General features: G+C 46.3%; 1 protein-coding gene across 1 annotated transcript; it reads left to right on the forward strand.

Annotated features, from left to right (window-relative positions):
- Positions 1-55,028: 55,028 nt before the first annotated feature.
- ZNF703 (zinc finger protein 703) lies at positions 55,029-58,774 on the forward strand. Its single transcript, XM_069617979.1, has 2 exons — positions 55,029-55,407; positions 56,973-58,774. The coding sequence occupies exons 1-2, from the start codon at positions 55,111-55,113 to the stop codon at positions 58,368-58,370; spliced, it is 1,695 nt and encodes a 564-aa protein (XP_069474080.1). The 5' UTR covers positions 55,029-55,110; the 3' UTR covers positions 58,371-58,774.
- Positions 58,775-288,358: the final 229,584 nt, after the last annotated feature.

Raw genomic sequence — 288,358 nt, forward strand, 5'->3', positions numbered from 1 at the left:
ACTGCAGTCTTTGTTATATGTATAGCTTCCATACTCGGTATTTACTGCATATTCCATGTCCCCCCTTGCAGCTCCTGTATTCCCAATTGAAGCTACTGTTAGGAAGTGTGTTTAGTAGCACTTCTGCCAACAGAAATGGGGTATACTATGCTGTATAGTTCAGTAAGTGTGCACCTTTTCTTTTGGTTTGGAGTGTATATCTCCATGGTCCTGAGAGATATCCACACTTTCTGTGCCACAACCAGGTGAGCGTAACAGATTGTGAGAACCGACTAATCTCTCCTGAGCATAGACTCATTACTTAAGGTACTTACTGTTACGGCGCAAAAACTTGAAGCTGAAGTTGCAGCATCACGGCAAGAAAATGCTGTTCTTTATCAGCCTATGGCAGCCCTTCAAAGGACCGTGAATCAGTAGAGTAAAAAAGAGTACCTAGCAATCCTTGGGGTTTAGGGGCTGGAGGTGCATCAGGAACCTCAGGTACTTGCATTAAATCAGACACCCGTCCGGTCCTCACTCCTGCTATGCTTCCCAACCCCACTCCCAATATAGACATGAAACCCCCCTCCCATGCCCTCCAAGTACGGTGGAGACCCAAAGGACATTAAAACCTTCTTAACGCAATGCAAAATGTACTTCTTGAATCAACCACAACTCTGGCTCAGATCATGGTAAGGTAGCTGTTTAATTTCTACAAGACCGTACTGGCTTGGGCTACACCTTATATCGACAACAATCATCCATTGTTAATGGATTACCCAGGATTTCTAGAAGCATTCAAGCTCATGCTTGAGTAGCCTTGATGGACCAATATCTTTGGAAGAAAGGGAAAGACGGAGACATCTTCAGCTCTGTTTTCATTGTGGAGAAACCAATCGTGCAGTTCCTTCATGACCACGACTCATGTCAAGTATAGGAAATTAACAGACTCACCCTCAATAGAGAATAAGAGAGCAAGTCCATATGGTAATTCCTGCCAGTTCATAAGTCTAGTACTGCCGACTCAATCCCCGAAATCCGTACATTAAGGTAGACCTGTTAGAAAAAGTTCGAAACCTGGACGGAAGTGATTGCCCTGGTAGACTGTGGTGCCATGGGTAATTTCATTGATATAGACTTTGATATAGACTTTGGGAATAAACACTTTCAGCTGATTTCTGAGATAAGGCTAAGCCTATCCTATCGGTAGACAGCTCCCCATTGATCTCTGGTCCTCTGACATCAAAGACCAAGCCCTTGTCAATGATATGTGCTAAATTATATCATGAAACCATTACTTTCAACGCCATCGCAGCCCCCCACTGTCAGATCATACTGGGGATACCGTGGCTACATTATGACAATCCAGCCATCAATTGGAGCGCTAACAAAATAACATTTCAGGGAGATCAATGACCATCATACTGCTCTCAGGGACACCAACGATTTGAGATGGTGCTCCTTCTTGGCTCAACACCACCTTGAAGAGTCAAATGACTGTTTTCATGGTTGAATGAATTATTGTGGATTCAAGTATTCATTTTGCTAAGGTACACCCTCTGATTGAACACCCCCTATTACACAAACTCAGCCCAACATTCTGGAACAAGAAACAGGTTGTATTTGAATTTATACTCTCCCTTATTTTGATGAAAGATGGAAGTCAAATGTAGTCCCTAACTGTACGCTGGGAAGTCACCACCGTAGAATTGACACATATAGACAGCTTCTTTGCAGAAGAAAATCAACCTGCTTGCAAAATGTTTGCTAATTTTGTAACCCCCATAATCATTCTCATGAATCAAACACCCACATTGTTGAACTATAATTCCAAATAAAAAAATGCAACTTCTTTTATTTGATTAGTATAATTTCTTAGCAATGTTTTCTTTTCTCCAATATCAATCATTATAGGTATCAGAGAAATGTTACACAGAAAAATAGATTACACATTTCTTGCATATGCTAGACATTTCCCATTACCAATGTGGTCTGGTTGCCATATAGCATATGCATGTAAACAAAATACCAACAATAGTAGGTGGCACCAAAATCTACAGGCTTGAATTTAAGAAAGATGTGCTATCAATTTAGAACACACAGAATATTTATTTATTTACATTATGTATTAACACAAAATTATGATTTTCTGAAATTATAACTATCCCCCCAATTCCCTTGGTTGATTTGGCCGTGTCTATGTTAGGGTCCTCTCATTTCAACACAATGGCGGTCATTACAACCCCGGCGTTAAGGGTTAACGACGGCGTTAACCCTTAACGCCGGATTCCCACTTTAACGCCTGCTTTTGGCAGGCGTTAAAGTCCATGGCACTAACCCGCCATGGTGCTAATTACGCCGCCGTAATTTACGGCGGCGTAATTAGCGCCTTCCCCACTCCCATTATGCCCTATGGGGCAAAAATGGGAATGGGGAAGGGAAAATGGGAAATGGGGATTTACCGCCCCACTCACCTTGGAATGGCGCGGTAAATCCGCCATCCACCATGGTGTAAACGTAGTTTACACCATGGTGGTAAAGTTGGTGCACTTAGCACCAAGGTTGTAATGACCGCCAATTTAATTTGTGCAACTTAACTGTTCATTTAAAATTGCATCATTCTCTATGGCCAGGGTCCTCAACCAGTCGGCCGTGAGCGCCTAGTAGCTTGCCTGAAGCCTTCCATTTGCTTGTTCAGCATGGAGGGTAAAAGCAACATTATTTTATGCAGGGAAGTGTTATGGCCAATCACAGCAAATCCCATGTCTATATTAGACACAATAAGGGCTGTGATTGACAAAATCATGTCGCATCCAGAAAGCAGAGCCCTTGTTAATTATAGTGTGCTCATTCCATTAGAGTTTTCATGCTGGGTTTGTCTGAGAATTTCATGTACAGTGCTCTGTTGCTGCTGGATAGAAAAGGACATGTTTTTGCCATGATACTCACTTTTGCTCTTGTTGCCCCTTGTGCTGTAGTGGGAAGGTTGAGGGTCCTGGGGCTCCGTTTGGGGTCATTTTACATTTGCTCCCCTTCCAAACTTGTGGAAGAGCTGGCTGTTGGGAGGCCATGGGAAAACATTAATGGCAGGGAAGTGAAATGTCCGGAATATCCTCATTGTACCACTTGCTGCCTTGATATTTAATAATGTTATCATATTTTCAAAAAAAAAAAAGAAAACGTATTTCTTAATTTGCTACCTTTAGGCACTTTCCCACCACCCCATCCTACCAGTTGGCAGACGGGGCATCTTGATATACAGTGAGAGGAGAGGCTGGGTAGGGGAGTGCTGAGGGTTAATCGGAAGGGAGAGACCTGTAATGAAAGAGATATTAATATTTGATGGCTACATTTACAGGCGTGAGAGGGCATGGGGAGAGGATATTGTCCATACTAGCTGCAAACCTTTGGGTGTTTGAAAAGGTGAGGGGCTCTGTGCAAACAGGACTAAAGCTAGCTGTATAGAACTGTACACAGTATTGGCAGGGCTTTCTTGCCTTAATGTTGCAGCGGGTACGCATTATAATGTGTTGCATAGGTTAACGCCCAGTATATGTATGTATGGGCTTATAATTCCCAAGAGTGTGACCATCATCTCCACAAAATCAGTGCAATGTCCTAAATGGACTTGTATTTTACATAAAGATGACTTGGTGCATTTGTTAAAAAATGACTTGCTGTGTTGGTGTTGTTACATATTCTGTTCTTTATGACGCAGTATGTCACATTTTCAGAAACTTGGGAGTTGGACGTTTCTGCAAGATAAGGTCTTGGTATGTTAACTACCTACAAGAAAACACTCACAATGAGGTAATTTACCCTTCCTCTTAACTGATGGGTACATAGTTCTCCTAATGCATGTAGGTACCATGCAGAATTGCATTACCATGGTGAATGTTGGTGTACAATAGGAAGAACTAAACATGTTCAAGTAAGAAAGAGACATGTACGTCCCAATTGTGGCCACAAAGGAGGCACTCAACTTAGCAAGGACAATCAACTTCTTAATAATTAGTATGCATCTTGAGGTTCATATCTGTTATTACTGAAATGGTGGTGACAGTGTAAATTAGGCTTTCATTCAGGAAAGGGGAAAATAAAACTGCAAGAAGCAGTGGCAGGTGGAATTTTGCAGTAGAGGGGTGTAAAAATGTCCAACAAATATATATGTATACCAGCAACTAAGAATAGCAATGGAGCACACACCAATCGAGGGGGCCATGGGCGGTTCCTCCACCATAAAAAGTTGTAAAATAATTGATTTCAAAGGTGCAATTTTCCAGCACATCTGTTGTTTAAAATTGGGTAAAACATCATACAATTTATATCAGTCTATAACATAAAAAAGAAAATCCAATAGATGCCAGGTCACCCACCTTCACACACATGCATCTCACAGCACATATTCATGATGCCTCTTTGTGCAATATGTTCCAGCACCGCCACTGAAAAGGGCTCCTTTGTAAGGCCCAAGACCACAATATCATTTCAACAGCAAAACACCTTCATGGTGCTGGTGTTCACCAGCGCAACTTAATTTCCTGATACTGGTGTCACACTGTATATCCTCATTGCCACATCATTAAATCATGTTCATGATACTCGTACTCTCCCCCTCAAGATATGTCATCATTGCATGTCGGGGCTCTAAAACACGAATGTGTGAAGCTTCCAACTAGGTTGCACAAAGATGAGGGTGCACAGCCACCTCTTAGTGCTATGACCCAACCATCTTTTATTTGTCTGCATACAGGCCTTTAAAATTGTTGGTGCACATCGGCTTGCACATGAATATCAACACCACAGTAGCTTTTGCCCATTGGCTCTTAACTACAAGCAGTTATTGATATGTAAAACGTTGAAGATCACGGCTCTTTGGTAAAGGGAGTAGCTCAGATAAGCTCCCTTTTATCCCTTTTCAAATTAGTAGGCCTTCACAGGTCCCGATTTATAAATTCTCACTTAGGCTATGAAGTGTTAGCCACTGGTCCACAGCCCCCGTTTTTTACTATAACTGTGAAAACGGTTCCATTTACTTGGCTTTGGTTGTAAGGGACAGCATTCCCCACACAGGAATGATATCGGGTTCCAGTTTAAATTAATAATCAATGGCTTTGAATATGCTAAGAAAGCATGACAAGTCTCACACTAAAATGCTACTGCATTCTAGTTGCATTCAATTGGCTATAGTTTATTAGACACTGGGCCTCTTTACATGGACGGCGGTAACCATGGCGCTATTAGTGCCATGGTTGCCGCCGGTATTTTACAGAGTCCGCCTTGGTGAATGGGGGAATTACCGCCCCATTCCAAGGTTGGCGCGGCGGTAATTCCCCATTCACCAAGGCCCTTCCCCATTCCCATTTGAGCCCCCATAGGGCTCAATGGGAATGGGGAAGGAGCAAATAATGGTACCGCTATTAGCGGTACCGTTATTTGACCTGAAGTCCCTCAGTGGGTCCCTTCCTTAACGTGTGGTCTGGCCACACGTTAAGGACAGGACCCGCTGAGGGACCTCATAGTATGGCGCTAAGGGATTACCAGCACCTGTGCCCGCACTGGTGCCCTTACCGATGCCGGTAATCCCTTAGCGCCATCCATGTAATGAGGCCCAGTGTGCTGTGTGCAGGTAAATGCTCTTTGTTCTACACTAAATCAGATCTCATTTGGGTTTGATTATAATGAGAAAGGAAGTTGCATTTCACACTACAATGCTAAAGAATTCAATTTGGGATCAGTTCCTCTGAATTGCTTCCCCTCCTAGTTCCATTAATTCCTGGGATTTAGCAGAGACATTATTCTTGAGGGCATATATCTAATTGCATTGGGGCATTATACATTTACTTTCTGATTATTATTTTGAAGCACAGAGCCAGCATTGTGGCGCACAGCCTGCATGTAATCTTCTCTGTATGCTAGGCGTGTCCACTCTCTGCTTTATCCATCTATGGGAATCAGATCTCACTCAGGTAAATTCTGCTTCTGGCTTCCTCTTGGAGAACACCTGTGGTCTCTGTCATCGCTCAAGATATCATCCCACCTCCGTGCACATGCAGTTGGACACAGGTTTCCCTGTTTGCAGCCTTCAAAATCCAAGAACTCTGCCTATATCTGTGGGTTGGAACTTAAATAAGCTCTAATTTTCCCACACTATGTCATATTTACATCTCAATTTCTGATTGGTCAAATCTTCCTGTGGCTTGCTGAACAGATTGACACTCCCTGAGAATACAACCCTTAGTTTCATGGGTTGATCATATTTTGAACAGGTGACAAGAGGTGGTGCTGGACAATTTGGACTTAGAATCATATTTTCTTCCATATCTACTGATGAAATGTGGATTTTTAGATTTACATGGCCAAGCTGAAATCCTACACACACTGCATGAATTTCTGTGATAAACTTTTATAAAGTTATGAATACTTATTTAATATTTTGCATTTAGTTTTATCTATTAGGTGAGACTCTCAAGATTTGAGAACACTTGTCCTTTTTGTTCCAAACCTCAGCATTTTAAGGTTACGGTCAAAATGTTTTTAAGGCACCAAATAATGTAATTCAAATGGTCAACTTTATTCCTATTGAACTCTACAAGTTAAGACCTTCTTTCTGTTAATGATTAATGTGTGTGGCAAACAGGTCACTTTGTTTGATTTTGCATTAGCTCCAGGCAGATGGTTTCATGGGTGAGCTAATGTCAAAGTTGAAACATTAAAGGGATAGTTCGGTCAGAAATGTTATGGGCCCAATGGATTGGGCATGTAGCATACATCAATCATTCTGAAATAAATTTCCAATGCAAATTACCTGAGGTTTGCTCATTTTAACACATGCGAAAATGACGGCTCAGTATCGCCATCTTGTGCTATTCTTATCCGTTGATCTATCGCCATAAGTTCAAAGGCCCTTGCAGCACTGATTGAGTTTGCGCGCACCCACCGCTGACATCCCTAGATGCTCAGACCCCATTTCACAACACCAATGCATGTTTCATGTGAGCATCCTCTGTGCGCAACCTATAGACGTGTCTCCATAGAAATGCTAAAATGCCACATTTCTTAAAGTTTAAACGAATTTCCGAGCACAAAACGTTGGAGTTTCTCTTTCCTTTGTATCAGTGTATTTCATTTCAAGCTTCCCTGACTTGTTTCTGCTCTGTACAGCTCTCTGCTAAGTACGACACACTGAGAACAGGTACTTATACTGCCTAAAATCAATTCACGCAGTAGTCGCTTTTCATTTCTTATATTATGTACAGAGGTCTTTACCAAACTATATTTAAACATTTGTCCATGGGAATTTTTACAGTTTGAGACTATTAATCTTGCCTTTTTACAATGTGCTTTTGTGACATTGGCTGTTCCTTTGCTTGTCTTTCTTTAACATTCAATGTTAATGGGAAACCTCTTCATTGCTTTACACAAACAAAAGGTTTTTATTTTCTTCTCTGTTGATTCTGTGCTTCTTCCCTATTCAGGAACTATGGCAACAATTCAGCCCTGCCTGTACAAGTTCGAATACTCAGAAGAGGAGATACTTTAAAGAGAAAAAAGTCGAGACGATGTGGAATGAGATGGAATTCATGAGGATCAATAACCAGAGCCTGAACCCCATTGCATGGAAGACGTTTCCACCTGGTGTAACTGCCATCGTTGTGAGCTTTTGCCTACTCTGGTGGAGAACTGCTGTTGCAGAGAACACTCTGGCTGCTTGGCCTACATTGCCAAAGGAGACACACCACCCCTATGCGTCACCGAGCTGCATGACTTTAGGACCTCCTGCCTTACAAGATGTGTGCTGCGAATGATGATGGTCCTTATGCACGGACTAAGAGCTACAGTTGGCCCTCATAATCCAAGTAATGAGTAAGTTCACTCTATGTATGTCATTTTTTTGACAATAGAGATGGGTAGCATAATATGTTGTTCCCCTACATCAATGTAAGTTCGACAGATCACTGACGCAAGAATGTTTCCGTAAATTGAATAATTTACTAATTTTAAAATAAAGACAGAGTGTTCCACTTTAGATTTATCGGCTGAACAATTATGTTTTTTCACTTTAAAGTATCTCCCATTCTTTTTTCTTTAATGTGTGTTCACATTTGTAACTGATCCATACTTGAATTCACAAGTACTGTTAATACGTTGTATGAAAAGGTACTTTTTAAAATCAAGACAATGCTGTACATTATGCAAGGTAGTGAAAATAAACAAAATGCAATTATGGGCTTCATTCCAGTAAACCATGTCTGTGGGCCTCATTACACGGTAGGCGGAGGACCAAGGTGCTATTAGCACGGTGTCCAGACATTTGGTCGACCTAAAACTGGTCGAATGACATTTGGTCGATGCAATTTGGTCGAAAACCAAATGGTCGAATTTTTTTTTAATTATATATTTATTTTTCGGGTTTTTGTTTTTTATAAAAATGGGTTTTTAGAAAAAAAAGGGGGTTAGGGGGGGACCCCCCCCAAAAAAAAAAAGGGGTGACCAATATTTTTCGACCAAATGTCTGGTAACCATTAGCACCTTGGTCCGTGCCGGTAAAATACCAGCACCGCCTTGGTGGAAAGGGGAATTATCGCCCTATTCCAAGGTTGGCAGGGCAGTAATTCCCCCTTCCCCCATTGCCCTTTCCCATTCCCATTTTTGCCCCATAGGGCATAATGGGAATGGGGAAGGTGCTAATTACGGTACCGCAAATTGCGGTACCGTAATTAGCACCCTGGTCCCTTTGCGGGTTGGTTTTTAACGCTTGCTAAACAGCAGGCGTTAAAGTACCTACCCGCAAAGGGACCTCGTAGTAAGGCGGTAAGGGTTAATGGTCGCCGGTACCATTGCCGGTGACCATTAACTCTTACCGCCTTCCGTGTAATGAGGCCCTGTATCTATTACAGAGGTGGTACAGGCTTGTGGCATATTATGCGTTTACATGGTGGATTCATGGAAGACTGGGATTTTGCATCTGAAGAGTAATACCTGCCTCTGTGGTTCGAGCCATTTGTGATGAATTCCGCAGTGACAGCGGAAAATACCATGAATTTATGCAGCCAGTACCTCGAACGCAACAGTATAATTTGTATTGACATTGACATCCACCTTACCAAACTAAATAAAAAATAAAAAATAATTCAAGCTGAACTGTTGTGAGACATTGTTGTAAGTCCACTATACGTCCAATCCTATAAGTACCGTAACATATTAATGTGCAACAATATGTGTATTGGCCTATCGCACAAACCTCATCCTCATCCACCCCCCCTCCAGTATCAATGGCAGTTTGCACCTGTGATAGTGCGCTCGCAAGGGGGCTGAGTGGATGGGAAGGCTTGAGGTGCTGAACACCAATGCGTACCTCAAAGGCATCTTCCGCACTGCAGCCATTGTCCACATGGCCACTGTAGACCCGGTGTCTTCAGACTCCCCTTTGCAGACCCTGTCCCTGCAATCAGCATATGTATGTGTACCTTGAACATTACTCTGGGCCTATCGTGCTCGCCCATCCTCATCCACCTCCACCCCTCCAGTATCAATGGCAGTTCACACCTGTGAGTGCGTGCTCACAACGGGGCTGGGTGGATGGGAAGGCTCAAAGTGCCAAACACCATGCACACCTCAAATGCAAATTCTGCACTGCGCCCACTGTCCACATGGCCTCTGCAGACCCAGTTTCTGCAGACTCCCCTTTGAAGACCCCGTCTCTGCAATCAAAATATGTATGTGCCCCTTGAATATTGCTCCGGGCCTATCGCGCTCACCCCATCCTCATCCATCCCCACCCCAGTATCAATGCCAGTTCGCACCTATGGGCATGAAGTCACAGGGGGCTGCACTGGTGGGATTAAGAAGGTCAAACATTGTGGTAGAGGTCTGGTGGGTGCGAACGAACATGTCAGACATTCACATACACTCCCAATTCAGTAAGCCTTTATCAAGACATTCATCGACTACGGATATCGCCATCTCTCCACTTCTTACCTTGCTCACTGAATCAGTTCCTCTGTTTTTCCAAGTAACGGTTGGTCAACTTTTAGTGTAGTTTTCTGTACTGTCAACGATCTTGACTTGGACACTTTCTATTGCTCTGTACTCCAATGTATACCCCTATTCTAACTTTATTTTATTTAAAAAGTCTACACCATTATCAACTGGCCTACGCATTGTTATCTCTCTAATTAGCACATAACATAACAGAGTATTGTATTTGAATGTGATTTCTAGTAATGCACGTTTTCAATGTGATTCCGGTGCCATTTTCTATTATGTCCATTTATTTTTTATTATCAGAGGTATGTGATGTTTGGTTTACTCACTGTGATGCTTTTTTAATACTTTAATTTGTTATATTTTTTTAACAGAGCATAAGGGCAATTGAACAATGCCTTTATGTATCGTTTTCGGTTGAAGCTATACCAGCCATGCTAAAAGTGATAGTACAGTCCTTCATGTTTTCCAAAGGATTTAAATTTATTAAAGATAATTGCTCTTCAACTGCGGATTTCCAGTGTCTGAAATTGAAAGCAGAGCCAAGAATGTCTTGGATGACGTGAGGGGCAATCGATTCTGCATCTGCAGTATGCACTTCTCAGAAGATATGTATGAGCAATCACAGTACAACAAAAAGCCTCGCCCTAGAGTACTTCAAAAAGTACCGCTCAATGCAGTTGCTTCTGAATTTCAGCACACGCTGACCCAGGTGAGTAGTAGACGCTACATTTTTAAATGTATTTGACCATTTTCTAGGTTTGCATGTATAATAAATCTTTAAAGTCAACACTCATATGGAAATAGTCTGTGGGCAGGTACTATAAATAGTGGTTTTCAGTTTTTGGGGAATAATTCAATTGATATTTAATTGCATGTCTTTCCTTCTTGACATGATCTTCTTTGGTTTATACATTTCTAACTTTAGATTACTTTGTGAGATACTCAAATAGCTCTGAGCAATGGGGACCTTACCAAACACACGCTCCCATTGTTTCTTTTAAAAAGAATGTAATCTTTTTTGGCAAATTACCATGTCTGTCTTTATGTAGACCGCACAGATGGAAGTACAGACTGTTACCATGGAAGAAACAACAGACACGTCCAACATCCTAATGGTGAGGCCACGCGACTTGCACACAAACCTCTTTTTTTTTTGTTTGATGTGGTCTAAGTTATAATACCAATGTACTTTTTCTAATGAACAATGTTCTGATTATTTACATTGATTAAAGGACCAGGATGCTACATTGCCCAGCATTCTGGAGTCAACAGTGACCTCACTCACCTTTCAAGCACATTTTTTAGAATAATCCCTCAGATGCGAATACACACAATATGTAATTGTTCAAGTTCCACCTAAAACATATTGATTATTGTTATGTATAATGTTAATTGTTAGGCTTCTTTGTCAATACCGACTGTTTTAATGTACTTTGTTTCGATTTTGCTTTTACATCTTTCTTATTTCAATTACCATTACATAGGCAGAGCGTGGAACTTCGACAACGTACTGTTCTTCCACTGCAACCGGCCTGAGGTAAGAGAATGAAAATGTATTGATTTATACTAATGGTTATAGATTAACAATATGTTTTTTACATTTAAATTGACATTTTTTGTGGTGATTTGCAACACTGTCAGCAAATTGCAAAGCATTACATCAACAACCTTGATGCATTTATCACAGAAACACATGGAGCAATAAGTACACCTTCAGAAAAATGTACTTTGTCCCTGAATAACATAGACCCTTTCACTATATTATTTGTGTTTGTTTTATTTCATAACATTTAGCTGCTTAGCGAAATATCGAGTAGGTGAAACAAAATAACATTACAACGCATTAAAGGGGATACATTTTAATCAATATGTTTTCCAGGGTCAACTCGAACCAACTCCCTGTGACATCTCTAGAGGTTATCAGGTACAGTTTTCATATATGTCTTTTTAAAATGTTACACATACACACATTGGTTGACTCTGTGGTATTATTAATTTAATAATGTTAATCGCAGGAAGAAACTTAATTTTGTAGATATTTAACTCAGATCGCAAGGTCGACGATCATTCAAACCACTTTCTTGAGATGTACTTTGTGAGATCGAAAGCTTTTAACATTACATTGTTTAAACATGTATTCAATGTTCTTTGAATTTATTGTGTACAAGGACTGTGCTACTGAAGTGGCAAAAATTGAAGAGACACATGGACAAGAGGTATATGTAACATATTTTAAAGTATCAATTATCATCAATGTCTTATATTTGGCTATAGGGATATATGATTCTTTACGTGGAAGGGCAACTTTCAAAGTTCATACTAAAAATGTAGTTTTTCAGCTTGCTATGGTGGTCGGCAAATCCAATTTGACAGTTTCATGGAAATTTCACAAAACCAGGGTACATAACAAAGGTTTTTTTAAAAAAAGAATTAGTTTAGGACTTACTCCATTGCTATTACATTTTCAAGTTGTAGTTGATCTATTCTGTATGTTTGCTAAAAATTAAGCAAGTTTTTTTCTCTCTTAAATTAGAGGCCTAACACAAAGTGGAGCACAGAGACTTAGACACCTACACAAACCAATGATATTGGTTGCCAAACAGACGTGATTTGGGAGCAGCTACATGCTGAGGCTAAGCATGGCTCCCATAAGATTCAGTATCATGATGGAGCAGTCGGTGGCTGGAATTTGAATTAAATGTCAGCAGTGATCCATGGAAAGTATGCATGGATCATTGTTCCACCACACAACGCCACCCAAAGGAAACAGACAACACAGCAGATGTTTCTGAATTTCTTGCAGAACTGCCCACACAATCAACACCCTATAAACAAATTATTTCTAGGAACCTGAAAATGTTCCCTGTTTTTCCAATGCATGTGGACATATCGGAAGTATCACACACAGAAATAACTGAAGCATCTTTGCCACTAATGGACGATTGTGCTCATGATGAGGACTTCACTCTTCCTTGTGTTGAGGACATATCCACCTCAATGAAATTGCAATCCACTGTACCTCCGGACGATTGGCTACTAAAGGAACCAAAATACATTGTATTTGACTGATGCCTGATCAAGATTATGAAAATGGTTTAATTTGATCATACATTTCATGGGAGGATTTGTGGGGAGCCGTTGGTGGAGTTTACTCATGTATTTAAAGGCACAAAAGTGCAGATCAAGGGTAGCTTTGTACACCAACATAACTCATTTTTATGGTCTGCACAACCTATGCTTGGAAAGGTATCTGCTGGAAATGTACTTTGTTCATCTGCATTGTTGTTTAGTGGATCAACGTTCAGTACACTTTCAAGTGTTTCTAACTTTGTGGGATTCCAGTTCCTTTCAAAAACCCAATACTACAACTATCAGAAGGATTTCTTGTTCCCTGCTATTGGCCAGGCATGGACAGTCACACAGTTGTAATGGACAATGCTCTCGCTGGCAAAAGGCTCTGGGTTGTTAGTGATGGACAGTGTTACAATCCTCGTTTTTCTGCTAAATACTGTACTTACCACTTCCAAGACATGGAAACCAAAAGAATAATGAGTTTGGTGGTTGTGCAAGTAACTGAATGCACATCTTCTGTTGCCATGGAAAAATATGGTTACATCAAATCTATTAAACTTCTGCAATCGAGAGGAATGCACATAGACCTGATAGCCACTGACAGGCAAGTTTCAATTGCCAAGGCCATGCAAGAGCAGTTCCCAGACATAAAGCATCAATATTATGTATGGCACGTCGCAAAATCAATTTAGAAAGAATATTACAGCTGCTGGAAAAAAAGCCACAGAAAACATTTGAATTAGTCACAGTCGGTAAGCAACCATTTTTGGAGCAGCTCAAAAACTTGTCAATGATCTGTTGATATTATGCTTGAAAAATTGTGTTCAGTGATGCACAATTGTGCAAACGTACACTCTTGGCAAGAAAACAAACATTTCCATGAATGTGCACACGGACCATTGAGCAAGGAGCAGGAGCATAAGAAAAGGTGGTTGGTTACATGCTCCCCTGCTCACACAGCACTTGAGAAGACTGTTTTCGACAAAACTCTTTCAAGAGTCATGAGGGGACTCACCGAATTCTGCCACACCAGAGATTTGGAGGTGTTCCACAATATGTGACTTAAGTACAGGCCTAAAATGTTACATTTTTGCGTAGACGGTATGGAGGCCAGAACAAGACTGGCTGTACTTACACACAATGAGAACATTGGAAGGGAACAAGCATACACTGAAGGAATTTTCAAGCTGCCTCGTTACAACAAAGTGTTTACCAAAAGAAGCAAACAGTGGGTGGCAAAGCCAATCTACAAGCAGATGGATTTTGAATTTGTGAAAGATCTGACATTGAATTGTACTGGCCATGCAAATGCATGGATTTTGATCCAGATGTTGTTTCTAGGGCCCAGACTGTGCCACGTAACATTGCAAAAGGGGTTTTCTCTCCCAAACTTGAACTTGTGGAAAGGATGACTTTGAGATTGAAATGATGTGTGGCTCTCTTTACAATGTTAAGAAAGGCAGTTTCAAGCTTTCGTAAAATGTGCCTGCAAGCTGTTTTCAATGTACAAAAAATGAAATATTATGTGAATTCAGATGTAATTGATAAAAAATTTGCTTTTTAATGAATTACTGTTTTTGAAGTAATGTAACTAGATAGGCATACAAATGTCTAGTTTTCGTTCCTTTTTCTATTTTAAACCATCAAAATGTATTTTTCAACAAAAAATGCTGGTGTCATTATTTTAAATATTTCACTTGAATCATCTCTGTCTTTATGCCAGCAAGACTGAGATAATTTATATTAGGACTACTGTTCATTATTTCCTCAATTTACTCTGGCCACCCTCCGTGGGCTCTCCTCCCTCCCCTTCCTTTCAAGCCAGAAACCTTGGAGTCATCTTCGACTCCTGTCTCTCTTTCCTTCATCACATCCTGCACCTTGCCAAAAAGGCTATTTTCCATCTTCACCTCCTTAGAGGTATCCTCCCTTTCCTCACTTTTACCAGGAAGCTCAATGTTTCTAGAGCTATGGTACTCTCTAGCTGTACTATTGCAACAGCCTCTTCCTTAATCTAACCGATTCCTCTGTCGGTCCCCTGCAGCTAATCCGAAATAGGGCTGCAAGACTTATCCTTGGCCTCAAGACCAGGGACTGCATATCTCACCCTGGCTCTTCAAAATTTACTTAGCACCTCTGGCCCACTTCATCTCTACATTCTTTCCTAACTTTCAGTGTTATGCAAATGACACTGAGTTCTCCTTCAAGCTCTGCGCTGCCTCCTCTCCTCCCTCGCTTATTCCTGACTATCTATCCACGATTCAGGAATGGTGTGCCTCCAACGGTCTCTGCTTTGATGCCAGTAAGATCCTTCTCATTGGGACCCCTGCTGCCGCTTTCCCTCTTTCACTCAGGTGCCATACTTGGGCCTTCTACCTGCACCTTCAGGCGAGGCAAAACATTTTGTGTCATCTTCGACTCCACCCTCTCCTTCGCTCCTCACATTAAGGATGTCTCTAACAAGTCCCACTACCAGCTGCACCCACTCAGAGGTATTCTTCCTTTTCTCACTTTCCCCCAGAGGCTCACTGTCTCAAGAGACCTAGTTCTCTCTGGGCTGGACTATTGCAACAGCCTCTTTCTAAATCTTCCTGCCTCTACTCTTCACCCTCTGCAACTTATACAGAACAGGACTGCAAGACTTGTCCTTGGCCTCAAGCCAACGGATCATATCTCTCCAGCTTTGAAATCTCTCCACTGGCTCCCGGTGGCTGCAAAGATCAAATTCAAGACCCTCTCAATTATCCACAAGGCTTTCTGGGGCCGAGAACCACACTACACCCAACTCTCTTTTCCTAAGTTCTTTCCTTCTCGAGCCCTCCACTCATCCACCTCCAACTCTCAGAGGGTCAGATGCTTCTCCAGGCAGAGAATGGGGGGTAGATCTCTCTCCTCGGCTGGTGCCTCCCTCTGGAACAGCCTCTCTGCCTCTCTCCGACTTGAGCAGGAATACCTCAGGTTCTGGAAGCAACTGAAGATCTTCCTGTACGTTCCTGCTTTTTCTCTCTACCCTGCTGATGTTCTCTTCTGCTGTGCTAACTGGTAACCTGGCCACACTCTGAACCTTATGGGGACCAGGCTCCCTCTTCATTAGTAGGCCCATGCACTGCCTCTGGGCCCACCGTGCACCATTGACTGTATCTGCAACCCTACAGTCCCATGCTTTCTTGCACTTAGTTGGAGCCAGCCACCCTGGCAGCACTTACTCAAGCTTCCTTATTGCACTCTCCTCTTCCCTCTTCTTGGCACTTCTCCTCTCCCTTCCCCTTGCGCTATCACAAGGCCTAGTGAGATTGTTTGTTCTGTTCCCATTTGTCTTCCTCTTCCTTGTCTTGTCACGCCTAGAAACATCTGTGTAGAGGTGCGTCATAAATGACTTATCATATCATTGTTGTTTTCTTCCCGGGCCCCCCCACACCCTTCTTTGGTCTTGGTCTTGTGGCAACTTGAAAACCCATTTTCTGGTGTAGGCGCTTCACAGATAACCAAGAAATAAATCAATAAAGTAAATGAAGTCTGAACTTGCTGGAAAGTAGGAACCATGATATATGGCTGCAGATTGCAATAGACCAAAGGTTTATGTGCCACAGTGTTATCCAACATTGAAATAACAGGCGAAGGAATATGTATTGCCAATGTGCATTATGAACACATGTGCCTGTGGCCTTTTTCACAATCACATCTTACTGTGGACACCCACATTTGGAGGACAACCAGGAGTGCCTGCATCAATGCAGAAATCAATATGATTGCGGGAATAGATCTATACAGGAGCTAGTAAGCCTCTACTCCACTGTTCATGCTGCTACACTCATCTGTGATCCCTGTACCTCTCTCTCTCCCTCACTATTATCCTTTCAGGCTCCAGCCATTATGCCGGACAAACTGTGATGCCTTAGTCATTTCTTCAAGGATCAATTCAAGACCGTTTGCATCATATACAAGGCTGTCTGGGGAATGGGAACACACTACCTGCAGCTCTCTCTCTCACAAACTACTCTTATTCACGATACCTTCGATCCTCTCGCTCCAACTCTCTGCTGGGCAAACGCTTCTCCAAGCAGAGAGCCGGGGACAGATCACTATTGACATATAGGGAAATCCCTACCGGTGTGTACTGCGCCTCAGGTCATTGGGAGCGTTGATACCATTAAAATGGCAGTACATATTGTCATATGTGGTTTACTTGAAATATTTTGTTGTTTTTCAGTACACTGATTGCCACTAATATTGTTCATTTTTTGTGCATGTGTTACCAAAAAACGAAACGGACTCGGGCACGCTGTGAACGCTAGATGAAGGGTCACATTGTTATATGTCCTTGAATACGCTGCACTAAGAATTTGAAGGACCAAATGTGTCAAAAATCCACAAAGAAATAATAAGATTAACTATATTGAAAGCTTATGGCAGAAAGTAAAGTTTCTGTTTCAGAAAACTCTTTCGAAGCGGTTGGTCCTCCACCACATCTGAAGGATGGATTTTCAAAACACAATGTAAGCAAGATTTTAAAAAATATTTATGCAAGTGTGGATGGAAAGTGTGCTGTGTGCTACATGATGAACGTTTTAACGGATGAATGTTCAATTAGATGCAAAGAATAGACATTGTATGTGTAAATTGTAACTTAAATGTATAGCCAACATAAGAATGTGCTGTGTATATTCAATTATGATGTGGTTACTGAAATATATTTTTGCATTCCCGATTTTACATAGTCATATAATCCCGATGTGTGCCTGTCATAGGTACAGCCTACCGGTCGACGGCTTCTTCAAAAGTATTTGGACAATAATCATCAACAACGCATCTGTGATAACGATCATCTGGGATGATAGCCAGACAACAATCTGTCCTTTCCAGGTTTCATTAGCAAGGGGCAACATGGCAGCCTATAATTTCTAGAAACGTGCGGATGTGAAAGTGTTGCATTCATTTCAATTTTAAAGCAGTAATTTCTCCTCTGTAATGGAGAGCCATGTGGATTGATTACTCGTTGGTCATGGAAATTTACTTTCTGTGAAGAACGCAAAGACTTGGATTAATCTACCGATGATCGGATTCGGAATTAGATCACGTTCACGGTTACACCAAAAATTAGAATAATGTGAATTTCGCTAGCTATGAACTGTGTTCTATAAAGTTAACAAAGTTTTCGTAGACGTAATTAACTATTTACATCATTGTGTCAAAATGGAAACTACTTGTTACGCTCCCGGCTATTGCTGTTTTCTTCAAAATAAAATGTGTCTATCATTTTTGTAAAAGAAACAAAAATGTTGTGTTTGTTGTGGATGTGTGTGTTTAAGTTCCTGGGTCTGCGTTAGATAACATCATGACGTTGGGGATGACATGGTACGTTTGGTTATGCTGCCCATTAACTTCATTGAAATAGGTTGAGCTCATCCTGAGTGTCTAGTGATGTCAGCGTTAGGCGCGGGCAAACCAAATCATTGCCGCGGGGGCCTTTGAACCTAGGGCGATAGATCAACGGATAAGAATACCACAAGATGGCGGTACCCGAGCTGTCGTTTTCACATGTGTTTATTTGAGAAAAACGTGGGTAAGTTGCATTGGAAATGTATTTAAGAACGATCTATGCATGCTCTGAAATACTTGCCCGATCCATTGGGCCAATAACATTTCTGACTGAAAAGCCCCTTTAAGAGTATCATATAGGCTTTGAAGCTTCAGTTCTAAAGCAAAGAGCAGCCTAGATGTGACAAACTCAGATTTTTATCAGCTCATATTAACATCTCTGTGCGCCATTGGAATGTATTTCAATATATTTATAGGAGAATTTCAATAAACTAGCCCATTAATTAGACTTTGGTCTACGAGATGGCCCACTTCATGATCAGCAAGGCCTTTCCAAGTTTGTAAACATGTTTTTAAAAGGACTGTGAGCTCAATTACATCATGTCATGGTACCTATTGAAGAGCAAGTTTGAACAAAAGCCAAAATTAGGATCACACTATTTTCTACTAGCACTACCCATGTATGATTTTCTAAAATATTAAATACATTGTTTTATTCCTTATGGATTTTCAGTGCGCAAATCTTCATTTACAATTGCTTCACAATGATTTCGCTACCATATATTTTACAGAAAACAACATTACATTTTGAAAATCTCATTGCTGTTGGAAAATGAAATACTGTTTGTGTTTAACATTTCAGCACATACATTGAATCAGGTACACATTATGAAATTAACATTTCCAATTATTAAATATTCAACTTCAAAAGAAGAACAGAATTTGGATACATTTTCTTCACTTTTAACATACAATGCAGCACTCTCATAGCAACATTTCAAAGTGATGTGCAATAGAACGCCAATCCTTTGGTTTCCTTGCATTTTGATCCACACTATTTGCAAGGAATCTTATTATATATATAGTCTAGTGAAAGTGTTGATCTGCAGTTCACAGGCTCCATATTTCTTGTTTGTAGAGTTTAGTAAAAGCACTTTATGATTTAGTGCAGTAAAGTACCACACATTCTGCTCCTGGTTGACGAGAAAGTACAATACACAATAAAGACTGGGTGATGGGGTTCAATATTACAGCAAACCATGTGAATTAAACAGTGTACACAGAGAAACATATTCAATGTACTCTCTTTTCTATAAACATCAATCATAAATGTATTAATATTTAAAAATCATAACACTGTTAATAGATAAAACTTCAAGTCAATATTAAAGATAAAACGAGTGATTAATACCTTAATAAAACAATACCTCATATAAAAGAAAAAATATATCATTGGTGCACTGACAACAGATACAAAATACACTACTCACACAACAATGCTTAATTCATAAAAAGAAACTGCTAAATTGAAGTATAGCTAGAAGAAAATTGTTCAAATGACAACCTACTACAAATTACATAGCCTTCAATGTAAGGCTAATTACTACCCAACATGTTTAATTCCTATCAAAATATTCTACATAATTGTAGGAACTTCTTCAGTGGGATTACGTTTTCATTCTGTGCCGTCGTCGTGAGAAAACATCAAAAGAAATATCACCCACTTCTTAATTAGTTTGTGGTCTCCTGTATCATGAAACACTAAAGAACAACTCTTAATTAGTTCTTTGTCATTTACTTAGCATACTCAATGAGAAAAGCTGATGGCCTTAAATTAATATAGTGCCACACATAGCTTACTCACTTACCTATTCTATATTCTTTAAATAGGTCTTCTCGAGGAGTTTAATTTCCCTCATAACTCTCTTCTTTTAGAGACACAAGTGCATACACTAAAGGTCAAAGGCATCCAATGGCACATACCATTTACTTGTGTTATGTGAAAAGTAATGGAAAATTATTGAAAGATGGCAACTACTTATAGCGATCCCTTACTAGGAGAGCTGTACTGGAACTTAAACATGACTCATATAAATCGTAAAGGTCATAAAGGTAATTCCTTCTCAGCAGTAGCCAAAGATCAATTGCCCAAGGTAGACAACCACAGGCATCTGGAAGGCAAATGTAATGCAACTTTCAGTTTCACCGTTTTAGATAATAAATACGGATTAGGACATTCAAGGAAGTGACAAAAAGTGTTCAGAATTGTTTGCATTTATATCTCATCCCAGAAGTACAAGCATCATTATAATACTCGAGTAGAAGGCAGAACATTAGAGAAGGCAAAGACTAATAAAAGCCCTTCAGGCATCTGACACAAACATCATAGCAAAAATAAGACGCTTACTTGCATATGACAGAAACAGTCAAACATGCGTGAACTTCTTAATAGTTGTCACATTCTACATGAGTTGTTGCCTCATTTGGTACGGGGAACTGCTTGTCTTCCGTTCTGTAATGGTAAATAGTTTGTGTCACACGGCAGCACTTCACAATTGCTGATTCATAATGATGCATAAGCGGTATTAAAATGTAGCCGTAAGGCATTCAAATACCCCGACAATGCAATTACTTATATGGTTCAAATTACGGTGCACTTAGAAAACCGTAACTTAATTCAAGTAGTATCAAAACATCTTACCTACCTCGCCGCCATTTCTCTCATTAACAACCCCGAGGGAACCACACGGCTTGTCAACAAAATATGTTCCCGCAGGAATGTGAGTTGGTCTAAATATTTGCATACGCGTGCTCGACAATTGTTCCTGTTCAAATCAGCAATAGCATGTAAACCCTGGTGGCCATCTTAGACTGGAATGGTTCCCATCTCAATCAAGGTAGAGAAACCATGGTCAAGAATTACATAGTTAGAGCCACAACTCAACTGTGTCTTTATAACACTTCACATGACTGAGTTTTACCGCGCAGTTGGAAAATCAATTGAGAGACTCAACTCATACCTTCATTACATATCACTCCTGATTGTTGATCTCATCACTTCCAACTAGATATAGACAAATGGGCATCCCTCATCTCTTTAATTGGCTACCTACGCAAACATCTTGTCTACTCAGGCTCTCATTCATTCCTATTTCATGGCTCTTTGTTAGAAATATCAAGCGCAGTTCTGCTCCAGTGAGCTTTAATTTATCAAATGTAGTGTTATTGCTCTTATTGATTCTTCTCAGGACTGACCATCTCAGTTCTTCGCAGTTATGTCCCGCTAGCATAACATGTCCTACCATAGGGGCAGTCAGAGTTCTGTTCCTAATTCAGCTCTTATGTTCGCCAATGTGAACTTTTGCTTTGCGTTTGGTTTTTCCCTACATAGATGTTATTACAGGGGCACCACACAACATAGATAACCCAAGCTTTGTTGTTGCCAGGGTTTATTTAAACCAATATCAACTTCTGTTGATTTTACCATTTGGGGACAGCATCTACAGTTACCACACGCGCTCTGACCCACTTGGCTGCCCAAACTTCATTTTTCTGTTGAGGTTGATTGTCTGGTTGTCAGTTCACACATATCATTTCTAGTCAATAGTTCTTTGCGATTTCTGCTCCTTTTATAAGCACATCTAGGTGGCTGGATAGGATGCGTTCCTTTGGACAATATATGCCAATTTTGGTTTGCTATTTCCTTGATTTGGTTGGACAGAGAAATATAGGTGCTTATAAATATGATGTCTTCACACTTATCTTCCTTTTTGTGGTATTCTAGTAATGCCTCTCGGTTGTTGTTCGATGCCCGTTTGAATGCATTACTTATACTTCTCATGGGGTAACCTCTTTCTCTTAAATTAGTGCTCAAGATTTGTCCTTCTTTCTCAAACTCTGTCTTGTTTGCACTATTTCGTTTCAGTCATGAAAACTGTCCCACTAGTATGTTCTCACTGGTATGTTTAGGATAGAAGCTGTTAAAAATCAACAGACATGCCTTGTGAAAAGGTCTAACTGTTAGTGCCTTTTCTTTGTTCTCTACATATATAGTAATGTCTAAGAAGTTAATCTTCTCATTGCTACTACTATTGGTTAACTTAAGATATGGATTCTGCTTATCGAGCCAGTTATAAAAGGTTTCAAGACTCTATACATCTCTGTGTCAGATAACTAAAACATCATCGATGTAGCCTTTCCAAAATTTCACTTGGTCCTTAAATGGGTTTTCATTATACAAAATTCAACTTTGCTCAAAACTCTCTACATAGAGATTTGCTAATGTGGATGCTACTGCAGACCCCCTTGAAGTACCATGGATATGGTTGAAGAATTTATTATTAAACTGGAAATAGTTTTCTGTTAAGGCCATATCAGTGGACCATAATATAAATGAGTTTGGGGGTAATACCACCTTTTCTCTTACTGAGTAATAACTTGTCTACCATGGTCAATGTAGCCTCCAGTGGAATTGTGGTATACAAAGAAATTATATCTAAACCCACAAGTATCTCGTTTTGAGTGTCAAAAGGCTAGCCTTCTACCAAATTGATGACACTCATAGCATCTTGCAGGTAAGAGTATTGTGAAACACTACCAATAGTTTAGGTTATGTGCTAGCGTTATACTTTAGGTAATCCCCTTCCAAGAGGGTGGACCGTTGTGCCAAAATAGACATTTCTGGTTTGCTTCTAGTGGTTTATTCATATGACCGCAAGTAGGCAGCCGCCTCAGTTTGTGTTTTGGGCTGTCTGCGTAAGGCAGGAGGTGAGTGTCTACAGTAAGAAGGGCAAGTTTAAATTATGGTGCTCCCACTACCTGTGGCAAGTATTTGTTATAGCGCCATCTTCCTTTCCTTTCCCCCCTCCCTTGTCTTCTATCATTAGAGTTTGTTCCACACTTGTGGTGTGATTCAGCACATACCATTCAGTTAAGGGAAAGGGTGTTTGAGTTTCGCTTAAGGCTAAACCCAGTGATGCCCATCAGGTCGTGCTTCACACAGTAACGGCTAACGCTTTTATTTTAATTTTAGGTTGTCTTTCCCAAAAGTGGGGTGTCAATACGGGAAGCATGTACAGCTAGTCGGCTACCATTTGAAGGAATGTTTGTTACGTTAGTAATTTTAAAATGCACGGGAGACCTGCTAGTCATGTGCCTTAAGAGGTGGCATGGCAACCCAATGCATGCGTTATGGTGGACTTGGTTCTGATGTCACTCAACGGGTCAGAATGATGGGTATCATTCATATCAAATAGTTTTATAAAGGTAGCGGGCGCCCCTCTCTCGCAAGAACAGACATGATAACCTGTTCAGTGGTTATTAACCACTTGAGAGTTCGCAGCCACTGCTTTTACTCACTGTGCCTTTCACAGATGGGAAATATCCATTTGCATATCAGTCTTTGTCCTGCCCAGGGGCAGTCCAGCACCGAAATACAATGGCAATTCCAATCTGAACGAGAGTACCACCAGCAACCCCATACACGTGTTTCACCCTTGTTGGGGATCATCAGTGAGGTGAAGCTGATGCCTCTCTAAGCACAGTGAGAGGGAGACCACGTCTGGTTGCCCCCAGGAGACCTAGGGTTACCAATCCCAGGTTCCTTAACAAATAGTTTTATAAAGGTAGCGGGCGCCCCTCTCTCGCAAGAACAGACATGATAACCTGTTCAGTGGTTATTAACCACTTGAGAGTTCGCAGCCACTGCTTTTACTCACTGTGCCTTTCACAGATGGGAAATATCCATTTGCATATCAGTCTTTGTCCTGCCCAGGGGCAGTCCAGCACCGAAATACAATGGCAATTCCAATCTGAACGAGAGTACCACCAGCAACCCCATACACGTGTTTCACCCTTGTTGGGGATCATCAGTGAGGTGAAGCTGATGCCTCTCTAAGCACAGTGAGAGGGAGACCACGTCTGGTTGCCCCCAGGAGACCTAGGGTTACCAATCCCAGGTTCCTTAACAAATAGTTTTATAAAGGTAGCGGGCGCCCCTCTCTCGCAAGAACAGACATGATAACCTGTTCAGTGGTTATTAACCACTTGAGAGTTCGCAGCCACTGCTTTTACTCACTGTGCCTTTCACAGATGGGAAATATCCATTTGCATATCAGTCTTTGTCCTGCCCAGGGGCAGTCCAGCACCGAAATACAATGGCAATTCCAATCTGAACGAGAGTACCACCAGCAACCCCATACACGTGTTTCACCCTTGTTGGGGATCATCAGTGAGGTGAAGCTGATGCCTCTCTAAGCACAGTGAGAGGGAGACCACGTCTGGTTGCCCCCAGGAGACCTAGGGTTACCAATCCCAGGTTCCTTAACAAATAGTTTTATAAAGGTAGCGGGCGCCCCTCTCTCGCAAGAACAGACATGATAACCTGTTCAGTGGTTAGGACAAAGACTGATATGCAAATGGATATTTCCCATCTGTGAAAGGCACAGTGAGAAAAAGCAGTGGCTGCGAACTCTCAAGTGGTTAATAACCACTGAACAGGTTATCAAGCCTTGTTCTATCGAGAGAGGGGCGCCCGCTACCTTTGCAAACCAAATTTCAAGGAACCTGGGATTGGTAACCCTAGGTCTCCTGGGGGCAACCAGACGTGGTCTCCCTCTCACTGTGCTTGGAGAGGCATCAGCTTCACCTCACTGATGATCCCCAACAAGGGTGAAACACGTGTATGGGGTTGCTGGTGGTACTCTCGTTCAGGTTGGAATTGCCATTGTATTTCGGTGCTGGACTGCCCCTGGGCAGGACAAAGACTGATATGCAAATGGATATTTCCCATCTGTGAAAGGCACAGTGAGAAAAAGCAGTGGCTGCGAACTCTCAAGTGGTTAATAACCACTGAACAGGTTATCAAGCTTTGTTCTATCGAGAGAGGGGCGCCCGCTACCTTTGCAAACCAAATTTCAAGGAACCTGGGATTGGTAACCCTAGGTCTCCTGGGGGCAACCAGACGTGGTCTCCCTCTCACTGTGCTTGGAGAGGCATCAGCTTCACCTCACTGATGATCCCCAACAAGGGTGAAACACGTGTATGGGGTTGCTGGTGGTACTCTCGTTCAGGTTGGAATTGCCATTGTATTTCGGTGCTGGACTGCCCCTGGGCAGGACAAAGACTGATATGCAAATGGATATTTCCCATCTGTGAAAGGCACAGTGAGAAAAAGCAGTGGCTGCGAACTCTCAAGTGGTTAATAACCACTGAACAGGTTATCAAGCCTTGTTCTATCGAGAGAGGGGCGCCCGCTACCTTTGCAAACCAAATTTCAAGGAACCTGGGATTGGTAACCCTAGGTCTCCTGGGGGCAACCAGACGTGGTCTCCCTCTCACTGTGCTTGGAGAGGCATCAGCTTCACCTCACTGATGATCCCCAACAAGGGTGAAACACGTGTATGGGGTTGCTGGTGGTACTCTCGCTCAGGTTGGAATTGCCATTGTATTTCGGTGCTGGACTGCCCCTGGGCAGGACAAAGACTGATATGCAAATGGATATTTCCCATCTGTGAAAGGCACAGTGAGAAAAAGCAGTGGCTGCGAACTCTCAAGTGGTTAATAACCACTGAACAGGTTATCAAGCCTTGTTCTATCGAGAGAGGGGCGCCCGCTACCTTTGCAAACCAAATTTCAAGGAACCTGGGATTGGTAACCCTAGGTCTCCTGGGGGCAACCAGACGTGGTCTCCCTCTCACTGTGCTTGGAGAGGCATCAGCTTCACCTCACTGATGATCCCCAACAAGGGTGAAACACGTGTATGGGGTTGCTGGTGGTACTCTCGTTCAGGTTGGAATTGCCATTGTATTTCGGTGCTGGACTGCCCCTGGGCAGGACAAAGACTGATATGCAAATGGATATTTCCCATCTGTGAAAGGCACAGTGAGAAAAAGCAGTGGCTGCGAACTCTCAAGTGGTTAATAACCACTGAACAGGTTATCAAGCCTTGTTCTATCGAGAGAGGGGCGCCCGCTACCTTTGCAAACCAAATTTCAAGGAACCTGGGATTGGTAACCCTAGGTCTCCTGGGGGCAACCAGACGTGGTCTCCCTCTCACTGTGCTTGGAGAGGCATCAGCTTCACCTCACTGATGATCCCCAACAAGGGTGAAACACGTGTATGGGGTTGCTGGTGGTACTCTCGTTCAGGTTGGAATTGCCATTGTATTTCGGTGCTGGACTGCCCCTGGGCAGGACAAAGACTGATATGCAAATGGATATTTCCCATCTGTGAAAGGCACAGTGAGAAAAAGCAGTGGCTGCGAACTCTCAAGTGGTTAATAACCACTGAACAGGTTATCAAGCCTTGTTCTATCGAGAGAGGGGCGCCCGCTACCTTTGCAAACCATCATTCATATCAACTCTGTACTTTTACTACCATATATGAAACTTTTGTCTTTTTAAAGCATGGCTAATAATGCTCTGTTCTCATGCGCTCATACTCTCCTCTTTATGTTTTTTCTTCCTTGATTATGATATGTGACAACTGTATCCTTTTTGATGTTTATGGTTGGGTTCACTGGATTTTGTAAACATACACTTTTGAAAATCTTCTGCCTTGCTTCCCTTATCCCTAATGCACCGGGTTTGTTTGATTTGATGTGAATTTTTAATAAAATGCAATTTTTTGTTACTTCTGATTAATGCATGGTTATGACTACTCATATTATTTTGGTTTGTTTCAATATGTGGATATCAGCCTGGAAGAAGACATGTGGTCGAAACGCACGTCGGCTGTTTCAATCCTATTAAATCTGATCGAATTTCTATCAATTGTATTTGCCCAGTGTGTTTGTGTAATTTTTTGAATTGTTAGTCTTTTTGAATTCCTTGGACAGAGGATCCCGTTTGACACAACTACCCACTGCAGTTAAACTTTTCTTTTACCTCAGTTGCAATTAAACGGTATAATCAATCCTCTCAAAACAAGGTCGCAGACCTGAAAAGAACTTAGGGTTTCAGTCTTATGCCCCATACGTTTTTGCCGATAGCATGTTCCTCTGCAGAAACTACAGCACATTGTAGATCATAGCCAAGTACATTTAAACTCAGCACTTTTGCAGGCGTAGTATGATACTGGATTTGTGGACTATTTTACAACATATCCACAGTTTCAGAATAGATTGATAAATTGTGACATGTGAAATCCATACATATTTAAAAAGACATATTGGGATGAAAGGGAGTTTAGCTGTACCACTTCTGTTTTTCATAGAAAAGGATGCAGGTTTAATGAACATTCAAACCTTGCTCGCTACATATCGCAGAAAGGGAGGACCCTGTACTAGATAATACCAATTTGGATGAAAGGGAGTTTAGCTGTGACATTTCAATTTCCATAGAAAAGGATGCAGGTTAAAATGAACATTCAAACATTGCTCATGATATAGTCCAGAAAGGGGAGTACCCTGTACTAGATAATAACAATCTGCAAAGTAAAGTGGCAGTAGCACTTACTATGCTTTCTGTCATGTTCCTCGTTTATGTAGATACATCATTATTCTGTGAATTCCAAATCGATAGCACAGCTTTCCTAAACCCAATCCTGTAGATTTTGGTGAAACCCAACATAGCTTGTATTCCCACAGCACCATATTTACACGTTGGAGAGAACTCATTTCAAATGCATTTCATATTAATGTTGCTTTTCTATGCAACCTTTTTCTGATACCAATACTAGTTATTGATACTGGGGAAAAGAAAGTGTTTCTTAGAACTTGACAATTATTTCAAAAAGATTGTTTCTATGTATATGTTGTGCAAAGCATTCAAATGCACTAGTCACTGTGCTGCTTAGAAGTTTCATTTTATTGTTTATACAAATACTAACTCAAGAATGAGTGTATATGTCAGTATTGTATCTTAGTGAGATCTTCACAGTCAGACAAACTTTCCTTTTTTTAAAAGCAGCTGCCTATGTTTATGTTATATATAGTGGTGACTTCCCCAACATACTGCTGTCACACTGCACCTGAGGTGGGGGGCTTTCCGCCCAGCTTCACTTACCTTTCAGCAGCTTCCTTGCTCCTTGCTGGGTCGGTGGTGCCTCTATCTGCGTTGGAGCTTTCTTTGGCTATGCCGTGCAGGGTCCTGGCATGCACCTTGCTTGGCCATTTCGGGACGACTGCACATGCGCGGACTGCTGTGTACTTCATTTCCGCATGCAAAGTGTTTAGGGCACTAGGCAATGTTGGCTTGCGTTTCAAGCCTTGTTGTGGTGCCGACTCCATAAGAGCATCACAAGAGGCACCAGACATTGCGTCTTAACATGTGTTTCACCATTGTTCGCTGCCGGAACTCATTTGTCCTAGCCCTGCTAGCCTTGCCTTGTCTTGCCCTTGGCTCCCTTCCTTGTTGGGGCTTTCCCCTAAGCCTTTGCCCTTCTGCCTTCCTTTTCTTTAAATGCAACCTTGATCGCTAGTAGTTCCTTCTCGATGATGGTGTAATTATGTTCGCTCAAGGGCAGTTTCCGGGAAAGGTAGGCAATAGGATTTCTATGCCTGAGCTTGGCTCCATTTGTAGAAGTAGGGCTTTGACAGCAAAATCAGAAGCATCAGCTTCAATGATAAAGGGAAACTCCTCCATAGGATGTCGCAGTATGGGTGCGTAGGCAAAGGCTTTCTTCAATTCTTCAAATACTGTCCTAGAATCGGGATCCCAAACATACAGCACTTTGATGCTGGTGAGCTGTGTTAACATGGAAATTAGACAAGATAAACCTGGGATTAAATGGCAGTAGAAGTTGATAAAGCCCAGAAAACTTAAGGATTTGAGATCCTTAGGTTGCATCCAAAGTAGAAATATATAGACAAAAGGACCGGGTATATTACACAACTGTACAGGAGACCCACTCAAATGAGATTGATACAGTGGGAAGAAAGAATTCAATTCAATCCCATTCAATCATCATTATTAATCAAACTGTATTCAAGAGTACCTTAAAACAGACTCAAAAATTGAACACAGGGAAACAATTTTAACAATCCACCTGAATCAAATACCCGTCTCCAAAAACTAATCTAAGACACAATCCTAAAAGAAGGTAAAATGTGAACAAACAACCACATCTTCATAAACTCAATAGAAATCAAAAAAGTGACACACATCCACAATACCACAAAAAGTTATAATATACAACTGATTCAAATAACCAAAATGTTACACATATAACATACATAAAAAACCAAACATCCAATAAGCATAATAAATCAACAATATGCAATTGACAACTTCAAATCCCCTTCAAGAGGAGATCTGCTAACAAGCATGCAGGTCTATCTTAACCCAACATGTTTCTTTCCTTCATCACAGTGTTACTGTCTTCTAGGAAATTCTTCAGGGGTGTTATATAGTTGGCTGGATTTTAGGTGTCATGAGGTGGTAATTGTCCATGGAGAATATCAAACATTTAAATTCAGTTTTGTTTGGTTGCCTGTACGTAAAAATATTAAATATAAAATGAACCAATATGAATTCATAATTCATTTTATATTAATGTTCTGTGAATCAAATCACGGACATGAACGTATTGGTCTTCATTGATCAATTCACTTTCTTAAATGGTGCTCAAACTTACCCAAATACTTAGTGAAATTCAAAGCATGCATGTCCAGAGAATCTGATTTTCTCCTTCGTCTGACTGTCTAGTAGGGAACAAAGGAATAGGAAATAGGGGGTATGTTTGTCAATTGCAATCTACACTACATCTTGGCATTAAACACGAGCTCTGCTAGTGTAGTTTTTTACTTACATTGCTACTTCAGTGTAGGATATTCACTTTGTAGCATGAGTCATCAGGACTTCATAGGGTACACAATCCGTCGGTAGTGCATTTTAATTGCACAGGTGTAGCCTATGATATGATATGATAGGTTATTTATAACACGCTTAATACCCAGAGGTTTCTAAGTGCGGACCCGGGGATCGAACATGTGGTTCTCCATGTCATTTTACTTCCAAGGCGAGCACCTTGCCCCTGAGCTATCCTCCCGTTGCCTCAAGTTTTCATCCAGTCAGCAATATACTTAGGCTGTGTAATTCCATACACAACTAAAACATACAGTTCAATACTTGCTGTCCACAACATTACTTACTTTTCAATGTTGCTTTCTCTAGAAGGCGCTGGATCAGACGGTGTATTTACTCAAATTGATCGGATGCTATGAATGCATCATTCATCACGTAAATTGCACGCTGTGCATTTCAATAGGTCCGGTCACCGAAAGACACAAACCACCACTTGTGTTAACATACTGGAGCAATAGTCACGTTAGTGCATTCCAACATGCACACCGTACCAACACCCAGACTTTGCTGTACGATCAAGTCTGTGTGTCCATGTGTGATTTAAAACACTCACCTCGAGTCGTGCGGTGTACGGCGTCAAACTGCCGACAATAAGCGGAAAGGCAATGTTGGTCACCGGATACAATGAAATAGAATTTCTGTGATGTTGAATCCTTTGTTTTGTTCTATGTCATAGTGGATACATTATAGCACATGGTGGCCATCTTAAACACGCTGATCGCAGAAATGAAATCCAAAAGCTCATGCCTGCACCGTCAAGCCATCGGCATGGAATATATATAAAAAAGCTATTAAACAGCGAATTATATATATATGGGGGCGGCATCCTGTTGGATTCACGTGACTGCTCATACACTTGTCATATTGCACCAGTCCAATTGCTCGTTCAAGCCTATCAAGTGACTCTTAGTCAAAAAAGTTTAACGCATTTCTACTTTTTCCAATCTTTTTTTGTCTGCATGTTTGTTATGGGTTGTTTCAATTTTCTTCAGTATAGACCACTTCAGTTCATCACAATTTTATATTCCAAAGTAGAACTGCCTTCATCTAGGGATCCATTTGTATGCTAGGACCGTTAATCAAATATCCAAGAAATCTATGCTTTCCTGGTGAAAAAGGCACTTCACGGCCTTGGCGAAAAGATGATTTCTGGCGAGACGAGACAACACATTTTGCACATTGAGTACATGTCTGTCTTGGGTGGTGAAAAAAAAAGGATGTCATCCAGATAGATCCATAGGTTTAGGCCAATCAAATCATTAAAGGTGGAATCCATAAAGCATTGAAAGACTGAGGGAGCATTGCAAAGACCGAACAACATCACTCGATATTCGTAGTGTCCAATGGGTGTCCTGAAGGCCGTTTTCCATTCATCGCCTGTTTTTATCCAGACCAGATGATATGCCCCTCTGAGGTCTAGTTTGGTAAAGAACTTGGCAGTATGAAGGGACCTGATGATATCCCGAATCAAGGGTAGGGGATACCGATCCTTGCGGGTTATTTTGTTTAACAGACTGTAATCTATGCAAGGACAGAGGGTACCCTCCTTCTTCTGTACGAAAAACAAAGGAAAGCCTGTTGGTGACTTCGAAGGAACAATATACCCCTTGGTCAATGTATGACTGTAAGTGTTCTTTCTCTGATTAAGTCAAGGAGTAAATATTTTCATGCAGTATCACTTTGTCAGGCAATACATCAATGGAGCAATCGAAAACTCTATGAGGGGGTAGAGGAATCAGCTCTGGCTCAGAAAACACGTGGTAATACTGATGATACACTGCTGGTATGGTGTCTAAGGAACAGAATCGATGTCTAGTACTGGGAGGAGATGGCTCCAACGAGGCCGAGAAGATATCAGAGACTGGTTCGGCACAACAATTCTGGCTACAGTTACTGGAAGCGAAGAACAAAGTCTGAGATTCCCATTTTATGTGGGGGTTATGGAACAATAACCAGGTGAAACCCAGGACCACTGGGTAAGACATAGGGCCTCATTATGAGTCAGCTGGTCCAGAAAGAACGGTGGTGGTAAATCCGCCACCACCGTTCTTTCCGGACCGGCTGATTAGAACATGGAAACACCGGCACCATTACAGCATGGTGCCGGTGTTTCCACTTCCCCATTCCCATGGAGTCATTTTGGACTCCATGGGAATGGGGATTAACAGAATTCCACCTCCAGAATTAACGGGTCACTGGGGTTGCCATGCCCCGGTGATTCCGGCAATCGCGGAGGTGGAATGGTAATACGATTCCGGCGGTAACCTACTGGAATTTACGGCACGGTTACCGCCGGACTCGTAATGAGGCCCAGGGTCTTTATAACATCGAACAAGATCTGTTCAATGTGATCATTGATACAAACATTGAGTTGTCCAGTGTGATGACGAACTGGTCCAGAAGATAGAGGTGTCCAATCGATAACTTCCACTGGAGTTGCTGTCTCCTTTGATGTACCAGAATCTGAGCTTGAGAGACAAAGGTTGTGTCGATGTAGTTCCCAGACGCCCCACAATCCAGCAGGTCTATGGTTTCTTCATGTCTCTCACCCCAAGATAGCTGAACCTTCAGAACAATTATGGTTACCGGTTGCATGGGTGCCAAAGAAAGAAGGGCTGGTGGAAATGGTGGGCTTGTCATTGCCTTCTTTACTAACGGCAAGCCTTCTAGTTTTCTGAATGCTTAGGGGGACGTAAAGGACCAGTACCCAAGAAATGTCCGCCAGCTACACAATACAAGCAGAGACGGTTATTAAATCAGTGTCTCTTTTCAGCTACGGACAATGGACCACGCACAGCTCCTAACTGCATGAGTTCTGGAGAAGAATCTGCAGGACTGACCGGTACTACCGGGGTGGTCTAAGGTCTTGTGTACATTAACTCTGTTCTCAGTCTTTTTTCTTTCTATAAGTCAGTGATCGGTCTTCAATACCTGTTCAATCAAGGTTGCCAGAGTTCCGAGTTCTGGGATATGTAAGAGTTTGTCCTCGTATTCGTCTCTTAATTCCTGGCGAAACAAGATTTTCTGGGTTATTTCTGGCCACTGGGAATCTGTTGCTAGTTGCTTGAATCAGCTCAGATAGGAGATGATATCTCTTCCACCTTGACAAATCTCGAACTAATGATTTTGGGCTGCAGAAGCCAAATTAGGAGACTGAAAAACATCCATAAAGTTCAGTTCAAAAACAGCAAAGTCATCCAGAATGGGACTATTGGCAGCGACATATGGAGCAGCCCAGGCCACGGCACTTCGAGTCAGATTCCCAAGGATACATCTGATCTTGGTCTTCTTCTTAACAAAGTGGGATCGGCGAAACTTAAAGTGGATCTTGCAGTGATTACAGAACTCCGCCAAGCATCTGGGGTCCCCGTCAAACTTCATGGGAGTCATATGTGCCATGGCTGCTTCAGATTGGAGTTTGACCGGTGTTCCTTGCGTGATCACCAATTGGCATAAGGTAACATTTTCCTGTCGGAGAGAGGACATTTCCTGACGAGGGCTCGGAGTTCGTCCTGTATTGCTTGGTCAGGGTTAATGTCAGAGTCGGTGGATAGGCATCTTAATCTTGCTCGCTCTTCGTACCTGATGTTCCTGGTGAATACGGTGTTGATGCCAGGCTGTCTTCAGTAGATTAGGCAACACGAGAAAACAACCCACGATGCACCAGAATGTGACTAGGGTGTCCTGAATCAGCTCCCCATGCCACAGGACGCATAGTCCCAGATTATCATGGTGCAGGAACAGTGCACTGACTGCGAATGCAGGTGATGACACAGTCTGAGGTTTAGGTCTCACAGGTGGTAGTTGACAGCAGACGCTGATCCAAAAGGTAGACAGAGTCCCAATCAGGGGCTCTGGGATGGATAGCAGGCTGGGACTTCCAGCGGCAGGCAAGGGGGAGCAGGCAATATAGGCAAGGGAATGACTGCAAGTAGGAAGGCAGGGCAAAAGACACTGGCAGTAAGCAAGGTAAGGAAACAAAAGGAAGGAGAGAAGCTAAGGCAGGAAGAAAAGGAAGGCAGAAGGGCAAAGGCAGAAGGGCAAGGCTCCAACAAGGAAGGGAGCCAAGGGCAAGACAAGGCAAGGCAGGGCTCAAGGCTAGCAAGGGTAGGACACATGAGTTCTGGGAGAGAAACACGGTGAAACACGCATTAAGGCGTGATATCTGGTGCCTTTCCTGATGCTCTTATGGAGCCGGCACCACAACAAGGCTTGAAATGCAAGCCGTTGTTGCCTAGCGCCGAAAACACCACGCATGCGTGGAACGAAGGACACAGCAATCTCTGCATTTGCATTGATCCTGAAATAGCCCAGCCAGGCAAGTGCCAAGGCCCCGCACCGCATAGCCAAGGAAAGCACCAACATGGATAGCGGAGCCACCGACCCAACGAGGAGCAAGGAAGCCGCCGACAGGTAAGTGGAGCTGGGTGGAAGGCACCCTGACACGGGCGCAGTGCGACAACAGCTAGGAGGCCTTTTCTTAAATGATTTTTATTTTAATCAAAATAAGTAGTGAGTCCTAATACAGCTGGTTTATTGTCACCAAATTGTGGGCTGTTTTGTATACCAGGGTGTGTTAAATCAGTGGGTGTAATTCAGTGAAAAGAAAATTACAACACGCCAATATAAAATTATAGTCTTAATGGCATTTGTGTGTACTGAAGGACTCTAAATGGAATAATGATGCATGTTAGGTTCTTGGTTTTTATTTTGATGCAGCCTTGTCCGATAATATGCGCTCAATCTGCTTCAGAAAAGTTATGATCTATTTGGCAATGGGAAACTGTTGCAGATCACTTGCTTATTTAAAGTGCAAGGGTCAACACATAGTCGCCATTTTTTCGTGTCCACCTTTCTCGTGGCTACAATCGGGCTGAGCCATTCAGTAGCATTTACTGACTCCTGTCTTCCTTGAGTAGGTCTCTTAGGACTTCTTAAAGATCTATTCATGTAGTTACTGACACTGTTCTCATCTTCTGTTTTATGGAGACAGCGTTTTTCTTCACTCAGATTTCATGGGAGACATTCTTAGGTTTTCCTATGACTCGATTGAATACTGTTTTATGACTTTCCAGTATACCTTCTAGTCTTCTTGATGGTCATAACTTGCTCTGTGGCCTTTGGGACGAGCTTTGTGATCAATCTGGCTTTAAGGTGCCATCCCTGGACAGGGACGCCATGCTTCGCCATGCACACTTTGCCTCTTGTGGGTCTAGTTTTACACTGTATGTCATACTTTACATACCCTAGCAGCGTGATCATGTGATGATCATAGTTAGATGGGCATTTGCTTGTCTCATGTATTTGGCCAGAGATTGTTATTCATATCTCAGAGATATGATGGTTTAATCAGCCCCTGAGTCATCCAGCATGTGCCTTTCCTAGGTGTGTCAAAAACCACAGGTGCCTACGAGCAGCAACTTCTACCTGATGCTCAACAATCTTATCACACAACACAGGAAGAAGTTACTCGTTTCCTAGATGTATGTAAAACCGGGAGTTGACTTGCTTGACTTTTTTCTTCACGTTTTTGATGCACAGAATAACTCCTTTTTCATGTGCTTCTGGTGAAGTTGACCTACTGCAGCGGCCTTCTTTTTGGGTTACTCTTTTTACGCTTCTGCAAACCTTCACACCATGTGCAAGTCTTCCACATTTGGTGCAATTCCCTTCCCTGGTAGAGAAGTTATCATTGTCTGCCAAGTGTTGTTTGTTCGTGCAGTGGAAAAACACTCCTTATTTTCTATTTGTTTGACTTTCCAGTTTTTGCCAGTTATTCTTTCAGCCATCTGGCTTCCAATTTCCTTAGTTGATCTCTGGTTCTTCTGTTATGGGTTTTTCAATTGTTCCATGTTTTGCTGTCTCCTCCACACTGTTTTCAATTGTCATGGCTTTTTCCAGGGTAGGGGTTGTGCTCTGCAATAGTTTTACTTGAATGTCTCTAAGTGTGTCATGCACCCTGACCCCAAAACTGCAGAAGACCTGCACAACTTGAGGATTTGTCTAGTATTCATCTATGGTTTAGTTGGTGCTTAGTGACATGTTACAGTTTATAATCCTGTGTTTCCTGGCGTTTACTTTGATCTGGAATCTCTTTATTCCTCTTTTCAGGGCTTCGTCATACCTGTTGCTGATTTGTGATCCACATGGGTTCTTTTACACAGCTGTTGTATACAGTTTACCCGTTCCCCAATTTAACCCCCTCGCCCCATTCCTAGGCTAGGTAATGCTGCTCTCCTGTTTGTTGGGGCTGGGTCAACCCACAGTGCTTCGAGATAGACATCAAAGTTGTGCTGTCACTGGCCAATGATATTGGTGGTGTACCTGGTGTTTGAATAAACGGTGGTGGTGGTGCAATCCATTGCACCATAATCATTGTGTCTGGTTCTCGCTCACCTTCAGATTCAATTTTTAAATCTTTTTCCCTGTTGTTTTGTTCTTCAATAATCCCAAACTCATCGTCACTTGCGATACTGGCAGTGTGGGCAAAGAGACTATTCAGATGTTTAAAGATCACATTTAAGTAAAGGATCCTCAGTGTCCTTATTTCTTTATATATTTAATTAAGCACGAGCCTCAGGTGACAACTCTCTTAAATGTCTCCTATCCCTGAGCTCACATCTGCTTCCTTGGGTGTGCAGGAATCTAGTCCTGCACAAGCTCCACTACCTTATGTCCTGTGTTCATGCTCTCCACAACATTGTATGGTATGTTACGGACATAGCGTGTCATCACAACAGGTGCTCAACATACATGGAGCAATCTGAAAGTTCGAGGGATGCTTTGTTAGTCAAACTAAAGGGAATGTTTTCAAAAACACTCACACATAAAAAAGCAGTGTTCTTGAACCTAGAATAACTTAATTACTCATTACATAAACTGAATTTAGAAGGTATTCCCGACATCATTGAGGGTGCCCTAATAGCGTCCCTGTGTTAAGGTTGAATTTAGAAAGTATGCCTGGGGGGGCGCTGTTGCGCTGAAGCAAGATGGCTGCCTGAGTGCTGAGCTCAGGACTGGGAGAGCACATAAACTTTGATATATCCCTTCAGATACAGCTAATCCATACCGCATTGCTGTGGCCTCCGTGGGAACCTCTACACTACATCTTCACCGAATCTTGGCCCGGGGGGCCCCTGGGGGCTGAGCTGCAGCTGCCGTGGGAACTGGGGCTGGGGGCGCCTGGCTCACCCCATGCCGGGGCTCTGGTGACCGCGGCTCTCCCTATCACCAGAGAGCACGGCGCTGTTGGCCTTCGTGGGGGAAGGGCGTCCAGGCCCGTGGAACGCGCCGGGCTGCCGTGATCTGGGCGAGATCACTCGGCACTCCCCTTCGCTACACCCTATCGGCGTACTCGGGCACTCTGGATGCCTCACTCGAGGACTGCTGCTGGCTCCCCCAACGACCTGGACTGCATCCTGAGACGCCTGGTGCCCCCGCTGTCTGAGCCATACGCCGCGGGTGGACGGAGCCCTCGCCGCTGACCCCCCGCACCGGTGTGCTGCTCGCCTGCCCCCCTCCTGCTGCCCCCTCCTTGAAGCACACTCGAAACAGCACACAACAAGGTAGGGGGCGCGAGGGGGGTAAGAGCGGGCCACTCCTGCGGTGCTGCGGAGCCGGCCCTGGCGGCCCTGGACTTGCCTTGGGCCCCTCCACCCCGCGGGTGGCGACTGGCATAGACCACCATATATTATACCCACGCCGCCGGGGAGCACCATTGGCCCGTTCTTTTTGCGGGGGGTGGCAGTGGGCCCGGACACTTCGGACTGCCTGAACACTGGGGAGTCACCCCCCCAGGCTGTACTGATACTTGCTGCAGTCCTCCTCAGGTGACGCTACGCGAGGAACTCCAAAACAAACTGCCCATTCCTCCGGGAAGCTCGGGCTTGATGAGGGCTCGCTAGGCCTGTGCTGAGGAGCTGGCCTGTGTCCAACTCCTTTGTACACCTCCATCATCAGGACAATAAACTATTGGCCCCCTGGATGCCGCCATTGGCAAATCAAGGTAAACTAGGTCTCCCCTGAGGGGCCCCCCGCTGCCACCAATCTAACAGAAATTGATGTAACGGCGAATGTAGGATCCAGGGAGGTATCCGTGGCCATACTAAGCTGGGGACTGGACTCCGCTGGGTCAGCCTTACAAACCTTAAATAGCGCCAAACTCTCTGGACAATCCACATGGGCATGGGCCAACTCTAATGATCTGAACCTACCCTGCACATGACTGGCCCCGGTGCTCACACCGCCGGCAATCTGACTCTCACCAGACCTATCCTAGGAGATCCCCGCTGCTGCTGACGCGGACATAGGTTGACCCCACCGGTGACCCCCGCGCCTGCGCTGATTCCTTCGAGAGTCAGACCTTAAGGGCCACTACTGCGGTACACACCTACAGGCTTAAAAAGAACTCTGAGAGCATAGCTTAGCCAGGGTCAGCCATATAGACGTAGTGAACAGAAGAACCGCACCAACACCTTCCTGGATGCCCCTATTTTAACAATCGCTACCAATGACCTCTAATACCTCTGATCACTCACACTTTCCCTGGTTCCTGGAACCTTTCTCCTGTCCTAACCATGACCAAAGGAGCTGGTGCAGGGAGAAAGCAAAGTTCGCTGAACATCTTAACTAAAACACTGTCCAGACCGGCGGCTGAGGCCCCGGAGGAAGACCTACTACCTCGACACCTTCAACCCCAGATGACTCGCAGAAGATGCTGGAGTATATGCGTGAGGGATTCACTACATTGCATACTAAACTTGATGATATGAATGGCACCATCTCTTCCATAAAAGCCCATATCGAAAAGACAGACGGCCGGGTGGCCAAAATTGAAACAAGGGTCGGGGCTGCTGTTGATGACCTGGGCTCCCTTAGCGCTGCCGTTTCCACACTCACCAGTCGGGTATCGGCAGTTGAAAAGAAAAATGATGACCTCGATTCTCGCTCTAAACAAAATAATCTGCGTATTGTCAGTATACCCGAGGACATTATCAAGGAACCCATGGAGGACTACGTGGAATGCATTCTTTTAACACTCCTGGATACACCGAAACTCTCCCAGCAGTTCGCGGTTGAACGGGCCCACCGCTCCCTCACTGCAAAACCCAGACCGGGCACACCTCCACGTCCCATTATAGCCAGAATCTTACATTTCCAGGACCGTGATGCCCTCCTGCGGGCAGCCAGGATTATGGGGGAGTTGCTTCCTGGGTCGGCGAGGATCCATCTCTACCCGGATTTCTCCATAGCTGTGCAGCAAGAACGCAAAACCTTTCTGGCTGTGAAAAAGAGACTCTGAGACTTAGGAGTTAAATACTCCATGCTATTCCCCGCAACGTTAAGGGTCAAATATTCTAACCAGACATTCTTCTTCACTATTCCAGAAGAGGCATCGAAATTTATTGACAAACATTTTCCTGGCTGATCCCTCATCACTGCGGCGATCTCTACGTTGATTTTTTGTTACCAATTGAGCCTATACCAATAATAGGCCCATGTACTGCAGTGCTCTTGGTTGCAGTTGCACCTCGCAAGAGTTCATCAGTTGTTAGTTTTGTTCCTTTTTGTTCCATTGATCCTCCATTATGTGGTCCTCGCTCGACACACAGTCTCACTGTGTTTAGAAATAACCGATATCCTAATAAGTCCCCAGTCCGAAACAATTATCCTATACCGATTTACAGGCCCCCGTTTGCAGATGCCGGGGACCTGGTTACGCCTACAGTTACACTGGGTTATTATCATGTTCCCACGGAATGCATTAACAGTTTGTGGTTGCTCTCCCCCCTTTTTGTTTCATCCTCTTTGAACCACGGACCCACCGCACTTGCGTGCCTATATTAAACACACTGGTTAATCCTACTGTATTGAAAAACTCCTCGTACTCTCCCCAGTCCGATGCGCCATCGCCAGGCCAGCTAACAGGCCCCCAGGCGCTGATGCCGAGAAGTTTGCTGTTGTTATGGCTTTGTTTGGGTATCATTCCTCTGGTTGGGGGAGGGATGTGGGTGGGGAGGATGGGATGTTATGTTTAAAAAAGTCTTGACAACCACCAGAAATGCCACACATACCACAGTAGTACATCACAAACACAAAGATAGGGTGACACCTTCATCCAGGCCGATTTGGTATTTGCCACTGCTAACCCATGGACAGAAACTCAATCAAAATCCCTACACGAATGGCGGATAGCGACTTAACCTTCATGAGCTGGAATGTTCGGGGTCTGGGTAATCACAAAAAGATGCGGCAGATACAACTCTATGCTGAACGCCACAGTGTTATAATCTTATGCTTACAAGAGACCCATGCCAGCTCTGAACAATGCGAAAGATTTGCTAAACAGTGGGGACCCCAGAGGTATTACACTAATTATTCCACCCAAAGCCGAGGTGCCCTTACTCTAATACACAGGAATCTGAAGTTCTCATGTTGCCACTCGCGTATAGACCTGCTTGGGAGCTATGTATTAGTCATTGGCAAACTGCAAAACCAGGAGGTAGCCATCTTGAATATATATGGCCCGAATATCGATGACCCCGACTTTTACCTGCACCTGCCTCTGTCCTGGAGAGTTACCCCCTGGTCCCGATCATATGGGGAGGCGATTTCAATACGATACTAGACGTCACCCTAGACAGATCGGGCTCTAGACCTCGCCCACTCTCCAGAGCAGCCCACACTATTCTTACAACGCTCCCTCGACTAGCTGTGGTGGATGCCTGGCGGCTAATGTACCCCGATTCTCGCACATACTCCTACTATTCCTCAGTTCACGACTCATATTCTAGAATAGACAGATGGCTTATATCAGACATACTGATCAGGTGCCTGTCCCATCTGGCTATCCTCCCCAGAACATTATCAGAACATTCACCGGTGATCATCTCATTGAACTGGGGCCAAGAGTATGATAAAACAAGACAGTGGAGGATGAGACCCCACGCCCTTCTTGATCAGGTCTTCGCCTCTGAACTCGAATCTTCCATCGAAGAATTCTTTGAGATCAACTTGAACTCTGTGACAACACAAGCCACCCTGTGGGAATCCTTTAGAGCATACACGAGGGGCATCACCATTTCCAAGGGGTGTTGTATTCTGAAGGGAATCCGAGCGGATATTGCTGGTAGCGAATCGACCCTGGCTAACCTTGAGACTCAATACGCTCAGGATCACTCCCCTGCCACACTAGCATCACTGGGGTCGTAACTGGATAGGTTCCACAGCCTTGCAGAATGAGAAGTCAAATTCCTGGACAGCCCCCAGTCGGTAAGGAAATATGGTGAGGGAGAGCGGGCAGGCTGCATTCTAGCCAGGCTGCTATGCCGAGAATTCGGGGCCCCCAACATACCAGCAATAGAGAGGCCCGATGGTTCACTGGCTACCTCACCACAAGACATTAACTCTGAATTTCTATCATTTTATACCTCCCTGTATTCGAAAGTGGATGGTCCCCATATATCAGAAATCGACTCCTATCTAGAAAACCTCCCTCTTTCGGTCCTGTCCACTGATGCCAGCATCTCCCTGGAGAGACCTTTTACTCCTGAAGAACTCACGGAGGCCATTGAGTCGTTGGCATCGGGAAAGGCCCCTGGTCCGGATGTCCTCCCCATGGACTTTTATAAGCAATACAAATCTCACCTGGTCCCACATTTACTGGCCCTATGGGAGGAGTCGTGTGAAAGGGGCATACTTCCCCCTCTCTCCGGGATGCAATGATAACAGTTCTCCTCAAACCTGGCAAACCCCCCACCCAATGCGGCTCATACCGGCCCCTTTCGCTAATTAACTGTGACATTAAAATATGCGCTAAACTACTGGCCAATCGACTAGCTTCACACATGCCCCACATCATCCACCCTGACCAGGCGGGATTTGTCCCGGGGAGGTCCACATCCCTGACCTTAAGAAGGCTCTTCAATGTGATCAGTAGGATCAACCCGAATGCACAGGCGGTGGCAGCCACCTTAGATACGCAGAAGGCATTTGACTCGGTGTCATGGGAATATTTGTGGTGAGTTCTCGAGAAATGTAAGTTTGGTCCTAATTTCCGGACCTGGGTTAAGCTGCTCTACACCGGTCCATCAGCCAGAGTTCGCACTGAGGACAGGTGCTCCAACCCCTTCCAGATAGCCAGAGGGACACGACAGGGATGCCCATTCTCCCCGCTGATATTCGCCATAGCCATGGAACCCTTTGCTGACATGATGCGCCAGTCACACTCTCACAGAGGCTTACGCACAGCGAGCCAATCCGATATAGTTTCCTTATACGCTTGCAACGCCCCCCTGTACATCCGTTCCCCAGAAACCAATCTTGCCCCGATTCTGAGTGATGTAGCCCGATTTGGACACATATCTGGGTTGAAAGTAAATTGTTCTAAATCTGCCCTATTCCCACTTACAAACCCCACGCAACCCCCCTCTGATCTAAGAGGATTCACTTGGTCTCAATCCAGCATCACTTACCTGGGGGTGGCAGTTTCCCAGCATACGGCGAAGCTGCGCGAGGACAACTACCGGAATTACCTCACAAACCTGGCTACTAAAACTACTAGCTAGACTAGACTCCCCATTTCCCTAGCAGGTAGAATTGGAATACTTAAAATGGTAGTGTTACCTCAACTCCTCTACTGATTCACAAATCTCCCTTTATGGCCGGGCGATGAATTCTTCAAGTCGCTACGCCACATAATGAACACCTTTCTTTGGCATTCCGGCGCAGTCCGCCTCAAGCTGACATCACTGACCACCCCTAAGGGGTTGGGCGGATTTGGTGCCCCCGACTTCATTAGGTACTGGGTAGTGGCCCAATCTCAATTCGCTTCCTATTGGTTTAACACCATAGATCCCCCCGCTCATGTCCGGTTAGAGAAACTAATGGTCAGCGACCGAGTGATTGGCTCTCTTATCCTTAAACCTGTACCACCTGACCCCGATTCAGCAGACCCTGTGGTTAGCATATCCTTAGCACTCACCAAGTTCTGGACAATGGTCGATACACCTCACCCATTCCATGGGGACCTCCCACTCTGGAACTTCTTCCCTGATGTCCCATACATTATACAATCCATTGTATCTCGCTGGGCTGATGCTGGCTTCTTGACACTCCGCGATGCCTATAAACAGGGCAACTTCCTTGAGTGGACTGACCTCCCTCTCTCCCTCAAGTGGAAGCCTTCAGCCTGGCTACAATACTCCTCTCTCCGGAAGAATCTCAAAGCCAGATACCCCAATTTCCCCACGCTACCACCTGAGGAACCCATAATTGCAGAGCTCTGTTCCTTCGACTCCTTCAGGGGGGAGGTGTCAAGGCTTTATACCCTGTTACAGACTAGAGCTGCCCCCTCCTTCACTAAACAGAGACTCAGGTGGGAGGAGGATCTCGAAGTTAAGATTACCGATGAACGATGGTCCCGAATGTGTGCTCGCACCCATGATGTGTCCTATAACTCTAGGGTCAAATTAATACAATTTAAGGTGCTACACAGATATCATCACACGCCAAATAGACTGCATCATATGTTTCACGAACTTCCTCCCAGCTGCCCCAGATGTGACGCCGACCAAGCATCCTACATTCATATGATCTGGTATTGCCCACATCTGACTAAATTCTGGACCGAAATATGTTCCACATTATCGGACATACTAGATCACACTATTGACCCCACCCCATTGCGTTGTCTCTTCCACGACTTTCCCCAGTTGGGGCGTGATTCTAAGAGGCTTGCGGGACTTTGCATGGTATTGGCTGTACTCTGCATATTGATGTGTTGGCTTCGCCCTAGGGCGCCCACGTATGCACAGTGGCTCAGGACAGTGACTTGGGCGCATGATGCCGAAGGGGCCTGGAGTATACTGCAACATCCACAATCGAGGCCAAGAGATATCTAGCGAAAGTTCCGCGATTACATGTCCGCCTTGACCTCAACCTCAGATTCTGAATCCTCTTCCCCCCCCGATCCCTTCAACATTGTCTCCCTGTGAACTGTGTCTCCTTTGACCCAGATTACAATACATCACCTAGAACCTAACCCCTGTGCTCTGTACAGAATCCTAACATTGTACTGTAGAGTATGTATTGTACAAAGTGTATACTGATGTCGCTCTGTGGCTATCTCAGTCTGCCTGTGTGTTGTCAAGTCAAATAAATAAAGGTTTTTAAAAAAAGAAAGTGTGCCTAATAGCATCATTGTGTTAAAGGGATGGTCTAGTAAAAAATTTTATTTCAAAAATAGATAGGCCACATAAAAAAAAAATACTAGCATCCTCCGTTTTAAAACTTCCTATGTAAAATTTTGAGCTATTCAAGCTCAAAATTCGAAAAAGCAAGCACAGGGGCGCAGCCATTTTGTGAAATGGAGGCCCTCCTCTGCTGGCTTTTGCTTTTGCGGCACTAATGAAGGAAAAGCCAGCCAGCTGTAGTAAACAAAGTCTACCGCTGGGTGGCTTTCCCTTCATTAGTGCCGGGACTCGGAGGACGCGGACCGGAGACCAGAGCAGGAAAGCTGCAGCTGAATCTCGGTAAGTGCTATTTATTTTTTTTACGGGCTGGAGGAGCCCGGAAAACTTAGAAATAAAACCGCAGCTTTAAAAACATTGTATTTATGTTTGCGGTCGCTTTTGAAGCGACCGCAAACATAAATACAACGTTATTGTGTTGGAAAACGTTGCGGTTTTAAAACCGCAGCGTTTTCCAACACAACCGCGTGTGTTTCTGCCTGCTGTGGCTATCACTTTGGGTCTCCGGTGCTCCTAGGGGAGCACCGGAGACCCAAAGTGAAAGCCACAGCAGGCAGAAACACATGCGGTTATGTTTACATGCCGCGTAGTGTTTCTACCTGCAGCTGATTTCCCATTTGGGGCTCTCGGGCTCCCCGTGGGAAGCCCGAGAGCCCCAAATGGGAAATGCTAAATGCTGCGTTGTCTGCCTAAATCTGCTTTCCCATTTGGGGCTCTCGGGCTCCGAGCCCGAGAGCCCCAAATGGGAAAGCAGATTCAGGCAGACACAACGCGGTTGTTTTCCGCAATGCTGCGTTGTGTCTGCCTGAATCTGCTTTTCCATTTGGGGCTCTCGGGCTCCCCGTGGGGAGCCCGAGAGCCCCAAATGGTAAAGCAGATTCAGGCAGACACAACGCGGTTGTGTTGGAAAACGCTGCAGTTTTAAAACCGCAGCGTTTTCCAACACAATAACGTTGTATTTATGTTTGCGGTCGCTTCAAAAGCGACCGCAAACATAAATACGTTTTTAAAGCTGCGGTTTTATTTCTAAGTTTTCCGGGCTCCTCCAGCCCGGAAAACGTAGAAAAAAAAACGCAGCTAGTGCTTATTTTTTGTAAAAAAAATAAATAGCACTTACCGAGATTCAGCTGCAGCTTTCCTGCTCTGGTCTCCGGTCCGCGTCCTCCGAGTCCCGGCACTAATGAAGGGAAAGCCACCCAGCGGTAGACTTTTGTTTACTACAGCTGGCTGGCTTTTCCTTCATTAGTGCCGCAAAAGCAAAAGCCAGCACACGAGGGCCTCCATTTCACAAAATGGCTGCGCCCCTGTGCTTGCTTTTTCGAATTTTGAGCTTGAATAGCTCAAAATTTTACATAGGAAGTTTTAAAACGGAGGATGCTAGTATTTTTTTTTTATGTGGCCTATCTATTTTTGAAATAAAAATGTTTACTAGACCATCGGTATTCCCAACATCTTTGAGTGTGCCTAATAGCATTCACTGTGTTAAAGTGGAATTTAGAAGGTATTCCGAACAACATTGAGTGTGCCCCAATAGCGCCACTGTTTTAAAGTTAAATTTAGAAAGTGTGCCTAATAGCGTCATTGTGTTAAAGTTCAATTTAGAAGGTATTCCCAACATCATTGAGTGTGCCCCAATAGCGTCACTGTTTCAAAGTTCAATTTAGAAGGTATTCCAAACACCATTGAAAAGATGGAAAAAGAAGGGAAAGGATGGAAAGGATGGGATGGATGGGACGGATGGGACGGATGCAGTGGATGCAGTGGATGGAAAGGATGGAGTGGATGGAACGGATGGAGTAGATGGAAAGGACGGAACGGATGGAAAGGACGGAGTAGATGGAAAGGACGGAATGGATGGAACATATGAAAAGGTGGATGGAGTGGATGGAAAGGACAGAGTGGATGGCGTGGATACATCTCTGTATATCTCTGTATCTCCTATTTATGCTATGTATATGCTATGTACCTGTATCCCCATGTTATCTCTATCACATGTTTACCCTATCCATCCTGTCGCTTTAAATACCTATGCCGCTATATATACGCCCCCTGTCCTGCTCATGCTTGGTTGCAAGCGCTTTACTGATAACCACCATATCACACTACTACACTTACTCTCTCCTATACACCATCATTCAACTAGAACACAGCTATGCTATGACACATTCAACCTAGCTGTTCTCATACTATCATGACCCCACAAACACATCATCATCCTAATAAAACACAGCTAGCTGAGCACATTTCGGCTAGCTTAGGCGTCTCCTCAGGCCTAACGCAGCCAGAACTCAGTCTGGGTGTCCACCCTCCAGACTGAACACACCCAACTGATTTCCTCAGCACCACACCTAAAGCTAAGAAGCAGCCATCATGCAACAACCACACCAGCTGCACACATATCCGATGCGCCCACGCACTATACGACACTCTCTATCTCTACTGACTTGAACTGCGGTTCCCGAGGGTGTTCAACCTACCAGCGCTTTGAGGTCATACCAATGATACATAAGGTGCTATATAAATACCAAGTAACATAACATAACTCAGGAAGGAACATTGTGATCTCCAAAATTATCAACCAAATATATCATTTCGGCAGCATAGTTCTTTTGCTTTTTTTAAATATATATTTTTTAGCTTATCTCATATTAAGACTTGGTCTCCTCTGTGAAGGGTGCAGTGGGCTAAATCAGGGTTGTAGGCCCTCCTGAGTGGAAGAGAGTCCGCAGAACACGATATTTGACCCATGTTCATTCTCACATCTTTCCTTATCTCATGTCTTTGATTCTTAGATTTCAGGAGTGCATAGGTCAATTACCCCTGCAGTTTGAGAAATTCTGCCCCCCCCCCCGAACCTCCTAGTTGTTGCCCCAGGGCTTGCACAGGCTTCGGCTATCTGTACCTATATTGAAAGTCTTTTTCTTAAAGAAAATGTGCCATTCGGCACTTGCGTTCCACTAGTGGCTATGCAATCAGCCACTGCGCTCCAAAGGTGTTTCCCTATTGAAACCAGTGCGTAATGTGCAAAGTTTGGGAGCAAGTAAAGGTATCTAAGCACTTGAATGCTCATGCAGAGAAAAAACATAGCACACCCAATAGCAGAATCACATCTTACACACGGTAGTATGGGTCCTCATTACAGAAACTTTGCCACGGTGCAATAATATTTTTCAGGGTATTAGCAGAAGGGCATCAATGGAAATACTGTGGACCTAATTCACAGAAGCCTTTTATGATGTCAAAACTCCATTGGAAAATGCTCTGTAAATGAGGCCCAGTGAGTGGTATTACATAAACCTTGCACTGCTGCCAGTGCAATTAGCACGATTTGTGGAAATGTACGCAGAAATCCTGCAAGGGCTGTGCGCTGAGATGGACAGTGCACGAGCCTTCCCGCAAAATCAAAAATGCGTGCCCCACATATTCATGGAATTGTTCATGCAAAGTAAACGTATTTGCAAGTCGCGGCCAGAATGCCTGCGACACACCCAGCCGCAAAGAAAAAACTGCCAGATCAGCTACCTCTGCGCACCCGCGGGTGCAAATACATGCACCCTTCAAACAGTCCGTGGGGTACCGCACAAGCAGACCTGCATCTTGGGGACCCTGCGGGGGTCACCAGTAACTTTCCCTGGCACCCCGACAACCTGCGCATGACAAATCGTACCTTGGTCTAAACTCGGAAAATCTGCACGCAAACCCCCGTAAACCGTTCCTGCACCCCGCTAGACTGCTTACGCACACCGGTAAGTTACATCGGAACCCGGTTGAGTGCATGCATCCCGATATCCAACACGTAACCCCACCTCTCCGCTGCATATCCTACACGCAAGTGTACTTACGCCTGCCTTCGGGTGGCGGATCGTCTGGAGGACTTGCTTGGCCATTTCCCGGCCGAGAATTTGCGTGATTGAATCCATAAATATGTCTTGTGCCGTGCAAAAGTGGGTGTGTGAGGGATTGCCTGCAGGCCGGCCCTCGGAACGCCCACTTTTTCACAAGTTCTTCCCCATTTTTGGTGTTCCGCTCCCTTCCCAGCCCTCTGTGCAAGCCACTGCCACGCTCTGCATGGAGTCTCAAGCAAGGCCGTTGATGGCTCCCACAGACATGCTGAGCCGTCAGGAACTCCACGCAAGTCCAAGAAAAGTACTGCACTTTCGATTCCATTCCATAAATCAACAAAGGCGGATTTGCGCACAGTTGCGCGCACAATTATCCTATTTTCTGTGCAGATAATTACATGAATCAGGCCCTTGGTGTAGTGCAAAAAACTTTCTTCCAATGCCTTTTTTTAACCAGCTCGTCTATGCTATTGAAAGAATGGGTGTGATTTACAAAACGTTTTAAATGGGGTTTTCCCAATTGTAAAGCACTTTTGTTAACCAGGCCGAGTGTGTTTTTATTGCAAGGGCCTGATTTATCGAAGCATTTTTCAGTGGGAAAATCTAATTGACAAACACTTTGTAAAGCAGGCCCGAGTGTTTTGTCAGGGGGTATTGGCACGTGTGCGCGTGCTGTGTACACACGCAGGTGGCCCTGGTCTCTCAACTTCCGCCTGCGTTGCGGGTTCTGCAATGCAACATCTGATGGCCATCTGTGCGTGGCGAGCGCTCAGGGCGGACGCACCTCGGAATTCAATTATGCGTGTGCGTGTGGGTCCCCCCCCCCCCCCTTGCTCCGCATTGCCCTCCTTAAAGGTTTGCTTTTTCTAGGCAAACAAACCGGTCCGTCGAAGCAGGCTCTCCAGTGAAGGATGGCCCCGGAAATAATAAGTCCCAATAACGTTCAGAAGCTGAGCGGGTCCATCATTCCGGGGTGACGCCGGCCCCCGTAATGACTTTTTAATTAGTCTTTCATTATCATTTCTCTCCCCCTCCAGCCTCGTTCCTGGACGCAAGTTTTATCTTGCAATTTTATTTCCAATTTACTGATAACTAGCAGCGAGGCCGAGGCGCCTATTTATTTGCGTTAATGCTCTGCCAGGGCCCGCGCGGGGCTCCCTCGCCCGGGACAGGTTCATTTAGCGAGAATGATGGCCCAGTTAGTCGCTGAGAACTGTCTGCGCGGATCAGCATTTTGCAAGCCGGAAACGCTACACCTTCAGGATTGGCCTGCTTTTTTTTATTTTTATATATATATAAACACTAAGCATTTTTTTTAGCGTTTAGTTATTTCCGTCGCCCCCTTTTCGTCTTCATAATAAAGGTCCCCACTTTGATAGCCCTCTTTAGGCAGCCTGTGCTGTGTGTGTGCAGTCCAACGCGCCTGCGCCTGCTTTTCCTCCCCGACGGCGTTTAGAATCGGGGGGAGGTGCCCCCCCTGCCCCTAGAGCCCCCGCCATTCCCTTTCAGCTCTGTTTTTGTTAGTTTGGAGAAAACGTCCCACGAGTGGCAATTATGTCTCCCGGTGCCTTCTGAATGCGCGCCCGGGCGGCCGGCCCCACCTTGCCTCTGCGGCGTTGGCAGGAGAAGGGAACCCACTTTGAGGAAAATGTTGTTCCCCTTTCGCCCTCTCGCGCTCCCGCCTTCCCCGTGAATGCCTCCTTTCAAAGGCGGCCGCCTTTTATATTGTTGTTGTTCAGGTTGAATCAATCTTGTGGTCAGCTTTTGGAAACAGGGCTCACAATGCGGAGGGATTGACAGCTCTGACAAACAGAGTGATTGATTGTGGTTGGGAAAGTGGTACTTGAGGTGAAACATGTGACATTGCCGTGCCTCGCTGGGGCAGGGCCAGAGCACGTTTTTTTTTTTTTTTTTTGCCCCTCGCGTCGCTCTGAACAGTGAGCTGAGCTCAGCGTAGACTTTAATAAAGGGCGGCTGTGGGAAGTTAATGGCAGCAGCACTGCTTTTATATGAAACATCTGCCAGCGGCTAATATGATTAATTGTCAATCTCCCTCTTGTCCTGTATGCCTGCCATTGCCTGTTATTGAGAAAGAAAGAAAGAAAGAAAGAAAGAAAGAAAGAAAGAAAGAAAGAAAGAAAGAAAGAAAGAAAGAAAGAAAGAAAGAAATGAAAGAGAAAATTGAAGGAATAAAGACAAAGAAAGAAGGGAGAATGAAAACACAGTTAAATTACTTACTGGTTGCTCGAGGTGGGGAAGTTTGTCTGGCTTGATGTACTCAGAAGTCCAACCCCATTAATCCACTCATCACTCACCCGACCATCAATCCAACCCCATCTGCGCCAAACCATATTCTTGGTTCCAGTGTCTTCACCCGAGGTTGTAGTCACAATCTACCCTGGTCTACAATCTGTTCTTCTTTCTATGTAAGTGTGCGGTTTGCAGCGTAGAATGTGGCAGTCTGAAGCTGCCGCAACAACGCACGCACACTCACATACTCCCTCGCGCACCTACGCTCACACTCACACAACACACGCTTTCAGCCCCGTCTACTCAGCTATTTCTTCTCTCTCGTTTCATTTGTGTTCGCCCCCTTCTTCTCTTCGGTTTTTCCGCTGTTTCTCCCATTTTCTCAAAATAGTAAACTGTCCGGTATTAAAGACACCCTTTCAGGAGAAGGAAGAAAGGCCCTCGCGTTTCAAGGTGACTGATTTCCTGCGCGTGAACTGCCTGACCCCTCCTGTATATACAGTTGGGAGGAATAATAAAGCGAGTCGCAAGATGGATGGCCTGACTTCCATTACCCCGAGTGGGAGGGAGAGCCTTCCCCGGCATGGCCGCGGTGGCAAATTACATGCCTTCAGAAAGAACCAAATGAAAGGGACCATAAAAACGTCAAACATTGAAGCCATAAATGTTTAGGGCTGAAGCCCATGCCAACAGGCAGGAGCCCGGTCTTTTAAAGCGGTAATTTGTTCCAAGTTATGGCCGCGGCATAAACATGCTTTGCAAAACGTTTGTAGCGCTGGCACTACAAATCACTCGAGCGAGTCACGCCCCGGAGAAGATGGATTTTAATCGAAACGTGGGTTCTGGCGTCTCGACAGGTTATCTGGGGCGAGGGCGTGCGGCTGCCGGGGATTTGGCACACGTATCAAAACAACTGCCAGGGGAGTTTGCAGCAGAACTTTTGGAGAATTTGGCAAAGTTTGGAACTATGGTCTATTTTCACGCAAAAACTATTCTGCGCGATTCAGGGACCCGCCGCAAACGTGCGTGATTTACACGTGTGCAGCCTTGCACGCGAACTTTCTGCACAGCTGACAAATTCACTTACAAAGGGTTCACGCTCATAGCTGAATGGGTGATTTCAGGGGCCACGACCCCGGTATTTGCAAAAATCACGAAAAGGTTGAAATGTGGCCAGGGGCCTGTCCCCGTGCAATATTGAGGTGGGCCGGGGGCATTCTGCTCAGTCAATTCTTGCGCATTTACAAGTTGCAATCAGGCACTGGAGAGGGTTGCTTGTGTCTTCTCCCCCCATCCCTTTCCCCTTATTCCAGTATAGTGCTTTGAAGAACCCTGGACGAAGCGCTAACCTTTATAAACTGAAACCTACAAAAACAAATTCCCAGACCATAGGCCTGATTTACAAATAGTTTTTAAAGGGGGTTCCTCATGTGTCTGTCTTTTGGACGACACACACTATTATGTTTGGTCTGTCCCTCACAAGGCATGTATGTACCAGAACCGGAACTCGCCGGCTTGCCGTGGTTTGCGGTTCCACTCGGAAGACGTCTTCGGATATCCGAGGGACAGTGACCGGCGTCTCCCCTAATGCAGACTTGCTTGTGACCTCAGAATGAGAGCTCTGTCCCCGCAAAGTATTGCTGGGTGTCAGTGGTGCCGAGCATGTGTGTGGAGGGGGGCACTGCAGACATGTGGTTGGAGGGGGGCACTGCAGACATGTGGTGGTGGCACTCCTTCGCAGCTGCCACTGGCTACCCTCCCCGGCAGAGATACGGAAAGGGCAATGGGGCTGATTATGCTCAAAAAGGGCATGTGTGCACTACCCACACGTGCATTTATGGGGTCTGATTTTTTTTAATGGGATTGTGCCATTGTAAAACGTTTTTGTAAGTCAGGGCAACGGTATCTGCTGGGGGATCGAACTCTTGGATGGAGCGATCTCTTGGATTGAGCAGGGACCCTTTAGGACTAGTCTCTATTTTTCACCCTGAAGCATTACCCTGCTTTTGACAATCTAGCTCCAAAAGCAGGCCAGTTACAGTGCACATACACTGCTAACCTTCTCTGGTGGGTGACCAGGATCCTTGCACAAACCTAACCCAGCACTGGGATGCCTGTTGGTTTTGTGAGCTCTACAAATGTAATAAATAAATAAATAAAAAATAAATACTTCCTGCATTGCAGGGTCACACCCAGCATCTCCCTCCAAAAGGGAAAACTGCAGAGTCCTTCGAGTGGAACAGGAAGCACTTGAGCCTGCCGTGTACAGCACTTGCTGCTTGCAGTGTGGCCTGGCCAAAAAATGAAAGGCAACAGGCAGTGGGATTCCACAGCAGGGACACCGACGCACAGGTATCAGGGATGCAAGTCCGGACAGGCAGCAGGCAGCTAATGAGAGCCAGACTTCAGTCAACATTGACTCATGGACTGAGATGAAGCAAGAAACAACTCAACAAGGCCAAAGAAGCGAGAGGCAGCAGGTCACTCTGCCATAATAGCAGCATGCGGAAGCTTGGCACGGCTATGGCACACCAAGAAAAAGCCTTGGCCAGCCAATGCAAACACGCTTTGGCAATATAAATTGTTTGGGCTTCTGTGAAGGCATGGGATAGGCACTTTCTTGGCTTTGCCAGATGGTACTCCCTGCCTATAACACAGCAACAGCTGTGAAGTGGTGTTGGGACATGGGCATTTTACGGGAGCACCTGGCAAATGCCAATCTAATGCCCACAGAATAGATCAAACTGCTGGGTTTGCTGGTGCTTGTTTTTAACAGAAATTCAGTGCAAGAAACAGATGCAATAACACACATATCGGTTATAAGTCAAGCAGCAAACGCACACTTGGTTCTTACACCAGGATCTGGATTGCAAGTGCAGGTAAGTCATTACCTTTCAGGGGACGCCTTCAAAATAACATTGGCATCCCCTTAACGGCATAGAGATAGTTCAAAGAGATATTGATGCGGGATGGTGAGGGTTGGTGGTGTTTTTGGTTTGGGACAGGGAGTGGGAGGTAATGGGTGGCAATGGCTTTAGGTCCTAGCATGGCTAATGATGGCAAATGTGCAGGTAAACAGCTAAACAAAACCCACCAGCTGTGTTGGTGCTTTTGCACCATCTCCCACCTACATTCCCTTCTAATGCCTCCAGTTTTTGCTTATAAGCAGTGCTTACAGTGCCGCCTAAAAGCCAAAACTAAAAAAGTAGGCTAGTCTTACAGGCACATAGAGGCATGAGTTCTAAACATCTGGAAGTAGTGTGAAGCGAAAGGGTGCATCGTGGTAACGAGACTCTGCTTAGGAAACTTCCCATTACCCAGGAAGGAGCCAAAAACATGTCCAGGGAAAAGCAAGCGGCAGCCTTTCATGGCCAAGGAAGCCCCAGACTAGACTGTTAGGTCACCGGCAAGGTAGGAACTTTGCAAAGGCACGCTTGCAGCAGAATGCATTCCCATGGCAGCAGCATAGGACGCCATTGCAAGCTCAGACATGCAGCGGGACTCCCTTGCGAAGGGAGCAGCATACAGACAGACAAAACAAACTATTGACATCAAAACATATATAGGACATGCACAGGGGACAAGTGGAAAGCAGCTATGCAGGAAGTGGCACAAAGCATGGCCAGTCCAGCAGCAAACTGCATATTACATAGCTTTGGAAACCGCATGCTCAGCAAAGCAGCCAGCTCCAGATGTACCCAGTGATGAAATCACCAACAAGGCATGGCAAGTGGAGCGGCATGCTACCGTCTTTCAGGATCATCTCTGGGTCAGCGGGGCAGCATGGACAGCACTGCATGGCCACAGAAGGCCTATTTGCCGTCTTACATCTTAAAGGCACCTGCGCATGCATGGTCCAGGAAAAGCAGGCTGCAACCTCCTATGTAGTGTGTAAATACTACTAGGTCACCCGACCTCCCTCCAATACTGCAACCTCATATGGCCATGATATCTCCAGACTGTAGCGTTGCATGATCAAGATTGCATGACTGACGAGTTGCAGCAGAGCCAGATAGAAGCCAGGGCCGGACTGCGGTCCTGCAGGCCCAGGTATATGCAGTAATTGTGAAAAGCCATGGAAACACCCGAATGCAGCCTTGCCTGAGCAGAGTAGTCGCAGATTGAAACGTTGCATGAAAAGGGGGCGCTGGAGGCCTGTATTACCGGGGAAATAGCCAGCTTCAGCGTTGCACTGCCTCAGAAGCAGCGATATGACATGGCAAGGAAAGCAAAAGCCTGCAGTTTTGTATACTAGGAGCAGCAGGAGACCGCAACAACTCGTTCCAATGGAGGCGGTGGCCCCTCAGGGTTAGGCGAACAGCAGGGGCACCGTTAGCACTGCATGGCCATGTGCAAAAGCAAGCTCTAGTGACACTCAGGGGCACAGTCGTGCAGTTGCTCCAGGAAAGCACCTCTGCTGCTGATTGGCTGTGCCCCGCGTCGCTCTGCAGCAGCCCAGCCCCGAGATGGCTGCGATTGGCTGGAGCGAGAGGCGGGTCTCCGAGAGGCAGCCCTGATGCAGCGGCCGGTGAACGGCAGAGTCAGTGGATCCGCTGCCGGGAGAGACAGAAGGACGCGCAGGTGCCCTCTTTCGCCCTCCTCCAAATGAACGGTCCCCCCTTCGGATGTAAGCAGCAGAGCCCGGGAGACAGAGACACCCAGAGCACGGAGAGCGGGGAGCGCAGCAGCCCGGACCAAGGGGACCGCGGCATCGCATTCAGCCGCCTGCCTGCCCCGCACGGCGGAGCCTCCAGGCGCCCCCAGCTGCCACCTGCAGACCCGCTCCGCCAGGCCCAGCGCCTGCCCATCCGGGTACTCAAGATGCTGAGCGCACACGGGGGCCACCTCCTGCACCCCGAGTACCTGCAGCCCCTCTCGGCGACCCCCATCAGCCCGATAGAGGTAAGAAGCAGCTCTCGCTGCCCCTGGCCCTCTGCCACCCCCCCACTAACAAGAGTACCTTCAAAAACCCCTAACATGCCAGTGCGCTCACTCCATTCAGCCTATTACACATAGCACCTCCCCTGTTGCACCCCGAGTATTTCCGTGACCCCGATCGGCCCTAGCGAGTTATGGGATAGCCTTTCGCCCTTTCCCAGCCCCCCCCCCCAACCCCACACTTAGAACTTTTCCGGTACCTGCAGCCTCTCGGCCGCTCCGATCAGTCCATATAATAATGGGCATCCCTGGCAACGCCGCCCCCCACATCCCCTCATCGAGGACCTCCTCTGCTTCCTATTGCACCCCATCATCTCTGACCGGCCGCACTACAGTGCCCGAAGCCGCTCTCAGCCACACCTGTCCGGGCAAAGACCAGGGCTCTGTCACCCTCACCCTTTCTACGTACTACCCACCCTTTCCGGCACTGCCACACGGCCTCTGCCCACCCGCCCTCTTCACCCCGAGCACTCGGGAAGTTGCCCCGAACTCCGCCTTGACCCCCCTGCAGCCCTCCACCCATCCCGCCGGCCGCCTCTTATCCCCGCTCCACTCCCCTGTCACACGCCCCCCGTGCTGTCAGTGCGGGTCTCAGGGGCGAGAAGACCCAGCCCGGAGGCCCTCGAGGGTCCGCGGCCACTCACAGGGCTTAGGTTGTCTGCAGAGCCTCGCCCTTCCACGCCCCAGCCACCGAGGCCCGGGCCACCCTCGTGCCAGGACGAAAGACAGAGCCTCACCCTCATCCCGCAGCACCCACCGTCATTAGAAGGCCCTCTGTTGCCCCTGCCAGCAGTACGGCGATACAGTCATCCCCGCCCACGCACCCCAACTCCATAGATCCGCATGTTATTCACCCCAGAAGCTCACGGGCAAAGGCCACCGCCTTTACACCCTCATGACACTCACCCTGCCTCCCCGCAAACCCCCTCACGCCTGCCTGCGCGAACACCGTGGGGAATGACCTTAACTTGTATCTCCCCGCCGGGTAACCCAAGGAACATGCCCTCCTACACACGACCCCAGAGGCTACGAAGACCCAGAAAAGGCTGTCTGTTAGAATAGGGCCGACTTAACTGGCTTACAAATATATACGAAAGATGCCATGTTTTTCCTGCAGTGCAATGCAGGCTCGCCAGCTGTGCCCAGGGGCAGTTAGTTGCCAGATATGCCCGTTTGGGCTGGTTTTTCGGTGCTGGCTCTATGAAGGGTGTCCCTCATAACTTCCATTACCTCACTGAAGGAGTGCATAGTCACAGAGGGAAGAGTGGGCTCCTTAGTTGTGCCATGCGGGTGTTTGCCATATTTGGTGCTATGGCCTGGGGTTTGGGTGGTGGTGATAGTTCAGTGTTGGGTCACGTTATCAGCCATATTCACGGTGCATTGCAATAGTCCTGTGCCCCAGGGCACTGTAGTGGCATACATAAGGGGTATCTCTAGGTCTGGGTTTCTGGAGCTGGTGAGTTAGGTGCTGAAAGCTGCTGGCAGCGGTGTTAACCTGTTTTCCCTTTTTCTCCTCTCTTCCCCCGCAGTTGGATGCCAAGAAGAGCCCCCTGGCCCTGCTGGCGCAGACCTGCTCCCAGATCGGCAAGCCGGACCCGCCGCCTTCCTCCAAGCTGAGCTCGGTCACCTCCGGCGACAAGGAGTCCGGGAGGTCCTCCTCGTCGTCCTCCATGAAGCAGCAGCAGCACGGGGAGGGCCCCCCGGGGGACGACAAGTCCAGCTTCAAGCCCTACTCCAAGGGGGTCGGAGGGGAGCCCCGCAAGGAGCTGAGCGGGTCGTCGTCGTCTTCCTCCTCCTCCTCCGCGCCCTCCGGCGGGGACAAGGCCGGCTTCAGGGTGCCCAGCGCCGGCTTCTCGTCCTCGCCCTCCTCCCGGGTCAGCTCCCCGGGCCAGCACTCGGACTGCCAGGACAAGAAGGAGGTGGACGCGGCCAAGGGCGGCTCGGAGTCCGCCTCGCACTCCCGCCTCAGCACCAGCAGCAGCAGCTCCGAGTCCAGCCACTGCGAGGGCCTCTCGGGTAGCAGCAAGGCCGACTCCCAGGGCCTGGGCTCCGCGGGCCACGTGGCGCCCATCTCGCCCTACAAGCCGGCGGGCCACTCGGTCTTCTCCCTGCCGCCCTCGGGCCTGGGCTACCACGGATCCATCGTCGGCGCCTACGCGGGCTACCCCTCGCAGTACGTCTCTGGATTGGAGCACGCCAAGTCGGGCCTGGTGGGCAGCCAGCTCCACGGCACGCTGGGCCTCCCCGGCAAGGGCTCGGGCTCCAGCCCCCTGACCGGCGCCTCGCCGCCCTCGTTCATGCAAGGATTGTGCAGGGACCCCTACTGCCTGGGCTACCACAGCGCCTCCTCACACCTGGGCGGCAGCGCCAGCGGCTGCTCCACCTGCGTGCACGACCCCTCGTCGCTCAAGTCTGGCTACCCCCTGGTGTACCCGGGCCACCCCCTGCACTCGGTGCACACCACCATGTCCTCCAGCGTCTCGCCCTCCCTGTCCGGACACCCCCTCTACACCTATGGATTTATGCTTCAGAACGAGCACGTGCCCCACATATGCAACTGGGTGTCGGCCAGCGGACCGTGCGACAAGAGGTTTGCCACCTCGGAGGAGCTGCTTTCGCACCTGCGAACGCACACCGCCATGCCCGGGGCCGAGAAACTGCTGGCCGGCTACCCGGGCTCGGCTGCGTCTTGCCACCTCCACCTGCCGCCCTCGGGCCCTGGCAGCCCGGGATCCTTACCGGGGTCCTTCTCGCTGCGGAGCCCGCACAGCCTGGGACTCAGCCGGTACCACCCTTACGGCAAGAGCCAGTTCTCGGCGGCCACGGGGCTGCCCGTGCCCTCCCTCCAGGCCGCAGGACCTTACTACTCGCCCTACGCCCTCTACGGGCAGAGACTCACCTCAGCCTCCGCGCTCGGATATCAGTGAAAAGCGCGCCACGAACTCTTCCTGCCGGACTGTGTATTTATTTACTGTATTTTAGCTTAAAGCTGGGAATATAAGTGCATTATTACACCAATGAACCCATGGTATGCAAAAAAACCTGTCTCCAAAAAAAACTTTTACTTTTTTTTTGCAGTTTCTATCTTCCACTTTTTGCCTTATCACTTTTTCCCCTCCTCAAACGTTTGCTTTGATTTTCTGATGAATTTCGTGCATGGCCCCTTTCACATTCATTTTTTTCCCCTCCGCGCTCCGATTTCTTTTTATTTGTACAGTTTAAAGAGATGTAATATTTTTTGTAATGTATTGAATGGGGGGGATTTGATGGCTGGGGCTGTCAGACTTGGTAAGTCTTATTTTGTTAATAAATGAAAACTTGGATATATTTACGTGGCCTTCTCGCGCTTCCATCATTGCCTAACGCGTGAAAATAAATACCCAGGTTGGGCGAGGGGGAAAACACGGAGCAGCTGAAACCAAAGGTTTTCCCGTGCCTATCTACCTGGAGCGTGATAAGACCAAATAAAACGCACTGTTTCTAAAATAAGGCCTGACTGGGGATACAGTGTAGAGTAGGTACAAAATCAAGGGCTTCTTTTCCTTCCCTTTTGTGTGAAATGTCGGAAATAATGAAACAATGTGACTTTGAAGCAAAAAGTGACACTGGGCTTTTAAGAGGGGAGAGCGTGGGGTTGGGGCGCCCCCTGGTGGAAGAGATCTGCAATTTGCGGTAGAGCCCCACAGAACAATATAGATACGTTCCGACTTCGAATGTTTTTCTTCAAAGGTATTCTCCAGTGATTATACATATATATATATTTTTTATCAGAACCACTGCTTGGTGATTAGTTGTATACGTCGCATTTTGTCATTCGTACATCATTTATTTCCACTTGTGGACGTTAATGATTTCAGATTCTTGAGACGTCAATTCGCATTGCATTGAAGTAAACCTGCACGCGCTATGATTTTTTTTTACTGTTACTTGTTGACGTTATTAAGGTTGTTCCTAATCAGACTTAATGGGGGATACAACAAAGAATAATTTCCCCACCATTAACATAGCGCTTCTTGACGGGAGCCCTTCTTTCAGGCACTGTAATCTTTGTTCAAATCTGTTGCTGTTCTCGGGGGCACTTAAAATGCTTAAGCCTCCTGCCCTTTTCTGGTTCCTCCTTTCCCCAGTTACGACCACTTTGTAGATTTAACCACCCGGGGAACGCCTCAAGCAACTTGCAGGGGCCGTGCTTGCTTAAATGTGGGGGCTGTGGTACTTTGATCTTGTTTTTTTGGTGGGTGGGGAGAGGGGGGGGGCTTTTCCGCTCGGATCAGTCGGCTCTAAGGCCGCAACCTCTGCAGGTGGCAGCAAGGCCGAGCCTATGCACGCATGGTCGGCGAATGTTAATTGCCCTCTTTGGCCGTGGATAACGCTGCCGCTGCTTTGATGTTCGCTAAAGATAGGGGTTAGAGACCCTCTCATACTTGTCATCGGGCCCCAGGCAGGAGTGTGCTTCGGATAAACGGCGCGCTCGTGGCCTGCCCTCCTTAATGGAAGTGTAATGAAAAGCCGTGTATGGGGGGTGGGGGGGCGTCTTTAGAAGGCCGCAGTTCGCCGCAGAGGTCTTTTGCTTTCTGTATCACGGTTTCGAAACTGCAGCTCGTTGCTAAACCCTCCTCCCAAAAAATGACAGCGCGGGCAGATGCCTTTCATTGGTCTGTCACGCGTTTTTGGGTTCCGAACTTTCAAGGTGGCCGGAGTACTGGTAGGGCTGGCGACGTGGCCAGGCATCACGCTGTGTGCATTCCCCTATTTAAAACAAGGCACCCCAAGTCGTTCTCGGGTTTATTGCCTCGACATTTAATGCATATATCAGTCAGAGCTAACCGGCAGGTTGTATACCAATATAAATGGACAATACAAATAATTTTCCTGAAAAAATGCCTTGACTTGTTCCACCTCGACAGCATGAATAAACATGGAGAGTCCTATTGGTGGCGACCATAAATCTATGCACTGAAAGGGAATGGCGAGCAACGCATGTATTTCCGCATATTCGGATTTTATTTAATGTACAATTTGGGCATTTGCATTGTAAATAATACAAAGCAAAGCTGTGGACCATCCGCGGTGTGCTTTGTCTTCTGTCTTGTCCAGTCTACCATCCGATTTCCAAGATGGAGGAATTTCATTGAACTGCACTTTGCCATTGCCGTTTTTAGGGGCCACGGCGAGGGACTGGCACAACATATACCTCTGTTTCCCAACTTGTGTGCCAGTAAACGGGGATTCCTTTCAGTGTTCAACGCACCCCGCATTGTGTATTAAATAAAGGGTCTGCATTGCTAAAGGGGGAACTACCCGTCTTTTAAAGGGCGGCGTGGAACTGGACATGGCATCCTGGTTGGTATCTGGGCGCTGAATTTGCAGTCCTTTGGTAGCGCGAGCTCTACCCGATTATCCCGGCCCGGCCTATGTGGAGTGAGTGCAGGCCCCGAGTTCGCGAACAAGGTTCGGTTCTGTGGCGCGAACTGCGCTCTCTGGCGTAGAAGGCCTAATAGGCGATCACACACCTCTCTTGCGAACTGGCCACCTGCCATCACCCCAAACACACACGACTCATTGTTCCAAAAATATAGTGCACACCTGCCCCCTCCTCCTGAAATGCTTTCAACGTGGCAAAATGCGCGGTGAGTTAAGCGGGTGAGCCTTTTTCACACACCACCAGCACCTCTAAACGTTCTAATGTTATATCCGCTCATTTCATGGCTGACCCTGGTCAGATTCCATTGTTTCGGGCTCATTTTATAGAAGACAAAACACATTAATGTTCGACTGTCCTGTCGGACGCCCCCACCCCCCCCCCTGCTTTTCATCGGGTTTCTACACAATCTGAATTGTGCGTTTTAACTTGAACTCGCCTTGGGTATTTTTTTTAGGTCAGCCGGTCGGCCAGGGCCACTTTGTACCCCATGGTTGCAGCTGGTTTTCTGGAAGTGTGTGGACCGCCGTGACTTTTTAATCCACGCTGTGCATTTTCAAATCGGCACCGGAAGCTCTGTCTTCGTGTTAGAATGCAAGGTCGCCGCCCAACACAGTGTATACTTCTAAGCAATGTGAGTGATTTCTTTAAATAGCCCCTTACACTTTTCGGGGTGGCAGTCATTGAGCCTCCCCCCCCCACCCCCCCGGTTCGCCGATTGTATGAGGCCCTACTACTAGAAGCAGGGGTGTGCATTTGAGCCCCGTAAATTAAGCATTGTTTTCAAGCTCACTGTGGCGTCACTGCAACGCTTACGCGCAACTTGCAGTAAATAATTGCCAGACTATGCGCCAACTGCGCTGTATTTTTTTTCTTTAATCCTATTTCATTTTGTCAACTTGGAACTGTTGTGGTTTGAAAAGTGCTTTGGTAGTGTACCGAGATCAGAGGGCTTGTGGGTGTTTGAAGAGTTAAATGTCACCAGACGAAACCAAGGCATTTACCAACTTGAAATGTGCCCGCGCCGTGGGCTTGATTGACAGCTCCCATACACTCAGAACTCGAGAATGCACAATGTTACATACACACTTTGTGACTTCATTCTTGCTGCTCGGTGAGTTTTAAGGTGTAATGGTGATTTAAGGGTGCGTAGTTAGCCATCACCTTTTTTTTCTGGCGACGTAACACTGCCCCCAGTCTCATCCCAGGCAAGCTGCAAATCCACAGAAGCGTTTAATAACGGCGCAATCCCATTGGAAAACGCTTTGTGAATAGGGCCTCGCGCACAAGAGAAAGTGCAAGCGTTTAGATTGACGGGCATTTCACGCGTACGATTTATGCTTAGCAGACACCTGGCCTTTCAAATCCCTTAATGAGTACATTGAACCCAGGGCGATCAATGCACCCCAGAGTGCTTTATGTACCATATATGATTTTTTGTTGTTGTTGCCAGGTGTTGTGAATTCGTGTGCCATGTTTGTGATAAGTGAGATGTGGCTTGAAGTAATTAATGGTCGCCTCTTGGACTAAGGGCCTGATTTACGAAAATGTATTGGCACGGGACTGTCCCATTGAAAGTATTTGTGTATATCGGGTCCTAGCCTAAGCAAAAAAAGAAGGGACCCCTTGCAGCCTGGCGCAGGGGCTTGTGGAGCTGTTGTCCTGACAGCTGGAAAGTGGAACTGTTAAAGCATCATATTTTAGCCGACAAGTCCATACAGCCTCCCAGTTGTATACACTTTTTACTGTCAAGGGCCACGAACGTCAGTTACTTTCCCTGCCCCCAGAGTTTACAGAAATTAAATAGCTTTATTGGCGGCAAGGGAGGGAAGGGGGAGCATGGTACATTACTCTACTTATTTAAGCAGGGGCTTAAATGCAGGGCAGATTCTTGTCACCTTAACGCTCAACAAAAACATCTACTATGTCCCCACACCGTAAATCCTTCCCCAATTTAGTAAAGCATTGAAATATGGTGTAAATAAGATTCTATTGCTTTGCAATTAAATTAGTTACACGTAATGAAAACACTGCAAACGAGGCACAGAACAATATTGCGAAAAACAATGTACTTTCATTATTTCATGTATATTACCATTGTCTAAAGTGTGCTGTAAAACATTTTTGAGATCATGTTGAAATCGGTTGAAAGTAAACATTGCCAATAGCATCTCATGCCATGAAGCACTGCAAACTGAATCACTCCTAGAAACCCAGAATTTTGGCAGATACGGTACAGTGAGATTAAATTATTTGCCAAGGATCATACACTTAAGTGGTGAATGCCGGGATTTCAACTCCGCCTGTAATTTAGGCACTTGACAGTTTTTGTTACTAGCTCTACTTGTCACAGATACATGTTAATGTTTGTCTTTACATGTCTAAAATAACATTCTGTGTTATTTGTGTTATGGTGGTTACTTGAAAAGTACACACACCGTATGATAGATTACCTTGACAATTATAGACACCCATTGGGCACATTTGGATAATTGCCCCCTCCTGGTGCTGAATGGCAGACTAAAAGAAAAAATAGGCAAAGTAATTTCTGACTACCTAAAACAAATATCACCTTTCTTGTTTACCACTGTGCTGTTGAGTCTTTAGAGAAAGTTTATGCTAAGGCCATCTGCTATCGGACTACCTAAATAAAAATATCTTCTGAGTTTTACAACTTACTGAGTCTTGGAGCAAGAGAACACGTGTGATAAAATCACCTGCTTGTAGTTGCTGTTTGCAGAGTGTGCACGTTGTTATGCTCTCTTAATTCTGATCACCAAACTTTTAACACTTTGCAGGGGACTTGACACTGACAGAAGTGAAAACATTTAACCACTTACTGCTGTGTCTGAAGCTACCTAGCACTAACGGCTTCTGGTTTTAGAAACTTTACTGATAACAAAGAATGAGCAAGTTACCTGTTCAATTTATATTAGATGCCTTGAATTCCAACCACAAACAGGAAGAGCGTTCTTCCATTTTGAGCTGAAAATGTAGTCCCTGAACACTAGCTGGGAAAGTCTGGCTGGTTCGTTGACCTGCAAGAACATGTTTTTCCCCCTCGCCCCCACCCAGTCACTCACTTCATCTGCCCTAAGGAAAGGCCCTCCTGAAGAGAGCCTCCTGCAGCCCCCCAGGCGAAGGGTGGCCCCACTATTCATGGTCCGTGACGTAGACGGAGTGTGGCCTCAGGGGCAGCAAGGCCCAAACTTTCCTCCGAGCCCAACTTGCCGTTCTGGGAGATCACAGCACCGCAGACTCATATAGAGCCTGGGGAGGCGGACCTGGTCAGGAATCCCTCTTTACACCACTGTACACAACCCCCAGATTGGCTCAGGACCAGTGTATGTTTCTGTGTGGCTCAAATCCCAGTGGCCCCCCTTCTACACTTTTCTGGAGGGAGGGCTTTTTTGTTGTGTGTTAAGCTACTGGTGTTTAGAGGAGAAGACGAGTTACCCCCCCCCCCCCCCTAGAGCCCCAGCAGTACAGTCCCAAGGCTAAAACTGGTGCTGCTCAGGATCAGACCTGAAGGGCGGGGAGGAGTAGAACTATGACGTCATCACTACTTCAGAGAACTCTGTCAGAAGTGCACCTGCCAGCAGCATTGACAACCAGGGGGCCGGCCTGCTATGGAGTAAGGCACGTGCTTTCGAATTTAACTCAGCACAGGACATTCTGGTTGGGGGACGCGGGCGCTAGCAATGAATTGCTTTCTCTTCCTAAACCTTGCTCACATCGTTTGATGGTGAAACTCATTGAGCGGAGGTGTAGTGTAGGGTGTGCAAACTTTACTCCGGAATTAGAGAATGTTTCTATAAAATGCACCCATTCCATACAATTCATCTTTGAAATGACTCAATAATGTTCCCCTATAAATGAACAAGCTACAAATAAAATGCTTTACAACAAAGAAAACCTCTCACTAATATTTAATAAAGTAGAGTCGTCCAGAATGAAGGGGGACTCCTGTCTCCCTTAAGTAAAACCCTACACAGCTATAGGTACCAAGGCGACCCTTCTAGCCTCCTTAAAAATCCCCTCAATATTGGATTTGAATCCACTTGCCCGGTCATTGGCGGAGAAGGGGCTTGTAAGGCAAGAGGGCCGAGCTTGACTAGTGGGAACAGTGATGTTGGTTGTGTTGATGCATGGGGACCGAAGCACTAGGCTCTCGGTGCAGGCGTGTGCCGAGTGATCCAATCTGAGGGCACCCGAGGGGCCTTATAGAGCAGGGTGCTGTGTGTACCGTAGTGCTGTGTTATGCAATTTGGTGTAGAGTTCAGATGGTATTGGTGCAAATTGAGAATCTGTGGAATCTGTTGTGAGCACCTTAGTCGATGTGCCTGATGGTGCATACAAGCTTGATGCAGTGGAAGTTCAGACTCCAATGGAACTCTTATCACAGCCAATGAAACTGTGAAAACGCCCTACCGTGAGAACCCAGGCTAAACAAGCATTGGCAAAGTCAACCGCGTAGGCTTTTTTTTTTGTTGGCTTGGGAAATGCCTTTTCCTGACACTGCCAAAAGGCTGCTACCACAAGATGGGAACATTTGGCACATTGTGCTAGTACCTGGGCATATTATGGCAGCGTCTGTTACGTGCCTATCACGTGTTTATATAAGACAGTAACTATTGGCTTTGTTTTTAACAGGAATTCAGCGCAAGGAACAGATTTTAGGATAGATATAGCTAATAAATCAAGTGTCTGTAGGAACACTTGGTTAACCCATGGTCATTACACCGGGAGCTGTGTTTTAGTTGCAATTAAGCCAATCCCTTTTAGAAGACTGCTTAGAAACCCAAGCCCCTTAACAGCACAGAGCTGGCTCAAAGAGACCCCGTGGGTGGTGTTTTGGGCGAGGGGGGCGCCGGTAGTAGTTGGGGATGGTCATAGATGGTTGCACATTCTGGCCATTGAATGATCTGTGGGGGTCCGGGGCAGTGCAAACGGTCGCCATCCTTAATCTTTTGCTGTTCTCTACTTGCCCGGGCAATGCTGCCCTGGGGGAGCTTGATTTGTGGGAGCAGAATGAGGTCACATGATCAGCGGCTTGCCCTATCCACTGTGCAGGGCCTAATGTGGGGGGGGTTGTGGGGTGTTAGTTGGGAGGTTAGAGGGTGGAAAGGGGGATCTGGGCCAGGGAACTGCACAGCACATGTGTTTGAGGGCAGTGTTGGGTAATGGGCTTTGGGACTGAAATGTGTCCTTGGAGTGAGTCTCACATGCAGTTTCCACTCTCGCATTCACCCACACTTTATTATGGGGGACACCGAAACTTCTCCAAGCTGCCCTTTACATCACTGCTGCAACAGAGGACCTACCCATGTCTATAAAGCTACTTTGCCTGGCAGGCATTGGGTGAGGCATTGCCCTCGCTACATTCTTTGCTATTATTTCCTTTGGAGGAGTGCCCCTTTGATGTTGGTACAGAATCGCGAGTATGGTGGCGCGTCAGCTGTTCGGAACATTCTAGAATGCCCAGTGTTGCACTTGCCAGTGCCATGTTGTTTAATGCCCCTGCGGGGAGTATCCTCGCTGTAACTATTAGATATTGATATGAGGTCAGCCCGAGGGGTGCCAGCCATCTCATACACATGGAAGCATCGCGATAAACCCCACCATCAAGGTGGTTAGGGTGTCCTACGTGAATTGCTCTAAGGGTGCCAGATGTGCGCCTTTGGGATGTTACTGTGTGCGCACCCGTGACAGGGGGTCCTTTGGTGAAAAGCTCCAAAGGGGGTCTTGCTGTGTGCGCACCCGTGACTGGGGGTCCTTTGGTGAAAAGCTCTGTAGGTGGTCTTGCTGCGTGTCCAGTACCAGGTGGTCCTTATTGAAAGCTCCCTTTGGGATGTTACTGCGTATGCACCCGTGACAAGGGGGTCCTTTGGTGAAATGCTTTATAGGGGTTGTGTCTGCACCAGGTACAGGGGTCTTTTGGTGATGGCTCCCTAGGGGGTTCTTGCTATGTGCGCACCACTGCCAGAGGGGTCCTTTGGTGAAACGCTCCATAGAGGTTCTTGTCTGCCCTAGTGCCAGGGGGTCCTTTGGTGAAACGCTCTGCAGAGGTTGTTGGGTGCGCCAGTGCCAGGGGGTCCTTTGGTGAAACGCTCCATAGAGGTTCTTGTGTGCGCCAGTGCCAGGGGGTCCTTTGGTGAAACGCTCCATAGAGGTCCTTGTGTGCGCCAGTGCCAGGGGGTCCTTTGGTGAAACGCTCCATAGAGGTTCTTGTGTGCGCCAGTGCCAGGGGGTCCTTTGGTGAAACGCTCCATAGAGGTTCTTGTGTGCGCCAGTGCCAGGGGGTCCTTTGGTGAAACGCTCCATAGAGGTTGTGTGTGCACAAGGGACAGGGTGTCCTTTGGTGAAATGCTCCATAGAGGTTGTGTGTGCACAAGGGACAGGGTGTCCTTTGGTGAAATGCTCCATAGGGGTTCTTGTTGTGAGTGCAGGAGTGACAGGGGGTCCTTTGGTGAAATGCACCATACGAGCTCTTTCTGTGTGTGCATTAATGACAGGGGGGTCTTTGATGAAGTCCTTTATAGAGGTTGTTTCTGTGTCTGCACCAGTGACAGGGGGTCCTTTGGTGAAACGTTTCATAGGGGGTCCCTCCAGTGCATACCTAGGTGTGATGGGTCGCACAGTGTTCCTACAGCGCGTGCAGCAGTGACTCACTTCCTAGGGTTCCGCCAGGGCATGTACCAATGAGATCCAGGTGCGGGTGGGAGTGAATGCCAGTGCCATGGGTGTTGCGCTCTGAGGGGCATTGCTCGTCTGGGCGCTGAGCTGGTGGGCCAGGACAGGTGCCCTGCCCCTGCCTTGACAAGCCGAAGGCGTCCTAAGCTGGAGAACTTACGAATGGCGTCGTGGCCTACCACCACCACCCCTCTCTTCCCGTGCTCGAAAAGGATTTTAGAAATGCACAGTTTCAGCGAAATCGCCGAGGTTTGGGGTGACCTTACCGGCGGCCCCGGCTTATGTGCACTCCCCAAGAGTCCTGTGGAGGGAGGAGGGCACCTGCAAAAGGGGTCTCCTGGCAGGAATGGGGCGGGGCGGAACCATCGGCTGGGGCGCTTAGCAAACACATTTTTTTAATGTCACCAGTATTCGAGTGCGACAGAGAGCCCCCTTCTGCCGGCCACTGGAATAGTGCACATATTTTTTTTTAAAAAAACGTGCGCCTATCACACTGTTCATGGCCAACTCCACACAAACTCTTTCCCGAAAACATGACGGACAGAGACATCCACTGATATCATACATAAATCTGTCGCAGTTTCACAGAATGACTGTGCTGTTGCTTTTTTGTATAGGTTCAAAAGGCTACTCTGGTTGTAGGCATACATCCAGCCTACATTCCCCCACAGTTTATTACATTTCCTTCTGCTGGGCGATGGATTATTCTGCGCTCTACTTAAAAGCACGTTTCCATGTTTCTAAAAAAAATTCCAGAAACACAAGCTGTCATTATTTTCACCGTTTCTTTAGGATGAGACCAGGCTTGCCAACTATCACGTGGGTCCACCGGATGTTAACGCACCAAGATTTGTCTTGCGTCAAGGAAGAGGGCCCAGGGTGAATCGCTTTTGAGCAGCGCTTGCTTTTGCATTGTTGACTGTTTCATGGCGCTTTAAAGATTAGCTGACAATCAATGTAATGGTACCAGGGAGAGCAGTAATGCGGCTTTCTGGGAAGTGAGTCCAGGCAGTATTTCCCATCAGTGAGCTGCATCGTCACCGTTCCATCTTCAGGGACCACATACAGAAGAGAATGGCCTTTGGACAGTTGTGATTTCAGACAATCACATCTGATTGGTCTGAAACGCCAATTGTAGCAAAAAGTCATCTGTTCGGATGCTTAATTCTTGACAAACTATCACAGGACAAAGGGATTACCCTGGGCCCTGGGCCTGCGAGCTGCACAAGAGCATACCTCGCGAAGATAACTCGGGGGCAAGCTGCTCGCCTTCGAAGCCAGACAACACTGAGCAACACATGTTCGATCCCCGGGTCCACGCTTAGAAACCTCTGAGTATTAAGCGCGTTATAAATAACCTATCATACCATATCATGCCCAAATCACACAGTATGTCAGTGGTAGACCCAAATAGATGTAAAATACGCAGCAGCCAATAAGAAAGCACATTCTACGATCATGAACACACCATGCACCCCTGGTACCATACAAAATGCGTATTACATTATAAATACGTGTAACGTGTGAGAGGTGTTACATAGATCTGCTATGTTAAGGTAACATTAAAGGCTTGATTGCGTGTTTGTCGGTATACCGCCAGACGGTAATACCGTTAACGCGTGCAGTAACGTGAAGGGCTTGCATGCTTCTGAGTCATGCAGACCCTTCTGTTATGATCCATTTTTGAGTCCCGTACTACTCCACAGGGATTCCATATTACTGCATGGTGTAATTACCATATGCCACAAGAGGTATTACCTCCCCACAAAAGCTGGTGTAAAAGTTAACTTTTGGTACTGAAATTCGTAGTTTGGCCGAGCGTTAAAACATCCCAGGCCTCATTCACAGAACTTTTAGCGCGAAGCAAAGTAACTGCGCTGCCAAAGTACTCTTTGCCCTGTGCCTAATTCCCCAAAAAGCACTAAGGGCCTGATTAATAGATTTTTTTGCACGGTTCAAAGTGACTTTGCACTGCCGACACAAACCCTGATTCATGGAACTGTGCAACGTGTATTTTTGCAGTGCAAAGTCAATGCATACTCATTTTTGCAGTACAAAACAACTTTGCACGGACTTTGCACTGCAAAATTTCAGCAGCGCAAAGTCAGTTTGAACGGTGCAAAAAATTCCAATGAATCAGTCCCTTTGTCTGTGTGTGGACTTAGTGCCTTTTTTGTGAATTGGGCCCATTTAGCACAGTGCAAACAGTATTTTTGCAGTGCAGAGTCACTTTGCTGCGCTCTGTGCATTAGGCCCAGTGCAAAGTTTCTTTTTGCAGTGCAAAGTCATTTTGCTCCATGCTAAACGTTCTGTGAATTAGGCCCCCGGTGTCCCAAAATTCTCGATCTTTTAACCACTACTGTTAAACTTGTAAGCGGGGGCCCTACACACATGTGTTTAAAGAACATGTTCATAAGAAAATATGCATTTCCATGAAGAGCTCCCCCGCACTCCAGCAGTCTCTCTACTAATTATTGAGGGGTCCTACACTTAGAATGGGCACAGTTTAGGCGGAGTTGAGCTATGCAGGTTCTTAAAATTGTTCCCCCTTCAGAAATTCCAAGAAAAAAAGCGCCCATGCCTTGAGGATACATATTTCATAGCCATACACTCTGCACTCTTTTTCCTTCCTGATTGTAATCTCTCCACCGCTGCCACCACTGGAACTGTAGAGACTGTACGCTGCTCTGGCAAACATCTTCAATCAGTTTTATTATTTCTATACACGACTCAAGTTATTACTCTTATACCAAGGAAACATACCATAACAAAAATGTGCTTCTAAAATGGAGTCTATCGTGCTGGTTGCTTGCTGCCTGAATTCATAATAAACGTTCTTACAACTACAGTAGTAGCTGGATTAGCAGCTCAGCCGCTGTGGCCCTGTCGCACGCTGCCTGCACTTCAACAAGTTCAAAGCCTTAGCACTGTCAACTCAGCTCTTTATCATTGAGAGGTGGACCCATTTATTGCTGTTAAGCTGACTGACTTTTGGAGCGCTTGGAGGAAAGAGAATTCTGGCAAGAAGCAATGCATAGCTCAATGTCTACAGAGCCCTGGTTCTCTCTAGGCTTGACTACTGCAACATCCTCTTCCTAAACCTTCCTCTTTCCTCCCTTTGCCCCCTCCAACTAATCCAGAATAGGACTGCACGACTTATCCTTGGTCTCAAGACCAGGGACCGCAACTCTCCAGCCCTAAAATCCCTCCACTGGCTCCCGTGGACTGCAAGGATCTAATTCAAACCTCTTTGCATCATCCACATGGTTGTGTGGGGCATGGGACCCCTCTACATCCAGCTTTCCCTCCTGAAATACCACCCAGCCAGAATCCTTCGATCCTCTGGCTCCAACGCTCTGCAGGTCAAACGTTTCTCCAAGCAGAGAGTGGAAGGTAGATCCCTCTCTTAGGCTAGCACCTCCCTCTGGAACAGCCTCCCTCACCTCCTCAAACTTGAGCCAGATCTTCTGAAGTTCCGGAACCTTCTCAAGACTTTCCTTCTCTTCCTTCCCTCTCCCCCTCCGTGCTAAACTTTCGACATGCTGACCTGGACCTGGTCCCTACAGAGTCGCACAGGAACCAGACCACCCCCTCTACCAGTCCCTGCCAGTTTCCTATGCCAGCACTTTCCCTTGGGCGTCATTTCCCGAACTATTACAACCCAGTCCTCCTGTCCACTGCACTTTTCCCCCCTCCCCCTATTTCCCCTGGCAGTTTCCACCCTGGCCTGAATAGCACTTACCTGCCCCCACCCTTGGGCGTTCACTCTATTGCCTTGTGCTTTCGTATACATGGCAGCATTTTACAACACCCAAAAGAGATTTTGAAATAAAAAAATGGGAGAATTGAATGTGTCGATTGACTTGCATAGGGGACATTTTATGAAGTAGAACTTAGAGGGTAAAAATGTATGCAAAATATTGACATTTTTGCTGGAATAATCTCCCTCATAAACCGGAAGTGCTGACATGTATGTGTTCCGCACATATTCGGACACAGCAAGGCCTTCCCATGGATCTTCATTCCCCACACCTATCACACAAGTAACTTCACTGCTTCTAAGAGTGTCCTGCTTGGATCAAACACATCTGTTTTTATGTTAAAAGGAGAAATGTAACCGTCAACCAAGTAATATTTGAGCATAGGGTCATGTATACACAAGTGAATCGCCCCAGGTTAGCAACAATGCCAACAGGATGCTTCTTCCACGGCTGAATTTGTACATCCGTGTCAAGGAAACACTGTAAATCGCTTAGGGTTAGTTGGAAGGCCATTAACATAATAGATGTGTCACAGCGCATTTGTGTATCCGGGTCGGGCATACACCGTAAATCGTACAGCTAGATGAAAGGCTGTTAACTTTATTGTTCTTCCAGAGCCGCGTTTCTACATCCGGGTCAGAATCTCACCGTAAATCGCCCAGGGTTAGATGTAAGGCCAGCAGTAGTGCTGACACTTTAATTTCACACTTCAAGTCACATGCATCCACTTCTAGAATGATTGCATGATTAAAGCAAGGTTTAAACGCAACTTCGAGTTTAGGTTCGTACTGGGTCACATGACGGGATGTCAAACGGCAGTGTAGTTCTTGCAGAAAATTGCACTGTAGCCTCGACACTGCAATATCTTGCCTCTGTGTGCTGGAGGGCACTGGAGTAGCAGAGCAACTTTTGGTGAGCATCTCGAATGTTAAAAGAATGTTAAAAGACAGAACATTGAAAACGTTGAATGCTAAATTTGAATCAGAATTGGCACGTATTACATGGTCAGTCTGACAGCTTTGACAATTTCACATCGAATGATTTAAAACATGAACTAAATACGAAATTACTGTGACATAAGTGGTTTTTTTTTTAACCCACTGGGGTGCCCTTCATCAGGACCCTGCTCGCTTCTGTGCTTTTTAAAGCACTTCAGGGGTGGAATGGGAACCAAAGAAGGCCCTGGAAATAATAAAGTGGCCCCATATTACACATTTTCAGCAAGCCCAAACCCTTTCCTATGAGAAAAAGTGCAAATACCACACAGAAGAGGCCCAAAGTGCAGAGGCCTACTGGGAAATCTGCCCCATCGCCCAGTCCACCCCTGCTCCAGGGAGAGGAGGCTGGGAGGGTTTTCATGTTCCCATTCCGGGCTGGTTCAACCACCCCTATCCCGCGCACCCTTTCACCTCGCTCAACACCTTCAGAAACAGAATATCCCTGGCTCCCTCACAACTCGCCCTTCTTCAAGCAACTCTTGGCTGCATATTTCTCAATTCGACTTTCTCGATTATTCCAAGTTTCTGAAATTCGAGTTTCCGTTTTCTAAAGTGAGCTATGGATTTTCTTCGCCATTTTGCATTTTAGTTGTTGTTTCATCCAAGTTGTAAATCCGCCTGGACAACACTCGAGGAAGGAAGAGAACTCTTGCTCCCAGCAGCCAACCATTACCCAGATCCAGGTTACCTTACTTAACGGAGGTGAAAAGTGCTGGAATGGACCGGGAAGGCGATAGAATGCATGTTAGTGTTTCTGAGCACATGCGTAATTACTGCGAGGGTGGAATTGGCAATTCCATTCTTATAAGGCGTGCCCTACCAGAGCGATTCATTATTTCCCTACATTTGTCTTTAAGCGAACATCCTCCTTCCTTTATTTCCTTTCTTTCTTCCTCATTGCCTAATCTTTCCTTCCTTCTCTCTTCCTGCCTCGCATCACTTCCCCACCCTGCCCTCTTAGCCCCTCTCCTTCCTGTCCAATGTTTCCCTTCCCTATCCCTACCTCCCCTGCTCCTCTCCAGTATTTTAGTCTTTGCCATTTGCGCCTTTCCTTTCTTTTGCCCTTTCAACGCTTCTCGTCTTTCCTTTTTTTTTTTTTGGGAACGCTCACTTACCAACTTTCTTCGTCCTTCAGTTGCCCGAAGAAAGTGAAGGCAAATCCTTCTCGAACCTTCACCACGCGGCCTGTTTCACGGCAAATTCAATAGATTAGACAGCCGCGGTATTTGGTTACAGTTTTTAACAAATGCAACAAAAAATGACGTCACAGCGGCCCATACAGGAACAGCCCACTATGAGCGCCGGAGACAGCAGAATGCAGCCCTTAAAAATCAGATCTGCGCAGGCAGCAGGCATTTTTTTTAACGTGTCTAATTTGATTAGGGGAGTCACGTTTTTAATACATCCAATTAATGCGGAGAATGTTTGGAGACTTCTAGAAATCGGCCAGAAAGTTCATTAGCCCCGCGCCTCCCCCTGGCTGCACAGGCCGGGCCGGCCCTGAATTGCCGGGACCTCGAGTGGTTGACTCCCAGTTGACCCTGATCCCCGCGCTCCCCGGTGAATGGGTATAATAACAGCAGCTGTCTGTTACCGCGACTCCGACTGAGGAAGAAAAAGCACTGATTATCCAAATACAGTCATTAAAGGGGAAATGTGTTTTTAGGACTGTCAGGATGATTAATGAGGGTTAGCAAGCCTTGCAAATGCACTTGTTTAGTCTAACTGGCAGCCTGTATTTCCGCATTGATTTATTGCAGCCTGCGCTGCGGCCCCAGTGTGTGTGTGTGTGTGTGTGTGTATGTTCGAAAGTGGCCAAGTGCTTGAACACAGCATGCTGTTTCAACAAAAAAAAATAATGCATACAGCAATTTTGTTCCTAGGCCTCAGATGAAAGGTGCGTGTTGACTTTTAATTCATGCCACTAACAGAAAATAAGGAGACAATGTTGGCTTTGCGGAAAGCAAGGCATCCATCACGCGCAGCAGGGCCTCTGAAGCAGGGCCTTCATGAAACTTGAAGCCAATTTGGACCAATGCTGACCTCAAAGTAGACGCCATACCAAGGAATATTTGGGGAGAAGTTGAATGCAGCTTTTAAAAAAATATGTGATTTACACTCCTTTCATTCTAAACCTGGCAATGAAATCCTGGGAAAGCGCCGGAACCAGAAACACCGTTACATTTTCTAACGTAGGAAACTAATTAAGCGAGTTTGCTTTTATCAATGCTCATCGTTTTCTGTAAAAATTATTTTCTTTTTTTGCCTGAGTCAATTTATAACGGTATCCAGGGTTTCTTTTTTTCTGCAGGTTATTCACTACCCATATGTTCACATCGCACAATTAATAACTGCTTCTATAAAGGGTGTATAAAGTATGTTTGGAAAACAGGATGGCGCTTTATTTGGTACTGGGGAGATGGTAGGGGGTGCCCATGAAGGATTCCCTGGCATTTTGCCAGAGCACTGAATTATTTTAAAAATGAATGAAAAAATGAGCGGTAAAAAACAACATTAATCTATAATTTGTGGTCTCATGTGACATGCGTCATTACGCAGAGCAGATAATAAAGAGGCCCGTTTTGCGCCCTTACGGCAGTTTGGAACGGGGACGGTGAACCTCCACCATGTGTCTGCCTTATTGCGCCACACGTTTAGGCCGCACGTAGTCCCACAACACTGGCGATGAGTGCTGTGAACCCTGACGCGTGCATCCCTATTAAGGATTGTGCTGCATCATAGCCTCCGCTCTGCACAGAGCGCTATCCCTCAACCTGCAACAGAGCTGTTGCATGCTCCTGCATGACAATAAGGGTTCCCACCACATGTAGAGCATCCCTCTGTATTGCACTGGCCCAGGCCAACCTTTTAGAAACACCTAGAGTGTTCAGCACACCCTGGTCACTCAATTTCTGTGGACTGGGGATTTAAAAAAGCAAAACAGCGCGGCTCTCACAGGAGAGTGCTCGTGCGCTGCCACCTTGTTCCCCCTGCTGCAGCACAGCCCGATGAGTGGCACAAGTCTAGTGGGCGCCAACATCACCACCAGACACATCTCATAGGGGCAGCGGCTCCCAAGGAGCACCTGTGCACCCCACAGAAGGCCGTCTCACCAGCCATAGAACTGGGGCGGCAACTCCATTTGGAGTGCCTGTGCATCCCTACATCAACACCGACGCTGACCCCCCATAACTGGTGTCATGTCGGCCGAGGATGTTGCTGCAGCCTCCACTCAACCACACCTGCAAGGAGGGTCATCTCCACAACGCGGTTCGCTCACACCCCAATGCAAGTTTGACATTGATGGGGCCCCATCGTCACTTGGGCCTCGATGGGAACTGTGGTGGGAGCGCCTTGATATACACTTCAACACAATGGGGGAGAAAGACAACCTCACAAAGCAGTGCACCCTGATATACTCAGCCAGACCAGTGGTCCACAAACCTTTCACAACTCTGACTCATATGACGCGGTCGTCAAGGCACTGAAGGACTACTTCACCCCTATGGTAAACACAGACTATGGGAAGTTTGTAATGCATGCTGCTATGCTATGAACTGGTGGACAAAAGGGCCTCGAAAATGGAGTTGGACCTGAAATCAGTGAAGCTGGAAGAAGTGTGCCTGTTAGGTCGGCAACCTCCAAGGAGCCAAGGCACAAGAAATGCCTGGCGGCAAAAAAAGCAGCAACATGCCCCAGCACCCTGCCCGCAAAGTGGGTATGACTTTCCGCATAAAAAAGACTGCCTGGCAAAAGGGTACACCTGTACAAGGTGTGGCATCCCAAACCATTTTGCAAGGGTGTGCAGGGCACCAGCCCCGGCCACAGTGCACAGAGTAAAGGAACTCCCCAAAGGCTTCCCACATGACAAAACGAGCCAATCCGCCAACACAGCATCCAACGGTACACAATGAGACCCCCCAGGCACGAGTCTGAGAGAAGAAGATGAGGATGTTTTCTTTGTGTCAGCGGTGCTAACAGTCGGAGAGCGTGGAGGAAAATGCCAGCACCCGTGTGCAGTGACTATCCTAGTTATCCCAGTCCACATACTCCTTGACATGGGAGCATCAGTGAACGTAATGGTCGATGAACAATACCGGACATTACCAGGAGCGCCGGCACTTCAGGACACCAGAGTGCGCATCTTCACCATTGGTGGAAAGACTCCTCTACTACTGGAAGGTGCCTTCATCGCCACTGTTCAGCATCACAGAACATCCATACGGGCCAGGTTCTACATCACAAAATTAGCAACACTAACTCTACTTGGCTGTGCTGCAGCCGAAAGCCCTAGACCTAGTCCACTTTGCCCACAGGGTATTCGTAGAGGACGTCCAGCTGCTGCTCCAAAGATTCCCCAACATTTTTACAGGAATCTGGCATATGGCTGGGAAACCCATCCAGCTACATATAGATGACACAGTCCAGCCAGTGGCCCTGAAGCATAGGAGGGTACCCTTCCACCTCTGCAAGCAGGTCGAAAAAAGGAGATTCAAGACCTTGTTGACTTCAACAACATTGAAAGTGTTGAAGGACCCACCCAATGGGTCTCCCCAATCGTCATGGCACACAATCCCAAACAACCAAAGACTGCATCTTCGTGGATTTGATGTTGCCCCACAATGCGATCAAGAGGGAAAGACATCTGACACCCACCTTGGAGGATATCATCACAGAGCTAGACGACGCCGCAGAATTTTCTAAGCTTCCCCTCCAGTCTGGCTACCACCAGTTCCTACTCCATCCGGACAGCTGGCACATTACGACTTTCACCACTCAAATTGGCGTCTACAGATACAAACGGCTCACCTTCGGCATCTCATCCACCGCAGAGTTATTTCAGAACGCGATCAACTGCGTACTGGCAGGACTACCAGGCACCTTGAATGTCAGTGATGACATTCTCATACATGCCAAATCTCAGAGCGAGCACCTGCAGAGACTTGAAAAAGTCCTGACTCGAATCCAAACCTTAGGCCTAACTCTCCACCGTGAGAAATGTGAATTCTTAAGGGACAAAATCAAACTTTTCGTCTTCGTCTTCCAGGGGAGTGGAATTTCAGCCGACCCGACGAAAGTCAAAGACATCCAAGAGGTCAAGCCACCTGAGACGGTGTCAGAAGTAAGGAGCTTCCTGGGCATGGTGGCCGCTTCATAGAAAATTTACCAACTGTGTCTGAACCCCCGAGGAACCTCACCAAGCAGACGACTGCCTGGAGATGGTCAGCAATGGAACAGACGGCATTCAACAACATAAAGAAAGCACTGTCTGATGAGTGCATACTATCGTTCTTCGACGCACAGAGGAGCTCAGAAATCATCGTGGATGCAAGCCCATTGAGACTAGGAGCCATCCTCACTCAAGCCAACACTGATGGCGCACAATGGCATATGCGAGCCGTGCGCTCTAACCCACAGAACAAAGGTATTCACAAATAGAGCGAGAGGACCTAGCAGTACTGTGGGGGTGCTGCCACTTCCACATATACATTTATGGGAAGCCAGTGAAAGTGGTCACTGATCACAAGCCCCTTCTTCCCATCATGACAGGCGGATCAGCAAATCCTCCTCCTCGCATCAAGAAATGGCTGCTGGCACTCCATGAATACAACGTGGACCTGAAGTACAAAGCAGGACTGAGCAAAGCCGCAGACTACTTGTCTCAACACCCAAAGCCGGCAAACACTACCTCCACAGAGGAAGTAACAGAAGCCGAGGAGCACCTGCGACTTGTCATAGAAAGCTCCGTCCCCAACTCAATGAACCTCGAGGAAATCAAGGCGGCCTCCGCAAACAATGGATGCTTCCAGATTCTGCGCAAAGCCATCGAAACAGGGCAGTGGAAGTCAGTTCTCGAAGGCCTGGGCTTCAAGACAAACGAAGCCCAACACATTGGAACAACTGTGTAAAACACGGGACGAGCACACGTTCACAGAAGATGGACTCCTACTCAAAGGGCCACACATAGTTATCCCCATGGAGCTAATTGACCGGGTGATAATGCTTGCTCACCATGGCCACCAAGGTTCACTAAAACGAATAGCCGCCTCAGGCTTAAGGTCTGGTTCCCAGCTTTAGAATTAAAGGTGGAAGGATTCATCAAGGCCTGCACATGGTGCCAAACCACAGCCCCTCACACCAGAAAACCTGCTATCCAAAGCATGCCCAGAAGTGAGAAACCGTGGGACACCGTCAACATGGATTCGGGTCAACACAGAGGGATTCACACTTCCTAGTGATGCTGGACCAGTGGTTCAGATACCCAGAAGTTGAGTTTGTCCCATCACTAGCCCTCCAAGACATCATTCCAGTAATGGAATCTTTTTTGCAACCCATGGCTTCCCCAAGGAAGTGTGCTCAAACAATGGGTCCCCCTTCCAGGGTTTAGAAGAGTTCCTAGCCAGGAGAGGCATCAGTCACAGAAAGATAAAGCCTGTGTGGCCACGTGAAAATGTTGAAGTGGAGCGCTTCATGCGTACACTTAACAAGTGTTTCTGCACAGCACAAGAACACGGGCAAGGGTCCTGCGAAAAAAGAGCCCTCTTCCAATTTCTTCTCAAATATAGAGCAACCCCACACTGCTCAACAGGAGTAGCTCCTGCCAAAACCCATTTCCGGAGGTGCCCACACACAATGCTGCCCGAACTAGAGATAAGAGTTCCAGGAACAATAAACAATCGAGAAGTACAAGCCCAAAGAGAAATAACATTCCAGAGAGAAAACAACAGGCGAGGGCTAAGAGACCACGACATAGCCGTCAGAGACACTCTCCTAGTAAGAACTCACCATTCCGAAGGGAAAATCTTGCTCCCGCATGAGCCCACTTGACTCAAGGATTGTATGGGTACAAGGGTCACAAGTGACAGCCACCAATGACCACGGACAAGTGACACAAAACTCAAGTTTCTTCAGAAGACATTCAGCACCCCCTTGGATGCCCGTCGACTAGCAAGGACAAAACAGGGACCCCACAGTTCATCTTCCCGAATCGGATGATGGAGAGGATGATGTGGGAGAGCCATACCCAGAAGCATCCGCCTAGCCGGTGCCCAGGGAGCCCGAGCATTTCCAAGGACCGGCCCATACAAGCGGGGCAACATGGCGATACCCCACCAGAGACTTGAGAGGACCCCCGGTGTGTCTCAAAGACTACAACCTGAGCACCTGAGGTCTTACCACAGAAGAGACCATGAGTTGCTCAATGTACAGGAGTTATGTACTTGAAATGTTTGTTTGAAATTCACACTATGCCTGTTTGTCAGTTATAACTTGTTCTGAAGGCTAAGGCCTGTTGTTATAAAAGAAAATGGGAGGAGTGTGGTGTCATGTGACACGCCTCATGACATTCCATGTCATGACGAAGAGCGGATAATAAAGGGGCCTGTTTCGCGCACTTACGGCAGTTCGGCACGGGGCCGGTGAACCTCCACTATGTGTCAGTGCCTTATTGCGTATCCTTCTGCGCCACACGTTTAGGCCGCACATAGCCCCACAACACAGGCGATGAGTGCTGTGAACCGTGACGCGTGCATCCCGATCAAGGATTCTGCTGCATCATAGCCTCTGCTCTGCACAGAGCGCTAGCCCTCAGCCTGCAACAGAGCTGTTGCATGCTCCGGCATGATGATAAGGGTTCCCACCACATGTAGAGCATCCCACTGTATTGCACTGGCCCAGGCCAACCTTTTAGAAACAGCTAGAGTGTTCAGCACACCCTGGTCACTCAATTTCTGTGGACTAGGGATTTAAAAAACAAAACAGCGCGGCTCTCACAGGAGAGTGCTCGTGCACTGCCACCTTGTTCCCCCTGCTGCACCACAGCCCGATGAGTGGCACAAGTCTAGTGGGTGCCAAAATCACCACCGACACATTTCATAGGGGCAGCGGCTCCCAAGGAGCACCTGTGCACCCCACAGAAGGCCAACTCACCAGCCATAGGACTGGGGCGGCAACTCCATTTGGAGTGCCTGTGCACCCCTACATCAACACCCATGCTGACACCCCATAACTGGTGTCATGTCGGCCGAGGATGCTGCTGCAGCCTCCACTCAACCACACCTGCAAGGAGGGTCATCTCCACCACGCGGCTCGCTCACACCCCTATGCGAGTTTGACATTGATGGGGCCACAACGTCACTTGGGCCTCAATGGGAACTGTGGTGGGAGCGCCTTGATATATACTTCAACACGATGGGGGGAAGGCAACCCCACAAAGAAGTGCACCCTGATATACTCAGCCAGACCAGTAGTCCACAAACTTTTCACAACTCTGACTCATATGACGTGGCCCTCAAGGCACTGAAGGACTACTTCACCCCCATGGTAAACACAGACTATGAGAAGTTTGTGATTTGTGCGGCTATGCAGCAGAGTGACGAAGAATTGGACACATACCATAGTCGTTTCAGACACCTAGCCTCAACCTGCGGGTGGGAGAATGATGAAGAGGAGGTAAGACTCCAAATTATCATCAGATGTCACTCAGTAAAACCCCAGAAACAAATTTTGAGGGAACCAGGTATCACACTCTGCAGAATGCTCGAGCTAAGACGCTCCCATGAACTGGCAGACGAAAGGGCCTCCAAAATGGAGTCGGCCCTGAAATCAGTGAAGCTGGAAGAAGTGTGCCTGTAAGGTCGGCAACCTCCAAGGAGCCAAGGCACAAGAAATGCCTGGTGGCAAAAAAAGCAACAAAATGCCCCAGCACCCTGCCCGCAATGTGGGTATGACTTTCTGCATGAAAAAGACTGCCTGGCAAAAGGGTACACCTGTACAAGGCGTGGCATCCCAAACCATTTTGCAAGGGTGTGCAGGGCACCAGCCCCGGCTACAGTGCAGAGAGTAAAGGAACTCCCCAAAGGCTTCCCGCATAACAGAACATGCCAATCTGCCAACACAGCATCAACCGGTCCACAATTAGACCCCCCAGGCACGAGTCTGAGAGTAGAAAAGATGAGGATGTTTTCTTTGTGTCAGCGGTGCTAACAGTCGGAGGGCGTGGAGGAAAATGCCAACACCGGTGCGTAGTGACTATCCTGGTTATCCCAGTCCACATACGCCTTGACATGGGAGCATCAGTGAACGTAATGGTCGACGAACAATACCGGACATTACGAGGACCGCCGGCACTTCAGGACACCAGAGTGCGCATCTTCACCATTGGGGGAAAGACTCCTCTACTACTGGAAGGTGCCTTCATCGCCACTGCTCAGCATCACAGAACATCCATACGGGCCAGGTTCTACATCACAAAATTAGCAACACTAACTCTACTTGGCTGTGCTGCAGCCAAAAGCCCTAGACCTCATCCACTTTGCCCACAGGGTATTCATAGAGGACGTCCAGCTGCTGGTCCAAAGATTCCCCAACATTTTTACAGGAATCTGGCATATGGCCGGGAAACCCACCCAGCTACATTTAGATGACACAGTCCAGCAAGTGGCCCTGAAGCATAGGAGGGTACCCTTCCACCTCCACAAGCAGGTCAAAAAGGAGATCCAAGACCTTGTTGACCTCAACAACTTTGAAAGTGTTGAAGGACCCACCCAATGGGTTTCCCCAATCGTCATGGCACACAAGCCCAAACAACCAAACAAAGAATGCATCTGCGTGGATATGAGGTTGCCCAACAAGGCGATCAAGAGGGAAAGACATCTGACACCCACCTTGGAGGATATCATCGCAGAGCTAGACGGCACCACAGTATTTTCTAAGCTTCCCCTCCAGTCTGGCTACCACCAGCTCCTACTCCATCCGGACAGCCGGTACATTACGACTTTCACCACTCAGATTGGCCTCTACAGATACAAAAACGGCTCAACTTCGGCATCTCATCCACCACAGAGTTATTTCAGAACACCATCCACGGCGTACTGGCAGGACTACCAGGAACCTTGAATGTCAGTGATGACAATCACATACATGCCAAATATCAGACCGAGCACCTGGAGGGACTTGAAAAAGTCCTCACTCGAATCCAAACCTTGGGCGTAATCCTCCACCGTGAGAAATGTGAATTCTTAAGGGACAAAATCAAATTTTTCGTCTTCGTCTTCCAGGGGTCAGAAGTAAGGAGCTTCCTGGGCATGGTCACATACTGTGGCCGCTTCATAGAACATTTACCAACTGTGTCTGGACCCGTGAGGAACCTCACCAAGCATACGACTGCCTGGAGATGGTCAGCAATGGAACAGACGGCTTTCAATAACATAAAGAAAGCACTGTCTGATGAGTGCATACTATCGTTCTTCGACGCATAGAGGAGCTCAGAAATCATCGTGGATGCAAGCCCATTCAGACTACGAGCCATCCTCACTCAAGCCAACACTGATGGCGCACAATGGCGTATGCGAGCCGTGCGCTCTCACCCACAGAACAAAGCTATTCACAAATAGAGCGAGAGGACCTAGCAGTACTGTGGGTGTGCTGCCACTTCCACATATACATTTATGGGAAGCCAGTGAAAGTGGTCAGTGGTCACAAGCCCCTTCTTCCCATCATGACAGGCGGATCAGCAAATCCACCTCCTCGTATCAAGAAATGGCTGCTGGCATTCCACGAATACAACGTGGACCCGAAGTACAAAGCAGGACTGAGCAACGCCGCAGACTACCTGTCTCGACACCCGAAGCCGGCAAACACTACCTCCACAGAGGAAGTAACAGAAGCCGGGGAGTACCTGCGACTTGTCATAGAAAGCTCTGTCCCCAACTCAATGAACCTCGAGGAAATCAATGCGGCCTCCACATACGAATTATGCTTCCAGATTCTGCGCAACGCCATCGAAACAGGGCAGTGGAAGTCAGTTCTCGAAGGCCTGGGTTTCAAGACACACGAAGCGCAACACATCGGAACAACTGTGTAACGCACGGGACGAGCGCACGTTCACAGAAGATGGACTCCTTCTCAGAGGGCCACACATAGTTATCCCCATGGAGCTAATTGACCGGGTGATAATGCTTGCTCACCATGGCCACCAAGGCACAGCAAAAACGAAGAGCCACCTCTGGCTTAAGGTCTGGTTCCCAGCTTTAGAATTAAAGGTGGAAGGATTCATCAAGGCCTGTACATGGTGCCAAACTGCAGCCCCTCACACCAGAGAACCTGCTATCCAAAGCATGCCCAGAAGTGAGAAACCGTGGGACACCGTCAACATGGATTTCTGGTCAACTCAGAGGGATTCACACTTCCTAGTGATGCTGGACCAGTGGTTCAGATACCCAGAAGTTGAGTTTGTCCCATCACTAGCCCTCTAAGACATCATTCCAGTAATGGAAAAAATGTTTGCAACCCATGGCTTCCCCAAGGAAGTGTGCTCAAACAATGGGTCCCCCTTCCAGGGCACGGGTTTAAAAGAGTTCCTAGCCAGGAGAGGCATCAGTCACAGAAATATAATGTTACGCTCACCTGGCTCCCACAGGGGCGTCGGTCGGACCCAGACTGCTGCGGCCTCAACCCACATGATGCGTAGTGCAGCAATGACTGACTGGATCTGCCCTCCTAATCTTGTCAGCTTCACCTGTAGAAATATTCTCCTACAAGTGGAGAGATGGATTTAGCCACTTGTGGATTCAAGTGATAGCACCCCCACTGTCCTCCCCACTTATCACCTCTGAAGCGCCCTCTCAGCAATCTCACCTTATATTCTTGAAGGATGAGCCCTCCATCCTGCAAAGCATGCAGGGGCGCGTTGATGACCAGTTACTTCACTGGCCAGAGGATATTAGAAGAGTTGTAGACGAATCCTGACTCCAAAAGGTCCTGGCGAAGAGCCGTAAGTATATAGTTCGTAAGAGTTCAAAATGTCTGGAGTTCACTCCTGTCCAATTCCTCTTTTATCTTGCAGCTTTGACCCAATAAGAAGATTGACAGCTGAAAGCGCTCCGGTAAAAGTCTGTGTTACCCAACACTGTCCGGTAAATAATGCCAAGGGTTAAATTTACTGCTTTCTCCTTATCTTACAGGTGCGGCATAAGAAAATGTGGCGTGCTGATGAATTATACCTCTGGCGGTAAAATCAGGTAAGCATATGGCGGCTAAAGAGATTGTCTCTGTCTGTCCTCTCTGCTCACTTTGTTGTTTCTTGTCCCCCTTAGGTGCCGGGATTCGGCGATGTAAAGATGGAGACAGCGCCGGATCGAAGAGATGCTGTGTGGAACGGTGAGTATGGCGCAGCACTGCTGCTGGCGATGCAACGCTTTTAAAACAAAGTCTTTCCTCTGGTTTGAAGATGCAATGAATCCGGAATCAGATAAGAAATCAGGTAATACTCTTGTTCTAACCTTTGCTTCTTTCCTTCTTTCTAGGTGCTCCAGGTTCGAAGCGGGCGTGGCAGAAGGCTGGATGCTGCTGCTGGCACAGTGAACGTTAAGCTGCTGGATGCAGAATAACGCGAAGCGTGTGTTGCTCTTCGGGCATGGTTTGAATAGCCTTCAAAGTAGTCCCAGGTAGGTATTCCTCCCCGACCACACCCGAGTAACAAAATAGTCCCTAAGGTAAAGTAGTCCCTTCCGGGCCTCACATGGGCTTGGATCTTCTTGCAGCATGGTCTGCATCAGGTAAGTGTGCACTTATGAGCCTGGCGCCTATGGTGCCAGGACTGATGTCCCATATGAGCCTGGCGCCATAGGCGCCAGGACTGAACCCAGACAGCCCCTAGCAGGGGCTGCTGGGTTTTCTCAAGGCAACATGATGTCTGCTCAAGGGGCTGATGGACGTGGTCTGGATGCCCATGTGTATGCATCATGACAGCACTCCCCCTCAAGGCCCGTCCTAAGGTCGTTCCTCCCTATGGTCCTGGTTTGTCTGGGAAGTCCCGATGGAATCTCTTCACTAATCGTGGTGCATGAATGTGGTCACTAGGCTTCCATGACCTTTCTTGTGGCCCGTAACCTTTCCAATCGATTAAGTAAAAAAGTTTTGATTTAACCACCTTGGAGTCCAGGATGTTTTTCACCTCGAATTCAGGTTCTCCATTTATCAAGATAGGATCTGGTGGTTCGGTTAATCTTGTTCCTGGTTGAACTGGTTTTAAAAGTGAAACATGAAAGACAGGATGAATTTGCATATTGGAGGGTAATTCCAGTTTGACGGCCACCGGGTTGATAATGGCCTTAATGGTGTAAGGTCCCAAATATCTAGGATTAAAAGTCTGAGTTCCTTTCAGAGGTATGTGTTTTGTGTGTGTTTCAGCCAAACCTGATCTCCAATTTGGTACTGTGGAGTTTCACTTCTATGTAGATCAGCATTTTTCTTGTATTTCTCTTTTGCTTGCTTCAAATGTTCTGTAGCTTACTTGAAGGCTTGTGTAATAGTAGAATGTAAATGACTAACTGCAGGCATTTCTAAGTGCTGAGGCGAATCGAGTTCTGAGGTTCGAGGGCGGTGTCCATATATGGTATAAAAGGGAATTTGTCCATTTCCTGAATGTACAGAGTTATTGTATGCATATTCGGAAATCCATAAAATATCTTTCCAATTACTTTTGGTCTGGTGAAGCATGCAACAAAGGTACTGTTCAAGGGTCTGGTTGGTCCTCTCCGTTTGACCATCGGTCTGGGGATGGTGACTGGTTGATAACCTTACGTCGACTTGCGCCAATTGGCAACATTTCTTCCAAAAATGTGAAATGAATTGACTACCTCGGTCAGAGACCAATACAGAAGGAAACCAGTGTATTTGAACGATGTTTTCGAGGAACTTCTTGGCCAGAATTGAAGCAGAAGGTAATCCCTTCAAAGGAATAAAGTGGGGCATCTTGGAAAAAAGATCCACGATAACTAGAATGGTGTTAAATCCATTACATGGAGGTAGATCAGTAATAAAGTCTAAAGATAAGGTGTGCCATGGTGTAGGTGGAATATCCAAAGGTTGTAAAAGGCCAGCTGTTTTTTTCTTCTGACTCTTGTTTTGGGCGCAAATGCCGCAAGACATCCCAAATGACTTTATATCTTTTCGCCAGCTGGGCCACCAGAATTGTCTCTTAATTTTAGCTTCGGTTTTTGCGATACCTGGGTGACCTTCCATTAGGGTATCATGGTAATTGGAGATAACAAGTTCCTGTAATTCCTTGTGTGGTAGAAATAGTCGTCCTTTATAGTAGGGTAGGTCATTGATGACTGAGTAATCCGGGCCTTTCTTAACCCAGTCCTGCAGGGCTGCTGGATTGAAGAGTTGTTGGATTTTTAAATGAATTTCTTCTAGTGTCTGTAAAGTAGTTATGCCAAGAATTCTTTGTTCAGAAATTATAGGCACCGGCTCCGGGTTCGCATATGCTTCTTCCATTCCTATTCGGGATAAGGCATCTGCCTTGCCATTTTTACAGCCTGGTCGATAAGTGATCACAAAATCGAATTCGGCAAAGAACAATGCCCATCGAAGTTGGCGCGATGATTGGGCTTTGGCTGTTTTTAGATACTGCAAGTTCCGGTGATCGGTGATTACAGTAATGGTATGCCTGGCACCGAGAAGATCGTGCCGCCAAGCCTAAAAGGCGGATTTGATGGCTAATAACTCTTTATCGGTAACCGCATAGTTTAACTCGGGTGCCGAGAACTTTCTGGACCAACATGCCACTGGGTGAAGTTGACCAGTTTCAGGATCCTTCTGGGACAGGACAGCTCCCATGGCTAAACTGGATGCATCAGTTTCCACTATGTATGGAAGCTCTGGGCGTGGATGCTTTAAGACAGGCGCAGACGTGAATTTCGCTTTCAGCTCTTGGAAGGCCTTTTCAGCCTCTTCGGTCCACAAGAAACATTTGTTCTTTCGCAAAAGTGCTGTGATGGGATGTGCAACATGAGAGAGGACCGGAATTAATCTGCGGTAGAAATGGGCAAATCCGAGCATGCTTTGTACCCCTTTAACTGAACTGGGTGATGGCCTCTTGAGAATTGCGTCCACCTTTCGTGAGTGCATTAGGACTCCTTTTGGAGTCAAGATAAATCCAAGGAATTCAACTTCCGTAACATGAAAAACACATTTTTCCAATTTTGCATATAACTTGTGCTGGCGTAGTTTCTCAAGGACTGTACGTACGTGCTTAACATGGTCTGATTCTGAGGATGAGTATACAAGGATATCGTCTATGTATACGACAACACAGACGTCAATGAGTTCACGAAAGACATCGTTCATAAAATACTGGAAGGCTGCTGGTGCATTGCACAACCCGAAGGGCATCACCTGATACTCGAATAATCCGTACTTGGTGCGAAAGGCCGTCTTCCTTTTTTGGCACGAAGAACAAAGCTGAGGATACAGGAGACTTGGAAGGGCGAATAAATCCATTAGCCAGGTATTGGTCCAAGTATTGCTGTAGGGGAAGATTTTCAGGTTCCGTGAGGGCATAGATTCTACTGCATGGGGGTTGTGCACCGGGTAGAAGGTCAATCTGACAATCGTATGATCTGTGAGGTGGTAATGTATTGGCCTGTTCTTTTTGAAAAACATCCTGACATTCTTGATACTCCTGAGGTAACTGCATGATTAGGTTGATGACTGTGGCCAGGCCTTTGTTTGGGGTTTTCTCCGGGTAACAGGTGTGTGCACAATCCGGGAAGGTTATTCTCTTCTCTCGCCATTCAATACAAGGATTATGTGGCATCCCCAGTATTATTTGAAACTGCGGGGCTTTGAATAAATCAAACACAATAGTCTCTCGATGCCCATCGTGACCCAACAGTGTCATCTCTGTAGTGGAATGAGTTACAGGCCCAGAGGCAATTTCAGTTCCATCGACTGTGGGGATGACATCCGAAGTGGTCTTTTTGCAAAGAGGTAGATTCATCATTGAAACCAATTCGTGGTCCATATAGTTCCCTATGGCCCCGCTATCAATGTATGCCCTTACTGCGTGCATACATGAGGGTTGTCTAGGATCAATTAGGACCATTGGTATGATCAGATGCAAGGTCAGAGTGTCCTTCTTTAAGCTCGGCAAGCAGACCTCTATGCTTGTCAGGTGTGGTCGTTTTCCGAATCAGGCTCTTTTGGGCTTTTATCAGCAACTCCTACCACCTTCTTGGGTGGTTTTATAGGGCAATCCCGTAGACAATGTCCTGAGGTTCCACAGAACAGACACAATTGCATCTGTCTTATTCTTTCCCTTTCCTTTTGAGTTAAGGGTCCTTTGACCCCCCCCGATTTGCATAGGTTCTGATGCATCTGTTCCTTTGGGGGCAACGTTGGATTTAACCAATACCCGATTTTCGAACTTATCTCGATCAGCCTTTCTATTCTGGAGTCGATGATCCAGCTGGACCACTAAGTCTATAAACTCTGCGCAATCCTGAGGTGGGTTCACAACTTAAGCCAAGACGTCTTTAAGTTCTCCCCGAAGTCCACGATGAAACAATGTAATTTGTTTTTTCTCAGGCCATCCGGTTTCCACTATCAATCTATTGAAGGTTGCGATATAGCTTAGCAGATCCTGGTTACCCTGTCGTAGGGACAAAAGTTTGTTATCCAGGGCCTGTCCTTGGGAGTGCCGGGCAAATAGTCTTTCCATGCTCATTTGAAAGCCCTGAAAATCCCGAAGAATTGGGTCATCCTGAGTAACTAGTGGAATCGACCAATCAGCTGCACTGCCACTGAGATATGATAATACAAAGGCTACTTTGGCTTGATTGTTTGGGAAGGCTCCTGGTCTGCATAAAAAGTTCAAGCGGCATTGGTTCATAAATACGGCAAACCTCTTGGGATCTCTGGCAAAGCGTTCGGGTGGAGGTAATGGAATATTTCCTGGTAGGTTTATTTGCACAGGGTTACTCGATAACACAGGAGCTGCATTTCCCCCGGAACCAGGTAGGGGTGCTTGTCCAGCTTGATTTTGCAGCAGTTGTCTAGCGAGATCATCTGTGCGCTCCTTCGATACAATTAGTCCTCTTCTGAGGGCATTAGTCTCTTGGAAAGCTGAGTGCACTTCCGCCTGAAGTTCCCCCAATAATTGGGCCAGTTGGTCGGGTTCTGAGGTTTCCATAACGCCCGGGTGGGGATTTGTAGATAGGCTTCGCGTTCTGTTACGCTCACCTGGCTCCCACAGTGGCGTCGGTCGGACCCGGACTGCTGCGGCCTCCACCCACGTGATGCGTAGTGCAGCGATGACTGACTGGATCTGCCCTCCTAATCTTGTCAGCTTGACACGTTGAAATATTCTCCTACAAGTGGAGAGATGGATTTAGCCACTTGTGGATTCAAGTGATAGCACCCCCACTGTCCTCCCCACTAATCACCTCTGAAGCACCCTCTTAGCAATCTCACCTGATATTCTTGAAGGATGAGCCCTCCATCCTGCAAAGCACACAGGGGCGCGTTGATGACCAGTTACTTCACTGGCCTGAGGCTATTGGAAGTGTTGTAGACGAATCCTGACTCCAAAAGGTCCTGGCGAAGAGCCGTAAGTATATAGTTCGTAAGAGTTCAAAATGTCTGGAGTTCACTCCTGTCCAATTCCTCTTTTATCTTGCAGCTTTGACCCAATAAGAAGATTGACAGCTGAAAGCACTCCGGTAAAAGTCTGTGTTACCCAACACTGTCCGGTAAATAATGCCAAGGGTTAAATTTGCTGCTTTCTCCTTATCTTACAGGTGCGGCATAAAAAGATGTGGCGTGCTGATGAATTATACCTCCGGCTGTAAAATCAGGTAAGCATATGGCGGCTAAAGAGATTGTCTCTGTCTGTCCTCTCTGCTCACCTTGTTGTTTCTTGTCCCCCTTAGGTTCGGAGATTCGGCGATGTAAAGATGGAGACAGCGCCGGATCGAAGAGATGCTGCATGGAACGGTGAGTATGGCGCGGCGCTGCTGCTGGCGATGCAACGCTCTTAAAACAAAGGGGGTCATTCCGAGCATGGAGGTAAGGTAAAAACCATGCCGGTAATGATTTACCGGCATGGTTTTCCGCTCCATGCTATTCTGACCCCTCAGACCGTTACTTACGGCACCGTAAACTACAATGCCGTAATTATCGGTCTTGGGTCTTGCTCGTGCACGACCATGCCGAAATTAGCGGCATGGCGTAAACGGGAGCTGATCGCAAGTGAGGAGCACACGTAAATAACAGCCTCCCCAATGCCGCAAAGTACCTTACCGGCATGGAGTACATACAGGCATCTCAGAGAAGGAGTAAAAACCCTGAGCAGTGCTTCCCAGAGCCACAGGTGCACACATACATCACAGATGGAGGCTATAGAGTCTGCCACAACAGAAAAGGAACACACCCACACACCACCCCCTCCCACACCAAGAGGACACGAATAGAACAAGCAAGGCCACAACCACACAAACCTCTGCAACAACACCACACCCCCCCACTGAGGAGACACAGGGGTAGAAGGAGGGGGAGACAGGCCCTGCATGCAGCACCAGTGAGGCCTCCGTTACCACCCCAGCTGCCCCCATGCACACGCAGCATGTCCGGCCACTCAAGGAAAAGTCCTACCAGATAGACACCCCTGACCACCTAGACTGTGACACCGTCACCACCATATTGTGCCACAGACACAAAGAAAAGCGAGCACCATACAAATGTACAGTGCCAACTTGGCACAAGTGACGGTGTTGCCTGTGCCCCACACCCATGCCACAGGCACCTCCCAGCACACAGTGGCGCCAATGCATGGCATGTCACAACCATCCATTAGACGGCCACATATACAAGTGCCGTTACACCTCCCCAAGCACACAAGGGCCTACCAATCCCCAACATGGACCACCCAGGAGATACACAACAGTAAAGCTGGACCCAATGCAAATGGAGGCATGTCAAATGACAATGGTGCCCCTGACAGCACCCACAGGTCGTATGTGGACCAGCATGGCATGCAGGCTGCGGACAGCAACTGCAAACAATACCACTCCCCTTACGTGCAGATGGAATCCAACGCAACCAAGAACCGCACACATGGGTGGGCCCGACACCAAACAACTACACATGACTCAAAGGGCCAGCAGTTCACCACGCTACCGTGCCACATGGTCCAACATGCAGGATGACCTGCCTGGCTGGCTGTTGAGTCGGCTGACTGTGTCATGCAAGTGCACTGGTGCCATGAGGTGGGTGCCTGCATGAACCAACTGGGTTGAAATGATGAAGCCATCATACGGTGTTCACCCCAACAACAAACCTGCCACAGAACCAGTGCAACGGCACATACGAACAGCTTCCCACTTTGATTGAATAAGGCACTCACAATACACTTCATCTCCACCATCTGACAACGGCTAATCACACCCCACTAGCACCACTCATTGGTGGACACCACAACTGTAAGCGCATATCGGAAGACACACTGCACATGCACAATGTGGCAGCCCCCAGCATGGCACCACATTGGAGACCCATCCCTGGGAGTGGAATGAACGGAGGGCAGCAGGGATACCACATCACGTCACCGGCATGGCACACCCATAGGAGTGTTGGGATTCACCATAGAATGGATCAGAGCAGGATGATGACCATGATCCACGGACTACAGCCATCACACCCAAATACGATTCCACACAGTACACAGCACCATATGGATCTAACATCAGGACAGCAGCATGCATCAAAGGAACATGTACCACAAGATGTCCATACCATCGTACACGGACCATCTTGTAGACGCAACCCCCCACTGCATTCCATTGTATTGGACCCATATTTGTGTCCATGATTGTGCGCAATACATCCATGGACATGTGCAGATGGCCATCATTGAAACCCTGCCATGACAGCCAAGTACTGTTCTCCACCATGACAGTCCAGACACTCACCTTATTTGGCTACACATGCAGCTGTTGGTGGCTGTCCCTTGACAACAAGCCACATGACCCCTGTCATGAACCCCCTGAACAAGCCCATGGAGCACTCAAACAATGGCCATACCCGTGCATGCGTGTAGATGAAGCAGTCACCTGGCTTGCGTGAAGCACATATGAGCCGGCGAAGCAGGACTGGTGGGTGACCCATCCACTGATATCTGGTGTCGAATGAGCCCATGTCATATGTGTAGATGAACAAAAAGTGCATCCCTACATGAGCGGCTATCACCCCTGACATGGTACTGCTACAACCACATGACAATGCGGTGAAGGTGGAGAGGGAAGTGGCAACAAAGCTTCATGGAGGCAGTGCACTTTAGGGACATGTAATGCTCTAAACGTACACTGGACAAGATCACCAGGACACAAGTCAGTAGAGGGTGGCATGACATGGGCACACAGGGCACTGGACTTGTGTATACTTGTACACCATGCACTGGCAGACGTCAATAAACAAATGCGCAATGATGAATGTCCACAACGGTTGAAGTTTGCGAAACCAAAAGTGTATTGTGAGAAAAATAAAATAGTGAAAACATCACCATCACCCCCCTCCACCCTCCCCCCAACTCCACAACAAACCATCACCCCCTCCCCCTCCCCCCCAACTCCACAACAAACCATCACCCCCCCCCAACACCACAACAAACCATCACCCCCCTCCCCCCTCAACTCCAGAGCAGTCGTCCCATGTAGGATGTGAAGCCCACATGTGGCAGAAATGGCTATTGTTTCTTGCCCCCCTTGTCTGGGGGAGGCATATCCCGGTGACACATCGAACGCTGAGTGCGTCTCTCCGGGCTGCCTTGTGTGGCCTCAGTGTTTGCGGCGGTGTCTGCCTGCTGTGGCTCGGAACTGGAATGGCCTGCCTCAAGGGCATTTGCTATGCGTCCAAGGATGTGACATAGACGGGTCGTGCTGTCTGTCAAAGTGTCACACAATTGGGTGGTGCAGTCGGTGAGGGACTGCCGCATTTGTCTGAGTCCTTCATGCCATGCTGCCCTGGCCTGGCGGTTGTCCTCAATGAAATCTTGTATAAGGTCTGTCAGCTGATTCACTCGCTGCCGGCCAAAAGATGGGAAACCATCGGAGAATCCACTTGGTCCAGCATGCTCTGCAGAGGGCAGTACAGGTGGACTGGGGAGATCCGCGTAATACCCCTGCGGGTCGAGTTCCGGACTGTGCACAGGTGCAGAGCCACTGCATGAGGCCAGTGGTACAATGCATGGCTCTGGGCTGTGCACTGTGTCTTGGCCCTCCTCCAACAAGGCCCCACAGATGGGTGACGGGCTGTGTTCACACTCATCAGGCCCGGTAGCAGCAGCCTCCCCTGAGATGCTCGACTGTGCCGAGTTACGGGTTGGCATAGTGGCTGCCGCCGATGCTGTGTGGGATGGTGGTTCGGCAGCATCCAGTGGCCTTTCCGTAGGCAGGGGGGTGGTTCTTTTTGGTGCTGGCTTTGGCCTGACCCTGCCACTACCCGTGGAGGTGCTTGGCTGGCTTGATTGGGGCTCTGTGCTGTCATGGTCAGTGCCTGTGGGGGTAGAAGAGAGGGACAACATGAGTGAATGTGCAATGTCCTATTTGCATACATGGCTGCATGGACATTTCGGTCATTTGACGGTTGTTTTGTTTTGGGGTAGCTATGGCAGTGGTACATGTGCATGGTAATGACATTTACGCATGTTTGGGAGTGACTCATTGTGGCCTGGTTATGTACATTTTGGCTAGTACAATGCCAAACACGCTGGACAGTGTGCATGATGGGCTGTGCAAGTCAATGCACTATGGTTGATGTGCGTTTTGTGCTCGCACTTGGACCTTCGTTAGGCGGCACTTGCCTCAGCATTTGTTGGATGGGGGGATTTGTTGGATGGGGGGAGGGCAACACGAGAGGGTGCCTTTGATGGCCCTTGGGTCAGTTTTCATCATGCAATGGACATTGCCAGTGTACACTGTGGACACTCACCTCCTTCAGCAGAAGTCATTCCCCCGCACTCCATGGTCCCCACGCCCTTGATGGATTCTGTGCCAATGAGAGCCGCACAGGTCTCCTCCCACGGCTCAAGTTGGACTGCGGTGCTTGGTCCACCTCCCGTCTGCAGGGCCTGGCTGCGGTTGCTGGAGAAGAGGTCCCGCACCCTCAGGTCATCCCACCGCTTGCGGCAGTCCCTGGGGGTGCGGGGGTGGTTGCCTACGGCGCTCACCCTCTGTGCCAGTTCGGCCCAGATGTTCTTCTTGCGGAGGATTGACTCCCTCCACATGTCGCTGCTGAATACAACATCCGCATGCTCAGCCAGGAAGTCGACCATGGCCTGGAGTTCCTCGGGGCAGAATCTCCTCTTGCGGATGCGATCCGCAGCCCTCTTTGGTGCCTTGGGCATGTTGTGGGTTGTCTAGTCCTGTTCCCGACGTTAGTTGACTCACAAGGGTGCTGGCGGGTGAGGATGGCAATGGATTGTGTTTTTAAATATGGCCGCCGCTCTCCTTCCCATTCCTTTGCGATGACGTAATTTCCGGTTCCTTTTTTTAGCGCTGTCCGTAATTTACGGTGTCCGTAAATTACGGTCACCGTTATGTACTGACGCAACAGCTTCAAAGGCGGTGTTGTTGTTTACGTGTCGCAGCATGCCGGTAGGGGTTTTTCGGGTCGTTTTGCGGCAGGACGCTCGGTTCTTTTCCGGCATGGCGAAAAGCACGTGTCCGCGAGCTCGGAATGGACCGCAATTAGCGGTCTGGCGCCAGCCCGGTGTTGTACTTTCCACCATGCCGGAAAGTACCAGTACTTACCGGCATAGCTCGGAATGAGGGCCAGAGTCTTTCCTCGGGTTTGAAGATGCGATGAATCCGGAATCAGGGAAGAAATCAGGTAATACTTTTGTTCTAACCTTTGCTTCTTTCCTTCTTTCTAGGTGCTCCGGTTTCGAGGCGGCGTGGCAGAAGTCTGGATACTGCTGCTGGCACGGTGAACGTTACGCTGCTGGATGCAGAATAACGCGAAGCGTGTGTTGCTCTTACAGCGTAGTTTAAATAGCCTTCAAAGTAGTCCCAGGTAGGTATTCCTCCCCGACCACACCTGAGTAACAAAATAGTCCCTAAGGTAAAGTAGTCCCTTCCAGGCCTCACATGGGCTTGGATCTTCTTGCAGCATGGTCTGCATCAGGTAAGTGTGCACTTATGAGCCTGGCGCCTATGGTGCCAGGACTGATGTCCCATATGAGCCTGGCGCCATAGGCGCCAAGACTGAACCCAGACAGCCCCCAGCAGGGGTTGCTGGGTTTTCTCAAGGCAACATGATGCCTGCTCCGGGGTTGATGGGCGTGGTCTGGATGCCCGGGGGTATGCATCATGACAGATAAAGCCTGTGTGGCCACGTGCAAATGTCAAAGTGGAGCGCTTCATGTGTACATTTAACAAGTGTTTCTGCACAGCACACGGGCAAGGGTCATGCGAAAAAAGAGCCCTCTTCCAATTTCTTCTCAAATATAGGGCAACCCCACACTGCTCAACAGGAGTAGCTCCTGCCAAAACCCATTTCCGGAGGTGCCCACACACACTCCTGCCCAGACTGGGGATAAGAGTTCCATGAACAATTAACAATCGAGAAGTACAAGCCCATAGAGAAACAACATTCCAGAGAGAAAACAACAGCTGAGGGATAAGAGACCACAACATAGCCGTCGGAGACACTGTCCTAGTAAGAACTCGCCATTCCGAAGGGAAACTCTTGTTCCCGCATGAGCCCACCTGACTGAAGAATTGTATGGTTACAAGGTTCACAAATGACAGCCACCAATGACCACGGACTAGTGGCACAAAATTCAAGTTTCTTCAGAAGACATTCAGCACCCCCTTGGATGCCTGTCGACTGGCAAGGACAAAGCAGGGACCCCACAGTTCACCTTCCCGAATCGGATGATGGAGAGGATGATGCGGGAGAGCCCTATCCAGAAGCATCCGCCTAGCCGGCGCCCAGGGAGCCCAAGCATTTCCAAGGACCGGCCCATACCAGCGGGGCAACATGACGATACCCAACCAGAGGCTTGAGAGGACTCCTGGTGTGTCTCTAAGACTACGACCTGAGCACCTGAGGTCTTACAACAGAAGAGACCATGAGTTGCTCAATGTACAGGAGTTATGTACTTGAAATGTTTGTTTGAAATTCACACTATGCCTGTTTGCCAGTTATAACTTGTTCTGAAGTCCAAGGCCTGTTGTTATCAAAGAAAATGGGAGGAGTGTGGTGTCATGTGACACACCTCATGACATTCCACGTCATGAAAAACAGCGGATAATAAAGGGGCCCGTTTTGCGCACTTGCGCAGTCCGGAACGGGGCCGGTGAACTTCCACCATTTGTCAGTGCCTTATTGCGCGTCCTGCTGCGCCACGGGTTTAGGCCGCAAATAGCCCTACAACAGTGGTGAGTGACTGGCTCATGTTTCTTACTTCTTACCTCTGACATTGAACTACATTAATCTATCATTTGTGGTGGTTGACTGGCTCATGTTTCTTACTTCTTAAGTCTGACATTGAACTATTACAGAGAGGGTGATTGTAAAAGTCACATTCAACAAGGCTGCTGACATTACTTTGCTTTACTTTGATCAAATGGAAAGTTGTAATTTTATTAGCGACTCGGACGGACACAAGAATTTCTTAACTCCTTTTTGCTAAAAGCAACTCCAACAAAATAGGTACTATACTAAACCAGCTTAAAAGGACATTACCCACAATACAGCAACACATGACATGCCAGCTTCCTGCCATTTTAAATGTACATAAACTGTATTAAGTCACCTGTGGCAAGGAGACGAATGACAGAGCTGGAGGACTGGCAAAATGGGTGGTGGCCACTGGGGCACTTTCAGATGCCCACGTGCCCTATGCCTCCCGTAACATAGTTAATTTAAATTTCTGATACCCAAACAAGAGCCCTTCATCGTATCTACAAAAAAAATCTGTGTGTTCATTTTAACAGAGACAAATAGTATGCAACTAAGTTTCAATTTCTACATTCTTCAGTGTCGCTAACTTCAATCAACGGGTTTACAAATTATTTACTTTACAAAGTATACAAATGGTTAATCAAATGTTCAAATACCCTAATTCTTTAACAAAGAGTACCAAACCTGCTACGTAGACTTCTCTTAAAACAAATATCCCGCATTATTTGTACTTTCTATAAGGGCAGAGCATTCCATCAGATTGGGTTCCCTTTATTTAACTCTATGAGTTTCGTTTTTTCGCCCTTACTCAGGAGAAATATAGCTCCCAATGCCCTTTGAAAAGTATAACCAAAAATAGTTTATTTATATAGCGCCTGTACACAATGGCCCTCATTACGACCCTGGCGGAAAGCGACTGACCGGAGCGCCACAGCGTAAATAGCGTTTCCGCCATTGCACGAAGGAGCAAAGTGCGGCCCATTCCGACCCATCGGGCACGAGCACCACGGCATGGCGGAAGTGCAAAGTCCGCGATGGCGGAAATGACCCCAAAACGGCCCACACCGCCGCCGTACGGCGCCCTAGGTGCAATACCGCCACCCCTCTTAGCGGTCACCGCAGTGTGCGCCTACCGGAAAGTACGGTGGCCGGAAATATACGGAAACGGAAGTTAAAACATGGGCCCGGAACGGGAAACATCCCGGCGTACACCTATAAATACACTAAAACCACACAACCACTAAAATCACTACCCTGAAACACACCCCAACCCGTCAACCACCCTAGCGAAACCAAGAAAAATGGGAAAAGTAGCGAAGAAAGCGTGCGACCGCAAGCGGCAGGTCCACTTCTCCCGTGAGGAACTCACCGTGCTAACAGAGACCCTCCAGGAGAATGCTGCCGTCGTCTTCTCCACGCAAATGACCAGAACGGCACTTGCAAACAAGAAGGCCATATGGGCTCTGGTGGCACAGCGGGTAAGTGCGGTGGGGACCGCACCCCGCATCCCACAGCAATGCCGCAAGCGATGGGACGACCTGCGGATACGCGTCCGCAGCATACTCTCTGCCAACCGCAACATTGCCACAGCCACCGGGGGAGGTCCTGAATCACCCATCAAGTTGACCCCCTGGGAAGAAATCTGTGCCTCCACCATCGGAATGGAGGGCATAGAGGGAGTCGGAGGGATGGAGAAAGGAGTGCAGACATCCGAAGATTCAGGTAGGTGGGCCAGATAAAACAATGCCAAATCCACACAGTCCATCCATGTGAAGTACCATGCGTCCACATAGTGCAACAGAAACACATGTCCAGGAGAACGTCCACACACATCGGCCTGCAAGCGCACGTTAAAACCCACAATAAATACATAAATAATTAAAAACCCCTAATACACGCACTACACGTGCAGCAGGCACACCCTAACTGCAGGCTGCCAGACAACTGCACCCTCACTCCACACACAAATCAAAGCACCTGCAAGGCCCCGACCCAAATCACCCTCAGGTACCACCCCAATGCATGTGATACAATGCCATTCCAATTCCCACAGACCCATCAATAACCCTCGCCCTCCTTTACTCCACCACAGGGTCCGATCCAAACGACGAGCTACAGGACACCCCTACCAGCACACCTGCAAAGAGGGCCAAGACCAACGGCCAGAGACCCTCCACCTCAGCTGCACGCATCAAGACACGGCAGCAGCACAAATCAGGTGGCAGCACAGAGGAGGGAACATCAACAGGCACCCCAGCAGCCAGCATGCCCACAACACCACCACCACAGGTCCCCCCAATGGATGCCACAGAAGGCACTGCCTCTGGTGGCAGCAGCACCATAGGTGACACCCCATTGATGGCAGCATGCTCGGACACAGAAAACGGGGATGCCGAAGTCAGATCCATCCATGACCTGTCCCAATCCCCCTGTCTGTTCCATCCCGTACAACATGAGGATACCACGCAGGGGCACCCACCAGACGACGACTGGCCATCCCCCACAAGCCCTGTGGCAAGGCAACATGAGGACAACAGCCCCTCTGTGACACCCCCGCAAATGGCCATGGCCCAGCAGAGGCAACAGTCCCTCGACCAGTTGATCGAACAACAGCAGCAACTGGCCACACTCCTCAAGGACCATGCCGATGAATGTGGGGGCACTAAGGCAGACATAGAAACATCAACTGAGACACTTAGGGCAGAAATGGAGAGAGGTACAGAGACGCTAAGGGCACAAATTGAGAGAAGCACCGAGAGCCTGAGGGGGGAACTGCATGCGACGTCCAAAGACGTATGTGCCGAACTTGCCGCAGTGCGCCGTGTGCTCACTGAGCTCTCGCAAACCCTTAGGGACATGCATGGACGTGAGCAGGCAGACACATCATCCGTTGCAAGTTCCGTCCAGGGCAGCCCCCAACGTAGATCTGGGAGGAACCTGCGCTCCACAGGCAGGGGTGCCCCTGATACCCGCAGAGGGGGCATGCAATAGCGACAGCCCACTTACAATGAGCATCTTTGGACACTGGTGTTCGGGGGGGAGGTAGGAGGGTGGAGGGGGTGTGTTGGGCTCACTTGGGTGGCGGGTCGATAGGGTGTTCAACATGATATCACATATGCCATAAAAAGTGCACGATCAACCAATGAGAAGTGTGGACATTGATCTTTGTGTACTAGGCCATCATAGGCGTACAGTCCATATTGTGCATGTCCCAGACACACGCAGTGCCACGAGTCCCATGTCCATGTATCAGCCACCAGGCGTGAGTGCTAGAAGCATACATCAATGAGATGCTGACGAATGTCACGGGCCTCCGGTGCCTCGCAGACTCCATGAGGTGCTGCCACATCCCCACCCTCATCATGACCATCATCAGGTGCTTGCAGTTCTGCGTCAGGGGGCATGGGCACATTTCTACGTACGCACATGTTGTGGAGCATGACACATGCCATCACCATCTTTGCAACCTTCTCATGGCGGTACAGGAGTGCCCCGCCAGACCTGCTGAGGCAGCGGAAACGGGTCTTCAGTAGGCGAATGCCTGTTCAATGACTACACGGGTACGTGAGTGGGCATGGTTGTAGTCCTCCTCATGCTGGTCCCGTGGGTTCCGGACTGGTGTGAGGAGCCATCTCTTCAGTGGATATCCAGCATCACCTGTATGTGGACGAGAAACGTATGATGTGGAATGCCATTGATACGTACGCACACCCCCCCCCCCTTCCTGGCAGGTCAATGCCAATTCACATACCCCACATCATCATGCATGTAATGAGACTCACCGAGTAGCCAGGATCTGTTCCCTGCGTGTCGCTCCATGTAGCGTGGTATTGTAGAGTTCCTCAAGACCATCGAATCATGGGTTGATCCAGGGAATCGGGCACAACAATGTGTAATGATCCTGTTGGAGTCACACACCATCTGTACATTCAGGGAATGAAATTGTTTTCGGTTGCGGTACTGGGCCTCCATGGCATGTGGGACGACCAATTCAACATGGGTGCAGTCGATGGCACCAATGCAACCCGGTATGCCGGCAAGTGCATGGAATCCCACTTTTGTGTTGGTTATTTCCTGCTCCGAGCGTGGTAGAGAGATGTAGTCGTCTGCGTGCTTCAGGAGGGCATCGAGCACTTGCAATAGTGTCCGTGAGAACAGTGGCTGAGAAATGCCATGCAACTGTCCGACTGTGTGCTGGTAGGTGCCTGTGGCCAGGAAGTGGAGTACAGACACCACCTTCAGTAGGGGTGGGATGGCGGTTGGGCTATCTATCATGCTGACAAGGTCAGCCTGTGTCATGTCCACAATGGCGGTTATGGTGTCCCGGTCCAGACGGTAGAGGGTGTGGATCTGCTCATCAGTGAGGTTGAACGGATGTGCTCGGAGGCGTGGGATTGCGGGCTGCCTGCGTGGTGGTAGTGGCTGTGCTGGCAGCCCTTGCTGGCCCTGCCTTGGCCTCCTCCTCCTCCTGCGTCTCCTCCGTGCGGCTAGTTGTAGTTGGTGTTCGTCTTCTTCTTGGAGTCGGAGCGCTTGCAGTGCTATCAGGTCCCCCAGGGCCAACATCGCGAGTCCTGCCGGTAGCATTTCGGTGTGGTTGTGGGAGGAGACTGGCTGTGCAATTTATGTGTTTTCAGGCTGTATGGCCTCCACCTGTGGTGATTGATTCCACCTGTGCAAACTGCTCTCCCCTTTGGCCGAGCACGTCCCGCGCACAACGCTGCAATTCGGGGAATTGTATCTTGCTATTGCAATCATGTATTTGTACCCGATGGCCGTGTAAGATTGGTTGATATGTTCATTCTGCTGTGGTCCCATTGTTTCACATACTATCTGTGCAGTCGCGAACTGACTTGTGAGGGGTCAGTGGAACGTAGTACTCGAGTAACGGTGGACCCTCATGCATCACTGCACCGAGGTTCAACGACGGGCGGGGCGTCCCATTCGTGGGTGAAGGCAGTTGCCATTTTCACACACAGCCGCACTCGATGGAATAATTAGTGATTTCAAACGGCCACAGATGCCTTTTCGACGTGATGTTGCAAATGAGGAATTCGAGGGGCGGCGCTTTCGGTTTCCAGCTAGCGGCGAGGAGATGCCCACAGGTCTGACTGCAAATGTAACGTTCTATTGTTCTATGTCCTTGAGACAGGGCCCATGGCGAGGGAGCAATGATTGATATGAATAGTTTGGGATGCGCAATAGCTACGTGGGCGATGAGGCCGTCCGTTCCCAAAAACATGTTACTTCACAACACTGGAATTACGGGCTGGGGCACTGTGGATTTAGCAGGCTGCATAACGCACGGACTCAATGGATGTTTCTAATGTTATGTGAGTAATTATTCAGGCATTTTGATCCCGGGATGAGGGAATGATGGATGGATGCATGGGCAGGTGATTTGATACAGAGTTTGCCATGTACAGGGCTTCTTGGGATCTATCCGCCTCCCCTACGCTATGTGATGCAGGGCTGCCATTGTGGGACCATCGTCCATCTGGCCTTGTTGAGCCCTCCCTGTCTCGAGGCGCCCTCAGACACTTGTGTCCATGCACGTTAACATTCCCATCTGATGGAATCTGTTTTGACAGACGCATGCACAGGTACACTCGTTTGTGATGGTGTTTGCACCTCGATATAGATGGTTATGAGTCGCAAGTGGTTTTGGGGTGGTGATGATCCTTTTGGTTGGGCTAGCATGCATATGGCTGTGGATTTCGTGTGATCATTGAAGTGAGTAGTTGGAATGTAGTTCTGATGGCCATTCTGTTCTTTTTCTTTTCTTTTGGTTGACAGGTATCTCCTCCCCTTTTGCCACTGCCATCTGTATGCCACTCCTGCAGATGGATTTTACTCCCGACACCTGCTGCTTCGTGTTAATCAGTGGAGCAGCATTATGATCTTATGGGACGATCGCCAATGGGCCACATGCCCTTACGCAGTACTGGTGGCTCGGAGCAACATTTCGGCCTTTCAGCTGGACTAGTGCCTCCCCATTGGGACGGGCCTGCGGTTCTGTGCGCTTCCATGTTGCCTTTTCGTACGTGATTGTGGCTCTGTGTACCATGGGGGAACAGGGCGACACACAGGTAGTGGCTGGTCATTTCTTGCGGAAGCAGCCCACAATGGTGATTGGTGTTTTGGAGTTCATGGCCTGATGGCTGTATGGGCTTGGTGATTTTGATGTGCATTAAATTTCTATTCGGATTTGGCCCGTGTAGCGTTTTTCTTTGCAAGTGATGTGGCATATGCCAATTTGGGGGGCGATGTATTGTGAGGAGATCTGCATCGGGTTCCGGCTTCGGGGTTTAGTTGCGTGGTACTGTACTGGCCGCGTTTGCCTACGAAGCCCAGTGAGGTCAGGGATGGGGGCTGCCAATATGACAGTTTGAATGTTGTCATGCTCAGGGGCGGGGGATTGGGTTTTGTGTAACAGATGCCGGTCAGCCAGGTGGACTGGTGGAATGATGTGATTTTCGGAATATTGCTGGTCACAGGTGCCTGTGTTTGCGTGCGTTTCTTGGTGGGGGACTGTGGTCATGTCCATTGGGATGGCTTCTGTATTCGTGCCATCTGTGCCCTGCAGCTCCCATTGGCCCCTGTTGTGTTTCTTTTGTTCGTTGGCATGCATGGGTGACTTGTACATTTCAATGGTTGCATTGTGGCTTCATTGCACCTACGGGGAGTTGTACTTTGTGGGCAGGGAGCGGTGTACAGGCACTCAGTGGGGCCGTTTACGGTTGATTCGCGATGCCGTACTTCTCGCCATGGCGTAATGGTACATTACGCCATGCCTGATGGCGTTAGGTGCATGTCCGCTAGGGTCGGAATTGGCGTACCGTTGCACCATGGTGGTGTTTGCGGTTTGGCATGGCGCGCGCGCGCGTGCTTGGTGCAGTTAGCGTTGGCGTTCACTACGGTGTCGCTAATGGCTTCGTACTTTGCGGTGACGGGTCATAGTCGCACCGAGCGCTATTCGATGGCGGTATTGCATTTCCGCCATCGTTTTTCGATTTCCGCCAGGGTCGTAATGAGGGCCAATGTGTTTCAAAGCTCTTCAAGGCAAGAGCTAAGACATAGATAAGGAAGGAAGGGGGAGAGTGGGAAGGAAATGGGAACAGATAGGCGACTACTGTACTAAGCCTGACGACATTTCTGGTAGAGCCGGAGTAAACAAAAGGTGAGGGAGAGGGGTGCAGAAGGGGAAGGGAGGAACAAAACAAGCAACTATCGTACTAGGCCTGACAACATTTCAGATAGTGCTGGGGGGAGGCGAGAAACAAGTAAGGGGAGGGGGGAGGAGACAGACGAGGTTGCTATCATACTAGGTCCAGGGACAATTCTGATAGAGTAAGTGCATAGAAGAAAGTAAGGGGAGGTGAGGAGGAGATAGGAAAAGCGAGAAAGGGAGAGGAGGAGAGAACAGAGAGTAAACAGTCAAAAACAGTGAGGAAGCAAGAGGGGAGAGCAAATATAATTGCATAAGTCAGTAGTAACACATAATGTTGCAAGCCAGGATACAAGATGATGATGGGAACAGCATGATTCAGGGCCACCATGAGTACAAGGCGCAAGGGAAGTCCAGCATGAGAGTTGAGAAAAGGAGACGCACCGGGAGTCAAATCCAGCATTGGCCACAAGACGGTGATGGTGAAACCAGAATGTATCAGGACAGACTCCCGCAGCAATAGGCTGGGGGTGGGGGGCACAGGGTAGAACAATCAAGCAAAAGAGACAACACATGTGTGCGGGAAGGTGGGGCACAAGGGAACATCATGGGGGGACCAGAAGGAGTGGGGATGGCCTGTGGGGACAGAGGGAGTAAACACATGTTGGTGCATGCTTACCTGCTGTCTGAGCAGGGGTTTGGGCACGGGGTCCTCCTGGTCCGAACAGGTCCAGACAGGAATTGCCCTTTTCTTTGTCTGGTCCAAACAGGAATTGCCCTTTTCTTTGTCTGGTCCAACAGGAATTGCCCTTTTCTTTGTCTGCCCTTCTCTTCGGACGCCCTGGCGAGAGACGCCCTTTATCTAAGAGTTAAGAGCAGGAAGGAAGAGGCAGGGCTAAGAAGGAGGATGTGCTTAGGCCAGGTGACCTAGATCCTCTTGCACCTGCTCCACATCTGCATAGGAAAAGAGGCTGGAGGGCTCCTTAAGTAGGGAAAAAGAGCGGCAACCAGGAAGGCACCAGGTGGGCGGGGCTTGCTAAGTGGTGAAAAAGAGCGGCAGCCAGAAAGGAACCAGGTGGGCGGGGCTTGCTAAGTGGGGACAAAGAGCGGCAGCCAGGAAGGCAAGTGGGTGGGGCTTGGGCCAGGGGACCCAGATCCACTTGCACCTGCTCCCCATCTGCAAAGGAAAAGAGGCTGGAGGACTACTTAAGAAGGGAAAAAGAGCGGCAACCAGGAAGGCACCAGGTGGACGGGGCTAGAATAGGAGGCAATACTTATTTCTACTTGGCATTAGAATTCCGCTTAATGCAGAGTCCTTCCATTTCTGCACCATACTTTTTGGAAAAGTGGCAATGGGTGTTTAAATGAATAACATTTTCTTGAGAATAAAGTGGATGAAATAACCTCCTTCCCGCTGAATTTTAAGGATAAATCTTTACTCAGGATGTGTCTGTTTATGTAAACCTTGCATTCATCATGTCAAGAAGTTCAATAATTTCCTGTACATGTTTGAATATGCTGTTCACACATCCAGGCATAACTAATCCCTGTGAAAACTCAGGAATTCATGTATTCAGTTGCTGTTAGAGAATAGTATGTGCCTGTGTAAAAATAACTCTGTTGTACACAATTTTAAATATATTTCCACAAAGTTTCCCTTACACCACAGTCCCCATTCAGTGGCCGTTCTTGGGACATATAGTCGGGACCATAGCCATGGTGAAAGGCATCATATAAATGAAATTAAATATAATGAATGCACAATGATTATTATACTCACTTTTGGTTTGTCTTTTAAAGGTACTAGACAATTTGGTGCATCTACAGCCACAGGCAATCTCCACTGGGTAAGTTCTGGTCTCTGTCTTTCCCCTGCTTTCAAAATCGCTCTTAGGCAATTTGGTCCTGTCTTGCACAAGGTTTCTGCATCAGGGTTGTGTGATAAATCCTAAGGATCCCTCACTAAACCCTTGCCTAAAGTCTCCTCTGAGGTGTCCAGGGAAAGGCAGACGCTTCCTGATCCTGACCTTGGGGGTGGTGTACTGCTGGAGTATCAGCTGGGAGGAGACACGGTCTAGTCTAGTGGGGAGATCCCCTGGGATGAGACACAGTATTTGTCCTTTAAAAGGGAGAACATTTTAGAGATGCCAAAGCAGTTAATGGCTTATTGTCATTATGATATAGCTGAACCGCATATATGATCTCTGGCTCTGGGCACAATTGCCTTTAAACCTGAACCAACCCTAACAACACAAAGACCATTCATGGTACTTCATAATAAGAATTCCACTTACTCCCAAAGGTATAATGGAAAGGAATTTAGAAATGTTTCAAATAGTTCACCCTTTCACTCACGCTCGCCTTAAAAGGTTTTTAACATGGTTTCAGAAATCGATGTGAACAAATATGTCTGAGAATTCAAATTTATTAAGATTCGGGATTGGTTGTACTTTACAACCAGCTAACACGTGTTCATTGAAAATCCTGACAAAGTAAGTTAATATGGTCACAATTCCAAAAATTGGAGGAGAAATTGTACATACCATTATTATGGTTTGGTGCAGGGATAACAGAATAAATGTAGAGGAAAGAAAAGAGTTTCAAAACGAAAAAGCAAGGTAAGCGTAAGTACACGATTCCGTTGTTCAGTTTAGTTAAACAAATCTAGTTGCTTGGAGCAAAGTCTGAATAAATCGTTCTTTCACCGTGTTAAGATTCGTCTAGCTATTGGTCAATGAGGTGAAGCACCCAAAATGACTTCATAACTAATGGAGAAAATCTCTGCCCAAAGGTGAACATGCAGTGCTGAGTCTGAGGCCATAACTGCAGGAATTGTCAAATAAGCTGTTGTATCCGTATTAGTGCTAATGTCATGCACACCTTTCAGAATATATTTGCCGGTGTCATGGATAAATTGCCCTTGTACAGGTTGTGCATGGGCTCCAATGTTAGATTTTGATATGTGCTCAAGGACATACCGATGATGTGGCGAACGGTATAATCTGTCAAATAAAAATAAAGGATTGTACATGGCAATACTCTGCCAACAAAGCTTGTGATGCAAGCCATGAAGATCCAGATTGTTACTTACCCGTTTGCCGTTTCTCAAAGTTGAACATATATGGGTTGACGTGGTCAAGTATACTGGGTAATTCTGATTGCTGTTGCTGTAAAATACCAAAACGGAGAACGAAAAGGGCTCCAACCACAGATATAATCATTGACACTACCCTAGTGTCGGGGTGTCTGCATGATTCTATTATGATTATTTCAAAATTATGCTTCAAATAGTAAGCCAAGTATCCTTTAAATACATAAACAAGTCATCAAATGTGACAGAATAAGGCACACATCCCTCATTCTTAGTAATTGTTCAACTCAATTTATTGATTGTTCATGTTGTTCTTTTTTTAAACAAAAATCATAAACCATAACTTGCTTGTTTTTAAATAGAAAAATAGGACATAAATACAATATGTGGAGAAATGATTTCACAATGAATGCTCTCGTTGTTCAGTAATCACATAATTAGTGAGTTAGTATCATCTGAGTGTGCAAGGAACATTTATGCAAAATGTAAAGAAGAGATACAGTAAAAAATATTAACATTTATACCACAAAACTGTTCAATATTTGTACAGCACAAATGGAAAGAATGTACTAGCCAATTGTTTGGTCCCCAAGTTTCAGCAACGGCTGGTTAGTAACCCTGTTTTACGCTGAGTGCCTAAAAAGTTAGATTTAGCGGGCTAAATTAAATTTAGTCAGTGCAGGACCAAATTTGTTAATCCAAAAAATGTGTATTATCAATATACAGTGAACAGGGGAAATTAATAGTAAGGGGGAACCTGATTTGTCGGACCACAAGTAAAACAAGGTGCACCAGTAATCTAGCTGTACTTAGAGGGCCGGGAGGATGAAACCAGGGTGTCAATTAGATTTCAAAAACAGAGGACCAAAAACCATTGGACCGATGAACAATTGAGTTGAACAATTACTCAGAATGAGGGATTTGTGTCTTATTCTGCCACATTTGATGACTTGATTATGTATTTAAAGTATACTTGGCTTACTATTTGAAGCATAATTTTGAAATAATCAGAATAAAATCATGCAGACACCCCGACACTAGGGTAGTGTCAATAATTATATCTGTGGTTGGAGCCCTTTTCGTTCTCCATTGTACTATAGCCCTTTTCCCTCCACAGTAGGGGCCATCCCTTTCGTTAAAAAGTAAGATACCAAAATGCATGAAATGTAACCTGATGTCAGTGTTAAGCCTGTCTTCCCTGGGTTATTGAGAGGCATAAACTCACCCCTGATTGTTTAGTAAGATAAATACGCAAGCCCTCTGGCTGTAAGGTTGAGTCAGCATCAATATATAGTCCTGCAAAGGTTCAAAACAGACTATGAGTAGGGAACATGGTAACCATAGTCTTAATAACAAAGCAAGGGTGGCAAACAGTTGTATCGTATTGTCAAAATGCCAAGATCCCCCAGCAAGAATCGGATTATATTAGAATTAGGATTGTCATGCTTAAAATGCTGCAAAGGATTTGTTGTGCAACAATTTGGCCAGAACGAACCCACCTTAATCCTTAGCTCATGTGGTAACACAAGACTCCTTTAATTGTAAAAAGTTTTTGCCTCAGACCCAGAGAATGGGCAAGTACAAGTGACACTTACCACATAACAGGTTTAGGTGCCGGACTGCGGCATATACGACTAGCAACCCGCGTGTAATGTACGCACAGGCGCCATTTTAAAAAATCTGGTTTATATGCATGGTGTGCGTATGACGTCAGGGTGACATAATATGTACGTAGTGTATGACATCTCGATGTGTCAACAGTGAAAATACTGTACTCTAGTCCAGGTTTAGCAAGAGTATTTATTTATCTTAGTTAGTATGTTGACCCGCTATGGGATACTATGTATTAACATTGTTAACTAACATTTGCCCTTGAATTACCTGAGTAATATCGTTTAGTATAAACTAAGGGTACGGGTAGTTTCATCGTGTGCAATGCAGCATTATGTATGGACTCCAACCGTGCACTCTAAGTTGGATAACAAGTAATGTGAAAAGACCAAAAAACTATAATACATTGGTAGGTAAAAAGACCTATCATATTGTGCTGTGGGTTTAGGCTGTGTGTGGTTATTGTTCCTGGTATCTGGTAGGTCCCTACCCAATGGTGGCCAGCAAGATTACTGATTGTTTTAAATCATTTAGCATTTTACTGCTTGTGTAAGCAGTTTCTGAAAATGTGCAAACATTTGGAGTGCTTCATCCATCTTTCTTAACAAAGTTGTTGTTATCATTAGTTGCTGATTGCATGATCAAATGCTTTAGATCTCAAAACATCTTTACAGTGGGAGGATATGTTGAACAATTATACATGAACATGGAAATTAGTCAATAAAAGTGCAAAAACTCACATGACATCTTCTTTTTTTTAAAACTTCTTTTTATTCATTTAGCGTGGCAGCAAAAAACAGGCAGACATCGCCAGGCAAGTACAATATGAATACAAAGATACACAGTATAGGCAAACAAGGGTTACATCGCAAATGAACACAGCCATTGGGCACTTTTATAACATGAGCAATATGTCATAAAACTATGATGGGGGCGAGAGCTCGGGTCGGTGGGGGGAGGCAGCTGGAGGAGATGTGGCCGGTGTCGTATTCAGGTCTGACATATAAGAACGGAATCTGAGCCAAATGTTCCTGGGCCTAGATTGGGTAGGTTGTAGGTGAGACCAGGCTTCCTCAGAGTCTGAGGCCCACGTGACCGCTCTTAGCCATTGGGCGTGCGTTGGAGGCGAAGGGCGAAGCCAGCACAATAGGATGGATCGTACAGCGAGGAGCATGCAGAGACTAGCTAGTTTTTTGGAGGCCCGGGGGAGGCCCGGGAGGTCATGGAAGAGACATACCACCGGGGAGGGGCTGATGAGATGGTCGAGCATAGCAGACACCGTCGAGCAGACTGCCTCCCAAAACTGTGAGAGATGGGGACAGGACCAAATCATATGAGTGTAATCGGCAGCATCTAGGCCGCACCTAGGGCAACTAGAGGGGTGATCACTGGACATGCGGTGCAATCTGATCGGGGTGTAGTGGAATCTATGTAGGACTTTAAACTGAATCAGTTTGAAGCGGGAGTTGAAAGACACCCGGTGTATGCGTTCACACAGATGTGCCCAGCGCTCATCGGACATTTCGACACCAAGGTCCACCTCCCACGCCCGCCTCAATTTAGTGAATTCCGAAATAGATCTGGACTGCAGCATAGTGTATAGTCTAGATATTTTACCTCTAGTGGGTGAGGGGGAGGTGAGTTCCTCGATGAGGGGGTCGTCCGGTGGCATGGCGGGGAACGTCGGATAGTTGCGTTTGGGGGTCCTGCGGAGGGATGAGTATTGGAGCCATATACACTGGCCTCTCCTTAAGGGCAGTGGGAGGTCGGGCCATTCTACAAATATACCCCGATCAAACACATCGCGCAGCAACTCGTATCCCGCCTCGGCCCAGCATCGGGCCATGGCCGGTGCCACCCGAGGGACCCCCGGCAGGAAGTTCCAGAGAGGGAGGTTACCATGAAAGGTGTGAGCAGTACCGGCAATTTCCATGTTTTTGACAATGCCAGGGATGTGCAGGCGACCGGGCTCTGCGAGTCCAGTGCCAGGGGGGCGGGTTGTATCACCAATGAGCGAATGTCACGGTCGCTGACCGCAAGTTTCTCGAGTCTAACATGTGGGGGGCGGTCCGTCGTATTGAACCAGTGGGATGTATACTGGATTTGGGATACCAGCCAGTATTTAAGAAAGTCAGGGGCACCAAAGCCCCCATAAGCCATAGGGGTAGACAAGGTATCCAGTTTGAGGCGGACCGCACCCGAATGCCAGAGGAAGGAATTGACCATGCGGGTCAGTTCCCGGAAGAAACCCACCCCTGGCCACAGGGGGATGTTGGTAAACTTGTAGAGTAACTGGGGCAACACCACCATTTTCAGTAGACCTATCCTGCCTGCGAGGGATATCGGGAGTTTGCCCCAGACCAGAACCCTAGAAGACAAATGTGTGAGATACTTTTGGTAGTTCTCGTTGAAAGTCAGCGCTCGATGGCACGTTATCTCAATCCCCAGGTAGGTGAAAGTAGACTGGGCCCATGTGAACCCCTGAGTGTCCGGAGGAGGGGGAGTGCATTCCGTAAGAGGGAAGAGTGTAGATTTCGAGCAATTCACCTTAAGGCCCGCGATTCGGCCAAAATGTATGACGTCTTCCAGCATTGGAGGTAAGTTGATGGAGGGAGAGCGTATAAACAGCAGAGCATCATCTGCATATAGGGAAACTACGTCTGCCTGGCCCGCCGTACGGAGTCCTCTATGAGCATGAAATTGGCGGAGCATGTCAGCGAAGGGCTCTATTGCTATGGCGAAGATCAGGGGAGAGAAGGGGCATCCCTGTCTCGTCCCCCTGGCGATTCTAAAGAGGGGGGAGCAACGGTCGCTGGTGCAGACCCTAACCACAGGATCAGAGTAGAGCAATTTAACCCAGGAGAGAAAAGAGGCACCAAACTTACAGCTCTCGAGGACCCGCCACAAATACCTCCACGAAACCGAATCAAATGCTTTTTGCATGTCAAGTGTGGCCGCCACCGCATGTGTCTCGGGGTTTATTCTATTAATTATATTAAAGAGACGCCTAAGGTTCAGAGAGGTAGAGCGACCAGGGATGAAGCCCCCTTGATCCGGATGGATGATAGAAGGCAAGAAGGGAGCCAACCGGAGTGCTAGTGCCTTAGCATATATTTTGACATCGCAATTTATAAGTGAGAGCGGGCGGTACGAACCGCATTGTGAGGAGGGTTTGCCAGATTTAAGTAATACCGTAATTGTGGCTTCGCGAAGTGAAGGGGGAAATACACCGGCTTCAACCGATTCCTCCCAGAGAGCCATCAGGTGAGGGAGCAATAGTGATTTATAGCGCTTATAAAATTCAGCTGGGATACCATCCGAACCAGGGGCCCTCCCCGAGGATAAGGAGTCAATCGCATCAGAGAGCTCCTCAAGCGTAAGTGGGGAATCAAGGGAACCTGCAGCTTCCGGAGTGAGAGTCGACAAAGGAAGGGTATCGAGAAAGGAGTCAATCTCCACCGCCGGCACCTCATCAGAGTTGGAATATAGGGTTTCATAGAACGTGAAGAATTCCGTATTGATGTCCTGTGAGGTGACAGCCATAGAGCCGTCCAATCTCTCAATCCCAAGTATATACGGGGACCCCATCTCGTGACAAATAAGTCTTGCCAGAAAACGGCCCGGGCGTTCACCCTCCCCGTATTTTCTCGCCATGCCAGGATTATCCAGGAATTTTTGTTCGCGCTCGGCAAGGGATCGGAACGTATCCAACTCCACTCCGATGTCCGCCAGGGCTCCCGGAGTGGAGTGAAGTGAACATTTAGCCTCAAGGATCGATAATTTAGATTCGCTCTCGGTGAGGTCCCTGCGGATCGACCTAAGGACACCGTTCTCCTTTGACAGTGCTATCCCTCTGATGTAGACCTTGAAAGACTCCCATACAATGGCATGCGATGCCATCGAGCCTGTGTTTATATCAAAGAACTCCTCGATAGATAGCTCGAGTTCAGAACAAAACTCTGGGTCTAGAAGGGAGAGAGGCTTCAGCCTCCAACGTCGGGTGCAGCCGGGATCTGGTCCCCAGTCTATGGTGATAGTCATGGGAGAGTGGTCAGACAGGGTCCTGGGGAGAATCATTAACTGTATGACATTCTTGACTAGTGCGTTGGAGATCACCCATCTGTCAATACGGGAATAAGAATCGTGGACCGAGGAGTAGAAAGAGTAAACACGGGAATCCGGGTAAAAAAACCTCCATGCATCTACCATGGCGAGACGGGGCAGGGATGATAGTGCTGCGTAGGCTGCTCTAGAGAGTTGACGAGGTTTGGACCCCGATCTGTCGAGGGCCACATCGACGATTGTATTAAAATCCCCCCCCAAAGGATGGGAACAAGGGGAAAGCCATCGAGAAGGGACGAGACCTGTACATAAAAATCCGGATCATCTATATTGGGACCGTAAATGTTCAGCAGGACGATCTCCATATTTTGATGCGAAGCATGAAGCAGTACATATCTGCCTTGAGGGTCTATGTGTGAGGAGATGAGGGTGAACTTGAGACTCTTATGAATGAGAGTCATGACCCCCACGGCTTTGGGAGGAGAAATCGGTGAAGAATCTGTGGGGACCCCATGATTTAGCAAATCTTATACATTGTTCTGTGCGGGCATGTGTCTCCTGTAAAAAAAGAACCTTGGATCCATGACGCTCAGCCTGTAGCTGTAGCTGCCTCATCTTTTTATAATTACCCAGCCCCCGAACATTCCAGCTCATAAAAGTCAGGTCACTCCCAGACATCGATACGGGGGTGAGTATATCAGAAAGAATACCAGTAACCAATGGGCCAATAAGGAAGCCCTGCAGAAACAGTCATTGATTGTTTGTGGTCCGTAATTGCTGCCAATGCCAAGCTTTTTGTAACATAACCCCCAACATGTCCCACCCCCTCCTACATCCCTGCCCCAAACAGAGGGATGACAATCCCAAAACCCCTCAACCAAAACCAAACCAAAGGCATCAGCGCCTGGGGGCCTGTGGGCCGGATTGGCCGCGTCTCTCCGGGCCGTGGCAGGTCCAAGTGAAGTAAAAGGGTGCCAATAGTAAGAGCTTGCACGTAACTTGGGTGGAGGTGTTGCACATGTTGACGTGGCACCTATTCATAACAGTGAACAATCTAAACAGGTTGCAGAGTAGAAACCCAGTGTGACTCCAGCGCAGGAAGGCGGGCGGGCATGGGCCTTCCCCAAATGGGCTGAAGGGTAGCTGCAGGGCCTTGAACAAGGGGGGGGGATCAGCCTGGGAAATGTTCATCCAGGAACCTAGAGGCCTCTTCTGGAAGAGTGAAGAACAACACCCGGTTGGCGTGTTCTATGCGGAGCTTGGCGGGGTAGAGCATGGCGTATTTAATTGAGTGATCACGCAGCCTACGCTTAACCGCCAGGAAGGTCTTGCGTTCACGCTGGACGGCCATTGAGAAGTCCGGATAAAGATGGATCCTCGCGCCATCCAGTAAGAGCTCACCCTTGAGTCTCGCGGCTCTGAGGAGGGCATCGCAGTCCTGAAAATTCAGCACCCGGGCTATGATGGGCCAAGGAGGAGCGCCAGGCGTGGGTTTAGCCGTAAGGGCTCGGTGTGCACGCTCTATGGAGAATTGCGGGGAGAGTTTGGGTGAATCAAGGAGCGTCAGTAGTGTGTGTTCGGCGAAATCCTCCATTGATTCATGAACCTCGTTCTCGGGGACGCCGATAATACGGAGGATATTGTGCCTTAATCGGGATTCCAAATCCTCATTTCTGTTCTCCACGTCAAGGACTCGGGTGGAAAGAGCAGTGACTTCAGAGCGCAGGGCACCCAATGCATCCTCAGCAGAGCCCACCCTCGTCTCAACCTCCGCCACCCGGCTATCCGTCCTCTCAATATGGGCTTTGATAGAGGATATAGTGCCGTTCATGTCATCTAGTTTTGAGTGAAGTGCGGTGAAGCCCTCCCGAATAAAGTCCATCATGTTTTGAGACTCCGGGGCTGTGGCAGATGATGACGCTGTGGGAGCCTGCTCGGTGGTTTCCTCTGGCGATCTCACCGGTGTCTTCGCAAACATATTGATGGAACTCTGTTTCCTTGCGGCCCCCTTGGTCATCCTGATGGTGTTGAAGTTCCAATGGAGTAAGGGGGGAATACCAGCTGCTCAAGAAAGAGAGGTGTGGGGACCTCGGGCCGTGAGACACACAGGGCAGGATGCAGGGATGATGTGGAGCAGGTAGTTCCCCGGGGGGGGTCAGCGACTGTGGACCCGCTTATGTGTGGCCCTTTTCCGCCGGCGGAGTCCGCGGAGGTGCAGCCAGCCCCCGGCAGTGCGGGAGGCGCAGACCGAAGTGTTCAGATGTAGTTCAGGGGCTAAAAGTGGTGGTGTGGGGTGGCTGCCGTGAGAACCGTGATCACGATGTGGTAGTCCAAGCATGCCTGCAGGAGGGACAGGGGAAAGCACCAACAGGCCCTGTGTCCCACCGATGGATTGGACAGGCTGAGGCTCAAAAGCAGCAATGTGGGGTGACAGAACCCCCGAGACTTCACAGGCCAGGAGGTCCCTCAAGGTAGGTGAGATGTAGGTGGCTGGCGTGGCCCAGAGCACCCCAAGTCAATTCCGGAGTGGGGGGGATACCCGGGTGATGCAGCTCCAGGGCAGAGCCGACTGCGTCGGGTGAGAGTGCCGGCGGCCAAAGTGTGCCTCTATGCTACTGAGGCGGGCACCGCCGGCATACGGGTCGCGGAGCCAGGCAGCACTCCCCCTCCATGTACCACGTACCTTATTGGGCCCGAGGCCCTGCGGTGTATGTCGGCGGGGGGGCATGGGGGAGCGCGGCACCAAGTGTGATGGGGTGCGCCGCAGCTCGACCCCTCCGCCAAGTATCCTTGGGGGGGGACCCCTATCAGCCAGCAAGCAGGATCACGACCCAGGAAGGGGCCGGGCCGCAGCAGCGCCGAGGATGCCCTCCGAGGCGGCGCCGAGTCGCGCTGCAGCCGTATATGCCGCCTCTCCGCGGCTGGAGAAGAACACCGGATCAAGGCTCCGGGGGAGGCCTCCCCGAGCTACGAGCCTCGGCAGGGGTGGGTGGGGGCGCGGGGGAGCGCGGCACCAGGTGTAATGGGGTGCGCTGCAGCTCGGCCCCTCCGCCAAGTATCCTTGAGGGGGGGGACCCCCAGCAGCCGGCAAGCAGGATCCCGGACCAGGAAGAGTCGCGTTGCAGCCGTATATGCCGCCCCTCCGTGGCTGGTGAAGAACGCCGGGTCAGGGCTCCGGGGGAGGCCTCCCCGAGCAGCGAGCCTCGGCAGGGGTGGGTGGGGGCCCACGCTAGAGCGAGTAGTGGCACCGGCGAGCAGGGAGGTCTGGCGCGTCCCACAGCCGGAGCAGGGCACCAGCGCGAAGCCGCCTCGCTTGTGGGGGAGGGGCGGAGAGACGTCTGGATCTCAGGGTTCCCGGCCCCGTTTCGTGTCGGGATTCGGGCCAAGTGAAGCCCGGATCAGCAGCTGTAGAGTCGTGCCCTCTGAAGTCGGGCACCAATATAGAAAGGTGCCGCAAACAGGATTCTGTGACCTGCCAGCCGCGGAGAGTCACAATCAAGCGGCCATCTTATTCGGCGCTCAACAGCGCCCCCCACATGACAACTTCTTAATAGGTACTGATATGCTACCCCAACATAGGTAGCATATTGAGATACAAAAAACAATTGGATGATATGTTGAGCAGCTAAACATAAGCATGGGCATTAGTCACTAAAGGTTCAGGAACTCAAATGGTAACTTCTTAGTAGGTACTGATATGTGACCCCAACCTAGGTAGCATAATGACATAAGAGAAGTGCTACGTAAATAACAAATACATTTTGATTCCATACGTCTGAGAGTCAGTTTAAGATCTCTCCCTCGTTGGCTGTTGAGCAGCCCAAGATGGCTGCCTAGCTTCTGAGCTCTGTGTGGCTCCTGTGAAATTCCGCCTACAGCTGCTTCTTTCTTCATCCTTGACACCCCACATCTCGCTGAGCTGTTGCTCTGTCCCTTCTGCCTATTTCCTGGAAATCCTGGCCCGAATCGGACCCCGGAAACCTGTCCGTGGGACTTTGGCGCCAGCTGCCTGTTGTCCTGCAGGGGCCTCGGTGTGCACCCGGCTCCCGCCTCCTCCTCTCCAGCTCCTCTCGCTTGCAGCTGGCGGTGGAGCGCGTGATGTGGTGCCCAAGTGCTCTGCCCCCCTCCCGAGGGCCCCCACTGCATTGTCTAGGACGGCCGCTGGAGGTAGGACTGCACCATCGGCCGTGGCGCCCCCCCTCGGAGCGCGCCATTGCGCAAGCGGGTCCGTCGCAGGGGCCTGCGCTGGAGCGCTCCTCAGCCCCTTCCCCCACCGCCAGAACCGGATCCCTCACTCTCAAACAACGTGAGACGGCTGGGCAGGAGCCTGGCTGCCCCTTGTGATCCATGGCCCACGAGCCTGGGCAGAGGCCCATACCAATCAGGTGAGGGGTGAGGGGCCGACACTGTGGTGATTGTGGTGCCTCCCCTGTCGACCTTCAGCCCCCCGCCTTGGTGCCACTTGGAACTCCGGAACTCTTCATCCCACCCTAGATTGGGACACCATACCCTGTCTACCTACTCTGGAGAGTGGGCTCGCAGGAACTCGTGCTAAATAGCACCAGACACCTTTCCATCACCTATTACTGGGGCCCGGGCTGCACCCTAGCCCCCAATTGCTGCGGATTCCTTGCAATTAAAGGACCCTTATGATAGCGGTGTGCTTGGCCTGCATTCCCCCCCCCCTTTTTTTTGGCAGCGGCTGGGCTCCTGGGGGAACAAGGCCTGTTGAACTGAACCTACACAGTGCCCCCCAACCTAACAGAGGAGTGTACCCCTTCATCACAATTACTCCAGTTTGCCAGGTGGCTGCCCGCCTTCGAGGATTGGCGACCTTCCCCTCTTGGACCCTGAGTGGCCCAAAGTGGCCCAACACTCTCCATCCGGCTGTGGCCTCCTTACCTCCACTGCTGCCATAGCCTAACCGCACCGCCGACACAAGTGCAGTGCCTACTGCCCTGCAATACCTCGGTCCCTTGGCCATCCGCCCTCCCCCACTGGCTGCAACTGTGGGCCCCCGCCTCACCCAGGGGTTATACCAGCAATGTCAAACAGATCTAGAGGGGCCTCTAAGGGGGGAGCCATGGATAAATTTACTAAGACTGTCCCGAGGGCAGAGGCAGGACACACATCATCCCTGCAGGAAGGCCCTGAGGCTGACCCTCCCCCCTGTGCTATGGCCCCCGATTTGACTACACTTATGGAATCTATGGCCAAAAATTTTGCCTCCTTCCATGAGAAGTTGGATGACATCAATGCTAATGTTGCCTCCCTAAAAACACGAGTGGATCAAGCGGCGACCAGAATCACTGATGCCGAAAGTAGGATATCAACGAATGAAGATGATATTCAGTTGCTGCAGAACACAATTGCCTCCTTGTCGCGTGACATGAAGAGTGTGAGAGCAAAGTGCGACGACTTGGAATCGCGCTCTCGCAGAAACAACCTGCGTATTATTGGGGTCCCTGAAAAGGCCCTTAAAGGGCACATGAAGGATGCCGTCGAAACCTTACTCAAAGACCTGCTTGGCAATTCGGCCCTCTCGACGTATTTCACAGTTCAACACGCCCATCGAGCATTGTCACCACGCCCCAAACTGGGTGACATCCCAAGGCCCATCATCGCCAGGATTCTAAATTACCGGGACAGAGACCTCATCCTCCGCCTGTCGCGTGGGAAGGGAGACCTATGCCGAGAGGCCCACACCATCAGGATTTTCCAGGATTTTTCAATAGCGGTACAGCAGGAGAGACGTTGATTCCGTGGGGGCAAGAAATTGCTTTGGGAACGCAGTGCCCCGTATGCCATCCTGTTCTGGCACGACTCAAAATTAATCACAACAGCAAATTGTACTTCTTTACTGTTCCTGACGAGGCGGTGAAACTCATTCAGGCCATATTCCACTTCATTATCCGGCTGGTGGCCGCGCCAACGATGATTAACCAAGTGCATCCTAGCCTAACGTGGCCTAACCCATTTAGTAATCCTTGACTCTGAATGTGACGATGGCAATAATGTACTGCAAACTCAGCGAACTTGGCCCCTTCCACATGCATCCGGGCATTGGCTCAGCCTTTGTACTATGGACATTGATCTCCATTTCCCTCCCAGGGTGTGGAGCTGACCATGAGCCCTAGTCACCTCTTCAGTGTCATCTTGCTTCCGATAACCTACTGGCCTTGGGGCTTGACATAGGATCCGTTTACCACAGAAACCTGTTTCTGACATCTCTCGCTGTCCTACATGACGCTCAAATGGCCGACCACACGGCAACAGCACACCCCACTGCAATTGCAATGCTCATGTTTTGTTGGTTGTTACTGCTTGTTGGCCCCGGGTGGGCCCTGGTAGGAGCATATCCCCGTTGGATTTTGCCCTCTGACCTCTACTTCTCAGGGAGTGTTGGTTTAACTGGTGACACCAGCATTTGGGGTGGGTGGATCTGCACTGCAAGTTGGGGGTGGGCAGTGAGGGTGGGGGGAGGTAATGTTGGGTATTGGGGAAACGTTATTGCAAAAGTCAAGGCAGACTGGCAGACCACATGACATCGCGGTGCCCACTTAGGGGCTTGCTCCACCCTATTTGTAAGCTACAGCGACAGTAGTGGGATGTTCCATAGACTCTTAAAATGCCTACAATAGGTATGTCCTGGAACATTCGGGGCTTAAGTAATTACACCAAGGCTGGTAAAATCATGTTGTGCGCTAATAGATATGGTTACAATATATTACTGTTGCAGGAAACGCACTCCACGGGCCCTCTGACTAAATGTATGGCACCATCATGGGGTCCCCACAGATATTCCACCTCATACTCGACTCGGGCCAGAGGGGTGTTGACGATGATTCACAAATCGCTTAAGTTTTTACTCCACAAGAGCTATATTGACCCAGAGGGAAGATACATCATATTGCACTGCACAATAGCTAATAGAGAATATTTATTGGTGAACACCTATGGCCCTAATGTGGACTCCCCCGACTTTGTCGACCAGGTAGTATCTATACTGCTGGGCTATGTGGGGGTGCAGATCATCTGGGGGGGGATATGAACTTCATATTAGACATTAGATTGGACAGAACAGGAACAGCTCCCAGACCGCTATCCGGCGCGGCAAGTAGACTCCTAGCACACAGCACAACACTTGATATCAAAGATGCATGGCGGGCACTACATCCACAAACACGCGAGTACACCCACTACTCCTCAGTGCACGATAGCTCGTCCAGAATTGACATGTTCCTTCTGTCAAGCGCAATGCTGGGGAGAGTGGTGGAAACACAAATACTGGCTTGCACCCTATCGGACCATTCACCAATCTTGATAACCCTAGAACTGGGAGTACCCTCCCCTACCATCAATACATGGCGGTTCAAGTCCTCCGCCCTAAAGGACATTGTATTCAAGGCAGACATTCTTGCTGACATCCAGTCCTATTTTGAGCTTAATACACCCCAGTCCACTTCCTTGGGAGTCCGATGGGATGCTTTCAAAGCCATTATCAGGGGAATGTCTGTATCTAGGGAGGCGGGAGTCCTTAAGACTATAAGAGCAGCCCTTGTCCGCTCCAAAGCCAAATTGCGTGAACTAGAGAGCGCTCACCCGACGTCAGTTGACCCTGCCACTCTTTTCCCAATTAGCAAAGAACTCCAATTCTTTAATGAACAAGCCACTAGGGAGGTCCAATACTTTAGCCGCCCACAGGTTGCGCGGAAATATGGAGAAGCGGAAAGACCCGGTAAAACACTGGCCACTTTGGCTAGCGGTGAGTGGGGCCAAACTCAGATCACTTGCGTCAAGGACAGCCAGGGGGCAGTACGGTGGTCGGACTGTTAGGCTCACCTGACTCCCACAGAGGCGTCGATCGGAACTGGACAGCTGTGGTCTCCACCAATGTGACGCGTAGGGCCGAGATGACAGACTGGACTGGCCCACCTAGCTTCATTTGCTTGGCCCGTAGGAATATTCTTCTGCAAATGGAGAAAGGGAATTAACCACCCATGGAGTTGGGCGTAAATCCCCCCACCCCTGCTGTTATCCCCACAGATCACCTTTGATGTCCCCTCTTATAGTCTCACCTGATGGTTTGAAAAGATGAGCTCTCCATCCTGCATTGAGCGCAGGGGCGCGTTGATAACCAGTTGCTTCACTGGCTCGAAGGAATTGGTGAGTTCCAGAACAATATTGACTCCGAGATTCCCAGCAAGATGCCGTAAGTATAAAGTTCGTAAGAGTTCAAATGCCTGACTTTCACTGTTGTCCGATTCCTTGCAGGTTGCGGCTTGACCCTAATGAAGAGTTCCTCGTGGCAACCGTTAATATTCTGGTAAGGAATTGTATTTTCCAACACAGTTTGGTAAAATAATGTCAATCTGTAACCTGTTGCTTTCTCCCTTATTCAGGCGCTGAGAGAAAGTATGAAGTCTCGGGGAATAATACCTCCGGCGGTAAAATCAGGTAAGTCTATTGTGGTGAGGAGGGTTCCCCTTGTTAGTCCCTTTGTTTCACCTTGCTGTCCTTTTGTTTCCCTTTAGGGGCCGGGGTTCGGCGAAGATGCAGTGGAAGCTGCGCCGATCCATGAAGAGGAATAGTACCCCGCTGGTAAAATCAGGTAAGTCTATGGGGGGGTAACTAATATTCCTCTGTGTATTCCCTTGGCTCACCTTGCTGTTCTTGTCTTCTCCTTAGGTGCCGGAGTGCGGCGGGAACATGCAGGAGGATGCGGTGGAATGTGAAGATGCTGCGAAGGCCGGTGTGTTCAGCGCGGCGCTGCAGCAGGCGAGGCGACGCGCATAAAATAACTTCTTTCTTCCAGCTCGACGGCGCGATGGATCGGGAATTCAGGTAAGGATCAAAGGTATTGCTCTTGTTCTAACCTTTTCTCCTTCTTTCTCCCTTTTTCTAGGAGCTCCAAACTCGAGGCGGGCGTGGCAGAAGGCTGGATGCAGACTTGCAGGCACGGTGAGCGTTACGCTGCTGGATGCAGAATAATGCGAAGCGTGTGCTGCTCTTCGGACGTGGTTTAAATGGCCTCCAAAGTAGTCCCAGGTAAGTATTCCTCCCCAGCACCGCCCGAGTAAAAAAATAGTCCCTTAGTAAAGTAGTCCCTTCCAAGCCTCTTTTGGCTTGGAGCTCTTGCAGCATGGGCTGCATCAGGTAAGTTTGCAGCATGGTCTGCATCAGGTAAGTTTTAATCTATGAGCCTGGTGCCATAGGCGCCAGGACTGGACCCAAATAGCCCCTAGCAGGGGTTGTTGGGCTTGCTTAGGATAACTTGATGCCTGCTTCCAGGGTTGCTGGACTTGGTCTGGGTCCCCGGGGGTAGGCATCATGACACGGACTTCTACTCAGACCTATATTCTCAGCCCCCCGAGCACAGTGATTCCCATATGCCTCCTTGAGCAGATTCCCACAACTAATATCTCCCCCGCAACCAGAGACCAACTGGACTCCCCCATCCAATTAGATGAAATAGTTGAGGCAATATCTAAGTTCCCTAAGGGTAAGACACCGGGTCCCGACGGGCTGACCGCAGAATTTTACCAGGAGTACGTGGCCATACTAGCCCCCAAACTACTTGAAGTATGGAATGAGTCACTCCGGCTAGGGTCCCTTCCCCCAACATTACGTGAGGCTGTTATAACGGTTCTACTTAAACCCGGTAAACCCAATGATGAGTGAGGATCATACAGGCCCCTCTCGTTTTTCGCCAAAGTAATTGCCAATCGCTTCCTCCCGGTCATGACATATATGGTCCATGACGACCAGTCATGCTTCGAGTCTGGGAGGTCCACATCCCATAATATTAGGTTACTCAATGTCATGTCGCGTATTGACCAGGGTGCGAGTGCAGTCGCAGTCACGCTAGATGCCCAGAAGGCATTCGAAATGGTGTCCTGGAAGTATATGTGGCTGGTGTTGGAAACTATGGGCATAGGGCCTAACTGTCATGATTCCTGCCCCTCATGTCCCCAGCCCTCCAAGATGTCAGGCCGAAGCCAGGCCACGATCACCTACATGGCCCTCAAGGGCCTCTCCATCCCTCCAAAGACCCACTTGGAGTCAGACTTGGCGCTTGTGGCACCAGACTCACTCACTCCCATAGGATAACATTGGGGATTGGACTTGTAGTGCATTGATGGGGACAAGATGGATGCCCCCATATATTTCGGTTCCCAGAACTGCATGTGCAGTCTAGACTTTTGGGTGTGGTTCAGCCCAGAGACACCTGGGATACCCAGAGACTATTTAAGCCACGCCCAGGCTGAGAAACATGCTTTGTGTTTACTGCACCTGCAGCGTGACACTCACCATGTTCGGATCGGTCTCCATTAGGCCTGCATCTTTCTTCTGCGCTCAGCTCCTGCAAGAACAAGAACACCGTTAGGAACAGCCTTACCTTGTGGCGCTTCTGCCCATCATTAATCGCTCCTTCTGTTCTGCGGGCATCTTCGGCGGTGTCATTCCCATCCCGGCACGCCGCTTCGTAAGGAAAAGGGAAAAGAACAGAAAAAAGGCATTAGTAAGCATTCTGCAAATCTTCGCTTATTTTTAAATACTGTACGAGCTTCAAACTCTTACCTGAATCCCAGCCGCTCTGGGGGAACTCTGTCTCCGGAACTTCTCATCCATCTGCAAGAGGGAAAAGACACTCCAGGTTAGCGTGGAAACATCTAGAGGCGCCGCATACCGCGCTTACTCATCGCATTTGTTCTTCATAACCGGCATCCACGCTGAAAACGTTGCAGCACCTAAAAGACACAGGAAAAGAACTCAATACAAATACGAAAGGGGTGCATCGCGTATCGCGCTCTCACTCACCTTCAGCGCTACTCATCTCAGCAGCACGCGGCCATCCCCGGACACCGGCCATCATCTAAGGAAGGAAAGGAACGAAGTTAGAGAACTGTTCAAAAGACTCATTATACTTACCTGTTGGACTCTTGCCAGTGAAGTAACTATGCAGCGACGAGCCTGCATCAATCAACGTGCCCCTGCGCTGAAAGCAGCATGGAGAGCACACTATCCAAGAAAACAAGGCCCAGTCTCCAGTCGAATAGCCTCCAGGGAAGAGTTTGAGGTCGTAAGCGGTCAGAACAGGCTGAGTGACATCCCCGTGGATACCAGGTGAGCGTTACACTAACATGATTGCATACATTAAGTTATTGTACACCTCCCCGGTGGCCAGGGTTCGGGTTAACTCCCAGACGTCAGGCTTGATCCCTCTCTTTAGAGGTACCCGACAGGGTTGCCCGTTCTCCCCGATCCTGTTCGCCCTGGCAATAAAGCCGATGGTGGACTACGTCAGGGAACGACACTCACGTAAAGGGATACGGCTGAAAGACTCCCCTGAAATTATTTTGCTCTATGCAGACGACGTATTGTTGTTTATAAGAGACTCTCCTGTTCATCTTGACCCAATCTTGCACGATATCACCCGTAAAGACACACATTCTGGGTTCACTATAAACTACACTAAATCCGAGATCTTCCCCCTCACCAGCTCCACACTACAGCCCACCACTGATTACCCGCTTCACTGGTCCCCTGACGGGATCAAATATCTGGGAGTCCAAGTGTTCCCGACCAAAGGTACATTACTAGCAGACAACTACCTGGCCGCGGCAGAGCAAGCCGAGGCCAAAATTGCGCGATGGCGCACTCTTCCACTATCACTAGCCGGGAGACTCTCACTGGTGAAGATGATTTTACTCCCCAAGTTGCTGTACATATTTAGCAATGTGCCTATCTGGCCCGGAAAGAGATACTTCACAAACCTACACAAGCTGTACGCGCAATTCCTATGGCACTCCGGCTCTGTGCGTAAAAAATAGTCAGACATGACACTCCCCTATGATAGAGGGGGCTTCACCACCCCCGATATGCTACGGTACTGGATCGCAGCACAGGCGCAGTTTGCTTCTTACTGGTATCCTGGCCCCACCTCGTCCCCATGTCAAGTTTGAAACACTGGCGGCAACAGGCACCAACATAATGTCTTTAATTCTACATCAGCTGTACGAACCGGATTCACCCATTGACCCAGTCCAAACTACTGTGCAAGCCTGGGGTCGGATATTCGAGACTTGTGCTGAACAATGCCCATACTACAAGTGGCTCCCCGCCTGTCGATTAACCGGGCTGGAACCCACATTTGATACAGCACTGGCGTGGCACTGGGAGGCCCTAGGGTATCACACCCTAACTGATTTCTATCCAGTGGGGCAGTTTATAACACCACAAAAGTGGAGGCTGGGTTACTCGGGTTCCGCATTAGAAACTTTTGCAGTTCTACAGACTCTACGCCGCCTTCAGAAATGCACGGCCTGACTTCCCCAATGAACCTCCGGACTCCCTTGAGATTGCCTACATCGTCAATTCGGGTGGCACCCGTGGGGTGGTTTCTTCACTGTACAAGCTCTTACTGACCACTGGCCCCCACAACCCTCCAAGGCCCGAGACGACTGGGCGTCTGAGCTGGAGTTGGAAGTCACGGACCACCTGTGGGAGAAGATGTGCTCTCATACCAACAGGGTTTCCTTAAACTTTCACTATCGAACCATACAGTATAAATTATTAAACAGGCTGAACTACACCCCATGCAGGATTTCTGGGTTTGCGCGTTCTGACCCACAACTTTGCCCTCGGTGCGGTGCGGAGGGTGCTGACCATTTACACATGTTCTGGAACTACCCGGACCTAGATGCATTCTGGGCAAGATCTTGGAAACACTATCTGAAATCACTGACTCTGTGGTTGATGCCGACCCGTTGGGTGTTCTGTTTGGGGTATGGCAAACTGAAGGGGCTAAGAGTATGGCTAGGTTCCTGAATGTTAACTGTATATTAGCTAAAAATGTGTTTTACAGAATTGTAAGTGCTCCACCCCCCCTTCATTCCAGAAATGGTTACATTTGCTCACGTGGTCCCAAAATTGTGAAGAAGAGTCACTTGGTATGATCCTAGCTCGCTCCCGCCCCAAAAACATATGGTCCGCCTTCAACGGCTACCTGAATAGCTTAGACGATACTTCCACATTGGACGATTCCCCCCAGTCCCCTCCCTTAGGTGATCAGGTACTTGTTGCTCCGTGATATATCATTCCCCAACTGCTGTTGTCCTTTTTTTCTGTATACCCCTTTATTCATTTATGCATGTACCTAATGTTTTGACTGCTCTGATGTATGTATATGCTATATGCCTCTGCCAACAAAAAGAAAAGTTTTTAAAAAAAAAAAGATCTCTCCCTCGTTTGCAACATTTGGCTTTCATTAAGCCAATAAACTGAAGATCTCCTTTATTGAACATTTGGTGGCATGTTTGCCAGTGGTTTGCTAATGGTAACCTAAGCTCCTGCCTATTTAGACTAGCCAGATGCTCCCTGATACGGATTCTTAACTGCCTGATGGTACTTCCAATATAGAGTTTTTTGCACACACACATAATAGCATACACCACACGAGTTGTTTTACAGTTGATGAAATCTCTGATATTGAGCTCTATGCCTGGTTTGCAAATAAATGTGTCATGGGCCCTCATTCCGAGTTTGGAGGCAGCCATGGCGCAATTAGCGCCATGGCTGCCTCCAAAATCGGTCCGACTCCAGTCTGGTGAAGGGAGTAATTACCGGTCCAGTCCGAGGTCGGCGGGACCGGTAATTCCCCATTCACCAGAGCCATTCCCCATTCCCATTTGAGCCCCCATAGGGCTCAATGGGAAGGGGGAAGGCGGCAATAACGGTACTGCAAATTGCGGTACCGTTATTGACCCCTGTATCCCTTTGCGGGTCCCGTCCATAATGCCTGGTAAAACCAGGCGTTAAGGGAGGACCCGCAAAGGGACCTCGGAATAGGGCGCAAAGGGATTACCGGCACCGCTGTCATTACCAGTGCCCGGTATCCCTTTGCGCCCAGGTTGTAATGACCCCCATAGTCATTGTGTGCATCTTTGCACACGCTGAATGTCTCACATTTGTGGAAACCTGTTAAGGTTCTCAACCAGTCGCTGCCAGAACCCCCCTGTTAGGGTTTGGACATCTGGTGTACAGAAATGAGGAAAATAGCAGGTTTCTGATTGTCGGTGCCTGTGTGAATAGTAAAATGTGAGTATCCGATCAATGAATTCGTTCAAGTCATTGTCCGAACACAGAAGAGGCCGGTGGTTCTGCACTTTGTTGTAAAGAGTGTGGGAGTCGTTAGAATATTGTGTGATGATATTGATGGTATTCTTTTCAGGTGAACTTGATTTCCCAATCGGTTGAATCAGGTCTGTTCTGTCCGGATGTTTAATCTTGTTGTAAGATGTATGTACCACAGACGCTGAATACCCTCTTGCCATGAATCTCTCAGATAATAGATCACATTATTTTTCAAAAAGTGTATTATCACTGCAATTATGTCTTGCTTGGGGGAACTCTCCTACAGGAATATTATTAATGGTAGCTTTTCTGTGGCAACTGGTGGCATGGAGTGTGGAATTCTTTTCAGTTGCCTTGTGAAATGTACTTGTCTCAATATGACCCTCGTGTGTATAGATATGGAAATCTAAAACAAAATGCTTGAGTCTTTGCAGTGCCCCATCAGAGAAAACAAAAACTATTATTATTGAGAAAATCAGTATAGTTATCAAATGATTCCAGCGTTCCCGTCCATAAGATAAGGATATCATCAATATATCTTCTCCAAATTACCACATGGTCAGTGAACTCCTTGCTATTGGGGGCATGTATGTCTTCAAAATGTGCAATGAAAAGATTGGCCAGTGAGGGGGCATATTTAGCACCCAATGCAACTCCTTTCGTTGGTGCATAGTAACTATCTAAAAATATGAAGATATTGTTTTCGCCTGTGAATTGCAGGAAAGTTTAATCATCTCCACATGAAACATATGGGATGCTGAACAATCCCGAAAAGTATAATCCACAATTGAGAGAGCCAAGTCATGATCTATTGAGTTGTAGAGAGCTGTCACATCCAGAGAGGCCAATAAATATCCTTCCTGCCAATCAATATTTTGGGGAAATTAGAGGACCTGGGTACTGTCTTTTATGTACAATGGTAGCTTAGGTACATGCTCTTTAATAGCATTGTCAATAAACAGAAGCCAGTGAGGTCAAACTGGCATTGTGATATATTGCTCGAGCACTGCTGGCACCAGTATCCAGTTTAACAATCACTTGCGTAAAAGTAGAAGTGATGCAAAGTTATACGTTGAGTATTTAACAATGGAAAACCTGAAATGTAGCACTCGCATGTGATCAGGTATTCTCTCTTTCACTTGCGTACAGAGCAAATGCTACGAAAAGCAATTGTTAAATCTAAAACTTTATTAAGTAATGGTCACCTGTGCCTAATTATGATTCAGAGAGGAAAGGTGACTTCTGAATCTTTATGAAAGCAGTCAACAATTGCTAACAAACAGAAGTAACGTGTTTAAACATTATTTGACGTTGGAGAGAGCAAGCATTACCGAAGCCAAGAGTGAACAAGGCATTCCCCAATTGAGAATGAAACCAGCCTTTCCCAAAGCCAGAGAGCAGTCTAAACAGCAATGTGAACCAAATAGCACTTCAGCATTGCCCAAGATACAAGTGTGCAGGCATTACCTGAAGCCAAGAGAGTGGCAACAACGCTTCTCTGTAATTATTCTGGCAATTATTGGGCAGAGGGATGAAGGGAAAGTTGCTGAAGGGAAACTTGATATTGATAAACATTTGAAATTGTTACAACCTACATTGCCAAAGACTGAAAGAGAAAGAGAGAAGTGTGTTCCCAAAGGCAATTCTAGGTTTTTATTGGTTGCAGACAGAGAAGAGAGGCAAAGAGGCTGCACCTTTGTAAAAGGGATATTCAGAGGAAGAGTGCTGTGTCTACTTCAAAGTTTTAAAGTACCCAAAAGTGAATCTTGTCATAACCAAAACATGTTTAAAGTCACAAAGTACTGAAGCTGTTGTGGTGTATTTTGTTGCCAGTAGATTTGAGACATCAGTAGCACAAATGAAGGTGGAATATTATGAGGCCAAGGAGTATGTCCTAATGGTGAACTCTTGTAGAAGTTGAAGTTGTTGAAATGGATGCTGTGAAGTCATCCTGACAAAGATGGCTTCTCTGACTCCTTATCTTGTAAAGAGAGACATATTAACTGTTAACCAAGACCCATGTTTCATTAACTTTTACAAAAGTTGTCTTTCCTTCGAACTGTGGTAATTCTCCTTGGACAACTGGAAGTTGTGGCAAAGCATCATGGCGGGGAATGACATTGATGCTATTTTGGTGAAGTGGGGAGTCTTATCACCAGGAGGAGTAGATATTCTGTTATTGGAACTTTGGTTAACAAAACTCTACTTTGACATTGGAACCATCAAGAACTGGATTCAGACCGAATTACATACATGGATTTCCTTGTTTCTTTTTGTTGAACATTGGAGCTGAGTTTACCTTGAATCCTGGTGGAAGGGAATTCACGCAGGCCGCTAAGAGGTATCAAGAAACTGTGATTATCACTGTTGATGTTAATTGAATTGCCAAATGTTTTTTCTATGTATTTGATGTTTAAGTGTGAGGGCTAGATATCCTGTGTTAGAGTGTTCCCTTTAGCTTTGATAGGCAGGGAAATCCCTGGCAGAATAGGGATAGTGAGGCGTTTAATACCATTTATAATGTAATAAAATGGCATATTTTGAACAATCATCTAAAAGTTGTCCACCTCACATTGCTGACCCCTCACAGTTCCTCTAGAAAAAGGCATTCGTAAGGGGCATTCCCATTGGCTACATCCAAGGTAGAATCCCACTCAGCACTTCTCCTGTCAGACAACATCTTTTGTCTGCAGAATTCTCAATAATTCTGCCTATTTTCTAGGTGTTTCAGCTAAAATAATTGGTAAACTCCATCCAGCCTGCAACATTTGATGCAACGTTTTCTCATTGGATGGGGCCTATCATTGGTTTTCTTCAGATACTAACGCACCCAATATCCTAACCTTTACTTTTATTGGCCCAACATATGTTGCCAGGTGACAATAGGAAGTTTTTCGTCTCTCTTATCTGGAATTTTGGGTCAGATTGGACCTAAATCAATTTTTCATCTATATGTTCTATTATGAACTTCTCCCATTACTAAGACTCACATATTCAAATACACAAGAGAATTCTGAATCCACAGATATCCCACATGATTCATTTACTCCTAAATTGACAAAGTTATGGAGATATGCAATGTTATAAATAATATACATATATTAATGTATCATATTAGGATTTATATTATGGGGATGGCTTTGTGGAATTAAAAACTTTTTTTGACCAGCAAAAGTGTTGAAAATTAATTACAAAAAAGTTGATTTCATTTCTGTGCCATGTTAAAATTAAATGTGTAATTTTGTTTTTCTATTTCTGCGCATTTCCAGATCCCCAGCTGCACTAATTATTAACTTGAAAGGCTGACATAGGCTCAAAGCCGTGACACAAGGAGATGGTCACTAATGGCTCTCTGTCATTTGATGTACTGTGTCACTTAAGAAGCAGATGCTGAATTCATGACCAAGCTCTAGCATAACACTTTTCAGACACTGCAAAAGTGAAAATAATGTCTGGAAAAAGACCCTATTTTGCTGGTTCAAACTATAATTTGAATGCTCATCTGTTTCTGTTCATATAGGCTGGTGGGTTATTCACTGATTTATGATGGGATTTACTCTGCCAGAGAAGTGACCTCTGAAGCTGTGGTCTTGATAACCGAGAATCAAAGTGGACAGGCATAGTTTTCAATTTAACACATACCAATACAAATAATGCATTTAATTATAAATTCTTTAAAGTGACAGTGCCTCAGAAGTGCTGTAAACAGTTACATTCAAACGTATACTTTCATATGAAAAAAAACCATGACAGAGTTGTGTGTATTCATCCGAATTCACATACATCATTTTCAGATTGTAAAAATGTTCGGTATTGTTTTAGTATGGTATTGTTTATTTATAAAGCTCCTATACACAGGCAAGTGTTTCAAAGCGCTCAAGGAGGGTGGGAACATGAGAAAAAAAACAGTCGCTGTGAGCCCTTGAAATTCGGAGACGATAAAAAGTCTACAAAGGCAGATTAAGTGCCGAAGATACATTTAACAGTTTCAGATACAGTAAACAGGCCTTACAGCGATTCTGCAGTTTTTACAAGTGCAAATAAGGGGTTGAGGACAGACAGACGATCTTCAGGCATGGTGCGTATGGATCGTGCAAGTGCACAGACGGTCACAGGGAGGGGGAGGTCCAAGTGCACCCGGGTCGGTGGCGACTGGGGTAAGTGCAGAGCGAGCCACTCTCTTAGGTTAATTCACAAGTACAGAGAGTGTGAGAGGGGTGTGGGGCCATGAGCTAAGTGCCAAAGAGGACTGGCGGGGGTGCCAGGGACCTGTGAAACTCTGAGGTACACCAGGTGGCCAGTCAGCAAGCCGTAAGGAAGAAGAGGGAGAGAGGGAAAATAGCAGAAAACTAGGTTAGCAGGGAAGAAGGAGCGAGAAGGAAGAGGAGAAGAGGAAGGTCTTGAGGGGTTTCCAGAACTTTAGAAGATCAGTCTTAAGATGGAGGGTGGCAGGGAGGATGTTCCAGAAGGAGGCCCCTGCTGAGGAGGATATAAGGACCTCCCTCCAAATCTCTGCTTGGAGAACCTGCTCACGCACAAAAGGTTGGAGGTAGATGAGTGGAGGGCTTGAGAGGGACAATATTTAGGTAGGCAGCGTTGCTGGTAGGTAAGTCCCAGGCCCCAGAAAGCCCTGTGAACAATGCAGAGGGCATTGAACTTGATTCTTGCAGCCACGGGGAGCCAGTGAAGGAATTTCAGCACTGGATAGATGCATTCCCTGGGCTTGAGACCAAGGATAAGTCTTGCGGTTCTGTTCTGGATGAGTTGCAGAGAGCGCAAGGCTGAAGAAGGGAGGTTGAGGAAGAGGCTGTTTCAGTAATCCAGCCTAGAGAGAACCAGGGCTCTGGAGACAGTGAGCCACTGAGAGAAAGTGAGAAAGGGTAGAGTACCTCTGAGAAGGTGTAGCTGACAGGTGGACTTTTTAGAGATGTCCGAAATGTGAGAGGAGAAGGAGAGAGTGGAGTCAAAAATGACCCCATGGTTTCTTGCCTCACAGGTGGGTGCGGGTGCAGGGCCAAGGGAGGCAGCCAGAGTGAGAGTGGGAAAGTGGAAGCAGGGGTCCCAATGTGAATGATCTCAGTCTTACTGCTGTTGAGGCAGAGTTCGTTTGCAGCACACCATGACTGAATAGCGGACTGACATTCAGATATGAGTAAGGTGCAGGAGACGGCTGAGAGTAGCCTGAAAGATAGTTGCGTGTCATCCTCGTAACACTGGAAGTTAGGGGTGAAAGTGGCAATCACATGTGTCTGGGCAGCTATAAAGACGTTGAAAAAGGAGGGGGATAGGTGTTTAGCATACACATTGATTCTCTTGATGATGAATACAATTCTAATTGGCAAATTCTCATCATCCTTCTAGAATCTTTTAGTTGTGACAAATAGCTTAATTAAAATCACATAATCTTATAACAATAGCATACATTTAATGCAAGGCCAACAGTACATAGCCCTGAAACAACTCTTTTATTTGGATTACTATTTTATATCATATTTCATGCAATCTCCTACAGCTTCTAAGTATGGGAACATGTTGCAAAGCACTCTGTTCTCCCTAGGGCAAGCACATTGCCCCGTAGCTATCCCCCAAGGCCTAATTTTAATCGTTCTGTTCTTCAATCTAACATATCAGCTGCATGTGATGCCTCTTCCTAAAATTTCTGATAGTTAAAGAAATGACAATCTAATCCGGGATAATTCCTTGAAAAGTCCTGTGTGTGCATATGTAAGAGTCAGAAGAGTATACACGTATCTTGCATCTATCTTCAGTATCCTGATTGTGGTTGTGAAAACCATCCTCCTGTCAACTAGAGAACACTCTCTAATGTGTAATTCGACAAAACATGTAAAAAACGTCAAACACTTGGCCAAGAGTTGCTATTATGTGCAACAGCAGGATTCCATAATTCCCATGATCATATGTGAATATACATTATGTTACGCTCACCTGGTTCCCGCAGGGGTGTCGATCGGACCCGGACAGCTGCGGTCTCCACCAACGTGATGCGTAGTGCCGAAATGACTGTCTGGACTGGCCCGCCTAATCTCGTCTGCTTGATCAGTAGAAGTATTCTCCTGCAAGTGGAGAAAGGGATTTAGCCACCGGTGGATATGAGTGATAGCCCCCTCCCACGGTTCTCGTTCTCCCTTCTTGTCACCTCCGATATCCCCTTTTAGGAACCTCACCTTATGTTTTTAAATGATGAGCTCTCCATCCTGCGTGGATTGCAGGGGCACGTTGATGCCAGTTACTTCACTGGTTTGAAGGCGTGGGAAAATTCCGGAGAGTATTGACTCTGAGGTTCCTGGCAAGGTTCGGTAAGTATCAAGTTCATAGAGTTCAATATGTCAGATGATTCACTCTTCTCCCCCCTTCCTTCCTTGTCTTGCAACTAAGATCGTGAGAAGATACCCCTCGTGGCAGTTGGTGGCGCTCAGGTAAGAGTCTGTATTACCCGACACCGTCCGGTAAATGTTGCCGGTGTTTAACGTGTTGTTTTCTCTCCCTTTTCAGGTGCGGCACATGAAGATGTGGAGAGTTATAGAATAATGCCTCCGGTGGTAATCAGGTAAGTCTATGATGATAAGTGTTTTATTTGTTGGTTTTCTCGGCTCACCTTGTTGTTTTCTTTTGTCCCTCAGGTGCCGGAGTTCGGCGAAGAAATGATGGAGGCAGCGCCGAATCGAAAGATGCTGCGAGGACTGGTGAGTATGGCGCGGCGCTGCAGCTGGATATGCGACGCGTACAGAAATGATGTTCTTTCCAGGTCCGGAGGCGAGATGGATCCGAAATCAGGTGAGGAATTCGAAATAGTTCGTTTTCTAATCTTGTCCTTTTCTTTCCTCTTGGTTTTAGGAGCTCCAGATTCGAGGCAGGCGTGGCAGAAGACTGGATGCAGAATGCAGGCACGGTGAGCGTTACGCTGCTGGATGCAGAATAACGCGAAGCGTGTGCTGTTGTTCGGGCGTGGTTTAAATAGCCTCCAAAGTAGTTCCAGGTAAGAAGATCCCTAGAACCACGACCGAGTAAAAAATAGTACCTGTAGAAAAATAGTCCCATCCAGGCCTCACGTTGGCTTGGGCTCACTAGCAGCATGGTCTGCATTAGGTAAGTAAAGTCTATGAGCCTGGCGCCTATGGCGCCAAGACTGATTTCCATGATGAGCCTGGCGCCTAAGCCGCCAGGACTGAACCCAAACAGCCCCCAGCCGGGGCTGTTGGGGTTTTAATAAGTATCTGGATGCCTGCTCCCGGAGCTGATGGGCTTGGTCCTGATGCCCGGGGGTAGGCATCATGACAGCACACCCCCCCAAGGCCCCTCCTAAAGTTGTTCTTCCCCTGTTTCTTCACTAACCGAGGTGCATGAACGTGGTCACTAGGCTCCCATGACCTTTCTTGTGGTCCGTAGCCCTTCCAATCGATCAAATAAAAAGGTTTTGATTTAACCATCTTGGAGTCCGAGGATATTTTTTACCTCGAATTCAGGTTCTCCATCTATCAAGATGGGGTCGGATGGTTTGGTTAATCTTGTTCCTGGTTGAACTGGTTTTAAAAGTGAAACATGAAAGACAGGATGAATTTGCATATTAGAGGGTAATTCCAATTTGACGGCCACCGGGTTGATAATGGCCTTAATGGTGTAAGGTCCCAAATATCTAGGGTTAAAAGTCTGAGTTCCCTTATGTGTTTTGTAGCCAGCCAAACTTGATCCCCAATCTGGTATTGTGGAGTTTCACTTCTATGTTGATCAGCATTTTTCTTATATTTCTCTTTTGCTTGTTTCAAATGTTTTGTTGCCTCTTTAAAGGCTTGTGTAATAGTTGAGTGCAAATGACTAACTGCAGGCATTTCTAAATGCTGAGGCGAATCTAGTTCTGAGGTTCAAGGGTGATGTCCATATATGGTATAAAAGGGGCTTTGTCCAGTTCCTAAATGTACAGAGTTATTGTATGCATACTCGGAAATCCATAAAATATCTTTCCAATTACTTTCGGTCTGGTGTAGCATGCAACATAGGTACTGTTCAAGGGTCTGGTTGGTCCTCTCCGTCTGACCATCGGTCTGGGGATGGTGACTGGTTGATAATCTCACGTCGATTTGCGCCAATTGACAACATTTCTTCCAAAAATGTGAAATGAATTGACTACCTCGGTCAGAGACCAATACGGAAGGAAATCTGTGTATTCGAACAATGTTTTCGAGGAACTCCTTGGCCAGAATTGAAGCAGAAGGTAATCCCTTTAAAGGAATAAAGTGGGCCAACTTGAAAAAAAGATCCACAATAACTAGAATGGTGTTAAATCCATTATATGGAGGTAGATCTGTAATAAAGTCTAAAGATAAGGTGTGCGATGGTGTAGGTGGAATATCCAAAGGTTGTAAAAGGCCAGCTGTTTTTTTCTTCTGACTTTTGTTTTGGGCGCAAATGCCACAAGACATCCCAAATGACTTTACGTCTTTTCGCCAGGTAGGCCACCAGAATTGTCTCTTAATTTTAGCTTCAGTTTTTGCGATACCTGGGTGCCCTTCCATCAAGATGTCATGATAATTGGAGATGACTAGTTCTTGTAGTTCATTGTGTGGTAGAAATAGTCGCCCTTGGTAATAAGGTAGGTCATTGATGACTGAGTAGTCCGGGCCTTTCTTTACCCAGTCCTGGAGGGCTGTTGGATCGAAGAGTTGTTGGATCTTTACCTGAATATCCTCTAGTGTCTGTAGAGTAGTTATGCCAATAATTCTTTGTTCTGAAATTATAGGCACTGGTTCCGGGTTCTCATATGCTTCTCCCATCCCTATTCGGGATAAGGCATCTGCCTTGCCATTTTTACAGCCTGGTCGATAAGTGATCACGAAATCGAACTCGGCAAAGAACAATGCCCATCGAAGTTGGCGCAATGATTGGGCCTTGGCTGTTTTTAAATACTGCAGGTTTCAGTGATCGGTGATTACAGTAATGGTATGCCTGGCACCGAGAAGATAATGCCGCCAAGCCTTGAAGGCGGATTTGATGGCTAATAACTCTTTATCGATAACCGCATAGTTTAATTCGGGTGCCGAGAACTTTCTGGACAAAAATGCTACTGGGTGAAGTTGACCGGTTTCAGGATCCTTCTGGGACAGGACAGCTCCCATGGCTAAACTGGATGCATCAGTTTCAACTATGTATGGAAGTTCAGGGCGTGGATGCTTTAATACAGGTGCAGACGTGAATTTCACTTTCTTCTCTTGGAAGGCCTTTTCAGCTTCTTTGGTCCACAAGAAGCGTTTGTTTTTTCGCAAAAGTGCTGTGATAGGGTGTACAACATGTGAGAAATCCGGAATGAATCTGCGGCAGAAATTAGCAAATCCGAGCATGCTTTGTACCCCTTTAACTGAACTGGGTGATGGCCACTTGAGTATTGCGTCCACCTTTCGAGAGTCCATTCTGACTCCTTTTGGAGTCAGGATAAATCCAAGGAATTCAACTTCCGTAGCATGAAAAACAAATTTTTCCAATTTTGCATATAACTTGTGCTGGCGTTGTTTCTCAAGGACTGCACAAACGTGCTTCACATGGTCTGATTCTGAGGAGGAGTACACTAGAATATCGTCTATGTATACGACAACACATACGTCAATGAGTTCACGAAGGACATCGTTCATAAAATACTGGAAGGCTGCTGGTGCATTGCACAACCCGAAGGGCATCACCTGGTATTCAAATAACCCGTACTTAGTGCGAAAAGCAGTCTTCCATTCGTCGCCTTTCTTTACACGTACCAGATGATATGCCCCTCGGAGATCTAATTTAGTGTAGATGCAAGCGTCCTTTACTTGGTCTAGTAATTTGGGGATCAGAGGCAATGGGTATCGGTTCTTAACCGTGATCTGATTTAATGCGCGGTAGTCTATACACGTTCTGAGGTCACTTTCCTTTTTAGGCATGAAGAACAAAGCTGAAGATGCAGGGGACTTGGATGGACGAATGAAGCCATTAGCAAGGTATTGGTCCAAGTATTGTCGCAGGTGAAGATTTTCGAGTTCCGTAAGGGCGTAGATCCTACTACATGGAGGTTGTGCACCGGGTATGAGATCGATTTGACAATCGTATGATCTGTGAGGTGGTAAGGTGTTGGCCTGTTCTTTTTGGAAAACATCCTGGAATTCTTGATATTCTTGAGGTAGCTGCACGACTGGAGTAGCAACTGTGGCCAGGCCTTGGTTCAAGGGTTTTTCTGGGTAACAAGTATGTGCACAATCCAGGAAGGTTATTCTCTTCTCTCGCCAATCTATACAAGGATTATGTGTTTCCAACCAAGGTATCCCCAGCATTATTTGGAACTGCGGGGCTTTGATAAAATCAAACACAATAGTCTCTTGATGCCCATCTTGACCCATTAATGTCATCTCTGCGGTGGAATGAGTTACAGGCCCAGAGGCAATTTCAGTTCCATCGACTGTGGTGATGACATCTGAAGTGGTCTTTTTGCAGAGAGGTAGGTTCATCCTAGTAGCCAATTCATGGTCCACATAGTTTCCTATGGCCCCGCTATCAATGTATGCCCTTACTGCGTGCATGCGTGATGGCTGCCTTGGATCCACAAGGACCATTGGTATGATGAAGTGCGAGGTCTGAGTATCCTTCTTCAAGCTCGGCAAGCGTACCTCTACGCCTTTCGGGCGTGGTCGTTTCCCGAATTAGGCTCTGTTTGATTTTTATCAGCAACTCCGGCTACCTTTTTGGATGGTTTTATAGGGCAATCCCGTCGAAAATGTCCTGAGGCCCCAAAGTACGGACATAATTGCATCTGCCGTCTCCTTTCTCTTTCCTTTTGAGTTAAGGGTCCATTGACCCCCCGATCTGCATCGGTTCTGGTGCATCTGTTCCTTTGAGGGTAACATTGGGTTTAACCAATACCCGATTCTCGAACTTAGCTCGATCAGCCTTTCTATTCTGAAGTCGGTGGTCTAACTGGACCACTGAGTCTATATATTCTGCGCAATCCTGAGGTGGGTTCACAACTTGGGCCAAAACATCTTTGAGTTCACCCCGAAGTCCACGATGAAATAATGTAATTCGTTTTACCTCTGGCCATCCGGTTTCCACCACCAACCTATTGAAGGTTGCGATGTAGGTTAGTAGATCCTGGTTACCTTGTCATAAGGATAAGAGTTCGTTATCCAGGGCATGTCCCTGTGAATGTCTAGCAAATAGTCTCTCCATGCTCAATTGAAACCCTTGGAAATCCCGAAGAAGAGGGTCCTCCTGGTTAACTAGTGGAATTGACCAATCCGATTCGCTGCCACTAAGGTATGATAGTACAAAGGCTACCTTGGCTTGGTCGTTTGGAAAAGCTCCAGGTCTGCATAAAAAGTGCAATCGGCATTGGTTCATAAACACGGCAAACTTTTTCGGGTCCCCAGCAAAACGTTTGGTGGAGCTAAAGGAATGCTCCCTGGTAGAACCACTTGCACAGGATTGCTCGATGAAACAGAAGTTGGATTTCCCCCGAATCCAGGTAATGGTGTTTGCCCAGCTTGGTTTTGCAGCAATTGTCTAGCAAGATCACAAGTGCGCTCCTTTGACACAATCTGTTCTCTCCTGAGGGCATTAGTTTTTTGGCACGCAGAGTGCACTTCTGCCCTAAGTTCCCTAACAATAGGGCTAGATGGTCGGTTTCTGAGGTTTCCATGACGCCCGGGTGGGGATTTGTAGATAGGCTTCTCATTCTGTTACGCTCACCTGTTTCCCACAGGGATGTCGATCGGACCCGGACAGCTGCGGTCTCCACCAACATGATGCGTAGTGCCGAGATGACTGTCTGGACTGGCCCACCTAATCTCGTCTGCTTGATCTGTAGAAGTATTCTCCTGCAAGTGGAGAAAGGGATTTAGCCACCGGTGGATATGAGTGATAGCCCCCTCCCACAGTTCTCGTTCTCCCTTCTTGTCACCTCCGATATCCCCTTTTAGGAACCTCACCTTATGTTTTTAAATGATGAGCTCTCCATCCTGCGTGGATTGCAGGGGCGCGTTGATGCCAGTTACTTCACTGGTTTGAAGGCGTGGGAGAGTTCCAGAGAGTATTGACTCTGCGGTTCCTGGCAAGGTTCGGTAAGTATCAAGTTCATAGAGTTCAATATGTCCGATGATTCACTCTTGTCCCCCCTTCCTTCCTTGTCTTGCAACTAAGATCGTGAGAAGATACCCCTCGTGGCAGTTGGTGGCACTCAGGTAAGAGTCTGTATTACCCGACGCCGTCCGGTAAATGTTGCCGGTGTTTAACGTGTTGTTTTCTCTCCCTTTGCAGGTGCGGCACATGAAGATGTGGAGAGTTATAGAATAATGCCTCCGGTGGTAATCAGGTAAGACTATGATGATAAGTGTTTTATTTGTTGGTTTTCTCAGTTCACCTTGTTGTTTTCTTTTGTTCCTCAGGTGCCGGAGTTCGGCGAAGAAATGATGGAGGCAGCGCTGAATCGAAAGATGCTGCAAGGACTGGTGAGTATGGCGCGGCGCTGCAGCTGGATATGCGACGCGTACAGAAATGATGTTCTTTCCAGGTCCGGAGGCGAGATGGATCCGAAATCAGGTGAGGAATTCGAAATAGATTGTTTTCTAATCTTGTCCTTTTCTTTCCTCTTGGTTTTAGGAGCTCCAGATTCGAGGCGTGCATGGCAGAAGACTGGATGCAAACTGCAGGCACGGTGAGCGTTACGCTGCTGGATGCAGAATAACGCGAAGCGTGTGCTGTTGTTCGGGCGTGGTTTAAATAGCCTCCAAAGTAGTTCCAGGAAAGAAGTTCCCTAGAACCACGACCGAGTAAAAAATAGCCCCTGTAGAAAAATAGTCCCATCCAGGCCTCACGTTGGCTTGGACTCACTAGCAGCATGGTCTGCATTAAGTAAGTAAAGTCTATGAGCCTGGCGCCTATGGCGCCAGGACTGATTTCCATGATGAGCCTGGCGCCTAATGCGCCAGGATTGAACCCAAACAGCCCCCAGCCGGGGCTGTTGGGGTTTTAATAAGTATCTGGATGCCTGCTCCGGGAGCTGATGGGCTTGGTCCTGATGCCCCGGGGGTAGGCATCATGACACATTATATATAATATAATATAAATGCATATATGAATATACATCAGACACAGCTGTCGGAAGCAGCTGGGTTCGAATGTTCTGGTGCGGCTTGACGGTCAACTACATTGCATGTTGTTAGGTGCTTTCCTCCAAATTCTATCGCATGGCCTGAGTAGTATAATGATGCACGGCCTATGCCGCCTTGTCTTTGTGGTTCCCTCTGTATTTGCTGACGATCATGTGGCTCTAGTTTGGTCACCCACCGGAGCCCTCTGGGGGACTACATGGAGTTTTCTCTCTGCTGGTGAGCTGGTGAGTTGAGGGAGGACAGTGATCCTCTGACTGAGGCTTGAAGCTTCAAGTCAGGAGGGTGAGGATAGAATAGATCAGAGCAGAGGGATGGAAGCAGAGGGGAGCAGTGAAGGGCAGCTCCAGGTTTCCAAGCCTCACTTCTTAGCCCCAGCTCCAGCATTGAGATACAGTTGTTTCTGCCGTGAGATGAGGGGCAAGGGTTAGGGGTGGGTGCCTTCTGATTAAATTCCCTAGAGGAATGTGATGACAAGGGTGAAAAGTGTGTGTAGTCCTGTGCTTAAATATTGTTCATACTGTAATTATAGTTCTCTATTGTGCTAAGCATTGGAGGCTGCAGCACAGTGTTTTCTGAGCATTGCGGCTTGATGTAACCTATTCTGTCACTGTTGGCAATTTTACCACTCTGCACTTTTATAATTTCTACTCTTTCAGTAATGTGGAGTGCCGGAGGTCAAGAGCAGCCTGTGGTGGAAGCTAATTAGTACAACAGGTGTTTCTGTAGGACTCTTTTTGGCGAGCATGGTGCACTTTTAAAACGCGGCACTGGCGTGGCTTGGAGCCGACGCGATGCAGTCACTCCTCTAAAGCCGCCCGCGGACTGCCCGCTGCTATAGCTAAAATTATGCGGTTCCTGTGGCCTACACAATCCATCGACGCCAGCTATGTGGATCGGAACCGATGGGGCACTAGCAGCTCAAAGATGAAAGCCGGGAGAGGGAGCACTATGTCCGTACTCGTCGCTTAAATCCAGGTCCCCCCCTCTGCCGCTCGGAGAATCCAAGACGGCGGGTGCACGTATGATGGCGTGCGCAGTCAGGAGCTGGAGGCGATCCTCCCCGTAGCACTCGAGCCGGAGGGGACGGACGAGCATCCGGATATCCAGACAAGCGGGGACTGTTCGAATCGGCCGGTGAGGGCGGCCCGGGCCCCCCCCTGGAACCGGCGAGGATTCCCGCATGCACTGGCCTTGTTTTGTGCACCCTCTCCCTCTTCCTGCTGGGGCACCCCGGCCCACGCCGCTTTACAGATACACATCCAGCGGACGGAGATCTTCGCGGGCCGTGTTAGTGGCCCTCCTGGGTGCCCGGTGGGGCCTACCTTCCGGCCTATGGACATATCCAACGGCCCTTGAAGCAACTCAATTTCCTGGAACGGAGATGGGAGACCCTCCCCCCAACGGTTGGCGGCGGGAGCCCTCAGCAGGAGCCCCTTGAGAGATTTAGGGTAGGCCTAGCCTGCATGCTCTTCTCCCTGAGCCCTTCCTGGGGCGCCCCGGCCCACGGCCCTGCTGTCCGCGGATAAGGCGTACATCCCGCACGGGCAGCGCTTCTTAGCCTCTGGGGGCCCGTGAGCAGCTCCCATAGCAACTCTTCTTCACCGCTACATTACTCCCGGCAGCCATTGTCCCGCCACTGACAACCAGCGCGATGACCAAGCAACAAAAGACCACCAAGTCTTCGGACATATCAACTCTGCTGACCGCTTCCGACAAAGCTAAAAAACAAGATTCCTGCCCCTCTATCTCACGGGAATCCCTAGATAACAAGGGACCTTTGGCGACCAAAGAAGATATACGTGAATTCATGGCAGATATCAAATCAGAATTCGCTCTTGTATGGCGGAACTCACAACTAAACTGGAAAGCACAGACAAAAAAAGTCTCGGATGTTGAACAAAGAGTGGGAGTTGTTGAGGATCATATCCAAGATCATGCCTCCGTGCTAACTGAGGTCCAACGCTCAATCGGACTATTGCAGGACAAGTACGACATCCTGGAATACAAGCAAGAGGACCTCGAAAATAGGGCCCGGCGCAACAACCTCTGTATTTGGGGGGTTCCCACTTCGATCCCAGACAAGGGGTTGGCTGAATATGTGGGCCTCTTTTTCCAATCTCTCCTCCATGACCTCGAAGATTCACAGCTTCTCCTAGATCGCACCCACAGGCTGAACCCCCGACGCGGAGTGGAATCGGATGGCCCCCCCGACGTCATCACTAAGGTGCACTTCTTTACCACGAAGGAAGCCATCTCGGCAATGAGCCGCTCCAAAGACGAAATTACATTCCAAGGGACCTCTCTCCAGATCTTTCAGGACCTTTCTCCTCTTACTCTTCAAAAGAGGCAAGCCCTTCGCCCTCTAACCACCCTTCTTCAGGCTCAAAAAATCTGCTACAGATGGCTCTTTCCCACAGCTTTGCATTTTTCCTACAAGGGCTCACTCAGGAAAATTAGCCACCTGAAAGATGCCACCGACATCCTGCGCCCAGATGCTTCCAAACCCTCGTCTTTCCTGCCCTCCGAAGCAACGGCTGACTCAAACCTGGTGGCCTCCCCTAATCCCACACAAGATTCTTGGTCGAAGGTTCCCAGATTCCGGAAGAGGAAATAGCCGGATGAGACCCCATGATGGAGCTTCCACTTCGATACCGGCTCGCAGTTCGGCACCATGATCCGATCAGCACCCTCAGGAACACAGATAAGCTTCATCCTTAAAGCAGCGGACATTATTCCACGGTCCATGCCCGGTTCCAAGGCACAGTCCATCTATGAGTCCTTGGAACAAAGCACTAAGATTACCTGTAAGGTTAGCCATGTTGGCTACACACTGTTCTATGGCCCCGTTGGCCAAGGGAGACATTAGACCTGCAAAAGGTCAGCCACCCTCAGTTAAAACTCGGCCCTCCCGTTGGCGGCCCGAGAAAAAACCCCACAGGCAGGTTGGGGAATGGCCACGCACTCCGCGACATGATGGCTGATCCCTCTACATCTCCCCCTCTCCCCCAGGACTCGTCAACCTCCCCGGAACTGGCCCCAGAACATCGAACTCTGAGGTTCGTCTCCCTGAATGTCAAGGGACTAAATTCATCCGCCAAACGCAAGTCCATCCTACAGAAGCTTCAGAACGACGGTGCAGCAGTGGCTATGCTACAAGAAACCCATTTGCTGCCTGCAGACCATAGTCGCCTACACTCCTGAAACTTTCCGAAGCAACTTTTTGCATCTGGGAACTCTAAGAGGGTTGGCACAGCTATCCTATTTGGGAGGGGACTGAACCCTCAAATTCTAGACTCTATAAGGTGCCCGGAGGGGCGGTACATGGCGGTGAAATGCCTAGTACTAGGAAAACTCTATTCTATAATTTCCGTATACGCACCCAACTCAGGCCAGGCGCTGTTCTATGAATCCCTGAGTACAACTCTCTCTCCATTTCTGGAAGGCCAGATAGTGATTGGAGGGGACTTCAATGGGGTCCCGGACCCCACGAAAGACAAGTCACACCCACCCAGTGCCAGAGACCTCACCATAGCCCTTGCTCTCCTACAACTATTTAGAATTTTGGGGGTGGTGGATTCATGGAGAGTAGTCCACCCATAAGAAAGAGACTTTTCCTTTTATTATCATGTCCACAGAACCTTCTCCAGGATAGATTTTCTTCTAGTGTCTCCACAAATCTTCACGTTCACCAACAATGTGACAATTGGCTCCAGAATCTTGTCTGATCACTCTCCGGTGACCCTGGAAATCCGAGTGCAGGAACCAGCTAACCCCCAACAGCGCAGATGGACTCTATATGATCCGATTCTCAATGAGATGCCACTCAGAGACACAATCGCAACCACGATCACCAACTTCTTTAAGGAGAACCCCAGTGAGGACACCTCTACCGCCAATATTTGGGACACAATGAAGGCAGTAGTGCGGGGTGAACTGATTGTGTCTATGATAGGCCGCTCCTTGCGCAAACGTCAAACTCGCCAGGGCCTTGAGGAAGACCTCAGGAATGCAGAAAGGACCCATAAGGAGAAGGGCTGGACCCCTAAACTCAGCGGGCCATCCGGATAGCACAAAAAAAGATCGAAGCCCACTATGCCGAACACACTGCCCACCAAATGGCAAAAGCAAAACAGTTTTATTATGCTAAAAACAACAAAGCCAATAAGCTACTATGGCCCGACTTGTCAAGGCGAAGAGGAACAATGCAATTGTGGGCCTGCGGGACCAACGAGGCAAGGTCCATTACGCTGACCAGGACAAACTGCATGTCGCTGCGACCCACCTGACTCAGGTGATGACCACTGCTGTGCGGGACATGGAGGAACAGAAGGAATACTTACGGGGTGCAGCACTTCCCCGGCTAAAAAGAACAGCCGTGACTCTTTGGAGGCGTCGATTACTGACAAAGAAGTGGACGAGGCAATAAAAGCCCTTAAATCCCGAGCCCCTGGCCCTGACGGGTATACAACCAGGTTTTACAAGATTTTCAAACCCCAACTATTAGCACCTTTGGTACAGTTGTTTAACTCGTTCAGGACCACGGGCACTGTAACCCCGTCCATGCAGGAGTCAATTACGGTCTTGTTACCTAAACCTGGAAGCGATCCGAAAAACCCTGCATCATATAGACCCATTGCCCTGCTCAACATAGATTCTAATATTTACTCTAAAATCCAGGCATCACGTCTGTCTCAGTTCTTGCCGGAGATAATCAGTGCGGATCAGAGTGGCTTCCTCAGACACCGCTCCACGGCCGACAACATTCAAAGAGCCTTGGATCTGGTGGAACTTGCTTCCCGGAATTCCCGGGAATTGGTGCTTCTCGCCCTGGACGCGACCAAGGCGTTCGACAAAGTGGATTGGACTTTCATGAGGCCCACCCTTGAGGCTTTTGGATTTGGCCCGGAGTTCTGCACTATGACGCTGGCAAATTACAAAGCTCCCAAAACCCTTCTCGGAGTTAATGGCACCCTCTCCTCCCCCATCACAAATAGAGAGTGCGCCTACAAGATCCTGCTCCGTTGGTACTACCCTCCCCTAAGACTTCACCACATGAACTCCACATGGAGGCAATGCGGCCAAATAGGCACCTTCCTCCACATGTGGTGGTCCTGCCCCAAGGTTCAAGCCTTTTGGAAACAATGCCTAGCGACGATAGCGGACTGCCCTTGGCCCCCGAACCTATCCTCCTTGGAGCACCGATCCCCGGGATCTACCCAAGGTCTGGTCCCAAGGCCAAACTATTATCACAATGCCCACTTGCGGGCAGGAACGTGATAGCCCGCACCTGGAAAACGATGGAAGGCCCTCTCATGCCTCTCTGGTGGATGAAAGTCTGGGACATCCTGATCACCGAGAAGGTGACGGCGGCCGGGGCAGGCACTTTACACCGCTTTCCCAACATCTGGGGTCCGGTATTGGACTTTGACCAAAGGTTCCGGCCCTGACTTTCAAGCCCCAACTGGCCAGGAGAACTATTCAGGATGGAGATCCCCTGTGGGGACGTGAAGACGGAACTTGAGACCGAAGGGTGGAGTGGGAGGAGCGTCAAATGATATTACTGTATGCTACATGTCGCAAGTGATTAAGCTTTGTATTGCCATAACCTGCCTGTTTAAAATAAACACGTTTAAAAAAAAAACGTGGCGCTAGGCGTGGAGTGCCTTAGAGTGGAGTGCCGGTGATCGAGTGCAGTTGGAGTATTTGAGGAGGTGTGAGAAACCACTTGCAACAGTTGTAATGCTTCCGAACCATGAATCTGCTGTTTTAGTTGGGCCGAGGACTGCTCTGGTGGCAAAGATTTGTTTGCCGTTTGCTGTTTTAGAATGTATACCTGTTAAATATTATCAATTGCACCTGCTCTTGAACACATTGTGGATGCAAACTCCCCTCAATCTGCCCTGGATTTAAATAATGTATCATTGCTGAACATGTTCATCAGCCTGGAAGAGGAAATCCAAGGCTTGGAAACACTGCAGACTCACCTCAGTGCCTTCTGGAATTTGTTGTTTTCTGCCAGGATGAGGGGTTAAGCATCCGCGGGAGCAATGTAGGAGGTTCCTGTGACGGTTCTCATTACTCGTTCACCATTCATGGGGATGATGCTATTCAACCGTACACGTCAATGGGAGGGAGTTCCCTGGGGGCTTTGAACCTTTTATCCTACAGGCGGACCAAGGCCTGCAGAACTATCTGCATGGAGATAAGATCACATACAGGGCGCTGGTAGAGTTGAGATCAATCATCAGCGATACAAAAGGGTAGTGAGTATGGAGAGGAGAGGGTTATCATGTCACTTTGGTTAGCAAGGACACCTTACAACAAGTGGGAGACCCAGTGTCTGAAACTTGGAATTCCAAGCCTGCCTATTGTGACTAAGGTGAAGGCCAATAAGAATGTATGCCTACGTCAGAAAAAGACAAAAAATCAAACATTGAGCCCTAGATTCTCAAAGAAAGGGTTGAGGACATTTTTAAGGAACATTTAAAGGGGAGTGAGATGCATTATCTAACCTGTGAAGATGGCATTGAAAGGGAAAAAGACATTATAATGATTCTGGACTCCCAACCTGAAGAGGACGTGATGCAAAGTAACATGGAGGGGATTCAAGATAGGGACGGTATGGGGGGGGGGGGTTGGTGAGATGGAAGTGGGATGGAAGTGGAAGAGGAAGAGTATGGTGAGGACAAAGTGAAAGCTGAACAAAGAGAAGGCTATCACACACTTCTTCCAATCCACCTGTGGCACTCTAACTGACGTGGTACAGGATACTTCAGTGGGAAATGCAGTCTTAAAAGTGAACTTGTTAGAGGATGCGTCTCAACCATTGCGAGTGCAGCTAGCATCCCAGACTCGCTGGGAATGGCATTTGTCTGTGGGAAGGGTGCAGGTTGAAGAAAGTACGGAGTGGGAGGATATAGCAAGGGTGGGTCCGTTGGAATGGAATTTTGAGTCTGTGGATGAAGGTGAAGGAATTGAGCACCCTAGACTCTTGTGTTTTGAATCCATCTTTAAGGAAGACCATGGGATTCCATTGAGTAGATCGAGAATCTTGGCTCTGTTTAAAGCAATTCTTGCTCTCAGTGCTATGTCCTCAGCTGATCTTAAGGAGGTAGGCTTATTTGATGACAATTATTTTGGGAAATGTAAGGTGCACTTTTTTCATAGCTGATATTCGAAATGACTCTAACTGCTCAACAGGACTTCTTACAGAGGTTGTTTGAGATAGATAAGCCAATGGCTTTGTCCTGGTTTTACAATAAAATGGGGAAAGGAAAAGAGGCTTGTGTGATTGAGGGAGGTCCCAAATTATGTTGCAACGTCGATGCAGAGGGGGGGATGGAGGCAGGTTGTTGCTGAACAGTCTACAAATGGTTGTGCAGACTGGTCCTGGCTTGCCTAACTCTTGGGTCGACACTGCTGCAAAGACCAGGATTCCAATGTTTGGTTATGTCTCCCCTTTGTTGGAATTCAAGGGGATTCAATAGTTTCATAAACCAGATAATGGGGGCTCTTTTAAAAGAAATATGAAATAATACTACTCCAAGAAACCTGCCTGATTGATTCACCACCTATTGATGGTTATCTAATACTGACAAGGTATACTAAGAAGGGGAGGCATGGAGGGACAGGGGGGCTTTTCGGGGGCCTCTTAATGGTTGTAAAAAATCTTGCTGGCCGCAAACATTCCTCTGTGGCTACTTCTGAAACATTTTTGAATTCCGCTCTGACCATGGGTAAGGGGAAAAATTTAGAAATGTGCTGCTGGTTAATGGGAAGGGGGTGGAGGATGTGGAGAAGATTGCTCCAGGCATAGAAGAGGTTTTACTAAGGTGGACGACAATGCAACAGCATAGTATTAATATTGTGGGTGGTGATTTAAACTGCACCTGCTCGCACACAGACACACCTTTCTGAAATTGATAGTCCTAGGAGTGAGAGCATACCTCCGGGTGTGGGGGGAAGGAATAAGAAGGAATCTCGAGGGATGATATGGGCAAGGTTTGTATCCAGATGGAATCTGTGCAAAATAAATGAGCTTTTTAAAGGTGAGCTGCCCTGTCAAGCAATCAGATTTGGACTGGTCTCGTCTACCACATGAGATTATATTTTTGTTGCAGGGATCCCAATGAGGGATATTTTGTCCTTTCTAGTGGAGAGAACAGATCTTAGCGATCACCGATTGTTGTTGCTGCAATTTACATGTCCTGGATTAGATGTATACAGTATAAAGTCATGTTGTAAGGATATCATTGTGAACTACACAAGGAACAGAGTTAGAAAGTTTGGAGTCAATCAGGTAAAAGTCAATTGGAAGATTAAGGGGTGTTTGGATGCCTGGATTCCAGAAGAAAGACATAAATATTGTTCTACTGCACACTTTGACTAATACATTGGTGAATTGGCAACCTAACGTTCAGATGGAAAAGCACTGGAAGAATAGGCCCTTTAGTAGGACTCAGAGAGTAAAGTTCAACCCAGTTGTGAACAGAAGGAAAAAGCAAATGAGGGCAGAAGTTAGACACATTAGGACAAGTAGGGAAGGAACGTTTCCAGTTAACAGAGGAGATATGACACCTGTGAGGGACACAGTCAAATATCCTCTTAATTACAAGCAGAAGAGCTCAATTTTGTGGTCCCAACACACGTGACCTGAATCTGAGACAGAGCCTATCGATTCGATGCAGATGCAGAATACTCTTCCCATTGAACTGCAGGAAGGAAGATACAACTGTTTTACAGGTTTAAAGCTGAATGTTCTGTCTCAGGGCCTAGGAGATGGGAGATGGTAACTTATTGGGGACATGCAGCACCTTCGGGTCGTTCCCACTACCTTGAATAATTGCACTTGGCCTGGTAACTGCTCAAGGCTCCGAGGCTGCGAAGACCCTTCCTTTCCAATCTCTAAACACCTTCCATGATAAGCATACACTATGTTGACTAGCAAATCATCTTTATACTAACCTGTAACTTTGTATTTCTAACACATTGAGGTGGTCTCAGGAGGAGACACCAGATATGACTTACCCAATGAGTTAGCTAATCCCTTATAAATTACATATATAGTTTACCTAATTAACCAATCCCTTCCCCTGTTAGGTTTCTGGGGTGTAACTTTGTTTTTGTGACCTCACTAGTTGACAAAATGGGACGGCATGCGCCTGGACACTGAGAGCTTGTGAAGAATTTTGCGTTGTTCATTTTGCGATATCTGTCATTTTAACATGTTAATAAAGACAGTGAACCTTGTCCTATGGCTGAGTCTCCCATTCTTTGGGCAGGGGATTTCCAGGGCGCAGTTCCTCTTACAATTAAACAGGGAGAGTGCTCATAGTTCCCCTGCCACTATATTACAAGTGGTAACAGAGGATGGTAGCTAAAACCTTTCGGCATTAAGGCTGTCTTTTTCCTGCTGTGTGCACGAAGGGATGCGCCGTGACCCATGAGGACCGGGCCGAAAAGCCACATGTGGATATTTTATTTGTTTTTTATTTTATTGAGCATTTGTAAGGCATTTTATACAACAGAAGTGTGTTTCAAAGCGCCACAAGGCTAAATGGTAAGGGAACCAGGGAAATATTAACAATGGCAAAAACAGTAAATATGCAGTCATGGTCCTACTAGGCTTTGTGGCATTCCGATGTGCAAGTTCATTGAGGAGAAGTGCAGGGGATTGGGGTGGAAGGGGGAGCAAAGGAGTGGACAATTTCTGGAGGGGGGCCTGGGAGGGAAGTGCTAAGGCGAGCAAAGGAGGAGAACCTCAGGCTTAGTCCTAGTACAGGCGACTCAGAGGGGTGGAATGTGGAGCTGCCAAGCAGGGGCCTAGTTTTGTCTGGGAAGAAGGGCCTGGAATCCTGTGAGATTCATCAGGATCAGACCACCGGTCGCAACGGTAGTGAGGTGTTTAGCAGGGAAGGGAAAGAGGTAGAGAAGAGTAACATTTTGAGCAGTTTCCGGAGGTTAAGGTGGTTCGGCTCAAGACTGAGAGGGGCAGGGAGGCTGTTCCACAGGGAGGCACCAGCTGAGGAGAGAGATCTGCCCCCCACTCTCTGCTTGGAGAAATGTTTGACAGTCAGTGAGTTGGAGTTAGAGGAGAGGTAGGGCTCTAGCAGGGGAGTATTTGGGGAGGGAAAGTTGGATATAGCATGGTCTCAGGCCCCAGAAGGGCTTATGAATTATGCAGAGGGTCTGAATTTGATCCTTGCAGCCACTGGGAGCCAGTGGAGAGTTATTTAGGGCTGCAGAGATACAGTCACTGGGCGTGAGGCCAAGGATAAGTCATGCAGCCCTATTCTGGATTGGCTGAAGGGGGCGAAGGGAGGAAAGTGGGAGATTGGGAAAGAGGCTGTTGAGTAGTCCAACCTGGAGAGGACCAGAGCTCTGGAGACATTGAGCTTCTGGGGGAAGGTGAAAAAAGAAAGAATGCCTCTGAGGAGGTGGTGCTGGAAGTGGGACTTCTTGGTAATGTCCAAGCTCTGAGGGGTGAAGTAGGGAGTGGAGTCGAAGATGACCCTGAGGTTTTTGGCCTCACAAGATGGTTGGATAGTGGGCCCAAAAAGGGTGGTCAGAGGGTAGAAGGAAAAGAGGGCACAGGTGTCCCGATGAAGAGGATCTCCATCTTACTTGCATTGAGACAGAGATCATTCGCCACACACCATGCCTGAATGACAGACAGACAGTCAGGGATGAGAGAGGAGGAAGTAGAGAGAAGTTGGAAGTGTAGCTGTGTGCCATCGGCATAACACTGGAAATGAGGAGAGAAGGCGGAGATCAGGTTAGCAAGAGGGGCGAGATAGAAATGGAAGGGCCATGGCAATAGCATATAGCCCTAGGACATGCCACATGTAGAGATGGTGGTGGTGGAGGAGGAGAAAGGGCCCTGTTGCAGCTGGGAAGGGTGGTTAGTGAGGAAGGAGGTCAGCCAATCCAGTGCCTGGTCAGTGATGCTGAGGGTGTCACAGCGTCATATTATGAGAATAGAATGGTTGACCATGTCAAATGCAAAGGAGAGATCAATGAGAATGAGAACAGCAGGAGAGTTGAAGTCCAGATTTGCAAGCATGTATTCATGGGTGTTCAGGTGAGCACTTTCCGTGCATCTGGATGCCCAGAATCCAGATTGATGGTCATGAAGGCAACCAACAAGATTAATGTGGTTGGTCATTTGGGGGAAGACCAACTTCTCAAAGAGTTTACCCAGGAAAAAGGCTGATAGTTAGCCTTGCAGGAGGGGTCTGCAGCTGGCTTTTTTTTGAGAGGGTGCATAAGGGAGTACTTGAGGGATAGAGGGAAAGAGCCAGTGGCGGAGTGGTTACAGACGTCAGCAAGAGTCAGGGCGAGAGAGGAGATGTTGTCCTTAATGGTTCTGGAGGAGCAGGGGGGGACACCTGTTTGGAGGAGGCCTTCACGGAGCGGAACATATCCGGGCAGGAGGGAGGAGAGTGAGGGGGTTGGGAGGTGGGTGGCCAAGGGAGGCAGGGGAGCATGCATGGGAGTGGAGATGGGGGTGGAGGAGAGTGAGGGCAGGATGTCATGAGTTTTAGATGTGAAATAGGAGGCCAAGGCAGTGCAGAGAGCCTGGGAAGGAGAGAGGCGGAAGCTGAAACTGGATTGGTAGAGTTCCTTGCAGATTTTGAAATGTTTGGACGTGTTCTTAGTGGCTCCTGAGCTGCGGGCTTGGTTTTGAGCCCGCTTTTTGGATCGGACAGAGAAGCTATATTGCCTTTGGAGCAGGAAGCAGGCCAGTTTGTCAGGGGGTAAGCCTAAGGTCTGCCACTTCCGTTCAGCAACTCTGCACTTTCGTTTCAGAGATGCTAGATCAGAGTGGTACCAGCTGTTGTTCTTGGTGGCAGGTTTTAGGCAAATCCTCATGGCAAGAGGAAAGATATCAAATCAAGGGTGTTAGAGATGTTGAGGTGCAGGCTAGCAAGGACACAGAGTCATAGGGACAGTCAGGAGTGGGGTTCAGATGGGGGATGAAGGTGGAGGAAAAAGCAGCGACTGACACTTGCTTCATCGGTCGAATGACAGCAAAGGAGGCTTTCGGATAGAGGGCAAGGGGCACCAAGTGGGAGGAAAGGAGAGACTGTTCAGACCAGGAGAGAGGGGCAGTGACCGTGTTAGTAGTAGGGATGTCACCAGAAATGAGGACATCAAGAGTGTGGCCGGCAGAATAAGTCAGGCTAGAAGGAAGAATAGTGAGAGAGAGGGAGTCACAGAGGACCCGGAACTGAGAGGTGGATGATTCAAGAGAGTTGAGGTGGATGTTGATGTCACTAAAGAGGAGCAGTTTGGAAGAAAAGGTTGAGAGGAATGAGGCAAGGTCAGCCCATTCATGGAGGAAGTGGGAGATAGGGCCAAGGAAAGGAGAGAGTGGTCAGATACTGAGATGGTCATCAGGAGCCGCCTTGGATAATTTCTTGCCAGCTCCCCGTGGGACGCCAAGCAGACCAGATGGCAGAGTGGCAGATTGTGGGACAGGTGGTGTCCGAGGGGCTTCAGCAGATCCACAGAGTGTACATATAGACTTAGCTATACAACAAATATTGGGCTGGGGAAAGTGTTGTTTGTTGTTGCGTCTCTATGTTTTTGTGAAGTATCCCTCTTTCCAGGCGTGTTAGCTGGGTTACGGATGAATAAAGAAAAAGACAATAAAAAAGTATCCCTATTTCTAGGTGGTCAGCTTGGGCTTAGTTTACGGATGAAAAAATAAGAAAAAGATAATAAGAACGATACCTGTCCTCTAGGTTGTTGAGCTTGGTTTATGGATACCTTATGTATGAATCCATGTGCCTAGTTGTTGCCTAGGTCACACTGTTACACTTTGGGGTCGCCAGAAATCCGGCGTCCGTGTACATGCTTTGATTCCACCCCGTTGCATGGCTGCTCCATTCTTGCAGCGGTGGAGGTTGCCATGGTGACGCACTGCGGCATCATTTTCCATGGTGCCTACATGGACTGGACGTTACGTGGCATGTCACGTGTAGACAGCCACTACTCGGCCTCACAAACTCCGCCCCAGGAAGTGTGTTTAAATGTGGCATTTCTCATTCACTCGCTGCTTCTGTTTGTATCGTTTACCTCACCTTTTGCCTGTATCCCTGCTTCCCGGTACGATTGATTGTGCATTGTTATTGGACTCCATTTGCCTCATGTTTTTGTACCATTGTGACCTGCAGTTGCTGACCTTTGGACCGCTACCTGGACTTCCTTTGCCTTACGTCCTGTTTCCTTGCTCCGTGCCGTTACCAACTCCAGACTGCCTAGCGGATTCCTCTGTCTCACGTTTTGCTTCTATTGTCTTTGCTGCTGCTGACCTTGGCCTGCCTAACGGATTCCTATGTCTCACTCAGGTAACTGGTAGTCAATGCTGTACTGGTCAGTTTCTCTTGCATACTTCCCGATTATTCCTCTACATCCGGGGTTCACGTACCTCATACCTGATCTATCAATATCACACATCTCTCCACTCCATACCGCTTACTGTCAGCTCACCCAGACCAACTCTCCGTACCCATTAACAACTATGCTTTTCTTCGGACTCCACAAAAAGGGACATTAACATCCATTATCTCCCGGAAGAGTAGTGCACTAAGGACGCTCTGCAGAATCCAGTGCACAACCCGGCTCTAGTGCGACCCTCGTTTACTCTATTAACCTACCCATTTATTATTTTCTCCCGCCGTTGTTTCCGGACTCATAATACATTCAGTGACATTATCCCTTTCCTACATTGGTAAACTGGTTTCCCCTCTTTCTTTTTGCACTTCTAATTCTCTTCCTAGTATTAGGGGGTAATTCAGGTTATTGTTTTCTCGCCGGAACCGTACTCCTCCAAGCCCTGCCTACGCTAGTTAAGGTATTACAAAGGGGGAAAATAGGAGGTAGAAAGCAACTTTCCATTGTCTGCCTTTTTTAACCTTCTTTGTTCTTCCCTTACAGCTTGGGTTTTCTGGCAGTGCGCGCGTTCCCCGCTCTTTTATTTGATTTACCCCTCTGTCTGTTTTTTCATTATCAGCAGAGGGGTGTATCATAGAAAAGAGCTCCCTCAAGTTGAGGAGGCCCAGGTTTAGGGAAACCTTGGGCTCACAGCTCAAGTACTACGGGACTACGGTTCTTCACTGTTCCTTCCAGCGGGCCTCTGAAGTATGAATCCCATCGCCCGCCAGGTACTTGGTGAGTAACACACGGAATATGGTTTCTTAGTTTATCTCATTGAGATGTATTCCTATATGCGGCAGTATAGAAGAAGGTCCACATGATTTTGTTATTCCCTATGATTTAAGAGTCAGGAAGACGCCATGTGTTATGTCATTTGTGTTGTTATGTCTTGGGGTGTCATAATCATTGGGAATATATTTGAAGTGTTTTCTATGAACTTGTGATGTCACGTATAAGGGTGTGGAATAGAACTTGGTGTGTCTATGTGGGAGCGAAATCCTGCGATAGGGGCACCGATGTGGTGGTGAAAGAAAGTGGAAAAGAAGAGAAATGGGAAGTGTTGAAAAGAAAAGATGATGGGTTTTCAATTGACGAAATGATGTTCACATTATCGAGGAGTGTTATGCCATTTGGGTTTATTTATTTATTGAAAATGTATAAGGGCCTAGGGTGTTTCCAGGCACCATAAGTAAAAAAAAAAAGGGGGGAGCAAGGGCTATAATAACAATAATGATCCTACTAGGCCTTGTGACATTCGGATCATGTAAGTGCAGTAACAAGAAGTGAAAAGGGGGGAGGAGAAGGAGGGAACTGCATACACTGCAATGGGGGGAGGGCCCAGGGGCTAGACAAGTGGAGCACATGAAGAATTGTGATCTGGACTTTAAGGGTGGTGAATACAGTGTGGGCAGTGTGTGGAGCACATTCTTGTTGATGGTGGTTGTCATGGGTATCAGGCAGGTAGTTGGGGCAAGCTGGGTGGAGGCTTGGCAGGCCTGGCATAGGCACGCAAAGAACCCATAACAAATCCTTCCTTTCATTCCTTCCTAGTGTTTGTAGTAACTTCCTGGTTACCACTTCCTGTTGCCAAACAGGAAGTGCATGATAATTTATGAGCTCTCTAGTGTTTGGGTGTGGCTGGCTATATAAGCCACACCCAAGATTCTTCCAGTGCTTCGTGTGGCTTACTGTGAGCTGTATCAGCAAAACACTTGCCATGCTCTGGATCAGCCAGCATCTGCTTATCTGCTCCGGATCATCCTGTTTCTGCTTACCTGCTCCGGATCATCCTGCTTCTGCTTACCTACTCTGGATCATCCTACTTCTGCTTACCTGCTCTGGATCATCCTACTTCTGCTTACCCCCTCGGGATCATTCAGCTTCAGCTTACCTGGTTCTTACTCCACGCCGCAGCTATCTCCAGTCAAGAGGGGACTTCTACACTGCACCTATAAGAACAAAGAAGAACAGCATTAACACGCGCACATCAGTAACGCTGCACATACTCACCGAATCTTCCTGCGATGCTGGAATCCAGGTTAGTTGCATGAGCGCACAAACCCCTGTAAGAAAGAAGAGACATTATTCATTGCGCTCGCTCCAATAACGCGGACACTTATTTCACTGCGCTCTCTCTCTCTACGCGGTGCATACTTACCAAAAGCCTCTGTGCAAACTTACCAGCAAGTCTCCAGTAGCGCTGAACCCAGACTCAAGGCGCTAATACCACATAATTTCTCCTGCAAGGGAAAGGAAGAGACATTACCAGGTGCGCTCGAATTGAAGGCGCTGCGCAAACCTACCAGCAGCTAGCTTCTACACGCAGCACTACTCACCCACAAAAATACCGGCAAACAAAGACAATACAGACAGTTTTGGACACTCAACATTCTCCGCGCAACATTCACTTGTGGGAAGGACTTTCTAGCCCGTGAAGAAACTGATGCCTTGAACTCTCGGCCTCGCAGTGAAGGCATAAAACAGCGTTTGGCAACTGAACTCAGCCTACAGACATTGGCACCAATCACATGAGTGAATCGCGCCCCTGCAAATGCAGGATGGAGTGCACAACCTACTAAAGATCAAGGAAAGCCCATACGGGGGACATCACAGCACACAGTAAAGAGAAGGGAAGAGCCCAGCGGAATCAGGTGAATTCAGGTCTGAGTGTACACCTTGTATTTGACAGGTATTCCTCCGGGTGAAACAGGGGAAGTGAAGACTCGGGGTCAAGGGAGGCTCGTCCATCGCTCCTGCAGAGACACAGGTGAGTGTGACAGTGGTGAGCTAGAAAGGCTGGTGGAATGGTTTGAGAATTGTCTTGGTTTTGGAGAATTTCATTGAAAATTGTGAAATTTACAAAATTGACAAGGTATTCAAATGTGTCTAAAATCCCGATTTGAGGTCAAGTCAGTATCGCAGTCAGAAAGTGACATACCGCCATGGGGTATACACCCCTTCAACATTTGTGCAAGTCCCTTCTGCAATATCAATACAAAATATGCAAGTATAGTGTGGAATGGACTTGCGATACAGAGGGCAAAATGGTGAAGAGGGCAGTCTTTTCAAATATGTGCTGCAACACATGACCATGTATTTACATGGCACATATAAAGGGAAGAAACTGAGTAACGGATTAGCTATATTGGAGTTATGGAAAATGTTTCAGGATGGAGAAGAGGACCCACCCAAGAGAGAGTGGATGCTGAGCCAACACGATGCGGGGGGTGAATCACCAATGGCTCCTCCTCCTTCTCAAACCACAGACCCCACAACAGAAAGTCAGGGATTTGCCCCTTGAAGGAAATAAAAGCAGTAGCAGGATATACCAACCCCATTTATGCCTCACCTGTGTATAGCAGCGAGGACACGCTTAGCGGCACAAAGCAGGCAAATAAGAAAATAGAGGCAAGAGCACAGCAACTTGCAAGTGACACTGGAGGGAGATGACAGAGAGATATTTGGACATACTGGGGATAATGAAGTGACAATTCCGACAAACGAGTAGGTAGGGGGACAGATATTGTTCAAAAAGACTGCAGACGAGCATAGACATACAGGAGCGGAAGCTGCAAAACATAAGGGGATAGAAGAGGAAAACAGAGAATGGACAGAGATAATGGAGGAAGTGGAGAGAAGAGAAAGGGAAGAAAAAAAGGGGCAAGAGCAGCTGAAAAGGGGAAAAGAAAAGGCAGAAGAAAAGAAAGGGAAGAGAGAGGAAAAGACAGAAGGACATAGAGGAAAAGGTGATGAGGAAAGCAGAGGAAGAAAAAGAGAAGCAACTGCAAGTGAAGAGAGAGAAGAGAAAGTTGGAAATTGAAAGACTCGTTAAAGAGGATGACACAGAGAGGAAGAAGAAAAGGATATGAGAAAGGAACAGGAAAGAGACAGGAGTAGAAAGAGACATCTCAGGGAGATAGCAGACATCATGACGAAACTGACACATCTAAATGATAATGAGGAAGAGGGGATATGAAGGAGAATATGGGCTCTGTATTGGAGCAGGAGGGAGAGTGTATCTGCCCCAAAGACAAGCAGGATTATGGCAGGGTCTCTATTGAGGGGTGAAAACGACAGGGTAAACGTATGTTAAGCAGCCTCTTACCACCACATCTGGTCCCCTATCGCATGTTAATGAGACTTAATTTTGAAGAAAAGGGAGGAGAGGACAGAGATGATAGCATAGGAACCATGGGGTCAGCAGTGTGCGAAGTGAGCAGGAGCGGTTGGGAGCAGTGCTCCTCTACTTTTTAAAATTAAGTTTTACTGCTCCTATGCTTTTATTTTAAAAAGAAACCATTCCAGAACGGTTTCGTTTTAAAATAAAAGTGTAGGAAGAAGTTGAAACTTGCACTGAGCGTTCCCTTAAACAGCAGGTGCATGCGTTTGGGTTTTTTATTGTGTGTGGGAGGCAGTGTGTTGATGGGTTTGTGGGGGGTGGGTACAGGCCAGCAGGGAACATAGTTCCACTACTTCTTTTCATACACTTTGACCACTGGGGGTCAGATGAGGCTTCAGGGGACAGTGATAATGTTGAAGGGAGGCGGCCTTGCCACCCCTCCAGGGAAATAATCCCCAAAAGAATGACACTGTGGGGACAAGAGAAAGACACTGAGAAAATTAGGGTGAAGGAGTGTGCCAGAGGCCGATTGCCTAGCGCAAATGAATTTAACCCACATGCACAGATGCTTAAAGCCTTACCGGGATGGAAAAGGGTGAGCATGATGAGAGTGTTCACAACTACGAAAGACATAGGGAGACATGACAGGGAATGCAAGTGACACAGTTCCAGTTACTAGAAATGGGTGGCGGACGACCACAATATATACTGTGGCAACAGATGGACAAAGATAATTTGAGGTGCAAGTTACACTCATTGATTGCAGGAGCGGGGAAATGGATATATGAGTTAGAGAGACTGACACCAGGGATGAGACTGGCAGTGGGTGACAGGAAGAGCTTACTCTCAGCCATTCTTGGGGAGGTAGCTGACGATGTTTGCAAATGGGGAGGGTATACTGGAGTGATGGCACAGAATACAGCACACCATTCAATAACTGCAGAGCAGCAGTATGGAAAGCTCTAAGAGTACAGTACCCAGACACATCTGACATAGAGCAATTATGTCACACAAAATGTGTGAGGACGAAGACCCACTTCAATATATTCAGTAGATCCAAAAACGTTGGCATCTCGAGATGAGAGAGCCATGGGATAAAACAGTGGGGTTATTTTATCGCATATTAAGCCAAGGGCTACCAAAACAGGTACAGAAGTAACTAAAGAAATTAGTGGGGATGGAAGTGAAGCCATGGTCAGAAATTCAGCTAACTATAGTGCATTGTTGCTGACTAATGCAGGAGAATGTGAAAGAAAAGTATCAGGAGATGAAGCAGGAAGAAGCAAAGTTAGTGCAGAAGAAGCAATCAAAGTATACAATGGAAGGGGTGATGTTGACAAGCGTAGAGGGAGTAGTTACTCAGAATGCACAAAATTGACCACAGGTAGCAGGAGGAGGTTTTGCTGGAAGAGATGATGCCAATTATTGGTCATGAGGATGGCGAGGAATGCCCCGGGGAAGAGGGTTCAGACACCCAATGCAGCAGGGTGAAGACAGGTTTAACGGAGGACAGCCGAGACCGATGGGGGGTCCACCACAATGTTGGACATGTGCTAGAATGGGTCACATATCAGAAGCAGGGCTGGAGTACAGCAGAAGTTGTGACGTACCAGCCAGCGTATCAGATGGAACAGCCAGACTCTTATACCCAAGATCACACGCAGATGCAGACACTTGCGCCAGCACAATGGACACCAATACAGTCACATCAACCCATGATATACACACTGCAGCCACGGGAATACACGCAGCCATCACAACCCGCAAAGCAAGCACTAACACAGCAGAATTTTGTAGCCACAAGACATGTAGACTCTACTATGCAGATCCCATATGAAAACTAGGCAGACCGACCGTGGTGGGAGGTAATCCCTTCACAGGGACGGGGATGACTCTGTACTCACAATAGGACAGCCAAAGACAGACCTGATGTGTTCAATCCTATCTGTTACACCCGACCCGAATGAGAAACCACGTTTAGGTGTGACCATAGATGACAAGACATTCTCTTTTCCCATAGGTACAGGGGTGACCAGATCCTGTATTAGGCAAGGGAGATATCTGATGTCAGGCATTACAATGAAAATGCAGGGATTCTCTGGGGCTACAGACTTGCTTCCTTTCACTGACAAACTTCTGATTTCCATAGGGGAACATGACCTGACAATGCATTTCTTATATTCCTGACAGACACCAGTCAACATAATGGGTATGGAGATGATGAGCTGGCTTAACATGACCATTTTGTTCACAGATCAGGGGATAGTGTGCTCGACCCTAGGAATTCACTACATGAACGTGCAATAACTCATTCAGGTACATTTTGGGTGGACTGGATGGCTTCCAGGGATACAGGGCAAACTGCTTTGTATACCCAATGATTTTTTGTTCAGACTAGGGGTTCCCTTAGACGAGAAGGAAGGGCAAATGTTCCTACTAGAACTAGAGACGGCTATAGTGAGGGACGAGTAGGTACAGTATTCACGGTAGGAGAAGGGTTTTGAGGTGATCGTTCAGTCCTTGAGACAGTGTTCTTTATAAGCATTACCTATTGGGTGAGAATTCATTATAGGGATGTACAACAGAGAATTACCTTACTAAAGAAGTCACCTCTGCCACTTCTTGAAGAAGACCTAGCGCAAGTACCAAGTGTTTTATGGACCAACAGTCCATATGACATTGGCCTTCTAAAGGTGGTAGCAGCTGTTAAAATAAAGCTCAAGCTAGGGGGTATCTTGCCAAGGGCAAAACAATGGGCCTCATTCTGAGACTGGTGGTAGTCATGGAGCTATTTGCACCATGACTGCACCAATAACGGGTCTGGCAGCGGTGTAGTTCAATGGGGACTTACCGGTGTAGTCTGATCCTGGCGGGACCGGTAAGTCCCCATTGAACATGCCATTCCCATTTGAAACCCTATAGGGCTCAATGTGGAGGGTGCTAATAATGGGCTTGCGACTTGCAAGCCCGTTATTAGCGCCCTGGTCCCTTAGCGGGACCCGTAAGGGACGTGTGGTCAGACCACACGTCCCTTACGGTTCCCGCTAAGGGACCTCAGAATTGGGCGGTAAGGGATTACCGGCACTGGTCTCCTTACCGGTGCCGGTAATCCCTTACCGCCCACCTTGTAATGACCCCCAATATCCTTCATCCATGTAGTCAGGAAAAAGCATTTATGAGACAATTTACACATTAGTGCAGCAAGAGATTCTGGTACCTTCGGAATCCCAGTGTAGCACGCGCTGAAGAAGGTGGCAGGGGGATCATGGCATTTTATTCAGGACTTGCATCATTTGAACCAAATCGTTGAAGCAATCGTTGAAGCAGAGTTTCAGTTAGTTCCCAACAATACTATATGGCATTCCGCCGGAAGCTTACCATTTCATGCAATAGATTTGAAGAACGCTTTCTTCGCTATACCACTTCATAAGGTATCATAGGATCTGACATCCTTTCTGTATAGAAATAAAAAGTGGAAACACACAAGATTACCTCAAGGATACTGTGAATAACTCTCTATATTCAATAGGGTCCTCCAGAAGGACTTATGGAATATACATTTGGACAGCACAGTTATTCAGTAAGTAGACAATGGGCCTCATTACACGGATGGCGGTAATGATTTACCGGTACCGGTAAAATACCGGTACCAGTAAATCCTTACCGCCTTACTACGAGGTCCCTTTGCGGGTTGGGGGATTTAACGCCTGCAGGCGTTAAAAACCAACCCGCAAAGGGACCCAGGGAGCTAATTACGGTACCGCAATTTGCGGTACCGTAATTAGCGCCTTCCCCATTCCCATTGAGCCCTATGGGCCAAAAATGGGAATAGGGAAGGGCAATGGTGGAAGGGGGAATTACCGCCCCGCCAACCTTGGAATGGGGCGGTAATTCCCCTTTCCGCCAAGGCGGTGCCGGTATTTTACCGGCATGAACCATGGCGCTAAAAGCGCCATGGTTCTCCGCCATCCGTGTAATGAGGCCCAATATCTTCATTTGCAGCAAATCAGAAGAACAGTGTTGAAAAGACTGAGTGCAGCTACTGACAGTGTTAGCAGAAATAGGTTACAAGGTGGACAAGGCAAAGTTGCAATACTACCAAATTGAAATGTTGTACATTGTTCAGTCAATAGGGAGGGTCGGAAAGTAACTCCAGAAAGAGCAGAGGCAATATTTAGAACACCACCGCCACGAACAGTAAGGGAAATGCATCCATTTTTAGGTCTCTGTAATTACTGCAGGGCCTGGGTGTTCAACTATGGCACACACACAAGGGCCCTTCTAAGCGGGCTTTGGGTGGCACAGAGGGGGGACAGTAATCTGACATGACACAGATGACTGAAGTGCCCAAGGAATTGAAAGGGGCAATATGCACTGCCCCATTGTTTGTGATTCCCAGGTGCAGTAAAGAATTCTATTTGTTCTGACACTCCAATGTGCGGTGATGACAGCGGTGCTCACACAGAGGATGACCTTAAAGCACAAACCAATTGTCTATTATAGCAGACTTTTGGTCCAGTGGTGAAAGGACACTATCCTTGCGAACAAACATTGGCAGCTACTACCTTTGCAGTAGAGAAGTCTGCGAATATCACAATCGGGTGCATTACCACACTTTACATGGAGCATGGCCTTTTTGCTATCCTTGAAAAGCCCAAAAACACATTGACCAGGCAGAGAGCATCCAGATCTGAGGTGATCATCTTGAATCCGATGATAAAAATAGTGAAGTGAAGAAATGTAAACCCAACGACATTCATAGCTAAACCAGTCGAGGAGTGAGACTATGTACACAAATGTACCACCTACACAGAATATTATGACAACATTCCCAAAGCAGGAGAGAATGCCCTTGAAGGAGCGGTAATTACTCTTTATTGACGGGTCATCAACTATAGACCAGACGACAGGAGAGGGACATACTGGGACGGCAGTAGTAAAAATAAAGTCAAGTGGGACAGTTGAAATAGTAGTAAACGCAAGATTGCCTTCACATTTTTCAGTGCAAGCAGCTGAATTAGTGGCTCTTATAATGGCTTTAGACGTGCATGAGAATGAGGCGATCACTGTGTAGTCTGATTCCGCCTACTTCATGTCCACAGTAAACGCCGGACTCTCACGGTGGAAGAGGAGGGGTTTCCGATATGCTGACAGCACACCAGTGCAGCATGCACCCTTATTGGCTAGACTCAAAGACGCACTACAACTCCCATCAGCCATAGGAGTCGTGAAGTGCCAGGCACACACAAGGAGGGAGAATTTGATCTCCCACAGCAACGGAGCCGCAGACACAGAAGCAAAGTGAGCAGCATATTTTACAGAAAGAAATGAGGTTGATACTCCATCTAACACACGCATATGCATGCATAACATGATACACAGAGATGTGAGAAACCAAAGGGTGTCTCACCCACTAGTCCTCGGGGAGTTGTCATCAAGGTGGCCAAGATATGGCCATCGTTTTTGGATCCAGTTCTTGGGGGTGGACCAGTGTGGGCGGATCACCTTAGGAGAGGGGTCTTGAGAGAGTCGAGGTTAGGCAGCCGATGGTCAGACATGGTATACCCCATTTTTTGTACACCTAACACATCTGAATTTGTAGGATTCTCCAATGTCCCAACTCCCCCACTTTCTAAACAAACACTGGGCTGAGGAAGAGGGCGACTGAGAGTAACAAGACATCGCACAGGACACGTCCCACAAATCGGGTCAGGCAAAGTCAGGCAATTGACTTTAAGTACATACACCTAATACCAATTAGATCTCCTCACACAGATAAAAGGTGGAACATAGAGACACACTCTGAGCAAGGTGGAACATGAGTAAGAGCAGAACCTCTTGGGGGAAAGCGAACCTACTGGAGCAGACCGATGGACCAAGGGATAAGAGCAGTGGGTCGAGCACCCCAGGAGTTCTCTATAGGTCGTTGCAAACAAATGGCAGTGAAAGACACGTGAAGGAGTCCAGGTCCCAAAGCAGAAGGCTGCATTGTGTCTCAAGGATGCCAGCGACCCTCCTGCATGAACGTCAGAGTTGGGGAGGTGAGGCCAAGCCTGTGGTACTAGCCTTGACTTGTGGATTGGAAAACTGTAAAAGAAAAAAGAAATGCACACAGCAGGGGAGGCCGAAGAAGGATGAGGAAGATAAGGCACCAGTAATAGACTCTGAACTTCTCAAGCAACCACCTCTTTATCCAGCAATTCAGGTTTACTTGCGTAAATTCATTCAGTCCTGGTACAAACCCAGATTCAAGGGCCCCTATTCAGTAGAACAAGCCACCGATAGGGCAGTTAAACGCATGGGGAAAAAAAGGTCTGGAACTACTTTGGTGACATCAAGCCCTGCAGAGGTCAGACCTCCTCTGCCCAACACTCAGACAATTTGATGCAAGAAGAAGAACAGGAAGAAGAACGCCCTCAGCGAATGCAGATGCGATTGACGACTAGAGCTAGGCCAAGATCAAAATGAAAATATAGATTAGGCACTCTATATTTTCCTCATACTAGGTATCATTGTAAATGTTTGGACTAATTTGGATTAATGATTCTATACCAGCACAAACTTTGAGAAGCACCTTTTTCAAACTTGCAGCCACATCGGGACAGATGATACCTCCTAAGGTGTCCTTTAATGCTTCTCTTCTTTATATGGTACACACATATCCCGTATTGACTCGAGGCGACCCATCCATCATGACACTGCTTAATAGTGGGAAGGTGCAACTTGTTTCAGTGTTACTACATAAGAGCTTGACTAAAACACTAAAATAGTAATGATGCATTCTAAAGACTTTTTCAAGTGGTCTCATGGACCCTATGGACAATATAAAAGACATCCGGCACTACAGAAGATGGAAGCTTTGACGAGATCTATTGTGTTGATATTTTCTACTTTCTTCTGTCTCTACTTCTTTAACGTCTTTGCACTACAAAAGGTTGTATTGGAACATGTGCAAACTTTGTCCCTGTTAACACAACCCCTATTCCTGCTCTTACTGAAAATTAACAAGGGGGGTCCTGGGAGTCCCTCTGCCAGACATTAGTCCTGGTTACGAGAGACTTACCCAGAGTCTTTAGCTCACTATCTTTCACAGAGAAGAAATATCCCAAACATATCAGTCTTTGTCCTGCCCTGGGGCAGTCCAGCACCGAAATGCTAGGCAATTCTCCTCTGAACAAGAGTACCAACAGCATCCCCAGACACGTGTTTCGGTCTGGTTGGACCTCATCAGTAGGGAGGAGCTGTGCCTCTCTAAGAGTAGTGAGCAAGGGGTCCACGTCTGGATTCCCCTAGTAATTTAGGGTGAGACCCAATTTACTTGAATATGCAAATTAACAAGGGGGGTCCTGGGAGTCCCTCTGCCAGATATTAGTCCTGGTTACGAGAGACTTACCCAGAGTCTTTAGCTCACTATCTTTCACAGAGAAGAAATATCCCAAACATATCAGTCTTTGTCCTGCCCTGGGGCAGTCCAGCACCGAAATGCTAGGCAATTCTCCTCTGAACAAGAGTACCAACAGCATCCCGAGACACTATTGTGTTGATATTTTCTACTTTCTTCTGTCTCTACTTCTTTAACTTCTTTGCACTACAAAAGGTTGTATTGGAACATGTGCAAACTTTGGTCCCTGTTAACACAACACCTATTACTGCTCTTACTGAAGCCATATCTGGACAGATGACCAAAGCTGCCAGAGAAGTAAAATGACTCAGGCGCAGTGCAGATATAGATTTTGAACAAGTAAATCCATACCTAGCCGATTCAGCCCACGTATCCAACAACCTGTGGTACAAGCACATGCCCATGGTGGGGAGGGATACAACAAAGGAGAGCTACAATGTGTGCCCTCTTATCCCCTATGCTAGGAGTGTTTCCAGAATATTCATAGCTACAGAAATCCCAACAGCCAGACCGAAATGCCTTATGCACCTGTTGCTCTGCACAACAAGAGTCAGATTCCAAGGCAGATGGGCTACACTAAGATGAATGTCGCAGAAGACATTCCCGTATGAAGACAACTGTATTAAAACTCAAGAAAAGATAGATGACTATTGGAGCACTGATAAGACACTGGAGTACGTTCCTGATGGCCCAAAAGGAGAAGCTAGAATAGTGACACAAAAGGAGTTACAATGCCCAAAGACAGGACAAAGAGAGATGGGAGGAATGCCAGGATGCTGGAAAAGGCCTCAGTACTAGCATATGGGCAGATATTCACAGCAGAAGGATAGAAGGAAGGGATGGTAGAAAGCAAATCACATTAACTTTTGACAGTTCCAGTGGAAGTGGTGCAGAAGGAAAATGACGATTGCCTTGAGGAATGGGCAGCAAGTGCCAAACTGCTCATCTGGGTGGAAAACGAAGCAGGTAGGCCTCATGGCAATTATACCACTCGAGAGTGCTTCCTTGTGTTTCCAGAATAATGGTCTAGTGAAGGTTGCATAGAATAAAGGATTCAAGCTAATAGCAAAGATACCAGGCATTACAGTTGGTACCGCAGTGCTAATGAATCACTACTGGGCCTGCTAATCCAAGGCCTACATACAACTACCACCAAACTGGGGAGGGATATGCTCTCTAGCTGAACACACCAGCATAAGTAGTGCCCCGAAAAGACATACAAGTGGGCAGATTCCCCAAATAGACACACACCAGAGCAAGAAGAGATCTGTTGAGCTGACAAGAATGAAGAGTGGAAACTATGGGCCTCATTACGAGGTAGGTGGTAAGGGATTACCGGCACCGGTAAGGACACCGGTGCCGGTTATCCCTTACCACGCTATTCCGAGGTCCCTAAGCGGGTCCCTTCCTTAACGCCTGGTCTGACCAGGTGTTAAGGACGGGACCCGTTAAGGGACTTCAGAGCTAATAACGGTACCGCAAATTGTGGTACCGTTATTAGCTCCATCCCCATTCCCATTGAGCCCTATGGGGGCTCGAATGGGAATGGGGAATGGTTCCCAGAATGGGGACTTACCGGGTTCTCCAAGGTTGGAATGACCCAGTAAGTCCCTAATAGCACCATGGCTACCTCCTACCTCGTAATAAGGCCCTATGTGTCATCAAAAATGGATGATGCACTAGACGCGATACCATTAGAACACAGATTATTCAGCAGGACCAATATGTTCTTTGCTTCAATCGTTTCAGCAATCTAAACCAATGTGAACGCCAAGTGGCTCCAGATCACCAAATGGGAACTGTTGCAGATGATACACTCGACCGTCAAGGGGATTACCACCATCAATGAAGAGTTGAGAGCCATCGGATTGATGACATTGCAGAACAGATATGCCCTGGATCTTCTTACAGCTATGGAAGGAGGTTTTTGCACCAAAATTGGACCTTCCTGCTGTACATAGGTTACTTCTCACAATGGAGAGAATGGAACACTAACCCAGACAATCATGCAATTATCAGACCTGCATGCTAGAATGGAGGCAGTGACAGACCCAATAAGATGAGACGAAGACTGGCTAACATGCATCTTTTCCTGCATACCATCATGGATGGCTGATGGACTGAAGGTGCTGATAGCAGCCTTAGTACTAGTGTTATTTGTCTTCTGTGTTGTCAGAGTAGCTATAGCACAGTGCAAGAAGACTACTGAAAAGATGATAGGGATGAAAATATTATTGGACATAGAGACAAAAACTGATGGAGAAACGCAGACTCTTCACATGTTGAAATCACACTTGACACAGTGTCCTCTGTTCCCGCCAGGTACAGCGTTCTCTTTTCCCCCAGATCCACACAACTATTGTGGAAAATGGGCACGGTTCATCCCTGATGGAGATTGCAGCTATATGATCTGGAGCTTAGACGAACACATGAAATACCATGGACATCTGAGAGGGGTGACAAAATTCTGCGTCCCAAGAGTAAACGTGAATAGGGTCGTCTACGGAGTGTAGTCAACTTGTCGACCAGGGGGGGATTGACGAGGGAGACCCAAACGGGGCCGTAATTGGACCCATCCCACACTCAGCCCGGCAACAAAGAAATGAGAGATGTACATCACTTGTCGGCCCTTCCTCACCATTGTTGATGTATTGTAGGTTCAAAAGCGCCACTCACTCAGACAACCATTCAGTCCATACACAAATGACAGTATTGAAAAAATACAGCTGTCATCAATCAAACAAGTCAACTAACTGCAACTTCAAAGAAATACGATGACGTCACGACTGACATCATGTATAGGCATCATGAAGTACGACACAGACAAGAGATATCAAGTTAAAAAAAAGAATAGTTTGGATGTATTTGGCAGGCAAATGTAAATTGTAACCTGCAGGTAAATTAATCGTTAAATCAGATATTTTCACCTTAAACTGCTAAAACCCTAGCTACGACTTATTTCAGATAAAGATCGTTCGATAGTAGTTGGTGAATTCGTCAACTCTAGCTTAGACTATTGTAACACCTTGTTCATGGGAATCCCAAAAGGCCAAATGCAGAGTCTGCTGGTTACCCAAAACACAGCTGTTTGGCACGTTTTTTCACTGCCTAGACGCTCAGCCATCTCTCGGTTTTGGAGAAATCTCCATTGGCTACCGGTCCAGCAGAGGGTCTTGGTTAAGACCCTCTGCCTAATATTTAAAATGTGTTCATGGGTTGGCCCCCCATATCTTTCCTCAAAGATTGTTGCCTATCATCTAGATCGCTGCCTTCGATCTTCAGGACAGCATCTTCTGGTGGTGTCACCATCGAGATCCGTTTCGTGGGGTGACAGACAGTTCTCCTATGCAGGTTCCCGAGCCTGGAATTCGCCGCCATATGACCTTGGGAAGATTGAATTTCTTTGTGAATTCCGAAAAAAGTTTAAGACCTTTCTTTTTGAATAGTTGCTTTCCTGACTATCTGGCTTCCTGTTCCTATCACTTATACTATCTGTGCCGAGATGCAATTTATTTGCTTGTTTTCAATGGATTTGGATGCTACAAATTTCAAGATCAAAATCAATCAAATCGATATTTATTAACGTAAATGTCAGCATGGTTGAGGCTTAACTTTCCCTATTGTAATGGGATTTCCCTATCTGAATAAAACTGAGGAAAGGCTGATTCAAAGAGTTTAACTTAAAAGTCTGTCTGTACCCAACCTATTCTTGCCCTCACAACTACAATAAACCAATGTGTAGTCAAAAGAATCAGTGTTCAACAAAAAGCCCTGAGCATCGTCCAGCTCACAGCTTTCTTTCAACTCCCTTCTCCAAGTATAAAACAGTTCCTCAAAAAGTCTCAAAGTTATTTTTTTCAAACTTCAACATTATATGGTTTTGAAACAATCCTCGGTGTTCCCTGCCCCAAATTCCAAGCGTCACAGTTCAAAGCACAAAAGAAAGAGCATTGAGGTTCTGTCCTTAAAGACAACAAAGGTAGTTCATAAAGTCTCAGGGATCCCTTCCCCAAGAGTTGTATTTTATCACAGTTCAAAACACACACAAGAAAGGGTCTTGGCTGTTCTCATTGGCACAGGAAGGTACATCTCCTTTCTTCATCTAATAGGGTTAACTCCAAGATTTCATCTGATTATTGGAGTTAACTTCACAACATGTAATGGTTTGATTTAACTTGAAAGTTCAGTTGCTTCGGAAATTCAGCATGCAGTGGTTTTGAATGATTGCACAATTCCATTCACTGCTAAGTTCAACAAGCAGCGTTTTCTGTTTAATTATAAAGTTTGCATTCTTTTTTCTTTTTAACACGTTTATTCAGAAACAAGATTTCCATAAACAACAAATACAGGATAAAATACAATAATACAAATGCGTAACACAAAAGTAAAAACACATTACATAAGAAAACAAGGTTAAAAAGTGCGTGTTTGTAGACCAATTAATATCCTCTAGAGGGGTACCAGAATAATCATTAGCTTATCAGTGTTCAATTAGTTTTTGAGAAATTATTTTTGTTCTCCGGTGCCAGGCCTTTCTCAAATAGTCCACCGAACCCCCCAGGCCCCGGGCAGCATGGCAGCTGAGAGTAGATAACAAAGGGCCAGCCTAGTTTGAGACATTCCAGCAGACCTCAGTAAGGGCAAGAGTGTTTTCCTACTTAGGTCCGCATATATTGGACAAAACAGCACAAAATGCAAATGGTCCTCCACAGGGCACCGACCGCAGGGGCAAGCAAGAGATTGTACATTTTGAGACCAGTTTTTAGTTTGAGCCCCAACCCATAAACAGTCAAATTGCGCTCTATTGAGTGCCCAGCGGTCATAAGGTTTATCGCTATATAGCAAATATGACTGAATAGTGTCTGCAGTAGTTAGAACAACGTGCCCTCTATTAGCAGAAATACCTAAGGCAGAGGACTCTCTGTTTGACTCAAGGATGGATTTAAAGTGTTGCTTATGGGCCCTTACAACACATGGAGTCAAAAAAGCTGGAGGACAAATAAGGCTTGCACAATTTAGCTGACTGACACATTTCTGGATGTAAATAAGCCACAGTATTTATTTTACAGCCGGACTTCTCACCAATGCTGCTATGATTTTATGTGAAAGGACGGCTTTCTGGTTTGACCATAATGCCAGCCAGTGCGCGACAGGGGCCAATAGTCACTCATCAGCGATATGGGGGCACCCAAGTTCCAAATGGGTGCTGCAATTTGGCACAGACTACGGTAGCTCAAGTAGTTTAAAAAAAAAAGTGTTCTCAACATTTTCAATGCGTGGAATCTTTTCCATGCCCCACAGTGCGGCCCCATAATTAGTGGCTGTTTTGGTTTGGGCCCTATAAACTTCGAGAATTAGCTTAAGTGGATGCCCCAAACAGTTATTTTGAAAATGTGATAGGCCCCCCAATGCCTGTCTCATTCTTGTGCATTGTTTATCCACATGGCCGAACCCTTGCCAGTTTTCAGTAAAGCAAATTCCCAAATATACAAAGCTAGTAACCCTGGGAATAGGTTCTCCACCACTCAATATCCTCCTATCTTGAGGTGTCTGATGCCTGTGCTCCTACAAACCATAACAGCTGATTTTCTGGAGTTCACCGAGAGTTTGTGAGTGGCCATAAATTCAGTATAAACATCCACCAGGCCTTGTAAGGCTATGGGAGTGTGAGCTATGATGACCATATCATCACCATAGCCTAGGACAGGAAGAGGAATACCTCCTATCCTGATAAAATCAGCATTAGAATTAACAATAGCCTGATAAACACCATTTATATACAGGGTGAATAGTACAGGGGCCACAACACAACCCTTGCGAACGCCCAAAAAGGTCTAAAAAAAGCTGTGCACTGCCCCGGTCAACAAATCTCATGCAGGCTGATGTATTTTCATGGATTATTTGGAGCACCTTGACCAAGTCCTCCGGGCAGCCCATGGACCTGAGCACAGCCCAGAGCATCGCCCTGTCCACTTTATCAAATGCAGTGCTCAGGTCCATGAAAGCCAGATATAATGGCTCAGCGCCAACATAGATTGATGAAGCACCCACCAAATACAGGTTCAGGGCCTGGTCCCTAGTTCCCAAGCCTGGCCGGAAGTAATATTGGGTCTCTGTGAGTACCCCCGAATCAGAGATCCATTGTTCAAGCCGAGCCAAGACTGGCCTACCAAAGATTTTAAATGAAGTGTCCAGAAGGGAGATCGGGCAATAAGAAAGAGGGCTGGCAGGATCACCCTTCTTGAAAATAGGGAAGATTGTAGCCTGTCCCCATGTTGCCGGATAGGTGCCCAGTTCTAGGTATGCATTAAAGCACTTAGTTAATAATGGAGCCCACACATCCACCTTGTTACAAAAAATGTCAGCGGGAATGGCATCCGGTCCAGGAGCACGATTAGGAAGTTGTTTACTTATAGCCAGATCTACCTCTTTGATGGTTAGACGCAAGGAAAACCACGTGGGCCATTATAGCTAAGAGAGGGAGAAGCTTCATATGAAGTGCTAAAGTGGTTGGACCATGCCAGGGCACTTACAGTGTTCTCTTTGCAGGTTTTTAGACTTTTATGAGGAGGCCCATTGGCCAAAAATTCCCAATATTTCTTCGAATCTCGTGACTGTACAGCCTGAAGAAGTTCCTCCCAGGCTTGGGCTTCTACATAGCACTTCCTTGTGGCAAGGGTGCTTTTATAATGCGCCCGGGCAGCAATTCTGTCCCGTCGGGTGCTATCTTTGGCAGCCAAAATGTCTTTAAGGTTTTTCTGTGCTGACCGACAGGGTGCATCAAACCAGGTTTCCAGATTCTTTCTCCCTGTTTTAAAATCTTTTGAAAGATATTATACACAGTGTGCCAAATCTTTTGTTATGCTGAGATTATGGAGCCTAGGGGATATCCATTTGAGAGGATAAGAATAAATTCCTCTCTATTCGCTTTACAAACGGAGGACTGCGTGTCCACAGGAGCCAGCTTGGCCCATTGTATTCTCCGTTTGCACAGGGGGTTAAGGCTACAGTGGTCCATTTGTGGGAAATTGACAGTTGGAACCATTGGTGAATCGATTCCCAGGACCAGCCGCAAAGCGCGATGGTCACTACATAAATTCTCAAGGACCTCAAACTCCTTAATTAGGTGCAAATCTCTTACTTGAAGACAAAAATAATCAATCGTAGAAGAACCCTGTGTACCAACAAAGGTTGGCTTCCCGGGCCGGTCTATGCCTACACGGCTATTCAGGAACCGGACCCCCATTCTAAAAACCACTCACAGAACTGCAAACCCCTTGTACACATTCTGTCATCCACCGTTTGTGCGGGGGCTACCCCATGAACACATTCTTCACCAGAGTCTAAATTTACTGACGGCAACCCTTGCCCTAGTTTCGCATTAAAATCGCCGGCCAAAATTAGCAATGAGACCCGGTTCCCATTGTCACTACCATATGCTTCAATCAAATCTCTCAGCACACCTGGACACCTTTGGTTAGCAGTGTGTGGACTATTATAAAAATTAACCAAGAATAAGAGACGGTGTGCGTCACCGTCCCAACCCTATGTAGTTTAATGAGGAGTTTGAAAGGAGAGGTGCAGGGATTTCCTTAGCCGTCCCAGGTGCGATTGGTCCTATTTGTTGTACAACAAGTTCTTTAATTTCCTTAATATCTTTTTTAGGCCTCTTATTAAGTTGTACATAATACATAAAGTTGTGCTTAAAGAGGATTAAAGGGCCCCTATTTTTTCTAGGACCGGTGCAAGCTTTCTGTCCAGTACCGCATCCAGGATTTTAAAGTCAATGGAAGCTGACTTCCTCACGTGTTGGGCCTCCAACAGCAATCCCCACACTTTCGCCTCCAGTGTGGTTTCAAGACATTGTGAGAGGCTGGGGAGTGAGGAGTTTGGAGAGGGTAGAGGAGGCATTCTTTTGTCGCCGGCTGCACTAGATTGTAGACTAGCAACTTCAATGGCTCTTTCTGTGTGTTGAATGCGCTCTTCCAGTTTACCTGCCATTTGCTTAAGGTATTAATTTAAAGTTGATTGACCGTGGACGACCTGGGTGCCTTTCCTTTTTCTAGGCTTCAGTTTAGGGTTATTGCCGGCAATATCCTGATCTCCCAGCTCACCCAGAGAACTGGACTTGCTTTTTTTTGTTTTATTGGGGACCAGTGGTGGGGCTTTAGCCTTACGTTTGGACATGATTTAATAGCACTGGAGACAACCCTTACTAAGGCAAAATAAGGTGTAAGGGAAAATATCCCAGTGACTTTGGGCCAAGAACCCCCTATTAATAAGGAGAGTAGGCATGTAGCTTAAAGTGCAAGTGCAGAAAAATAAAGTGGAGTGATTCACGGGCAAAATAGTAAAAACATACAGGCACTAGTTAAAAATACCCCACAGGAGGGAAATAAAAGGTGCGCCACCAAATGTGCATAAAGCGCAGGTCAAAGCGATTTTGTACCAAGAGGCTAAGATAGGCGAGGGGAGAGATTCACTCGCAGCCCCACGCCCTAACAGCCTAAAGCTATTTGAAAACAGAACCAGGGGTAGGAAATAAAAACAGGAGGAGAGATGGCACAAATATGACTAATAAGCCACAGTCTAAGCAAGAAAAAATAATGCCATGAAAAACACAAGTCGGATTCTTTCCAACAATGATTATGGTAAAAAGAGGAAAGGAAGGTCACCACACCCGGCAGCTTGAAGAGCCCCCTTAGTCCGACTCTCCCCCCGTCCCCAGTCCTAGGAATGGTACAAAGCAAAGCACAGAGAAAAGGCGGAGAATGTGGACAGTGGGGACAGGGCACACCCGACAGCTTGAGGAGCTGCCTTAGTCCGCCCCCCCGGTGACCTCCAAACTGCCACAGACTATGTAGGCCGCCAAGTTTCAATTGCCAGAATAAGAAACAGCACCCACGGCAGAGATGTAGCAATGGTTGTAGCAGCAGGTAAAAAATATGTCTTGATTAACAGCATCCAGGTTCAGGAAAAGTTCTGTGACGAGATTGACTCAATTACTGCCATCCATTTACAACATCCACAACCCCTTTAAAGAACAAATAGGCCAATGGTATAGATACATTGATGATGTGTTCATGATATGGAAGGGTAATATGACCACACTTTCCACCTTCCTAGTTTGACTGAACAGTCAAAGTGAACACATAAAATGTACAATGTCCGTTGACGAGACGGAAATTCCATTCCTGGATCTCTTGATTTGTAAAGCGGAGACCGGACATCTTTTCACTAAACTGTATCGAAAGCCTACCTATAAAAACACTGTTTTAAAATACAGCAGCTTCCATCCTCTGGCCCTATGCGATAATTTACCGGTGGGTCAATTCTTAAGGATAAGAAGAAACTGTTCGAATGTTTCAGACTATATCAAAGAAGAAAAGGACCTAAAATCAAGACTGAAAATGCAAAGATACCCTAAGAAAATCATCAACTCTGGTTTTAAACGAGCTCAACACTCTAACAGAGAACGGTGCCTCAACCTTGAACCCAAAACAAAAGAGGACAAAATCACGTGTGTAACAACATTTAGCCCAATTAGCAATAAGTTGAGGAAGAGCATTAAGAAGAATTGGCATATTCTACAAACAACTGACTTTAATCCCATAATACGACGGTTCACTTTCAAGCACCAATAAAATGTTAGAGACATGCTGGTGCACACATATCACAAACAACCAGAAACACCAAGTCAAAGCACTCTTTGGCACCTCCCCCAGTAGTTGGCCATTTTAAATGTGGCCACTGTGTGGTGTGTCCTTTAACTAGCAATTTAAAATCCATCGAATTAAATGGGAAAAATTGGACCTTCCGTGATTTTTCCAACTGTGCGTCCTCATGGGTGATCTATGGAGTTAAGTGTCCGTGCAACCTAATATACACAGGGAAAACAAAAAGACGCGTGAAACAGCGCATATGTGAAGACAAATTGTGCCTGAAAAACAAAGTGGCTAACAAGCCTTTGGTGGCACACTATGAAACATTGAAACATAAACATACCGAACTGTTCTGGTTTGTACTTCAGCTAATTCCCCCAACAGAAAGAGGAGGTAATAGGGAAAGGCAACTCAGTATGAGCGAACAACAGTGGATATATTCCCTTAATACTTTAACCTCCGGTTTAAATGTAGCTGTAGAGTGGAACTCTCTCCTTATATGATCTAATGTTCACAGCTCGGTTAATCAGCCACACTAGGGCAGCACGCGATTTTCCGTATTTCTTGTGTGTGCTTCCCCAGCGCCAAACCTGGTGAGGTGCATTTTGGTCATTGCAGTCCCCTATAGCCTTTTCTCTCACAATTGTCGTGGGAAAACCTCCTAAAATAATTATGCCGATTGGGTAAAGAAACTTACTTGTTACTTATTTATAAAACACATGGTACCCGAAGTTACGGGACATCCGAAGGTAAGTTTACAGTTAATATCATCCTTCCTATTTAACAGAGGTAGGGCCGCACACTTACATCATCACGAGACATAGAATCGCGATTTGATAAAAGCAGACGTAGCTGCCTGATGCCCCTGTATTACTGTTTTGGTGGCAACCTTGCGGCTTCGGCAGAACGTCAGACGAATGACAGAAGGAAGCTGCTTCGATTGCGCACGGCTCTCCCCTGCACACGGCAACATGTCAAGTTTTTAACTGAAAGGTAGGTAAAATAGAATGTCCCACTGCTGTCGGTACCTTCGAAATTGGGACTGGTTGTGTCTCGTTTAAATAACTCTAGGCACGTATATGTATGGTGTTTATAGCTCTTTGGACACAACGAGGGGGCGCGGATGCAACCAGCATTGAAAATAAGGAAAGCTAACCCCGCCTTTGTTTTCCTTTTGTAAGGCGCAGTAGATTCGGCTAATGCAGGCGTGCATTGCACTCTAACGCGCCGTTGCACGAGGTCCTTTAGGAATGAAGGAGAAGCTCCGAGGATGTTAAACCTTGGAGCTAAACAATGCTGCAAGATCGGTGAACCGATCCCGAATTGTGGATTGATTTTCCACTTTCCTTTTTCCTTTTTCTTGTAGGATAGACCACGAGCATTCCACCACACACCAGCTGTGGTGCAGCTGTCCCGTGGGGTGACGATTTCAGACGTGGAGTATTTACACACCTAGCAGTCCTTTGTACAAGTGTATAAAGGTAAGATTGTGCAATTGAATAGCACATAGGACGATATGCTGCACATAATTGTCTCAAATCCTATTATTATAGGTAGAGAATTCTGTCTTTGTGTGTAAAAATTACAATTTCAAGTTAAAGAACTTAGAAAAAAATGAGGTAGACATCTTCAGAGAAAATATAGGGTATGAGATTGGTAATTTTGAAAAATGTGTGTATACCTTCTCTCTCACCCTTTCCATCTAGATGTGTATCAGACATAGATGCTAAAAGAAATTCTATTGTATCTAATCAAAATTAGAAATCACCAGGCTACCGAGGAACCACATTTTCTGGAAATTGAAAAACAGCACAGGCTGGAATTAAGCCGGGGTGCACTCACGCCTATATTGAATGGAAGTAGGGGTTGCATGATATTCATATGTATGTTCTGTTTTTGACAACAATTTGCACATAAGAATAGTGTGATGGTGAAACACGTATTGTACATCTTATTGGATGAATCTCCTTATGCTGCCTAAATATGAATTTTAGGGTACAAAATAAGACATGTGTATCTGGTTTTTCCAGGAATATGTTTTTGAACTAATGAATTTGTAAATAATATCAATTCGCGGAGTCCGGAGCAGAGTCCAGTCTGCCTCCAGTCCCCTGTGTTTTCCATTGAGAGGAGCTGCATGACGCGAGTCTGAGCGGCTGAGCTTCAGTCCTCTTTCTACTGGTACTGTTTGTTTCCTTAAAAACGCTCCCAGAGCGTGGAACGCGGCGTGGAGTCCGGAGCAGAGTCCAGTCTGCCTCCAGTCCGCCTTCATTGTCTTCAGCGTCGAGAAAGCCATCAAATACTTGAAAAGGCAAGAGAAGTTTCGAGACCTGCACCCGTGGCTGGTGGCGGCTAGTACTGGTAAGACCTAATAATGGTGATTGACATTCGACCGCAGACGCGGCAAACAACCCAAAATGCCGAAATCGTGGCAAGTCTTCCGCTCATATGGAAGATGCTCTCCCTGTGCAGAGCAAGACTGTAATCCGTCCCTCTCCCTCCCCTTCCCAGATCATCGCCTGCCCGGGTACATTACCTACCTGTCCGCCGCTGATCCCCCCGCTCGATGATGTTGGTGGCGTGGGATGTCCCCCTTCCTCATCGTGCGGTAGCCCTGCGGTCCAGTTGGATACAGAGAGTCCGCCTCATAGCCCCTCGCAGTCACTGGCGGTAGGAGCGAGTGTGGTTTTTTCGGCTGCACCTAACAGAGCGGTGGTACAAATGGGGAAACATTTGGCTGAGGAGTCTGGAGCTATAGAGTCAAACAATGAGACTCCACAAAGCCTCGGTACGGCAATTAGTGCGAGAAAAAATGCATTTATTGTGGCAGCACCAAAGATGAGCTTGCCTAAAAATTCAAACATAAATGCGACTATGACAGCTGAAACGACAGGTCTTCTCCCACAGCAACCACTGGAATGTCGAAATGACAGCGAAATAAGCAAAGCAGCGGTGAATGCGGCAAACCAAAATGCAGCTCAGGCGGCAGTTGCACAAAGTTTGGAGACCCACACGGCAAACAGGCCATCTTCTCATGATAAAATCATGACAGTTGAAATCAACACTGCATCCTTTTTGTCCCCGTTCGATGTAACGGACACTGAACTCATTGCCCTAAAGTTACCTAATGGGTCGGATTCTCAGACAAACTTCTCCTTTGTGCCGCCGTTAGATGGCGTCTCACCAAGTAATTTATCAAGAAGCAGGGTTGATATTGAGACAGATGCTCTTGATAAAGATGCTCATTCACAACAAAGATCGTTGGCAAGTTCATCTATAAATGCCGTACTCTACGAACACGGGCGTAATTAACAAAACACAAGCGTGTTTCTCTAAAGATCCGATTGAACACAGGCGTTTTCATTGTAACACAAAAGTGCTACTCCAAACATCAAGAAACGATGGTGGTCCTGGCAAACTTGATGACACATCGATTCCAGAGCTGGAGTCAACGACTCATAGTAAAGAAATTCTTTCAGTGGCAGCAGGAATCCAGATCCATAATAACGTTCTGGCTGCAACATCATTAGCTTTAATCCCTTTTATCAAACTCATTGAATCACTAAATGAGTCTGTTAAAAATCAAAATGCCCTGCTACACAATCTGACAAACAAAATGACTTCACTAGAAGAAAACAATACAAGATTGACATCAAGAGTTGAAAGAGAAGCGGATATCTCTTTACAATGGCAAAATCAACTTGGCGATCTGGCTGCGAAAGACCACATAGATGAAAACGATCAAATGGAAGCCATTTTAGAAATGATTAAGTAGTGTCGTCACTCGCTACCCCAGAGAATAGGTGATCCGGAAGGCCCACATAGAGAGAGAGTGCGGCCTCCCCTAGGAAGAACTACCCCTGTTCCAAAGCAATGTGTAAATCAAGGCGAGGCAATCACCACCTCGACGTCAAGTGTGGACACTTCAAATGGCTTTGATACATCGCAGCCTAGAAAATCAAACACCGACTCTTCCAGTCCTACAGATTCTCAACAAAATTCCATCTTAGAACAACAAGCTGGTGCCTCTCTTCCCACTATATCTCTTGGAAGCACTAATACAGCTCAAAAAAATAACAACCTACCTGAGGTTGCGATGGTGGAAGCAAATACACCTAATCATGTGCGTGCGCCGACGGCAAAAGGAACAGTGTCCTCCTTTGACATTTTCGCTGGGGCAGCCAAACTGTTTGTTCCCTCGATTAAGTCCAAAACAAATGAAAGATCCACAAAAATCCAGGAGAAAAACCGAAAAATAAACAAGCAACAAATGCCAATAAGTGCTGCTAGAAACAAAACCAAACAGTTTGTGAGAAACCTTTCTACACCTCAAAAGCTGGGGCTCTTTGCACGCAAACAAACAAATATGCAATTAGAGGAGCCTGCAAGTGCTCCCACAAGAAAACGGGTATCGCAAGAACTTTCAAAAACCAATGTGGTAGGACCGTCTAATCCAAATAAAAGGCAAAGAATTGAATCGGTTTCTGGGTCAAAGATTTCTGATCAGAGTGTCACTGACTTACGCGATCTCTCAACCTATTCAGTTGACTCAGAGGAGTGGCCGCAGTCTCATCAACTTAAAGAAGGGTCTTGTCCTGCTCCAAGAACTGCTCTAGAGCAGAGAAAATTGTTTGATGATCAAAGAGTGAAGGACACAGACTCATATAAGCCCAGGTTGAGAGCTCACACACAGGACTCCAATGTTGGTGTTCAACAACAAACAATACTGACCACCTTAAAGTTAAATCCTAGGATGACGAATGCACAATGGCAAAAACAAAAGAATTCATATGAACCGAGGCCTGACAACCCAGTACGAAAACAAAAATCTGGAAAATAAGACTCGGAAATATTTTCTCTGATGAAAACGAAGTGAATCTAAACCGGCATAATGTGATGCGCCTTTTACATACCTTTCCTTCTCTGAGAACGATAACCACCAATGATATAGCCATTGTCGAATATATCAATGAAGATTCTCTCGATATGGTCTATTTGCACATTACATCTCAAGCAGTGGAAAATACCCTTTTAGCAGCAAAAGAGGAGCTGATTTTGTATGGCTTCGACATGACCATCGAAGAAAAAAAACAGAGAGAAGGAAATGGAAATGTAATGCGGGCGAACCAAGGGCAAGCGCAAGAACACCGTCGAGAAGCCTTAAAAAAACACTTCCACATTAAAGAAAGTTCGACAGAAAGTCGAAATACTCTCCGAAAGCCACCATCCAAAACCATGCAAATAGATCTTAGCCATTGCAATTCAAAAAGGAGGAGGAAAATGGCGTGATCATCATGGAATACCAGAGGGTTCCAGCATCTGTTCCAGAAGTTTGACATCTCGCTGGAAAACAACATTGCAGTGTGTTTGTAGGAAACATGGCTTCGGGAGACGCCAATAAGAGACGGCTATTCTATCACGTTAAATCCAGCTGGGAAAAATCATTACGGCCGCCCCTTCTCTGGTCTTCTGACGATGATAAATAATTCCTCGGGTTGGGAGATCACTAAATCGTTCTCTCCAAATTTGTTCGTTCTAGGAACACTTATTACAAACAGAAGACCTAACTCGACATTTAAACATTTACTATTACTTAACATATACTGGAATACCGCCATGATTTTGTCGTCCAAAGTTCATTCAATCAATAACAGACTTGATTGATGATAATATGGAGTCATTGGCAGATTTACAGGTGATTATCTGCGGGGACTTCAACTTCTCCTGGTTCTATGAGAATCTGAAAATAAAAAAACATATGAACCATCCTCATTCAATCTGCCGAGGTTTCCAATTCCAGTCAGCGATGACTGAAAGAAACTGTTTCATGCTTAATGGGCAAACAAAAGGAGACTGCCCGCCAAATTACACATGGAGGCGTGATGTTTCTGAAAGAACAATTGATTACTTTTGGGCCTCCAATACCTTGCAAAATCAGATCATTCCGTTGACGGTTCGGAAATCATCAAGTAGCGATCATTTCCCACTTGAATTGTCCTTAAAGGCACACTTAACAAGAAATGCTGAATTGTTCAATCAAGCATTAAAAGTGAATCACAGAGGAAATAGATTAAAAATAAACACCAAACAACTGAAGGCCTTAAATGAAATGATAACCTCGGAGGAGATAGCGCCAGATGAGAAAATAAACTACTCGGCGCTGTTGGCAGAATATCAGACAAACTATAAACATCCAAAGTTTTGTTCTTACACAAAAACACACGACTTCAGTCCATTAGTGTCCTTTAAAAAAAAACAACTACAACGAGACCTGCGAAAACTAAAAAAAGAGACGGGTCAAAAAAAATGGATGCTAATGAAACAGCTTAAGGCAAAATATCGAAATTGGCTGAAAAGCTTTAAAATAATGAGAGACCAAGAACGAGGAGAACGTATTCTGAAGCTGATGATCTGTCATCAAACAAAGGACATCTGGAACATTATAAATAACAAACAAATATCCCAGCAGGCAAATATCCACCATGGCATCTCTAAGGCAACTTGGGAACGACACTTTTCCAAAGTTTTTGGAAGCTCTGTAACCTAGCTGAATGAGAAAATGCCGGTCTTTAGTCAGTATTGGGATGTCATCGAATCCAGAGCAGATATTTCTATAGCAATCAGAAATCTAAAAAACTCCCGTGCAGCCGGACCTGATGGTCTTTCCAACATCACATTAAAAGCAAACAATGAGCTTTGGTCCACCTTTATATACCATCTACTTCATACAATAGCAACGATCAAGAGGGTACCGAAATCATGGAACACAGCCATCATAATACCTATCTTCAAAAAGGGGAGCCGTGTTGATCCGGCCAATTATCGACCAATTGCCCTTTTAGACATTCTGGGGAAGATCTTCGCATCCTTTTTGCAGCAGAAGCTATCCAAGTGGGCGATTAGCTCTGGTCACTTTGACATTCGTCAGACAGGTTTTACCCAAGGAGTCGGAACAGAAGTGAACCTGACGATACTAAACCTGCTGAAACTAAAAGCCTTACACCGGGGGAAAAACCTTTTCATTGCTTTCATCGACATGAAACAAGCTTTCAACTCCTTAAACAGAGCAAAATTGTGGCAAAAATTGTCGAGGTGGTCCTGTCCGCCTGAATTACTGCAGCCCATTATGGCGCTATATGAAGAGACATCAATCAGGGTGCGAAATAATGAAGCAGGCGAGCTCACTGAGAAGGTTTATACCAACAAAGGAGTCAAGCAGGGCTGCCCCTTAGCCGCCCTGTTATTCAAACTTTTCATATCTGACGTATCTGAAGCCTTCTCTCAGACTCGATGCTTTCCCCCTAAGATTGATAACAATAATATCAGTTGGACTATATATGCAGACAATATTGTCCTAATTAATGAAACACCAATCGGGCTGCAGAGATCCTTATCTGCACTGGAGAGGTACCTGAGTGACAATTCACTGCAAATAAATGTGGAGAAAACAAAGATAATGATAATTGGGCACTCATCTAAAAGACTGATGAATTTTAGATGGAATCTTGAGGCTGTGCGGATCGAACGTACACCCTGTATACGATATCTAGGTATCGTGTTTAACACTTCAATCAGAGAACACGACTGGATTTGTGACCTCAAACAACGCATGCTGACTTTTGCGCTGCAAGGAGCCAAACTCCACGCTGAATATGGCAAATTCTCACTAAAACCGGTTGCAACCTTTTATTTACAAAAGGTAGTGCCCTCAATTACGTTTGGAGCAGAGGCGGGCTGGAATCTAGATTACCAGCTTTGGCCCACCCTTGAAGGCATTTTCTGGAGACGTATCCTTAAGTTAGCAAAGAGTGTATCAATGATTGCCATAAGATATGAACTTGGGATTGAATCGATGCACAATATAGTCATATGGAAATCGTTAGCCATGCTACGAAAGATGTCATTGAAGATCCAGGCACCAGCATATCATATTTTTACGAATATGGTTAAACTGGTCCAGTGGTCTAATAAAAGTTCTTGAGTCAGCGGATATAAAGTGGGAGACACTTATTGAAACACCACAGATCGCTAAAAAGAAACTAAGGAAGTGGAATTGGATCCAGAACCTAGAACAACGAAACTGCCTAACCTCGTCAATTGATTTGGGCCCGGTAACAAACTGTTTAGATTGTCTGCCCAGATATTTACAAAAATTTCCATTGAGGAAACATCGAAATCAATTCATGAGACTACGTCTGAATACACATAAAACCAAGGAGATTCTTTGGAGAAGAAGAGCGAGCAATATTGAGAACAATCTTTGCAGGTTCTGTGGAAGTTCGGTGGAATCAATCAAATATCTGATCACCGAGTACCTCAAAATCACACAACAACGAACACGGTATCTTGAAGCCTTTGCCCCAGCTGATGAAGATATGAGCAACTGGTGGTTTGGGATACTCTCAGCAACAAACGTGTCTCTCACATGTGCAGTTTATGATTTTGTAGACAACATGCTAAGTGAGGACCTACCTCAATAAATTAAGGAATCAACCGTTTACATGACAACAAATCGACTAATCATAAAAACATAATTTTGGACAGTCGTGTTTGTGATACATATACTTGATGTGATGAATGTTTTAAAGAGTAACATGGCTAACGGAAAAGCTGATTAGATGAGATGTAAAAAAAAAAAGAGAAAAAAAAATATACTGGATGGAACACTGTGTATTGTAATTAAAGTTTACTTGTAAACTAATTGTTACAATTAAAAAAATAATAATAATATCAATTCAAGGGCAATGCATTGTTTTAGATATATGCAAATGTGTATATGGGGTATACAAAAGGAAAACATTACACTGAAAAAATGTACTTGTCCTGAAGAAGGCCATAATATCAAGGGTTATGTTGACTACTGTATAAAACTAGGAAACAACTGAAGACTTTGATCTAACTGCTACAATCTAATGTGGTGTGTTGTACTGATGACAAAAAACCCCATCTCAGCTAAATCTGGGTTTTAATTGTGTTTTTGTGAATAAATATTCTTTGTTTTTATGTATATATATATAAACATGTATTCTGCAATATTGATTTAAAATTATTATTTTTGATAAGTAAATAGTGGTGAGTGGTTCATCAGCATTGTCAATTGTGTTCTGGTATGTTATGTGACAACTGTTTTGTAGTTTGCATTTTGAGGAGTAAATGAGGTCCTGTATTGTACGATAGAAAATATCATACAACCCTATATTTATAGGCGGAGAGTGGGGTAATCTGTTTCTTCACTTTTTCTATATTTAGTTGATTAACAGCATCCAGGTTCAGGAAAAGTTCTGTGACAAGGTTGACTCAATTACTGGCACTTTTTAAGGTCTTTTTTTTTTAAGTCCTTAATACCAGAGTGCCACGATGGTTGCCACAGATGTGCACAGAAAGGGATTCTAGGAATCTGACAGTCCCCTTATTCCAGTGTCTACACAGGCTAAGGCAGGCTGAGGCTGACGCTGAAGCAGGCTAATGTATAGGGTGGTGGGCAGAAATGGAGGAGTAAATAATCAAATAAAATGGCCCACAGCCCGCAACCTGTAGCCTTTCTCACATTACTTAAAAATAGGTTGGCCTGTGAGTGCTGAATTGCCAAATGCCGGATACACCCAGGTCACACAGGTCACACATATGTCAGGCAGCACGAAGTATGATGTTAATGATTCCAGCTGACACTGACGCTGCCAAAGGGGACATGATGCACAGATGGGCAAACATAGTATGAGTATCACGAAAGGCCTGGGTTTGTGGGGAGGGCGAAGCAGGAGGAGCGGGAGTGTAGTCACAATACAGCTGCAAGCCCGCAACAGTCAGGTCGTGCCTCACCTCCTCACCTCCGGGGACCACCTTGATTATGCTCCGACGTCCACAATCCACTGTCCATGATCCACGAACCCCGAGCCAAAGTGAGCCACCAGAGCTTTTGCAGACACTGCTGAAGGCAAATCGCAGCCTTCAGTCCTCGCAATCCTGGAGCCCCGCACAGGCTGCAGTGACTGCCCTTTTCTACCCTTCTTCGCCTCAGCTTCGCAGTGTGTGGGGATTTTAAAGGGAACAGGTGAAAGAAATTAACCCCTCCTTTTCCTCCAGCAGCAGCACTGCTGGGCAGAGACTGCACTTTTCTGCCCTTCTTCGCCGCGGCTACGCCGTGTGGGGATTTTAAAGAGGACAAACAGGTTAAAGAAATTAACCCAATACAAAGAAAGTAGTACTGCTACTAAAAAAGGTTCATCCTGATTGTTTGTCATTGAGTAAAGCATGACCAATTTCTAATATCAAGGAACCTTAACTGTATTTACTAATATAATATATCTTAAAAAGATTAACCCAAAGAAAATGTCCAGAAGGAAAACCCACATACACTCCAGGGGCTGTGAAAACAAATGACTTGTATTGAAAACACATACTTACAAATATGTACAAAACATTTTTTCATTGATTACAAGCAAAAAGAAATCATAATGTTTACAAAAAAACAATGCAACTTAAACATAGTGTTGTAGAGAGAAATTCTAAAAATGGAACATGTAACAAAAAAAAGCAAGAAACAAAAAAGTGTTTAGAATGTGCAAGGAATATAGCACATGTCTATGTTAATCAACAACTTGTATTCTTTAGAAATATTTTTGTGAAAAAGAATTCTTGGGTCGTTCCAGTAATCTTAGAACTATCTGATTGGGTGGGTTCTATCTGGATCCCAATGAACGGATGTCTGTTCTGGTAAGTTCTATTGGGACAAAGTGAACCCGACTAGTTATATGCGCCAACTAGTTATATGCCAACGTCGCAGGGGGTGTATTGGTGGGATTTCACCTCAAAGTGTAACAATCAACATGCAGTATTGTCTCACTAAACCATAGTAGGTTGGTTCATAAGTCCCCCTTGCTAGAAAAATGACGTTTCGGCGGCCATGGCGTCCATCTTGTAACCAAATTAGAGGGACGTGGAAGCCACCTTCTTCAGGGGGATTGAGTGACCCCTATAGTGGAGAGACCAAGAGAAAAACGAGGGTCAATTATTCTTTTGGTATAGTGGTGTTTCCCTGCTGGACTTTTCAGGGTATATTAGTAAAAAATGGGTGGATAAATTAGAACCTAAAGGGAAATAATTACCTAGTGATAATTACTAAAAAGTAAAAAGAGGGGGAGACCTAATATAGGAGACAGAGTGAATTGCTTGTAAACTCCTATCTCTAGTTAACTGTGGTGGGCGTATGGAATAAATATCTCACCACAGAAACCTTGTGGACACACTCTTGATCTTGCAGGCACTCCGGTCTGGGCATAGCAGGATGCAGGACTGGTTGCTGTGCTTGAAGGGAGGGAGGAAGAAACAATGTCGACCACCCTTATCTGAAGTGTGCTGATCACGCTCCAGAAGTTAATGGTGAAACTCTGTAGGAATAAAAAAGTTACAGAGATGCTGGTGAGGACGGGGATGTAAGAGGGGAGTGGTTTGTGTCATGGAGAGTGCCAGTGCCTAGTGGTAGTTGTCTTAACAAATTTCAGACAAATATGGCCTCGAGCGGTTGGCCCATGTGGCTATTACAGATATACATAGGGTGTTATCTGTGAAAAATAAATAAGTAAGTATAGTACCTGGGTGCGCAGGTTGGTTTGTCAATCCGTGCGTTACTCAGGGATGAAGAACCAAAGCTAGGAGGGCTCAATTGGTAAATTGCTGTGAGTCCTTTGTCCTGCGTTTCTATAGTGGGAGAGGCCAAAAATGGGAACACTTAATATATTGACAACGCTGACAGTTCGTATGGATATGTGAGGCTTGGCTCACGTGTGAGTCATTCTCTTGTACAGAATGTGCATCGCAATGAACGCTAGCCCCCAGAGAAGTCGTGTGTATATTTGTATCAAACCGTTACCTGAGGTGAGTCGGCGCTGTGTGCAGAGTCTAATCTGTATTGTCTGCCTGCTGTCCAGAGGAGTTCGTTCGGCGTCTGCAGAGCTTAATAGCCGCTACTGTAATGAATAGGAACGAGGGCTGGAGGTGGAGAGGGGTGTGTGTGTCTCTCAGCCAATCAGGATGGCTCTGTGGTTAGCAATGCGGAAGTGGACGCTTCTGTTGTTGTCTGCGTCTCCGTGCTTTTCAGAGTGTTTTGAGTTGGATTACTTGAACGTCCGCAAACGTTATGAGGGAGGCAATCTAGAGGTAATGTAAGAACCGTGAATGATTGTGCGCGGGGCTGCTTTGGCTAGCAGTAAAAATGTCACGCAATCCGACTTAACTGGGAGCCAATCAGGATGCTGAAGAGTTCAGACTCCTGATTGGCTATGGTGTTTGCAATGCGGAAGGGGATAATGCCATTGTTGCCTGTCTCTCCGTGCTGAAAAAAGTGTTCTGAATTTAATTACTCATACACCCGCAAACCATATGAAGGAGGCAACCCGGAGGTAATGTTAGAATTGGAAATGAATGTGCATGTGGCTGTTTTTACTTGCAGTGTGGATGTCGCACGATCCGACTAACCCCAGAGGGGTGTGTTTCGTGTAGTCACTTGGTCCATAATCATACTGTTACAGGTATCAAATCAAGGGATGGTGTAGATAGTGCATTATGAGTGCAAGAAAAATTATGCATCATGATGTGCCTCTGTGTTTGTCTTGGTTTTCCGGTGTCCTAATTAGAGTGTGTGAGACTTAATCAGCTCTGGATAGCCAACGGGAGAACCAAGCTCTCTTGCACTGGCATCTCTGGCTGTATCATGGGTACTAACATAGGTAAATTTTAAGGGTCTGGCGTAGAGTGGAGCCACCTGTGATAGTGTAATGTGTTAGGTGGGGTAAAAAAGAGGATTAGTTAAACTATTCTGGTGTTATCTTATTAGTCATCCGGGGTTGTATTGATGTCGCATGGGGACTTTATGTTGGAAAGTCCTCGTAGGTCTCAAAAAAGGGGGTTGAAGGGAACACATGGATGTTCTGCAACAATTAATTATCTTTGTGGAAAAAGATGTTGTTCATTGAGGCCGTGGGTCACAGAGTCCATTCTGTGTATCCATCTGCATTCTAGGTCTAACAGGCGGCCCTAAATGTTAGGTCCACAGCGTACCCGTTCGATAACCCACCAATTGATGTCGTGAGTCTTGTGTTTTTTCTCCATATAGTGCTGCACTAGTGGAGATGTAAAGAAATTAACCCCTCTGCTTCCTCCAGCAGCAGCACCGCCCTTCTTCGCTGCGGCTTCGCCGTGTGTGGGGATTTTAAAGAGGACAAACATGTGAAAGAAATTAACCCCTCCTCTTCCTCCAGCAGCAGCACTCCTAAGCAGAGACTGCCCTTTTCCTCCCTTCTTCTTTATTCAGTTCAGGGTTCTTTGGGCATTGGAGAGGCTTACAAGCTTGTTTTCATTCAGCCCAATATAAAATATGTATGCCTTTCACTTTAAAAGAATTTCTCAATACTTTGAGATGTTCTAAACCTTTCTGCTTTAAAATAAATGACAACTGTGATACAAAGTATTGCTTGTGCTTCATTGTTCATCAATAGGAAAAGTATTGGACCAGAGACCTTCTAAAACATGGTCTTCTGATGCACGCAACCAATCCTCTACTAGATACAAAGTATTTCGGCACAATAGAAATCTTCAATCACTCATGCTTTTCTCAGAGGTTTCTTATTTCACAGAAACTCACCGGCCTATTTAGTAGCTGTCCTCGCAAGGTGGCGCACATGAACAGCAGATTCTGCTGCCCAGGGCCCAACTTCTGCCCCTTAGACACTCCTGGGACAGCTTCTGGGCAACAGGGAACAAGCAATTTGATTGAAAGGGAAAGGGGCAGCCTTTCCACCTCGATCCCTTATCCACCACCAGTCCGCTACACAGAGCTCCTGCTCCCACGCCAGGCTGTTACAGACCACCTCTCCTTGCAGTCTCCAGCTTCTCGGTGTGCTGTGCACCACGGTCCTTCCCACAATAGTTCCCTCCAATGGCTCACCTCTCGCCTCTCTTCAAACAATGTTCCCGGCTAATCACACAGGCCTCCCTGCTGCTGCTCTGTGTGTTGCTTTTCCCTCCTCCTTTTATACACCGGCAACACTCTAACAGGTTGCAGGTGTGTTCTCTCAATCAGCCTTGCCTGACATTGATTAGGAGGACATGCTTGACCTTCCTATCACCTTGCAGGGATCTTCTTTGTCCCAGTACCAAAGTGGTGTGTGGTGTTCATTACTCACAGTTGCCTTTTCCTCGTCTCATTACTGTCAAGTGTCCCATATGGTGAACTGAGGGGAGCTCACCTAATATAACCCATAAAGGCTGGAGGAGGGTTAGGTTGTTCATCACTAGGAAATGGGGCAGACATGTCTTGTCTGAGGGCATCCCAATCCTCAAGAACCCTCCACCCAGGTGATCCTCCCTCGCTTCTCTGCCCCCAGGTTTAGGATCCTGGCCACCTGCGCAGAGGCTCCAAGCGGGTTAGGAGTGAGAACACACTCGGGTTTCTCACAATCATGACATAGATACATTACACATGAAGCACATAGGCATCCCTGCACGAAGCTTCAGAAACACTTTAGTTTATTGCTGATAGACACAAAGCAAATGCTTATGAATCACATAGAGGACTGATACAGATATACCTTTTGATACACGGAAACTGCAAGACACCTGAGAATAGATATGAATGGCTTGCCTATGCTTAATTGCAACTAACGTGGACGACCACGCGAATAAAGATGGAAGCTATAGGTACATTGGAGTGAATGGAAAAAGCAAGACGAACATCTGAATACAGGGAAAGGCTGACAGACTGATTCTTCTGAAGCATGCAGACAATGCTTCCAGTGTAGACACCCTGCACAGCCTCGCCAAGGACAAGTAGGGAAGGAAAGTTTCCAGGTAACAGAGGAGATGGGAGACCTGTGAGGGACACAGTCATAAATCCTCTTAATTACAAGCAAGAGAGCTCCATTTCGTGGTCCCAACACACGTGACCTGAATCTATGAGACAGAGACTATTCATTCGAGGCAGATGGAGAAGAATGTTCGCATCTGACCATATGTGGAATGATACAACTGTTATACAGGTTCAAATGTGAACCTTCTATCTGAGGGCCTAGGAGGTCAGAGATGGTAACTTATTGGGGACATGCAGCAACTTCGGGGTCGTTCCGACTACCATGAATAGTTGCACTTGACGTGGTAACTGTCCAAGGCTCCAAGGCTGAGAAGACCCTTTATGTCCAATCCCTAAACACCTTCCACGATAAGCATACACTATGTTGCACCGGGCAATCATTTTTATACTAACCTATAACTTTGTATTTGTAACATATGAAGGTGGTCTCAGAAGGAGCAACCAGATATGACTTACCCAATGATCATACTAATCCCTTATAGATTACCATTACAAAACAAATGTATTCAGTAATAAAACCACCAAGTATACCAAAAACCACTGGGGAAACAATGAATACGTTAAAAACATCATAGCAGCATTTAAGGTGTGAGTGCCAGCTTCTCTTAAAATCGTTTTTCAGCATAACAAAAGCGCCCTCTGGGTTTTCTTTGCATTGCATACCTAGAAGAAATGTAATAATGTTTCTCTAGGTTTTCCACACCTAGAACAGGTATCGGAGGCAAGGGTGCCCCACACATGTGTCAGCACAGCAACTGGAAAAATGCCCAGCCTCAAGCGCAAAGACAAGGCTCTCTGGAAGGGCTGGTTAATCACATCCAAATAGTGCTTAACCCAAACTCCATGTTATTTACAACATATTTGTGGACAAGATTATTTTTGGAGGCATCAACAAAAAGCAGTTCCATTGCTCTGTGCTTTGCAGAGATTGTTCCTCCATTTAAGGACACAAAGCCTCCCTGGATTTTTCCAGGCCTGTTTGGAACCAAACCCATAACCATAAAAAACTGGTCTGAACATAGCTCATGAAACAATAGGGATGATATCAAGTTCCAGGTGTGTGGCTGCTGTAGGAACACTCATGGGGAGCAATAAAAGTTGTTTTAAAAATAAATGTGCTTTCTTTAATGTTTAGTGCACCCATCTTTACGTGACCTCATCACTCTCACGCCTAAAGTACAGCTGTTAAAAAATATTTGTCATATAGGTCAAGAGCTGGAGATCCAGCTCCACTGCCATGACTATGATAGAAAGACCTTGTACGGCCACATAACATTTTGAAATTAATTGCTGCCTTGGCGACCTGAGCCCCCCAACCTGGGTACTCCTGGAACCTTACCCCGAGGTAATCAGAATGGGCCACCTGTTCAATTAGGACACCTTCCACTTTGAGACAGACAGATTTGTGTTTATAGGGATGAGGGCTAAACATCATCGTTTTGGTTTTGTCAATATTCACTGTTAGACAGAGCGTAGAAGATTTGGCCAGAGATTCTTCTAGGACCTGAGGGGTGGTTGACAATACGATCACATAATTGGCATAAAAGAGGGCCGGATAGTTACAAGAGGCTAAATTCGGGCAGTCCTAAGCCCCACTCTGTAGATCATCAATTATCTGCTGGATTACATATGTGTAACTTTGTTTTTGTGAGATTATCAGTCGACAAAAGGGGACGGCATGCACCTGGAAAGTGAGAGCTTGTGAAGGATTTTGCATTGGTCTTATTGCGATCCCTGACATTTTAACTGTAAATAAAGACAGTGAACTCTGTCCTATGGCTGAGTCTCCCATTCTTGGGGCAGGGGATTTCCAGTTCCCAGTTCATTGTGCAAGTTAGTGGGGAGACTGGCCATAGTTCCCCTGCCACTGTATTACATCCTAGTATGTGGAAAGGAAAGGGAGGTTTGGGGAATACCTGATAGGAAAGAAAAACTAGACAATCAAATGACCAAAAACAGAGGACAAACAAGGGAGGAAGGGGATACAGTTGTGGAAGTAGGGATGTGTGTTTCTCAAATGTGATGTTATTAGTAAGCATGAGTGTAGGACACAAGAGAGTACAGCTTGGATTAGAGCAGAGTTTTATTTTGATGGCAATATTTAGAACCAACGAAGCATGGTACTAGATGTATTAGACCATACGATGCTGATAATTGCGCTATAACATCTGGCTTTCTTTCACTCAAACTCCAATACAGAAATGCAATATTGAAGGGATCAATCCCTTGATGTCTGGCATCAAGGGATTGATCCCTTTAATATTCCAACCCATGGTATCAGAACCAGGAAGAATTAAATGAATTGTGAATACGCGCAGGCATAACAGATTGGGACCATTGACTAGCCAGCATAGCATTAAGAGAATGAGAAAGTTTGATATCGCCTCTATTAGAAATTGATGACCTCTAGCACTGGCTACAGGCCCAACCAAGTAAAAATCTAGCGCACATACTCCAAGAAGTTTTGAATGGATGATTTATAGCAATCGCTTCAGGGCCAACAAAATCCATTTTCGAGTTTAATTACTCCAAGAGGAAAATACATGCATACAGCAGGGATACTGAGATAACAGATGAAATTGCCTTGAAGATGACCAGGAGGTCGAAACACACGTCAGCTTCGATATCTGAATTAAATATACATGTTTATTATATATTGAGAGATCTGCATTTCTGTATTGGATTTTAAGTGAAAGAACGCCAGAGGTTATAGCGCAATTATCAGCATTGTATGGTCTAATGTAACTTTTTAAGGCAGTTCGAGGTTCTTCCTTATGCTGATACTGCTGCAAGATAACACATTAAATAAGACAGGTCATTGCACGCCCTCTTTGGTTATAGCCCAATCATTGTGAATGGTACTAGATATAGTTGGATGGTGAGTGGTTGCATAATGCATTGGAGAGATGCTCAAGCAGGCCCTAGTAGTGTGGAGGCTTTCACCAAATTAATTTGTAAGAAACAATCCCTATATCAAGGGAGAGCACTGGGTTTGCCAAGCCAGCTAACCGGAGTTTGTGCATCAAGAGTTTAACATGGTGTAAGGGATCAATAGTAAGACTCGGACACAGAGGCATGTTAAGTGTAAATACCTTTAACATAACATAACAACATAATAAGAGGGCTTGGGAGAAATCCTATCTATCCCTAATCCTAAAAGGGGGTTCCCTGCCTCAACAAATCTAAGGAACGTTCTATGTCAGAATGTTTAACAAAAGAGCATCCTCCGTCCTGTGTCCAAAACCCTAAACTGACCCTTATATGCTAAACTCAATATAATGTGCAAATCAGGGATTTCTGTAAGCTATGTACTTATAGCTTTCTTTAAAGGTTCCAAACATAAAGGTTTTAAGGTGCAGAAAAGAGAAGGAATAAAGGTTGACCAGGAAAGGTGTTTTCCCGTCCCCTAGATTTCTTCTCATGGTTTGAGCGTCACTTTATCACAGTTCCAGTTTGTTCAAGGGGGAAAACTCTTCCATTGAGTCTCCTTTCAAAACACAGTTCTTTTGAATATTCAGTTTTCCAGGCCTTCCCTTTTCCGTTAATTGTCACTATTTCACAATTCCAAGGAAGGGCTTTGACCCCTGAGCTTTCTCAATCTTTTTACTACCCCTAGTGTACTCTCCTGCCAGGGTATTTGCAGCTCTGTTACTTCTCTAGTTCTCTGTGTTTCAATTATCCTTCAAAAGGGCATGGTTCATCCCTTTTTGTATTGATGGTCACTGTTTCATAATTTCAGAGCAGGGGGTTTACCCCTGAGTTTTCTCACTTCTCTTCTTTCCCCTGGTGTACTCTCCTGCCAGGGTATTGCACTTGGGCACGAGTACCAGACTTCAACACTTCCTTGTTTGCTATCCTGCCAAGGCTTTATATGTCCTTTCTTGGGTGTGAGTCTCAGACTCACTGTTTCCCTGGTTCACTATCCTGACAGAGCTTTTCCATTCTTCATTCACTCTCTCTTGAAAGCAGGAAATAATGCTCTCCAAGTACTGGGTCACTGACTCTTTCTTAACAATCTTCGTATTTGTTTCAATTATTTCAGTTCCTTTAATTAGACTCTCTCGCACTGTCAATAGTATGTGGTTTGTGCCTAAAGTGCCCCAGTATCCCATTCACTCTCCCTGGGCTTACCAGTCTTGACTGGTGGCTTTGGTATTCCTCTCATCTACCCGTCTTCTCTGCTCTTGGCCCACTGAATGGGGGTGCGTCCCTTTAGCCGCTTGGTTCCCGCTTGGCTTTCTTCTGCTTCTGACGGCTCCAGCTGGCTGTGGCACTAGTGCAGCAAACTTCTCTCAGCTTGGTCTCTCTGCATGTCATTCTCATCAGCCTCTGTGCTGCGTCCTGCAGTCTGCTCACCTCCAGTGTCCCAATTAGTGTCAGAACAAGTGGGATTCAGCCGCAGTCTCTCCCTCTCTCTTCTGTTCAGCTGTGTCAGTTTTAACTTCCTGGGATTGGTTGGCATTTTCCAAATACTAGAACACGGTGCTGTCTTACCGTTTCTGGTGATTCCCATTACTCCATCCATCTTCCTCATCTCACTACTATAAAGGGAGTGGGTAAATAAGGTTGTTGGCTATGAACACATGGGACTACTCTATCTACGTTACAATAAGCCACACAGGAATGTTGTAAAGGCCAGTGGGTGTCATTAAAAATTCCAACTGACCGATTATTTTGATCCAGCATTTTCCTGCCTCCCTGAAGATTGTCCTCCCCTACGTGGTCCTCCTACATATAGCCACCCCCAAGGTCAGAGTCAGGCTTCTGCCTTTTCCTGGTCACGTAAGAGAAGTTTCCCTCCAGGGAATAAGTGATGATGTTGCTAGATTTGTCACAGTGTATAGCAGTATGCTTCTGAAGAACATGGGGTAAGGGAGGGCAAGAAGTCACACAATGGATTTGTGTCCAGTAATATTAGGTTCTGTAAACTATGAGCTAGGTAGAATTTACCTTAATAAAATAACATTCATAACAATATCACTGGAATGACCAGCTAGTCAAGCCAGGAAGAAAATTACAGTCCAAATGAGAACCCTCGTAGCCTCTTGCGGGATAAACTCAAACACCCTCTAGATATCCAGCAGCACCATCCCCCAGAACAGACAGAAAGCAACCGCAGGGCAAGTTGCCTTCTCATTAAGGTACGACATCCTTTCATCGCAGGATGTTTTTTTGCAGGATTTTTTACTGTGATTTTTTTTTCTCGAAAAAAAAGCATTTAAATTTTTAGGGGGGTTAGTAAATTATATATATGGGGTGTTTGGGAATAAATAAAAAAAAAAAGAAAATGGGTGGTTTGGGGGGAACCCCCCAAAAATAATTGAAAAAAAATTCTATGGATTTTTTCATAAAAGAAATCATGGTAAAAAACCCCACAAAAAACATCCCACGATGAAATGACATGGAACCCTCATTAATGCTCATTCCATGTCCAAATAACAACAACATCTATTAACTACTCCTTTAAGGCAGCACAAATGTACTCTTTGTTCTACCCAAATAATTTAGTCACTCTCACCAGCAAGAGGATGGAAAGAATCACCCTCATACACAATATTACCTCAACAATGACATTACCCTCACCACCATACCAATTATGAAACTCACCTGCATTTAATGCCATGGTTAACACAATGATTTTATCCATGACCAGGATCTAAGCTTTGTCCTTCTGTGCAAAGTGCTTAAGGACACAAAGCCTGTCTTTAGCTCATCAGTAGTCAGACTTGTGAGCCTTCCACAGTGTCATGGTGAGTTATGGCATGTTGAAGCCATGCCCTAGAATGCCGATATCAAAGCCCTTCTACTTACTACCCTGGGCCCCCAACAACATTTGGGAGGGCTGTATGTCTGAAATCGAAATTCGCCAAGTTTGCAAAAGCTCCCTGAAAAGCAAGCAAAACAACCTCATCATCAATTTGAAAACATCAAGTATGTTTGTGAGTTTTATTATATAATACATAATTTGGATGAAATCGACACGCGTTTTCAGTTAGGGTTCTGTCCTCTGTATCTATGTTTGTAGAATGCTATCAATATATTGTGTAAGGGGTTCTAAAAGGCTATTGGTCTCAGCTATTTCTGGACATTCTCATGGATTTACTAAGGATATATGAATCTTTTTAAAAAAAAGTAAAATGCAGGAATCATTGGATGTGAGCCAGATAAGAACCACTCATTTCTAGATTTGTAGATAAAATCCATATCTTATTCTTGACAACTTCCCCAGTTTCCTTAATCAATTTAGTTAATGCCTGAGTTGGATCAACGTCTATTGGAAGCTATGGTATACTATCCTCTTTTTCTCAAAGACATTCTCCAGTGTACAGGGTTGTGTTTAGAATGACTAATTCCCCATTTCTATCAGTCGGATTTCTGGTAGTTTCATCATTTATGGCTCATTTCTTTAGTACCTTTCGTTCATTCCATGTTAAAATTGAGTACATCTTCCTGTTATATTTTACATTGTTTAGATAATTCAATAAAAAAAAAAATATACATACAGACCAATTTTAGCCATTCGATTAAATTGACTTTTGGGTCAAAATTCTTTATATTATACAAAATATTCTTTTACATCATTTTCAAACTCTGTAAACTAGAAAATAAAATTTTAATATGCATTCTATGTACTAACTTGCAAAAGGTCAATCTGTTCTTTAAATTAAGAAGTATTATGCCGGTGCAAAACAGAGGCATTTTTGTAGAGTGTTGATTTCGAATACAGCCAGAGAGATATCTGATAAATGAATCACTATATTGTTCTCACTGCCTGTGTAGATTTCCTGTCCATTTTTCTTCTTTTGATTTTCAGACTGAGTGTCTTGTAAAAAGGATATCAATTTCTGTGCAGAATTTGAAAGAACCTAATTATCATATGTTGATAAATTGACATTGGGAATACATTCTTTGATCTCTGTACAACTTGCTCTAGCACAGCCAATGTTTAATCTAGTTCCTCACTTGATCCATCTGATGATCTATTGCTAGATTGCAATGTATTTCTATTTTAGTGGGTCTCTGTTGGTAAACCTCTTGCTAAGAAAATTCAACATCAAATTTGCAATATAAAAGACAATGTCCAAAAGCACAAACTTTTTCCAATTTCAGTTCTTTCTTACAGTAGTTTTATTTTGTCGTTATACTTTGCAAAGTCAGTTTCATGCAGGGATCATACCTTCTCACTAGGCCCTATTATCAGCAAGGTCTGGTGAAATTGCCAGAAATTAGAGCCAGGCTGATCAGAATAGCTCTGTCAACCATTCTATCACAACAACATGCAACAATCCATCGATGCTTAGATTGTAGAACCAAATGCATGTTTGCATGTTTGTCAACCTGTGGAAGGGACTTCACATCAGACCTCCATTGCCTCATATGTACTGGCTTGGGATGTCAAGTTCGCTGAAATATGATACCGTAATTCCAGGCTTTGTTTCAGTAAGTGGCCTACTGCAATTGTGGTTAGACCAGGATATTTAAAATAGGGCAATGACCTTCATCCCATATCCCTGTTGATCTCAATGGATATGATTGCTCCGGGACGGAGAGCAGCAATAGAAAACAGAATGGTGAAGGGACTTTGGTTGATCCAGGACATCCTCTTATTGAAGATAATTAGACATCATCTTCAGATACATAAAGACATTTCTACCTTTTTCTGGGGAAAGCATTCATGATCAAAATTTACAAACCTACAGCAATGCCTGTGATGTGCCAATGGGGTGAATGAGATCCAGACCTACACAGGATTTTGAATAGAGTTCTCCATAACTGATAACCTCATTAGAAGGATAGAAAATGACTTGGCAGATGCCCTGAACAGAATATTCACAGCCTCATAAAAACTATCTCTATAACCATAGGATTTCCAAAACATGTGGTATAGGTTTGCCACTTCAGGATTGACCTTGTTTCTAGCCAGTAAAATAAACAATTACCACTGTTCTGTATCACACACCTCACCACTTAGCATGGGGGATCAGATGCACCAACATTGAAATTGTCACAGTCTTTTATAAATGGCTTCTCTCCAGTAACATTCATTTAGATGGTTTTGTTGTATCTCAGGAATAGTTTCTAACCAGATGATCTTGGTGGCATCCTATTGGTTCAGGAGAAGTTGTTTAGCCATGTTTTTTCTGTTGGCCATGAAACCCCTATGGAGATTACCCACCTCCCCACACCCAAGTGCTAGGACCCTTGGCATCACTACAGATTGCCAACTGGCAATGGTTGATTTGGAGCTTGAAAGGGAGGGGCTTACATGACATGAACCATACCCAAAACTAGTCAGCACCATCCAAAATGCCACCTCTCTTTTTACCCTTAGATCCTGCTCCAGGCATTATGGGTTAGTTTCTAGCTTGGTGTCAGTCCAGGTAGCTTTTGCCTCTGGAAAGCAGCGTTCCTGAAACACAGCAGTCCCTCCAGGATGTGTTGAACTTGAATTTGGTTACATACTCTCTCGGTATTACCCAAATTGGTCGTTTGCAATTGTTCGAATGAACAGTTGACCGAATTTAAAGGCTCACAATTGACCTTTTCACAATTGACCGAATATATATATATATATATATATATAATCGGTTTGGTAATATATGTATATGGGTTTTGGGGGGTTTGGCGTTGGGTGGGGAGTTGTGGGGGGTTTCCCCCCACATATATGGTACAATTGACCTTCACAATTCGGTCAATTGTGAAAAGGTCAATTGTCATTCGAGCAGTTGTAAAACGATCAATTCGTATACAACCACTCTCTCAGTGCCCAATTGTGCATCCATTTTAGCATTTCTGGAAATTCAGGGGAGGGGGAGCAAGGGATAGTTGGAAGGTGATTCCCTTGTCAGCAGATTCCTGAGACCGAGGAAATGTATGATTGCTCCCCCTCCCCTGACATGTGGGGCTGAAGGAAAGACACAAATGGACATCTACAAATTTTGTAGAAAACTCAAATGAAAAGATTTTTTGGAGGAAATTCCCAAGAAGAAAAAAGATAGTTCTGTAACCACCCTATCATCTCTATCTACACTCACCGAAGAAATGGTGGAAGACACAATCAGTCTTTTGAATATAGCAGAAGACAAGGAATACACCACAGAAACATTTTTGGACGAACAAGGGATTGATCCCTTTCTATCAGAGGAAACTACTTTCAGACCTAAATCAAAATTTATACCAGGACTCTCTTCAGAAAATTTGATTGAACTTTTCCACGCAGCAGTCAGCAATGCAATTCGAGACAATTATCTTAGAAATACAACTTCAATAATCAAAAGCCACCTAACAGTAGAGGAAAAACTTGCTCTTTCAAAACTTGCCCAAGACGAAACCGTCATAACCAAAGCAGTGGATAAAGGAGGAAAAATCGTCCTCATCAACAGGTTGGACTATATCCGAGAAGGGCATAAACACTTAAACAATAAAAAATGCTATGAGAAACCGACCAAAACCCCCATACCCAATATGGAAAAGGAATGGAATATCAAAAGCTAAAACTGGTTTGAACAAGGGCTATTGACAGAAGAAGAATACCTCTATATCCAAAGTAAAGACTCTATAATGGCCACTATCTACTTCTTACCAAAAGTACACAAACGGCATACGAATTTGCCATCATTCCGATCAATCATCAATGGATTAGGGTCAATCACTGAAAAAAAATCACAATATATTGCTACTCATCTCCAGCCCCTTGCGTCAGGGTTGGCATCGTTTGTAACACATACCAAACACATTATCCAACAGCTCAACCAAATACCATCGGAACCAAACTACCATTTTGTCACCCTAGACATAGTTTCCCTTTATACGAGTATCCAACATGACAAAGGGTTGTTAAGCACCAAACACTTCTTAAAAACAAGATCAGTTTCTTACAAGCAACAGAACGAAATGATTCTTTCAATGCTTTACTTTTCACTCCAAAACAACATTTCTGCTTTGATAAGGATATCTTTAGACGGCTTCAAGGTACAGCTGAGGGGGTCAAAGTTTGCCCCACTTTACGTCAACCTCTTTATGGGGTACTTCAAATTAAAACATGCTTGGAATCATGAATAGTTCTCCAATAACATCACATTTTGGGTAAGATTTATTGATGACATTTTAATCATTTGGGAAGGTGATACTAAACTCCTAGACATATACATATGTCATCTCAACAGCAATTAATATAATCTCTCATTTATTAAACAAGTAAGCTCCCACAACATTGAATTTCTAGACTTTGTGGAAAACTCCCAGATAGACACCAAGCTCTTTACTATCAGCTGGCAATAGTCTCCTCTATGCTACATCTAACCATCTAAGACATGTTATCAGTAATATTCAGTATGGTGAGATTCTCAGACTGAAAAGAAATTGCAGTACCACAACCACCTACCATGCAAATCTAGAAAAAATAGTGACTAAATTTCAACAAAGCGGATATGACCCAAAGATTGAACAGAAGCAGTGTGAAAAGCAGAAAATATTTCAAGAGACTACCTACTGACAGATAAACCCAAAAAAGCTGCTAAAGAAACCACTCCTATATTTATTATAACATACAGTACGGAAGCACCCAAAATCAGAAGAATTCTTAAAAAAACATTGGAACATCCTACAAACAGATTCTAGTCTTAACAAATACTTGGAAGATTATCCCAGCAGATGCTACCGACGAGCACCGATCATAGGAAACAAAATGAGTCTCAGTCCCATCTCCAGCCAAACTCCATGTGAAATCTTCGATCGAAACCCAATCAAGGGTAACTTTTAAATGTGGGAATTGCAAAATGTGCCCATTCATGAAGCAGGGTATGAAGGAAATAAAGCTTCCAAATGGACACCTAAAAACTGTAAACAAATTCATCAACTGTAACGCCAACAATGTTATCTATGGGATTGAATGTACCTGTGGAAAAATCTATGTTGGCAGCATAATCAGGGCCCTGAAGGTCAGAATTTTTGAGCACCTTAGGACTATATGTAACAAGGACCTCAGATATCCCCTTTCTGTGCATGTCATTACAGACCATCAAAACTTTGTCATGTAAGACCTTCAAATATTTGGCTTGGAAAAAGTTAAACAGTAACCAAGAGGAGGAAATAAAGGGATCCTCCTGCGTCAAAAAGAACCAAAATGGATATGAACTTTAGACACTTGTACTACTGGTTTGAATTGTGATACAGAAATGTATAATTGGCTTTAAGTGAATGAAAGAAAATAAGTTAGCTATTAGCCAACAAAACAATGATTCCCCCCTCTGCTTCATTCTTTCTTTCTTTATATTTTTTGCTTTAATTACATGTGGGTTTGGCTTAATTATCTGGTGTACTTCATCTTTTATAACTCTCTCCTATTTCTCACTTCAGATTTGTCACTTTACTCATTTATTCTCTTTTTTCTTAACTATTTTTTGACTATTTTTTGATTACACTTTGAATACCTCTAACGCTTAAAACATCATCAAGAACACAAAATAGCATCTCCAATTACTATAAACTTCTTGTTAATGTCACAACTCAGGGCTGGTATCCCAGTTGTTGCGGATAATGTCTCCCAGTCTTTTGGGGAGATTACCTTTCCTCCGGGAATATGGAGTCTTTATGCTGATGTGCCAAAGACTTCCCTCCCAAGAGCTCAGCCTACAGGGATCAACACACCTAGTAGGCCGGGGGCTTGAGTGAAAAGGCAGGAGCAGAATCGTCAGAGCTAGAGGGACAAAGAACAAAACAATTGTTCAAGAAATACAGCCATGTAGTGCCAAAATACAGACAGCCAACACCGCCCACAAGTACCCGCTCTTACCTGCTCCGTAGAGACAATATACCAGTAACCTACTAGTATCGAGTGCAGAAACAAGAAGATTGTAGAGTGAAGGAGGGGTGTGCCAATATTTTAGGAACACCGATGTGGAAACAGCAAGGCGTCCAAAGGTGTACCAAAGCAATCCAAGGTTCAAAACAGCAAAGCGTCCCAAAAGTGTGTAAAGCAATCCAGGGTTGATGCAGAAAAGCATCCAAAAGTGTACCAAAGCTATCCAATGTTCAAAACAGCAAAGTGTCCCAAAAGTGTGTAAAGCAATCCAGGGTTGAGGCAGCAAAGCGTCCAAAAGTGTACCACAGCAATCCAATGTTCAAAACAGCAAAGCGTCCCAAAATTGTACCAAGGAATAAACACACGTGTCAAAAAATGTTGAACAAAACCACAAAAAATAGTAAAAGAAATATCCAGAGGAACGAGCGTTCGCCTCACGCTAGTTCCATTGCAGAATTGTTCAGGTTTATCAGGTCGCCCAAGTGTAAGGATTCAGAAATGGGAGGTCGAGGTGGAGAAGCCGGGTTCGAGTTTTCCAGGGGAGGCAGTCCGGGGAGGCAAGCGTCGGGAGACAGAAAAAGGGCAAGACAGAAGCAAGGTCTAGATTCAAATGCCAAGTATTCAATAACAAAACAGAAGTCTGGTAATAGACGCTCACACCTAACAACAGTTTAGGAGCACTCGATCTCCGGATAGACGGGAGTTAAATGCAGTTCAAAAACGAAGGAAAATACAGCAACGTCATGCGTGCATGTCACGTGGCTATAATAGTAAGAGTTGTGGGAGTTGTAGTTTCAAAGGGTTTTATGTGCCGGATAGCGCTCAGACAACCGCCAGGACAGTTTCCAATTTAGCCGAGACGTGACAGTACCCCTCCACAAAGAGCGCCTTCTCCTGTGCCTTCGCAAGCATTGAGACCAAAAGGCACGCAACAAACTGGGTGCATTCAAATTAGAGGCTGGTTCCCAGGACCTGTCCTCTGGACCATACCCCTTCCAGTCAATCAGGTAAGACCGAACCCCACGACATAGGCGAGTGTCCATGATTGCACGCACCTCATACTCGTCCTCTCCATGGATGTTAACTGGGGTAGGGACAGCTGGTAACCGCGTGCCAGGTACAAAAGGGCGGAGCAAAGAGACATGGAATACCGGGTGCACCCGCCAATGAGATGGAATGTCTAGACAAACAGTGACAGGGTTAAGGCACCGTAGAATCGTATAAGGACCCAGGTAACATGGCAACAGTTTCCTTTACCCCTAATGGCCGGATGTTTTGTAGAGAGCCATACACGGTCACCACAAGAATACGAAGGAGCCGGTGCGCGTCGCTTGTCAGCCTCCATTTTGGTACGACGTTGCGCAGCTTGCAAATGGGTTAACACTGATTTACGGATGGCAAGCAGGGAATCCCTCACGGCATTAGCTGCGGGAAACTGCTTTAAAGAAGGCAAGACAGGCGGCAGAGTCCTTGGGTGCAGACCATATAAAGCATAAAATGGAGAGCAGCCAATTGATGAGTGTATAGAATTGTTACAGGCAAATTCTGCTGCACCTAGTAGCGAGAACCAATTAGATTGATGTTGCAGACACAGACAGCGAAGAAACTGTTCCATAGTGCCATTGGTACGTTCGGTCTGGCCATCCATCTGAGGATGGTAGGCCGAGGACAAGCGGGCATCGATACCCAAGGAGGAAGTGAGGGAGCGCCAAAAACGCGAGGTAAATTGAGACCCTCGGTCAGAAATCAGAACCGTAGGTAGTCCAAAAAAAGTACCACATGGTCAAAAAACAAACTTGCTAAAGAAGCAGTAGGTATTCCTGAGCACGGTATAAATCGTGCCATCTTGGTAAAAACATCCACAACCACAAGAATGGTAGAAATGCCCCCAATACAAGGGAGTTCCACCACAAAATCAAGGGTGACCGTATGCCACGGATACGGGGGTAATGGCATGCTCATTAGAAGACCTACGGGTTTGCCCGGTTGTCTTTTGCACTGTGTACATACGGCACACTTGGAGACATATCGTTCGGTGTCCTTCTTCATACTAGGCCACCAGCACCATCGGTGGAGAAGATCATAGGTTTTGGCCCGGCCAGGGTGAGCTGCCAACGGGAGATCATGGGACCATTCAAGAGCCTTTCGCCGAGTTTGTTTGTCAGGCAGGTATAGTAGACCCTTAACATATGGAAGGCCGGTGATGAGTTCGGTGTCCATCTCCTTAAGAATAGGAGCATGGTCCTTGGCCCATCTCCTTAACCCGTCTATGATAGACGGAGAAACCGAACAAACACACACAACAGTCCCTGAGGGTAATACCGGGGTTGAACTGCTTCGTAGTTTCCATATCTGTACCAATACGAGATAACGCGTCTGCCTTTCCATGTAATGGACCGGGGCGATATGTCACCGTGAAATCAAACATGGTAAAAAACAAATGCCAACGTATTTGCCTAGCATTGGTGCATTTCACATGGGACAATGCTTGAAGATTCTGATGGTCCGTATACACAGTAATGGGGTGCCTAGCACCTAGTAGATGGTGTCTCCACTCTTTAAACGCAACCTTAATCGCCAGTAATTCCCTCTCCATGATCGTATAATTACGTTCGGCTGACGTAAGTTTCCGAGAATGGAAAGCCACTGGATGTAGTCGATGAGTAGCTGGGCAAATATGCGACAGGATGGCCCCCACTGCAATTGCAGAGGCATCGGCTTCCATGATAAATGGAAGCGATGGATTAGGGTGCTGCAAGACGGGAGCGGTGGTAAAAGCCTCCTTCAATTTCTGAAATGCGGACTGCGCTTTGTCATCCCAAAGGAAAGGGACGTTCGGACTGGTCAACCGAGTTAGTGGCGCAACTATTTCGGAAAAGGAGGCGATGAAACGTCTGTAGAAGTTAGAAAAACCCAAGAATGATTGAAGGGCTTTTACTGAAGTCGGGACAGGCCAATCCAGTACTGCCCGGACCTTGGAGGTGCACATAAGCACTCCCTTTTGGGAAATTTGAAACCCCAGGAACTCCACAGACGATGCATGGAACACACACTTCTCCAGTTTTGCAAAGAGGGAGTGCTCTCTTAGACGAAGTAGGACAGAGCGTACATGTTGTATGTGTTGAGACAAGGATTCTGAATATATCAGGATGTCGTCCAAATATATTACGACGTAACAATCCAACAAGTCTCTGAAAACATTGTTTACAAAGTGTTGGAACGTCGCTGGGGCATTGCAAAGTCCAAAGGGCATTACACAATATTCATAAAGCCCGAATTTCGTCTTGAATGCAGTTTTCCATTCATCCCCCTTACGCATCCTCACCAAGTTGTATGCTCCCTGTAAGTCCAACTTGGTGAAGATAGTAGAGGAGGTCATTTTATCAAGGAGTTCCGTGATGAACGGCAACGGATATTGGTTTTTGATCGTGACTTTATTGAGGGCACGATAATCCACACAGGGGCGTAAGTCCCCTTCCTTCTTAGGTACGAAGAATATCGGGGAGGCCGCTGGTGAACGGGACGGACGTATGTGTCCCAAGCGCAAAGCATTGTCCACATAGTCTCGCAGGTGTTCCTCTTCCTTCTGAGTGAGTGAGTAAATACGGCCATGTGGAATGACTGCCCCAGGTATGAGATCAATGGGGCAGTCATAATCTCTGTGTGGGGGCAGTTTTTCTGACAGGCCTTTATCGAACACATCCGAGAACTCCCGGTATTCCAATGGAAGTACAGGAACGGGATAGAGGACATGGCACTGATGGAAGGAACACTAGTCACCAGAGACAGGCAGGGAGAAAAGGCTGCTACCTCATGCGTTCCAATGCATTTCTGTATGCAAAAAGAGGAAGAGAACCGCACGGTTTGTTCAACCCAATCAATTACAGGATTATGCGTTTGCAGCCAAGAAAGACCCAGAATCATGCCGAATTGGGGGGCCGTAATAAGGTCAAAGGTGATGGATTCCGAATGTCTTTGTAAGGTGGACATTTGTAGTGAAGCCATTTGCTCCGTAACCTGTCCGGATACCAAACGGGAACCCGTCTACGGCATGTATGTCCTCAGGTCGTATTTTGGGAATTATGGGTAGTCCGTAATGTTCGGCCAACCTGGAATCCATATAATTCCCACTAGCCCCTGAGTCTATCATTACAGGGTTGGAAAAAGATTTGATGGCAGGGGCCTTGAAGCACATAGTAACATAAACATGTGAAGACGGAAAACACTCATCCGAGCCCGGGTACATTTGACTCATCCTAAAGGTCCGGTTTACGGACGAGTCCTGGCGTTTCCCGCCAGCTTGGCGGGTCTTTTAGGACACAAACGAAAATAATGACCTGACTGGCCACAATAGAAACATAGGTTATTCAGTACCCGTTTCTCTTGTTCGGCCTTGTATAATGGACCCCTGATGGCCCCAATTTGCATGGGTTCGGCTTCACTTTGAGAAACAGGAGTAGTGCCATCTGGTCGGGAAGAGGTACGAATATCAGGATACCGACGTTCGCCCCGTCTTTGCCGAAGCCGAGCATCGACTTGAAGAACCAATTCAGGAAAAACCAGGTGGAAGGGCGGGCACCACTGATAGGGCATCTTTTAGGTCATCCGACAAACCTTTATAGAAAACGGCCACTTTTTTCTGTTCTGGCCATGTAGTCTCAGCCGCCAACTGGTTGAAACGGGCTAGATAAGTCAAAAGATCTGTCTTGCCTTGCCTAATAGCCAAGAACTCCAAATCTGAAGTCTGTGCTTTGTATCGCATGTCAAAAACACAATTCATGGCTTGGATTAACCTATCAAAGTCGTACAGAGCCGGGTCATCGGCTTCCAGCAATGGATTAGCCCATGCCGCGGCAGTGCCACCTACGTGGGAGAGAACGAATGCCGCCTTAGTAGTAGCATCTTGGAACGCCAAGGGACGACAAAGAAAATGAAGGTGACATTGGTTCACAAAAGTCCGGTAAGTCTTAGGATCCCCCAAGAAACGCTCGGGTGGAGCCAAAGGAAAGGGCCCAGGAAGGACAACTGGGGCTGGAGCTGGAGCTGGAGGGGGTACAGGAGGAGGTGCCGCCGCAGCGGCATCACCAAACTCCTCATCAAGGGGCAATGGCTGCACGAAGCTCTGCAGTACATCCATGCGCTGATGTAAAGCCGCATGGATGGATGCCATATCGGTATGTAAAGTAGAGAAAGCCTGCATGAGAGCTGTCATTGGATCAGATGCAGCCTCCATTACCGATAGGCGTTTAAGAAAGGGCTCCTAAATCTGTCACAACTCAGGGCTGGTATCCCAGTTGTTGCGGATAATGTCTACCAGTCTTTTGGGGAGATTACCTTTCCTCCGGGAATATGGAGTCTTTATGCTGATGTGCTAAAGACTTCCCTCCCAAGAGCTCAGCCTACAGGGATCAACACACCTAGTAGGCCCGGGGGCTTGAGTGAAAAGGCAGGAGCAGAATCGTCAGAGCTAGAGGGACAAAGAACAAAACAATTGTTCAAGAAATACAGCCATGTAGTGCCAAAATACAGACAGCCAACACCACCCACAAGTACCTGCTCTTACCTGCTCCGTAGAGACAATATACCAGTAACCTACTAGTATCGAGTGCAGAAACAAGAAGATTGTAGAGTGAAGGAGGGGTGTGCCAATATTTTAAGAACACCGATGTGGAAACAGCAAGGTGTCCAAAGGTGTACCAAAGCAATCCAATGTTCAAAACAGCAAAGCGTCCCAAAAGTGTGTAAAGCAATCCAGGGTTGATGCAGCAAAGCGTCCAAAAGTGTACCAAAGCAATCCAATGTTCAAAACAGCAAAGCGTCCCAAAAGTGTGTAAAGCAATCCAGGGTTGAGGCAGCAAAGCGTCCAAAAGTGTACCACAGCAATCCAATGTTCAAAACAGCAAAGCGTCCCAAAAGTGTACCAAGGAATAAACACACGTGTCAAAAAATGTTGAACAAAACTACAAAAAATAGTAAAAGAAATATCCAGAGAAACGAGCGTTCGCCTCACGCTAGTTCCATTGCAGAATTGTTCAGGTTTATCAGGTCGCCCAAGTGTAAGGATTCAGAAATGGGAGGTCGAGGTGGAGAAGCCGGGTTCGAGTTTTCCAGGGGAGGCAGTCCGGGGAGGCAAGCGTCGGGAGACAGAAAAAGGGCAAGACAGAAGCAAGGTCTAGATTCAAATGCCAAGTATTCAATAACAAAACAGAAGTCCGGTAATAGACGCTCACACCTAACAACAGTTTAGGAGCACTCGATCTCCGGATAGACGGGAGTTAAATGCAGTTCACAAACGAAGGAAAACACAGCAACGTCATGCGTGCATGTCACGTGGGTATAATAGTAAGAGTTGTGGGAGTTGTAGTTTCAAAGGGTTTTACATGCCGGATAGCGCTCAGACAACCGCCAGGGCAGTTTCCAATTTAGCCGAGACGTGACAGTTAACTACATCATTTATATACTGATTATTTCCACACCTTGGAATAGAAAGTAAGCATACAGACTGTTTCTCCCTCCTGTATATTAACAAATAACCTTCCACTTGGCTTTTCCCTCATCACCCATCAAAATTCAATTCTTTAACGCACTGCTGCAACTTTTAATAATTACGGATTCCTTTCCAAAATGGCTCTGTAATATGCATGATGACATCATGATGCTGCTGCAAGCAGGCAGCTGCGCATGACGTCATCGCGCATCACGCAGATTTTGTGACATAAATAGCGCAAACTAGCACTATTAACCTGTGCCTCCTACTGGAAACATTGAGACACTAGTTGGCTTACCATGGCCACCCTATACCTAGACCTCAAAGGTAAGATACAATTGCTTGTTAGGCCTTTTTCACCACCTAAAACCTCTTAAATTCATCAAAAACTCCTCACCAACATCACTTTTTCCTTCTCTTTCCTCTCATCCTCCTGGGGCATCTTTTCATATTCAGTCAGTGAAAGGATTTATGTAACAGGGAACCATTGTACCTATTGTGAACACACTTTAAGACTTAAGAAACACCACGACAGGACACAGTGAAACCAAGGGTGAGTCACTTTGCCTAAATTGTTCTAAATGTTCTAAATGCAGAACTTGTTTTCCATGTGAATCTTGCATAGTATGATGAAATCATTTGAGAGGAAATAACATTTGAATATGTATTCATTCTGTAAATTGAAGAACAGAAGTTGATAACAATGTTAACTTGTTAACTATGAAATATGTAAGAAAAAGATTAGATAGATTTACTTTACTTTATTTATATATTGTTTTTTTTAGAACACTTTATTAATGAAATCTCTCCTAGGAACCATTGAAATTAAAAAATGGGGAAACGTGTTGAGAGACTAAAAAAAAGGGTGGAAATCAGTGAGTATCCAGCATTGCCTTTTGAATCTACTATATTTTGAAAAATGGTGTGAAAGAAATCTAAAAGAGAAAAAAATCTAAAAAGAAAATATAGTGATATTGTTTGGAAACCGAACCTTTGTCAGAACTTTAATTAAACCCATGGTGTGAAAATGGTGTGAAGTACCACCTTTAGAGAGAGAAAAAAATGAAAAAACTCTTAAAATAAAATCCAGTATTATTGTTTGGAAACAGAACATTTGTCAGAACTTTCATTGAACTCAGACTCACCCCATTAACACTACTATTACTGCCCTTAGCAACAATTACTTAGGGCCTTATACAGCCCCCACCAACCATCGCTTACTGGTTGGCGCATTTTGAGGGTCATCCCTTCACATTCAGGGGTTATATATTACTCCACTTATGCGCCCCTCCACCAATCTCCCCCCTAGCCTTCACCTGTTCTTGGTGTCCTATACCGGCTCACTATGTCGACTGACAGCCCACAACTCCCTGACCAATGGGAAAATAACCCACAACTCCCTGACTAACGGGAAAAGGAGGGTTTTTTCTCAATTGAGATGTTCTAGGAATGGCTAAGTTAAGCAAAACAAAAAAGCCTCTTTAAAAAAACACAGTGCATGGAAGCTCTTTCGCCACATAGAAGGTCATCACGCCAAGAGACAGAACATCTGACAGGGTGCACTATAGCCATGCTTGCAACCCTCAGAAGTACAGATATACCGGAAAGATCCACTCAGAAAATAGCAGACCTGATCGCTTTTCCAAAGCACAGAGTGTCAACTACTTTATGTGGAGAGGGACGTCCTTTAGTGGTCGCCTGGGGTCCCAATTGCGACCCATGGGTTCTCCCTTGCTACTCCTGTGGTCTCCGTAGCTACCCCTAAAAAGATAAATATATATATATATCTTTTTTTAAATTGAGGCTCCTCGACTGTGGCCAGCAGCATGTGGCTCTTTGTTTCTGGAGTGGCTGGTTTTCTCATACCTATAGCCGTCAAGATAGCTCAGTGGGTTGAGCGCTTGCTGCTGCAATGTGCGTGTGATCTGCAGGTTACTGGTTTGACTGCCGGCAAGATCAACTCAGTCTTTCATCCTGTTGAGGTTGATAAGTGAGTACCAACACGTCTGCTTCCATTCACAGTAATTTGGTAAATGGGCCTATACGCGCTGATATTAACGATACATATGGTGATCGATTCTTGTATGAAATGTATATCCCTTTACAGAGATATTGTAACCATATTTTTGTAGTGTACTTAGAACCAATGCTATGTGTTGTCACTTCCTGTTTTGTCAAGGGGTGAAAGCTCATGTTCCATTGCTTCCCGTGATGTCACTTTGGGGTGGGGTCAAATGACATCACTTCCCATGATGTCATCGGAGGTCAAGGGTCGTGTGATGTCACTTCCGCTACCCCAGGCATTTTGTTGAAATGATGTCCCTGTGTGGAGTTACGTATGTTGGGCAGTATTGTGATCGCAATCTCTGATGTCACCATGAGCCCATGAGTAAGCCAATCCCTGGTGCAGCTCTCTCCAAACCCCAAGAGGCTCATAGGGCGACTCATGTTCTCGCAGCACAGACTCTCCAGCTGATGCAAACTGCGGAGTCCAGGGGAGGGACAGCGCACCGCCACCAAGGCCTCTGCAGCTGCTGTGTGGAGTGCTTAATAGCAGGCCAGCTCCAGAGCCCTTGGTGCACTGTGCGGCCGCCTTGTTGTATGATTTTCTTTTTAAAAGATCTGACTGTCTGCTCCACAGACAGTGTCCTCCACCCCCAATGACAGCAGCAAGGCACTGCCTGGCTCGAGCATGACCAAGGGCAGCTGCAGAAAGAGTGCCAGTGGCAAAAAACAGTGCCGGTGTTGGCCACCAGCAAACACTGGCACAATGCTTAATTTTTAAAGAAATAAGTGCCAGGAACATCACACTGAGTGCAATTCTAGCCTGGCCACATACTGAGGGCTATGTGCAACACAAAACAAATAGTGTGACTTTCAGATAAAATATTGTAACACAAAGTCTGCGAGAGCAGTCACAGTGTAGCTCAGAGTTCCTCTATAAGGGGGCTGCACGTGGTCCATGGTCCATACGTGTCAACGCATAAGGTTTTGACACGCTTGTTGCTTGTATGGCACTTTAAGGCTAACTCACAGCACTGCAAATGAGTTGAGGGTGTCTTTGAGGCTGCATGCGAGCAATGTAGGCACAGTGCAGCCAAATATCTGTACTCGATGGTCATTCAGTTCCAAGGAGCCAGTCCTATTGTAGGAACAAGTGGGTGACCCTGAACACACTTACATGTTAGGCTGGCCTTCAGTGAGTTGCTTCCCTGCTGATAAACAGCCTCGAAACCTCTGTTTGAGTAGTCATTGAGGCTTGTCAGTAAACCAATGGGGGTTCCTGGGGTATAATGACAGTAACTGGGCATTTGAGACTGCATTCGGCATATGATGGAAACTATGGCTAGGCAAGACTGGCACTTGGCACATTATGGATGTAGCTGGTCATATGAGGCTGCACGTGAGCATGTTTTCTTTTTTTCCCTTCTATTTTTATTGCTCGGTTTCACAAACATAAAGGATACAGTACAACTATATGGTCATGAAGTAGTGGCAATCCTAAGTGTTGTAATATAAGCATACATCATATATACATTACATCAGAGTTTCCTGTCTCAAGGAAGCAAAATTACGTTCATTGATGGGGAATGCCTGTTCAGGCACAGCAGTATCATTCAAGAAATACATCTTATATTTAAGCCAAATATTTGTAGGTCGGTTAGTTATTGCTGCCATAGAAATCTACATTTCTTCCATATTGTTGAACCAAGCAACCTCTTTTGACTATTGTTCTCTGGTAGGGACCCATTGATGTGCCTATCTTATTAAGATACACCTCTTGGCCAGAAGGAATCCAAGATTTAACAATTTCTGTGGAGAGACATAAGGTTTATTATATTGACCAAATAAGCATGCAACCAGTGTGGGCTGCAGGCAGCATCTGACTATCTTCCCAAGAGTGTCACACACTTCGTTCCAAAATACATTTAATTCTAGAGAAGACCATAACATGTGTCTACAGATCCACATTTAGGACATCTGCCCTCACAATCTTGCCTAAATAATCGCATCCTGGCCAGAGTTTAATGCTATTAAAGCGGTAATTAGCTTAGAAATGTTATTGGCCCAATCGATTAGGCATGTATTTTTTAGCATATAGCGATCGATCTTAAAAAAAATTAAAATGCATCTTACCTTAGTTATTCTCACTTTTACACATGCATAAACGACGGGCGGGTGTCGCCATCTTGTGTTAATCCTATCTGTTGATCCATTGCCCTAAGTTCAAGTGCCCTTGAAGTAATTCAGATCACCAGCCCCTCAAGCTGTCATCACTAGACGCTCATGACACTCATGCCCCTTTTCAGAACGCCAAAGCACGTTTCATGTCAACGTCCCCTGTGAGCAATCTATTGATGTGTCTCCATGGAAATGCCAAGACACTTGTTTCGTCAACAAGTGTAAACAAACCATTTCTGATCACACAACGTTGAAGTTTCTTTTTCCTTTGTGTTCGATGTATGCTAAAAAATACATTTCTGAGCGAACTACCCCTTTAGTATTTTAAACTGAAGGAGTTGAAATCTTGAGTTTAGCGATACTTCCTATGTCATGCAACACATGTTTTGCCATTCATCATACGTAATATCTATCCCTAGATATTCCGTCCATTTCATGCGGAGTCTGCTAGGACCAGTGGGGGGTCTTATACCATATCAGTTTATATAGTGCCGACACCGAATGATCACCCTCTGCATGTGAAGTGTATGAGAGACACAGGTCATTATGCGGTTCTTCAGGGAAGTCCACCCATCCATTCTAAAATACTGTTACAGCCTTAAAGGGTTACAACGTGCATCAAGTTTTGGGTTGCTTTCAGTTCACAACTCAACCTTAGGCTGTCCTTGAGTCCTATATGCACCACAGATCCAGGTCCTGGATGTGTTGGAAGTCAGAAGGGATTCATCAGTTGGTTGCAGCACCTCGAGATTTTAAGTGTGTTCCTCCAAGATGTTTGTTTCCTCCTGGTTCGACTTTCACACATACAGTGGTTTTTATTCATGCACATTACGGTTCGTTGGGGTTTAATCTATCTAACATACATATATCATGTCACAATCTAGTTGACTTTGTACCCTTACAGACGTTCATAGGTTTTCTGGGGACTTAGCTTTACTTGTTGCATGTATTTATATGAAATGCAACTTTAGTGAGAAGGAAGTTCCATGTCCACTCATATGGTGGCATAGGTGTATTTCTCTGATAGTGAGGTCATACTATATGCAAGCAATATGGACTTTTGGTAGAAAATGTATGTTTTGCAGCAAAGCACTTCCCGATTATTTAGACAATTGCTTGTGGTCCTATGCTGTCTGAAGTTGAGAGTTTGTTTGTTTCTTTGTTGGTTTGTTTGTTTATTCATTTATAATGCTCGCCAAACCCAGTGGCAGCAGGGCGCAACAGTACAGAATATGCGAGGCTTAGGTTACAAGGTTACATAGGTTACATATATGAAAAGGAGAGGTGTATATACATGGCAGTGGTCGGTCAAATAAATAGATGCATATGAGAAGACGATTTTACTCAGGTTTTCATGTTCCCAGTGCAGATGTTACCCACAAGACCAGAAGCACTAGTTTCGTATTGGGATTTCGTTTACCAGGGAATATTTCTCAACAGATTGCTGGATTTAAAAGGTGAGCACCTTTTATACTTTGCCAGAATATTCACTGGAACATTTCCTCTCTAAGGTTATTTTTCTGGTGTTCATTACTTTTTTTATTAGTCCAATGCTATTTTGTCTTGCACACTTTCTTCTTAGAGAAGGTCAAGTGAACAACATTTGTATATTTCACTCTAAGACATATGTTCACTTACTGTGCGTATATTCATGGGTGCCAGCTTTTGACTTTCGCTAGGGTTGCAGAAAGTACCTGGGCATAAGGTATTCTTGCAGCTGGTCATTTTTTTCCCTTTTCTGTGCTGCTTAAATTTGGTTAGTTGGGGTTGTGCGATGTATCACAACAGTATCCAAAAGACCGGCCATAAAACAAGGGACTTGGAGTATGCTGCTTAACCACAGTGTGTGGTCCATGGCAAATAATGTAATCGCAGTGCGCATTGCCTAAAAACATTTTGAGTACTCAAAGCCTGCAATCTTTTATACCTAACAATACCACTGTCCAAACAGGACAAAATCAGTTTTTGATTGATGTACATCATTGAGCGATGGGTGGCAAGTGTTATAAAATATAGTGTGGTAGTGCCCACCGGCCATGGCCAAAGGACATGGCTAGTAGTCTGGTAGTGTTTTAAAATGGACAGTGAGCTTATGGCAGTGCCCACTGACCATAGCCGAAGGCCATGCTGGTGGTCTGGAAGTGTTCTAAAAATCTATGCAATAAAAAAAACCTTGAAATTAAAGGAACACACTTTAGTTGTAGGGACGTTAAGGTGAGCAATACATTGTAACAAAACCTTTGAAATTCAAGGAAAAAGCTTTAGTTGCAGGGACGTTAAGGTGAGAACGTAATGCACCAAAAAACCTGAAATTCAGTTACAGCCACCTTAACTCCGTGCCTCCTGTTGCGCAGCCTATGACCACAATGATGACATCACAGATCACATCACTGATGACATCACCAATTACATGTTGTATGAGAACACTGATGACATTACAAATCACATCACTGGTCACAACGCTAATTACATTGTATATAACTGATTACATCAATAATGAAATTAGAAATAACATAATTTATAAGTTAGCTCATGAAAACTTTGATTACCTTAATAAAAATGTAGGCTGTGGACATGGCCATGACAAAGGCTGGGGTCACTGGCCAGCACCAAAGGCCATAGCTAGTCGTGGGTTAATGTTAAAACATACCAATGTGCATGGTTAAAAGCCATGCCTAGTAGCCCATCACTGTTTTAAAATACACAGTGGGCAATGTTGCTAGTTGTAGTCAGTGGCCATTGCTAAAGGCCGTAGCTAGTGCCCATTAATATGTTAGAATATACAGTCTGCACAGCCAAAGGCCAAGGACACTGACTAGTATTGTGTTGATGACCATGGCTGGTTAGTGTATATAATATACAGTCGGCACAGTTGAAAGCTGTATCCACTGGTAAAGGCCAAAATCTATGGTTGGTAGCCTGTTAGTGTTTTAAAATATACAAACATCAGGGTAAATTCAAAGACACAAGGAAAAGTAAGTACTTTCCCTAACCGTTAAAATAAGTCAAGTTATACGTAAGATCAGGCTTAAACAATTCTTCTTTGATAGGTCCTATGAAGATAAAGATGTCACAGGCTTGGGTCCTCTTCACATTTTACACCACCACAATGCACGCATTCGGCTGAATCTGTGACATTTGAACAGGCCCTTCTCAAAAGAATCGCAGAACTCAAAAGGAATATTCCATTCATTAACAACAATTGCACCAAATCACAGCTCACTGCACTTACAGGTTTGGACAGCAATGTAGCGATTACCATAATACCGGCCGATAAGGGAGGAGCCATTGTCATAAAAGACACAAGCAACTATATCACTATGGTACAAGTTCTCTTGTCTGATGATACCAGCTACCAGCCACTACGAATTGACCCTACATCTGACCTACAAGCCCTCATTGCACCCATCATTGAGGAAGCAGTTGCAGAGGGGTGTATTAGCCCCAGAGAAGCAGCTTTCCTGACACCAGCATACCCACGTGTTCCTGCCATGTATGTGCTGCCTAAAATCCATAAGGGCATCTACCCACCACCAGGGCACCCCATTGTCTCTGGAATCAACTCTATCCTGCAAACCCTTTGCCAGTATGTTGACTTTTTCATTAAGGATCAGATTCCCAAAATGAAGAGCTACATCAAAGACTCCACCAGCATGCTGATACTGCTTGACTCTTTTGAATTCAATACAGAAGAAGATTGACTGGTAACCATCAACATTGAATCACTGTACACCCAAATCCCACAGCAGGCAACATTAGCTATATTGCGGCGCCTACTGGATTCAGACATTGAGCTATATGGGGTACCATCTGAATTCATTGCCCAATCTTCTTATTTGAAAAGATTTTCTACCAGCAAATCTCGGGCACTGCAATGGGTGCAACTTTCGCACCCAGTTTGGCAAACCTTTATGTCGAAGACTTTGAAGAGAGTTACATCTATTCGGACAATAATCCATTCAAGTCACAGATGACCGTCTGGCGCCGCTACATTGACAATATCTTTATTATCTTCAAAGGCTCTCAAGAAGAACTTGTATCCTTCCACTTGTGGTTGAACCAAGTGAAACCCCTATCTCAAATTCACAATGGAGAAAGACAAAGAAGAGACAAATTTCCTGGACCTATGGATCTCTGCATCCAATGGTGTGCTAACATCAAGTGTCTACAAGAAAGGCACTGACAGGAACTCGCTCTTGTGCTATTCTAGCTATCATCCTAAAGCTTTGCACGACAACCTGCGGTTTGGACAATTCCTCCGCTATCGGAGGCTCTGCACGGACACTACCACCTACACCATTCATGGCAAAAAACTCAAAGAACAACTTGGAGCAAGAGGGTATCCTACCCGGATCATCAACCAGACATATAAAAGAGCCAAGAATATTCCCCGCTCAGTTACTCTTCAACAACTCAAGAAACCCGAAGACACTGTGGGTTTCACTGCAGTATTTAGCTATTCGCCGCTCTTGAATCAAATCAAGAGCGTCATCAAGAAACTCTGGCCTATCCTGAATACTGGCTCCTGTACCATACCATCTCTGCGGTTTGCCCTCAACCGCAGACAAAATGTCAGAGATAGAGTTGTGAACATCTTAGCCCAGACTGAGCCTAATCAGGTGCCGCACCAATGGACCTTATGGAACACCATCCCTGCCACAGGCCACCCTCCGTGTGGATCATGCTCAATGTGTGCTTAAACTACACACACCACTGAAGTGGGGATAGACTGGCATACCCCGTGGATTCAAAGGACATTCACAAACTGCAACACAAAGGGAGTGATATATATGATCACATGCCGTTGCAACCGGAAGTACATTGGCATGACAACTAGAGAAGCAAAGAAACGTATGATTGAACACAGATCATGTATATGCACAGGCTAATTGACAGCACCGATGGTCCCACACTTTGTGGCAGAAGGCCACACGGCTGAACAATTTAAATGGACCATTATCGAAAAAAATCATACCCCCAAAAAGAAGTGGCAATTTCAACGATATTCTTTTCAGGCGAGAAAAATTATGGATTTTTAGGTTGAACACGTGCCAACAAGGACTTAATGAGTCCATCCAAACGCAAGAACTAGCAACCATGGTGCGATAATCCAAGTAATATCAGTCTGAGGCTTTTTTCAACAAGTGCCACACCCCCTCTTTTGTTACCAACATGTATGCAGCTTTAAGTTTTGAGGTGTGCCCAACAGGCCCCATGAAGCGATGTGGACAACACCATCCTGTTGACTCACGACACATATATTTTTCAGATCTTGGCGTGCCACATTGCCATTGCCAGGCATTGACCTTTCTATCTGTTAGCGCATTGGCTAATCAATTGTTTCAAAGCAGTGTACCAGGAGGTCTAGCCCCGCAACACACACATTTTTGCAGACCTTGGCCCTCCCAACATTGCCATTGTCAGTCATTGGCATTTCAATCTGTAAGCGCATTGGCTAATCGATCTGTTTGAAGCATCTCACCAGGAGGTTCAGCCGTGCACTAGCTTTCTACTATGAGGCTTAGCCCCACCCCTGCCGCACGCCAGACCGTTCGGTTTTGCCCACGGGAGAGTCTCTGTTTACTCTTCCGGACGTAGTCTGCCTTAGCAACTGTCCTTCCCTCACCGATGAGTCTGCACGCTATGATTGGCCTTGAGCCCTTAGCCACACCCTATTCACGCAGTTCTAGGTATGCGACACACATACTAAACATTCACAGGGCCACACACCTACACTACTGCAGAGGATGGAACCCCACACAATGCGGCTGCGATTTTAAGGTAAGAATTTAAGGCACAACTACATACGCCGTCATAGCATAACACATCTTGGCTGCAACATGGCAGTGAACACGACCTGATGCTCCGACGTTGTCATTTCTCCCCTATAGGACAGCATAGATGCACTAGAAGGGATGCCTGCATCTTGCCCCTTACCACGGTATCGACCCTGAGGTCTGCGCCTTCTTGCAACCTCTTAAATTCGTAGAACAGTGCTTACAGCTCCTGCGGACTCCAGGTATATTGTGTTTTGTGTGATACGAGTAACTATGGCAAATCTAACTGTCAACAAGAGATATAATGCAGACTTTTGCTGTTCTTTTTGCAATATCCAGAGCAGGATTGGCAGCCCAGAGAACATCCCTTTATCTCCTGCACGCTCACACAGCATAGATACCCCCTGGTATGAATGGTGCATGCTCTTTCACCCACTGGCATGCCCTTTGACAGGCATCCACCATCTTCTTTCGGTGCCCTTATTCACCTGGGCACCCACCATCGCAAATATTTTGGTGGTCCCTTTTCTACCCCCCTAACCCTCACACCCCGCGGATTGTCTGAGCTCCCCACATAATGAGGTGGATTATGTCACGATCCATGCCCCTGGCCCCCTTAGGTATAACAGCCACCTGGCAGCAGTGGGGCTAAAGCCCTTCACACTGGCCCCAAGGGCCTTAAAACTCCATCAGAAACATACATGGAGTCATTCCTGGCACCTTTGGTGCCAGGCTCATTATCAGGAATAGAGCAATACCAGTTTTGGACCTTAATCCCACATGGAGGCCTATTACACAGCTCAGTTCTTTAGAACCAAGCCATGTGGTCTAGTGTTTTGGGTGTGGCTGGTCCTGGAACTACTTGGCCTGGAACTACTTTACCTGGGATATTTAAATCACACCCAAACAGCAGAACACGCTTGGCGTTATTCTGCATTCCTGCAGCGTAACGCTCACTGTGTCCAGCTCCTGCTCATCTGCTTCTCTGGCAGCCCGATCCTGAAGCCCTAGATCTGGATTCCATTAATAACCTGGAAGAATAAGAAAAGCATTAGCGAGCAAGAACACTTACCTGTGAACTAACCGTTCTTGAATCCGATCCTGCGCTTTGCTTACCTCGCCCATCTCCGGAGTTCGCCGCAACCTGCAAAGGTAAAGAAACAAGGACAGAATTAATAACAATTCTTACCTGGGCAAGCGCAAGTCCTGGCAGCACCCTGCGCTTCTCTTACCTCGCCCATCTCCGGGTTTCACCGCAACCTGCAAGGGAGAAGGAACAAGGTCAGCATTAACAAAGCACTTACCTGGGCATGCAGCGCTTCGATAGCTCATCACTCCGGAACATCACTGCAACCTGTACAAAGAAGAGAAGAGAACACAGGTTAGCAATTAACACCAAAAAACAGCGCAGTGCTCCGCGCATCAATAACTCACTGTGGTCTTTGCCATCGGAGCGGCAACTCCGAGATCGCAACCATCCCTGTGAAAACAAAAAAAGACATTGTTAGGGAACAGCGTAGTGGAGCAAGATGTTGAGAAGACAGAGAAAACAGAGGGAAAGAAAGGGACAGAATAAAGACGGAAAAGACATTATAACTCACCTGGAAGACAGCAGGCAGAGTTGGAGTCACAGCTGGTCTGAACCCGACATAAGGGCACACGTACCAGTGAAGCAACTAGGTCCACAGAACGTCCGCACCAACCACGTGCCCCTGCACAGAGACACAGGACGGAGAGTTCAATGCACAAAAACCTAATGTGAGCAATAACCCCAAGGGAGGGGATTTTGGACCAGAAGGAGGAGGGAGTCCACCCATCACAGAACCAGTATCTTACTCCTCCATTCTCCTGTTATAGGTGCTACCCAATGTCTGGCACATAACCAAGCAGAGAGAGGTCTGGGATAGCGCTTAGACCTCCATCCAGTATCGGGTGGCGCCCCCGTGGATACCAGGTGAGCGTAACAAATTAGCACGTTTTTGGTGCTTTTCTCTCAACCTTCGAAAAACAATACTACGTGGACATGCAAATGGTGTCGCTACACTAAGTATGACCTATATAGAAGTGTCTATGTACGATTGTACTATATACGATTGTGACTATATAAAAAAAATTCTCCCAGAGAATCAGTGTTTTAAAATATTCAGTGCACATAGGTGAAGGTTGTGACCACTGTCCATAACTGAAGGCCATGAATAGTACCCATTTATGTGTTAAAATATATTTGGCAATGCACAATGCCCATGGCTGGCTGAAGGCCATGCTTAATGCCAGTTACTGTTGTAATGTAATTAGGAATGTCATCAGTGATATGATATGTGATGTCATCATTGTGGTCCTAGGCTGCGCAACAGGGGGTGCAAAGTTAAGGTAGCTTTAGCTGAATTGATCGGGTGATGCTCAAAGTTATATTTCTGGTGGGTTCTAATCCCACCAGTCGATAACTCCTCCTGTCACTCAAGTAGTAGGTCACAATGCCATCATATTCCAAATTGTCCATTATCACAATGCCTCACCTATTATCCATTAGTTTTCTGTGATTTTGTTGTACATCTCTAGAATTCGATGTATACTTGGGCTTCTTCTCTAGATATATATTTTGGAAACCATTGACATCTTCTTGTTCTATGGTACGGAGATCTTTACATACCGTCTTCACAAAGGTAGAGGTGTTTCAGGAAGGACAGAGCTAGAAGGTTGGGACAGTGCAACACGGTGGTGTCGCCAGTGGTGTTACTACTGAGATCTCATTAGTATTATTTAATTCTAATTTCTCATCAATTTGGTTAGTTCTTCATGTGTCTTAAATTGATCATGTGTATTAATAGGCAGAAAACATAAATCTTTCTGAAGGTCAGATCTCTCAGCGTCATACAAAAAAGGCTGAGACTGATTAATGATGAAATATTATGCTGTGGATCCTCGTAATCTAAGGCAGTCACTCAGCCAGTTGTGCCACCCTCTTCCTTTTTCTATCCCTCATCCTAAAAGAGATTATATATATATAGTCTAGATGTGCAAAATATACAGACTGACCCCTTTCCCTCACCCTTGGGTTGAAATGTCCTGTATTGTGAGATGGTCTCAGTTCATTGTCACTGATACTCACACTAGAAACAATTCTAGTCAAAGGATTTTGGGCCATCTGTAGTCATTTTTCCTAAATTGCTATTCCTTTGGTTGATCAGGACCTTTGTCACTTTGTTGGTCCTTGTTGTAATATATGTTTGCGATGTAAGGGTCTGTGATGAATCTGATGATGTCATGACTCCCTTCCCGGAGGTAGCCTCTCCTTATGTGGCCAGGAGCCAGAAACCGATACCTGATCCTGATCCTGGGCGTCGCATTTTGAAGGAGGATCACACGAGGGCAGGTGACCCTGAGATGGAGGACCCGGCATCATCAGATGAGACATGGTATCCCCCTTTCCCGTTTAGGCATATGCCTTCCATTCCTCATTCCTTGATGGCATACTGGGATCATCCCCTTCAACAACCCGTATAGCCTGCTAACAGTATCCCTCAATATTCTGTAACAAACAGAATGTTAAACACTGAGACGAGGAAGAGGAGGTGGGTAATGCTGAATACTCAGCCGAACCAGAAGGAGCAGTCTTGTGCTTGGAGGAAACTGATTGGCTCCAAGTAACTCCCTTCTTTGAAACAGGAGTTTAACTATGGGACAGCTGAAAGTAACTGGAGAATTCAACCGGTTAGTCACTGCCGAGGAAGCTGAGCTGTCAGGACGACAGACGAGCAAGTTGACATGAGAGGACCCTGGCAAAGACGTTCCAGCTCAGGCTTGGAATCCAAGAGACGCTGTCCGAGGAGACTTTGTTGTCTCAGTGTCAGCTGCGAAGTGTGATGTTGTAAATGCATTGGAGGGACAGGGCCTGCATGTCCTTGTTCTGTACTCCCTTAACATGTGTGTTCTGTCTTGAATTCTGCAAAGGAGTCCAGTTGGGACTCCTGGCAGTGCAGCTCTTCCTCTTTTTGGTCATGGTTAACAGAGACCCTTGGGATACCCTTATGGTACCCATGGGTGGGGGTACAACCCTGTACTCCTAGTGTATGTTTTTGGGCACCTGTGTGTTGCCCCCAGAGCAGAGTATGGGCTGGTGGCAGCTCCATGCTGAATTTGGCAGGTGCTCTGATTATCCTCCATTTTGGCCTACCCAGGCCCTGCCATAGGATTCAGTGGATTCCTGATTGAAGGCAAGATGGCCCCTCTGGCCACTGGGTTTCTATTGCCTGTTACCTTGTTTTCCCAAAGTCCTGGGAAGCCCTGATTGGCTGTTGGGTGGAAGAGCCAAATATGGTATTGTGAGGAAGTCCATGCCAGACTGGCTGGAGCCTTCCCAGTGACTGTATGTTGTGGGTAGCCCCTTGGGGTGGGACCTGTGTGAATAGAGTGTGTGACCAATATGCATTGTATGTTATGGGTGTCTGGGTTCTGTGTGTGTGACACAAAGAATGAGACAGCCCTGCCTGAAACTGACATGAATGCAGTGTGGTGTGCTGAAAGGCTGGCTGCTTGCCCCAATCCACCTTCCTTGTTATGGATGTCTGGGTGGAAGTGAATAGCTTGAATGCCTGTGAGCCTGAATGGCTGCCTGCCTGCATGAATGCCCTTCTCTGTGATTGGCTGACTGAGCCTGGCTCAGCCAGAGTGAATGAGGGACAGATGTGTATATCTGGGGACCTCTCACTTCCCAATTTGTTCAGATGCTGAAGTTGAAACATTGAAGCTGCTTATCCTTGAAGCCCAGCTGGAAGAAGAAGAATTGCTGCTGCTTTCCTTCGATGAAATCTAAAAGCTGTCGAGTCTGTTGAGCACTGATCCGAGAGAGGACCTGGCTAGGCAACCTCTCCCCGAGCTACAAGGGAACATTGTGCAAAAGCTGATCTTCATCGAGGTACCCTGGAGGCCAGTCCCGAAAAGGCTGTTGACCGGAGAAGGGGTCCAACAAGAATCTTGAACTTAAGTTAGCACCAGGACCTCGAGGCAACCCAAGTCCTGGGGTTCAGAGGATTTCCATAACCGCTGGAACCTAGTCGAGTCGTGTTGCCCAGAAGCAGGGACAGCTTGACGCTGTACTGTTCAACGACCAGAGCCGCAACGCTCCACCTTTGCCTAAGAACATTTGAATGAAGGGCACCCTTTCCATCACTGTCGACTGCTTTTTCCCGCCACAGGAAGTCGAGGGCATCAGCTACCAAGGAAAGTCTTCCGGTGGTTTTCCCGCCACCAGAAGCCAACATAGACGCTGAGTGAAGATTCGAAGTCCAGCCCATGGTCGAGTCCCGATCGCCGAAGCTATCCTGAGGTACCTACTGCGGATGCAGTACGGACAGGCCAGAGGACCGCCGAAGCATCTTCTGACACCCAAAGCGTGCTGCTGGGCCTACATCCATCACAGAGTATTCTTTGTGGCACTGAACTCTTTGCAACGAGGTGGACCGCATGCCTCATCTTCAGAGGACTTCCACGATCGATCATCGAAGAGCACCAGGAAGGTCAAAGCAGCAGTCTTGACGATTTACTCGAGGTATCTCGACACCCTGGAGCTCCTGCTTTAAAGGTAGTCCACTCTCGACGGATCTGTCAATGAACCATCAAAGAAACTCATCTATCCATGTACATTGGGGTGGTTAAACAGTTTGACCAGGAAAAAAGACTATTTAAACATTAATGGACTGGGCTTGTTAATACTTTTTATTACAGGTTGCCCAGGTGGGGGATCCTCACTCAGAAATGGGTCTTAGTAGCAGAAGAAGCATTCTGCCATTGTTTAACCTAGCTTGCCTTCCTTACTATGATCTATGCTGTTACACATTGCTGCATGATTTGTATGCTATCTTATAACTGTCAGCAGTTGATACATTTTAAAGTAATCAATAGCTACGAGTCTGTACCACACAGACATTGTATATATTTGCCATATTAGAATTGCCAGAGTACAAAGTGTGTTATTAATTGATGCATATATCTTGAACCTTATTTTTATATAAAGAACTGTGTTAGCACATACCATAGTGTGTGGGCATTCCTTTGTGGGGGCTTGAGGACTACACTGTACTTAAGAACCAGCCCGCATCACCTTGTGAGAGCTTGAGCCTTCGTTGCTCGTGCACGTCTACCATATAGAGAACCTTGACTGGGGTACTCCGTGCTTCTAATCTGTTATATAGAGGGCAGGAGTACAGATACCCCCTTCTAGTCTTTACAAGAAGCCACAGAGCCGCAGCAAAGACTGCAGAGGAAGGAGGCTAAGGGGGACTGCGAGAGACGAAGGACTGCAGGAGTTGGTTCACCAAGCTGGGATCGCAGCAGGAAGAGAAGATGACCCTTCCTGGTGACCGCGGGAACCAAGAAGCAGTAGCAAAGCTGCCCAAACACAGGGAAGGGCTCAGGCGTGAAGCAGGAGCCACAAAGGTCGTGGACGCCACCAGATGAAGCTGGCAAGCCCATGAAGTGGAGGCAGGATGCTGAGGTGTTTCTATATGTTTGCTGCAAGTGGTCTGAAGAATGTCAAAGATAGTCTGTGAGCCCTGAGAAGGGAAGCTGGGTCACCAGGGCATTTCAGCAGCTCCATCAAGTACCAATAAGTGCCAGTTACATGAATCGGGTGCTCCCGAGCAAAGAGGTTGGGTCACTGCGACATTTGATCAAGAAAGTGAATGAAAGTGGGTTTGAGACCCGTTACTTTGTTATAAAGTGATACAGAATATTGGAACTGTGTGAATACAAGAAATATAAGAATAAAGAGAGAACCTGGTAGGTGAGTATACCAGATGTCTGGACATTTGATAAAGAAAGTAAAGGAAAGTGGAGTTGAGACCTGGTGTTTTGATAAAAGTGATACAGAATTTTGGAAGTGATCTTGCAAATAAACAAGAGAATATTGGAACTGTGTGAATACAAGAAATACAGGAATAAAGAGAGAATCTAGCAGGAGAGTATACCAGGTGTCTTGGAAGTCTTGGACCCGCACCCAAATTGTGTAAAGGAACTATATGAGAGAACCTGTCAGGGGAGTGTACCAGGTGTTTTTTGTGAGTCTGGGACCCACAACCAAAATGTGGTACTTTGAAAAGAGAATCCCAAGGAAGAGTCATGCCCTTAGGATTTTGAATTACAATGATTGTGGAAAAGACTTGGGGAAGGGAGTTATTTCCCCTGTACTGGATTGTATCACCAAGAGGAGGTTGTCCTCCTCCTGGGTTTTAAAGAACTTAGTAAGAACTTAGTTATTCTTTTGGAACTTTGGTTTTGGTGGAGAGAAACCTGGGGAAGGGAGATGTTCCCAGAAACTGTGAGTATTACCCATTTGGAACTTGTGTTGTATTATACGCTTTTGTTGAACTTGATCATTTGTGCTAGTGGAAGGACGTATTCGCTGTATTCCCAATGAGGAGCATGTCTCTTTACACTTTTTTCTTTTTTTTTTCTTCACAACAACATCATACAAATTCAGAAAAGCCTGTGAAGCGCAGCAAAGTGCTGCAGAAGTGTTTGGCAGTGTTCAGCAGGGTTTGGGCATCTGGACTAACCCAGAGTTTGCTTTCTAGGAACTGTGTGCCCCTGTTTGCCCTGTCTTTCCTGCCTCTGGAGCCAAGCATCGTGTTGAGAGAGGCATCCTTCAGTTTCTGCGATTCTCTCTACATGAAGAAAAGTACTTGAAAGTGGCTGTCGCAATTGCTATAGTATATATTGGAGCACGGGGTGCTTTTTTCAGTTTCTTCTCACTTTAGCGGTGCCTCAAAAACATATTTCTGATACACGGTCAGCACAAGATGTGTGTGTTTCAAGCATGGCATATACCCTCTACTCTACCATGCCCTGTCACAGATCTACCTGACCGGAGCTTGAACAGTCAGATACTTGTATATCTTATTCCCTGAACTCAGTGACAATTGTGGGCCAGACGAACACGAGCCCTAAGGAAAGATTAACTTGGATGAAACAGTTGTGACAGTTAAAACATGGAACCAAGAGCTGTTTCCTCATTCTTTTGCCCAAGTTGTAAGTGGGACGGAGGATGTTCACAAGAAGGCATCAATGTTAATGGAGACAACCGTACAGGTTAGTAACCTTTTGAAAAATCAGTTAGATGCAGTGGGTCTGGCTGAACAATTGGTTACTAAGTCCATGAATGTCCTGAAGGGTTCTTGTTAAGTAGGAACATTTTAAATACAGAAATATCATTTCAGATGTCCCTATGGTAGCTCCTACTGTTTCCAGGAAATTGGCAAAGCAGGCCCGTCTGTCATTAGGTCCGAAAATAGCATAGTCACCCACATGGAATAGGAGGGAGAGTGTCTGCTTGCACTGTACTCCTTTTCCTTTTACGGGTGCCATCTCCTAAGGAATGTGTGGTGGTTGACGATTGGGACGGCTCGACTAAGCAGGCTCCCATAAAGCTCTGTTGCTCAACACAAACTCAGCCGGAAGTCAAACAGAGTAATTCTGGTCCACACCAGACAAACTAACACTACGAGTGAAGACATAATAGACATATTTGCATTTCCGGTGCTGACACTAATCCTGGACTCGATGGATAAGGGTCATGATACCCTACAATTTAAGGTGCGGTAAGTTAGACATGTCCTGAAAGAACTATCAGCAAAAATATAATTTCTAGAGGGAATTCATTATAGCTGCAGCAAGACTGTATAATACTGCGTCAAGGTCAGGGATCCTCAATAAGAATATCACTGTAAAGGCTCAACCTGCAAATAATGTGGTACCTCCTTTTAGAGGAAGAGACCCTGTGTGTGGGCCCTGTTGGTGCTTTGGCGAATCCCGATACTATGGCGCATTTAGGTGCTGACTCTATTGAGACTGATCATCATCACTTAGCTTTGGTCTCAAACAAGAAATGTGGTAAAAAAAAATAATTCTAGCTTTTATAAGGGCCCAGAAATGCTCTGAGTAAGAAGAGGCACACACAGGGCAAAGGGAGGTATTAATGGTGGAGAGGGAAGGGAATTCCAACAGTGTGGTTACGCATGAAATTGTGGGAATGGATAATGAACACTTCACCCGGCACACAATATCTCACTCTCTCTCTCTAGGTCAGAGGATGTGTATGTTGGGGAGCAGTGTACGGGTGGGGAACACATTCCTCTGAAGTCGACTGCTTCACTTGCTACAATGGTTGAGCAGTTGGAAGTTGGAGGACAAAGAACCCTGCCTAGTCTGGTAATGGAAAACAGAGCAATTGCCTGCGGTTATGATCAGCAATCAAAAAAGTCAAAAAATGCTACTAAGAACAAAAACAAGCAGTCAGGGAAGTTTCTAAGGAATCTTTGCCAGAATTTAAGTGAGTGGGTGGCTGAAGTAGATGATATGTCATCTCAAAACGAGCTTGTAGAAGTCACAATTGAGAATGCTATGAGTTTGGAAGTTGATGAGATAATCCCAAATTCTCTGGTGATTAAGTCTATTAACCCTATGCCCAAGGTTAACAAAAAGAAGGGTAAAAAGAAAGGTAAAGATCCATTGAACGGAAACTACTCAATTACTCATTACTTAAAGCCCATCTGCGGCAATGTAGTGTCCCACGCGGACACATGGACACAGAACCGGAATATGCGTGGTGGATATGTTAACTATGCTCAACATAAGTTGTGCACGAGAAATGGTTTACTGTCCGGCTAACTGGGAAATTCAGCCGTCTATGGTGTCTAAATATGTAACCCTGGCTGCAGTATTTGCTGGTTGTCTCGCCATATAAAATAGACGTCGGGGACAGCCATCTAGCCGGGACAATATGGTTCAAGACTTTGTGGTTACCAAGTCATCACAGCTAAACATTGGCAAAAAGTACATACAGACTAATTATGGGGAATGTAGGATTAAGGGAGTGGGCCATGTGGGATGAAGAATCCAGGCAGTGCAGATGTGGGGAAGATGGCTAATTGTCTATTGGCGGGGGTTCCTTCAGGTTGGATATGTAGGTTAATGGGGCGTGTATGACTAATTCTGAATTGCTCTCTCTGTTTCCGGCCTTTTTAACTGTAGAAGAAAGGTGCTTAGAACGAATTTGTCTGCTAACCAGGCTGGGATGAGTAATAATGAATTGATCCCTCTGTCCCGTTCTTTCAGACCTTAGAAGAGAGGCGACGTAAGATTTTGGGCCCTGCCTCAATACGGTGCAGCTCTAAAGATCCTGATTGTGGGCCTCAAAATAAATATCAAGAATCCAAATATTCTCAAGTTAGGGGTTATCCCCTTCTTATGGAATGGATTTTTAAGGATGTTGCTCAGTTTCCGCTCAACAGGCAGCAGCACATCGTAGCCATTTTCAAGGAAATTCCAAAACTAAGGATGATCTACTCTTTAGATATTAGGCTGGTTGATTTTGTACAGGAAAGTAGAATTGACCTGGTTCAACTCTACCTCTGCTCTAATTTGGTAAAAACAGCGGTGCTGGAGGAGGCAAACTTATTACTATCTATGGGCTTATTAAAATATATGGACTATGAGGTTTTTGAAGACATGGGATCATTTCAGGGTCATGGATGGTTGCATTCTAACAAAGCAGCAGATAGCAGGAGAGAGTATCGAGAAGCCTGTGAAAGAGGTCACCTCTGACAGAACCCACAAAAGGTATAACGCCCAAGGTGATGAGGTGCTTTTAAGGGTCAATGTGCCTTCGGTGGGTCAATCTTGTCAAATGGTTTCTTTTGCAGGGGACAGGCTGGGTAACATGGCGAGTATTCAGAACAACTGGCCTCACATCTCAAAGTCCTTACACGAAAGGGCATCATCACAGTTTAAAGAACAGTGGTGGGAGGATACAAATGTAATATTGGTCAGCTGGAATACTTGTGGTTTCTCACACCTGCTATTTGATACGCTTGGGACGTTTGGTGATGAAGAAGCTGAAATTGTATGCTTATAAGAAACCTGGCTGGAGTCAGCCCCCATTATCGATGGATTCACAACATACATATCCTTGGCTACTAGAGGGCCCATCTGGTGGTCTATTGTGGTTGATTAATAATAATTTGGACTTTCTTACACAGAAAATTGAAATTAAGTTTTCAGCTATATTGGTAGTCAGGATACAACATCACAGGGAGTGCGATTCTGGAGTTGAAACATATATTTTGGCCAATGCATATTTTAATAGCAGTAAGTCTTCTTTTTCTACCTTTTTGGAGGAAATTTTGGAAATTGTATCGTATTGGTTGGTTGAACATGGTGCAGAATTTAATATAGTGGGTGACTTCAACTGTAAATGTCTGCATCCAGTGTGGCATGAACAGCCGAGGGTGAGAACTACCTTGGCCCAAATAGGGCGTGGATTATTAATCTGCCAAGAATTGGAGTCATGGGATTTACATATTTTAAATGGAAACATTGAGGGTGACTGGCTGCCAAATTTTACCTGGCACAATGTGTCTTAGAAATCTACCATTGATTATTTATTTGTCTCTAGGTAAATCTACTTAAACTGTGTTAGGCTGTTTATATGCGAAACTGATGTCAGTGATCACACATTTATGCTACTAAAATGTGCACAAAAGATCAGGACTGTAAACAGATTGGAAACCCCACTGTAAGTTGAACTAAGGGGAAAAAAACAGTCACTGCTCTGGTGTACAAAGTTGGGTAATTACCTTAATGCCCAAATAGATAAAATGTTGGGAAATGGTGATGTTAAACCTGTTAACCCCTTGTATTATACAAGCAAGATCAAACCGTTGTTAGGTACATTTGTCGACAGGCCAGACCCTAAGAAGGGTTTGAATGCAAAAACACACTTACATTTATATGATGGGAGATACAAGTCAAGAAGAACGAACTACATCACAATCTCAAATCTTTGATCCTTTTAAACATGGAAGATGATTTAGCTACGCGGCGTAAGTTAAAGCAGAATTTTAAAAACTGGTTTTGTAATCACAAGACACTTATGAACCCAGACAGACTGAGAAAGTATGTTGAGCGCTATTTCATCAAAAGATTCCAACCTATTGTGGTCCCTAATCAAGAACGTGGGTATACAATTTGATTACTAGGCTATTACAATTGTTGAAGTTATTTGGATTAAGAACTTTTCCACTTTACATTATGGAACGGTATCTGATATCATGCAACACATGTAACTGTTGAATGGTGTTTTAAATTTGACTTGAATGACACTCCACACATAATAACAAAGTGTAATCTGAAGAGGGGGTCAGGATCTCGCGACCACCCCTTCAAATTCATGACAAGACGGAAGGCCAGAAATGCCTGCCGCCACCCATCTTATTTTGAACAAATCCCAAGTGCACCCATGATTGACAAGTACACTGAAAGGTACCCTCTCAGCCAGCCATACCGACCGCATACAACAATGCAAATCTTTCTATGTGTGGGAGAAGATCCTGTGATCATGGACAGAGACTCCTATATGGGCAGGCTCGACTGAGCACCACGAAGCCACAGTGCTAACATTATTAGTGACACCGCGACATAGCAGCGTTAGACAAGAAGCACATTTGCAGTCCGCGTTTTTTAATTTTATTTATTTTATTTTATTAAATTTGTTATACGCCCAGACCCGGGGGTATCACGGCGTAGTTACAGACAATGGGAGAATGCAATCTTAAATGCAAACACAGAAATACACATGAATAGCAGTCAATAATATACAACAATATACAAAATAGTCAGCTATGTACAGTTAATTGGAGCGGATTGGTGCTCTGGTTCAGTTAGTACTTGTTGAATAGCCAAGTCTTCAAAGAGCTTTTGAATTTTGGGAAGGATGTTTCGTTCATAATGTGGGTGGGTAGAGCGTTCCAATGTCTTGGAGCCAGTATTTTGAAGCTACTACCCCCTGTTTTCTCTCTTTTGTATCTGGGGGTTTCAAGGTATGCGTTTTTATTGGATCTGAGGAGTCTGGTCTGGGGCTTCTTCATGACTATGTTGTTGAGGTATTTAGGTGCTTTGTTGGCCATGCATTTGTGAGTGATGCTCAAGGTTTTAAATAAGATTCTAGCTTGGATAGGGAGCCAGTGGTGGTCTCTTCTGGTGTTAGAGATATGTTCAGATTTTTTGATGCCTAGGGCTGCTCTGAGGGCCTTGTTCTGCATGAGTTGAAGTTTGGCTATGTTGGCTTTGGAGGTGCCAAGGAAAAGGATATTACAATAGTCTAGCTTAGATAGTATGAGTGTTCTGGCTAGCGTAACGCAGTTATTGGCTGAGAGGAATTTGCGGCTAAGGGAGATGAGTTTGGAAGTGTAAGAGGTGGACGAGGCTAATGTGTTTAATTGTTTAGACATGGATAGTGTTGCATCTAAGTAAACTCCAAGGGTCTGGACTTGTTTAAGAACGGGGATTATGGTGCCATCGATGGTGAATGATTTGAAAGCGGGCTCAAGGGTATATATTTTGCTGGAGGAGCCTAGTATGAGGAGCTCGGTTTTGTCATCGTTGAGACAAAGGCTATTATTGGCCATCCAGTTTTGAATGATAGAGTAGATTTGGTTGACCAGGAGTGAGTCTTGTTTGTGATTACCTGAGAGTGGAATGAGGATTTGGGTGTCATCGGTGAAGTTAGTATAGATGACACCCATGGCATCCAAAGTTGCGAATAGTAGCTTGGTATAGGCATTATACTGAGTGGGGGATAGGCAGGAGCCTTGCTGCACACCTGCAGGGACTGGCACCGGGTCTGCTGATTCTTTGCCGATGGATACTCTGGAGATCCTGTCTGCATCGCACAAACACACACTTGTATACATGAAGAACATAAGCACACAGTTCTATAGCTAGAGGACAGATACATATCCATACTGTCATTGCTTTTATTTTTTTGTCATTAGCCAAATGCAGTAACACAGAAACCGCAAGGCATAAGAGATCCTGAGCAAGCTTACAGATGCTTAACGCAAATAACCCTATGGAACTACAGGGATACATATAGAACCTTATAGGACTAAGTGTGACTGACCTATAGAGAACGCAGCATAACATGGACAATGTAGAAACCGCATTATAAGGTTTAGGAAAAGAACAGACGGCCTCAAGCCACTCAACATGAGAAAAGCCAAGCTTACTCAGGCTGCACAGAAAGCAAGGCATGCAAGACAGGCCCACAGCCAAGGTCGTAGATACGAGGACACATTCTAATCTTCAGATGAAAAAGGGACCAGCTGCAGAGAAACCGGATAAATCCTCATAATTGTGAGCTGCAGAGCTTAATTTTGTGGTCTCTAAACACGTGGTACAGTTGAATGAGACAATGGTCTGTCCTCCATGGTGGGAAAGAGGAGTTGATCCCAACAAGCCAGACACAGACTGCAACACGTGTTGCAATGGGAGGAGAATATTCTCCTAGGCAATGGTGTTACACACAAGTCACAAAACAGACACATAATCGTTAACATCACCTTGCAGAGGTGCACAGCAATCTGAGAACTTGATCGAGTCCCAGGCCCGGGGGGATCAGCTCTGACCAATCACTGTTTAGTATTCCAGGGGTGGACGGTAAGGGGCAAGAACCAATGGTAAGCCCACTACTCAGCAACAATGTAATAGATAGTTCTTTTGGGATGGGACAAACCAGCCACCTGACAGGTAAGAGCCAGTAGAATAACTTCTATAGGAGACCGTATAGGTCGTAGAAGGTTTATAGTCATAATATCGAAAACATAATTTCGAATTACAAAAATGTCGAAACAAAAATGTCGAATTCAAAAATGTCAAACACATACATATAATAGAAAAAGTCATTAATTCGAAAATAAAATGTCGAAAAAAAATCGAAAAACCAATGTTAAAATAACTATGTAAAATGTCACAAAAACTAATGTTTTTTATGGGGGGGGGTCCCCCCCAACCCCCCCTCCTCCCCATCCCCTCCCAACACCCCCCATGGATATACCTTTAATTTTTAAAAAAATATATTTATTAAAACATTAATTAAATAATTAATTATTAAAAACCCCATCCCAAACCCCAACCCCCCCTCCTCACCTTTAATTATTTAAAACAATTATGTTTAATAAACTATTATTAATTAATTATTTATTTAAACATTAATTCGAAAAAAAATCGAAAAAAATTCGACATTTTTGTAATTCGACATTTTTTTTCCGACATTTTGACTTTCGAAAATATTGCATTCGATATTATGACTGGACCGTCGTAGAATGCTCAATATCCAATCCGTCATGATGATAGGTTTTTGGAGGAAGGGCCCAGGAGAAGACGTAATATCACAACAAAACTGGGGAGCATGCATTGTAACTTCGAGAGATACCAGAATTATCCTGTGTTCTTATATTGATCCCTGTTGTGTTTTTGTGTAATAAACCGCAGTGAGTACTTGGCATTGACTGAGTCCTCCGTTTGTTCTGTGGAGGGTGTTGGGCCCTTCAAGTCTGCAAACCCCCAGTAAGCCTCTGGCATATCTGGGGTTCCCTCCCAACAAGTTGGTAGCAGAGCTGATGGTTGGCTGCGCCAACCCGAAAAGAAGTCCTCTCCTGTGCCGCGGAACCAAAGAGGCTGCAGGACCCTCGCATATTTCGAGAAAGACGGGGAACGCGTACCCGTGGAAAGGCCGTCAGGAGCCAGCTTGGAGAATATACTGCCCAAAGTCAGCGAGGCATCCAGGGAGACCAAGAGGGGCAAGTGGCAGCTTTGGAAAACATGGCAGCCGAGCAGTGCCAGCAGACAACGGAGTGTAAGTATTGACCCAGTCACACAGCAACTGTGGATGTTGGGGAGGATATTGAGCATCATGGAGTATTGTCTAGTGTTGTCTAGCACAGTAAAGTATCATCAAAGTATTGTTTAGCATTGTCAAACTTAGTAGGGACAGGAGCAGAGGTAGACGTCATTGTTTGGTTAGGGCCCATTCGAGTATAGAGGTAAATGGTTCTGGTGAACAACCTAGACTATTGCCTCGAAAGCACAGATGAAGTATGTAAATAGTGATTTCCTGTGGGTTGGGCATTTTATCTCGGGTTATAGATGACAGTATCCCTGTAAGGTTTAGCAAGGGAGCAGACCAAGATTGCGGAAGGTGAGCCGACTGGTTAAGTCTCCTGGATTTAGACGTTTTGCATGTGAGGTGACGCAGCGGTTACAGTTTGATCACAAGAGAATATTGGTATACTCTGCCTGGAGACAGGAAGACAGCTGTAGGGTTTGTGGTGGGATTGTGTGTATTTGGGGTAATGGGCTATAACAATGTGCACACGTTCTTTGATATTACAGCAGTACCATTTGTAGGAAATTGGTGACATCACCCATAGGATTTCACATAGGAAACGGAGAGCACGAGGTGGTGAGGAGCTTGTATTGGAAAACTTGGGATTGGCAGATGAGGTGAACGAGTGGCGATTCGCGGAAGTCGCATGCGCAAGATTGTGGGAGTGCCCGAGAGGCAGCGAGGTGTAAAGAGGCAAGGCATGGGGCACGCCTAATGGGTTGTGGAGACAGAGATGCTCATAGTGATTTAACAACATCATGATTACATTGTGTACCTTCCTTAACAGCAGATAATCAAAACCCCCAATTTGAGGCCAGGTAAATGCAAGAGCAATGTATCAAGGGAAGTGCAGGGTGACACACCCCTCCAGCACCTGTGCAAGATGCTCCAACCTTACAAAGACAACATCTGCAAGTATAGCATAGAATGGTCTAAAAGCACAGAGGGAAAGGTAACTAAACCATGGCCACCTTGCAGAAGTTTCTCCAAAGAAGTGCAGCAACCACTATTGACACACATACAGGGTGCCGATAAGGGGAAGAAGCTAGCCAGCCGTGTGGCTATATTCAAGCTTTGGAGGATGTTCCATGAAGGTGAGGGTGACGCAGCAAGGCGACAGTGGATGCTGAGCCAGGAGGAGGTGCAGGGGCCCACGTCCCCTCTCTCCGCTCCTCTGCACGTCCCTCCAAGCAGGGTCTTCAATGACACAGACGATGGGCATGGGATGTGCCCACTAAGAGAATTAAGAGCAGCAGAGGATTACTCAAATACGACATGTAAGCCACCGCCATATACGAGGGAGGAGGGGCAGAGAGGCTCAGGGCAACTGACTACTGGGCGAGGAGCAAGCGGCAAGGTGCAGAAAGACAAAAAGTAGGGGCAAGGGACTATAGCCACGAATGAGTGGATAGGGGACAAATACTCCTGAAGCTGGAAGGGAAGGCAGATGGAGAGACAGAGGGGGCAACCAAGGCGATAGAAGGCTTGAGGGGGAGCAGCGAAGCAGCACAGTGGGCTGAGATAATGGAGGAAACTGACAGAAAGGAGAAGAAAAGGGAAGAGAGGTTAGAGAGAGAGAACAGGCAGAGGATAAGAGAGGAAGAGGAGGAGCAGGTGCAGTGAGAAAGAGAAGAGAGGATAGAAATGGATCATAGAGACCGAAAGTAAAGCGAGAGGGGCGGGAGCAGCGTGACAGTAGGATATGAGAAGTAGAGGAGATAAAGTGGCAGAGGGAGGTAGCAGAGCAGGAAAAACACAAGTTGATCGAGAGGGAACAGAGGAAGTTGCAGGTGGACAGATTGGTACGGAAACACGCATGCAAGGTGGAGGACAAGCAAGCAATAAGGGCTGTAAGGACCCAATGGGTAGCAGGTCGAGGAAATGACAGAGCTGGAGGGGCGGGCAAGCAAAACCAGACAGCACAACCACACAGATTAGGAATGCCACAGTATCAGGCAGAACAGGCCTAGGAACCTGGGGGGAGGAAGCAGAAACGACTTGTGGGATATCAACATTAACTACAAACCCAACACAGATACGACAACTAGAAAGCTGAGCCTCATAGAAGACTTTTGCAGTAACTCGGGCTTGGGGTCAGATAATGAGGGATGGAACAGTGAGGGCGAGAGGGGGGATCCCTGTAGGCCCCAGTCGACGGGGACAGGCACAGACAAAAGGGTCACATTGGAAAGCAGGACAAGTAAAGAAGGAGCAGGAAGCAGTAAGGACGAGCGGACACCACGGTTAATGGATGACCTAAGTAACATTGATGACGCAGCACCATACATAGAGAGGCTTAGAGACCTCCCAGGACGAAGTAAGGGAGAAACTTCTATAGTATGTTCAAGAGAAAGGTAAACGGGGGGACATGACGGCAGTCCGAATACCCATACCGGAACCGATAGACGTATATGCAGGCATTGGAAACGAGGTTAGACAGGTCAGGCTGACTAGAAGCGTGTATGGGGGGTAGGGTTCACACAGATGCCCCTACTGGAAAAGGGTGGGGGGCAAACTCAGGATATACCATGGTAGCACATTGGCAAGGAGAATGTGAGGTGTAGGTTACCATCATTATCAGCGGGGGATGGGAAGTGAATATACAAGATGGAAAGAATGACATCTCGCCAGAGGTTAGCAGTGGAGGACATGAAAGGACTGTTGGTAGCGATCCCCGTCTGAAGCTTCCGATGACGTATGGAAAAGGGCTGGCGTCCCCAGAGTTACAACACAGAACACGGCGCACGATTGGTTCGCCATTTGCAAATTGCAGGGATGCCGTATGGCAAGCCTTAAGGACACAGTACCTAGACACGTCAGACATTGGTGCAATTATGTCTTGCAAAATGGAGATAGACGAAGACCCCTTACACTAAATTCAGGCGATCCAAGAGCTTTGACGCCTTGAAATTCGAGAACCGTGGGACAAAACAGTAACAGTATTTTACCACATATTATGCCACGGGTTACCAGAAACCATTCACAAGCAGTTAAGGAAGCTGGTACGCATGGAGGCAAAATCTTGGCCAGAAATACAGTTTATGATCAGCTTATTGAAAGAAAAACTAAAGAAGAAGGAGCACGAAAGGAAGGTAGAGGAAGCAAAACGAGTGCAGCAGAAGCTAGCAAAGTACGCAATGGAAGGGGTGGTACTGACTAGCGTGAGCACACAGGGGACACTGCAGCAGCAGTACTCACAGTTGCCTGCGGGGGGAGGATAGATGTGGCGGGGGAGCATGCAGCAAGGATTTTTAGGAAGAGGGGGGCCATTGAGAAGGCGTGGGTATGGACAACAGATATATCACAGCCAAAGAGGTTTACTAGAGGGGTTTAGGGGATATGGGCCGCAGGTGCAGCAGGGCTAGGAGATTATGCAGGGGGATTCCAAGGGCAAGGGAGGGAGCCACCACAATGTTGGACGTGTGGGCAGGTAGTGCACATTTCGAGGGTGTGTAGGAGTAGGGATCTACAGCAGAATTGGGGAGCACGGTACCAGCAGACATATCAGGGGGACCATGATGACCAGTACATACTAGGCCAACCCCAACAACAGCAAGGACAGATACTGAGTACACATCAGCAGGCACTGTAGATGCAAGTGCCCATACAACCGATACAAGCACACATACCACAAATGCAAGCACCAGTACCGCAATGTTTGCAAACACCACAGATTAGAGGTAACACTCAGGCGTTGTCACAGATACAAGACAGCATGCAGCAAAACGATGCCACTGTGTCACACATGGACTACATCACAACGGTCCCCATTAGAAAACTTGGAGGAGTCACCATGGTGGGAAACAACCCCTTTACAGGAAATGGGATGCCCGTATACCCTCAATAGGATAGCCCACAGACAGACTTGATGTGTTCCATCTTGTCGATCACACCCAACCCTAAGGAGGAACCTCACGTAAGGGTGGCGATAGGTGACAAAATGTTTTCCTTTCTTGTAGACACACCAGCGACTAGGTCCTGCATCCGAGAAGGAGCATTTAGATTGTCAGGCGATGCCATGAATACTCAAGGATTCTCTGGGGCTTGGGAAGTGGTTCCTTTCACATACAATATTTCCTTTTCTATAGGGGAACACAACTTAAGTCTGCCAATACTTTACTCTCAACAGACACCTGTAAATATATTGGGACGAGACATCATTAGCGGACTGAACATGACAATTTCATTCACAGACAAAGGGATAATATGCTCCACAACAGGAATATGCATGCTCAACGTAAGAGAGATCATTCAAGCTTACTGTGGACCTAAGGTACATAGAGAAGTGCCAGTAGATGAGGAGCTGTTCCAGTACGCGACTGAGATTACCACTGCATGGCTCCCAGGGATTGCAGGGAACATGTGGCGTGTGCCAAATGAGCATCTGTTTGGAACAGAGATACCATTGGATGAGGCAGAAGGGACGATAGTCCCAATAGAAATAGAGGCAGTGGTGGTGAGAGATGAGTGGATAGCAGTTCTTGGAATGGATGACACAGGATGCCCATGGCGAGCTGTGATTGCAGTGGCAGAAGGGTACAGGCTGACCACAGCGACAGACGAAGAACTATTCAGGGACGAAAGGTCAGAGGCTGAGATGGTGTTCGAGATGAGCGTGACCTATTTGCTGAGAATACACTACAGGGAAGTACCACAGAGGATGGCAATGGCGCTGTAAACACCACCATCCTTCTGTGAGGAGGATCTGGCCAAGGTGCCCAGTACCCCATGACCACAAGTCTCTATGATGTGGGGCTTCTGAAAGGAATAGGGGGGAGTAAAAATAAAGCTGAAACAAGGAGCAATTTTACCCAGAGAAAAGAAGCAGATGAGGGCTTTTATGAAACAATTGCAGCACTAGTTGAGCGAGGCATGTTAGTGCCATCAGAATCACTGTGCTACACAGCGGTGAAGCCAGTCAAAAAAGCAATGGGGAGGTGGTTGTGGCATTTTCTCCAGGACTTATGGCCATATTGTGGAAGCAGAGTATCCTCTGGTCCCAAATCCAGCAATGATTGTGTGCAGTATTCCAGCAGAAGCTTCCTGTTTCACAGTCATAGGGCTTCATTACACGATAGGCGGTGGACCAAGGTGCTATTAGCACCTTGGTCCAAGCCGGTAAATTACCGGCACCGCCTTGGAGGAAAGGGGAATTACCGCCCTATTCCAAGGTTGGCAGGGCGGTAATTCCCCCCTTCCCCCATTGCCCTTCCCCATTCCCATTTTTGCCCCATAGGGCATAATGGAATGGGGAAGGTGCTAATTACGGCACCGCAAATTGCGGTACCGTAATTAGCTCCCTGGTCGCTTTGCGGGTTGGTTTTTAACGCCTACAAAAAGCAGGCGTTAAAGTATCCAACCCGCAAAGGGACCTCGTAGTAAGGCGGTAAGGGTAAACGGTCAGGGTACCATTAACGGTGACCGTTAACCCTTACCGCCTTCCGTGTAATGAGGCCCATAGACTTGAACAATGCATTTTTCTCAGTTCCACTACACCCAGACTCACAAGACTTCCTTTATGCATAGAAAACCGCAGTGGAAACATACAAGACTTCCTCAAGGGTACTGCGAGTCACCCTCCATATTTAATAGGTTCCTCCAGGTGGATTTAGGCAACGTCCAGATGGAGAGCACGGTACTGCAGTATATAGATACATTTTGATTTGCAGAACGACAGAAGACAAGTGTTGAGAGGACTCAGTGCACATGCTGACAGTATTAGCTGACAAAGAATACAAGGTGGACAAGGCCAAACTGCAGTACTGTCAGAAAGAAGAACTGGACATTGGACAGACGATCTCACAAAAGGATCGATAGATCATACCAGAAAGGGCAGAGGTAATACGCAAGACAGCCAAACCTACAGCAGTGAGGGAGATGCAGACATTCTTGGGTTATGTAACTATGGCAGAGCATGGGTTTTTGATAACAGCACATACACAAGGCCTTTACTGGGTGCTCTGAAAGAAGCACAAAAAGAACACAAGACACCAAACTGAACGACAGAGATGATTGAGGCATTTGAAGAAATGAAGGAAGCCATATGCACAGCACCAGTGTTAGGGATCACAGACTACAATTTTTGTTTTTGTTTTCCTGTTCTCACACACTGATGGGGTAGTGATGAAAGCAGTACTGACACAGAAGGCGAGCTTGGGGCACAAGGCCATATCCTATTACAGTGGAAAACTCGATCCAGTAATTAGAGGGCATTAAAAGTAAGAACAAGCATTGGCTGCTGCCGCATTCGCAGTGGAAAAATCAGCAGGGACTACTATGGGGTGCACTACCACTCTTTACGTGGAGCATACCCTCTTTGCAATGCTGCAGAAGCCAAAGATCACACTGACAACAGAGAGAGCATAAGGGTATGAGGTGATACTATTAAATGCATCACTAAAGATAGTGAGGTGCAGACTTGTTAACCCAGCGATATTTCTAGCATACATTTTACAGGAGGGTGACTGTAAAGTCTGTACTTCTGCTCTCTATATGGTAGAGGAGAGGCACAGAGGACCCCAGCCAAGATTCTCTATTATTGGTAACGTAGTCGAGCAATCAAGGCCAAGATTCTCAGGAGGTGATACAGGCTGGTTCTTAAGTACAGTGTAGTCCCCAAGCACCCACAAAGGAATGTCCACACACTGTATTGGTTAAAACACAGTCTTTATATAATTAAGGTACAAGGTTATATACACAATCACAATAACTCACTTTGTAAATCTACAATGGCAAATATATACAGTTCTAAGTGGTACCACAAGTATTATCAGATTTCATTAAAGTGCATCAACTGTACTCTGGTTACATGTCACACAAATCACTTAATAAAGGTAACCAACAATAGACATAGGAGGAAAGCAGTTGGGTAGAACAATTGGCAGAATACTGGCCTCTACCGTTAAACACAGTTCTGTGTGGAGATCCCCCCACCTGGGCAACCTGTAAAGTAAAGATATATCACAAGCACAGCCCATATATTGTTCTATAAGTCTTATTTCCTTCTATAATGTTTCTACCACCCTAATGTACCTGGAATAGCAGAGTTCGCCGACGAGTCGTCAACGGATCCTTCTTGAGCGGCTCCCTTTAAAGCAGGAACCATGGATCATCGAGATCCCTTGAAGAAAGTGAACTTGGTGTCGAGGCGGCAGCTTTGGTCCCAGCGGTGCTCATTGACGATGGAGCGAAGACATCTTGCAAGGAAGAGGCATGCGGGGCACCTCGATGTCGATAGTTCAGGACTGCAAAGAGTTTGTGACGAACTGTGACCCAGCAAGGGCGTTGAGTCGTCCGGCATGTCTACGGTCTTTGGGTGGCAGGAAACCCACCGGCGGATGCTCCTCGGCACGTCGACGGTCTGGCCTTCTCCGACGGGATTAGGCGGGTAGCGGTGCAGACGAGCGCATCCGTGAATCAAAAGTCTTAGACAAAGGAGCGTTCGGCTCTGGTCTTCGGTGGCACAGCATCAATCAGTCCCCTCTTTCGGGCAACATGGCTTTGACGGGCCTCCAGCGGTTACAGCAAACTTGGGAACCCTAGTCGACGACGATGGACGGAATGTCCGGTGTTGGTCTTCGTTCTCCTCGGCGGTCCCCGTCTCCGGTTGGCAGCCTTTCGAGGGTCTGACTTTCAGGGCGCTTCGGCGAAGGTTAGCGGTGCTCGATGGTCCCTCGGAGCACGGGAAGAGGGCACCTAAACAGGTCCTCTCTTGGATCAGTCTCGAAGGCTTTCAGATTTCAGTGAAGGGAGACAGCAGTCAACCTTCTTCTTCAGGCTCGGCTTCGAGATTAAGCGTCAGTTTCAACTTCAGCTTCTGAATGATTTCTAGCAGTGAGAGGCCCCCAGATATACTAGTTGATCTCCCATTTATTCTGCTGGGTCACACTCAGGCAACCAACCACTTAGAAGGGCATTTAACAGTCAGTCAGCCAATCAGGCATACAGTGCATTCAGGCCATACTCCTTCCTCTCAGACACTCACAACAAGAAATGTGTATTGGGACAAGTACCCAGCCATTCAACACCACACACTGCATTCATACCAGTTTCGGGCAGGGCTGTCTCAGTCATTGGGCCTCATTATGACCCAGGCGCTAAGTGTTTAACGGCGCCGTAAAAGGCTGCGGCGCCGTTAAACACCTAGCGCCTAATTACGAGGTCCCTTTGCGGGACCCGACCTTAACGGCTGGTTTTACCAGCCGTTAAAGTAGGGACCAGCAAAGGGACCTTGGTGCTAATTACGGTACCGCAATTTGCGCCTTCCCCATTCCCATTGAGCCCTATGGGGCAAAAATGGGAATGGGGAAGGGCAATGGCAGCATGGGGAATTACCGCCCACCAACCTCGGAATGGGGTGGTAATTCCCCATTCCGCCATGGCGGACTCCGGCATGGACCATGGTGCTAATAGCACCATGGTTTAGCGCCGGAGTCCTAATGAGGCCCATTGTGTCAAACACCAGAAACCAGACATCCACAACAAGAAGTGATATTGGTCACACACTCCATTCACCCAGGTCCCACCACAGGGTGTACCCACAACATACAGTCACTAGGAAGTCTCCAGCCAGTGTAGCCTGGACTTCACAACAACACCATATATGGAACTTCCACCCAACAGCCAGTCAGGGGAAGGGAGAGTGTCACGGCTTCCCAGGACTTTGGGAAAACAAGGTAACAGGCAATAGAAAGCAAGAGGCCACAGGAGCCATCTTGTTTCCTATCAGGAATATACTGATTCCAATGGCAGGGCATGGGTATCCCCAAAATGCAGGATACTCAGAGCACCTGTCAAATTCAGCATGGAGCTGCCACCAGCCCATACCCTGCTCTGTGGGCCACACATAGGTGCCCAAAAACATACACTAGGGGCACAGGGTTGTACACCCACCCAGGGGTGCCATAAGGGTATCCCATGGGTCTGTACACCAAACAAAAAACAGGAAGAGCTGCACTGCCAGGAGTCCCACATGGACTCTTGGGCAGAGAACAATACAGAACACAAATGAAAAAGGACTACAGGACAAGGACAGGAAGGCTCTATCCCTCCAATGCATTTCCAGCATCACAGTGACAATGAACACAATTGCACAGAGAACATACAGGAATTCAGTGACACTCGGAATGTACATTAGGACGCACTTGAGGGGGGAGATGTGCTGTACATTGACTGGTCGTCGACAATTGATCAGACAGATGAGACCAGGCATACAGGACCTGCAGTGGTGAGGTTAAGGGATGATGGAACAAATGAGATAGTAGCAATAGTATCAAGTGCACGATTGCCATCACATTATTTGGCCCAAGCGGCAGTGTTAGTGGCCACAATACTAGCATTGAAGCATACCAAAGGAAAGGAAGTGACAATGTACTCTGACTCCGCCTATGTGATGTCAACAGTACACTCAGGACGGGCACGATGGTTGAGGAGAGCAGATCAGACACCGGTACAATATGCACTTTTATTGGGGAGACTGATAGAAGTGATATAGTATCCCACGCACATAGCCATAGTGAAGTGCCGGGCACACAACCGAGGGGAAGATCCTATCTCAAGGGGAAACGAAGCAACAGACTCAGAAGCAAAGTGTGCAGCATATTTTGGGAAGCTGCTAGAAATGGAGACAACATCACATGCTGAAGACTATGCAAGTAATATGGTACTGAAAGAAGGGTACAATGCACTGCCAGAGACACAGATTATGGAGTTGCAGGGAGTTGCACCCAGGGAGGAGAATTAACTATGGACTAGGAGGGGATGTACAGTATCTCTGACAGATGCCTTATGGCGACAGAATAACACTGGGAAAGTGGTGATGCCACTAGCATTATTGAACACTGCCCTAACACAGTTACACTATCCATAACACACAGGAAAAGAAGTCATTGCTGCCCAGATTGGAGAAACATGGTTCTGTCCTAATTTGGCGGAACACTGGGGCTGAATTGGTAAGCGCTTGTTTGACTTGTAAACGATTCACAGCAGGACATACGTTGAGAGTTATAAGAGGAGCCATACCTCAACTAGCAGGCCCATTTCAGCATCTACATGTCGTCTGCATTGACATGATCCAAGTGTGTCAAGGATACCACTACATGATAGTGGCTGTATGCCCATTCTCTAGATGGATTGAGGCAGAGCCCTGTTTACACCATGACGCTCTCAGAGCAGCACATTTTCTGGTCCAAGAATTATTCCCAATATGGGGCATGTGTGAGATCCTGCTGTCTGACAATGGGTCTCACTTCGCCAAATTAGATGTTCAAGCACATAACCATGTTGCTGGGCATTCAACTTAACTTTCTTGTGCGTACCACCCGCAATCAAATGGAGTGTGTGAATGCCTGAACGGCCTCTTGAAGGAGGCAATAGTTAAAACAAAGCAGAGCACAAAGAATAATTAGAATTAGCTACACTGCCTACCCTTTGCACTGTTTGCATTGCACAGTAAGGCTGGGTCCGACTACCATTTAACGCCCCATGAGGTGGTGACAGGACGATGCATGCAACTCCCATTGGCTCCTCCCACAAGGGCATTGAAGGATGCAGAGAGTAGTGCAGAGGTGTTATGTCAGGAAATGTATGACTACATTACTTCCTGCCAGTGCCTCTTTTATCTCTCGCCAGATACATAGTCTCCGGGGAGGCCCAGAAGATAGCCGAGAAAGCAACAGTGACAACCCACTGAATGACTCTGCGACAAAAGACAATGGGCCTCAATACACGGTAGGCGGTAAAGGTTTACCGGTACCGGTAAGGGCACCGGTACCGGTAAACCCATACCGCCTTACTACGAGTTCCCTTTGCGGGACCCGACCTTAACGGCTGGTTTTACCAGCCATTAAAGTAGGGTCCCGCAAAGGGCCCTCGGTGCTTATTACGGTACCGCAATTTGCGGTACCGTAATTAGCTCCTTCACCATTCCCATTATGCCTTATGGGGGCAAAAATGGGAATGGGGAAGTGCCTTGGTGAATGGGGAATTACCGCCCCAGCTCACCTTGGAGTAGGGCGGTAATTCCGCCATCCACCAAGGCGGACACGGTAAAATACCGGCGGCAACCATGGCGCTAATAGCGCCATGGTTACCGCCTACCGTGTAATGTGGCCCAATGTTAAAATTGGCGACACAGTCCTCCTAAGGAATTTCGTGAGGAGGTGGGAAGCTCCTAGATTCATGGGACCCCACATTGTCGTAGCAATAGCAGTCAAGGCAGTAAGATTGGAGGGGAAAACAGCCTGGAACCACCTCACAGACATCAAGCCCTACCAAGCAGCGGCCTCGCCTGGCAACGAGTTCAACAGGGCCAACGATCAGCTGCAAGAGGAGCAAAACCGCAGTTTTCAACTTACACTGCCGAGTGGAGGACACCCAATGGTTACTCGCTCACAAGCAGCAGAGTTAGGGAATGGACTATTGATAGATTTATAGTGAGGATACGTCTGTTTGTTATTTTATTCTCTACATACATTCTTTGAGAAAGCCGACTATATTGACTGTTGAGTGTTTATGTTGCCCGTAGACTACCACCCAAATACCTTTTCGAACCAATTTGTCCATAATGTGAGAAGACCCAGCCAATTCCGAGCACAATCACCTAGAGTGTTACCTTGCTTTTGTAGAATACCTTGCCCAAGCCTAACCACAGCTCGGACAAGAAAACCCTTCGGTTCTCGCCATATTGAGAGACCCAGGAGTTAGAGGCGTGTGGTAACAGGTGTTCCTCTTTGCGGTCAATTATTAAATGGTACACAGGGCTTAATATGTAACCTGATACTAAAAAGTAACTCTTACGTCTGTGCATTTCAAGCTGCACAAGTATCAGGCTGCACAGGTAAAGATGGGTGAGATAATAACATTTTTAATTATTATGTTGTGTCTCTTCATTCCAAGGGATGTATTTGCATTTATATTCTGGAGAATATCACTGGTTGCTAGTGCTACCGCTGTATCCTCTACTAACATTACCCCAACCCTAGCAGGTGGAACAAGCACGTCAGGTGGACAGGAGAGCACTGAAAGTATGGCAAGGAGAGATAAGCGCAGTGTTGACACAGACATGAGCGAGGTAAATGTGTCTCTCACAGACACTGCTAGAGTGTCTAACAACATATGGTACAAGCACATGACTAAAGTAGGTAAGGAAACCCCCGGGAGAGCTGTTATGTCTGCTCAGTAATCCTCTGTGCCATGAGTGCCTCCAGAACGTTCGTAGCAACCGAAATACCAGCAGCAAGAGCTCAATGCCTGATGTACCTATCGATGGTAACAACTCGAGGAAGGTTCCAAGCAAAGACAACACCATTAAGGTGGATATCTCGAGCAACGTTCCCATATGAAGACAGTTACATAAAGATATTAGACATGATGAACAACTATTGGCAGTTAGACAAAGCAATACAGTATATCACTGATGGGCCAGAGAAAGCCAGAGAAAGGGGAAACAAAGATTACAATGTTGAAGGAATTACTATGCCCATGAACAAGGGTGAAAGAGACAGGAGGAGAGCCTGGCTGTTGGGAAAGACTGCAGATACTCGTGTACATCCAAGTATACATGGGGAATCGATGGAAGGATGGAGTGGTGGGGAGCAAAGTGCTCACTCTAGCAGTCTCCAGTGAATAAGATGCAAGAGGAAAATGATAAATGCCTGAAGCAGTGAGATGCAAGTGCAAAGTTGCTCACGTGGGTGGAGAATGAAGCTGGACCAATGCATATAATACCCCTGAAGACACCAGCACTGTATTATCAAAATGACAGTGAGGTGGAAGTTGGAGAAAATACAGAGCATAGAAAAGCATGCTGCAATGAAGACAGGCATTTCAGTACTGAAGGATCACTACTGGGCATGCAAATCCAAGGCATACGAGAAGCTGCCACACAACTGGGGAGGAGTTTGCTCATTTGTACATATAAACATGCCGTCGTGGGTCGTGCCACAAAGGATGTGAAGGTCAGTGATTTATCGAAAATGGACACCAACAAAAAGAAGAAGAGGTCTGTGGAAGGAGAACAAAGAAGCAAGAGTGAAAAACTGGCAGAATTAAAGAGCGTAAAGAGAGGCGGTAACTATTTTTCAGAAACATCAGAAACAGCACTGGATGAAGTACCAGCAGAGCACAGGTTGTTGAGCAGAACACAAATGTTCTTCGCATAACTTATTCCATCTATACAGACATATAAGAATGCGAAGTGGCTGCAAATCACCCGGTAGGAACTGATGGTGACGATAAACTCTACAGTAAATGGATTCAACACAATAAGGGAAGAGCTCTGAGCAGTAAGATTGGTGGTGCTCCAGAATAGATACATCTGCTCACACCAATAGAAGGAGTAGTTTGAGCAAAAATGGGGAGTTCCTGTTGCACATTCATACCTGCCAATGATGAAGATAACGTCACACTGACGGAAGCAGTAACTCAGCTATCCCAGATACATGCCAATATGGAAGAAGATACCAAGGGGACTGGAAAGGACCAGATCTGGATTGCATATATATATATATATATATATCATCATGGATGCCATCATGGCTGTCAGATGGACTGAAGGTGATATTGGAAGCACTGATTTTGGCAGGGGTGACAATGTGTGTGGTAAAGATTTGCCCCATTCAGTGCCGAAAGACGGCAGCGGAAACTATTGTAATGAAGGTCTTGCTGGACGTGAACATAGGACGAGCAAAAGACAAAATTGTGGAAGTAAGTGACAAGCTGAGAGAGAGAATAGCGAACTGTGAATTGTTCCCGATTGAAGCGATGAAATTGAACAACCCATTTGATGCAAAGTACCCCGAAGGAAGTGGGTATATGTGTTACACTCTCCTGGTCTCTGCGGAGGTGTTTGGGCATGGTTGCAGCCCTCCGTAAACTTGACTCACCCCTTCAGGCCTCTCCCTCAGTAGAAAAGCTGTGAGCGGTGGTACGTGGTGATACTGCTCCTTTGAATTAAGGAAGATAAGCTCTCCGTCCTGCTACTTCTGGCAGGTGCGCGTCGAATGGGATCTAGTTCCTTCACTGATCCCTGATAAGGATTAGTCCAGCCCAGCTGCGACTATGCTTCTCCTTATGATTGGTAAGTCTTTCTTGAGCTCTTGTGATGCTGTTCGTTCTCTTTAATGTCTGTATATGTTGCTCCTATTTATGCCCGCAATAATGTCTCTCTTCTGTTTCCTTTCCTTAGATAGTAATGCGCCCTCAATGCAGCTTTGAGACGCGAGACGCGGCTGGATGGAAGATGGATGCAACCGCAATGCTCGACAGCAGGTAAGTGATGGTTTAAGGGAAAGCGTGAAATATGGTGAAGGCAACCTTAAACTAACTGTTTTTTCCATATCTAACCTTGTCTTCTTTTTTTCCTTGCAGGCGCTGCTGTCAACGATGGACCGTGTCGTGGTGCAGCGCCAAGATGAAGATTTCGGCGTTCCAGAAAGTGTAAAAATGAATACTTGGTTCGCCGAAGAGATGTACAGGTAAGAACAGCTTCCCCCAGTTGGTAAGTATGCTGGCACGAATCAGGATGTCCAGGAAGCAGGATCTTCAAAGGTAAGTCTGACCTCAGGTACGGTGAGCGTTACGCTGCTTGCAAGGGCAGAATAACGCGAAGCGTCTGTCTTGATGATCCGGGCAGCTTATATAGCTGAGATCGTGGGCACGCCCATTAGGGCCGGCTTACCAGCCACACTCTGCCACTCCTAGAGAGTGAGCATGTGCGAAGGCAATCCATTAGCAGCCACACCCAAGAATACACTTGGGGCTGCTTAATGGATGGAATGTTCTAGGTTAATGCATCCTGCTTAATGGATGGAATGTTCAAGGTTAATGTATCTGAAGTGCTATGTCCATAATAAAAGCCTTTTGGTGTTAAATGGATGTTCTTGTTTACTTTTGTTCATGAGCCTGGCGCCAAAGGTGCCAGGACAGTGTCCACCCAGGTCTCCTGTGCGTGCGAAGCCTGCATGCCTGTGCCCCTGACTTCATGACCATGACAGCACTCCCCCCTCAAGGCCCCTCTCAAGGGTGGTTCTGCTCCCAGTCCTGGTTTGGTGGGATTATTGCATGGAACTGTCTGATTAAACGCAGAGCATGGACGTGTTCACTGTGTTCCCAAGTTCGGTCTTGAGGTCCGTAACCTTTCCAGTCAATTAGGTCAGCTTGGAGTCCATGATGGATTTGACTTCATTTTCTGCTTCTCCATCTATTACTTCGGGCTCTGGGAGAGAACTAAGCCGTGTATTGGATTTCATTGGTTTGAAGAGAGAGACATGAAATACGGGATGACTTTTCATGTGAGATGGTAACTTCAATTTCATGGTGACAGGATTGATTGTGGAATTTATATTATAGGGGCCCAGGTATCTCGGGTGGAAAGCTCTTGGCCCGCTATAGGGGAATATATTTGGATGTTAACCACACCTTTTCTCCAATCTGGTAGGCGGGAGCTTCCTTCCGATGTCGATCAGCAAACAGTTTATGTCTTTCCTTAGCCTTGGTCAGATGCTCTGTCGCCTCCATAAGAACCTGAGTGATGGTTTTATGCAAGTTTTTTTATGGCTGGCATTTCCAGGGTATCGGGTCAGTCAAATATTGATGTCCTTGGATGTCTTCCGTGCACAGTATAGAATGGAGTTTGCCCTGTGCTTGTGTGAACTGAGTTGTTGCATGCATACTCAGCTATCCAGAGTATATTTTTCCAAGAATTCTCGGACTGTTGCAAAATACACCTGAGATATTGCTCTAAGGTTAGGTTGGTTCATTCAGTTTGCCCATCAGTTTGAGGGTGATGGCTTGTGGACAAACGGAGAACGATTTTGGCAATCGTACAACACTTTCTCCAAAAGGCAGAAACAAATTGAGTTCCGCGATCAGATCCTAATATTGATGGAAATCCATGCAATCGAACAATTTGCTCTAGGAAAACAGAAGCGAGAGTTGATGCAGTTGGGAGTCCCTTCAGAGAAATGAAATGGGCCATTTTGGAGAATAAATCCACAACAACTAATATGGTGTTGTATCCATTGCAGGGTGGAAGATCTGTGATGAAGTCCATCGACAGGGTATGCCAAGGTGCTGGAGGTACTGTTAGGGGATGTAGTAAGCCAGCAGGATTCTGTTTCTGAGACTTGTGTTGTGCACAGACACTGCAAGTTTCAATAAATTGGGCAATGTCTTTTTGCCAGGTTGGCCACCAGTAGTTTTGTTTTACCTTAGCCTGAGTTTTGGCTATTCCTGGGTGTCCTTCCCCTAATGAATCATGGTAATTTGTGATGATTTGCTTTTGCAGTTCTTGGTCTTGGACACATAATCGTCCTTGGAAATATGGTAGATTGTCTTCGATGGTGTACTGGTCACCTTTAACAGCCATTCCTGTTGTGTTGATTGATCCATCAGGGATTGCAAACTGGTTCTTTGGTCATCCATACACGTGGTGGCAGCTTTTCTGGTTTGAATCCTTTCCTCAGGAATTATGCCAATTATGGGGTCAGATGCTGTAAAGCCTCTTTTTCTTCACTCATGTGTAACAGAGCGTCTGCTTTCCCATTACGTACTCCAGGTCTATAAGTGATAATAAAATTGTATTCCGTGAAAAAGAGAGCCCAACGAAGTTGACGTGAGGATTGTGCTTTGGCGGTTTTCAAGTATTGCAAGTTACGGTGGTCCGTGATGACAGTGACCGTATGTTTCGACCCAAGAAGGTAATGTCTCCAGGCTTTCAATGCTGCTTTAATCGCCAGTAATTCCTTATCTGTGATTGCGTAGTTAAACTCAGGGGCTGAACATTTGCGGGACCAGAATGCAACGGGGTGTAGTTGTCCTGTCTCAGGGTCTCATTGTGACAATACTGCTCCCATGGCTATTTCTGAAGCATCTGTCTCAACTATGTAAGGTAGGTCTGGTTGTGGGTGTTGAAGGACTGGTGCTGTAGTGAATGCTAGGTTCAACTTCTGGAAGGCTTCTTCAGCTTCTGTCGACCAATGGAACTTTTGATTTTTCTTTAACAAGGAGGTAATTGGATGTACAATTTGTGAAAACCCAGGTATAAACCGACAATAAAAGTTGGCGAATCTGAGCATGTTTTGCACTCCTTTCGTGGTTGTTGGTTAGGGCCATTGGAGGATTGCATCCATCTTTCGTGTATCCATATGTACGCCTTGTGGTGTGAGCATGAAACCAAGACCTCGGTTACATGGAAAACATTTTTTTCCAACTTGGCATATAATTGGTGCTGTTGAAGCTTCTCTAAGACTGCCCGGACATGGCCTACATGTTCTTCCATGGAATTTGAGTAGATAAGAATGTTGTCAATGTAAACAAAAGTGCAAACGTCCAGTAGTTCACAAAGTAGATCATTTATAAAGAATTGGAACACCGCGGGGGCATTGCATAGCCCAAAGGGCATGACCTGGCATTCAAAGAGGCCGTACTTCGTGAAGAAGGCCATTTTCCACTTGTCTCCCTCTTTTACTCTTGCAAGATGGTATGCTTCTCTTAAATCCAGTTTTGTGTAGATTTGAGCATGTTTCACTTGGTTCAGGAGCTCTGGTATAAGTGGTAAAGGATATTGATTTTTTACTGTGATCTGATTGATGGCTCTATAGCCAATGCAAGTTCTTAAGTCCCCCTCCTTTTTAGGCACGAAGAATAAGGGCGAGGAGGCAGGTGGCTTGGACAGGCGAATGAAACCGTTCACTAGGTACTGATCCAGGTAAATTCTAAGATGGTGATTTTCCTGTTCTGTCAGAGCGTAAATTCGGCTGCAAGGGATCTGGGCACTGGGTACAAGATCTATTTGACATTCGTAGGGTCTGTGCGGTGGCAGAACGTTGGCTTGCTCTTTTTTGAAGACATCCTTGTAATCTTGCTATTCAAGTGGTAAGGAGCTGATGAGGCCCAACACGATTCCTTTCTTCGTTTTCAGATTGGTGTCATCTTTTTTGTAACATGTCGGCACAATCATGAGGAAATGTCAGAACACATTTTTTCCAGTCAATCCTAGGATTGTGGGTCTCCAGCCAGGGCATTCCCAATATCATCTGGAACTGAGGAGCACCGATGAGATCGAAAGTAATGTCTTCTTGATGCCCGTCCTGACACAGAAGCATGACTTTCGCAGTGTATTGTGTCACAGGGCCGGATGATAGCTGAGAACATCCACAGCAGTGACGTTTTCCGATTTCTGCTTCTGTCGGAGAGGAAGGCCTATTCGGAGAGCCAAATCTTGGTCAATGTAGTTACCCACAGCTCCACAATTAATATATACCTCCAAGGCATGTATTTTTGTGGTTGCTTGTGATTCACCAAAAGCACTGGAAGGACTAGATGTGAGGTCTGTACAGATTCCTTTTTCATGCTCAGAAAGCGGACCCCTACACTTGCCGGGCATTGGTGTCACACTCACCTGTGTCTCTGCAGGAGCAATGGACAAGCCTCCCTTCAGCCGAGTCTTCACTTCCCCTGTTTCACCCAGAGGAATACCTTGATCTTTAGTAGGGTGTGCACTCCATCCTGCATTTGCAGGGGTGCGATTCACTCATGTGATTGGTGCCAATGTCTGTAGGCTGAGTTCAAATGCCAAACGCTATTTTATGCCTTCACATCGAGGCCGAGAGTTCAAGGCGTCAGTTTCTTCACTGGCTAGAAAGTCCGTCCCACAAGTGAACGTTGTGCGGAGAATGTTGAGTGTCCAAATTGTCCGTATTGTCTTTGTTTGCCGGTATTTTTGTGGGTGAGTAGCGCTGCGTGTAGAAGCTAGCTGCTGGTAGGTTTGCTCAGCGCCTTCAATTCGAGCACGCCTGGTAATGTCTCTCCCTTTCCCTTGCGGGAGAAATTATGTGGTATTAGTGCCTCGAGTCCGTGTTCAGCGCTACTGGAGACTTGGTGGTTAGGTAAGTTTACACGGAGGCTTTTGGTAAGTATGCACCACGTAGAGAGAGAGAGCGCAGTGAAATAAGTGTCCACGTTATTGGAGTGAGCGCAATTAATAATGTCTCTTTTTTCTTAGAGGGGTTTGTGCGCTCGTGCAACTAACCTGGATTCCAGCGTCTCAGGAAGATTTGGTGAGTATGAGCAGCGTTACTGATGTGCGCGTGTTAACCCTGTTCTTCTTTGTTCTTACAGGTGCCAGTGTAGAAATCCCCTCTTGACAGGAGATAGCTGCGGCGTGGAGTAAGAACCAGGTAAGCTGAAGCTGAATGATCCGGAGTGGGTGAGCAGAAGTAGGATGATCCGGAGAAGGTAAGCAGAAGCAGGATGATCCGGAGCAGTTAAGCAGAAGCAGGATGATCCGGAGGAGGTAAGCAGAAACAGGATGATCCGGAGCAGGTAAGCAGAAGCAGGATGATCCGGAGCAGGTAAGCAAAAACAGGATGATCCTGAGCACGGCAAGTGTGTTGCTGATACAGCTCACAGTAAGCAACACGAAGCACTGGAAGAATCTTGGGTGTGGCTTATATATCCAGCCACACCCAAACACTAGAAAGCTCATGAGTTATCATGGACTTCCTGTTTGGCAACAGGAAGTGGTAACCAGGAAGTTACTACAAACACTAGGAAGGAATTAAAGGAGGGGTTTGTTATGGGTTCTTTGTGCCTATGCCAGGCCTGCCAAGCCTCCACCCAGCTTCCCCCAACTACCTGCCTGATACCCATGACAGTCTTCCCCCTCAAGACCCCTCCCAATGGTGTGTATGAGGGCTTTGGTTTCTCAGGATGGTCCCGATGTAATTTCCGCACCAATCGGGGGGCATGCGCGTGCGTGCTGGGTTCCCATGATCTTTCCTGGGGTCCGTACCCCTTCCAGTCAATCAAATAATACAGGGTCTTTCGTACTTGTTTGGAATCTAATATGTTCTTTACTTCATATTCTGGTGCTTCTTCACCCACTTGTATGGGTGCGGGAGATGTGGATGTTCGGGTTCCTGGGTGTGCTAGTTTTAATAGTGACACGTAAAATACGGGATGTATACGCATGTTGAGGTAACGCCAGTCTCATGGCTGCTGGATTAATTACTTTTTCTATTGTATACGGGCCGATGTATCTAGGCTGAAATTTCTTGGGACCTTTTAAAGCAATGTGTCTAGTTGCCAGCCAGACTGAGTCTACAACTTGATAATCTGGGGCTTTTCGTCGATGGCAATCAGCGTTACCTTTCTGTGTTTCTTTGGCTTGCTGTAGGTTCCTGCTGGCTTCTCTGGCTGCTTTCATGATGCTGACATGTAGATTCTTTACTGTGGGCATTTCAATCTTTTCTGGCGGATTGTAGACTGACGTTCTGGGGTTTCGACCATATATAGTAAAGAAGGGTGTTGCTTGGGTTGATGAATGTGTTGAGTTGTTGTAGGCACAATCTGCCATCCATAGAATTTCTGTCCAGCTTTGGCTTGTTTGGTGTAATAGACAGCGCAAATACTGTTCCATGGTCTGGTTTGTGCGCTCGGTTTGGCTGTCCGTTTGAGGGTGGTGACTAGAAGACAGATGGACTTCTACTCTTGCCAGGGCACAACATTTTTTCCAAAAACGAGACACAAATTGGCTGCATCTGTCAAAAACGATTATGGTAGGGAATCCATGTAACTTGACGATTCAGTCTAGAAAAACCTGCGCCAGAGTCTGAGCTGAGGGAATACCTTTTAGAGCTATGAAATGGGCCATTTTGGAGAAGAGGTCCACTACTACGAGCATCGTATTATAACCTGAGTTAGAAGGTAGATCAGTGACGAAGTCCATTGATATTGTGTGCCAGGGCACTGGCGGAATGTTGATTGGCTGAAGGAGGCTGGCTGGTTTTTGCCTGGATGTTTTGTATTGTGCACACACCTAACAGGTGCCTATGTAGGTGGCAATATCTTCTCGCCAAGGTGGCCACCAATAAGATTTGCTTACTTTCTTCATGGTTTTGGCTATACCCGGATGGGCTTCTAACAGCGAGTCGTGGTAGTCTGATATGATTGCTTGTTGCAGATCCTTAGTTGGAACGTAGAGGCATTTTTGGTAGTATGGTAGTTTGTCTTGAATGGTGAACTGATCTCCTTTCGTGTCCCAAGCCAGTAGGTCTTCTTCAGACATATTTTCTTTTATTGCTTCCTGCAGAGTATTTAACGGAGATGGGCTAATGCAGAGGCTGACAATTTTATGACTGGGTATGGTCTCCACCGGGTTAGGGGCATTGTAGACTTCCTCTCCTGTGCCAATGCGGGATAACGCATCCGCTTTCCCGTTCTTAACTCCGGGGTAGTAGGTGATTACAAAGTCGTATTCCATTAAGGATAGGGCCCAACAGAGCTGCCTAGAAGACTCAGCTTTTGCTGAGCATAAGTATTGCAAGTTCTGATGATCTGTTATTATTGTGATGGTGTTTTTTGCTCCTAGTAAGTAATGTCGGCATTCACACAGCACACTTTTGATTGCTAGGAGTTCTTTCTCAGAAAACGCCTAGTTTAATTCTGCTGGGGAAAATTTCCTTGACCAAAAGGCAATGGGGTGAAGGCATCCGGTTTCAGGATTTTGTTGAGACAATACAGCCCCCATAGCAATGCTTGAAGCGTCCGTTTGCACGATGTACGGTAAATCGGGCTGTGGGTGTTGCAGAATTGGGGCTGAGGTGAATTTTTCCTTGAGAGCTCGGAAAGCTTCTTCCGCAGCTGGTGTCCATTCGTATTTTCAGTGTTTGCGCAGCATGGACGTTATTGGATGTACAATATGTGAGAATCCTGGTATGAAGCGTTGATAAAAGTTTGCAAACCCTAGGAAACTCTGTACTCCCTTTACAGGCCTGGGTGAGGACAAAGTGAGGATTGCCTCCACTTTTCTATTGTCCATCTTGATCCGCTGCGGTGTTAGTACATATCCCAGAAACTTCACCTCGGTGACATGGAAGGAGCATTTTTCTAGCTTTGCGTACAGTTGGTTTTCATGCAGTTTTCAGAGTACAGCTCGCACGTGGTTACGTGCTCTTGGGGAGTGGTGGAGTAGATCAGAATGTCATCGATGTAGACAACTACGCAGACATCGAGGAGTTCCCGTAACACATCATTCATAAAATGCTGGAACACAGCCGGGGCATTGCAAAGCCCAAGGACCTGGTATTCGTACAAGCCATAGCGGGTACGGAACACAGTCTTCCACTCGTCCCCTTTCTTCATGCGTACCAGGTGATATGCGCCGTGTAAGTCTAGGCTGGTGAAAATCTTTGCTTGTCTCACCTGGTCTATGTGTACTGGTATCAGAGGTAACGGGTACTTGTTTTTTATGGTGACTTGATTTAGGGCCTGGTAATCAATACACATTCTTAAGTCCCCCTCTGTGTTCGGTACGAAGAAGAGTGGGGAGGCGGCTGGTGACTTAGATGGTCTAATGAAGCCAATGGCCAGGTATTGATCCAAGTAGGTCCGTAAATGAGTGTTTTCTTCCTCGGTTAATGCATAAATGCAGCTGCACGGTACTTGTGCCCCTGGTTGCCGGTCGATCTGGCAGTCGTAAACTCGATGTGGTGGTAGTGTAATAGCTTGCTCCTTTGCGAACACATCCCGGAACTCCTGGTATTCCTCTGGTTAAGTGCCCACCAAGCCTAAACCTGCTATATTTTCCTGTGAAGCTAACCATGGGCCTCCTTTGATCCCTTTGATGTCGTAACAAGAGGCGCATCCCGTGGAAAAGAGTAAGGTTCGAGCTCGCCAATCTATCTTTGGGTTGTGCGTCTCTAGCCACGGTATCCCAAGAATCAGCTGGAATTGGGGTGCAGCGATAAGGTCGAATCTAATACTTTCTCTGTGGCCCTTTTAGCAGACTAAGATGATGGTGGAAGTACACTGTGTTACTGGTCCCGAAAGGAGTTGTGTGCCATCCACAGCTGTCACGCTTTCTGCGGTGTCCTTAGGGTGGAATGCTAATCCCAAGGCCTTTGCAGTGTTTATGTCCAGGTAGTTCTCAATAGCCCCACTGTCTATGAAAGCCTTGAGGGCATGCATTTGGGTGGGCTGTGAAGGGTCCATCAAAACCACAGGAATACTGAAATGTGAGATCTGAGTGCTCCGTTCCTGGCTCGACAGACCGACCTCTACATCTGCTGGGCGTTGGAGTTTTCCGCTACCGCACCTCTGTCTTTCCCTGTGTTATGTAGTACCCCCATTGTCTTCCGTGGGGGTTTAATCGTGCAGTTCTGGAGGAAGTGACCAGATTGGCCGCAAAATAAGCAAAGTTTTTCCTGACGCCTCCGTTCTCTCTCCAACGTGGTGAGTGGTCCCCTGAGAACACCCAATTGCATGGGCTCTGAGTGTATTTCTGAGGCCTGTCGATGGGACGCTTCCTTTGGTCAGACATACGCTGGTCTATGCTCTGATCTGGTTCGGCCGGCCTTGTGATCCTGTAACCGGTGGTCTAGTTGCATAGTTAGGTCGATGTATTCACTACAATCTTCGGGAGGATTAACTACTTGAGCCAAGACATCTTTTAATTCTCCTCTCAGTCCTTGATAAAATAACGTTATTCGTTTCTCCTCTGGCCAACCTGATTCGGCTATTAAGCGATTGAATGTGGAGACATATGAGATAAGATCCTGACCACCCTGTCGCAGAGAGAGTAGCTCATCATCCAGGGCCTGACCTTGAGTCCGATGGGCAAATATTTTTTCCAGTTCACGCTGAAAACCTGGGTAATTTCTCAGTAAAGGGTCATCCCTAAGCACTAACGGGACAGACCAGTCCGACGCATGCGCTCCTAAATAGGAGAGGACAAAAGCTACCTTAGCTTGGTCTTTCAGAAAGGTGTCTGGTTTGCATATGAAATGTAGCCGGCATTGATTCATGAACACTCCAAATTTATTGGGATCCCCAGAGAAGCGTTCCGGGGGTGCTAAAGGGATGTTGCCTGGAAGCAATACCTGAATGGGTGTGGCTACAGGTGCCACAGTAGGCTGCTCCTGTGGAACTCCACATGGTAGGGGTGCTAGACCAGCTTGGGTCTGTAGGAGCTGTCTTGCCAAATCGTCTGTTTTGTCCCTGTTGACTACCAGTTCGCGCCTCAAGGCATTTGTCTCTGAGCGGGCTGCATGCACCTCGGCCCGTAGTTCACCTAACAATAGGGAAAGCTGGTCTACCTCGGAGGTTTCCATCGCTCGGGCAGAGGTTTTGAGGATGGCTTTGTGTTCTGTCACACTCAACTGTGTCTCTGCAGGAGCCATGGACAATCCTTCCTTGACCCCGAGTCTTCACTTCCCCTGTTTCACCCGGAGGAATACCTTGATCTTTAGTAGGGTGTGCACTCCATCCTGCATTTGCAGGGGCGCGATTCACTCATGTGATTGGTGCCAATGTCTGTAGGCTGAGTTCAGATGCAAAACGCTGTTTTATGCCTTCACAACGAGGCCGAGAGTTCAAGGCGTCAGTTTGTTCACTGGCTAGAAAGTCCTTCCCGCAAGTGAACGTTGCGCGGAGAATGTTGAGTGTCCAAAATTGTCCGTATTGTCTTTGTTTGCCGGTATTTTTGTGGGTGAGTAGCGCTGCGTGTAGAAGCTAGCTGCTGGTAGGTTTGCGCAGCGCCTTCAATTCGAGAGCGCCTGGTAATGTCCCTCCCTTTCCCTTGCAGGAGAAATTATGTGGTATTAGCGCCTCGAGTCTGGGTTCAGCGCTACTGGAGACTTGGTGGTTAGGTAAGTTTGCACGGAGGCTTTAGGTAAGTATGCACCGCTTAGAGAGAGAGAGCGCAGTGAACTAAGTGTCCGTGTTATTGGAGCGAGCGCAATGAATAATGTCTCTTCTTTCTTACAGGGGTTTGTGCGCTCGTGCAACTAACCTGGATTCCAGCGCCGCGGGAAGATTCGGTGAGTATGCGCAGCGTTACTGATGTGCGTGTGTTAATGATGTTCTACTTTGTTCTTACAGGTGCCAGTGTAGAAGTCCCCTCTTGACTGGCGATAGCTGTGGCATGGAGTAAGAACCAGGTAAACTGAAGCTGAATGATCCGGAGCGGGTAAGCAGAAGTAGGATGATCCAGAGCAGGTAAGCAGAAGCAGGATGATCCGGAGCAGGTTAGCAGAAGCAGGATGATCCGGAGCAGGTTAGCAGAAGCAGGATGATCCGGAGCAGGTAAGCAGAAACAGGATGATCCGGAGCAGGTAAGCAGAAGCAGGATGATCCGGAGCAGGTAAGCAAAAACAGGATGATCCAGAGCACGGCAAGTGTGTTGCTGATACAGCTCACAGTAAGCAATACGATGCACTGGAAGAATCTTGGGTGTGGCTTATCTAGCCAGCCACACCCAAACACTAGAGAGCTCATGAGTTATCATGCACTTCCTGTTTGGCAACAGGAAGTGGTAACCAGGAAGTTACTACAAACACTAGGAAGAAATGAAAGGAGGGATTTGTTATGGGTTCTTTGTGTGCCTATGCCAGGCCTACCAAGCCTCCACCCAGCTTGCCCCAACTACCTGCCTGATACCCATGACAATTGGTGTTTCCCGAGTTCTGTTCTTCTTCTTCATCAGTTTTGTATGTTGCACCAACCGCTTCTTGGGTGGTTTTACCGGGCAGTCACAGAGGAAGTGACCTGCTTGTCCACAATAAAAGCAAAGCTGTTGTTCCCTCCTTTTTTCCCTTTCTGCTTTGGTAAGGGGACTTCGTAATCCACCAATTTGCATTGGCTCAGACTGTTCATGTGGTTTAGTCTGATTCTCACGAGGTTGTACGTAAACTGACCGTCCCTCTGATCTAGCTCTATCCATTTTCCGATTCTGCAACCTATGATCGAGTTGCACCGTCAGGTCTATGTAGTCCGCACACCTCTCGGGGGGGATTCGCCACTTGCGCCAACACATCCTTAAATTCTCCACGTAACCATTGGTAAAAGAGTGTAGTCCTCTTCTCTTCTGGCCAGTTGGTCTGGGCTATGAGACGATTGAAGGTTGCAATATAGGTTAATAGATCTTGACTCCCTTGTCTGAGTGACAACAACTCGTTGTCCAGAGCTTGTCCACGAGTATGACGGGAAAACAATTTCTCCATCTCATGTTGGAAATTCCCAAAGTTCTGGAGTAAAGGGTCATCTTGATTTACCAAAGGTATAGACCAGTCCGCCTCACTACCTCCTAAATACGAGAGTACAAACGCCACTTTGGCTTGGTCATTAGGAAAGGCTCCTGCTCTGCACAAGAAATGAAGGTGACATTGGTTCATAAATACAGCCAACTTTTTTGGGTCGCTGATGAAACATTCGGGAGGGGCTAGAGGCACTGCTCCTGGAAGAACCAATTGAACCGGGTTTGATTGTTGTGGTGTGGAAGAATGAGAAGAATGGGTCACTCCAGGCAGTGGAACCTGTCCTACTTGTGCTTGTAGGATTTGTCTTGCCAATTCATCAATTCTTTCTCTAGTTACAATAAGATCCCTCCGTAATGCATTGCCTTCCTGTCTTGAAGCATGTACTTCAGCCCGTAATTCCCCTAGTAAGAGGGCTAACTGATCTGTTTCTGAAGTTTCCATAATGCCCAGGCAGAGAGTATTAGGGTTTCTCATTCTGTTACGCTCACCTGGTCTCTGCGGAGGTGTTGGGGCACCGTTGCAGCCCTCCCTGAACTTGACTCACCCCCCTTCAGGCCTCTCCCTCAGTAGAAAAGCTGTGAGTGGCGGTACCTGGTGATACTGCTCCTGTGAATTAAGGAAGATAAGCTCTCCATCCTGCTACTTCTGGCAGGGGTGCGTCGAATGGGATCTAGTTCCTTCACTGATCCCTAATAAGGATTAGTCCAGCCCAGCTGCGACTATGCTTTTCCTTATGATTGGTAAGTCTTTCTTGAGCTCTTGTGATGCTGTTCGTTCTCTTTAATGTCTGTATATGTTGCTCCTATTTATGCCCGCAATAATGTCTCTCTTCTGTTTTCTTCCCTTAGATGGAAATGTGGCCTCAATGCAGCTGTGAGACGCAAGACGCGGCCGGATGGAAGATGGATGCAACCGCAATGCTCGACAGCAGGTAAGTGATGGTTTAAGGAAAAGCACGAAGTATGGCGAAGCGCAACCTTAAACTGACTGGTTTTTCGATGTCTAACCTTGTCTTCTGTTTTTCCTTGCAGGCGCTGCTGTCCACGATGGAGCGTGTCGTGCTGCAGTGCCAAGATGAAGATTTCGGCATTCTGGAAAGTGTAAAGATGAATACTTGGTTCACCGAAGAGATGTACAGGTAAGAACAGCTTCCCCCAGTTGGTAAGTATGCTGGCAGGAAGCAGGATGTCCAGGAAGCAGGATCTTCAAAGGTAAGTCTGACCTCAGGCGACGGTGAGCGTTACGCTGCTTGCAAGTGCAGAATAACGCGAAGCGTCTGTCTTGAGGATCGGGCAGCTTATATAGCTGAGATCGTGGGCACGCCCATTAGGGCCGGCTTACCAGCCACACCCTGCCACTCCTATAGAGTGAGCACGTGCGAAGGCAATCCATTAGCAGCCACACCCAAGAATACACTTGGGGCTGCTTAATGGATGGAATGTTCAAGGTTAAAGCATCCTGCTTAATGGATGGAATGTTCAAGGTTAATGCATTCTGCTTAATGGGTGTAATGTTCAAGGTTAATGTATCTGAAGTGCTATGTCCATAATAAAAGCTTTTTGGTGTTAAATGGATGTTCTTGTTTACTTTTTTTCATGAGCCTGGCGCCAAAGGCGCCAGGACAGTGTCCACCAAGGTCTCCTGTGCATGCGAACCCTGCATGCCTGTGCCCCTGACTTCATGACCATCACAGCATGGTGCAACCCGGAAGGAGTCTGCAGTTATATGGAATGGACTTTTGACGATCATGTGAACTACTATGGACACCTCGGAGGAATACGAAGATATGGCAGCCAAGAGCTACAGGCTTAACATATTGGGATGATATGATATGGCATTTGTAACACGCCTACACACAAGTGTTTCATGGCGTGACGAGGCAAGGAAGGGGGAAACGGAGGGAGGACAGAGACAACAGTGTGGTTGACAGGTCGACCAGAGGGAGGCTGAAGAGGGGGCCAGGATCTTGTAGAGTCTGTCTGTAAGGGTATGTTCATAATTATGTTCGTAATTAAATGTATACAGTCATCCAGGCTGTGCACATCACAGGAAGATGAGCACAAAGCCTGGCTGGCTGTATGCGTTTAATTATGAACATAATATGAACAGATGGTGACCCTTACGTTTTACCCTTACAGACAGACTGTGGATAGAGGGATCCCATTGCATAACCACCCACATGGCTCATGTAACCGAGATGGCAAGGAGGTAATTAATTAGACTTAAATCCACTGTATTGGATATTAGATGTTTATGATTCACTCTTGACTTTGTATATAGAGAATGACTGATTGAGTCCTATTATGTGTTACATTATAGATGAATGAAGATTTTTGGGAAGCAATTTTGATCCCCTGATGAAGAGCTTTTTAGCTCGAAACACGTTGGGCATTTCAATAAAAAAGAAAAATTATGGACAGTGCAAGACTTGAGTCTAAGTTGGAGTAGTGAAACATCACTAAAAGTCAAACAATGACATGTTGTGCATATTATTTTAGTATGTAGTCATTCTGAATTGTTAAAATGGAGTTGTTCAAAATACCTACGTTTCTCTGAATTAACTACAATTATTCCAACTGTTTGGCTGATTTAGCCATTGATAGTGCGCAGGGGATGGCAGTTCCCCTATTGTGGGAACTTTGTTTGTTTTTCTGTCTATTATACAATCCATGTGCCAGGATCACATCTTCTCCCCTGCACATGGAGACTGGTAATACCTTCATTTAAGTTATCTCTAATAATCTATAGAGTGTTTATTCACCAAGTGTTTCAAAAAAGGTAGCAGGCGCTCCTCTCCAGAAAGAACATGGCATGATAACCTGTTCTCAGGTGAGAGTTTGCAGAACACGCTTTTTGCTCACTGTACCTTTCACAGATGGGAAATATGATATGATATGGCATTTGTAACGCGCCTATACACAAGTGTTTCAAGGCGCGACGAGGTGGGGGGGAACAAGGGGAGACAGACAACGATCCTACTAGGCCAAGTGTCATTCAGATCGCGCAAGTGCAAGGGTAGGGGGGACTGAGAAAAGTGCAAGGGGGAGGGGAGAGGGGAAAGTGCAGTACATGGTTAGTAGAAAAACAGATAAATATTAGGGCCAGCTGGTGGCAAGTGCAAGGAAGTGCAGTACATGGTTAGTAGAATACAAGATAAATAATAGGGCCAGCTGGTGGCAAGTGCAAGGTAAGTGCCGGGAGAAGGGGCTGTAGGATACAGAGACAGTCCCGTAGTGCAGGTAGGCAGTGCAGGGAAGTGTGGCTGGGTCAAGGACCGAGATCGGTGAGTGGCCCAGTTGCAGATTCAGTGTAGGTTCAGTGATTTTAGCAGGGGAGAGAGGGAGAGAAAGCAGAGGCAAAGAGGAAGGTTTTGAGGTGCTTCCGAAACCGGAGATGGTTCTCCTCAAGTTTCAGGGAGGCAGGAAGGCTGTTCCAGAAGGAGGCCCCTGCTGCTGAGAGAGATCTACCCCCAGCTCGTTGCTTGGAGAAGCGGCTGACCCTGAGGTAGTTGGAGGTGGATGAGCGAAGAGCTCGAGAAGGAAGATATTTAGGAAGAGAGAGTTGAAGGTATTTTGGCCCAAGGCCCCAGAAGGCCTTGTGGACAATGCAGAGGGTTTTGAACTTGATCCCCGCAGCCACTGGGAGCCAGTGTAGTGATTTCAGTCCTGGAGAGATACGGTCCCTGGGCTTGAGGCCAAGGACAAGTCTCGCAGTCCTGTTCTGGATGAGTTGCAAAGGGCGGAGGCAGGAAGATTTAGATAGAGGCTGTTACAGTAGTACAGCTTCGAGAGAACCAGGGCTCTGGAGACAGTGAGCTTCTGGGGGAAGGAGAGGAAAGGAAGGATACCTCTGGAGAGGTGTAGCTGGTAGTGTGACTTCTTAGAGGCGTCAGATATGTGAGGAGAGAAAGAGAGTGTGGAGTCGAAGATGACGCAGAGGTTTTTTGCCTTGCAGGTAGAAGCAGGAAGAGGGCCAAGGGAGGCCGGCCAGAGAGCTGCAGGGAAGGAGGGAGTGGGTGTGCCTATAAGTAGAATCTCAGTCTTACTGGCATTAAGGCAGAGGTCGTTGGCGGTGGACCATTCCTGGATAGCAGAAAAACAGTCAGAGATGAGGGAAGGGGAAGAGGAGGCCGAGGGTAGCCTGAAAATGAGCTGGGTATCATCCGCGTAGCACTGAAAGTTGGGACAGAGAGCGGCGATGCGGTGAGCAAGAAGTGCCAGATACTGGTTGAACAGCCAGGGGGAGAGGTTAGATCCATGGGGGACACCACAGGTAGAGAAAAAGATGTCAGAGAGGAAGGAACCCAATTGGACCTGGGAGGGTCGATTGGAGAGGAAGGAGGTCAGCCACGCCAGAGCCTGACCGGTGATACCCAGGTTATCACGGAGACGGTTGAGCAGGATGGTGTGGTTGACAGTGTCAAAGGCAGAAGAGAGGTCGAGCAAAATGAGAACACAAGGGGTGTTAGAGTCAAGGTTTGAGAGCAGGTCCTCACGGATGTTCAGGAGAGCAGTTTCCGTGCTTCTGGCAGCTCTGAAGCCAGACTGATGGTCATGAAGACTACCAACAGATTCAGCATGGAGATTAAGCTGGGAGATGGCCAATTTCTCCAGGAGCTTGCCCAGGAAGGGAGTGATAGAGATTGGGCGATAGTTAGCTGGGCAGGAGGGGTCGGAAGAGGGTTTCTTAAGAAGGGGGTGCACGAGGGAGTGCTTGAGGGGGGATGGGAAGACTCCAGAGGCGAAGGAGTGATTGCAGAAGTCAGCCAGGGCAGGAGCCAGGGCGTCAATGTGGTCCTTGATAGTTTTGGAGGAACAGGGGTGGACCTGTTTTGACGAGACTTTCATAGATCGGACTTGTCTCGAAACCTCGTCAGCAGAAGAAAGGGGAAAGGCAGAGAAGGAGGGAGGAGGGGTGGCTGCAGAAGGGCCAGAGGGAGAGCAGGGAATAGAGGGGGGGAGGTGATAGGAGGAGAGTGAGGACAGGATGTCCTGGGTTTTTGAAATGAAGTGAGAGGCCATATCCATTTGCATATCGGTCTTTGTCCCGCCCACATTGGCAGTCCAGCACCGAAATGCTATGGCAATTCCTCTCTGAACAAGAGTACCAACAGCAACCCCATACACGTGTTTCAGCCTTGTTGGGCCTCATCAGTGAGGTGAAGCTGTGCGTCTCTGAGCACAGTGAGCAGGGAGTCCACGTCTGGTTGCCCCCAGGTAACTCAGGGTAACCAACCCCAAGTTCCTTGCAAATATTTCAAAAAGGTAGCAGGCACTCCTCTCCAGAAAGAACATGGCATGATAACCTGTTCTGAGATGAGAGTTTGCAGCACATGCTTTTTGCTCACTATACCTTTCACAGATGAGAAATATCCATTTGCATATCGGTTTTTGTCCCGCCCACATGGGCAGTCGAGCACCGAAATGCTATGGCAATTCCTCTCTGAACAAGAGTACCAACAGCAACCCCATACACGTGTTTCAGCCTTGTTGGCCATCATCAGTGAGGTGAAGCTGTGCGTCTCTGAGCACAGGGAGCAGGGAGTCCACGTTTGGTTGCCCCCAGGTAACTCAGGGTAACCAACCCCATGTTCCTTGCAAATATTTCAAAAAGGTAGCAGGCACTCCTCTCCAGAAAGAACATGGCATGATAACCTGTTCTGAGATGAGAGTTTGCAGCACACGCTTTTTGCTCACTGTACTTTTCACAGATGGGAAATATCCATTTGCATATCAGTCTTTGTCCCGCCCACATGGGCAGTCCAGCACCAAAATGCTATGGCAATTCCTCTCTGAACAAGAGTACCAACAGCAACCCTATACACGTGTTTCAGCCTTGTTGGGCCTCATCAGTGAGGTGAAGCTGTGCCTCTCTGAGCACAGTGAGCAGGGAGTCCACGTCTGGTTGCCCCAGGTAACTCAGGGTGACCAACCCCAAGTTCCTTGCAAATATTTCAAAAAAGGTAGAATGCGCTCCTCTCCAGAAAGACTGTGGATAGAGGGATTCCATTGCATAACAACCCACATGGCTCATGTAGCCGAGATGGCAAGGAGGTAATTAATTAGACTTAAATCCACTGTATTGGATATTAGATGTTTATGATTCACTCTGGACTTTGTATATAGAGAATGACTGATTGAGTCCTATTATGTGTTACATTATAGATGAATGAAGATTTTTGGGAAGCAATTTTGATCCCCTGATGAAGAGCTTTTTAGCTCGAAACGCGTTGGGCATTTCAATAAAAAAGAAAAATGATGGCCAGTGCAAGACTTGAGTCTAAGTTGGAGTAGTGAAACATCACTAAAAGTCAAACAATGACATGTTGTGCATATTATTTTAGTATGTAGTCATTCTGAATTGTTAAAATGGAATTGTTCAAAATACCTACGTTTCTCTGAATTAACTACAATTATTCCAATTGTTTGGCTGCTTTAGCCATTGATAGTGCGCAGGGGATGGCAGTTCCCCTAATGTGGGAACGTTGTTTGTTTTTCTCTCTATTATACGATCCATGTGCCAGGATCACATCTTCTCCCCTGCACCTGAAGACTGGTAATAGCTTCATTTAAGTTATCTCTAATAATCTTTAGAGTGTTTATTCACCAAGTGCGTAATGTTCACCCACTGTCATATACACAATATACAGTTAGCTTTTAAGAATCTTAGTACATATCCTCCTCAACTCAGACCATTTCCCATACAATACTTGGTTTATGCTGATGATATTCTGAACTTTGACCAGACAGTGTGACATTTTAATTTGTATTAAATGTTATGAAAATGGGGCCGGTTGACGAGTTCAAATATTTGGGTGTTATGTTCTCTGCAGTTAAAAATAAGCAGAAAGCCATCTCTCATTTAAAGAAGCAAGTGGGCAGTGCAGCCAGTAAAATGTGTGCTGTGGATAAAACATTTGGTAGATTCTCGATTAGACCAATGGTTACATTTTATAACCAGAATATTGTCCTAAAAGTCAGTTTTAAAAACTCCCTGGTGCTCAGTTGAGGGAGTGTGATGTGGTGTGGGATAGATTTGAAGCCTCAATTTGGAGGAAGACTCTGAACCTTCCGCAGTGCACCTCGATTTGTACCATACGACATGTTTGGAATTGATTTCGCTGGCCACTCCTGTTGCTTGCCAAAAGCTCCAACTTTACTCAAAAATCTTGATGCCTCCTCACTGTTCAATGTATTCCGATGTTCAGATGTACAAATGTTATGTTTTGTTTTTTTTATCTTTTTATATTATAAAAAAATAATCACTTAATCACCCTTTTCTGTGATATAATTTATTTCAATATGGGAGGTATCCTACAACATTTCTACAATGTCAGTACTAACACATTATATTCTCCTATTCTAAACATGTATGTGTCCCTAAAGAATACCTTTGTTTACTTTTATCTAAATCCCACCTCTGTTACCCAGTTAACTTTAAACTAACTATATGCCTCAGATAATTTTACAGCCACTATGAGAATTTGAAAGAAGGCCACGCTTTGAGGTAACCCACCAGCCCGTTTGTCACACTTTATTCACATGTGGCTTATACTCCACATTTGTTCCATCGCTCCCATCCCATAACGTTTCCTGGTTCCCATTTATATTTTTACATGTTGATTTTCCCCCTCTTGTTTATTCATTGTGTATTTCTTCCACCCGAATCAGCTTGGTTTGGACTCCATAGATCGTCTGTCCGGTCGTATTTGTCCTCTTTTTAGGCATGCTTTGCAGCAAGTTCCTGGGACTTTCACTGCATAGGCCACTTAGTCCATTCAACGATATGGGAGTTTTCACAGGAGTTTGCCCACTGTCAAAACTGCACAGCAGACACATTTGTGTATGGGCATCTGGTTAGGTCCCTTGACCCTTCTCTCTGCTCATAGGTTCGAGTGCCGCCAATTCTCCGGGTATATGTAGGGTTCTCTTTCTCCCCGACTGTAATATAAAACTGAATGAGTTTCCTTTGAAAAATAAGTGTCTCTATCTTCAATATTTTTCCTTTCAACCCAACCCTTTAAAACCCATTTATGTGTTACCTTTAAACATTCCATTCCTTCTACTCCTCAAACTATCCAGGAGAGACCACATCATTCCAGCCCTAAAAACACTACACTGGCTCCCAGTAAAACATTGCATCACCTTCAAAACAATGTGCATAACGCACAGTGCAATCAGCGGACAAGGAGCAGAATTCCCACAAAAGAAAATAACAGTCTACCAACCAACGAGACCCCTCCGATCAAGCAACGAAATCCGCCTGGAACTCAAACCATACCTTAAGAAAAAACTTGGAGGCACCTCCTTCTACCACTTAGCCGCAAAAACCTGGAACAACATCCCAAAAGAAATAAGAAACACTGAAGATCACCTAAAATTCAGGAAATCACTAAATACCTGGCTCTTCAACACCACAGACTAAATCTTGAAAGCGAAACCGGAAAAAGGATGACTAATCCGGAAAGGACACGGACATCCCGACCCGAGAAGGTAGCTCCCACGGCACCTGGATGGGTGACACCGGATAGACTGGAACACAGGCGGCACGCACGAAGACTGAGCCAACTCCCCCAGACAATCCCACCAACACTTTCGCCTGTCCCTTAGTTACCGCCAGGAACCACAGTGGTGTGGAATTGTCAAGATATTGGCAACCACCACTCTACCTGAGAATTTGACATTGGCAGGTGCACTGGCCACAGGAGTATGAAGGGAGGATAAGGGGAGCTATGAGAGAGCATGTTAGAGGTGGGGGCCAGCGGAGTAAGGAACCTTGTATGCCAGTCGGACCCAGATCAGGACAGAGCCGCACCAGGGGAGACTGCGCAAGCCGAGCGCCTGAATTCAGGATAGAGACGCAAACTAACCAACCCTACTAACAATTTCCCTTTCTGCATACACCTCTCAAACTCCAAACCAAACACAACCAAAATCTACAGCACAACAAACTGCACAAACTTCACTACATTTCAACAAAACAAAAACACACATAGTTTTGCACAACATTACACAACGACTACCGGCCGCAAACACCCCAGGCCCAGCCAACGGACCCACCGGGCTGAGGCCGCCAAAAGCACATCACTGACTCTTGCACTTTTCCTGCCTCCTCCCACTAACTCAACCTCCCCTCCTCTTTCAGAGCCGCCAGAGCGCCAAGGGACCACTCCAGTGGTGATAGTGCATGGTACGAATGTCCTTTAACATTAACATTAACTGCGTTATAACACTTAAAGGTCCAGTACTGTTAAAATGGACACAAGAGTGCAGTATTATATAACACAAGATACAAGCAAATCAGGAAGACCTGGTTACCAATCCTGAGAAAGTGAAGTGAAAGCTGTTTGAATTGAATTGCTCAGAGAATCGTGCCTCTCTGTCAGGTCTGCTGATTAGGTAATATTTTATGATGTTAGAGGTTTTAACATTTTACCTGCTTATCTTTTTAGACATACATCTCATGGTTTTAGATCAGAATGTTAAAGGTTGAGATGCAATCTATACCCTACGAATGAAGTGGTGGGGCAAGAACTCGGGTACCTAGAGCAGAATGTGCCGGCTTTGTACCAATAGTATTGAAAATTTAAAACATCTAATACTGGAATGCCCGATTTTGGTTTTTTAAGAAGGAACATGTTCCCTATTTATCACTGTGATGAAATGAGTATTAATATTGACTGTTTGTAGATTTGTATTTTGAACTCTCAAAAATTGTCACCTTGCTTTGCTGCGATAAATTTGCTTAAGACTGTCCGGAACTGGGAATGTATGAAGTAGGCCTTCATCCATTCCTTTTAACATTTTATGCAATGCTTTTTCATTGAATTGTATTTTTTCTATGCATAATTGTTTTGTTTGTGCTAAAGGTTCTGCTAGAGCCATACAACGGTAAATAAAAAAAAATAATGTGTGCACTTTTCAAGCCAAAAGCAATACCCTCAGTACCTTAGAGCTACTTTTAAAATGAGAGGGCTGGATAGGATTTCGGACACAGGACATTTTGCTTTGGACATCTTGACACAGGACATACCCTTAGTTTTGGTTGAGGTAGGAAAATACCTCCTAGGTCAGGGACAGTGAGGCATTTTCCAACCCCCTTTTATCAGTCACTAAAAGTGTGTACCCATCACTATGAGTCCTCTGTGTCCACGTCTCATTCTTGGTTCATCACAGTGCACAGTGTCATGGTTAAAGTAAACCAGGTCTTTCTTCAGTATTCTGTTTGTTAAGGGTAAAATGTTTAAATTCATGGTGTGAGATGCTGAGGTCATCAAAGCTGATCCCTATTTTGGAGTGAGTATTCGGAACATATGTCACAGGATGAGGCAGGACACAGAGCTCTGTCAATTTCACAACCGTTTTTGCCCCAGTCTTGCATGGCGAGGTCAGCAAAAGGTGAGAGTTATACTGAACCTAGAAGCCGAGGGCAAGTGGCACAAAAGTGGGAGATATGGACATATGGTTTCAACGGACATTGGTTCCACTTGCACATCATGCACCCACTCTACTCATCCACGCGAAAACCAAACAGTACGCATATCCAACAACACCCAGCCATTTTTTCCCCCGGAAATTTCATGCATCAAACGAGTTTTATAAGTGCACAGGCTGGGCTGTTTTTTTTTTTTTGTTTTTTTTTTTTTTTTTTTTTTTTGTTTTTTTTTTTAAAGATGACCTTTCACTTTTTCTCCTGGTTTGCCAACACAACATTACCACAGCCTTCTGTGAAACTGACACAATTACGACGTAGCTTGAAAAAATGGTAGACCAGCAAACGTGCCAGTACGTGACACTCCCAAAGATAACAGTGGGGAAAGGCAAATGCCTAGTTAATTGCTCATTTAAAGCAAGCCTACAATTTATCATGTCTGCCCATTCATTACTTCATTTCACACATCAGACTGTTCCTGCTAATCAGCCGGCTTCTTTCACTCCCTCTGTTTCCCTCTCTCTCCCCCACTCTCTCCTTTGCTACGTACAGATAATGCAAGATAGTATTTACTCCCGAGCCTCTTTTCTCTCCATTTGTTCCAATGAACGGCACTTTTATCTATTCTGTAGGTACAAATGAAGCTGTCAAATTTGATCAGGCACTTGATATGACAGCCTATGGGAGTCAGGACCCCTTGAACAGAGAGGCCTTGTCTGTCACAGCTGCCTGACACATCCCATAATACACAGATTGATGACTCCGAAAGTGGGCCCAGCACATTCCCAGCTCTATTTTGGGTGAAAACACTCCTTGAAAGATCTTGAAAGGAGCTGGCAGTTTAGTAGTTCACATGATTAATGAGCGCTGGCTCCGCTGGATGGATTTCTCCCAGTGCCAGCAGCCGTGATCCAGCAGGCCAAAACATGTTCTATTCCCCTCTCTCTCTCCCTCCCTTGTTTTTCCGGAAATGACACGAAGCGACAGGCCGCATATGGAAAAAGTTAAATATAAATTACTGCTGAAAGAGACATAGTTTAGTTTAGTTAGCTGAAAATGTTTGTGGATTCGGAGACACAGCCCTGCATATGTATTTAAACATGATAGATGTGATTCAATAAGTGCAGAATTTTCTCTGCGGGCAACAGGCATTGGACCTGTGTGGTTGATTCAGTGTTTTGCTGACTGTAGGCTTAAAGGCCTAGGAGTTCATCAATCTCATAAAACACAAATCATACAGATTTTCTTTTTTTCTTGAGGTTTATTTTCCAAGTCAAAAGTGATTTGTTCTGCAAGCACAACTCCTGGCAATTTGTAACCTGTACGTTAACCATTCAAACATAAAGCCTTCACTCTCGCTCTCTCCGTGTGTCCATACATCAATTGTGAAATGATGATCACCAGTGTTGGCAGGAGGTCTGCAGCAGTTTGTTTTCTTTTTGTATTGAGTTTTCTTAGTGTTACTGATAACTGATATGAAACAGGGTGGCCAAATGAACACATCCGGGTGTTTTCGTGTGGCTGGACTGAGTGCTTTGCAGAGCATGCCACTTTAGTCCTTCTTCTGTCTCACTCAGTACCGGATTATCCATTAGGCCAAGTAGGTATCGGCCTATGGGCCCCACTTCTTTTATGGGCCCTGCGACAATGAATTACAATAAAGCAGTGCAGAAAATTAAGGAGGTAATTTGTGAGGGGGGGCACAACATTTCGAGTGCCTAGGGACCTCCACAGGGTTTAATTCAGCACTAGTCTCTCTACCTCGTTTATCCTATGAAAGGATTACCTCCACCTCCCAATTCCTTGTCAAAATACTCTCTTTTAAATCCATTGCTGTTGTGTGCGAGGGAATGAGGACAGAGCCCCTTTAAGGGAAAGAGCTCGAGACTATGGGAGGGAGCGGGAAGCTGGAGGAAAGGGAGGGGCAAGGGAAAAGGGAGTTCAGTTATGTGAAGGAGGAAATAAAGAGAAGGTTGAAGGGAAAGCGGCTCCCGTGTGGTGTATGTGCGACGTGCATACAGGGACCCCGTTAGGGTCCAACAACTTGCGACGAAGTGATACGTCCCACGCCGTGTAGAAGGTGGGCAAGGGGAGCCCGGTGGGACGAGGGGCGAGCGTGCCCAGCAATGTCGAGGGCGAAAGGAGCACAGCAGTGGGTGAAAGTGACGGCCTCGTAAGGCCAGCAGCACAAAAGGGGAGCAACAGTGGGATGAACAGGCCCAGCAGTGTGGCGGAAGAAGGACTGTGAAGTACGGAGCCCAGCAGTGACGGAGGAGACAGGAGGACTAGTGCGCCCAGCAGGCATCAGCGGAGAGGAAAGCTGGAGCCCAGCAATACGGCAGTGAAGTAATCGCCCTATGCTGGAAGAAGAAAGGAGGGGACGAGCCCAGCAGAGGTAAAATGGCTACACGTTGGGGCGAATGGCACTCAGCAGTGAGGAGGGTCGGAGAGCCCGGCAGCAGGCGAGCGTGGAGAGCCCAGGGAACAGAGGTCTCCAGGCCAGCAGCAGGAACTAGCCTGACTGAACTACGGCGGGAAGAGCCCAGCAAAGAAGGAAGCAGCCTGCGGGAAGGAGCAGTGAGTGAGGTGAGCCCAGCTGAGAAACGGAGGGACCGACGCGCCTGTCAGCAGTTGTGGAGGGACAGACATGCACAGCAGTGCGGCGCAACACTGGTGCACCCAGTGGAGTGACAGAGTGTGGAAACAGAAAAATTGACATGAGGCCGGGAAGCCCAAAGGAAACACACCAACACAGGTTACAAAGGACATACAAAGCGCTTTATTCAAAGATACAACAATTACCAAAAGTCAATTGTCATACGGATAGCTATTCGGCCCTCAGAGTAACAGGACGAACCATCAACGGTAGTTCGCCGTGTTAGTGTGAGAGACCGTACATTGGGATACTCGGGTTTTTATACTTTTTATCCAGCCTTGGCCAACCCCCTCGCGGGTTAACCATTCTTTGGACCAGGCCTGGGGTTCGTTGCCAGGTCAATCCCATAATGTATGCAATTTGATCAGTTCCGCTGATACAGTTGTTCATTTACACATAGGTCAGGGATAGGACAAGGTCTCAGTTCGCGACCCCAACAAGTGGCCTGCGGGCATATTACTTATTCATGTGTGCGGAGGTCACAACGGCCAGAATCCCACTCGAAATGTCATTCGGCCTCCATTTTGTTGTTCAGGGTGACTTCCACACTGCAAGAGTACCTAAAATGGCGGCTTAATCCAAGATGGCGATTTGCACAATACATTAAGGTCAAGACCTTGCCGCGGAATCTATGTACACAATGTTTTTAGACAACTTGGCGTAGGCCAACATACATTCAAACAATGCGATAGGAGGTACAATATTATTTCGATTTCCGCAGACCCTCCTTTTGACCTATGCCAAGTGCTAAACATCATCCCTAATACTTTCGAAAATGACTCCATGTATTATCATCCATAGGTTCCGCCTCATTGTCTGTAATGTCTATAGCCATAAGGTCGTTCATAAGAACTTCTTGTAACATGAATTCTTTAGATGCTGTATCTGGGGTACATATTTTATGCCCTATTGCGCTCACTGCTTGAGCACAACACCCCCCTATCATTCCACATATACTTGGGAGGCATTGAAAACAACAACAAAGGAATAACAGAATCCCCAAAATAACCAGAATAACAGAAAGCACCTTCCAACCCCAAGATCGCAAAGAATCCCAAAACCAAGTACTAAGGTTCTAGTCTCCTACAGGGATATGGACTTCAGAACTGAGAGTATGCAAGTTCTGAATTGCTTTAAAAATTGTTGGTGAGGAGTCTGGTACGAAAACACAACAAGCGGACCCCACTAATTTGCATACTCCACCTCGCTCTGCCAAGATGACATCTAAGGCCATCCGATTTTGAAGTGCTACCAATCTTATCGCCTTTTGCTCTAAGGTCATATTGTAGAGTATGTCCGTGGTCCGGTTGATCGTTCTCTCCAATACCCTTGCTAATCCCCTAATGTTCTCTGAGTTTGCTATTTGTCCCCAAAAGGGCACAACCGATTTAGCTATGTCCCCCAATACTTGCCCAGGGGTATCTCCATTGTTGTCTCACCGTGGGCGAGCCTTAGAAACCTCCAAGGTACTAGCTACAAATACCCCGGGTAACAATATTCCTAAATAACAGGTTCCCTGCCAATCCTTGGGCAACCAGGGAAATGCTAAACTACCACAAACAAAATAAACAGGCCCTCCTACATACAGAGTCCTGTTTTCCCCAGTCAAATTTACAATATTTTTACAAGTTTCAAAATCTCCCATTGGCCTAGTGCCATTTCTCTGTACACAGAAGGGAACCGAGTCGGGACTATGATTTATAGAACAAGAAGGAGGTACAGCGTCCTTATTGCCTATCGGAGCCATTTTAAAGGAAATCAGAGTTTGAAAAGGAAGAGATAGTTTGTCAGACGGCCTAATGGAAGCAACGTTCGGTTTACTTCTATTTGCGAAAAGCGAGCATCCCAGGGGAGTCAATTCACGTTTCTCGAAATCATTCAAATTAGTTCCATCAAAGTTCCCTGAGATGCTATCATTCCATCGGCCAAAAAATAGTGCTCTAAGAGAGGCATAGCAAGAAGTCGTTAAAGGTAGAGGATGTATATACCATCCCAGTCCCTTGTTCCCATGTTGCGGTAAGTGAGTACAAATCCAACAATTATTCTTATTAAAAATGGCATGAGTAGCATTCATTACTATCATCAGGGTGTTATTATGATACTTCTGTCTATGTTGGGAGTCTCTAGGGGACAGAGTGTGAAGGTGTTCAGAGGGAGTCAAAACAGTTGGTACGATCTTGGTCGGTAATAAAGGTTTCAAAGGATAGACTTCTTTGAAATACCAAAGTCCTACAGCAGCAGTTGCAAAAATAACAATAATCAAAATCAAAACACAACAGTACGTTTTTGGGGCCCAGGCACATTGTTCATTGTTCGATTTGGTCACCCCCTTATCTAAAAGTCCAGTGCGGGGAGCAGCGGTGAAGGTGGCAGGCATCGTAGTTCCTTGATCGACGGCCCCAATGTTCGTTGCTGGCGACACTACGGTCGCGTGATTTCTTAGTCCTTCCCAACCCTAGCCAGCAGAATCCCTTTTTTGTTCAACAAAACAAAACAATTTTCCGATCACTTCCTTTTCCAGATGCACGACACTCGTGCCGTAGTTCTATTTCCGTGGTCGAAGGTTGTACCTGGTGGTACCCAAATTTGTCTGGTCCAGAAGCAAAGTATCGTCACTTCCTGAGGGAAGCGACGTGTCGGTGGCGACAGAAGTCGCAGAGCTCGAAACAGTGTTTTCCGGAAGTGATTTTTCAAGCGAGTGCGGAGACGAGATGGACTGTTCCCCAAGCTCCTCAGGCTCAGAGACCTTCTCCGACGCACTCACAGCGCTGTTTGCTACTCCAAGATCAGAGACTGTAGCATCAGCGAGGGGTTCTGCTTCTTCTGTAGCGTGTGGCGTCGGGTGAGGAAGTTTCTTGACGTGCGTCGCGTGAATCCAGTTCTTCTTTCCAGCCACCCGCACTGCTGTCCTGGTGACCAACAATACCTGGTGGGGTCCCCGCCAGCGAGGCGTGAGACAGGAAGAACTCTCGTAGGCCTTCACAAGGACCCAACTTCCAGGATGTATATTGTGTCCTGGGCCCGTGAACCGTACAGGTAAAGCAGCATGCACCTGGTGGTAGATGAAATACAGGTTTTTAGTTAACTGGTTACAGTAGTCTACAAGCAATACATTCTCCACCTCCCTCAGGGCTTTAGGTTTCGGGAGACCCCAAATGTTAGCAGGCCTCCCCATTACTACTTCAAATGGAGAAAGCCCAGTTCTAGTCTGAGGTGTGGTGCGCATAGCTAATAACACAATAGGCAAAGCATCTGGCCATTTCAGTTTGGTATCAGCACATGTTTTTGCAAGTTTATTCTTTAAAATACTGTTGTGTCTTTCTACCAACCCAGCGCTTTGAGGATGCCTAGCTGAATGAAATTGTTTCTCAATACCTAGGGCTGCACATATTTGCAAAATTACTGCTGGGATAAAATGAGGACCATTGTCCGACCAGATAATCCTCGGGAGCCCAAATCGAGGAAAGAATTCTTTTACCATACTCTTTGCAGTGGTCATGGCGGTAGCATCTTTGATGGGGAAAGCCTCGACCCATTTACTAAAGGCACAAATAATTACAAGAACATATTTCAGATTATTACATCACTCCATTTCAATAAAGTCAAAGTGAATGACCTCAAAAGGGACAGAGGGGGGCCTGAAACTTCCCCTTGAAGTCACTGTCCCCTTTCCCACATTGTGCTGTAGGCAGATCATGCAGTTCTGGACGTGCCTCTTTGCAGTTTCCAGAATTTTTTCATTTACCCAAACCTGTTCTAACATTTTCGTGATCTGCTGGGCACACACATGCGTAGGACCGTGTGCCATTGTAACCATCGCCAATACATAAGAATCAGGAAGCAACCATTTCCCTTCAGATGTATCCACCCAACACCCTTCGTCATCCAGTTTCCCCATTCCTTCAGCCCACTTTCTAGATTCTTCCATCGTGGCATCAGTCTGAATATCTCGCACAGACCCAATACCTTCATCCATCATGCAAACGTCTCTCATTTCCCTCGAGGTATACATGTCCGTGCTAAGGTCTGTGGCCGTTTGTCTGGCTATCAAATCTGCAAAAGCGTTCCCTCTGCCCACATCATCTATGACCTTGCGATGTGCTGCAGATTTCATGATTGCTAACCGTTTAGGGAGTGAGAGCGCCGAAAGTAATTGCACTATCAAAGGGCCATGCTGAATCTTGGTCCCATGTGAGGTCAGGAACCCTCTTTCCGACCAAAGTTTTCCCAAGTTGTGAGCCACCCCAAATGCGTACTGGCTATCGGTATATATATTTACTCCTCGCCCTTGGGAAAGTTCACAAGCTCGGGTCAACGCTATAATCTCTGCGGCCTGTGCGGAGTTATGCGAAATTCTCTTAGTTTCGACAATTTTGCTCAATGTAGTAACTGCATAAGCAGCTGTAGATGTACCATTCCAAAGTTTGAAGCAGGAGCCATCACAAAACAGCTCCCCTTCTGCATTATCCAAAGGAGTATCTATGAGATCTATCCTGCCCTTCGTTTCTTGCTCGGTGGTATATAGGCAGTCATGTGGTTCTTCGTCACCGCAAACAGTGTTTTGCGGGAAAGGTAAGAGTTCAGCCGGATTGAGAACACAACACCTCTTAATTTGAATATGAGGGGCAAACAGAATTAGTTCATACCTTGTTAACCGTGCAGAGGTGAGGTGTTGCGTTTGGGTTTTGTTCAATAGGATATCAACAGAGTGAGGTATCATCAAAATCAAATCATGGCCTAGGACCATTCCCTCACTCTGTTTTACAGACGCGGCAGCAGCAGCAACAGCGCGCAAATATCTTGGCAAAGCGCATGCGACAGGATCAAGGGCGGAGGAGTAGTAGCCGCACGGCCTATTCTTCCCTCCGTGTTCCTGTGTTAACACAGCCAAAGCACATCCATCACATTCATGCACAAACAACACAAAGGCCTTGTCATAATTTGGAGTACCCAGAACATGCTGAACGGTTTTGAGAAGCTCAAATGATCGTTGATGTTCCGATTCCCATGGCAGTGGCAGAGAAATGCCCTTCTTCGTCAAAGCCAACATCGGTTTTACCACTAGTGCGAAATTCGGGATCCACAACCTACAGTAGGACGCCATCCCTATCGGGGCTCTGACTTCCTTCTGTGTTTTTGGAACAGACATGCCAGAAATGTGTTTTATTCTTTCAGGTGTCAATCTTCTCCCCTCCTTTGACAGGAGGTAGCCTAGATAGGCAACCTCCTGACAACAATATTGAAATTTTTTAAGCGAAGCTTTGTGACCATTTTTAGCTAGATGAACAAGCAATAGTATAGTGCCTTCTTTACAGGCCTTCTCAGAATCTGCAGCCAAAAGTAAATCGTCAACATATTGAAGCAGCGTGCAAGTAGGTGGCAATTCAAGGGTATCGAGCTGCTCTTTCAAAGCTCTACTATAAATACTGGGACTTTCAGTATACCCTTGAGGTGCCCTTGTAAATGTAAATGAGCGTCCTCCCAAGGTGAACGCAAACAGATATCTGCTTTCTTTATGTATAGGGATACTAAAGAAAGCGTTTTTTAGATCCACAACGCTGAAGTGCGTAGCCGTAGCAGGGATCATTGTTAATATCGCCGTTACATCAGGCACAATTGGAAATTGTGGGGCGACCACTCGGTTAATAGCACGAAGATCAATTATAAACCGGTATAGAATTGCATTGTCGCCTTTCTTATATACGGGTAAGATCGGACTGTTACACAAACTACCTGTAATCTCCTCGATCACCCCACGATGTACAAAATCGGAGACAATGCATTTCAAAGCACGTTCACCTTCTACTGATATTTTATACTGCGGGATGCGTGGCAGTTTCACCCCATGTTTCAGGACTATTTTAACGGGCTCAATCTGTAACACTCCGACATCATTGTCGTCCACCGCCCACAAACATTCCGGAACAATGCTAAACTCGGGAGGTAGAGGTCGAATCAAGAACTGAGAATTAGGAAGTTGCTGTGGTGAAACCGTTAGCCGTACTCCATCCGAAGAACAATGAATTACTGCGTTCAATTTCTTTAACAAATTCAACCCCAGCAAATTCTCTCCACAGTTTGAAGTGAGAAGAAAAGGACAATGGTCTATAAAGGGACCCAAAGAAACGGATACCGGCATAGAAACCGGAAAGACAGTTGGTACACCAGAAAACCCTACGGAAACATTTGTTTGCCCTGACAGTGGGATGTTTGGAACCCGAGAATGATCAATGGAGCACTTCTGTGCTCCAGTGTCAATCAAAAACTGGTGTTTCCTATTCCCCACTAATAATTCAACGTAGGGGCCTTTTTGATTAACGGGAATAGGCAAAAGGTTCCAAACCCTGCTTCGGGCAATCCTAATAAAACAGAGTCTCGTCAGAAGGAAGCTCTTCAGAAAGGTAGGCAGCAGAAGGGTGATCAAATATGTTTCTCGAGTCCATACTCAAGGTCTGATTTTCCCGTGAAAAAGGTTGCTGAGAATCCTGTAAAAGCTGACCTCTGTCAGGGCCCCCTGCTCCAGGGCGGCCCCTAGGTCGTCTACCCATACCCCCAAAAGCACTGTTTGACCTCTGGCGAAGGACAGGGCACTGTGCTCGCCAATGACCTTCCTGGCAGCAATAAGCACATTGATTAATATTCACAGTACTCAGAGGAGCATTTCCATTTGGAACGTACTGACCTCTAGTCTGTGTCGTACCTCCTCTGGGGTTTCTAATAATTTGCTGTAATAATACTTTGGTTTTCAAATCTCCTTTTCTCTTTTCAATTTTTTCCTTCTCATTATTAACACGGTTCTCATAATACTGAGCCATGTGCAAAACCTCAGATTGAGATTTTGCCTGCCAAGCGCTCTCAGAGGACATAATTTGTGACTGGATGTCAGGTAACAATCCACGTACAAATTTGTCCACGAACAACCTCTTCCCCGACTCTGTACCTAAATCCTGTCCACTGAAGTCAGAAAATACCTGCTCGAATCTATTGAAAAATTCGGTGGCGCCTTCAGTTTTCCCTTGAACACAGGCCGTGAGCTTGTCCCAAATAATCCTTTTTTCTGGGATTATAGTTTTTAGTTTAGCGACAATCCTATCAGGTAAAGTAAGTATTACCTGTGGCGGTTTCTCACCAGCTGGTCTTTCTCCATCAATTCTAATCATATTTGCCCGCGTATCTCCCAACCCCGGCACATCATCTACTGTCCGAACCTGCTTCCATACATCTACGGGTAGGAGTACAGGAAATAACAAGTCAATGTCACTCCAGGTGAACACAGAGGACTGTAGAAGGGACTCTATTTCTTTGTAAAACCCCGTCGGGTTTTTCCTAATATCGGGAACTGATTGTCTAATTGTGTTTACTTCCTGTCGTGAAAACGGGACGTGAACAAATTGCGATACATAATGTGCAGGGATATCCACCGCGGGGGCACCAGTCGCCGCGTTGGCGGGGATCTCAACTTTTGGGACAAAGGTTGGAGGAACCTCTCTCATAGGCAACTGAGATATAGGTACCTCCGGCCGCTTACTAAGCAATAGAGCCAGGTCGAGCGCTAAGGCAGCTGTAGAGGTGTCGGGCGAAAAAGCCCTTTTACAAATCCCAAATAGTTCTATGGGGCAACTAACCTTCTTCCTTACACATTCCTCTTGCAGGTGCTGCACCATCACCTGAATTACTTTTCTTTGCATCTCTACTGTATACTGACTATACGTGTCATACACTTCGTCTGGCGGTATCGATGAATCTGAGATCCATCGAACCGCATCTTTGGTACAAATTCGTACTTCCTCAGGTGCTGTTCTTCGGCACGGAAGGAACCGTTTCTGTACATATATTCTATCGTCCTCATCTCGTGATTTTTCAAAGTCTTTCCTAAACTCAAACAATCTTTCAACATGTCCATATACTTTCTGCTCTGTGTCCCTCGAAATTGCCAAAGCATTCAGATCTCTTACCCCTTGTGGAAGATCCGAATTTTGTAATCTACCCCACATCACACACAAATGAGTCCCCAAACCTTCGATAAAAACATTTTTCTCGGGAAAACTATTCAAATTAGATAATGTAGAAAAAACATTAGCTTGATCACCGTTCTCCATGCAATGCTTAGCCCATGCAAACAATTCCTGTTTCCTATCTGCAGAAACAGTACTACGAGTCACAATCTTTGACCCTGCACCTGGATCGACTCCAATCAATACGGGGCCACTCGGGAGCGGTGGTATAGGTAAATTTAACAAAGGTGCAGGTGCAGGGGGAAGGGGCGGTGCGATAGGCGGAGGAACAACTACCAAAGGACTAGGAATAATAGGCTGTACAGGGGGAACAGGAATAGCAACAGGAACAACAGCAGGAATGGGCAGAGTGCCCAAAACAGGAGCATACGGAGGTGGCGCTGAGGCATTGGGCCTGCATTCATTTAATAATTTCTCAATAAATTCCTCAGACACATGGAAATCTTTAGAGGGATACATTTTCTGGATCCCGAGTGAAAAGGCTCTATCCATATTTTTAACTGATTCTGTCCGCTTTTCTTTATCATATAATAATGCTTTTTCAGCGTTTGTTTTATGACGACGTGCATGTTTATCCCTACTTTTAAGCTGCTGCAATGCTTCTTTCTTCCAATTTTGTAACACATCAAAGGCTGCTGGTCTAGCCTTTTTCTTTAACAAGGTCGATTCTAAGTATTCAATACGGGGGATCTCAAAACTACCGTTGATTGGCCACTGAAATTCGGAGGCATGTCTGGTCTGTCTGTGCCAAATATCATTAAATACTATACTTCCAATGCCATACTTACAGTACATAGTACACGCCGGTGACCCCTCCTGTGGTGCCGGGCGGCTAAATTCCAAGGATTGTCGATCGCTGCGCAACAGAGCCCTAAAACAGCTAGACAATTTCCCAGGCATTTCACAAAAAATTGGTGTTACCTGGTTCAATAATTGTGTCTGCAGATATAATACGCCAAATTCAAAGTGTCAGGGTTAAATTAAGAGCCGGGTCACGACTGCACCTGACCAAACCTAAGGAGGACCGTACGGTTTACAAAGAACTTACCTAACGAATTTTACCTTGCGTTTGGTGGTTTCGGCAAATCTGCCCGCCTCATAATTGGACCCTCGTCAAGATGCCGTGTCAGACCACACGACTATCATCCAAGGATCGGATCGTGCAGCGCTGCCGAGGTATCGCGTCTCGATCGGTCGGGCCCGCAGAATCACACCGTCCGATCCCGGTTCGATAGTCTGCGTCAACCTTCAATGATCCGCATCAATCTTGAGGGTCCCTATTCGGGCGCCAACTGTGGAAACAGAAAAATTGATATGAGGCCGGGAAGCCCAAAGGAAACACACCAACACAGGTTACAAAGGACATACAAAGCGCTTTATTCAAAGATACAACAATTACCAAAAGTCAATTGTCATACGGATAGCTATTCGGCCCTCAGAGTAACAGGACGAACCATCAACGGTAGTTCGCCGTGTTAGTGTGAGAGACCGTGCATTGGGATACTCGGGTTTTTATACTTTTTATCCAGCCTTGGCCAACCCCCTCGCGGGTTAACCATTCTTTGGACCAGGCCTAGGGTTCGTTGCCAGGTCAATCCCATAATGTATGCAATTTGATCAGTTCCGCTGATACAGTTGTTCATTTACACATAGGTCAGGGATAGGACAAGGTCTCAGTTTGCGACCCCAACAAGTGGCCTGCGGGCATATTACTTATTCATGTGTGCGGAGGTCACAACGGCCAGAATCCCACTCGAAATGTCATTCGGCCTCCATTTTGTTGTTCAGGGTGACTTCCACACTGCAAGAGTACCTAAAATGGCGGCTTAATCCAAGATGGCGATTTGCACAATACATTAAGGTCAAGACCTTGCCGCGGAATCTATGTACACAATGTTTTTAGACAACTTGGTGTAGGCCAACATACATTCAAACAATGCGATAGGAGGTACAATATTATTTCGATTTCCACAAGAGGGTCGTGAGTACCCAGCAGGGCAACGAAAGGAAGGAATCCTATATGCGGGTGAGCAAATGTAATGACATCACCCCAAGAAGTGGCCGACAGCGCTGCTGGGAATGGTACGCATCCCAGCAGCAACGTGCAACATACCCCGGAAGGAGCTGCATAGGGGAGGAAACTCAGAAGAGGTCCGCCGACACCGAATAGGGCTCGGAACTCGTCAATGCAAACAAAGGAAGTGGAGGACCCGATCGTGGGACTCACGGAGCCACAGCATCTACATCCATCATTAGGAGGGCAAAAGAAACGGTCAACAGAGAGCAGTCACGCTTCCACCTATTCGGCAGTTCAACACAGGAAGGTAGGTGGCACGCAGCCCGGAAAACGTGCCACCAGCGCAGAGGCCCCACGCCCCAATCACCACCAGCACCGAGGCCCCAACGCCAGCCAGCACAGTGGCCCCACAGCCCAATAGCCACCAGCACAGAGGCCCAAAGCCCAAACAGCACATAAGCGGCGCGCCAATAACAACGCTACCACACAAGCGCAAGTGCCCACGACAGACAGTGCACGTGACACTGGCTACCACACCTGCCCAAACTGCAGCCACCAGCTACTGCAATTTCCGCAATGACTTGCCAAGTTACCACCAACTCTACAAAATACCACAGAGAAACCCCACGGCCACCATCACAGGTGACACTATCTCCTATACCAACCCCACAAGGAAAATGCTGCGGAACCCAGGTAACTGCAACCACATCCTACAACACCGGTTACACTCAAACTTGCCACCATGGTTGACCAAGCATGAGTAGCTACAGACGTAGCAGCACGAGCCCTAGCGGATTTGGGACCGCATCATATGCCACCCTCATGAGACGGCCCAACCCATTTACCCTGGACCTGCACCATGACCAAGGACTAAGATGGGGAGAGTGGGTCGAGGAGTTCAAGTACTTCCTAGGTGCAATTGGGGGACAAGACTTGTCCAACAAAATTAACAAGAAAAACATTTGATATTCCCACATTATGGATGCGCTCCCACCAAAACCCTTCGAAAAGTGGATAATCCTCTGGCGAATTTCCTTAACAGTAAATGTTCTGAAATGCCACTAAAGTGAAGGTTTCAAGAATTTAATCTTCATAGCATGTGCGGTATCAGAGTAAAATGCCAACACGTGTTTCGACCTATCTTGGTCTTTTTCAAGGCAAAGCTCTGTACAGCATGTGTGAGTATACAATATGGCAATACATAAAAGTCCCCATCAATAAGCCAGGACATGAGGTACAGAAAACACATACAAGCAAAATTATTAATAAATATATATATACATTACCGGCATGTTGAGTTTAGTATAATGAAAGACAGCACATGAAAAGTAATAATTAACACAAATTAGAATTAAAGCCAAGAATTCTAACAGTGGAAGCCTCCTGTAACAATTGGTGAAAATGTGTTCAGAGTAATAAGAAAAATACCTTCTATAATCATATTCAAGACCATTAGTGACATGAGTGTGTTACCCAAAACTGTCCTCAATAAAATCTAACCTTTATACATGTGGTTCTCAATGTCACATGCACCAGTGTGTATCACTTCCCACTTTTCATTCGTGCATGTCACTATCAGGTGCCAATCAAAAACCGACCCCGCACACAGTGCAGCACCCAATGGGTCAAACCCTGAGCTAAGTCAAAAAATAGTCTCATGCAGTGTTGCAATTATTGAAACACATTAGGGCCCATGGACCCAGAGCAAAGTAATGAAAGTTAAAATGAAATTCAATTCCCTAACACCAAAAGTGACAAATTCACAGAATAAAATAAAATAAAATAAAATACCATTATTTAGAAGCTGTGAATATACATCTTGAATGTATTATTCAGCCCGAGAATTCTGAAAGAAAATGAAATGACTCGATCAAAATGGTGAAACCCCAGGTCACCAGTGAAAGTGTTGTAAAATATATGGACCATTACCTTCCTATTCCAAAATTTATGAATGTGAATCAATTAGCACATTCTCCTTCGAAACAACGTCCCGCCTGGATTGTTCTGTCAATAAAAATAAACCAGATGTTCCGTTAAAGTAGAAAAAAATCCCCGAAACCCGATTCCATGTCGCATCATGCGCTCAGCATAAGGCGGTGTGCCGCTTTCTTACCCGCATAATCTCACGTCTGTGTGAGCCCTTCAGTCAGCCCGTACCATGTTCTGAACGCGGTGCGATCCGCGTCCCCTTATGAAGAGCAATGGAAACGAATTAGAGTAAAGCACCCTCCGTACATGTGATCTTAGGTCACGTGTACGGAGCCGTGCGTAAGTCCCGAGAAAAAGAAAATGAAAAAGTTGCGATCCCGTGTAGAGATACATATGCTCCCCCATGAGTCGCATAAAGGTTTGCGTCTCAACAAAATTCGCCAAATCAAAGAGTGAATAATCAGGAATGCGTGACCCAAACACGCCTAATATAATGTCTGGAAATTATTTGGTTTTTATGAATGTACATTATCTTGAAAAGTGAACCCAGTAAGTCTGTACAATGAATACAATATTGTATATTAGTTCAATTGGCCCATGGGGACTGCAGAGAGGCCCCGCCGGTCCAATCAACACCCGCAAAGACATGCACGAACAAAGCATCCACCTTTTTTGCCACACATAAAACCCCCCATCTACAAAAACACATGCAGTTCGGTATCACTGTTCAAACCCAAGGTGGTACAACGTAACCTACAGATGGTACGTGCTTCTAATTGTCGCAAAAGCGCTGCACGATCCCCACCTCTCGGGTGAGGTCTTGCCTGCATAAGGCCTATAAACCTGATGTCACTCACGTTATCCATTTGGTGCTGTTCCTGCCAATGTATGGCTAACGGTAATTTGGAGTCAAACTTCTTCAAGCTTGCAAGGTGTTCCCTGATGCGTATCCGTAATTCTCTAATGGTTGAACCCACATACACTTTACCACAGATACATAAGATAGCATAAACCACAAATTTAGTCTTGCAATTCAAAAAGTCACGTATTTGCACTGTTAAACCATTATGACAGACAAAATTATCAGCCTGTATGCCAAATTGACAAAAATTGCATGAGGCACATTTAAAGAAACCCTTTGGTTTGGGTGGCAACCATGATCGGGAGTTGGTAGAGCACGTTGTAGGAGCTAAAAATGAAGGACATAGATGCCCCTTGAGTGTGCGATTCCGTAAGAAAATAAATTTAGGATGATCGGTAATGTAGGGTGTAATATTTGAATCAAGTTACAATAGGTGCCAATGTTTGTTCAATAATTTGTATAACATTTCCGAATTGTGAACATATTTGGTAATGATCCGTACATCGGAAAACCCAGTTGGTCTGGGCCTCCGCTGATCCATTAACATGTCAATGCGTGATATGTCACTCACCCTATTTATGCCCTTTTGAATACAGCGACTTGAATATCCTCTTTGTTTAAAACGTGCTTTGATTTGTGATACCTCATTGGTATATTGCTCTATGTTACTACAATTCCGTCTTGCACGGTAAAATTCTCCAAATGGTATATTCTCTATCACTGATCGTTTATGGCAACTTGTAGCTTGCAAAATAGAATTCACCGCCGTTGGTTTTCTAAACGTTTGAGTCTGTATACAACCATTAACAATTGTGATGACAAGATCCAAAAATTCCATTCTATTGGTACTAATATGCCCAACGAATTCAATCCCAAATGTGTTATTATTCAAATAATTAGTAAATTGCTGAAAAGTTTCGATGGACCCACTCCAAACCACCAAAATATCATCAATGTATCTTTTCCATAGCACAATGCAATCATGAAATAAGTGCGTACTATATATGTAATGGTGTTCAAAAAAACCCATGAAGAGATTAGCCAGGGAGGGTGCATACTTCGCCCCCATGGCTACTCCTCGAGTTTGTACATAGTATTGACCATTAAATATAAACTGATTATGTTTAAGCGAAAAAGCCAAAAAATCCTTGATCATTGCTATATGGTCAGCATGCGAAGCCGAATGATTTCTAAATGAAAAGTCAATGGTATCAAGTGCCAAGCGATGCTGTATGGCGGTGTAAAGAGATTTGACATCATAAGTTATTAATGAAAAATGATCTGACCACTTGATAGAGGTTAAAACCTGTAAGGTGTGTGTGGTGTCTCCTAAATAAGCAGGCAGTGTGGCAACCAAGCTTTTAATGGCGGTATCTATATATTGAGAAAGCCCCTCAGTGGCCCAACCTAAACCACTTAGAATCGGTCTCACTTGTGGTAGCTGTGTGTAATCTTTGTGGATCTTGGGTAAAAAATACATAGTCGGCATAACTGGAGCCGTCCGATACAGAAAAGATTTTTCGTCATCAGTAATAAGTCCACGTGAGTACCATTTTTGAATTAGGTCAGACAAACTTGCCACCGTTAGCAAAGAGGGATTACCAGCCAATAATTGATAGCAACCCGGAGTAGCAAGGTGATCATTCGCCATCTGAATATAATCATCTCTATTAAGTAGAACAATGTTGCCGCCTTTGTCGGCTTCCTTAATCACTATATCCTGATCCAACATTAATGTAGTTAAGGCTTGTTGTTCTGCCTCGGAGAGGTTGTTGTAATGTCGTAACCTATTCTTGGGGTGATCAATTAAAAGATGCAGATCTTGTAAAACAGCCTGATGAAAGGTATCTATTACACTCTCATCTTGTGATGGTGGTACAAATTTGGAAGGTTTCTTATGTTCTAACATTTGCAGCGGTAACTGTTGTATACCTAATTCCTGTTCTAACTGACCTTGCTGCAGGTCAGGAGCCTCTGACAAGGACAACAGTAATGTCGTGTCCTCAATATCCGAAATCGTAATGGAACTGGGAGAACTCGGAATATTCCTAGGTGAGAATTGCTTTACCCTGGTATGAAAGAATTTTTTAAGCTTCAGCTTCCGTATAAACTTAAACAGATCTATTTGAAAATCAATGAGATCAGGTTGACAACTTGGTGCAAATGCGAGACCTTTATTCAAAAGTGATACTTCAGCCGTGGTTAGAACTCTAGAAGAGAGATTATGTACTAGATTTTCAGAATCGATTTGGCTTGTGAGTTCCTGAGACTGGCCCTGGTTTGGCGTTTGTTTGCAATGTGCTCTGTACCTTGCCCTGTACCTGGCCCTAGATCCTCTTCCTCTTCTTCCTCTGACGATGTGTTGGGTATTGAAGTAGCTCGCCCTAAAGGGACAGTAAATCTAACATGTTTGTTAGCAGACGCATTATAATTGGAAAAATTTCCTTTCTTGTACCTTTTAATTTCTGCCATAAACCCTCTCCTACAATGTGTAGAGGGGGTAGTTGTATTTTCTCCCACTGAACCTGCTGTAATGCCCACGGGTTCTTCCTCCGAGTCCACCTCTGAGGAAGTTGAACTACCAGTTGGTGTTTTAACTGATGGACCTATGTTGTCTTTATCATACTTAGCTTGGAACGTGTACACTCGATCATTCTTATAGTCTCTCTCATCCCTAAAGAATTTGCGGAATTTCCGAATTTTAATCTCATCCTGGTAGTCTTTCAGTATATTGTGCATAGTAGTATAGTTTTTCTCTTTAACTGCCTTGGGATTGCCCATTGCTTCAATTTCTTTATGTAAGACCTCAATTTGGATTGAGACTCTTTCATGTTCACGTTCAGCATGTGTGATCAACAGTTGCAACATTTTTTCTGAACTGAGCGTCAGATTTTCCTCCCATTCACGAGCTAAATCCTGATCAGCATCATTGGTAAAATCAGGAAAGATTAAAATTCTCAGTCCTCTTGGTATCATGCTATGCTCTAGATAATTAGCAAGTGAAACTTTTTCCCAATATTTATTTGTTTCTTTCTTAGCTAATCTTTCTAATTTTACAAATTTGTTCGCTAAGGTCTCTACCTGTGGATTGCTACCCGTGAAAGCATTACCTGGGGTCCCCTTGGGGGAGAACAATGCTGCCCTATCTCTTTCTCGATTAACTAGATATTCAGCCATCATACTAT

Source organism: Ambystoma mexicanum, chromosome 10 (genome assembly GCF_040938575.1).
Source record: "Ambystoma mexicanum isolate Mex_15411 chromosome 10, UKY_AmexF1_1, whole genome shotgun sequence".
Classification (NCBI taxonomy): domain Eukaryota; kingdom Metazoa; phylum Chordata; class Amphibia; order Caudata; family Ambystomatidae; genus Ambystoma; species Ambystoma mexicanum.

Coding starts and splice junctions, on each gene's coding strand:
- ZNF703 (XM_069617979.1), top strand. CDS start 55,111: ATGAACGGTCCCCCCTTCGGATGTAAGCAGCAGAGCCCGGGAGACAGA. Junction 55,408..56,972: donor CCCCCATCAGCCCGATAGAG/GTAAGAAGCAGC, acceptor CTTCCCCCGCAG/TTGGATGCCAAGAAGAGCCC.